The 288,358-nt window shown below is 41.7% G+C and overlaps 2 long non-coding RNA genes across 3 annotated transcripts; both read left to right on the top strand.

Annotated features, from left to right (window-relative positions):
* Window positions 1-17,564: 17,564 nt before the first annotated feature.
* LOC138844028 (uncharacterized) lies at window positions 17,565-160,281 on the top strand. 2 transcript variants are annotated; one of them, XR_011379348.2, is made up of 5 exons: window positions 17,565-18,194; window positions 48,519-48,612; window positions 86,872-87,036; window positions 157,894-158,306; window positions 159,958-160,281. It is a non-coding gene; the product is annotated as an uncharacterized LOC138844028 (long non-coding RNA). The 2 variants fall into 2 exon arrangements; XR_016214044.1 differs by having other exon boundaries at window positions 157,894-157,965.
* Window positions 160,282-182,796: 22,515 nt separating this feature from the next.
* On the top strand, window positions 182,797-202,824 carry LOC149123733 (uncharacterized). Its single transcript, XR_016214045.1, has 3 exons — window positions 182,797-183,160; window positions 198,237-198,433; window positions 201,221-202,824. It is a non-coding gene; the product is annotated as an uncharacterized LOC149123733 (long non-coding RNA).
* Window positions 202,825-288,358: the final 85,534 nt, after the last annotated feature.

Genomic DNA, 288,358 nt, shown 5'->3' on the forward strand with positions numbered 1-288,358 from the left:
TGTTGTTATTACTCTTTGACCCCTGCCTTTTTAACATTTTGGTGATTCTTTTTTCTAAACTCCAACAATTCCACAAGAGTCTGATATTGGCCCAGGGCTTTCAACCCATCCCTCTGTCAGAAGAATCAAGTCCCACACAGGTCATTAGAACAGACAGTAAGATATTTTATGTCTTTAGAATTTAGGGCTCAACTACTGTCCCTCCTCAGTAGGAAGCAGCTACAGAAGGCTAGACCTCCAGCCTACACTTCTTCTTTTTTTTTGTTTAACAATTTTTTTTAAACTTTTATTTAATGAATATAAATTTCCAAAGTACAGCTTATGGATTACAATGGCTTTTTCTCCTCCATAACTTCCCTCCCACCCGCAACCCTCCCCTTTCCCACTCCCTCTCCCTTTCCATTCACATCAAGATTCATTTTCAATTCTCTTCATATACAGAAGATCAATTTAGTATGTATTAAGTAAAGATTTCAACAGTTTGCACCTACACAGAAACACAAAGTGAAATAAACTGTTTGAGTAATAGTTATAGCATTAAATCACAATGTACAGCACATTAAGGACAGTGATCCTTCATGAGGAGTAAGTGCACAGTGACTCCTGTTGTTGACTTAACAAATTGACACTCTTGTTTATGGCATAATCACCCTAGGCTCTTATCATGAGTTGCCAAGGCTATGGAAGCCTTTTGAGTTCACCGACTCTGATCATATTTAGATAAGGTCATAGTCAAAGTGGAAGCTCTCTCCTCCCTTCAGAGAAAGGTACCTCCTTCTTTGATGACCTGTTCTTTCCACTGGGATCTCACTTGCAGAGATCTTTCATTTAGGTCATTTTTTTTTTCCAGAGTGTCTTGGCTTTCCAAGCCTGAAATACTCTCATGGGCTTTTCAGCCGGATCCACATGCCTTAAGGGCTGATTCTGAGGCCAGAGTGCTGTTTAGGACATCTGCCATTCTATGAGTCTGCTGTGTATCCTGCTTCCCACGTTTGATCGTTCTCTCCCCCTTTTTTTTTTTTTTATTTTATCAGTTAGTATTTTCAGACACTAATCTTGTGTGTGTGTGTGTGTGTGTGTGTGTGTGTGTTTTGACAGGCAGAGTGGACAGTGAGAGAGACAGAGAGAATGGTCTTCCTTTGCTGTTGGTTCACCCTCCAATGGCCACCACGGCTGGCATGCTGTGGCCGGTGCACCGCACTGATCCAGCGTCAGGAGCCAGGTGCTTCTCCTGGTCTCCCATGGGGTGCAGGGCCCAAGCATTTGGGCCATCCTCCACTGCATTCCCTGGCCACAGCAGAGAGCTGGCCTGGAAGAGGGGCAACCGGGACAGAATCCGGCGCCCCGATAGGGACTAGAACCTAGTGTGCCAGCACCGCAGGCGGAGGATTAGCCTATTGAGCCGTGGTGCCGGCTGACACTAGTCTTGTTTATGTGATCCCTTTGACTCTTAGTCCTATCATTATGATCAATTGTGAACAGAAATTGATCACTTTTACTAGTGTGATGGCATTGGTACATGCCACCTTGATGGGATTGAATTGGAATCCCCTCAGCCTATACTTCTTAAGAATAAGAAGGATAAAATATCTTAGGGAGAAATGAAAAAGATTAAAATCAACCTCAACCAAGCTCCTTCAGATCCGGTATGTATCCATCTCCTATCCTCACACAGCCCCAAACCAATCAGGGTCAAAGAGTGTTCATACCCTAACCACAAAAGACTCCCTACTGTATGATTAGGGATTTCCCCAACCCATACACATGCCCAGAATAGCCCAATAAGACAGATATATGACCTTCCTAGAGAGGCACTAATTATCTACACCACCATTTTCAGTACTTTGTGTGCAAATGAAGGAACTGTGCCTATGCAGAATACTGAGTTGGATGCAAACTGAATTGCCATGTGACAAGGGAGAACCACCACACCTTTCCAGCCAATAAAAACCCAGCCAAACTCCCTTCATTGAGTCAGTTGGTAGAACCTCTTCCTGCCATGCTCTCTCCCTTGTATTTTAGCATAAGCCCCCAATAAACTTGTTCTGGGTTACATGTTGGCTTCTTGCCACCTTCCATTGCAAGGGAGATAAAGAATAGATGGCTGATATCACCGGGAAAGGATTTGAGAAATAACCACTCCACTTGACCAAATAAGTTAAATAAAGGCAAGCTAAAGTCTTTTCTATTCTCTAGCTTACAAACCACACAGAGGGACCCAGGAAAAAAGAGTCAATTAAACTTAAAGGATCCTGAGGTCTAAGCCCACTTATTCCAAATGCTTCTTAGGGTGAGTATTTTCTGTAACAAAGCAAAATGGATTTATAAGTATCTCATTAAAACTGCAGGGGAGAAAGAATATGGAGTTTCCAGGGAGGGAGGGATGGTAAATGGAATTCATAGTATGGAACACATTAGTACCCATTATTATTAATTTAAGATACATAGAGTATTATAGATATCTTATTTAGTACATAGTCTTTGTTGTTGGATTGAGCAAAGTTAATTAGAGCTTTCTTAGCTTCTCTTATAACCTAGACCTCCCAAAGCTATTTTCCTTTATGTTGGAATTTTTACAAAGGAAAATTCTATTAGGAAGGGCTTTTAGAAACAGGAAGGTCCTCTAAAACAAATTCTGGGTTGGTGCTTCCCCAATGTGGAGTAGGCAACTCCAGTGTGTACACATGGGGACAGCACCTTAATAGAAAGACATCAGTAGGTGGGTACATTGTGGAGGTGGTGGTGAGTAGACCAGATAAAAAGTGAGTATGGGGGTTGGTACTGTGGCGTAACAGGTAAAGCTGCTGCCTGCAGTGCTAGCATCCCACATGGGTGCTAATTTGAGTCTGGCTCTCCACTTCTGATCCAGCTCTCTGGATTCTACTACTCTGGGAAAGCAGTAGAAGATGGCCCAAATCCTTGGGCCTCTGCACCTGCATGGGGGACCTGGAAAAAGCTCCTGGATCTTGGCTTTGGATAGGTGCAGCTCCAGCCATTGCAGCCATCTGGGAAGTGAACCCGATGATGGAAGACCTCTCTCGCTCTGTCTCTCTCTCTCTCTCTCTCTCTCTCTAACTTTGTCTTTCTGTAACTCTGCCTTTCAAATAAATAAATCAATCTTTTAAAAAAATGAGTATGTGCTTTGTGGAATGTCATCAATAAAGATTCTCAGTCTACCTCCTCTTGGCTGTTGTGATCGCCTGACTTGGTGCCATGCAGAGCCATCACTGGGTGAAGGAATGGCCTTTCAAGTGGAAGTATGCTTGAGAACAGGACAGATTGCTCACATCCTCCTGATGGCTGTCTCTCAATGCATCAGAATCCAATGTGTTTATCTGTGACAGGAGTACAAAAGGAAATTGGAAGAGTCGAAAACATGAGATGCTAACAAAAGAGTGGACTTGAGTGGGAGTAATGTGATGGTCCTGGGTGCTTGGTGGAAGCTGGCTAAAGCTTGGGAAGGAGATAAGGCAAAAAGAAGGCTGAATATGAATGGGCTGAATGCAGCATCTCTAGGTCTGGTGAGTTCGCCAAATTGTTTTCCTGTGACTGGGTGAAGCCAAACCTTCTAACACATATATAGCACCTCCCTCAGAGTCATGAATAAAGCCACAGATTAACCTGAGGGAGACCATAGTACAAGAATTTCTAGTTTCCAAATCTAGTCCTAAAATATCAGAACTGGGGCTGATGCCGTGGCTCATTTGGTTAATCCTCTGCCTGTGGCGCTGGCATCCCATGTGGGCGCTGGGTTCTAGTCCTGGTTGCTCCTCTTCCACTCCAGCTCTCTGCTGTGGCCTGGAAAGGCAGTGGAGGATGGCCCAAGTGCTTGGGCTCCTTCTCCCACATGGGAGACTGGGAGGAAGCACCTGGCTCCTGGCTTTGGATCGGCGCAGCACTGGCCGTAGTAGCCATTTCGGGGGTGAACCAACAGAAGGAAGACCTTTCTCTCTCTCTTTCTCTCTCTCTCTCTCTCACTGTCTATAACTCTTCCTGTCAAATAAAAAAAATTATCAGAACTGTCTTGATTCTGTGAAATTTTTTCTGAGTAACTCTGTGTACTGGGCTCTGTTAATAGGAGGCTGCTGGTTGTAGTCCTGCCTCCCATGTGCTCTCAGTCCAGTTCCTCACTTCCCTCTTTGCACAGGTGAAACACCCAACATGAGGTCACACAGCTTGCTCAAGGCAGAGGAGATACACTAGGTATTTGTGTGGCATCACAATTGTCCACAGAGTGGCCATGTTGGGAGGTCTCTGAAGGGCAAGCAGAGAGGAGATGGTATACCAAGAAGGCAGAGCTGTTACCTTCTACTAGAGCACCTGGAAACCAAGTCCAATGAGGTGAAATGTGTGATGATGTAGATGGAGTTCAGACCATGCCCTGGTCACTTTGGAGCTGCCATGAGGGCCTCCTGTGGCCCTGTCCAGAGACACTCATTGGCAGGGAGCTTTGGAGAAGGGAGTCCTGGAGGGATGAATGGTAAGTGCGATTCTCCTGTTGCCCTTTTCATTGCTGGAGGAAGTTTAGATTTGACAATAACTCTTATGGAATCCACTCAGCGGACATGTTGCACTGGCAAACTGAGGGATCTCCCCAAATCAGCTTGCATTCAGAACTTACTGCCACACCTATTCCTCCCATTTTGGAATTCCCCTACTATCTAGAGAGTACCTCATTATTATTGTCCTACTTTACTGTCATTTTAACATTAACATGTTCACTACACCAACTTTACTGTAATTACGAAGGTCATGAGGAAGGGTCACCTAGATTTCTGTGGAGATGTAACTGTACCCTACCCTTTCCATCATAGTTCAACTAATGTGTGGGGCCCTGGGACTCAGAGAGTGTCATATGGTTAGTGAACATGCTCTTGGGCAAGTTAAAAGTCTTCTGGGTTCTAACTTCCTGTTCTGCAAAAAGAGGAGTCTGAACTGGGTACATTTTTAGCTTTCTTCCAGTGCCTAACTTAATTCACTTAGATGGGAATGGGCTGGGTATATAAGAAATCAAGAGCATCATTAGTTGATCATTTAATGCAAAATGTCAGGAAGAAATGAAAATTTGTAGGCAGGGGTTGGAGTGATTTGAGGTTGTGGGGTCCCCATAGCCCAGAGGGAAGGGCTTCATTTCCCAAGTGTCACTCAAGTATAGAATTCTCTGCCTAGAGGCTGCCAGGTTGCTCTAGGTTTTGCTATGATGCCAATTTCCCTTTCCTAATGTTCTGAGAAGAACATTTTCATGGAAGACAAATCACTAGTTCTTGACCCGTGACAGCAAATGGAGACTAATGATGGGAGCTGGGACTTACGAAATGCCTTTACATTAATGCCTGTTGTGGAGAACCATTTCCAGAAAGCTCCTTTGTGCTGCCTGGCATTTGTTGGCTCAACTCTAAGGGCTGCAGGATGGTAGGGGAAAGGCATCAGTGCCTCCCCTGGGCAGGCATTTATTCTACATATGTCTCCCCTCAGGGATGAAGACAAAATCTGCAGCCAGGCTCTTTCTGGCTTCCTCCCATCCAAAGCAAAACCTCACCACATTAACATTTCTCCTGAAACCCTTCTCTTAGGTGAGTCCACGCTTGTCTGCAGATACCCTGCTGCCTTTCTCAGCAACTTTTAGTTCTGATTCTTGACGCTCAGTTCCCCATTGGGCAGAATCTGAATCCAGGTTACCTTATCTCTTTTTATCCCCTAGTGTTAGCTGCCCTCATGATCTCCATTTTATAGATGAGAAAATAGAGGGATAACGAGGTAAAGTGACCTGTCCCAGGTCATACAGATTATAAGGGGCAAAGCCAGAATGGGAACACAACTATTCAAGCTCCTGAGCCATTTTTAAAGGCTTATTTTTATTTACTTGGAAGGCAGAGTTACAGAGAAAGAGTGAGAGACACAGAGAGAAAGAGATCTTCCATCTGCTTATTCACTCCCCACATGGCCACAAGAGCTGGGGCTGTGTGCTGGGCTGAAACCAGGAGCCAAAGTTCCACCCAAGTCTCTCATGGGCTTGATTCATCTTCCAATACTTTTCCAGGCACACTAATAGGGAGCTGGATCAGAAGTGGAGCAACTGGGACTTGAATCAGCACTCCGATACAGGATGTCAAGGTGACAGGTGGCAGTTTAATCTGCTAGGTCACAACACTGGCCCTTTTTGAGCTTTTGATCACATGTCTCTCCTACATTTTCCACCTACTCAACCTTCATGACTCTCAGTCACAACGTCCTGGTTCCCATGCAAGGCTACACGCAGTAGCCCTCTCCTTCAAACAATGCTTCTTGGATTCTAGGACTCTCATTGGAATCAAGTATTGGGAAGATGAGGCAAAACTGAAGCAAAGCAAGCCTGTCCACTTTCACAAAACCTCCTTTGCTATTGAACTGATTTTTCATGAGGAGATGGGATTGGTTTGGATGCTTCCTTTACTTTTCTCCCTCTGCACATCAAGCAATTGACCTTATGAAACCCACAGACTTCTCCTCTCCAAATCCATCACCAGAAACATGGCTCATGCCAGGGATGCTGCACACCAGGGATGAGGCTGGAGGGCTGTAGGGGACAATTATCCTACAAATTAGTTGAAAAGGGGTTATATGTCTATTTATTATACTCCATTGATCCAGGCTTAAATAAGATTCTCTCTTATCTGGTAGACAAATCTAAGACTGAGATTAAATATTAAAAATACCCCTCCTATATTGCAAAGTACTATGCAAGATGCACTTTTCTACAACTTATTAATATTCAACTTTCACCCAAAGTGGAATTCATTTTTAAAAATTCGTAGTCATGCATACTCTTTAATTGGGGGGAGTGCCTGGCAGCCTTGAGTTCTGCTGCTCCCTGCACCTCTCAGGGCCCACAGGCACATTCTCCATGAAGGCGCTGTCCCTCCAGGCATGTCTTAGCTGGAATAATAAGGCATTTTTCACGTTCTCCCAAACCTACCGCCCACCTCCCATTTACTCCAAAGGCTGTCTCTGCCGCCGCTTTGAAAATCAGCAACGGCCCTGCAGCCGGGAAGAGAGTGTATCATTTGGCTTTTTGCCCAGAAAATAAGACGCTTCAAAAAGGTCATCAAAAAAAAAAAAAAGTCTCTTGGGAGAGAAAAGGAAAAAAAAAAATCCTCTCTCTCAAGGTTAATTGAGTGGAAGGTGAACTTTCATCACATGCTGTCCCTTTGAGAAGGCTGCATCCCCTTCGGTACATGGAGAGTGCAATTCACAGGGGATGTGGGCAGGGCTGCGACTTGAACACACTGCTCTCTGGAGCTGGCCCCAAGCCCTGAGCTCCTAGAGAAGCATCTCCACCATGGAGGGGGCACACAGGAGGGTGTAGGTCTGCAGCCACTGGACAGAGGAGCGCAGGCTTCTATGGATACAGAGGTGTGAGGCTGGATACCTGCCTCCGGGAAGCTTTTGTGGCTGTTGTGGATGGAAGGAGACATAGAGCCCACAGGAAGTGATTCAGAGCACAGTGTGGGTTGCTGACCTCAGAGCCACGGATGCTCAGCTCCAGCTGTTACTGACAGCCATGGATGGCACTGCTCTGAGCTACAAGGACCCTGACTTAGGTGGTGGCTTTGCAACTCCCCTTCCTCTGCCTACCCCTGGGGTTTTGAACTGGGCAAAATTTCATCCTCCATGGGACATTTGGCAGTGTCTGGGGACACTTCATTGTCACACTTGGGAGGGGGCATGCTACCAGTCTCAAGTAAATGGAGGCCAATGAGCTGTCAAACATCCTACAATGCACACGTCAGATACCCACAACAAACTTTGATCCTGCCCAACATTCCGTTAGTGCCCAAGTGATGACACCCTAGCCTGGGACCAGCTCTTTTCCCATCCATGTGGCCACTTCTTTCCTTTCCTTTATTTAGGTGTCTTCTAGGTAAGGAATATGTGGTATATATACACAAGGGAGTATTATTCAGCTAGGACAAAGAATGAAATTGTGATACATGCAGTGAAATGGGTGGAACTGGAGGTCATTATGTTAAACAAGTCAGATACAAAAAGACAAATACAGCATGTTCTGCCTCATGTGGAAATTAAAAAATAGTCATTCTGAACATAGAATACAGATTACTAGAGGCTGAGAGGGTCAGGATTAGGGGGGTAGAAAGAGATGGATATGGGGCACCAAGACACAGAGGGAAGTAATAGGTGTAGTGTTTTGCAGCACAGTGGGGTGACGGTGGTTTACAAGATAGTATTGTATAAAGAACTGGAGGAAGGGAAGACATTTGGTGCAGTGGTTAAGATGTTGCTTGGGAAACCCGCCTCTCATATAACAGTGCCTGGGTTTGAGTCCCAGCTCTGTTTCTGATTCCAGCTTCCTGCTAATGTGTACCCTTAGAGATAGTGGTGATGGTTCAAGAACTTAGGTCCCTGCCACCCACATAGGATACTAGGATGGAGGTCCTGGTTCCTGGCTTTGATCTAGCCTAACCCTGGCTGTCATAGGCATTTGGGCAGTAAAACCAGAAGATAGAATATCTCTGTCTGTCTGTGTCTCTTTCGAATAAATAGAAACAACAACAATTTTTTTATATGACCCGAAGAGACAAGCTGGTAGGCTCCAAACAGGCAGGAAGGGTGGAGATGCTGATTGCCTGATTGGATCCATTTGTGCTGTATACATATATTAAAATATCACACTGCCCCACAGTGTTGTGTAAGAATCTCATGGTAATCAAAAAGTTTGAACAAGAAAATAAAGAAAAAATATATATTATGAAATCTATGCATGGTTTTCAAAAATTTTTGCACCTCAATAAACTTATCTTTTGATTCTATCTTAAACAAGTTTGTTGAAAGCCCCATATTTACCATACCTCCTCTTGCTCTCTGAGGTGTCAGGTTGTGACATAAGTATGTGGTCACCCTGGGTCAAGCTGCTTTGTGAGCAGTTGCTGCAGGGTGCCTTTCCTGACCACCACAAAGGAGAAAGACACTGCCCTCCATTTGAGCCCTGATCATTGACAATCTCAGATGCTACTAGAAGAATTCTCAGACCTAAGAGATCTCCAGAGCTCTTACTCAATGCCCTTTGGCTATTTTTCACATATTTGACCTTGCCATGGTCTTTTCCTTAGTCCCTCATGGCCTTGACTTACAACCCACTGCCAACTCCACAATATGACTGTCACGGGAGCAACCATCACAAAGAAGCGCAATGTTTTTCTAGTCCATGACACTGAAGAAAGAAATGAAAATGACTCTGTTTTTAAATTTAAAAATGCCCATGAACTTAAATGTTTATGTGTAGCTCCTAATAGAACTACAAGCCTTAGAAGTTCTATGCTGTTTAACATTTCATCTTCAGTGCAGAATCATTGAATCACTGTTCAGAATCAGTATAGTTACTAAAATTCTTAATTATAATCACTGAGATTGGTAGTGTAATTACTGATATCATACTCCTAGTGTTGTATATTTTATTTTATACAATACTTAGACTATATAAAATATAGGTAGCATGGGAAGTGCGATACACAGCAGTCTCGTAGAATGGCAGATGTCCTAAACAGCACTCTGGCCTCAGAATCAGCCCTTAAGGCACTCAGATCTGGCTGAAGAGCCCATGAGAGTATTTTAGGTATGGAAAGCCACTCTGGCAAAAAAGAAAAAAAGAAAAAAAAGGACCTAAATAAAAGATCTCTGTGAGTGAGATCCCAGTAGAAAGAATGGGCCATCAAAGAAGGAGGTACCTTTCTCTGAACGGAGGAGAGAACTTCCACTTTGACTATGACCTTGTCTAAATAAGATCGAAGTCAGTGAACTCAAGAGGCTTCCATAGCCTTGGTAACTCATGACTAGAGCCTAGGGAGATTTCTGATGCCATAAACAAGAGTGTCAAATTGTTAAGTCAACAACAGGAATCACTGTGTGCTTACTCCTTATGTGGGATCTCTGTCCTTAATGTGTTGTCCAATGTGAAGTAATGCTATAACTAGTACTCAAACAGTATTTTACACTTTATGTTTTGTGTGCTGCAAACTGATGAAGTCTTTACTTAATATATACTAAATCGATCTTCTGTGTATAAAGATAATTGAAAATGAATCGATGTGAATGGAATGGGAGAGGGAGTGGGAGATGGGAGGGATGCTGGTGGGAGGGAAGTTATGGGGGGGGAATCCTTTGTAATCCATAAACTGTACTTTGGAAAATTATATTTACTAAATAAAAGTTTTTAAAAAATTAAAAAAATGAAAATGACAAGAATAATAAAGATATAAAATGTCAGATTTTAAAAAATTCTTACTTCTATGGCATTAACTTAAAGTCCAATTGCTTTTTATGTTGTGTTATTTGTCTTGAACCTAAAATGCATATATTAACTAAAATGCAGGACCTCAGACAGAAAGACCAAATTTCTATCATTCATAGAGCAATAGAGTTAGTCCATAGTATGTAAAAATCAAGTGAGGAGCAGTGCCAGAACTAGAAGGGCATGTACCCTTCGATGACTGGCAATAAGGCATCTTTTGATGCCCTTGCTCTTCATCATCATTGTATTTGGAGTTGTTCATATCTTGTAGCTTACAGGCACTGTCCTTTTCAATTGTGATCTTTGTAGTAACTCTGACAGTGGATAGGATTACCTCTAGTTCATAGATGAGCAAACTCAGGTTGACAGGGGTCAAGTTGCCTAGTCACAAAGTTGGCAAATGGCAGACCTGGGATTCAAACCCAGGCTTCTTTCAGTTCTAGCCCTTTGTTAATCCTCTGCAGAGTGTGTGCCTTCTACTCTGGGTCATATCAGAACCTGACGGTGTCTCTTACTCACATGTGTAGTTCTCTGTCAAAGGATATGTAAGAAGACTTCCCTCAGCTGCCCCTGCCCTAAGCAGTCCCCAAATTCTAAAGTGTTCTGGTTGGCTGACATGGGATTTGCAGGATGGGTGAACAGATAAATCAGAAGGCAGTCACTCTCCTAACCAGCCATGTGACCTTTCAAATAGAAAGCACTTGGTCCTTTGATCAGTTTTTTTTTTTTTTGATAATCTATGGTTTTGAAAAAAAAATCTCAGAGGAGAAATCTGGAACTCTCATCCAAATGTCTCAACTATTGAATTGAGATGCCAAAAAGTTTAAAGAAAAATGTTTTAGAGTGTAATTGTAGATATAGATAAATTATCTCTAAGATGATGATCTGAACATAAAAGAACTCATTGACCTCAATTTGATTATTTATTTTCATTTGGACTTTTAGACCTAATTTTGGGAATAAATAACTTGTATCCTATTCTTTATTCCCCTCCTTTCCATAATCTAAATCCTAACTGAATTCCAAGTTTTTTTTCATAGGTTTTCCCCATGGTTATTTTTCCTTTCCTGGAACTTTTATTTTTCCCAGTCTTCACTGTGGAACTATGTATTTGATTATTAGGTTGTTTTGGGGCAGTTTCATTTTTCCATACTGGTTGTGTGAAGAGCTGATAGTGCATCTTCAAATTCTTGCTTTCCCTGGGCTTCTTTTCTTTGGGATGGGATTTGTAGCAGGTGCTTTCAGGGCCCTGCCCATACTCCTTGGCTCCATAACTTACAGTTGCCAATATCTCTATCTTTGTGCCTAAAGGTGTTCTGCTTCCAGCCCCCATTGGGGAGAGCCTACTCTGTACATGTGGCAGGCCAAAGTTTCAAAGAATTATCATCCCCAAGGAGTAACCCTCAAACCCTCTTGGGAGTTGGTGTATGAGCACCCCAGCTTTCTTACCTTTTGCAATGGTTCTGAGTCATGTATTTTGCACCACTTCCCAGAGTTTCCATGAGACTTAGAATCTAGTGGCCCACACCAGTAACAGGCTAAATGATACGTCCTTCATTCCCTATCTTTTCTAAATTCATTACACTCCCCAGTTCTTTGCTGGTATTACCTGCAATTTCTGAGTACATGGATTTTCAAATCCTTATCTCAGGTTCTGCTTCTGAGGGTACTTAAACTAAGACAGGAATAGAGGATGCAGTCAATATTGATTTGTTGATTGTGTGAGTAATGGACTGACAGTGTTACCTTGCAGATGTAGGGATTTTGTATTCTCTGTTCAGAGGGCACAATGCTTTCCCCATAGAAGTACTCATTCAATCCTATTTGAATGGAACAACCATGGTGGGGTCAATGGTTTTGTTCACTACTCTCTATTTGTGCTCTATGACTAACTTTGGTAAGCATTGAAGAGCTAGGGGGAATCAAGTCAGCTCTCTATTACCCTTCCTCCTCCCCTGCTGCTGCTACAAGCTGTATATAATTCTCAAGTTGTGTTGTCTTCAGACTGATTACCTCCTGACAGGGCCAAGAAGCAATGGCAACCCTGGGTTATGACTAAAGCAAAGGCCCCTTCCCTTTGGAATCACAAAAAGAATGGGAAAATGCACCGCAGCAAGATGTCTCCTAACAAGGCCATGTCACATTTATAGATAAATAAAATATCAAAGATCAAATGAGGCTAGATCAGCAGTTTGGACTGTGCCCCAACCAAGCAGAGAATGTGCTGTCTGGCTCCGTCTTGGATGGATTTCCAACTTTGTGATTCACAGCTGCAGCCAAGCAGAGCACGTCCAATAATGCTATTTGTTTTGCACTTTTTAAAAAAAGGCTGGGGGAATATATAAATGGCTCATGGGAGAAGGGGGCATTAGCAGACAGTCAGTCTGACCATAGTGAGACAGGCAGATGGTTTGTGGGACCGACGCCAGCTGGGTGTTTCTGTAAGTGATTGCCTATCTCCTCTGTGCCCCAGCTCTCGGCTTGATTAAGAGGTCAGGAGGAGGCGGCCACAGCACGAGGCCAGAGCGTGCATGATATACAGCCAACCTGGCTGTCGCCTAGAAACAGCTCGGCAAAGGGGCCCAAAGACAAATCAATTTATAATCCGCAAGTTTGGGCCGGGGAGCATTGGCTGTTATTAAAACACACAGTGTGATGCTTTGGGTTTGTTTTCCCAAATGCCATTCAGTTCTTTTAACTTTGACCTCACATCAATTCCTTTCTTTTTTTAATAGGACAGTGTCTTTTGATAAGCGACGATTCTCTGCAGGTGGGATTCGGTGGGGTGGGTGAGTCAGGAAGGCTGACAGGAGAAAGAAGGGTTCAGGAAAATCTGAGTAAGGTCTGCTTTCCCCTTACTTCACTTGCTGAGTTATAACGGTACACCCAGCACTGTGCTGAAATGGATCAAAAGGTGAGTGCTCCTTCTGTCCCAGACTGCAGGAGGTTCACCTGCATGAAGCAGAGCATGTCAGGGATGCAAAGGGTCAAGATGAGAGGTGCAGACGATGTGAATTTTTGCAATGGTTAGAGGGGTGGTCCCAAAAGGCTTCCAAGAGGAGGAGGAACATGGTGTAGGTGGGATTCATGTAGATAAAGAAGCAGGGCTGGGAGAGATGACCCTCACCATTTGGGTGGCTTTAGGAAAGCCTTACCCTGTCTATACCTTGGCTGTCTTCATCTTTGTTTGTCAGAAGAGCATAGGGTGGGGAACTTTCCAGATAGGCTGTTCAGGGTTAAAAAGACTGAACAGGACACTGAGGGCCAAGGAAGCATTGACCTGGCTAGAATGAGCCTTCAGGCTCCGCTCATCGATTTGCCAATTAAATCCCATTCTTACATGATTCTCAAAGCCGACCTGAACAACCCCTGGGATGGTTGCCTGCTGGCCACATCTTCCTCCACTTATGTCTACTCCACAGGCCCATCTGCTCAGTGACAGATTCTGGTCAGCGATCCTGGACTGAAACTTCACCCTCCCTCCTCATCACTGACACGAGCATTGTGCTCCCCAACTTCAGACCTATTTAGTAAATATTTCCTGTGTACCTACTTTTAGCAGGGCCCCAGGGTAAAAATAGCAAAAGAACTAACATTTATGATTCAGTTTGCCTTTTTTCTCAGAGAGCTTGCAAACTTCATGGAGTGGAGTTAAAACATAAATACATGAATGAAAATGCTGTATGCACCACAAGAGGTATAAGCAACAGGGTAGGAACTAGGGAGGGAGCTCTCACTTCTGGGTGGAGGAACTGGGGGTAGGTTTCCTGGGGAACACTATGCAGTCCAATAGGGCTTGAAATTGAGGTCTAGGTTTTTTCTAAAACCTCATGTGATGAGTGGAAATCAGGAGTAGAGGCTGACTTTCAAATTATTTCATGTATTTTCATTGCTAAAAGCGACCAGCTGAATGGATAAGACCATTTAAAGTTGGGAGAGTAATTCCTATTTTACCTAGAACCCTCCCAGTTTACATGTTATTATTAATAAAACTATTTTTAATTCTCAAAAATGTCTTGGTTTTAGCAATGTATTATGCAATCATTTTAATTGTAGATGATGCTTTCAGAAGTTTTAAGATAATAATGTTGTATCAGCTGTCTGTGTAGCAATCCACGCGGTGGACCCTGGGGATGGGAGGTTTGTTTTATTGTGCTTCTCAACCAACAAACATACACAAAGAAATCAACAATGAGAAAAAGCCAAGGCACCCAGTTTTGTGGTGGACACAGGTGGGCATACCAGACGTATCCATGACTGAGGCCCATGATGATACACTGACTGATCGCCAGCAATCTATTAGCACACTTCAGCCACACTCAATCTTGCTTTGCAGATAAACATGGTCTGTGATGATTTTACAGCACTGTTAAGGTGCTGGGGGTTGTTCTTCATTTATTACTTGACTAATAAATACTTTAATTACACTTAATAAATAATGTAAGCAGGGCTCACTGAAGTGGTAATTCTTTAAATTAATTATTAACTGCATGCAAAAGGCTGCACTGCCAGTACCACTAAAGGAAAATTCAGCCCTTAATCTAAAGTGATTATTCATTATCTGGTATAAAGGCTCCATTTGCATATTATTAGGGAAATAAACTTTGGCCTCCTTGGCAATACAGATAGATCTCAAAGTCCGCACATTATGAATCTCCAAATGCTAAAGCAATGATAAACAATATGTAATAAAGACTCCAGTTTATAGCTTTATAACAGCTGGTTTTTGATTTCCCAAATATATTACAATGATAAAGTGACCAGTTAATGTATAAGCTCTTTGTGAAAGGTGGTGCCTACAGATGGTCGACTGATAGGAAACGGTAAATGTGCAAACTGCTCACTTCCCTTGAGATTGGAGCCATAAAATGATCTCAATAAGATATGAGAAGAAAATCTCCAATTAACCCTTCTCTCTGCTGCAATCCAAATGTGGGACTGCATATAGTTGTTATTTTTTTCCCCCTCATGAGTCTCTTTGCTCTATTCTGTTTCCCATCTTCCCACTGGACAAGTGTGCTATCCTGAGATTGCTGTCTGCCAGACATTGTGGTATCCTTGATTCCATCCTGGGACAAAGAGACCAGGTAAGGTTATAACTAAAAAGGAAAATGATTTCTAAGACCAGAAAGAAACGAGTTAATGTGCCTTTATATTCCCTAGCTGGGCATTTCCTCCTTGAGCCTATGTATTTCCAGAGGTAATGCCTGGTCCCAAGAGCTATGATCAGGGAACAAGACACAAGGAACAGCTTCCCGCATCCCAAACCACATAGTGCTGGGAGGAAATTAAGGAGCCCTAACCAGAGAGCTTTCCTGAGGAGGGGGAGAAATCTCTCTTCCTTGGCTCCTTCTGGTACTAAGTGGGTATGGGGAAGAAGGAGGCTGGAGCCAGGAAGCCAGGGACTCATAAAAATGGTCCCAGTCTCAAGAAAGCAGGAATGAACTTCCCTCTCCTCACTCTCCATCCCATTATATTTGTCTCTCTGTATCTCATTTCTGGATGACCTCTTTCCAGTGACCTTCCCTAATCTTCTAGTCATCCTGGCTTTCACCTACAGCGTAGGCAAGTCAACACTGCACTGACTTGTGTGAGCTGGGGAAGGGGTTACCTGAAGAGGAGTCCTGTCCTTCAGGTGAAAATTATTGCAGTATTGTTGCAAATATTGGAAGACTTTGCAAACTGCCTATCACATTTGCATTAGTCAGCTTAGGCTGCTATGATAGATTGGATAACTTAAAAGAGTTATTTCTCACAGTTCTTGAGGCTGGGAGGCCAAGACCAGGTGGCAAGTGTGGTTGTGTTTTTGGTGAAGGTCCTGTTCCCTGCTTGCAGATAGCGATCTTGTCACTATGTGGAAAGAGACAGTTCTGGGCTCTTCTTCTTGTAAGGAGACTAATCACAACGACCATGCATACTGCATTGCCTTTTGAAGGGAATAATTAGTAGTTCATGAATGAACACGTTCCCCTTTTCATGTCACCACTAGGACTTCTCTGGACATTTTTTTAGTCTAAAAGGAATTCTAAGAGTAGAAATTTTAGGCATACTGCTATTCAATGGGACACTATTTTGGAGAGAAGGGAGCCATCTGCTTCTTGAAATCATGCCACAAAGGCAGTTACCTACTCCTCACACATAATCTGTAGCTTGGTGTACTACAAACTACAATTAACGCTCACATATATTATTGCATTTAATCTTTCCACCATTCCTACAAGTTAGGCTGGCACAATGATTATACTTGTTTTAAACATGGAAAAACTGAAGCACAGAGAGGTTGTGTAACTCCCTAAGTTTAAACAGCAAGTGAGGGAAAGTCCCATACGTCAACTACAAGCACCTTTGTTTTGAGCCCTAAGGAATAAACAGTTGAATCCTCTACCATAAATGTCTTTCACATCCTATGGAAAACCATGTCAATCTGGCAAGATCAGAAAGATTCACCTGCATTATTATTATTATTATTATTTTTTTTGACAGGCAGAGTGGACAGTGAGAGAGAGAGACAGAGAGAAAGGTCTTCCTCTGCCGTTGGTTCACCCTCCAATGGCCGCCGCGGCCGGCGCGCTGCGGCTGGCGCACCGCACTGATCCGATGGCAGGAGCCAGGAGCCAGGAGCCAGGTGCTTTTCCTGGTCTCCCATGGGGTGCAGGGCCCAAGCACTTGGGCCATCCTCCACTGCACTCCCTGGCCACAGCAGAGAGCTGGCCTGGAAGAGGGGCAACCGGGACAGAATCCGGCGCCCCGACCGGGACTAGAACCCGGTGTGCCGGCGCCGCTAGGCGGAGGATTAGCCTAGTGAGCCGCGCGCCGGCTGCATTATTATTTTTTTTTTTAACTACAAAGTTCCCATCCACCTGCCCATCATTTTCTTATTGTTCGAATCACTCACTGATGAACACATTTAAGAAATATTTTGGAAGCACATGACTTGGTGCTAGCCATTGTACTAGGCACTGGCCATCTAATCTGAATTTACAAAAGGAAATTGAACCAATGGATTGTTCACTGAATTGACTGGGTGATCCAATTACTTTGATATGGGTGGAGACTTCATGAGAGATTCTTCCACTTTCTCAATCTCCAGAGGGCTCTAGAAGGGGGGTAGGTTCTTAAAAAGCTACAGACTCACAACTACCTGTGAGGCTCATGATTGGCTCCTGCTCATGAAGAGAAGATCCTACGATTTCTTATTGTAGCTATTAGGTAAGATGTAACATAGAGAAACTGACTCCTGCACTATTTAGGGAATGTGTGCTTGCACGCTTCAAAGAGACGCCTGAGCAGGTCCGATCCGGCCTTCCCATCAGAGGCACCTCACTCTCATTCTTCTTTCAATACAGGCAGCTGATCTTGCCTTCTTTCCTCCCTTGCGATAGCCTTGCTGCAGACACACAGCCCAAGTACAGCAGCAGCCAAGCCAGGAGGAAACCTAAGCTGAGGACAGCATTATCCTTCACGACACTCATAATTCAGCAGAATTTTTTTCTGACTCATTTTGGGCCTGGGCCTGAGCCAGGCTCAGAATATCAAAGCATGTAGGCGCCAGGGAGGAGGTAGTTCAGACACTCAGTTTGCAGAGGGGGCCACCGAGGCCTGGGGTGGGGGGATCTTGCCCACACTCACACAGTAAGGCTCCAGACACCCAGGCCAGAGCTCCCAACTTGTCTTCTATTCAGGATGCTGTTGGTGCATCGGAAAATTCTGCAGCAGAACTTGAGGTTGTTTGGAAGCACGGCAGAAGCCTGCCTGTGAATGCAGCAGCATCACCGACAGGCTCACAGGGGACTCCAACCTGCTTTGTTTATGACAAAGTCAACATTGGAAAATTGGTGACACTTGCTCTATTGTGCTTTCACTTTCTCTTCCTGGGGCCACTTTACCTGTTCCAGGTGATCTTCTCCAGGTATGTTCTCGTGAATTTCCTTCTTTCCACAGGGCATAGACCCTGGAAAAACCTCTTTCACTTCCCTCTCCCCCATTTTAAAGATATTATGTTATTTATTTGAAAGGCAGAGTGACAGAAAGAGAGGGAGGCGGGGAGTTAGGGGAGGGAGAGGGAGGAGAAAAGGGAGAGGGAGAGGGGGAGGGGGAGGGGCAGGGGGCGGGAGAGGGGGGTAGGAGAGGGAAAGGGGAGGAGGAGGGAGAGGGAGAGGGGAAGGGGAGGGGGGTGGGAGAGGGGAAGGGAAGGGGGAGGGGGTGGGAGAGGGAGAGAGAGAGGGGGAGGGAGAGGGAGAGGGGGAGGGAGAGAAATATTCCATCTGCTGGTTCACTCCACAAATGGCTGCAATAGCTGGGATTAGACTGGACTGAAGTTGGAGCCAGAACTCCCTCTGGGTCTCCCACATGGATGACAGGGGCCCAGGTACTTGGGCTATCCTCTGCTGCTTCCCTAGGTACATTATCAGGGAGTGGGTGGGAATCAGAGCAGCTGGGACTCAAACCAGAGTTCTGATGCAGCTGCATCAGGTGATAACTTTCACCCACTGCACCACAACACCAGCCCATTCTCCTTCCCTTTCAGAGCTCCCTTGCAATCAGGTGTCTGTTATTTCAAAGAAGGACAGGGAATACATAGAAAATAAGGGCTGAGTGGCAACAAGTACAGGGGGAAACTATTAATTTAAACCATCAATGAATCTCATAGTCACAGGCCAGGATTTAGACTTTAGAGCCAGGAGATTTTCCCAAATTGTTTTCAAAATATGGCCATATGAGATAACTTCCTAAATTCTTGATAGATGGAATTAAAAGACAAGTTTATTTTGGTGCAAAAGTTCTGAAGTCCATGCCATAGTTTTTTCTCACAATATGTATTTTCAATGAACTTTTTGATGTCCTCTCATATAAAACCATACATTTTCCAGTATGGCTGGCCATGTGTTGACATTGTATAGACACAGCTTAAAATTTCCACAACCTGCTATCAATAGAGACAGGAGACAGCTAAGATGTAACCCAAGGCAGATAGTCAGGAACACAAAGGACCCAAAAAACTCAAGCCTGAAGGAGCCTCCAGCCTGACGTGCAGAGAGATATGCCAGAAACAAAATGGCCCCACTACTCAAAATCAAAACAGAGAAATGAAAAGAACAGAATGCAGTGGCAGCTGGACCCATAGCTCCAGACACCAACACCCCAGCAATGAGACAGTGGGACTAACTGACACATTTGCAAAACCCTGTACAAACTTCCTCACAACCCAGAGGATATAAACACCTGACTTTCCCATATGGGCCACCTCTTCTGGGGGCCCCTCTACGTGCTTCCAGGAACTTTTGTTTTTGCTTTCTCTTTTTGCTCAATAAACTTTTCTTCCCACTCACCCTCCATCATCCATACTCCTCATTCTTCATGGTCATGGGACACAAACCCAAATGGCTAAAACTACAGATTCCTCCAACAGTATTCTCCAAGCCCCATATCTACATATCCTGGGTAATGTAGATGACATCGTCAGTGTATATGGGATGTAATGATTTTATCCATCTGGCCTAGGGATGATTCTTTAACAAATAGAAACTTAGAAAAAATATAATACTGGTAATAGCTTCCTTTATTGAATACTTACTTATAGTGGGAACTGTGGTAAGGGAGATTCTCTGTTTGTTTCACTTTTTAATTTTTATACAAAGCCTATCACATGTTGAAGTTTTTACCTCCAAGATATCAGAATGTGATCTTTTTTGGAAATAGGGTCAATAGATATAACTAGATATTAGCTAAGATAAGATCATACTGGAGTTTGGTGGACCCCTCATTCAACACAACTAATATCCTTATTAAAGGGGCTATTTGGACATGGAGACATGAAGGGGAGGATGAGATCAGGGCCATAGAGGATGCTTCTGTTTGACAAGGCAGGCCACAGACTGCCTGCAAACCACCAACAGCTAGGGGAGTGGCATGGAACTGGTTCTTCCTCACAGCCTCAGAAAGAACCAATTCTACCCACCCCTTGATCTCAGACTTCTGCACTCCAGAACTCTGAGACCATCAGGTTCTACGGGTTAAGCCACTGAGTTGGTCAGAGCAGAGTGTAAAAGTCAAGCAAAGCCTCTGCGCAGCGTTACCCTCATTCTATCAATAAGGAGGCTCAGAGAAGTGAAGCCACTCGCCCAAGGTGCACAGCTGGTAAGGGGCCAACACAGGATTCAAACTCAGTTCTGCAAGTTCTGCAGCTTTTCCCTGCACGACCAGCCAGATGTAACGGGAGTTCTCCTCAGCCTGGTTGTGGCAGCCAGACACCCCCATCGCTAACCCAGCACCCAGAGGCCACTCCTCTATTCGTCCTATATTTTTCCTCTGTCAGAAGTTAGCAGAACCCCAAACCAAATGCCAAGAGCTGACATTAGAAAAATAAGGTTTCCCACTTCAATCTTCTCATTTTATTTTATATGCTTAGCCCTGCCTGGGAATGCATTTGAAACACTCAAATACAGTGCATGTTTTCACACTATTCTGACAGAGTGAATCCCTAATCAGAAATGGGTGAGAAACAATTCAAGTTTAAAACTAAAGTACCCCCTCAATTATGAACTCTGTGTCCAGAGGACACCCCCCCCTTCCTCCTGGTATCCATCCATGCAGACTACACACACACACACAGAGAGAGAGAGAGAGAGAGAGAGAGAGAGAGAGAGGCATGCACACGTATGCACTAATGCACAAAAGTTGAACTTGGCCCTTTGACTGAAGCCAAGCAGACCAGATTCCTCTAGGGCCTCCTCATCTTACCATCTACCCAGCACTAAGTTCCAGTGCTCCCACCCTCAGGAGCATTCTCCACCATCTGTCCTGAAGCCAAGACCCATGGTGGTCCTGCTTCCACAGCCATGGTGTCCCTGTGTCAGGGTTTTGACTGGGTGGGGAAAGAGGGAGCCCTAGGGCAGCACAACAGTTGCCAGTTTGGACCTGATTCCTTTTCCAAATCATTTAAATCTAATGTCCCTCTGCAGGACAGCACTTGTAGACTTATCCTTGGAATCTCTGCATGAAAGGGCCTCTTCTCAATATTTCCCAAGCTGAGAAATTATGTAAAACTATATTTGAAAAAAGAGACCTTGTTATTTTCCCAACCAGTTAGGCTGGAACATTGGCATGACTAGGATGTAGTCAAAGAGAGCCAAGTAGAAGAGGAGAGAACATAATTGTACAAAAGAAAGGAGAGTCAGGAGCCAGCAGAAGCAGGGCAGCTGGTTCCAAACCAATGGTCCAGCCTCAAAGATCAGGCAAAAACAGGAGGCCAGAAATGGGGAGGGAGATCAATACCAAGTCAAAACATAACGCAGCACCAACAAGGCAGCCTTGGTATTCCTCTTACAGGAAGCTCTTTATTCTCCCAGATAGAGTAGGGATTAACAGCCAAGTCCTAGGGCAATGCCAGCTCAAGACCCAAGAACTCAAAGTGCCTGTCATCCTGGATTCTCATTTACAACTCCAGGTTACAAAAGGAACAACTGTTTCACTTTATTGCACAACATGTCTGTATCCCGGGTGACTCCTTGTGTTTTATCTTTGATATAGTTTTTTTTTTTTTGACAGGCAGAGTGGACAGTGAGAGAGAGAGAGAGAGAGAGAAAAGTCTTCCTTTTGCCATTGGTTCACCCTCCAGTGGCTGCCGTGGCCGGCGAGCTGCGGCCGGCACATCGCGCTGATCCAAAGCCAGGAGCCAGGCGCCTCTCCTGGTCTCCCATGCAGGTGCAGGGCCTAAGGACTTGGGCCATCCTCCACTGCACTCCCGGGCCATAGCAGAGAGCTGGCCTGGAAGAGGGGCAACTGGGACAGAATCTGGCGCCCTGACTGGGACTAGAACCCGGTGTGCCGGCACCGCAGGCGGAGGATTAGCCTATTGAGCCGTGGTGCCAGCCTTGATAAAGGTTTTGTTACCTCATTTATAGGTGAAATAGAGGCTCCCAGTGGCTAATTTACCAAGTGTCATGTATCTCTTCCGTGATTGTGTCCAAGTCCATTTCTGCATGTCCCATTCTTAGAACTCTGCCTGCTTTAGAAGCTGCGGTATTTAGACCCTGTTCTTTGTGGGTCCACTGCCCACTGACTGGGCATACTCCCACTTAACTTCTGATGTGAACATGTTGTCTGGTGCCTAGAGAATCCTTCTGATTTCTAACAAGCTGGAACAGTTTTGCTGAGAAGCAGTGAAAGGAAATCCTGGCTACCTGGCTTCATGACTGTGTGATTATAGTCCTGCAATTAGCAACCACTGACTGACCTGGCTTGGGGGGTGTGTGGTAGAGGTGAATGGAGCATTAATGGGCAACCACATGAGATGTACTGTATGTATTGGCAAATGTCGCTGAGAATTGCTTCTGGATTTGATCATGAACAAAAGCAAGAAGTTGAAAATCTTTAAAACCATGTCTATGGGAAAAGAACAGGCTAAGCTGCCCAAGGAGACCTAAATTCATGCCCTTCGGGAAGTCCCAGCCACCTATTTTTATTAATTTTTTGATTTGACCAGCTTGTAAAGGTCTCTCTTTAGTGTCCTGTAAGCCACCATATTATAACTGGATTTGTATCATGTCAAAGTAAACCCCAGAAAAGGGAAATATTCCGTAAACCAGTCACTGCACCTTGAACCTAACTTTCCAAAGCTAAATTGCTCTTTTATAAGGAAGTGATTTTGCTCAGAAGAACAAAGCATGGGATCTCCAAGGATTGCTCTGTGTAGGGCAGAGCCTGTGGGAGACTCTGCTAGGTGTGAATGGTGAACTGGCATCATTTCTTTCCCTGGAGTTTTCTCTTATCTTTTGGGTCTTTCACTCTGTGATCCCTGTGCCTGCCCACAACCCCAACACTGTGCTAACACGAATAGGGTGCCATCCCTTTTCAGACTGCACCAAAGGTAGGCAAAACTCTTTGCTGTGTTTTTCCTTAGTAGTACATCATGGAGACCAGCCTATACTATTTAGATAAATATGTGTACTATTTTATTGGTATCTCTTCCTCACTAGGCTCTAAGAATCACAGGAGCAAGAGCATGGTTGGTTGTGTTCATTCCTACATCCTGTGCACCCATCACAACACATTGTAGATGCTCAATCAATAACTACTTGTTGACATTTTTCAAAATGCAGACAACATGAGAAGCAGTAGAATTTCTTTTCCAAATGCTTTACTGAGCACCAAATCCCTTATTCTAATCAAAGCTAATGACATGCTTGAATCTGATCAGCAAACCAGGTACTTTTATGTGGATTTCTATGCCAGGACTGTTTTTCCATTTCATCTTGAGATGCAAGAGGACCTTGGGGTTATATAGGCTCATTGAGAAAATTAAGGAAATATAGTACAGAAACTGCCCAGTGCCTGATGTAGGAAATAATGCACTAGATGGGTGTCCCTCATGGTTCCCTGCTGGATTCATAGACAGTTAAGTTTCTTGGCATCAGAGACTCAGGTTCCTGTAGGGCTTCCTATCATAGAACAAACACAAGCCTTTAGTTTCCATTTTCTTGCTGACAATGAGGATACTTTTACTCTTGGAATGACATAATTCATTCTCAACTTGTTTGAGTGGAAGTGGTGGTGTTTCACCTCCATCAGGACAGGTAGTTTTTAAACAGTTTCTTTGGTTATTATAAATTTTATTAAATTACCAGAGTCTTATGACAAGATGTCTTTCATTCACAAATTCACTCTTGCTCTTTCTCTTTCTCTTGTACACACAAGAACACAAATGAACACACAAACACACACCACACCTTTCTTTAAAACTGCCCCTGAACTCTCTCAAACCAGATGGAGATAACAGTAGGTGAATCCTCTTCACTGTGGACATTAATATTTTCCATGCAAACAGGCACTCTTGTGGTTGTAATAATAATAGTAAGCCCCTTCTTCCCCCACCCCCACCCCCCATCTCACACCACGATCTGCCTCAATCAGTCATGCAGAAGGATGCTGACTGGATGCCTGTTGTCAGAGGAATGATTTTAGAGATTTAATTCAAGTGATTTTATTTAACCAAATTCAACAAACATACATCAACACCTACCATAGGCAAGTTAATTTACTACATTGTATACTTGCTGGATGTCTGTTCTTACTGTTCTATGTCCTTGAAGGTGCTATGCTACTGTTAATTTCTATAGTTTCAGAGCCTAGCACAGTCCCTAGGTTTTTTTTTTTTATTGTGCAGTATTTTACTTGATGTAGGACTGAAGAGAGAAGGGTGACAGGAAACCAAGGGGGTATGCATATTTAGAACCCAACTTTTCAAGGTCCTTGGAAGGCAGTAGTGTTTCACATACACCAACAATGGGCATTGTGCTTCTTCTGGGAATTGTTATCATGCAAGAAGTTACTTATTGTCTTCGAATCTCAGCATCCTCATCAATAAAGTGGGAAATGCTGGGTGATTTTGAGGGCTAAGACATTGACGATGTGGTTAGCAGGGATTCCAATGTAGTGAGCACACAGTATGAGGACAACAGCTGCCTGCTGTTGGTTAAGGTGGATGCTGGTGGCTAAGTTCTTTTAGTGTGGGTCTGGTGTGCATGGGAAAGACAGATAGGGGCCAAGTGGGATGGGGGTGGCTAGGGGCCGGAGGATGTGGTGACTCCCAGATGGGAAACTTGAATGGGACAGGGACTTTACCAGTGTTTCCATCATGGTGCCATACCTGGCTTTTGGAGAGGAGCTCATTTGCCCATCAGCAGGAAGAGAAAGTAGCCTGGGTTCCTGGGTTAATGACTATCTCCATGAGATGGGTTCCCACTGTCTGAAAACAAGGATAGGTCAGCTCTATGGCCCCACTCTCTTTTCTTCTCCCTTGGGCTCTGAAGATAACAGCAGTGTCTTAGTTAATTCTCTCTCTGGTAGCTTTTTACTAATTTTGGAGTTCAACATCAGCCCTCAAGGACCATGCTAGAAAGACAATATGAATGAGAGGGAAATGGAAAGAAGATAAAAAGGAAGGACAAGCAGAGACAAGTTTGTGTGTGTACATGCATGTGAGGCATTGAAAGGGAAGATAGGGCAATAGAAGGAAAAAAGAACTCCAGGGGCAGGCATGTGGTGCAGCACTTAAGACACCACTAGGAACAATTGCATCCCATTTTGGAGCATCTGGGTCCAATTCTCAGCTCTTCTCCTGATTCCAGCTTCCTAATAATGCACATCTGGAAGGCAGCAGGTGATGGCTAAAGTACTTAGGTTTCTGAAACCCACATGGGAGACGTGGATTGTGTTCTCAGTTCCTGGCTTCAGCCTGGCTCAGTCCTGGTTGTTGTACGTATTTGGAGGATGAACCAGTGGTTGGAAGATCTCTTTGAAACAAAATAAATTTTAAAAGAAAACTCCAGCTTCTGCTTTCTCCTTCCCAATGTTTCCTAAATTCCTGAGTAAGGGATCAACATATTTTGAGAGCAAAGAAGTTCAAGTGTATCTTTCATTTCCATTTTCCCCTTAGTTCGACAAAACCAAGTCCCTTCTCCCTGACATTTGCATTTTGCTGTGAATACACATCTTTTAGTTTTATCCACTATCCTTTCTCAGTTTGGGGTCCTATTGGCCCCTCCACTTTGCTTTAATTATCTAATTACTGAAGCTATCCCACTTATTTACCCAGGAAATCAGGGCTGTAAATGCATGGATTTATCAGTATCTCAATCACCTGTCACTTCTGTGGAACAAAAAAGGAAGGCAATGAGAATGCTGCAATTTGTTTGAATCAACATGCTTCTCCCAGTCACTTCAATATTTTCAAACTCCTCTATGAGCAGATAAGAATTGTGGGATGAAGCCCTGGGAGCAGAGAAGAGAAGAGTGATGGTGGCAAACATAGTGAAGACTGTTTGGAAGGGTCTTCTCCTGTCTCTGTAGGGTTGACCTGTAATGTTTTCTTGATTTTTCCTAAAATTCTTCCCTATTCAGCTCTCCTTTTTTGTAGAGGGAACACATTCATTGTTGTCCCTATCTAAGAGATGCAAAGGGCTATAGGGGCATCAGAGGACAGAAAGGTATTCTACAGATCCAGCTGTTCCTACACAGAGAACTACACTAGTTTTCTGGAGTCACCTGGAATGAGTCCATTTTCTCATTAACCTGAATGCCCCTGATGTAACTAAAAAAAGCTAGTTTTTAAATATGTAAATGATATTATTTTTTGCAGTCATTTCTCATTCACTATTCTTGGCATTTCACTCCAATTTATCAACTTCTCCATTAAAGGGTGGTACCTCCAAGTTTAATACAAACTCCAATGGTGTCACATTCATGAAGGGCAATCACCCCCCTCTCTCTGGGTATGGAATCACTGTTAATAGAAACCCCTTGTATGTCCTGTTTCACTGTTAACCAAGTCATCCCTACCACATGCTTCCTTGATGTTCAATTTCTTAGAAACCTAAGCACAGGAATTTGTATTTAGCCTTATAAATTTTAAGTTCAATTTGGCCTGTTGTACTAGCCATAGCAACCCATTTGTATCAAGATATACCTCACAATATATTTACCACTTTACTTAAATTGTAGTTTGTTGTAGTCTCATCCTAGCTATTAAGGCTATTAACTGCAACAGTGTTCATATAGATCCCTGAGACAATCCTCTAGACACTACCCAATGGGTTGCTATTGCTCTATTAATCAGTATTTTCATGTCTCAGTCAATGGAAAACTCTGGCACTGGAAGGTCGCAAGGGCTCCATAGTTGTTGATATTCTTGGTATAAAATAAGAACGATGGTCAGTCTTACCAAAATTGTTTTAGTACTATGCCAATTTAGAAGAGAGCTCAGTGGAGTATAGGCCCATCTACAACTTAACAATTTGTATTTTTTGGTGTGTGTGATATAATACTAGCTGATGAGGTACTCACTTTTCAGACATACATTGCTCACCAACACACTGTATAATAACAGATGTAATTGACCTTTTCTCCAAAATAATTTAGAACACTCATTTCCTTTGCCTTCATTTTGGCTGATATCTTCATGCTAGCATATTTCTACCTATGAACTTGGTCAAAGTAAGTTTATCTGCACGACTTCGAAGAGTCTGCTTCTTCTCCACTTGGCAGCATGTGGTAAATGAGGGTATTTCTGGTATGATTTATTGTATCACCTTCCAGGAAACTCTAACTTCAGAGACGACCAGATTGCAGAAAACTGTATATTAAAGTTCCTCTTCCTATCTCTGGGCCCAGGTGGAGAGGACAAATGGATTCCTACCTGACTACAAAATATGATATATTATTATAAACAGAGTCTTGAATTATAGAAAATACTAGTTAGCATAATTACATTACCATATTTTTATATGGAGATTATTATTCAAATACCAAACAGGCAATCTTCCATTGGAAAAAAAACCAATAAACACTCGCAATCTTGACTTCCACTGTTATGGATGTCATAGTATAAAACAATTTTAAAGTTTAAAACCCATTACATTACAAGAGCTATTCACTTCAAGTAGGTGGCAATTTGCTTCTTTTTTTCATCCCACGTTTTGATAGCTATTCACCTCTATCAATTCTTATCTTGCCCATTCTTTAGAAACCAATTGCAGTTTAAAAAGTGCCCATCTATTTCTGATTGAAATCTTCACATGCTGGTTTCTTAAACTATTTTTCAATCTCTTAATAAAATAGATTGCCTCCAGGCTGCCAGTTAGTAAACCTGCTAACAATGCCCTGATTCCAAGTAGTGCTTGGGCTCTAGGGTGTTCCCTGCATTTGATTCTGTCCAACAAATTTCAGGTTCCCAGTGGAGCTATCTGCATGTGCAAACAGTTTAGTGGATGAAGCTTATTTAGAATGGTATGATCAACAACAACAAAGCTATGCAGGATTTCCCGATTAAATCGAGTTAATCTGCTTCTTTAGTTCATGAAATATAAAATAGGTCTTCCAACTTTTCCCTTAGTTAACAATTTTTGATGTCAGCATTTCAGAGCTGTCAAGACTGAGTTTCTCCTCCTCTTGGGGGACAACCTCCATTTGTAAGAGGGACTCTCAACCTATGGGACTTGGAGCAAATACTTCTTAAGGATCCATTCTGAGGCTAGAAGTGAATCCAATCAAGGAAGAGAAGATAATGTCTGCCCCCAAAGACTTGTATAGGACATAATCTACAAAGTTAAGGGGGATGTTTAGATACGGGATCCACTGTGATGAGAAGATGTAAGAAATAAGGGTTGAGAGAGTGGTTCCCAAGCCCAAGAATATCCCACAGAGATAGGGAAGAGGACCTGTTAGGTGGAGAAGACAAGCTGGGTTTGAAGAAAGCCACAAACCCAGGGATAAATGTTTTGAGCATGAAGTGAATTGAAGGCATAGAGAAGGTGGCCAGACCAACCCCTGTCCCTTTCCCATCAGCCACCTTTCCCCTCTCACAGGAGGAAACACCATACTTCATTTCCTTTTTAAAACCATGGCCATCCACAGCATCCACTCAGGATCTCTATGCATCCCATAGCCTTTGTCTTGTTGTTAGACAGGGCTTGAATGTCGTGGGACCTTAAACTATATCCCTGTCTTTTTTGAGGGGCCTGCAGTCCCTCAGATAGTAATTTAGTTTGGATCATATTTATTTAAACTTTTTACCAACCCCCAAATACAGATATTAGGAAACTTTACAATAACGCATAAAATAATGTATTGATATCTGTCAGGAGCAGGGTGCTGCATGTTCTCAACTGTCTTGATCCTTTCAGCCCAGTCACAGGTACAAAGTAGAGAAGTGTGATAGAAAAAGGTAGGTACCATAGAGAATAGGATGGAGCTCTGCTGTTTCAGAGCTAAACAAAGAGAACACATTCATATGAAGAATTAGGGAGCTGAATGCATTTGAGATGACTTAAAAATGACTAAAGCTTTTATAGTCAGCATAGAAGAAGGTAAGGGACAAGTATAGACAAAACCATGGACAGATGCAAGCTGAGATTACATTCAAGGCAGGCTCTGTTTGGATAACAGTATAGGTAACACAATTTATCAATTATAAAATAATATCTATTGCATGCTCTCTCTCTTACAGGTACAGCATTATGCTCTGTAGAGGTACTATTTTGCATAATTCCTACAACAGCACATGATAAGGTCTTTGTGGGGAAACTGAGGCTTGGGGAGGCCAAGGAGTTACCTGTAGACCCTCAGTAAATGTTGGAAGCAAAACTCAAACCTTAATCTACATTGAAAAGGGTGTGGTTCATGGGAGGTAAAGATGTATTTTGAGGACGCAAAAGAAAAAAGTTGATGGATACCATCTCCAGAGTGAAGAGAAGGTAAGGAGGGGGCTAGAGACCCTCTGAGTGTCGCTCCCCCTCTTCGTGGAGGAACGACACTAAGCCCTGCCTAGGCTTCATATCCGAGTCACGGCCCCATTATGTCGCTCCCCCTCTTCATGGAGGAATGACACTAAGCCCTGCCTAGGCTTCATATCCGAGTCACGGCACCATTATGTCGCTCCCCCTCTTCGTGGAGGAACGACACAGGACCCTGCGCTGTTCTTTTGTCTGCTCGGCCCTCCCCGGGTTTGCTGCTGGTTCTTCCCGGGTTGGCTACTATCCCTTCCACCTCCGTGGAAGGGCAGTTCCCCCTGGCCACATTCCCCACTTCCGCAGGGGAGCGGCACACTGCCAGCCGGCTTTCTCGGGGGGCTGCACAGGTGTTCCCTCAGATGTTCCCGGTGCATGCCGTCTCTCTCCTCCTTTATAGTCCTCCTCCGCCAATCCCAACTCGGCTGCCCACACGCCGAGTACGCTGCTCTCCTCCAATCAGGAGCAAGTCCTACAGTTTATTAGCTGAACTGGAGGCAGCTGTGCGGAAGCTGTTTACTTCTCTCCCAGCGCCATATTGTGGGAGAGCAGATGCATAGAACAAGTCTTAATTCCAGTAACTCAGTCTAGTCCGGATTGCTCCCCACATCTGAGCTCTTATTTATCTATCTATTTTTGCACAAATAAATGTTCCAAAGGTGTTTGTTAGCTAATATATAGGAATTAAAATCCCACATAAACTCTTGCACCTAAGGTTGGATTTCATGGTTCAAGGTCAACTGAGCTGAGAGAGGCATGGTGGTGCAGGCTATGCCTAAGGCATCATCAAATCACATAATGGGACCACATGATTCCCACCAGGCTTCACAGAGCATCCACAAGACCCTGTGCTGGGGAGACTAAAATGCTGAACACAGGCAGTTGGTTTGTGTGTGGAACAATGTGGGAATTGGGAACACATCACAGCTGACTCACAGGGTCAAATTCAGGATGAAAGTTTGGGGCTTGGATGTTAGGTTGTGGCATGGAAACTAGAATTGCTGATTCCTCCTGGCTCTGCCTCCCCTGAGCCACTGAGGCTGTTTTTCAGCCTGGAGGTCAGATGTCCTGACCTCTTGTGTTAGGATGCATGTCCCAGCTGCCTCCCTAGCTCGTGGCAATCTGTGAACCTGGGTGGGGTCTGATCAGGCACTGAGTATTCTGGACCACTTGTTAATGAATCGCCTTTTTAGTCTTCTATAACTCCAGATGCTTCATTCAGTCACCTGGTCCCCCCTGCCCCTGCAGCCTTATCATTCTGCACAGGAGTGTCTTGTCATTTTCATTCCTTCATTGCCATGCAGAACACTGCACAGGGAGGGTGCCATGCTGGGAGTGTTGTTATCCTTTCTAACACTGCTATTTTTATTATAAAAGATGGGGAACTAGTAGGAGGTTAATGGCTGCTCAGAATAAAAACAAATAGTGGCTAAGATCAAATATTCAAACGAGGCATTGTCTTGCTGGGGAAATGATAGTCAACAGCAGAAGCTTTGTGCTCATCTTCCTCTTTGACTACATAAATCAAGGGCTGTGTGTACTCAGCTCCTTGCATCAATGCTGCCTTCTATTGTCAGGTGACCTAACAAAAGACTCTTTAGGAAAAAGAGAATTCTCCAATGGTCAAGGGCAGTTTGTTTCTTCCTCTCAACCTCACACTTCCCACTGCCTTCATTGTACGCAATGGATCATTGTCTTGGGTTGATTTCCCTGGGCCCCTTGCAAAACCTAGTCCTTGAGCACTAAGGGATGAGTGATCAGGGCTGGTCATTAGCTGTAGGCTGTAGCTGATTTGTGGGTAGGGCTTAATCCATCTGCTTAAAGCACCTACACATATCATTGTATGCATGACTTACAGATTCTAACTGTGCCATTCACTTAGGTTGAGGGGGTACCCTAACCTCCTGCTTTCTAAGCTCCATGCCCCCCAACCATTCTGCTTTTTTGCTAAGTGGTTTTCACAGAAAAGAGGAAAGAGAGCTAACATTATTTGGGTCCATTCTATGTGCTAGGCATTGCAAAAGGTGTTTTGTCCAGTTTACTTCTTTTGATAATCCAGCAAGGTCTTACTATCTTCATTTCACTGTAAAGGCTGTAAAGACACTGAAGCGCAGAGAGATTTAATGAATTACCTAAGGTCACTGAACTGGTAAGTGAGGGCCCAGGGAGCTTGCACTAGTCAGAAAATGCACACTCACACACAGAACACCATTCCCTTGCAAAGCTTGTAAATCCATTTTTCTTTATATAAAATCTGAATTCTTTCAACTTCTCTTGAAAAAGAGAGCCAAACAGTGATTGTCATGTTACTGTGGTGGTTAGTAGTAGAGTTGCAATGAACTTTCCAGATCACTAATCCAGCGTTCTTTCTACAGCTTCATTTATAGCTGTTACATTTGTTGCATATTTGTTACAAGGATTGGAGAAAAACAATAAACATGGTTCCTACCCTCCCAGCACAAACAATATCTATAGAAATCGATCTACCTTGCTGATCAGCTTTATATCTTGTCTAATTTCTAACCCAGATGAAATGTTCTATGACTTTTTTTTCCAAATAAATGTTAAGAGATCTAAAGTAGATGGTGTCAGGTTTTCTACTTCAGTCCTCATCGTCCTCCTAATACTACTGTATCATGCCGGGGTCCTAAACTATCTTCCTGGAGTCCCTCCTTTCCCTGAAATGTTATCCACATCCAGCCAAAGGGGAGCCATTGAACATGGGCTCACACTGGGCAAGAACTAAACATGGTCTCTCAGCTGCCCATTGCACCTGTCAGCTCCACTGATCCTCAAATCTCTTCTTTGTAGCTAATGAGCAAACTCCCTTTTTACCAGCATAGAAAGACCACCCACCTCTCCAAGTCTTCTGTCTCTGGATTTCATTCTGATGCCCTACCCACTTCCCATCTATAGTTCTCTTCCACAGAGGAGCCAGTCCAATTACTCTAATCCGTGGTGATGTCTCCCTTCTCTCAAAGCCTTAGTTGGTGCTATTATGTTATCACAACAGTCATATCATTTCCCTTGTGTAAGTTTTGTTTATGCAACTTGATTTATAGCTAGGACATTAAAGCCACGTCTTTTGCTTTTCTCTAAGCCCTTGTAGGAAATATCCAACAAATATAACGGCTAAAATGATGCTGTAGAAAGAAGAAAAAACACACTGTCATTCATTCAAACTCTGCTAACCAGCTATGTGATTTGGGGCAAGTCACATAACTATAACAGATTATTTTCCCATTTGCAAAAATGATGATGTGTGAGCAGTGGAATTTAAGACCTTTTCCAAAGTTGAAACTATACTTTAGTAAAGTGATTAAACATTTGAAGAGATGAAGTTGCAAAGAAAGACCCATTCCCAACGTGAATTGCCTAACATACACATGGTCTGAGAATAGCTGCTGAGTGTAAAATACATGAGTGGAGGAGCAAGAGGTAGCACAGTCAGTTAATTAAAGCAGATTATAGAGTTTCCATAAAGCCTGAAAAATTCACTGGGCCAAGGCAACCTGTTCCTCAAGGAAGTGCCCTTAATTCTTTAGGGAGTAATGGAAAGAACTTTAGGGGGTAAAGGGAATCAGGTTATTTGTGTTCCACAGTCAGAGACCTTTGCTGGGCTTGGTTACAATGGCAGATCCCCCACACTGCTGAGATTCAAACTTAGCAACTCCAGGGGAGCCACTGAAGGAGACTTCCAGGTACCTCAGCATGGGACTTGGCTCAGAGGATCAAGCTCAAATACTTTCATTTTCTTTTCTCTCTGGACTCTTGCCAAAGACTAGACTATATTCATGAGGCTGAGGTGTATACAAAAATACAAATCAATTCTATTTTATAATTATTAGACCAGAGAGACCTAATTGGGGTTCTTAGGAGCTGCCTGCTCTCTGTTATACCCAGGTTCAACAGGTGGGAACTAAGGGATGGGCTAGGTTTCCTCCAAGACTTGCCCCGTGCTCCCTGGGGAACCCTTAGGAATGGGCAGGAAGATGGTTCACCCTGAGCCTTAGCAACACATTCTGCTTGCAGAGGTTCACCTCTCTCAAATCATATTGCTCCAAGACTGACTTCTGCCTGGCCAAAGCCAACCTCTAACACGGGCAGGTCTTAGCTGGGACTGTGGGCTCATTACAGTCTCTCAGCTTGATGGATTTAGCCTTTAAAAATCTAACAGTGAGTATTCATGAAATAATTGTATTTTCTACAAAATATTAAAACTCACATCATTTTATAAGATAATTTTAAACTCAATGATACATTAATGGACATCTCTTCCTGCCAATAAGTATATTACTTTAACACCATTGTCCTGTTTTCCCTTTTCTTCCATTATATAGTGTCTTTTTGGTCAGGATCATTTTTTCTCCAAAATAAAAGAAGTAAAGTCTGCTTTCTACCCTTCCACCTTCTCATGCCCTGTTTAGTCAGTGCACTACCTAATACTCAGTCTTCTCTTCCAGGTAGGTGCCATTTACAGGAAAAGTATGTGGATTTCTCCAATGAGAGCAACAGATGCCCATCTCTTCTTAGAAACCTAGAACCAACAGTAAGGGAGTCATCAAGAGCTGGAGCTCAAACAAGAACTACCATTATGTCAATCTGAGTGACTTCCAAGATTAATCTCTATGTGTCTCGTGTTTATTAACTTATTTAACTTATTTACTTTTCTTAACTTTGGTAGCAAGTGGGATGGGGTCTTTTGTGAATGCCATCTCAAGGATGGGTTCCATTCTGTCCTTTATTTTATTTTATTTTATTTTATTTTTTGACAGGCAGAGTTAGACAGTGAGAGAGAGAGACAGAAAGGTCTTCCTTCCATTTCATTTCCAGTTCATTCCCCTAATGGCCGCTACGGCCCGCACTGCACCAATCTGAAGCCAGGAGCCGGGTGTTCCTCCCGGTCTCCCATGTGGGTGCAGGGACCCAAGCACTTGGGCCATCCTCCACTGCTGTCCCGGGCCACAGCAGAGAGCTGGACTGGAAGAGGAGCAACCGGGACTAGTACCCAGCACCCCAACTGGGACTAGAACCCGGGGTGCTGGCGCAGCAGGCAGAGGATTAGCCAAGTGAGCCATGGCGCCAGCCCCATTCTGGCCTTAAACTTGCTCTTCCCTTCTGTTCATTCTGCCTACCCAGACATGCCATACCACTATGACATGGTCCCCTCCTTTCTGCTTTTCCAATTGTAACCCATATTTCAGGAGCAATTTAGGGCTTATGCGCCCAGGGCACCTCCCTAACCTCCAGCATCTAATGGGTGACTCTTTCTACCACCCTCAGGAACTTCTGTCTCCTGAGAGTCTGTGATGGCTACTGTCAGAGCTGCTTGTAGCTTTACATTCTTTTTTGCCATCTCTCCTTCATACTGCCAATTTTATGTACAATTTTTCTGTTTTAATTCTGCAAAGCACACCTTTATTTTACAGTTATGGTTTGTGGTCAACATTTTATAGCTTCTCAAACATGGATCATTTCTATCTAACAATCTGAAGAAGTGACACTGTGCCCTTGGAAGATGTTGTTTTATTTGGGTTGGATATAATACTGCTAAAATATATGCTATCTCATGGGACTGGCTGTGCTGTGGGTTTTCCCTGTAAATATTTAGCTTCCATCCTTAATTCCCAGGCCAGTGCTTCTCATGTGGAATGACACAACTTCCAGAAGTTGTGCAGGTGCAGTAGCTGGGTAATTTACATATAATCTCTCCCTCTGGGACTCCCTTTTTAGTAGGGTGAGTGTCTTACATGGAGTGATTGGCCTTCAATCCAGAGAGACTTGCTGGAAGCAGTGAAGTCTTTCTTTTTGGAACACACTGGTGTCTATTTGTCAAAGTCCTTTCATTCATATTGTTTCAGATATTCACTGTGCCCTTGTGGGAATGGTAGGGCAGTTATTTTATCCCCATTTGACAAATGAGGAAAGTGAAGCCTGGAGAGATATGATGGCTTGCTTAAGGTCACATAGTTGGCGGCCAAGCTAGGACCAGACGCCAGGTCTCTCGCCTGAGCTATCCTCTTGGCAACACACACACAGTGATGCTCTGACAACCATCTGTCTCTTCACATCATTTTATTTCTAAAATATGATCACATTTCTAATCCAATTTAATTCTCACAAGAGGCCTGGGAGAAACTCCTGGATGGGGGTTATCTGAGTCATGATTTCCAACCTGCAGCTAGGGAAACACACACAGAGACTTAAGAGACTTTCTTAGTCACATGTGGATCAGTGGATGGGGTGGGACACAGCTTGACCCACAGGTCCTCCAGGTGGAACTTTGACACCTGTCTGCACACACATTGAGTACTTCAGACATTGGTCTCCCTGCTTCCAATAATATTAGGTAGAAAGCATGAGAGTCAGAGACAACTTCAGTGTGGTCTTCAATGGAAACACTGCCATTCAAATGAACCTATCACTTGGTACTGACAGGCAGGTGTGCAAGTGGTGTGGTCCCCTAGAAAGAACTGGAGGTTGATGTGTGTGTGTGTGTGTCAGGGGGGAACCCTGGGCACAGAGCCAGGGTAAGAGCCAGGCCTCCTGATTTCTGGGACAGTGCTTTTATTCTAACCCCACTGGTAGAAGAAGTCAACAGCTTTCCTCATGAAGAGAAATTTAGTGAGTAGCAGATCAAAGCTTTGGTTTCCCCATGACAAGTACAAAGAATAACTCCCACATTCTTCCAGTGTAAGAGGCTGGAGTGTCCATTTTCCAGCCACTTATGTCCCCCAGCAGGTATCTTAGAATGACTTGGCTACTATTAACTGGGTAAAATGACCCACAGTCTTAACTCAGCCAATACAAATATTTCTACAACTCCGTGTTAAAGAAAGAATGAATACATTTGGCATCTTAAGAGGTGCAAGGAGGCTGTTGTAATGTGGTCATTCCCTGAGGGAGGATAGCAGATGGATCGATTTCCTGCTGTTGAGTTGGGTGGTCCAGAATCTGCAAAGCAGGGGCTTCCTCACATAGGAATAAGCGACTGACACAAGTTCCCTGGGGCAGAACCAGGATCCTGGGACAGCACTCTGCTTCTCTTAGAAAATGACCAACTTTGTTCAAGGGTTGTTACTCTATTGAGTATAAGATTAGTTCATTCAGCTGTGGTTTTTCAGTCCTACAATAAGAATGTATACCACTTGAAAGTCAATTTATAAACCAACAGTCATCTAATATGTGACTAGCTAATGTAAAGTCTAGTGAGGGAGGCCAGTACTGTGGTCTAGTGGGTTAAACTGCTGCCTGCAATGCCAGCATCCAATACAGCCACTGGTTTGTGGCCCTGCTGCTCCACTTCTGATCCAGCTCTCTACTAATGACCCAAGTGTTGGACCCCTGCAACCCACCTGGGAGACCAAGATGAAACTTCTGGCTCCTGGCTTCAGCCTGGCCCAGTGCGGTCATCTGTGAGTAAATTAGCAGATGGAAGAACTCGCCCCCCCCCCCCATTTCTCTCTCTCTCTCTAACTCAGACTTTCAAAATAAATTAATTAATCTTTGACACAGCCTAGTGAAAGTCAGAGATAAGAGCGTCTTCTGCCTTCTGGAAGCCTACACTCCAGTTGAAAGTCATGAATCCACACTTAGCAATCTGAGCTAACAATGACAAGAAGTGGCACTCAATGAGGGATAGGAAGATTGGCACTGGTTGCTAGGAAAGGGAGAGTTTCAGGAGAGGTGAAATAGTCTGGAAGAATCTGAGGAGGAGGTGGAGGAAGGACTTGAGTTGAGGAATGACTGCAACATTGCTTGGGGATAGGAGGAGCGGTCATGGAGGTGTACCAAAGGTAAGAAGAGAGGTACAGGTGGGGCTGGCAGGAGAGTTGGATTGATCACTTTCCTGAAACACACTCCTTTTTCTTCCCAGGGATATACTCTCTCTCAATTACAAAATAACTACAGAAGGGAGTGGGTGGCTCAGGACAAATTTGCTTCCCCTTTCAGGGGCTCAAGGAGCATCCCAGATGGCAATGAATGAGAAACACTGTTCTGGAGTGGAAGGAGAGCCCACAGTTTTTCAGACAGATGGAATACTCCCTCCCCTCTCCTCCCCTTTAATATATCAGGACAGAGTTACCTATCTATAGGAAAGACCTGAAGTGAAATGGTGGAAACTGGGTTTTTGTTTTTAAGAGATCTATATGAGGTTAATGTAATGTTTGTCAACTAGAAAGCTCTAGACAACTACCATACTTCAGGGTTTGACTGAGAGGCCAAATTCTAAGACAGGCCACATTATTAGAAGGTATGTATAGTATTTTAGTGAGTACACTTGCATTGTGTGTATCCTTAGAGATAAACGCTCTATGAAATAACGAAAATCCTGTCCCATGGGACTTCTCAGCCAAGTCCAGCCACTGTTCTTAAGACAACCTATTCCACTGATATATTGGAGACGCATCTGAGGACTGGAAGCCTCTTGCTGTAAGGTTACAGTTCTAGAGTATAGGAAGCTATGGAATCAGGGTTGAGAAGAAAGGAGAAAGCACTGGGAGGTCAGGTAGAATTCATACTTGCTTTGCCTATTTGCAAAGTTCAAAGACTGTACTTGGTGCCCTCATCAACAGTTATTATTTTTCTGTCATTATTGAATTGATAGGTAATTATTGAATAATTACCTATCTCCTAAATCATTAATATAGGGCTGCAAGGCCATGTAAATTTAAGACTGAGTTGTGGAGGACCAGCATTTGGATGAGATATTACCATTGCTGGGGTCATTTTGCTCCTAGTATATTTGAAGCATCTTTTGAGATCTTCTGTTTATACTCCAAACATCACAGCTCCTAAGAGAGACTATATGTGCAAATGTGACCCTCTGAGATCAGAGTTGGCTTTGCCATTGGGTAGCCATGTCTGGGATGTGGTTGGTGAATTATGGTCTTCCATGAGGATTTGCTGAATGAATAGGAAATTCAGAAACAATCACTTAATGTCCCTGGGCTGAGTTTCTTCTTTAAAACAAGAGAATTAGTCCCTAGAAGTCTCAATTGACAGGGCTTCAATAGGATAAAGATGAGGTAATGGGGTTTAACACACTTTAAAAGTAAAAAAAAGTTCTGTAGAAAAACAAGTGGTTGCTATAGCAAACTGAATTGGACAAACCTATGACTAGGACCCTAGGAGATTTTGAGTCTTGTCCAACTCAGCTCATAAACAATAAATCTTGGGCAGTCTCCTACCTTCCCAGAGCCTCAGTTACTTCATTTGTAAACACATGATAATAGAAAGTGTTTACTTCACAGGGGGTGTTTTGAAAGTCAACGGAGATGATTATGAATTGCTCCTTTCTGATGACCAATGAAAAATTTACGGGTGTCCAACTTTTCATGCCTGCACTCAGCTGCAATTTAGGCAAGTTTTCCCCTGGAGAAGGAAAGCCTTTATGGGGAGCCCCAGGGCCTGCTGACCCTCCCTCCTTTCTTCCTGCCACTGGTCAAACACACCATGTGTTTCCCATTAGCCTCATCTTAGCATTCCCCCTCTGCCTGTGTTCCCTGCAATTATGGCTCACCATCTCCCGGATGCAAAGTCTCCATAGAATCCCAGAATATTAGAGCTGGATGGGATCTCTGAGTCTGCATGAGAATATTGAGGTTCAGAAAGTTCGTGTTGCTATTTGGTGGCCAAACCAGAACCAGATCTGAGGTTCAAGTTTAGTGTTCTTTTTATTGCACTTCATCTTAGGCCTTTTCAACATTGTACTTTTGAAACCTATATTATTACAGGAAATCCCATCTGCCCATGATTTGGCTATGATTCATAATTGATGCTGTTATATGAAAGCATTGCCCTCCTTCTCTCTACCTATTTCTTTAGAAGTCAGATCCTAGAGTGGCATTGGTAAGCATGGCTTAAATATGATGGGAAAAAGCTATTCCTCCCAGCTCCAGTTATTTCTCTCTTGTAGAAAACCAAGAGAGATAAGTAAATCTCGGCTGACATGATACGGTTCAACAAGGTACATAAAAAAGTGGAGCACCTGTGCACCTACACTGGAAATGAGGTGAAGGCACACCAATAGCCAGGAGTTCTACTCATTTTGTTTTCTCAACATGAAACATCATGTTAGAATTACTGTATACCATCACCTGTGTGTTTATGTTTCTACTTAGGACAAATAGATATGCTAGATGTCGTATTTGTAACATATTTCTCAAAACACATTTTTAAAAGAAGATTTTGTTTTGACATAAGCTAGTGTGGTTTCCAGCCTTAAGGCATTTGTTGTATGTGTTCCTAGCTGATCACATCCTGTGTTTGAACTTTACTTTCTTCATCTATAAAATGGGTGGGAGGATCCTCAGGGATTCTCCAACTAGAATACTCTGGTGCACCTCCTCAGTTTATGCCTGCTATTATTATTTTTTTAACTAAAATTTAATGAATATAAATTTCCAAAGTACAGAATATTGATTACAATGACTTCCCCCCCATAACGTCCCTCCAACCCACAACCCTCCCCTTATCCACTCCCTCTCCCCTTCCATTCATGTCAAGATTCATTTTTGATTCTCTTTATATACAGAAGATCAGTTTAGCATAGATTAAGTCAAGATTTCAACAGTTTGCTCCCACACAGAAACATAAAGTGAAAAATACTGTTTGAGTACTAGTTATAGCATTAAATCTCAATGTACAGCACACTAAGGACAAAGATCCTACATGAGGAGTAAGTGCACAGTGACTCCTGTTGTTGACTTAACAAATTGACACTCTTGTTTATGGCATCAGTAATCACCCTAGGCTCTTGTCATGAGCTGCCAAGGCTATGGAAGCCCCCTGGGTTCACTGACTCTGATAATTTTTAGACAAGGCCATGGTCAAAGTGGAAGTTCTCTCCTCCCTTCAGAGAAAGGTACCTCCTTCTTTGATGACCTATTCTTTCCACTGGGATCTCACTCATGGAGATCTTTCATTTAGGTTTTTTTTTTTCCCCAGAGTGTCTTGGCTTTCCATGCCTGGAATACTCTCATGGGCATTTCAGCCGGATCCGCATGCCTTAAGGGCTGATTCTGAGGCCAGAGTGCTGTTAGGACATTTGCCATTCTATGGGTCTGCTGTGTATCTCACTTCCCATGTTGGACCATTCTCTCCCTTTTTTATTCTATCAGCTAGTATTTGCAGACACTATTCGTGTTTATGTGATCCCTTTGGTTCTTAGTCCTATCATTAGGATCAATTGTGAACAGAAATTGATCACTGGGACTAGTGAGATGGCATTGGTACATGCCACCTCGATGGGATTGAGTTAGAATCCCCTGGTATGTTTATGCCTGCTATTATTAAACGTAAGAGTATTTTGAGATAGTAGTAGTCACCGAGCTTCAATGCAAATGCTGATCAACCTAAGGCTTCCTGAGCAAGGGTTCTCACCAAGGTGGATTGCAAACTGACTGTCAAGTGTTGCAGATGACCCTGCCTCACAGCTGCCCATTTCATGACAATCCACATAACCAGCTTTCAGAGGACATGATAATATAGCGTCTGGATTGTAAAACTGCTCATAAAACATTATGAGATTGTGGGAAGTCTAGATCCCTGTAAAGACAGTACTGGAATCTAACTTGAGCCTGCATGAGAAATAAATAATGAGCTATTTGAAACCATCATCTTTTCTCCAAATGGAGCATAGAGAGTGAAGATAAATGGAAATGCCATCAATTACTGTTTCTCCCAATGGGAAAGTGATAAAGATATTTAAATGACGTGTGACACAGTGGAATGTGAGTCCTAATGGAGGACCCCCTGTCCTTACAGAGAGGGATAATGTAGGTAATGGACTGAGTAGAAAAGTTAGGAGTGGAGAGCAATGAAAAGCCAGAAATGAGACTGGGGAAGCCAGGCTGAGACTATCCATGACAGCAAAATAAAAATTGGACTGAAATGAAGCACATGCTTACATGGTGTCTAATCTCTTATCTAAGTGGAAGCAGGACATGAAAAAAAAAAAAAAACCAGAGAATGAGGAGCCCCAAGAAAGGAAAGAAACATATCTCACATACAGTCTAAGTCTGTGCTCCTGGCCCCCTCACACACACTAGCTCCACTCCCTAAATTTTTTTCTATGTCAAAGGTAACAAACATCTCTCACTTCTCTATAGATTCAAACATGCTTGTCTATGGTTCCCAAATCCGCTGCATTTTTTTGGTGCAGTCCCAATATTCACACATTCATCTTTATTAGAATCTTCTCACATCTCATTTCCAGACCACCCTAACAGCCCCTGAACACTGGCCCTGGTTCTAGTTCCTTCCCACTTGAATTTGCCCATTATTCTCTTGCCCAGTGGTTCTCAACACCCCATTGGTCATGCTACTCTGCTGCTCAGAAACTTGCCATAACTCCCTGTTGCCACAGTGAATCGAAACTCCTGGACTCCTTAGCTCTACCTGCTGAGAGATGACATTTCCAACTGCTTTTTTCCATGGTCTCCTTGCTATACTACATACCTTCCTGTCTTTCCCACTCATTCTCATTTCTGTGGTAACCTGTTCCATTAGAGGTTTAATATCCTATTCAAGGACCAAATTCAGGACCTACAGAGTCTGGTGCTGATGTGTTTATTAGCTGGGTTTTTGTCATTGGGTTACAGGATGATCCACATTGTCATCCAAAGATTGGGGTCAAATGTAATTAATTTGTAGGCATTCATCTCTCTATTATTTAAGAGCTTCATCAGTGCTCTTCTCCATGATTGGTAAGGAGACCAGATTGGGTTCATAGACAGTCCATGCTACATGTCAATGCAATTTACTTTCACAGATTTCATTTTTTGAGAAAGGGATGCAAAGATCAATAATTTCAATACATATTTTTAAGGAAACGCAAATTACATAAAAATATTGATCATGAAGTTTGCCTTAGTGCATGGCTACTTAACAGATTTTGTCCATTCCATCTTCATGATATTCTAATGGACCTTTGTGAATGAATCCATTGTATATGTACTCAAACTTTTTAATGCTCGTTGTAGTTATAATTTATTTAAATATTATGCAAAACTAGGAAAACAAAGCAAAGGGTGGTGTTTTGATCAAAATGAAGTAAATGGCTTTAGGAAAAGTCAGTAAATTGGAAATTGATAAAAAAATCAATATTTAATTGAGTGTGAGTGTGACAGCTGTGAGAGTTGTTAAAAATCAAAATGTCTGGAAGAATTCTGAATTCAGATAGCTCAGAAAACATATTTTACATTGTTGATTCACATTAAAGAAATCAGAACCAGATAATGTAAATGATGTACTTTCAGGAAATTATTTGGGAAAAAAGATGATAAAGTATTTTATTTAGAATATCCTTATTAAAAAGAATCTCACTGGGGCTGATGCTGTAGCGCAGTGGGTTAAGCCATGGCCTGCAGTGCCTGACTCCCATATGGGCATTGGTTTGAGTCTGGCCTGCTCCACTTCTGATCCAGCTCCCTACTAATTCTCCAGGGAAAGAAGTAGAAGATGGTTTAAGTGCTTGTTGCCCTGTACCCAGCGGGAAACCCTGAAGAAGCTCCTGTTTCCTGGCTTTGGTCTGGCACAGTCCTGATTGTTGTGGCCATCTAGGGAATGAACCAGCAGATGGAAGATCTCTCTTTATCTCTCTCTCTATGTCTCTCCATCTCTCTTTCTTTCAAATAAATAATATGTAAACAAATAAACACTACCTTTCAAATATTTTTTTTAAAAAGTCATTGATCCTACAATAAATGATTGGCAAACAAGTATGTACTTACAAACTTAAGCTAAAATAAAAAGTGTAGTGTTTTGATGCATGTTCAAAATAGTTTTGTCACCATTCCTATTATCAACCATTATCAACAAACCCATTCCCAGATGGGTCATGGCCTACTGAGCTCTGGTCAAAAATATTGATCGCTTCTTTATTCTTCATATGATAAAACTAGTTGTGTTTTTTGAGCCTCAGTCTTATCAGCTCAAACATGAGCAACTGTATTCTGTCTTTGTATCTAATTGCTAAGCCATAGATCTAATGCTTGTCCCAAGAGGGGATCTTCTCTCCCACCTGACAAAAGAAATACCTCTTTTCTCCAGGAGTAAAATCCAGAGTAAAATTTCATTGAACAGGGATTTGCATTAAATTCCCTTTTTCAAGTGATGATACAGCTTCTAAAATGTTTTCCTTCCTCCTCACCTCTGTCTTTCTTAAATTTCCCATGGCTTTGAGCAAACAGACATTCTGCTTAAAAACCTGAAATGATTCTGATGTCATCCCAGTAAATATCCAAGCATCTTGGCCTGATCAAAGGTTGAAGACCTTTGATAACTAAGTTTCTGATCTAGCCTAACGGTACCTTTCTACTTTGATCTCAACCCACAACTCATACACGTGTACCTGGAGAGCCCAACAGATGCTGGCCATTCTCAGAATACAACAAACAATTTTATGAGCCTCCTGCTTCACTCCTGCCGTCCTCCCTACCCAAAACACTCACCTTCCCATCACTGATCTTCCTTGCATTCTTGGAGTCCAGCAGCTCCAACATCACATACTACAGAAGCTGTCCTATGACAGTGCCAGAGATGACTGTCAGCACCAGACTCCTGTGCCTGTCACCCACTCCTAAGACATTTGTTTCTCAACAGTATGGGAGCCATCTAGGTTTTGCACATGTTTAAGGATCCTCTGAGCTGGCGAGTGCCCAGAAGATGTGAATTGGGGCTCCTTCATTGCTGTTTGCCAAATAGAACTTAGCATACATTGGCATTTATAAGAGCATGCTATATAGTTGACAAATAAATGAGTTATTGTGTTTCCATTACTTCTCAATGGTCTTGCTTTTCCACAACTCAGCATATATACATTCACTTCAAGGGAGAACTGCAAAAAGACAAGAGCAGAGAGAGAGAGAGATGGTGCCATTTTCCTGAAAAGCTGCATCCAACTCCTCCTACTTAGCAATTTTTCATCTCCATATGCTGTAATTTAGCTTCATTTGATTGGACCAACTGCAAGGTTTCCCTATAAAAATGAGTCTTGGAAGTTGATGACTCTCAAAATGTATGATTTCATGGGAACTGAGAAAAATGTCCTTTCCTCTTCCAATCAATCTTTTAGAAAATATTCTTTACTGATTTCTCAAATTCTTCCATTTGATATTGAATGTTAATGTGTTAGTTTTTTAATGTACCTATTCTTGGGAGGGGTCACATTTGAAGCATGATAATTATTATTGCCAGTAATGATGATGGAAGGCCTCTAAGACATATGACTCAAGGACCAGGCAAGTGCAAAAGGAAAAGATCAGGAGTCACCACAAAGGGGCGGTATCAAGATGCCCAAACAAACCATAATTCAGTGAATTTGCTGAAGTTTGGGCCCATCTCTAGAAAAATTTTAATGAGGTATGCCTTCACAGCCCAGAAAACCTCTTTGCTTATGAATAACCATAATCCTGACATTAAAAAAAACTCACCCACCCCAGCTCCAACATAATTGCCCGTGACAGAGAGCCAGCTGTACCTCTGTGATGTAATTATTTTCTTTCTGGAGTCTGTCTTGCAGGTTTGTGTATGTGCAAACAAGTGACACGTGTGAGTGCACACACACACGTGTGCTACATAGGCACTGGGATCTCACTGATCCTTACACCCCACTCATTTTTCCTGCTAAGATAGTACAACAGACTCACATTGAGATTTCTGGGAGCATAAGAAAACATGGATCTATGGGAAATAAATTAATCAATTCATATGATCAAATGTCTTGTAAAGGTAATTTGAGATGGAAAAAGCCTGCTGGTTTTGATGACAGTTTACAATATGTTTTATTTCTCATAACTATAGGCCAGTTAAGAATACCCATTTTACTTCTGTTAATGAGTTCTATGTGCCATTCCCAAATCTTACCCTTTTCTCATTAAGCCTTCCCACTAATAATGACAACAACAATAACAACAGTGATCATATACAACAAAGAGCAAAGATCATTGGAAAGTTTTCTTCCCCCAAAGAGGAATTTTTGAATGGCTGCACTCTACGCCTTGAATGCATTATGGTTAATTTCAGATTCCGAGGATGATTAACTCTGACTGGTGGAATAAAAGGCCATGACCAATTATTATTCAGAAAAATCCTGCTGTTTAGCCAAAGAGCATACAGTGCAATCCAGTCCTTGATGTTCCTGTGATAAACGCTCACATGACAAGGTTATTTGGTGTAGAGCAGCCAGAGTGGTTGCCATGGCAACCTGTTCACAATGCTCATAAATCTGAGGTGTAGTTATCCTTGCTGTGTATGCAAAAAAAAAGGGGGGGGGAGAGAAAAAAGAAACCTACAAAGCCAGCTCAAGCGGTTTAATTTACAGTGCTGCTTCAAAAAAAAGAAAAAAATGGGCGAATGAATTCTAAGATAATAGACCTCTCCATATTATATTCCTTCACAATACAGGCACTTAGGACTCAAATGCTCTCTTCAAAGCCAAAAAAGATTTTTAAGATAATCATTATGGTGGAGAATATAGGTCATCATTAGCACCAGGAGTGACAAAAATGAAAGAGGTGGTTAGAAATCTGAGCTTGCTGGCATCAATTGTTTTCCCTTGGCACAGTTAGCAATGCAAACAGCTGTTGACAGCACATCAGGACAGGTACATTCGATGGGGGAACAAATGGCTTTTTTAGCTGCTGCTTCCCAGAAATGATGGGCTGTAAGTCTAAGGGGCCAAAGGTCAAGCAGACAATGATGAAATATCCCCCACAGACCTGATGTCAGGTGGTTCAATGTTAAGATCGCTCTGATATGGTCTCTCAGCCTCGATTTCAGCTCCACTCAAGCCCCATTAGAAATAAGGGCAGCCTATTAAACCAGCAGGTTGCAAGGCTTTTCTCATCTCGGGGGTAAGCTCCCTGGCCACCTGGCTTTTTGACCCCCTGTGGCTTATTTCAACCATTATCAGTTTTCTAAATAAAAATTGGGGAAGAGTTCAACCCTCTGAAGTGGCAATTCTTTAACACTTGGAAATGTGAGGGCCATTGGTTCTGCAGTTATCTAGAATGACAGAAATGCTTAATATGATCATGATCTAGTTCAAATTAAGACTAACATTTGACTTCTGCCATCTAACAGTGGAGATGGCTCAATTAGAGATTTTTGATGGGTAAATTCAGTGTGTGATCAAGTCCCAGAGTATATTCACATATTGGGGGCATTCCAAAGAGTGCAACAAAATTACACTCTAGTCTGAGCAATACCAGAAGAGCTCAACTGAATAAAAATTGGAAAGAATGACGGCAGAAGTGCATCCCCTCCTCCTGGGTCTCAATTCTGATCTAAAGCATACATCTGTCCACCTGTGTGTGATGAAAGGTAACAACAAGGTACGGGGCTTTCTCTACTTTCTCTAAGTCCACATAGTATGCCAAGGAGTGTCTTGAGAAAGATATAGTTGGGGGGCTGGTGCTGTGGTGTAGCCGGTAAATCCACCGCCTGCAGTGCCGGCATCCCATATGGGTGCCGGTTTGAGTCCCAGCTGCTCCACTTCAGATCCACCTTCCTGCTAATGTGCCTAGGAAAGCAGCAGAAGACGGTTCAAGTGTTTGGGCCCCTGCACCCATGTGGCAAACCTGGAGGAAGCTCCTGGCTCCTAGCTTTGAATTGGTCCAACTCCAGCTGTTGAGGCCATTTGGGGAGTGAACCAGCAGATGGAAGATTCCCCCACCCCCCATAACTGTACCTTTCAAATAAATAAATCTTTAAGAAAAGATGTACTTGGTGTTTATATCTGGCTCATTTCAGGGTCAGCAAGTATAGACTCACTTTATAAAAATTTGTTCTTTTCACCTTTTCAAGACTGTCTAAAATCCTTGATATAATCTCTGGTTTGAGACATATCTCTCTTTTTAAAAAATAGTTATATCTGGGGCCGGCACTGAGCCACAGTGGGCTAAAGCACTGGCCTGCAGTGCTGGCATCCCATATGGGCCATGCTTTATAAAAGTATTGCATTTTTGACTCTAAAGTGTTGGCCATTCCCATTTGATCATGATTGCCCCTTCAATTTGGGATTGCTCCTTCTTAAAGAGAAGGAAGAGAGTATCATCCTGGAATTCAGGAATTGAGTCTGAGTCCACATGAGAAGAAAGAAAAAAGGAAAGGGACCTGAAGAGGGTCAAAAGGGTATCGTTGCTCAAACATCAGTTTCAACTCAGGCATATTTTACTGGGACCATGTTCATTAACCTTGCCATCCTGGAACTAGGCTCTCCAATCAATGCTGCAATTCAACCAGCTGAGCAGAAAAACTCTCCTTTTCTGGGATGGCAGTGGGAAGAGATAGAAACTGTAGGATTTCTTGATGCTACAGAGAGGGGATTCTTCAATCAAAAATGTTTACTCACACTTCCCAATTCTCTTTCTCTGTAGATAACATAAGCTACTTTGTAGAATTATCTTTTATGCATGAGTGGTAGCTTCCCTTTGCACTATAAGCTACTTTACAATGAGTACAAGGTTCTATTTATTTTTATTGTCTCCTGCATGATTGGCAAAAGGCATTTTAAAAGAAGAAGAACAAAAACTAACAAAATAATTATGGGTTATAGTTTCATGAAACCAGATTCTTTTAGAACAGATCTGGTTTCAAGCATTTTCTGTTTTCTTTTGGAAAAAGCCCAAGATCAGGCAACACTGTCCCTAACTCTTGCATGAAGCTAAGTAGCAGCTACTCTTGTCAGCTAGGGCTTGCTATTCAGCCTGGCTAGCTCCACTTACATCACCTGCCTGGACCTACAGTATGCATGAGCGCCTGACTGTGAGAACTTCATCACAAAGTGATGAGAAACAGGAGAAAGGCAAAGGGCTTCTGGCTCAGAAGGCATGCAGCACCCTTCGACCATCTCATGGCTGGCCATCCTGACCCTGCTCATCCCTGGTGATGCATGCTAATAATGTTGGCCCTACCTGACTATGCTTCTTATTCTCATACCCCAGACAGAAGAGATCTTCACAGCAAGGGAACAGAAGGGGACTGACTGCCTCTTCTGAGAGTGGAATTCTGCACTGACCTTCAAACTGAACTGTGAAGGTAAGAGACCACAAGGGGCAGCACATGAGCCTGCTGTCATTGTGGCCATTTCCACTTTGAGCTGAGAACAAGGGCCCAGCTGTTGGGATCAAAGGTGACAGTTAGGAGTAACAGTTTTAAGACTTGAAACCTTCCTGTTTTCTCTCTTTTCAGTTCTAGCTGTTGCTGATTTACTCACTATTATATCAGAGTGATGGAGTTCACTGATTCTTCAGGATAAAATAATTGTTCCATATGGAAAAAATATTACCCTGATATTTGTGATCATGAAAAACCTCCTTGCAAAGCTCTCACTTAGGGGTACCATCTTGGCCTCATTCTGAAGTTTTCATTCAGTTGTTCAGCCGCTTACACCAAGTGAAACCTACAGTACTGGGCGATGTAACAGTGAACAAGAACAAGAACTACAAAGTACCTGGCCCTGTTTTCAGGGAAATACACTTTTATTTGGAGAGATAGATACCAATGAAATAATCATGAGGATGAAAAGACTCAGGAGTCCTATGGAAGGATCCAGATCGAGGCTTGGTTGGGATTGGATGTGATTACAGAGGAGAGTGTGTCTCCTGGGAAAGCTTGGTTGAGAAACTGATTTTTGAAGAAGCTGACTCAATCTTTGTGGCATCTATGTAGTGCCTTCACAGAGTAAGTGCTGTGGGCCCTTGCACTTGTGAGGGGGGGATCCCACCAAGGATCGGAGTCCTATCCAGGAACCCTGCCAACTGTTCCTCTTCTCTTAGTTCCACATCCTATCTTCTGGTGGCCTTTCCTGACATGCCCTCTTCTCGCCAGAATGTGTTGTCCTCAGTCATCTTCTCACTTGTTCTCATTAGTCTATCACGTGTTCTAAGACAAGGACTTGTCATCTCTATGATCTGTGCATGGGACAGAATATGTCCTGGGGAAGGCTTTCTAGGAGTGAGTGGTTACATGTGAGATAATCCAGGTGACATGGGTTTGCACTGTGGGTGGTTTGAGGAATCTGTGTGTAATAGGGGTGACCGACACTTGCTTGAATCTCCCACAGATGAACAGCAACCCCTCACTGTGCTTCTCTTGCACTGCGTTCCTTAGAGTTTTTAACACAGTATAGTTTCTAAGGCTGATTTCTTTGTGTCTTAAGACTGAGATAATTAATTTTAATTTAACCAAATATAAGTGGAAACTTTCATTTAAATTAGCAACTTCTGGTGAGATAAACAAGCTGACTAGAAAAACCCTGGATAAATTTTGTTAATATGCCCTTTTAGTTTAGGGTTCAGTGCTTAACTCAATCATACACACACACACACACGCGCGCGCGCATGCAGTTCTCATTATTTGTGGTAATTATGTTTTTAAAGTTGATGCAACTTTAGTGACTACTAAACTATTGCACCTAGGGGAAACACAGGGTTAGGTTACTGTGAGCCCCGATCAGAACATTTTTGCCAATCAATACATAACTTTGTTTTGTATGTTTAGGGATACATTACTGAATACATCTCATTGATCCATTAACATTGAGCTCACTGCAAATAGCACTATAACTCAGGCCTAAATGAAGCTCCTCACACGTGCATTTTCTCCCTAAGGCACATCACTGCTTTCCTGAGGTTAGGAACACTGGACAGCACTTTACCACTGAGTTTGGTGCCATTTTAAATCCCCAAGAAAGAGCACAAAAGTTCAAGAAATACAGTACTAAGTAGATTACAAAAAAGACGCATGTTTCTAATATAAGAGCTGAGTCAAGAAGGTAGAGCATTGCTTTATTCAATCTCAGCTAAAAATATGCACATCACATGACTCAAATGTTTTATCACTCTGCACATGTCTATGAATGACAATAAAAGTGCTGGAATATTGATTTGGGGGTTACAAAAAATTAATGAGTAGGCTATTCATAAAATAAGGAAATAATGATGAGGTGGATGAATACAGAATACACAGATGGAAAATACATATATATTTACATATGTAAGTATATTCTTCAGTACAGAACCTGGCTATTGTAAGTATCCAGTAAGATTTTTTATTTACTGGGTTCAGTGCTGTGGTGTAGCAGGTAAAGCCGTGCCAGCATCCCATATGGGTGCCAGTTCAAGTCCCAGCTGCTCCACTTCCAATCCAGCTCTCTGCTATGCCTGGGAAAGCAGTAGAAAATGGCCCAAGTCCTTGAGCCCCTGTACCCATGTGGCAGACCCCGAGGAAGCTCCTGGCTCCTGGCTCCTGGCTTCAGATTGGCGCAGCTTCGGACGTTGTAGCCAACTGGGGAGTGAACCAGCGGATGGAAGACCTCTCTCTCTCTCTCTCTGCCTCTGCCTCTGCCTCTGCCTCTCTGTAACTCTGACTTTTTAAAAAAGATTTATTTATTTACTATAACCAAAAATAAAACATTTGGGTTAAGAAAGAATTCATATATGCCATATAAAATAAAGATGCATATTTAGTAGTAACATTCTACTGAACCTAATTTAGTTTGTTGATTATGTGCCCAATATATTCATAGATGACCATCACAAATGAACTACTCATGAAAGCTTAGAAACTTCATTTATTTCTCTAGAACATACAGCTCATACTGATTTGAGGGAGAAAAAAAAACTTGACTCATTTCTCATTTTTATCAAAAGAGAATCCTGAAAACCTTCTTCTAGAAAAGTGGTGGGTGGCAGGAAAGGCCCCTGGAAGTTCACCTCGTTCAGTTGACCTTGGGAGAGGCAATGCTACCTTGTTCGGAACTTTAGGGTTTTCTTCCTTTCATTATCACAGTCACAAAAGAGTTTAACAGTGGTTTGGTGAGTGAAGAACTATAGCTAACAAAATGCTTGATAAGAAATAGTTTGTAATATAGTTAGAAAAACAGAGACTGAAGAATAAGGATTAAGGCAGGTGGATAAGAAGGGAAGAAAGAATGGAGATGATAGAGCAGTCATAGGCACTAACGTGACTCAAAAACAACCAGGTGATGATGATAAAAGGTAAGATAACAGCTCATGTATCTTTTGTCTCTCCAATGGCTATAGATTTTGTTCCCTTGAAGCCTGGAGTTTTGTCCTCCAAATCTTATGTTAATGGCACTAATGGGGCTGAAAGTTAATCCAATTTTGGCATTTGGAGGTAGGACCTATGGGAAATGGTTAGAATGAATTAGGCTGTTGGGGGGGGGGCACCGTGATAGAATGCTGGTAGCTTCATGAAAGACCACGAACATATAGACAGACATACACTTCTGCCTCTTGCCCTGTGATGCTCTGCATGGCCTCGGGACTCTGCCAGGAAGAAGGACTTCCCTAGTGGTCGAACCAGTAGGGCCCTCGTGACCTCACACTATGAACCTCCAGCACTGTGTGCCAAAATAAACTTCTTATAAAGCTGGGCTGACTCAAGTCTTTGATTATCACAAAAAGCTGACAAATACACATCTCAAGTTTCCCACGTAGTCCCCATAACAACTCCTTGCAATAGATTACCACATCTACATTTTAAGAATGAAGATCTGGAGATTCCTACTAGAGTCTCACCTCTAGCAGCAGAGTGGAAGGTGGGACTTGGGAATCCAAGTCCAATGCTCCTGTTCTCCTCGATGGCTTAACTGGAGGGGGCAGAAGCTCTAAGTCAAATGTTTGATGAATGTTAAGTCATGAGCTGAATTGAATACGTTGGTTAAATTAAAGAACTCTTGGGACAATGTAGTACATCTTTCATTGTTCAGATAAGGAAATCAAGGCTAGAGAGGTAAACTGATTTACCAAGTCACACAGCTAGTTAGTAGAACAGTCTGCTCTTGAAGTCATGTCTCCAAATTATGCATCTTCTTCCTGTCAGCTTTCACTCCCATCACACTCTTCTTACTCCCCTTTGTACTGCCCCTACCCTCGCCAGACTGTAGCATCATAATTTTGAGTTTTCAGGATTGAGTTAACAAATACATGGTGTGAGGAAATCCTCTCTGTGGTCCACAGATAAGAATTGCAGACTTCCCCACTGTATTAATTAATGGCCTCATTAATCCACATTTAACTGTTCAATTAAATGTTTAATGTAACGCTTAGAGGTGCCATCAATTACCATGTGAGAAGCAACTCTTGGAGATCCCAGGCTGAAACCTGCTATGTACATGTGCAAAACTGCTGTCATTCGGACATACCACATTATCTCATGGTGCTCCATTCAGGGGAGGTATATTACAGCTCCAGCTTAACTCAGGGTGGATAAAATCAGTGTGTTGGAGAAGAATGGAATTAAACGCTTTGCTGTAATGACTCACATCCTCATAAGTACCACTCATTAATTGTAGGTGCTACATGACATGAATGTGCTAGGGGATGGCAAGTATAATATTTTGAATGCTTTTCTTTCCCAGAATTACCCCAGAGAGAGAAGAAAATGATCTCAGTGGTGGTTACAGAAAACATATGCCAGCTTGATTTCCCTAGCAATGATATTAACAGTAAAGAGTGAAGCATTTGTGCCTCAGCTCAAAGAAAGGCAGCTTGATTTCCTCCAAATGTATTTCAACCTGACTTAGGTAATAATTAAGCAAGCAACATGGGGAGGTTTATAATTGCAATCCTTATTATATGAACTAAAATGGTAAGATTTACTTCTGTGGTAGACTTTCTCTAAGCAGACCCATAGATTAGAGCTTGCAGCTGCCTCTTTGGAAGGCTATGAGGTACATGGCATTTGTTTGGTGAGGTATCAATGGAAGAAGAACATCATGTATCAATGCCAGGTCTGTGTCCTGCTCCAATTGAAAGAACTCAGGGTATTAAAAACTGAGATCAACCAGTAAGCATTGCTGCTATCCTAAGCAAGGATAAAAGCTTTCCTTCACAACCAAATGATTGGATTACTGTGAAGGCTCAGTCTTTATGAGTAGGGTCTTTGGAATGAGAAGTGAAGAATCATTAGCACTGGTTTCCCTGGGTCTGTTCTTCTTAAGCTTGATCTATCAGGAATTGTTTCCTGAGGCCTGAGTGGGTCTTCTTAGGGTGAGGAAAAGAGAATCTGTGGAGACCTGAGGTAGGAGGAAGGAATAGATCCAAGCCAAGCAGAGTCCAATCAAAGTTGAGGACCAAGGAGAAAATCTGTGCTAGAGATAGTGCTCAATAGACGTATCACTTCTCAATAAGTATCTGGGTTAAAAAGATGGATTAGATTCAACCAAAAGGAGAGAAATTCATGAGTAGCTGAGTTAGGTATGAATATGGAGTCACCATGTGGGGAAACACGTGTTTCAAACCTGGTCAAGATCCTTGCCAGACAAGGAGGTTTTTATCTGAGTAGTTGGTAGGATCAAGAGAACATAGTGAAAAATGAGGAACTTTCAGAATGGAAAGATCCTGAAGTGTGGGTACTGGGAGAGAGCTAGAAAGCTGAGGAAGGAGGTTTTAGAGAAGTACTGGGAAGTGTTATGATCTGATCCTCAGTGGCACCAGTGTCAGCAAAGACAGAAGTATGGACAAGCATTAGGTATTCTGAAACCTGCAAGAAGCTTAGCATAATGGAAAGCCACCACACGGTGGCAAAAACAATCTAAATGAAAGATCCTGGTGAACAAGACCCCAGCGGAAGAAACAGGCCATCGAGGAGGGAGGCGCCTTTCTCTGAAGGGAGGAAGGAACCTCCACTGTGATATGGCCTTGACTAAATAAGTTCAGAGTTGGTGAACTCAAGGGGCTTCCATAGCCTAGACAGCTCATGGCAAGAGCTTCAGGTGATTGCTGATGCCATAAATAAGAGTGCCAATTGTTAAATCAGCAATGGGAGTCACTGGGTACAGGCTCCCCACATAGGATCTCTGTCCTTAATGTGTTTTACTATATTAAAAACAACACTACTAGTCAAACAATACCCTATGCCTTGTGCAGTTGTGTGAGGGCAGCCTGTTGAAATCCTTGCTTAGTATATACTAAGTTGATCTTCTGTGTATGAAGGTAATTGAAAATGAAACTCGATGAAGGGCGGGATGGGAGAGGGAGTGGGAGAGGGGAGGGCCGCAGGAGGGAGGGAGGTTGGGGGGGAGCCACAAAAATACAAAAGTTGCACTTTGTAAATTCACATTTATTAAATTAAAAAAAAAAAGAAGCTTAGCATAGATGGAAGTGGAAGACAAAAGGGACCGTTATCAAAGTGGGGAGCACTGAGACTTGTAGAGGGGGAGAGAGATTGTCAGGTCACAGAAATCCCCATTAAAGAACTCTACTTGGTTGATGGGTAGCCAATGAGGCATTTTAAGCAGGGGAGGTAGGTGATCAGGTCTGACTCATACTGAACATTTACACATTCACTCATTCATTCAGGAATCATTGAGTGGTCACTCTCTGCCAGAACCCATTTCTGATGCTGAGGGTACAAAGAAGGACCGAGAAAACATGATTTCTGTACAGCACGCAGGATGAACTAGAGTAAGGCCATGGATTAGGTGTGCAGCAGCCATTTAACTGCCGTCTGCTTCCATACCCAGTTTGCACCTGCTGCACAGGCCCCTCAGTCAGCTTGTACCAGGGGAGAGCAAGGATACAGAGAGCTCACAATCCAAATTAAGGGTTTTAGAAACAGTACCACATCCAAAGCCTACAGTTATGGAACACCACTGTTACCTACAAGCAATTATTACTATCTTTAAAAATTTTTTTAATGGGGGCTGGCATTAAGGCATAGCAGGTAAAGCCACCACCTGTGATTCCAACATCCCATATCAGTCCTGGCTGCTCCACTTCAGATCCAGCTCCCTGCTAATGTGCCTACGAAAGCAGTGGAGGATGGTCCAAATACTTTGGCTCCTACACTTACTTGGGAGACCTGGAAGAAGCTCCTGGCTTCTGGCTTCAGACTGGCCCAGCTCCAGCCATTGTGACCATTTGGGGAATAAACCAGAGGATGGAAGATCAATCTCTCTTTCTCTCCCTCTCAAATAAATACATAAATCTTAAAAAAAACTTTTAATGAAGTTATACGATAAAATAAAATCGTTATGCTGTGTTATGGACTGATTATGCCCTTCTCAAATTTGTATGTGAAGCCCTCACCAATGTAAATGTAAATGTATTTGGAGATAGAGCCTTTGTGGAGGCAATTAAGGTTAAATGAGATCATACAAGTGGGGTCTGAATCTTACAAGACTGGTGTTCTTATAAAAAGAAGAAGTCACCCCAGAGAAGTTGCTCTATCTGCCTATGCCACAGGAAATGCCATGTGAGGACACAATGAGAAGGCAGCCATCTATAAGCTGAAGAAAGAAAGAGGATGGAACCTTGATCGTGAACTTCTAGCTTCTAGAACTGTGAGAAAATAAATTTCTGTGGTTTAAGCCACCCACTCTGTGGGCCTTTGTTACAGAATCCTGAGCTGAGTAATATGTTTATCCTGTTAGATGTATTCATGAGGTTCTTTTAAGAACTAGGAATTAAAGGTAGAAAGTTCTTAATAGTGAGTACAGGAAGATAAAGCCCAGATACCACCCTCTGGAATGGTTCACACCTGTGGGAGGAAGTGGATTTCTGGCTACAGCTTCACCATTCCAGATTCATGCAAAAGACCTAGGTTCTGATCTCAGCTGTGCTTCTCAATGATGTAACTTCCTCACTCATAAAATAAGGATGGTGGGTGGGAGCAGGCAGTGGGAAGTGGCTAAATTCTTGCATGGTCCCTTAAACGGCCAAGACAGAAAGATTTGATGCCTCTTTTCCTTCTAGCTCTTCCATAGATATCTGAATGTTGACAAGATCTATTGGGACATTTACCAGATAAACACACAAATGGTATAACTCTCTAGAAGTGGCCCATTTGCAATAAACCTGATTGGGGGAAAGAAATGGACAATTAATTTCAGGCAAACAATAAAAATGTACGAAAATTAAAGATGTAGAGAAACTAATAATGACAGCGATGAGGGCTGGCTCTGCCTTTATTAGCATCTTTTGTGTTCTTTTATGAAATGTCTATTATCTGAGAACCGGCTGATTATTCTCTTATAATTACTTCATACGGAATAATTAAATAAAATGCAGACAATAATCTTTTATAGACAATTACAAAGAGAAACATTTCTTCGGGAGGAAAAGGAAGGAGGGGTATTGAATGAGAAGGATGGAATAGGATCCCTCATTCCTGTGCTTTTGTGGGTGGGTGTCCCTCTGCTATAAGTTTCAAGGATCTCTCTCTTAAGGAATTGAAGGTCCACATAGTCACTGCAATCACTGCTTGGGTTAGAGGGGGACTTGACTCCCTTGTAGGGGAGGAAGTGTGGGTAGATTTTACAGAGCAACTCTTGGTCCAGATATTCACCTCTAAAGCCTTATTCTCTGTCTCTGACCATCTAGGAATGTCAAGGCAGTTAAGATGGCAGATTTTGAAGACAGACAGGCCCAGATTCATTTTCTCATTCTAAAAACTAACACTGGGCTCACTACTGACACTTCAGTCTCCCTCATTGAGTCCAACACCCTTGGTCTTAGAGAATATATCTGGAAAATGGAAATGTTTCTTAAATCTTCTACTATCTCCTCTAAAATCCTAAGCTACTACTGGCTCTCTTTCGGGCCACTGCAAAAACTTCTATATAAGTATTCATGCCAAAATTCTTGCTCCCATATAATTACTTTCCCATTCGGTAACTAACACTGTATTTGAGAAACAAAAGATAGGTTAATCACTCATTTATTGGAAACCCTGCAGGGGCAGGCATTTACTAGTGATTATAGTGCCAGGTAGGATGCCTGTGTCCCACCTGCATTCCAAACCTGGCCCTTTGACCTGACTCCATCTTCCGGCTAATGCAGACACTGGGAAGCACTGGTTGTGGCTCAAGTAATTGAGTTCTTGCCACCCCTATGGGAGACCTGGATTGTGTTTCTGGCAGCTGGATATGGCCCAGTCCAACTGCAGCTTTTGCATTTGGGGTGGGGCGCAGTGAGCTAGTAGACAGAAGCTTTCTTTGTCTGTCTCTCTGTATCTCTACGCCTCTACAATAAAAAAAAAAACTGTCAAAACTTTCTGTTACACTTATAATGAATATACTGAATCCTTTTTACTGAACTCAAAAGCTCTCTTTGCCATAACTCCCTTACCTCAGCATCAGCCTCAGAGTACTGCCATTCCCTGCATGTCTGTGGATTTCTTGTTCTACATATTACCCCTTAGCTTTTTTTCCTTGGATAATTTCCATGCATCTTTTACTTTCAGTAATGAAGATAGATATTTTTGATCTATATTGGTCACCTAAACCAATAAAATAGTGTCAACCCTTATGGGGGTTATGTTGCTTGGATTGGGGTGCACAATGAAGTAAATGCATAAGAAACAGTTACAGTATTTCAGGATGATATGTAGTTGGAAAAATTAAAGCAGAGGAAAATAATGGACTGTGGCTAGGGATGATGTCAGAGGTTGCAATTTTAAATAGGGTAGAAAGGGAAAGCCTCATGAAGGTGATATTTGAATAAAGACCTGGAAGAGGTGGGGGGTGAGCTCTGCCTACTAGGATGCCTTCGGAGCAGCAACATTCTAGTGGGTTTGAGCACACCTGTAACCCATGTCTTGGCTTCTAAGGGCCATTCTTTGCTAAAAAGAACTAGGAATTCTTGGAGAAATGGTGACTGAAGGGCTGGGTTATGGAAAGCACAGTTCAAATGAATTGCTCAAAGAATAATGCATCTAGAAAAAATGGACACAGAGGACTGCTTAAAAGTGCTCCAGGCCAAATGTACATCTGAACATCACAAGAAATAATGATGGGAATGGATTATAGTCCATTGAATAAAATATAAATCCATGAGGCAACATAGATATAAATAAACAAATGAATTAAAAATAGGGAGGTAGAACAAAGCTTTTCCTTATAGCAGCAGGACAACTAAAATGTGCAAGGAGTAATGGAATTAGGACATCACTTGTCAACCATCACAACAATAACTAACTCAGGCAAGAGATATTAAAGGATGCTAAAACCAGTTAGTAACAGTGGGATAATGAAAGAGATCTCATAGTATCTTCACATAACATACTTGTTAAGCATAAAGGAGAAAAATTAATTTAGAGGACCAGAAGACACCTTAATCAAGTTGTCAAAGTTACCAGACAGACTGACATTGCTTGCCACCTAAGATACGACAATGGGAAGAACATAGCATTGTTTCTAGAAAATCCTGCTCAAATGCATCATCATGAGGATGGATTTGACCAGCCCAAGTTTAGGGACATTCTGTGAAATGACCATCTTATAGCCATCAAAAAGATGAAGAGCAGGAAACTCAGGATGGACTCAAGGACTGTTCCAGATGGAGGGAAACCACAGAGGTGGGACAACGAGGTGTAATCCATGATTCTGGGTTGGTCCTTTATCATTGTGTGTTTGGCATTTGGTTTCTGAATAAAGAGTATATGAAATGTCCTTGTATGGTTCTTGCAACCCTAGTAAATTGAGAATTTGTTTCAAATAATACCACATTAAATTTTTTTCCCTAAACGTACATACTTCAGCTATGGATGGTGAAAATCTTGCAACACAAATTACAATCAACTTTGATACTGCCATGAATGGTGAGAGTAGAGTCAATATCTGATGATGACAAGGAAGAAGAAGAGAAGGCAGAGGATGTTAGTAGGGTAGTTTGCCACTTGGTTCCTTGTATTAATTCCATTTGTAAATTCTTCCCAGGAATGGGAGCATAATCAGAACCCTTTTAACTCCAAATGTAATCTCATCAGTTGTCTGCCTGTGTGGCTGGGAGTGGCAAGTAGAAGAAAGAACAGAAAAAATAGACATAAATGCTAAAAATTCACCATAAAATACATTCTTCCTCCTCTCTCTACAACTCCATCAAACAGAATGATGAAAAGAAAAGAAAAAACAACAACCAGCAACCACCAGGAAACTTCCTAAGTTCTCCTGTGCCTAACAGCAGAAGCGAAGGAAGTGCATTTTACCCATATGGCCTTCTTGTCAATGGACCCCAACTGGATCTCCCACATCTGGGTATTTTGAGGCTCTGAGTAGGCATTTATAACTGAAGACCAACCCCAAACTCTGCCTCTCAGAGAAATGTGGCAGTCACTTCAAGCCAGCAGCCTTTCTGCAGGGGCAGGTACCATGAACTGGGCCCTTTGGGTTCAGGACTGCAAAACTTCCTGGAGGATTTCACGCATGGCCCAGGCAACATGTCTGGTTGCCTAATGCCTGAAGTACTCTTAAGGGTCTGGAATGACAGTTTGCTTTGCAAGTGCAGCTTAAGAGTGTTAACTCAGCAGCCAGACCGTCTCGGTTCTGCTCTGACTTCAGCTCTGGCTGTTCTGGGAACATATATAAGTTTCTTTGCCTATTTGAGTCTCATTGTTTCATCTAAAAATTGAGTGAAACAATATGACCTACTACCTGAGCTTGTTGCAAGGATTTAGTAAGATGAGATTTAGCACCTTATTAGCATAATTATACTATTTTGGGGGCTACATGTTTGTTATTGTGGAAAAATACATACAACACAAAATTTATCTTCTTAGCCATTTTCAATATCATGTTGAATGGTATTAAGCATATTCACAGTTATGCAACCATTATCAACATCCATTTTCAGGACTTTTTCATCATGCCAAACTGAAACTGATCCTTGAGCACTTACAATCAGTTCCCTCATTCCCCCAGCCCCTGGTTACAACCATTCTACTTTCTGTCTCTGTGAATTTGATTATTCTAAGTACTTCATAAAAGTGAAATCATATAGTATTTCCCTTTCTATGATTAACTGGATTATTCCACTTAGTATAACATATTCAAAGTTCATCTATGTTGTAGAATATGCCAGAATTTCATTTCTTTTAATGGCTTAATAATATTCTAGTGCAAGGACAGATCACACTTTATCTGTTAATCCACCAATGAATACTTGGTTTCCACCCTTTAGTTATTGTAAATATTGCTGCTGAAAACATTATTGCAAAAATACATCTTTTAATTTAGGTTTTCTATTCCTTTATTTTACTGTTGTTTCATGCTAAAACTCTTGCCCAGTCAATCCCAACTGCTTTATGATAAAAGTCTGCTCTGATTCCTGAGAGAGCCTGGAATTGGAATGGCCATCTTATTTCTTCCAGGAGTCTCAGCTTTAATCATCTGGTTTAGGTAGGAATTACCATTCACCCTTGACCTCAGCTGCATGTTCAATGCAGAGATGCAGGGAGGAGAGACTTAGGAGGAGGACAAGGGCTTTGGACCCAGAATTCCATTAGCATCTTGGCTCTCTTACCTTACAGCTAGTTTGAACTTTCCCCATTCATTTAGTCTCTATAAGCTTCAGTATTCCTATATAGAAAATTAAATATATATATAAAATATGTACTTCTTTGTGTGAATATTGTCTGTATACACACACACACACACAAGCTCTTGGCATATAGTCGGCCCTTAAATATTACTTCCTAAGACCCCTGCTAGGATTAGTGTCAAAGTGGTATAAATGGCACTTAGGTAATTTATTTATATCCTCACCATCATCATCCTCATTGTTCATGCTTGAAAGCCTACTGTGGACCAGGCACTGAATCAAGTTTTTTAGATCATCTATTAAATGCTCTAAAGAATTCTTTGAAGAAGTAGATTGTATTGTGAACTCTAGTTTACAGATGTAGAAACTGGCTTAGAGAGATTCATTAATTGGGTCAAAGTTCCACAGCTGGTGAGTGATGGAGCCAGGATTCAAATGAAGCAGATCAACTCCAGAATGTATTCATTACTTGCACACTTCACTGCCTCTGCCAACAAATAAACAAATGGAAAAAAGTATGCAAATGAAATTCAAAATCATAGAAAGTTTGATTATGTATCTGAGTAAGTGATGGGCCTCAAGGATATAGATTAATGGATCATCACAAATATGGAGGAAAGTCTAGTGGAGTGGTATAGGACTCTGTTCCAGACACTACCAGCAATTGTTTAATCAATAGCTTGTATGAAGTCAGAGAAAGGATTACAAAATCACATGGCCTTAGAAGGCCAACTACGGAGTGACAAAAGTTCTCAGTATATGAGATAGATTCAGAATAAACAACATGTATTTCACAAAGGATAAACATATGGATTCTTGTTGTTTGCAACTGTAAACCATTATACTTAGCGAAATAAGCCAGTCCCCAAAAAGACAAATACCATATGTTCTCCCTGATCAGTGGTAACTAATAGAGTACCTGAAAGGTAATCTATAGAAATGAAATTGACACCTTGAGATGCCATGATTTTGAATAGCCCTTGTCTCAACTGTTGAGGAACAGTGCTTTTTTTTTTCTTCATACTAATTGCTGAACTCTTTCCTAAGTGTAGGGTTAATCTTATGAGTATAAAGTTAACTGAAAATAGGGCTTTGTAAAAAATAAGAATAGAAATAGGAGAGGAAAGAGGAAGAAAGGTAGGAGTATGGGTGGTGGGGAGAGGTAGGGTGGGAAGAATCACTGCATTGTTAAATTTGTATATATGAAATGTTCATGAAATAAGAAGTTTCTAGGTAAAAACATACCAAAACCAACCAACCAAACAAAACCGGAAGGGATCTAAACTCAGGCAAAAGGAAAACTTTAAACTGGAATATGGCTAAACTGATTTTCCAGAAATTTAAATAATAAAATAATTGATTTATTTTGACACAAATGTTTCATGCTCCACTTGTGGGATGTGCTTGCCAAATATCTAGTATCTCTGAAGCTTTGTAGTTAGCAGTGCAATGTCCAAAGATGAGGACTATTTTCTTGATCTGATCATGTGTTGGACAACATGCTAAGTGCTTGGAATCCTATCAGAATAAGAACCCAAACAACTAGTATTTACATGGAAGAAGGCAATCAAAATGGTTAGTTGTAAGGAGATCTGGAAACCATACCCTGTTGGTTGAGGAGTCCAATCTAAGAGTGAAGCTATTTAACTTGGAGAGAAGACTTACTTATATAATGTAGTTGTCTCTGAATACTTAAAAGGCTCTCATATTGAGAATAAGAAAGAATTCTTCCTTCTTAATCTCTAAAGACCACAGTAAATGAATAGAAGTTCTAGGAGTCAGATAGCAATTTTATGTAAGAAATAATTTTCCCCAAATCATTGCTGTTCAACAACAGAATATGTTCTTTCCAATACATACCTGATGTTTTTATTCAAGCAGTGGTTGGTGGACCAACTCAGAGATCTTTTATGTGACCTTTCCCCATCAGGTACTGGGTTGGATTCAATGGCTGTGGCTCCATGTCCTTTTCAATACTAAAGCTGAGGAATCCGAACCCTCAGTTCTCAGGTTTCTCTGCGGGAGTCCCACAGGGGAAGGAAAAATAAGGAAAAGGTGGTGACCCTGACATCAGTAGAGGTAGGTCTTCAATGTGTCAGGTCAAGTCTGATTCTTTCTCTAACTAGTTTTGTGATTTGAGACTGCCATCTACTCTTTCTAAATTCATGTTTTTATCATCTGTAAAGAAGGGGCCTGGATTAGATAATTGCTTTCTTTCTCTTATTACGGTGGTAGAGAACACATCATGCAATCTACCTTCAGAACACATTTTGAAATGCACAGGACAATGCTGTTAACTAGATTCACATGCAGCAGAGCAGACCTCTTGAACTTTTTCATTGTGCATGCATGACTGAAACTTTATACCTGTGGAACAGAGACCCCCATTCTTACTCATCCTCCAGGTAGAAGCTTCCTGCAGTCTCTGGCAATCACCATTCTACTTTCTGCTTCTGAGAGTATCTTCTACTTTAGGTTCCTATTAGGGGAACATAATATTTGCTCTCCTGTTAATAGCTTATTTCACTTAGCATAATGTCCTCCAGATAGGCCTATATTGTGACATTTGATAGGCCTTCCTTCTTGTTTAGGGCTGAATAATATTGCATTGTATATATACACCACATTTTCTTTATATATTCAGCTAATGATGGACATTTAGGTTGTTTCCATCTCACGGCCACTGTAAATGATGCTGCAATAGGACGGAAAATATCTATTTGAGGTCCTGATTTCAATTCTTTTGGATAAATAAATACCCAGATATGGAATTGCTAGATTTTATAGTGGTACTATTTTTAATATTTTGAGGAAATCCCATGCTGGTTTCCATAGTGGATGCATGCACCATTTTATATTCCCAACAACAGTTCAGAATTTCAACAAAATAAGCAATGAATAGAGTGAAATGCAACTGAAGGTATGGAAGAAAATATTGGTGAACCATATATCTGATAAGAAGTTAATATGCAAAATACACAAATACACAATGGACTCCTACAACTCAATAATAGAAACAAAAAATCCAAAATAACTAGATTTTTTAAAAAGTCAGAAGGAGGCCTTGAGTAGAGATTTCTCCAGAAGAGACACAGAAATGGCCAATACGTTTACAAAAAGTTACTTGACATTACTTATCATCAAGGAAATGCAAAAGAAAATTACAATGAACTATCAGCTCAAAATGGTTAGGGTAGACAGCTATTATGAAAAGAATAGATACTTTTTTTAACTTTTATTTAATGAATATAAATTTCCAAAGTATGATTTATGGATTACAATGGCTTCCCCCCCATACCGTCCCTCCCCCCCACAACCCTCCCCTTTCCCACTCCCTCTCCCCTTCCATTCACATCAAGATTCATTTTCGATTATCTTAATATACAGAAGATCAGCTTAGTATACATTAAGTAAGGATTTCAACAGTTTGCTCCCACACAGAAACATAAAGTGAAAAATAATAGATGATTTTTTTTAAATGATGATGAAATCAGATCAGACCTATTGTCATGTTTAATCCCAGAATCCCAGTGAGAGTCAAGTTGGGAGTTGATAATTTTTTTTTTTTTTTTTTACAGAGGATCAGTTTAGTATGCATTAAGTAAAGATTTCAACAGTTTGCACCCCCATAGAAACACAAAGTGAAATATATTGTTTGAGTACTCGTTATAGCATTAAATCTCAATGCACAGCACATTAAGGACAGAGATCCTACATGAGGAGTAAGTGCACAGTGACTCCTGTTGTTGGCTTTACCAATTGACACTCCTGTCTATGGCATCAGTAATCTCCCTATGCTCCAGTCATGAGTTTCCAAGGCTATGGAAGCCCTCTGAGTTCTCCGATTCTTATCTTGTTTAGACAAGGTCATAGTCAAAGTGGAGGTTCTCTCCTCCCTTAAAAACATTGCTATTTTAACAGTTTATGGTTATAAATTTAACTAGAACACTTTGAGTTTCGAAGGATAGTAGAAACTTTACATATATTTTGTCTGTGGTGAAGCCTTAGGATGTGATTAAGAATCTCTGTACTTCCAACTTGTACCATTATAAGGAGTATGATTCTGTGATTTCCAGCAACCTAACAGATTATATAAAAACAATTAGGAGGGAATACAGATTTTCCTAAAGTAGAAAACTGACAGCAGTGCAAAGTGACTGCTGACAGCCTGGGATGCAACCGAACAAGGAAAAAAAAAAGTTGCCATGAGATTTCAAGGATTTTAGCCTTGCAAATGGTATATGGATTCCATGTAATATTTGGGCCAATGAGCATATTATTGCCTAAATACATCACAGCATAGCAGAAGAATCTGTGTACCTAATATTTATGGTCTTTTGAAGGGCAAACCTGAGGGATTAAGACCAAATGAGGGACAGCTTGGAGTCATTTAGTCGTGAGTCTGGATTCTACCTCCATTCAATGGTGAGCTCTCAGTTCTCATTTCACCTTCTTTAAAATACCACAGAGAACTCTGGGGGAGGAGTGAACAGAAACAGAATATGTGTAATGTGTGAAGTGCATGGTGAGAACTCAGTGAGTGTTGGCTGCTGCTCTGATGAGCGAAGACTAGTAGAAAAATGGTGAGTGGTGTGCAGCCAGTCTGCAAAGGAGGACAGAGCTATCCAAAGGCTGGAGAAGAGAACAAGTGAAGTGCTCCCCAGACAAATTGAAGGGGCTGAGCCACAGTGGATGAACTGGGTCCACTCCTAGTGTTTGTATTTCTTTCAAGAGCTTCAATGTCATGTGCTAGTAATCCTTCATAAGGGTTTGGTGCCACCACGATGCACAGGGAAGATCTACTGTCACAACCCTTCCTGAAGACAAAAGTGAATGGGCACAAATTTCCCAACTGCTGTATCCCCTCTCCCAGCACTGAAATTACTTTATAAATTTGTTCTGGAGAGAACAAGCTTTCAACCAAGGGAATGAATCAACTACTGCTAAAATTTCAGGCAGAAGGGAAAAGGTATGTTTAGGAGTTTGTGCCTTCCTAGACTCTTATTTCATATGTAAGTTGAGGTCATGGGAATAAAAGCTAACTAAAATATATCAACAAATAAAATTGATTTTAAACAATGTGATCATACAAGGTAAAAGAGGGGACACTGAGAGAGAGGTCAAGTATTTTTGTGAAAAGAATGCTGGAGGAGCCAATGAGGAATATCTGACATTCACTATTATCATCTAGTAAAAATATATTGCTTTTAAAGAAGGCAAATACTTGGATTCAGATTACTTGAAAATAAATGTGAGCTTAAAAGACCATTTAATTCCTATAATTTATAAGTGTTCCTTTATTTTTTAAAGTGAGATTGAAAAATAATACTTATATATGTTTACATGTATGTGTGTGTACATGTGTGGCAAAGTTCAGATATAAAGTGTACAGTAGTACAACATAACACTTTATTTCAGTGTTTTAGATAAGTGAATTCATAAGAAATGGTGTAAGCATGGTGTATTCCATTGAAAGCAAATAGCCATTTTGATCGAAAATCTTTTAAAAATATGCTCTTTTACTGCAACCAATCTTTTTTTTTTTTTAATTTTTTGACAGGCAGAGTGGACAGTGAGAGAGAGAGACAGAGAGAAAGGTCTTCCTTTGCCGTTGGTTCACCCTCCAATGGCTGCCGCGGCCTGCGCACTGTGGCCGGCGCACCGTGCTGATCTGATGGCAGGAGCCAGGTGCTTCTCCTGGTCTCCCATGGGGTGCAGGGCCCAAGCACTTGGACCATCCTCCACTGCACTCCCTGGCCACAGCAGAGAGCTGGCCTGGAAGAGGGGCAACCGGGACAGAATCCGGCGCCCCGACCAGGACTAGAACCTGGTGTGCCAGCGCCGCAAGGCGGAGGATTAGCCTAGTGAGCCGTGGCGCCAGCCTGCAACCAATCTTAAACAGAGCTATTAAACATCATCAGATATTTTATGATGAACTCTGGGTCAACATTATGCACATTGATTACTATGCTGTGTGATGAAGCAGTGAGGTTTTCACCAGCACAAGTATTATGTGGGCCTAGTTTTACTACTTTTTTGTTTTTCGTTCTCCTTCTAAACATTTAGCAGTGAGGACTCACATAGAATAAATAGAATTAAACCCTTGGATAAAATACACAAAACTGGCAAGTGTAGGTGAAAAGCATGTGGGTGAATTGGGTTGTGGGTGTGGGTGCTGATGAGAGCTTGGAGCTGTTCTGAAGTTTCTGCTGGGCCACAGAGAACCTTGGGTAGCTTGGCTGCTGTTCCCATCACCCACCCCCAAAAATGATTGATCATGGTGGTCAGTGAACTTGGATTCTAACCATGTTTTTACTATATTGTGTGTAATAGAACAATTACCTTTCTGAACTTTGCTTACCTGCTCTGTAAAATGGTCAGAACAGTATTGACTGTGTCACCCAGTTACCATACACCTAGCCTAGCTACCATTCAATGGGTATCATTTCCTTTAGGTCTTTCAAACATGACTGCTCCAACTAAAATTTTACACTTCCCCATACATATTCACTTCCCTAACATCTTTTACTCATATATACTCTATTTTATTTGTGCATTTAAAAATTGTTGCTCTCAGAAAATAAGATATAAGCTTCATTAGAATATGCTTTTTTCCTCTTTGTTCACTACTAGAATAGTGTTGGCATTTAGTAGGTACTCAAGTTTGTTTAATGATGAGTAACTAAATCCATGAGAAGTGTGTGGGGCAGGCAACCCTGGGGAAGAGAACAATGGATCACCATTCCTACTGCAAAACTAAGCCAGACTGCTTAGTTGTTTTGCTTGTCCTGATCCTGGAAACCTACAGATACTTGACAGAATAGTATGAAGGACCAAATGCAGAAGAACAAACAGAGGTCTCTTGTTATGCCTCCTGGACATGCCAGTCCCTGACCTAAAACCTGGCTTTCTCCTAGTGTCCATATCACCATCTATTCTGTTCACAGCCTCATGTGCAGGCAGAATCGGGATGACTTATATTCAGTAGTTCCAAGTGCTATGGAAAAGTTCTCTGTTCATCTCAACTTCTTTCCCAAATGCTAATGGGATTTAAAAAAAAAAAAAGATTATATACTTTTTATGGCTATGTTAGGTTCACAGTGAAGTTGAGAGGAAAGGGGGCTGGTGCTGTGGTGGAGTGGATAGAGCTGCTGCCTGCAATGCTGGCATCCCATAAGGGAGCTGGTTCCTGTCCTGGCTGCTCCCTGCTAATGACCTGGGAAAAGCAGTAGAGAATGGCCCAAATACTTGGGCCCCTCCACTGTTGTGGGAAATCTGGAAGAAGCTCCTGGGCCCTTGTTTGGACGTGGCCAAGCTCTGACAATTGTGGTCATCTGGAGGGTGAACCAGCTGATGGAAGATTGATCTGTGTGTGTGTGTGCGCGTGTGTGCATCTCTATCTGTAATTCTTTCAAATAAATAAATCTTATTAAATTCTTTCAGATGTAAATAAATAAATCTTTTTGAAAGACTGAGAGGAAAGAAGAGGGTATAGAGACATCCCAATGACACACCTGCATGCTAATAATTTCCTTTTTTTGTTTTAAAGATTTATTTTATTTATTTGAAAGACAGAGTTAAAGAGAGAGGTAGAGACAGAGAGAGAGGTCTTCCATCCGCTGGTTCACTCCCCAGATGGCCGCAATGGCCAGAGCTGTGCCAATCCAAAGCCAGGAGCTTCCACTGGGTCTCATACATGGATGCAGGGGCCTAAGGACTTGGGCCATCTTGTACTGCTTTCTCAGGCCACAGCAGAGAGCTGGATCGGAAGAGGAGCAACCAGGACTAGAACTGGCGCCCATATGGGATGCCGGCGCTTCAAGCCAGGGCTTTAACCTGATGCGCCACAGTGCCAGCCCCCAATTTCTTTCTTTAAAGTTTGGACATTTGTCAAAATGCAAAGCACCCCCATCTTTTTTTTTTTTTTTTCAAGATCAACATTTTTAATCCTTAGTAAAGAGTATGGGATCTCATTTACAGGTATTTTGTAATGGAGATGAGGGTGGGGACGAGGACCAGGAAAAGGGGAGATAGAGAAGAGAGAACCATTAGATTCAAGTCAAATTTTGCCAGTTTTCTTATTTTACTTAAGCCTGTCTTCCCCCCTGGCACTTACTATCAAATATCTTCAGATACATAGCACATTTTCATTATTTAGTTGGATAACTGTTCAGCAGAATTTTCATAGCAAAATCCTAAAAATATCACAGTTTTGCAAATTTTACCCACTATCTTAAATCAAAGATGATAGAATGCTGGTTGACACTGATTCATGATTCTGAGGGTCACTGTAAGAACAATGCTTTTTAATTTCAAAATACTTTAATACTACAAAAAATGGTCAGTCATTGAATACGAAGAATAGTGTTTGATGCATAGTATTTAATTTGATGAAGAATAAGACAATTCTTTTGCAAAAGTTTCATTTGGTCACTGGTTTGATCATTAATTTTGGAGAAAGAATTATGTTAAATGATTCAAGAATGGGAACTATAGTCCATATTTATGAGAAAGAAAAATGATGAAGCATCAAAATCAATAACCACGCTATTTAAGAAAGCAAGTTTCAAGGCTATTCTGTGATTAACACATATTCCATCCCATGAATTAAGCTATGAGCTTCCAACCCAGGCCAATAACTGGTCACAAAGATGATATTTATCACCTGAAAAGTGTTTCATAATGATCAGCTTCCTCTACATAAAAAGGCTCACACATGTGTCATATGTTTTAGAAAAATTTCCATTAGAACAATTTAAATGGAACTTATGAGGTGGTTATCCTTGTCTTGTCTCTGATCTTACAGGAAAAACCTTCAACTATTTTCCAATGGCTATGATGTTAGTGGTGGGCTTGTCATGTTCATACATGACCTTTTGGTGTTTAGGAACATACACTTTATGCCTGTTTTATTGAAGTGTTTTTTAATCATGAAAAAATTTTGAATTTTGACAAGTGCTTTTTCTGTATCTATTGAGATGGTATGTTTTTGCCTTTCATTCTCTTACTATAACTGAATATCATTTATTGATTTGCAGATGTTGAACCAACCTTGTTAACCCAGGGGTAAACATGAGTTGCTCACTTTGGATGATCAGCTTAATGCACTGTTGAATATGATTTGCTAGTATTTCATTGAAAATGTTTGCATCTATGTGCACTGGTCTGTAGTTTTCTTTTCTTGTGATGTCTTTGGCTTTTCTTGTAAGGCTGATAGTGGCTTTGCAAAATGAATTTGGAAGTACCCCTTCTTTTCAGCTTTTTGTTAGAATTTGAGAAGGGTTAGTATTAGTTCTTTTAAAGTTTAGTAGAATTTAGTCATGAAGCCAACAAGCCTCTGGGCTTTTATTTGTTGGGAGACTTTTAATTATTGGCTTAATCTCCTTACTCATTATTGATTTGTTCAGATTTCCAATTGCTTCATGATTTAATCTTGATAGATCACATGTTTCTGGTGATTTACCCATTTATTCTAGGTTGTCTAATATATTGGCATATAATTATTCATAGTAGTCTCTTTTTTAGTAAAGTATTAGTTACTTTATTTGAAAGGTGGAGTGACAAAGAAAGAAAGAGAAAGAGAGAAACTTTCATCTGCTAGTTTACTAAACAAATAACTTCAATGGCCAGGACTGGGCCAGGCTGAAGCAGAAACATGAAACTCCATCCAGGTCTCCCACATGGGTATCAGGGGCCAAAGATCTTGGGCCATCTTCTGCTTCCTTCTCAGGCTTATTAGCAGGAAGCTGGAATGGGAGTGGAGTCGTCGGGACTCCAACTGGCACTTCAATATGAGATGCTAGCATCACAAGTGCAAGATCCACCTGCCGTGCCACAGTACTGGTCCCACAGTAGTCTCCTATGGTCCTTTTTATTTCTGTGTTATCAATCGTAACACCAAAAGCACATACAATGAAAGCAAAAGTAAATAAATGGTATTGCATTAAACTTTGCACACAGCAAAGGAAGTAATTAATAGAGAGAAGAGACAGCCCAAATATTTATAAATCATATACATATATAAGGGGCCGATACCCAAAATATACAAGGGTCCCAAACTATTGGATAAAAAGAAAACAGGCCAGCGCCACGGCTCACTAGGTTAATCCTCCGCCTTGCGGCACCGGCACACCGGGTTCTAGTCCCGGTTGGGGCGCCGGATTCTGTTCTGGTTGCCCCTCTTCCAGGCCAGCTCTCTGCTATGGTCAGGGAGTGCAATGGAGGATGGCCCAAGTACTTGGGCCCTGCACCCCATGGGAGACCAGGATAAGTACCTGGCTCCTGCCATCAGATCAGCGCGGTGCGCCGGCTGCAGCGCGCAGGCCGCGGTGGCCATTGGAGGGTGAACCAATGGCAAAAGGAAGACCTTTCTCTCTGTCTCTCTCTCTCTCACTGTCCACTCTGCCTGTCAAAAAAAAAAAAAAAAAAAAAAAAAAAAAAAAAAAAAAAGAAAAGAAAAAAAAAAGAAAACAAAGGACCCAACTGAAAAATGAGCAATGAATTTGAATAGACATTTCTCAATAGAAGAAATACAAACATAAATATTAAAAATGCTCAATATCTCTAATTATCAAATAAATTAAAATTAAAATTAAAATTTTAATTAAATTAAAACAAATTAATTAAGTTAAAGCAAATTAAAAACAAAACAAGATTTCATTTCACACAAGTTAGATTGACTATTATTGAAAAGATGAAAGATATCACATGTTGGTGAGAATGTGGAGAAAAGAAAACTTTTACATGCTGTTGGAAGTGTTGCGAATCAGTATAGCTATGTTGGAAAAAAGTATGGGACTTCCTCAAAAGTATAAAAACAGAATTACACATGATTCAGCAATTTCACTCTTGGGTATATACCCAAAGGAATTGAAATCAGCGTGTGAAAGAGGACATCTGAATACTCATGTTCATTGCCATGTTATTCACAATAGCTAAGATATGGGAATAATCTCAGTGTCTATGACCAAACAAATTAAAAAATGTGGTATGTGATGCATGAGGAATTTATTATCTTTTACCTAAAGGCATCTATTTTTGGTAATAACAAACATGTTTTTAAAGCTTGATTTTTCTCAACAGTCTTTTAAAGTTTAACATTTTTTCTATCTGGTCATATTTTCTTAAGTTGATATTTTTAAGTACTTTCTTTTTTAAAAAAAATTTTTTTTGACAGGCAGAGTGGACAGTGAGAGAGAGAGACAGAGAGAAAGGTCTTCCTTTGCCGTTGGTTCACCCTCCAATGGCCACCGCGGCCGGCGCGATGCGGCCGGCGCACCGCACTGATCCGATGGCAGGAGCCAGGAGCCAGGTGCTTTCCCTGGTCTCCCATGGGGTGCAGGGCCCAAGCACCTGGGCCATCCTCCACTGCACTCCCTGGCCACAGCAGAGAGCTGGCCTGGAAGAGGGGCAACCGGGACAGAATCCGGCGCCCCGACCAGGACTAGAACCCGGTGTGCCGGTGCCGCTAGGCGGAGGATTAGCCTAGTGAGTCGCGGCGCCAGCCTCTTTTTAAAATTTGTTATAAAAGTTTACAACTTGCAAAAATAGGAAATTTTGTTATTTGTAATGATATGAATGAACCTAGTTGAGAGTATGTAAAATGAAGTCAGGTACAGAGAGATAAATACCATGGGATTTCACCTATATGCTTATGCAGAAGCTAAAAAAAAAGTCAAACTCATGGAAGCAGAGAGTAGAAGACCGGCTACTGGAGGTAATGATGGGGATAGAGGAGGAGGGAAAGAGTGGGTGAAAAAGGGGAGTTGCTGGTCAACAGGTTCAAGGGTTTCTATTAGATAGCAGGAATAAGTTCTGGTGTTTTACTGCACAAGATAAATATAGTTAATAATATGTATTCACATTTCAAAATAGCTACAAGAGGGTATTTTAAATATTCTCATAACAAATAAATGATAAATATTTGAGGTGAAAGATATGCTAATTACCCAGATTTGATCATTCTATAATATACACATATATGTGAACATTACATTGTACCACATTTATTATTTGTGAATCAAAAATTGACAATTATTATTTGTGAATCAAAAATTGATTTTAAAAATTGAAATAAAAATGTTTTTGCTCTCAAAGAGTTATCTCTAATTCTCATCCATACCAAAATTACTATCTATTTATAAGCACATTTTATATATGTGAATATTTCACGTCTGTCTTACCTTAATTATTTATTCAATAATTTTTAAATGTTCATTAGCTGCTTCTAGCACATCAGCATGTCTTCTTTGAAGGAACCAGCCCACATTTGGATGCATAAGATTCCCTTTGCTTTCCCATCTTAACACAAGTGTATGGTTGTGTGCACCTGAGGCTGTACACCCCTCTACATTCCAAGATCACATTGTGGGTTGTGATTTGAATGTTTTTTTACACAAGTGCCAAAATGTGCTTCTTCCTGGGTGGAATCTGGGAACAGAAATATAGGCATACATTTCTATTCTTATGTGTACTCTTGGGGGATCTAAGGAAAGAGGGCAGCAAGGGAGGGTTAGAGAATCTGCATCTTAATACATAAAAATCTTCGATCCCAAGCAGTTCTAGCCTTGGGACACTGAAGGGAGTTGGCCCAGAGTAGCCCCATCTCCCAGAAAGGAATGGAAGATGCTATCAAAACAGGCTGTACCTTGTTTTTTTTCCAATAATTATAACTTCCCTCCTTGTTAAGAGCTGAGTGAACCTTGTCCAGCAATAGTAAAGTAAGGTCTCATTTCAGGTGTGTGGTTTCTTTAAGATAAGAGCACGGCAGCTTTAGGTAACCGGGCTTTTTCTTCCTTTGAGCTTTCCCAAGCTCTTCTCTGCCTTTAAAAATCCCGTCAAAAATGACCTCCTTCCCACACAAACTGACCTTATAAGGGATTCCCTCATTTTTCAGTCCCTTGGACAAAGCACATACTACTTCCATGCATATTCTACAAGTAGCATTGGATTGTATACCAGTTATTTCACATGCAAATGCTATTTCATATATGCAATTCAGTTCCCTGAGAGCAAATAATCCTTATCAGTTATTGATTGTCACAAGAATTCATACATTTAAAAACACTTCTACATTTAAAAACACTTGGAGTTATAGCCTGTATCCCAAGTCATCCCTTCTGAAGTGCCCTAAGGGTTTCTACTAATGGTTTTTAGGAGATTTTTGAACTAAATGTATGATATTGATTGGGAGAATAATGTACTTGTGAACTAATGTATTCATTCAGTTATTCATTCAAAGACTTCTGTTGTGCACTAATTGTACAAGGTACACTTAGTGGGTGGCATAAAGTAGAATTAGAGCTTGCTTTTGCTTTCCAGGAGTATAGTAATTATCATTTATTCTCACAAACATCTGTTTCTTCTAATTTTGTAGGGGTGAGGTGGGCATGTGGTAGGGGTGAATTTACTGCCTGCTTGTGTTGGGAGCAGGGTGTACTGGTAGCTCTGGCTAATCAGTTGTGGAAAAGGTCATGTGTGTTATTTCCAGAGTCACAGGTGTGTCACATTCACTGGTGGTGTGAGACCCTCCAGACCTCTTTTTTTATATGAATGGTGATCAACAAAGTGTGAGAAAGTAGCTTCTCTATGAGTTTGTCCCCTGAGTGAGAACCATTAGTAGACCCTCAGCTAATGGACAAGCTGAAGGACTCCATGTGTAAAGCATTCATGAAGACTCCAATGGAAGAAGCAGCAATGGAGCTGGGCTCAGTTTAGGGGGAAAAAGTAGTAATTCAAAGAAAAGTATTCCAGTAACAATTTGAATCTCTGTCTTGAAGGAGAGTTAATATTCTTATAATGTTGGTAGAGAGTAATTCAGAATGAATCACAGTTTCACTACTACTACCACCACTCTGCTACTAATTGCATGTGCTTACCATCTGCTTGGTTATGTGCTAAGTGGTTAGGCTGAACTATCACCATCAACCTTGGCAGTGCCCCCAGGAGGCAGGGGCTATCTGCATCCCAACTGATTCTGCAGGTGAGGAAGCAGAGGCATCAGGATGTTAATTAACAAGGTCCTATAGCCAGTGGACATCACTGCAGAAACTCAAATCATAGCCTGACCCCAGAGTCCATGCTCTCAGCTATGGGACTGCTCTGCTTCTAAGGCAGGCATCATTGTAGTTGTTGGATGCAGGGGGGAGTCCGGAGCTCTATGTTTTCAGGACTCAGTTTATCTGATGATGCAGTTCTACCCATTGCTGCAGAGTAGGAAGCGAGCCTTTTTCAGGGTGGTGAGCCATACTGGAAGAAGAACCAAGCCAGCTACAAAAGGAATGCATGGAGCCATTAGGGGGCGCCGTTTGCCTTCAGACTACAAGCTTCTGGTTGGTTCTGGTTTTCCAGGATCCTCCTGAGGTCTTTGAATTTGAGAAGGGATTGCAGGAAACAGAGCTCCAACTCCAGAAGTCACAACAACTGAGTTCCATGTCACCAATCCTCTCTGCCCTGGCTCTCCCCACCAGTTTTAATGCTCTTTCCTCTCCCATCTACGGGTTTTAGATATGAAATTTCCACGAGATATTTGACCCTTCAGTTGGGGTTTTAAAAGCCAGCCAGAAGTAGTTTCCAGCTGCAATTTTTGAACAGACTCCAGCTAGACAGATGTAACTCCTCATCTGGGCCTCCTCATTTACCCCAGAATAACTCACCACCATCACTTTCGCCTCCATAACTTGGCATATGCTCTTCTCTGCTGATCTGATTCATACTTGCATATCAAATGCAGCTCTCAACTTTGAGCTCTGCAGGCTGTCTCATTGCTGGCCCAAACAATTTCCTACCTTTCAAACAGACCCTAAGCTCCTTCAGGGCAGGCATTGTGTTTTCTGCTTCGGTCATAGTGCTTCATGCTTTCCTGGGGATGTGTCAGGGGCTCAGTGAAGGCGTTGCTGTCTCAAGCTTACTTTATTTTCATCCTTTCTGATGTCCTTTTCTGTGCCTCCCTTAGAATACCATGACATGTGTATTGTCTTATCTGAACCCCTGTTCCTTTCAGAACCATGTTTTTTAAAGACTTAAATCAGTCCTCAGTTCAAATCATGGTTCCATAATGTTCTAGCCAAAACATCTTGGACAAGTCACATACCCTCAGTTCCTTCATCTGATAAATGAGAATAAAGTGGTGGCAACTGTATTTTAGTATGTGAGGATTAATGATACATAAAACATCCAGCAACTGACACATATTCGATTCTTTATGGATCAAATTCTGGGCTTTCCCTCTATTTTGTTTTCAAGCCTCATTGGCAACAACCTGGTTGTTCCTTATCTTTGAAATCTGCCTCCCTCTGCTCCTGCTAAGTTCCTTGCTTTGCTTGTCTGAACCCAGTGTCTTAGTTCCCTGGGAAGCAGGCCTGAAGTGTGTTTCTTCGGAAGGCTGTGACCCAGAGACAAACAACTTCCTGTGGCCCAGCTCCAGCCATGTGCAGTCCCATCATTCCTGCACACTTGGAAATGTTATCAAGTTGCAGAGAATTTGGTAGCACTAATCAAACATTTGCTGTGCACCACCTGGAACTGGTGTGTACTTTAAGATAATGTCTGGCTTCATATTGGATGCTGGTGATTAGAGCAGTAAATTAGCCCCACTTCGTGGTTGCAGGTTTTCTTGGCCCACTTATTGCATCGGAGCAGATTTCAGTGTGCAGATGTTTTTCAGCTTCCCTTTTCATCTCCAAGGAGAACAATTACAATATCCTGATGTTCTCCTGCCATCCAATTATTCCCATTTTGCCTCTGCATTTAGCTCATTGATAATAAAAGGCAGGAGAAGCCTGAAATCCCCCTGTGCATCTTTGCTTGAAGGTGCTGTCATGCTGGTGACCTGTGTGTGGTTTGCAGCTGAGTGGTCTCACTGAAGTCAGAGGGAGCCTTCACTTAATTGAGGGCAATTGGCCCTTTGGGTTCACATCCACATGCCTGTCTCTCTGCAATGCTCACACAGGAACACACCCTCCTGGGTCTTCAGGTTCCTGTGGTTTTCCACTTGCAATAAAAGATGCAAGACAGGTCAACATAGGGCAATACAAGGGGGCAGTTGCTGGGCGCTGGGGGATGGGAGGTGGGAGGGACATAGCACCGTGTGTGTGTGTGTGTGTGTGTGTGTGTGTGTGTGGAGGGGCTGTTGGCCACATACCACCCAGCAGAGGGCAGCAGTGTCTAACAGTCTACCCTAACTCCCTCCTCTAATTCTGAGACTGTCTGGGGCAGGGTGGGGGTGACTTTAGGTGACCCCTGGTAACCCCAAGAAAGTGGAGGATGTTTCACTTGTGCATGGGTGGGATGGTTCCCACGGAGGAACATAGACAATTCTAGAGCCAAGAAGCCTTTTGGAGAGCAAAGGTCTGATTCATATCATAGCAAGAGAATTTGTTCATGGTCATCTAGACTGGTCCTAGGAAGGCATTTTTCAGGATGCTGCTTGCTCTTCACTTTGAAGGTGAAAAAACCAAGGTGGCATGTAACAGCCAGCAGAGGAAAAGATCTGTGTGGCTTCCTCATACTTTTACCCCTCCTTTGAGTGCAGTGTAGTTGGTCCTAGTCACTTAAGACAAACTGCAAAGGCTTCTAGTCTCAGCTTTCTCCTTTTCAAACAAATGCAGTTTATCTCCAGTTTTCATTTGCCTGTGAATTGCCTATGCTAGATGTCTTGCTTCTAAAAAATAATTCCTTTCTTCCTCCTTGCTTAACCCTGTAACTTCTCGTGGCTTTCTAACCTTGCTCATTTTCTGGGGATTTACCCTTGTTATTGGTCTTTCTCCTCAAATCCATCCTGAGAACGAATCTCAGATTAACCTCACTCATCCTTCTCACCTCCCACCACTGTCTGAGTTCCCTGTGGGCTGCAGGGAGCAGAGAGAAGGAAGTCAGTGGGTTCAGAAGTATAGGAAACAAAAGAAGTCTGGGTAAATAGAGCCCAGGGAAGTCACCCAAGGCTACTTTTCAAATTGCTGTCCTGTAAATAGGAGAATAGCTTAGAAATTTTGAAACATGGAACAACCTGAGACCTGATTAAGCCTGTGTGGTGGGTCTAAATGGGGTCCAGAACATCAAGAGAGTATGAACACTCAGAGGTACATGAGAGGAAGCACAGGGAAAAAGGAACCAGAGGAAGCAGGGGATCGCAGGAGTCTAACAACTCTTAATCTTGCCTCTAGGGAAGCTGTAGAAACGATTCGCCTTTGGCTGAAGATTCCAGATGGAAAATACCTAGAGTTAATATGTTTTAGTATAAAATATGCCGATTTTTTCACTTTTCCATGTGTAGGATACATGGAACCTGTCAAGTACTTCTGGGAGCCACATGGGATTATGGGAAAGGAATGGTGCTTGGAATTAGGAGACCTGGGTATTCATCCTATTTTGTCAGTAACTCATTATATGATATTGGGCATGTCAAATTCCCTCTCTGGTTTCTAGTTTGCTTTTATGTCAAATGAATGGAATAGAATACACCAGGGAAGACAAATGTATACCACAAATAAAGGCAGGCAATTTGTACCCATAGTATACATTGCTATTAGATCATAGCATTGTTCCCTAGTGAATTAACTCAGAGTCCCTCTCAATATTGTGTTTGAAATAGTCATTATCAAGCAAATGGAGCTTTTCCTTAGGATTAATACTATTTTCCATCACTGGACCAGATCATTTAAAAATTCTAAAGCAAACTCTTCTCCTACTATATATTGCCCATGACTGTCATGGTCATAATATAAATGCTTCTTGACTGAAAATGGGATTAATCTCCATAAATCCATTATAAATTGAAAATATCATAAGTTGAAAATGCATTTAATGCACTTCATCTATCAAACATCATAGCTCTGCCTACCTTAAGCATGCTCAGAAGCCTTAACCTACAGTTGGACAAAATAATTTAACATAAATCCTATTTTATAATAAAATGTTGAATGTTTCATATAATGTATTGAATGCCTATATATTAACTCAAATATATCTAAAAAACACTGACAACATGGTACACTGTGGAGTACTGGTTGTTCACCCTCTTATTGTGTAGCTCGCTAGCTACACCAGGTGTCAGTTTGCTGCTGCTGCCCAGTATCATGAGAGAGTATCATATCACCTATTGCTAGCCCAGGAAAACATCAAATTTCAATATTCAAAGTGCAACTTCTACTGAGTGACTGTCACTTTTTGCACCACTATAATATCAAAAAACCACAAGTCAAACACTATCATAAATCATGGATAATCTGTAAATGGATATCTATAGTTCTTATTGAAAGGACCACATGAAGTGTAACAATGTTGGCATCAATTGATCAATTACAAGTATTTAATAAGTGATGAGCCAGTATCTAGGACTTCTATAAATTATTTATAGAGAGATTTGGCCTAAAATACAAATATTTTAGGGACTAATCACAAGTGACTTACAGTTACTCTGACCCATAAAGGTATATGATTCTTTCTTATATGCAATGTAGGAAATCACATAATCTCTAGGCACCCAAAGTGAGGTCGAGAGAGTTAACTGTAATGGAGAATCTAAGAAGCAGAACATGGTGCACTACACAAAGTTATATAGATTAAAGCTAGCATAAATGCCCATCTTGCATGAAGTCTTCCCTTAAATCTTCAAGTAGAATGAAACCCTGTTGGCCTGGATTCCCATTATACTAATCAAATGGATTGTGACATGTAGTATCTTTCTGTAAAAGTATAAGCTCTTTGAAAATAGAGCTTATATTTAATTCTTCGCTGTAGCTCCAGAATTTAGCACAAGAGTTACTTCCAAATGTTTCTAGGAGTTGAAATAAAAATTTTGTCTCCAATACGTGTGTCCTATAAGAAGCTTGTAGTCCATATGACTAGATCACCAAGAGCTATTCCCAAGACACAGAGGAGAAAAATAAAATATTGGCTAAAGTGCAGAAGTCCTCAACCAGTTCAGGTCAGGATCTAGAAGCAAAGGGAATATATTAGACCCAGTCTTGTGTCTTTGTGATTTATGGACTTTGAGGTGACTGTGGTCAAAAGACCACAGAAAATGAGTTCAGGAGAGCTTCTCCTTTATAATTCCTAGTTACTTCAACTCTAAAATAAGAGGTTTGGTAAAATATAAGTTCAGCGTTTTCCAAATCTAACATCCAATGATATTTTAATTTGAAGAGGCTGTAATTATTTATTAACCAAATTATATGCCAATAATCATGATCCTGTTGCTATATACGAAAAGATGGATTCAGATCTGCCTGCTTCTGCCTTGCTGGAGAGCTGAGTTCTGACTAGTAGAGATAATTCACTGTCTGACAAGTGCAGAGCACTGGCTGGCTGCATCTGTGGAGAGAGGCTTCAAACAATGTTGAAGAATCGCTTTGTTGGGGGACTCAAGCTATGAAGCTGCAGGCCAAACTTTTTGGGGGGTAATAATCTAACAGTGCTCAGGAAAATTCATCAAACTCTACAAATTCAGATCATGGAAACCAGAGCTGGGCAAGGTTGATCCATCTTTAACAAACAATTTTGGAATTGACAAGGAATTTTTTCAAGTGTTGACACTTTTGAACCATGACTACAAGGCTACATGGTGTTATTCATGTTTGCTATATGAGGTAGCTGAGACTTAAAGAGATCAACAAATTGTTGAATTAATTTTGAGAAATAAAAAAGAGCAGCTTGTAACATCTGGCACTCACATCCAGGGTATGTTATTCTGTTGGACATAAACAGTCCAAAGAATACCAACCTCTGAAAAGGTTATTCTGAGACCCTAGTAAAATGAGACAAAGCAAGACCATTTCATAATTTTGTCTAAACATAGTACAAAACAAGGCCACTATGCCATACATAAAATATCAAATACTCTTCTCTCCCAGGCAAAACAAGGGACTTCTACTTCTTTGCTAGTTGCAGACTAATGCTTATTCTCATAGTTGACATGACTAATTGAGATACTCAGTTGTAGACTTGTCTCCACTTTCTGATAGCATTTAGTCTGGAGCAAAACTTTATTTCCTTAGACCCTGTCTCAATTCACCCAACCAAAGCCTAATCTTATAGTAGGTTCTTTGTAACACCCTCTTACTGAGATGCCCTGTAGGTTCCCATGGTGTGTGTTCACCCTTGCTACAGAGTAATAAATCCAGCTGGGTCATCACAGATGTGTTTCTGATGGCCTTTGGCTGAAGGGCATGAACAGTTTCCATAAGATTAAATGGGTTGCCATGGTCACACTGTTAATAAGCATTATTCTTTCCAGGACACCAAACTAATGAAGGAAACAAGGATAGCCTCACTGCCACTGTAGGAGAGAGGCCTAGAGAGTAGAGTGGCAGCCACTAGGAGATTATTGAAAGACACTGGGGTTGGAGGAGAATGAACCATCATCATAATCTATTTGTGATTCTATTTGAACTTTTCAAATTCCTTTCAAATGGTCCCAACTGAGCTCTATATTATTCTAGTGAGGAAGGTAGCCATTATTGGGCAGTTTGACAGATGAGATGAAAAGTCATTTGCATATGGCTAGTTAATGGTGAGTACCTTTCCTCGTAGATAATACTTCTTCAACAGGTTCATACATGAGATGAAGTACATGCATGATATAATTTTGGTCCTAGTCAGGTTTATCCTGTATTTACTAGGAAATTAGAGGATGGAAGACATTGTTGGTGGATTTTTTTTTCTAAAAAACCGTGAAGATTTAAAATAAAACACTTAGCACAGGAAAACAATGATGCAGCTTCCATAAAGTTTGATGTTCTCTTAGGCTTCCTTAAGAGGTGGGTGGGGCTCAGATTGTAAAAAGCGGTTATACAAAGAATTTTCAAGGTTTCTCACCCAGGTCTGGGAATGTTTTGGAAAATCAGTGAGTACCTATAGTGTTTTCAGATGAGGATAATGACAAGAGTGCTTTTGAAACCAAGTCAAAGAAGGAATGATTAAGAGGATAGGCATGTAGGCAGTTAAGTTGGAGAATAGTTCCACATAGCAGAGATATAGCTGTCTTCAGACATGGGAAAGGCCACCACACATAAGACAAAATAGGTTTTCACTATGCTGCTTTGGAGGCATAATTAGGACCAGTTGGTGGAATTCATAAGAAGCCAACTTTGGGAGCTAGAGCTGTGGCATAGTAGGTAAAGCAGCTGCCTGTGGTGCCAGCATCCCATATGGGTGCCAGTTGCTACTCCACTTACAATCCAGCTCTCTGCTTTGGCCTGGGCTCCTGCATTCACATGGGAGACCTGGAGGAGGCTCTTGGCTCCTGGTTCCTGGCTTTGGATGGGCCCAGCTCTAGTTGCTGTGGCCATTTGGGGGAGTGAACCAGCAGATGAAAGTCTCTCTCTCTCTCTCTCTCTCTCTCTCTCTCTCCCTGCCTCTCTGTAACTCTGCCTTTCAAATAAATAAATAAATCTTAAAAAAGAAGAAGCCAACTTTGGGCTCGATATAGGAATTGTCTTTTTAACAATCTTGACTTGTGCTTCCAAGGCCATGGAAGCCTTTTGAATCCACAATCTCTGTCAGTATTTAGATAAGGTCATAAGCAAAGTGGAAATTCTCTCCTCCCTTCAGAGAAAAGTGCATCCTTCTTTGATGGCCACTTCTTTCCACTGGGGTCCCACTCACAGAGATCCTTCATGTAGGATTTTATTTTATTTTATTTTTTTTTTTTTGCCACAGTATCTTGGCTTTCCATTCCTAAAATGCTCTCAAGGACTTTTCAGCCAGACCAGAATGCCTTAAGGGCTAATTCTGAGGTCAGAGTGTGAAAGTAACCTCAGTAAAAAATAAGAGTGGGAATAAAAGGGAGAGGAGGAAGTTTGTAACTGTAAAGCTGTACAGTTCTGTGTACATTCCTACAGACTTACTTCTAAGGGCACAGTTTAAAAACTTGCCATGGGACCCCAAATACCATTAAGCTGGGTGGTAAATATGCCCATCTTAATCTTAAAATGATCACATAGATAGGATTAAGTGTTAAAGGGATCATATAAATAAGATTAAGTGTCTGGTAATGATAATAAATAGAATTACAAAGGAGAGAATGTTCCAACATGGGAAGCTATCTACACAGCAGACTCATAGAATGAGGGCAAGTCTTATACCAGGTAGAAGTTTGTGCTCCATGACATCTATAGCTGTTCTATCCTTTTTTTGAGAGAGAGAGAGAGAGAGGTCTTCCATCTGATGATTCACTCCCCAACTGGCCACAACGGTCAGAGCTGTGTCGATCCAAAGCCAGGAGCCAGGTGCTTCTTCCTGATCTCCCATGTGGGTGCAGGAGCCCAAGGACTTGGGCCATCCTCTACTGCTTTCCAAGGCCATAGCAGAGAGCTGGATCAGAAGAGGAGCAACCGAGACTAGAACTGGTACCCATATGGGGTGCCGGCACTTTAGACCAGGGCGTTAACCTGCTGCACCACAGCACTGGCCCCAGTTCTATCTTTAATATGTCCACTTACGTCACCCCAGGCACTGAGTTAGGCTCTGACTGGGAGTGATGGTGGAACAGGGAATTCATGAATTAAGAAGACACAGTCACTATTCTATGCTGTATTTATAATTCATTACTTTTGATTATAATATAGTTAGCTATTTGGTTAAGTATCACTTCATCAGATTCATTTGATACAATATATTCAGCATTTTTCTGTTATATTTTGGTGAATAAAGCAAATGTGGTCCTTGTTTTCATAGAGTTTCATTGAGACCTTAAATTTGACAGCAGGAACTGTATCATAATCTAATTTTTTGCTCTTCACACAACATTCATAAAATTAACTTGGTTGCATATGGAAGGAGAAATTAGAATTCAAGGCAATTAATGTTCAACCCCAAACACTTTATTTAATAACTTGTCTCTATCATGTTACCTCAGAGCTGAAAAACTATTTCCAGAAGTCTTGAAAGTCAGTTTTTCACTAACGATCAAGGATGGCCAACCAAGTTTAGTTCTAAATGTTAACTGTTATAATAGCTCATAGATTCTTCTCAAGAAGCAGTTCTCCAAAGATTTTACTCTGGAGACCTGGAATAAAAGGAGCTGTCTTCAGATCTCTTTACCAGTAATTCAATTCAGTTCAGTTCAATTCCATTCCATTCCACTCTTAATAGTAGCCTTTAAGGCACTCTGCTAAATACTCCAGAGAATTCAGCAATACATGAGACCTAGCACCTTGCCTTAGGAATTCACTGTCTATTTTGGAGTCCATGGATAAATAAGTATAAAATCAAAGTAACATATCTAAATGCCTTAGGGGAAAAACAAGGAGATAGAGATTAAAATGGTCTCCAGGATCAAGAGGGTAATGTAATTTCACAGAAACTTGAAGTATTATACATTTTTTTATGGTGATTGGAGCAGGTAGCACGTTCCAGGAAGACAGACTGGCGAGCCACAGAAACGGGAAGATGTGGGATGCTTTTGGGAAACAGTAAAGATCTGTATAACTGGAAGGTTGTGTAGATAGTTGTAAGAGATAACATGGGAACATGAGGTTGTGGAACCCGGAACTGGATGTCTGGAACATTAATGAACTAAAATAAACTTAAAACGGTTTAAGTTTAGTGGGTAGGAGAATGGAATGAAATATTATTCAGCTTTAAAAAAGTGAAATCTGTCATTTGCATCTGAATAGTTGCAACTGGAGGACTTCATGTTGAGTGAAATAAGTCAGGCACAGAAAGACAAATACCACATGTTCTCCGTTTTATATGGGAGCTAAACTTGAAAGAAAAAAGAAAGTAATGTTCGCATGTATCATTTTACACTTTGGTTTTGAGGTGACATTGGCTTTTAGAATTCTACGCTAAGAGTTTATGTAGAAACCAATGTCTAAAGCTTGAGATAAAAACGGAGGTTAGTACCAGGGATTTCTAAGTCATCTGGGTAGAAACTACTATTATATAAAAAAGATATAATCATGAAACGGTTGAGTGTAGGGCTACTCTGGAATTTTGGGGGATAATTTTGGTTAGATAAAAGAAGAAAGCAGTAAAAAACAGACAAGGAGTAGGCTATGTGATGAACATGTCAACATTAAATAGGGCATAGAAATCAGAAGAATCATCTTAAGAGAGGCAGGCTGGTGGTCAACATATCCTAGCTCAAGGGCCACCAGGAATGAGCAATGGCTTCTGATTATGGCAACCTCAGGTGTTTTGGTAACTTTCTGAAAGCAGTATCGGTGCATGGTGGAACAGGCAGCCAGATCACAACACACTGTTCTGACAACAGAGGCAGTGGTGTAAACCACCTTTCAAAGGGGATAGGAAGTGGAGGAACACTTTGAAAGGACAGCAAGGGTGACAACAGGATTTATTAACACAAAAGAGGCAAGAACCTTTCTTTTTTTTAAAGAAGTGGATAGCAATTGAGAGGTTAAATGTATGAGAAGAATGAGGAACCAAAAATCTCATTGTCAGTGATTCTTAATCAACAATCACAAATTAGGATCTACAGCTACAGATGTTACCATTGCCCTTACCCAGATACCTGCCTTATAAGTCTAGCCTCAAAGCCATGCCTTGGCTCAGACAGTTACCTCCTCTCAGGATGTTCCCAGCTTGTGTCCATCCTACCACCACTGAGAACTTTCTTGAAGTCCCCCTCCTGCCAGTGCTCTCTCTCTCTCTCTCTCTTTCTGAGCTCCTGTTGTACCATCAGTTAGAAACACCCAGAGCAGCCTAGAATGATTTTTTTTTCTTGAGCATGTTTTTCGTTGCAGCTAAACTCTTGGGGTGTGGTGGGGGTGGAAGTAGTTTCCCTACTTCTGTTAATTCTTAGTAACCCTTAGCAAAATGTGATCACACAGCAAGTGCTCAATAAAAATCTTAGACTCATAATATTTAATTGAGAAAGTCTAAGTACCTAATGTCCTTGATGTGGATATTGAAGTCTGGGGAGTCTTAGGAGTTAATCCACTCATTCTGTCTTTTGTCAAATACTTGCTGAATCTTTATTTGTAGCAGGCATTGTGTAAGGTCTCAGGACCTCAAGGAGACAAAAAGATTCAAAACTAGCTTGGAAGCTCAACAAATTACACATTGTACAAAGTAAAATGGTGGTGTACACAAGCTGGAGCAGGAATTAAAGCTGCACATGAGGTTAGGTCCAGAAAAGCATCCATAAGGAGGAACAATTTGCCCTGTACCTTGAAGATCAGAATTTGTAACTGGTTTGTTAATGTCCATGTCAGGGTGTAGTCCAAACCTCCAAAATTCATACTGCTGCCCTTCCATCTTGGGCAGTGACAAACAGCATGATTGAGTAACTGACTGCTCTATCCCTAGCCACAGTTCCCCACCCTTCCCTGAACAGAGGTATGTGGACATGCACTGTTGCTTGTTACACACACACACACACACACACATACTTCAGCCTGACCCAGCCTGGTTGTTATGGCCATCAGGAGAGTGAACCAGAGGATGTAAGATTCTCTCTCTCTCTCTCTGTAGCTCTTACTTTCAAGTAAATAAATAAATCTCAAAAAAAAAAAAAAAAGTCCAGATCAGTAAGAAGAGTTCAACCAAGAGGGACAGATGGCAAAGGAAGACCAATTCTACATGGAAGGCTGCTGTCTTCAGCAGCAAAAACCTTCATCAGCAGGAAAAACACATCAGCATGTCACAGAGAGCTGGAGGCGGGAGTCTGCGCTGGTGTTTATGTGACCTTGGTGCCGCCTCTAATAGTGCACGACCCTGAACATTTCCGTGCCTCTCTCGGTTTCTGTCTCCTCATCCTTAATGTGAGTGCTATGGATGGGAGTTAGAGATGGAACAGCCTCTGAAATCCCTTAACTCTGGCGGTCTCCAGACTTCTAATTGAACCCCAAGTAGACAGCAGCTTGTCATTCTCTCATCTCACCTCAAGAGGAGTCAGAAAATATTTGGCTCTGTCTCTTTAGCATGGGAAGTGGTGGCCCACAGACATCACAGTTGAGATATTAATAGATTATTCCAAATGTTATATTTGCATAGATGCACCACTCATTATGCAGATTGCCAATTATGAATTATTTGTTTTTTCTTCCAGGGGAGAAGTTGTTTAATTGCAAACTGTATGAGGGTGACTTTGGGCAGCATGAAGACAAGCCTCTCCCTCAGCAGATCCCTTATCCCTTTGGGAAGTTCTCTGAAACCATCTTCACTCAGACAGCTCTGAAAAAGCCAGGAGGTCAGCAGGGAGTGCTGGACACAGGTGAGGAGAAGGAAGTCAGATCCTGAAGTCAGTGTGATCAGATGCCTAATGTGAAATAGAAATAGTTTTGCTGTTACTTTGCACAACCCACAATGCAATGTGCTGTGCCCTTTTTAGCTATGGCAATTCTGCGGGCTGACCCATACAACGAAGATTATGTCCCTTCCTTGCAATTCAGCAAATACCGTGTTTAATAGTAACCTGTCTCTGATTGACACCGTGTCGGGGCCCTGTCTAAAGTCCTATATTTGGGTTGTCTCGTTTCACCTCACAGCTATTAGGAGATGTTGAAGCTTAGAGAATTTACTCACTGCTCCCATGCTGAACTGCTGTTTGATCACAAGCTGTCCGATCCTAGAGCTGAGCACTTAGCCACCACACTGTCCTCTTCCTTAGACATTTAATACTTTGACCATGGGCTGTTTCTCGCAAGGCCAAACGTAAACACAAACCCGAATTCTGTGGGCATGCAGAAGAAACAGGAGCATCTGATCTAGAGCCCTCAGCTGTCCTCCGTTAGACTCCAGTGTTCTTTCACTTAAGCCTCTAAATCTGAGAGTAGCCTGAAGTTGGCTCCAGTGGGAACACGTTTGTGATTAATGAGTTTTTAAAGGGAGGAATGAGGGAGGGCTATAGGAGCTGTTCTTTATGAAGAAAAAGAGGAAGCTGAGAAGGTATCTGGGGCAAGAACTGCAGCTAACATGGTAGTGGATAAAATCATAGTCTTAGGAGAAGAAACAATGTTGAAAGCCTCCTAATCATGGTCAATATGGCCAGTGGGCTAGGGAGAGAGCCCTCAGCTGAATAATACAGATGTGTGAAGATAATAGGGAAAAGGGATTTCTTCCATACCTGGGTGCAACATTGTTGGGCATAAACAGAAATGACTCCTGTTATTAGGGTCAGACTGGTTTGGTTGGGTTTCAAGACTTCAGAATGAAGTGGACTCCACAAGATAGTCCTCCAGTGACAGAAGGGTGGTCTGCCACTGCCCTGTCCAATCTGGGAGCCATTGGCCACATGTAACTCTAGAGCATTTGAGGGGTGAGTAGTCCAAATTGTGTTGAAAATTAAAACTACATGCTTGATGTCAAAGATTTAATAGGACAAAAAGAATGTAAAATGTTCAGTTCTATTTTATATTGATTAGATGCTGAAATAATACTAAGTATATGTTAGATTAAATAATGATATTAAAATTGATTTGATTTGGTTTTAACTTTTAAAAATGTGGCAAACATAGAATGATATAGATGACTTGCATTGCATTTCTATTAGATAGTGCTGATCTAGATCCTACCTTAGGTGCAGACCTTGGGCTATTTCAGGCACTGGACCCTCCCAGTGACTTTATGTCTCCCATGCAGGTTGGTCTGTTCTAATTCTCATACATAAACAATGCCAACTCTGGCAGTAACTTCTTGAATGACGAAGAACAAGGTCTGTCCTAGAACCTGATTTCCTACTACAACAACAAAAAGATGTCCTTGATGTCCTCAGAGTCATTTCCAGCTTTATCCTATAGTCCTATGATTACAATGACCTTACACTATGATTATTAGATTATAATATAGAAATGCTATTTGACAGAAATCAGTTATTCATTATTACACTTAATTTTAGAACCTCTAGTTCCCAACAAAAATCTTATCTAATAAGGTAACACTCTTCCAATTCCTTCCAAGAATATTAAATAACTTGGTACCACATAACCCCTACCTATGTAACTTTTAAGTTTTATTCTGAGTACTCATACTCATCAATGAAATCACTTGTAAAGCAAGTCATGGAGAGTTTGATGTTTAGAATATGGGTGCTGAGTAGAGAAAATTGTCAAACTTGAAGGTATCAATATGTACTTTTTGTAAATTCGGTTTCTGAACTTTTTTACTGGGCGAGATCTGAGCAAGAGGCATTGATCAATTCCTTCTCAGTAGATATACACCGAGCAATATTAAAGCAAGAAGAACATCCAAGGTTTAAGAGACTAGGCTCTGAAATTAGAAGGACAAAAGTTTCTATTGGGGCTGGTACTGTGGCTTAGTAGATCAAGCCTCTGCCTGTGGCACCAGCATCCCATATGGGCTCTGGTTCGAGTCCCAGCTGCTCTACTTCTGACCAGCCCTGTGCTAATGACCTGGGAAAGCAGTGGATGATGGCACAAGTGCTAGGACCCCTGCACTGGTGTGGGAGAACTGGAAGAAGCTCTTAGCTCCTGGCTTTGGACTGGCTCAGCTCTGGCTGTTGCAGTCATTTAATAAGTGAACCAGCAGATGGAAGAACTTTCTCTGTGTCTCTCCCTCTCTGCCTGTAACTGTATCTCTCAAATAAATAAATAAATAAATCTTTAAAAAAGTTTCCATGTAGTCTCTGTCTATGTGTGTACTCTTAGATATATTGCCTAGCTAAGCCTCAATTTACTCGTCCGCAAAAAAGCATTTAACAGTGTCACTATTTTGTCACTTACTGGATTGTATAAAGATTAAATTAGTTTAGCTTCATGCTTGGGTTCAATAAGTATTAGCTATTATCATTATTTTTGTTATTAAGCTTCTTAGTTGCAACTAATATAGTACAGGGCTAGGATTATGTAGGTAAAGAGTCCTAGGATAGGGTCTACTAGATGTAGCTGAAAAATCACATGGAGGAGATGGAATTTGAAGTGGTCCTTAAAGTATAAGATTTGGAGAATGGTAAATAGACTAGTTTGACAGGTGCAAGAGAATAGTGGGAATTAGTGTTATAAAGTCAGGTTAGGTTTTTTATGTGGAAACCGAGGCAGAAGAGATATTTTTGGGTACAATGGGTTGGGTATGAGTTGAGTTTTCCCCAAGAGTTCATGTTTTGGGAGTTTGCCTCTCAGTGTGGCAATGTTAAATGGTGGTGGAACCTTTACAGGGAGGGAAGGGAAGGCTATCACTGGCCCCTCCCTGTCTCTCTGGCTTCCTATCCTGCCATGCATTCTCTCTCTCTCTCTCTCTTGTTCCCACCACTGTGATGCCATCTGCCACAAGGTCCTCACCAGAGCTGAGCTGGTGCCAGCACCATGCCTTTGAGCTTCCAGAATTGTGAGCTAAAGCAACCTCTTTTCTTTATGAAGTCCTCAGCCTCAGGTAGTTCATCATAGTAGCAGACTAATACACGTGGCTAGAGGAGTAACTGTTTTTGGCTAACATTGTGAACATTGCTGTCTGTACTGCCAAGCCAGGGTGCAGAGTCCCTTTACCTTTTTGACGTTGTTTTGCTTTGCTTTGGAAGACAACAGATTGAACCCATCAATCCCGTGTCTCTGACCTGTCTTACCCCAACCAAGCCATTGGCAATCGGATCTGCTCCCACGCTGACATCTCCCCGAGACTCATTTCATGCTATTTCTTCACGGAGGCATCTGGGCTGACAATGCAGAGAGATTTTTCCCACATAATTGAAAGGAATTTCTGATTATGCGCACGGATGTCAGCCATGATGAGGTCTTGGCCTGTTTCCAATTCCAGCCGCTTCTGATGACAATGTTCCAGTCTCCCTGTCTCTCCCCCTCCCTGGCATTCTCCCTGTGAACTTTTTTCTTCCTTCTGGGAGTGATTTCTCAGGATAATATGCTGTTTCTAAGCTTCCCTTTCTCTCTCCAGATTGATGGGTCCCGCGTGAAGTTGCACTCTTTTTGGGACCCTGCTGATAAGCCCTGCTATTTCACAGACCTGCAAAAATGTCCTTGGTGGTTACCCTGTGTGTCCCTATCTGGAACCCTGTTCCTGACAGGAAAAGGTTGAGTGAACACACATATATTTTGGGTTTTTCTGTAGAGAAGTTCTTTTGAATATGTAGAACAAAGTGAGGGCTGCATTTATCTCTGACCTTTTCCGGCTCTTTTCTTGCATCTGTTAAGGGAAAAACAGGCCTCTGAGCTCACCAGCCTCGTCTCCCACGGAGCAGATGACAGAGTTGCCTGGATTCACTTCCTTGCCAGCTCTCATTACTGAGGCCTACCTGATTTTCCCTGGAGCTGATTCGCCTTGAGGTGTTGGAGGATCCTTGAGGAAAAGTGAAATGGGGGGTCTAGGGGGGCTCTCGAGAGGAGTGGTTAAGTATTTGGGATCTTGGGTTCCCCTGTGTGTTCAGCCCTTTTTATTCTTTTTCTGTGAATGGAATGGAATTGCTGTTCCTTTCAGGTTTCCTAATAGGGCAACCTCTGATATGGGAAAGAAGGCTTGGCAGGGACAGGGAAAGGAAAGAAGGAAAAAGCAACTGGAGCCCTCCAGTTGCTGATTGGAGAAATGGCTTTGCCTAGAGTCTCAACAATTCTGACTTAGTCTACAGACTCTCAGCAAGGATCCAGTTTCATCTAGGGTTGTCTCTAGGGGGAAAATCCATCAAACATGTTTTTGCACTCCTTGTAACTTTCCTAGGAAACATTTATATAAGAGAAAGGATTTTGCACTTATTACAAAGATTGAATTCATAAAGAGTCAACTGCATCTTCTTGGCTTCCCATTGTTCTCTCAGAGCAAGTGTGTCTGGTACACAGTAGGTGTTTATTAATAAAAATACAGTCTGGAGCAAATTCACATATGAAATATATATATATATATATGCATGTATGTACAACACACATATACACATTCACTCTCTATACCTTTGTTTATGTTGTTAAAAGAGATAACCTGAAAATACTATAAAATGTTTCTAGCATAAAACACTTACATATATAAATTTAATCTTAGCTTATCTTCTCTATGAACACTATATTTCAATCAACCTACTCCTACCTATGTAACAAACCATTTTTGGGTCCTTGAAATTTCACCATTAAATATAGGATATTTCCTTGGATTTAACCATAGCTTTTCATAATGATATCCTTTTAAATTCAAATACACCTAGGTTGGATACCACATTAAATCAAATATGTGAATTGGTTTAAAAAATGACTTTTCCAAGGAAGAGAAGGTCATGTAGCATATTGTTTAGTGTTAAAGAGGAGGGATAGATAGAAACTGGAAGGAAGTCTGGAAACTAAGTCCCCATCATCAGGGGTGGAGTTGTCCCTGTCTTCCTGCTCCAGGCAATCAGGCCCAATTCATTCTTCTATTGTAGCGGTGAGAAGGTACAGAGAGGGAAAGATGAGCAAGGACAGTACTTTATTTGCTTTTCCAGGCTGAATGAGACCCAAACAGAATATTTTACCCAATGGAGAATCAGCCTCTTCCAGGTGAACTGGTTACAATCACCCATTCATTTTAAGGACCCCTATAACTGCATCCTAAAAGTACAGGTTGTTGCTTAGCTTCTGTTTTGCTGAAGATGACAATGAAAATTCACTGCTTCTTAAGGCTGCCTTTGTACTGTTGGGTGATCAAAAATTTTAAGAAAGTCTTAATTGGATGATTCAGATCTTTGGATTTGCTATCAACATTATTTACAATCCTTCACTATCCAGCAGGGCCAATTTCCCCTTGGTGTGAGAGGAGGAAAGAGTAAAACCAATCCAAAGCAAACATATGATGAGATTTGTTTTAAGTCCTTTTATCTCCACTTGCTCTTTAAAAAAAGTGTTTATTTGATGGGGAGGGAGGGAAGGAGGGAAGGAGAGAGAGAGGGAAGGAAGGTGAGAGGGAGAGAGGGATGGAGGGAGGGAGGGAGGGAGAGAGAGAAAGAGAAGGAATTCCCCATCATTGGTTTACTCCCTAAATGCCCACAACAGCTGGAACAGAGCCAGGCTAAGTCAGCAGCTCAGAACTCAATCTGAGTCTCCCAGGGACATGGCAGGAACCCAAGTACTTGAGCCAACCCTACTTGAACCCAAGTACTTGAGCCTTCTAGGGAGTGCTTTAACAAGAAGCTGGATCAGAAGCAGAGCCTAGACTCAAACCACGCACTCCCATGTGGGATGAGGATGTCCCAAAGATGTCTCTTAATTCCTATGACAAATGCCTGCCTCTCCACTTGCTCTTTTTATCTCTCCCTTTTCTTCTTGGCCTTTCTTCTCTGACCTCAACATTAGAGGTCATGGATTATTAAACATAGATAATAAATCTGACTTCCCAAGAGCTTAACAAGGGAAGCAATATTATAAAGTCATATGCCTAATGTGGCAGGAAATATTCTATGGGTTCTTCCTTAAATCTCACCATAAAAGCCATCATCTACTTCTTCCACATCTCAATCTCTGATTCCAGACTTACACCCAGGGACAATGGATCTAAGGGATCAAAGTTTCTTACTTTGTAAGGGTATGGTTGTTATCTTAAGCATACTTTTTTTTTCTTCTCCCACACTCCCTCTCTGAATTACTGCTTCTTTAAGGTATTTTAATGTCATGAAATTCAGCAGCAACAAGCCAAAGTATATGTTCAAAGGAAATATGTAACCATATACATGGAGATGCCACTCTTTTGAGGACCACTGCTGCTCAGCACTGCTTATAGGTTTGCAAAAGTGTCCTGGTGCCCTTGCTCCAGGTGTCTAGGTAAAGGGTAAACATCAGAGTGTGTCTCTCCCTCCCTCACACCGTAAATCTACTTGAAGAATGTGTCTGTTGTTGTCCACCTTCCTGGACCCCACAGGGGGGATGAGGAATGGCTATGCATAGAGCAGCAAAGGGACAGCAGAAGGATCAACCAGCAAGCTCAAGATTTGTGTTGGATTAGTTAGAAAGAGCTTTGAGACCTCAGAGCCTCTTTATATAACTAAAGAATTGCAACTTTGTTTTTAGAATCCCTGAACTCAAGAGTCAAATAAGTTGAGCCAAGATAGCTCTGCTAGCAGGGAAAAGGAAGAAAGTTAGTAAACTAGCTCCATAACAACAAAAAACTCCAATCTGTAGAATTTGCTGATTTATGTGTTGTGAATACTTCCATCATGGTTATATTCAAACTGTCAATATGAGGTCACTAAGAGCAGAGTTGGGGAAAGGTATATGTAATTGGATTGATGTGAGCCAGCACCTGTATACCACTAGGAGGAAGTGGTCTTTGCAAGGTCACAGAGTGACAAAAATGTCAAGGTTGACATAATGTTTTAACCTCCTTGCTCACTAAGCTGGTTGATGTATCATTTAATAGGGGAAGTTAGTAATTCTTCACATGCACTAAAGAATTTATTGAACTTTTTCTTTTATTCTTAGATGTGAGATATTCATTTGGTTACTGATAAACCAAAAATCAAGGCAAAAGATTGACTGATGGAAGACACCCCATTCTTCACATGGCCTACAGAAAACTTCGTTCCTTACGACATTTTGCTAGCCCTCCCAAACACATAGGATACGATCTTGCTGTGGGATTTTGCACAAATCATTTTCCCTTCCTAGGTGGCTCTTCTCACAAGCAAAATGAGGGGCATAGGTTACAAAATGTCCCCAATTCCCTTATGATTCTAATTCTTAACCAAAACTGAAAAGCTCAGTTACAGATTCAAAATGTAAAACGCAAGTGAACATTTGCAATCAAAAAAATACCTTGCTTTTCTTACAAAAAAATACCTTGTGGGGCCCCACAACTAAATGGAACTGTGATTCTGACAGATTTTATTTCTCTTTCCTTGTTCAGGGCCTTGGCATGCTGTGTGATTTGAAAGGGTACCAGCACTTGTCTTTAAACTGCTCTCCACAGGTCTATGACTTGGCCTGATAGTCTACCTATACATACAAACTCTGTTTTGTTCTGAAGGGCAGAGACCACCCTGATGAAGCAGATCAAATCCATCCACAGTCATGAATGCTTTCCTATCAATAAATACTCCACCAGACACCAGCTGAGCCAATTCACTCAATAATGACAGGCACACACCAGGTAGAAGTGGAGGTAAGTAGGACAGAGAGACTCAGACATTAATTCTTGTGGGACAAAGGCATGTTCTGGGCTGAAGCTAGTTTTTCTGGGAAGCTGGAGGGCAGCTAGTGGGCATCTTACATGATGAGAGAAGGGATGGCCCTAAAAGAAGGGAAAAAGATCTTAAGAAGTGAGTAGAGAGTGATGGGCAGCTTTCAAGCTCACAGTTGGCTCAGGCTCCACCTTGCATATTCAAGCTATCTTTGTTTCGGGTGGCAGTGGTGACAGAGGGGCCTTGGCACAAGCTATATTAGTGCCTCATGTCAATGGTTACTCAGGCGTGGCTTCCCCACCTGGTAGCACCTGGCTGGACAGAGCTCAGAGCCTCACCTCATTACAAACCTTACCTGAGGCTGATCCAGCCAGTGCATGCTGGGGAGGAGATGAAAGGGGGGAGAGCAAATGTGGAGGGAAGCCAAAAAGAAGGCCCATGGGTGACGTGGGGGAATGAGCCTGGAAAGGGTGGTGTGATTGTGATGACAGCTATGGCTTGTGAGTGCAGAGAATGGGGATACTCGGCTGAGGTGCTTTGTTCGGAACCCTGACGAAGGAGGCGGCTGAATTCTGTTTGTTTCATGATCAGTTCCTTTGGAAAAATAAAACTACAAAATAGAGTGGTGCTCACTCTACCCATGCTGGTGAACTATGTTAAATTATAAAGCTAAGTTTATTGATGTTCATTTGTTCTCTTTTTTAGTCTCTTTTGCTTTGCCTGGGCATATGTGCTTAGTCTGCTTATTGCATGATCTAACCTCAGCTGTAGCCTGAAACTGGCTAATTGAACAATTTATATGTGCTGAGTGTACAAGAAAGAGCCCATTCACAGGGCTGGGGAAACAATGGCAAGGAACAATACTAGTAATAACAATAGCTAACACATAGCACCTGCTACAAGCCAGGTGGTAGATCTGTGATTTGCACTGAGGCCTTTTGACTGAACAGTCTGTAATCATAACCACCAAAAGACAGTTGTCTCCTCTTCACCAAGAGTGTCACCCAAGGGAGATAGGGGACAGCACTAACACAGGTGCTGTTTCTCTCTAAATAAGAGTAGCAGACAAGATGAACAAGACCAAGCACTCACATTATGGATTTAGCTTTGTGTTTGGGTCCTTCAAGTTCCCTACAAACAAGGAGGAACATCTGGTTTTGTTGTTTGCTTTTGTTTTCTTTTCATCTCTTTCTTATTTATTTATTAATGTATTTTTTGGAGGAGAGAGTACAAGAGAACTCTTGTTTACAGGTTCACTCCCCAGATGCCCAAGCCTAGCAGGGACTGAAGCTGGGAGCTGGAAACACAATCCAGGTCTCCCATATGGGTGGCAAGAACGCAATTACTTGAGCTATCACTTGCTGCTTCCTAGGGTCTTCCAGAAAACTGGAGCCAGGAGCTGGAGCTGGGAATTGAATCCAGGTACTATGATGGGTGAGACATGGGTATCTTAATGGCTAGGTTAAATTCAAGCCTTTCCTCTGCACTCCTGTTTTGCTCCTCTACAGGTGGCCAGTGACTAGCACAATGCCTAATACATAGAAAGTACTCACTAAACTATTGTTAAATGAATGGGTGGGCCAGCGCCGGGGCTCACTAGGCTAATCCTCTGCCTGCGGCACCGGCACCCTGGGTTCTAGTACCTGTTGGGGCACCGGTTCTGTCCCGGTTGCTCCTCTTCCAGTCCAGCTCTCTGCTATGGCCCGGAAGTGCAGTGGAGGATGACCCAAGTGCTTGGGCCCTGCACCTGCATGGGATACCAGGAGGAGGCACCTGGCTCCTGGCTTCGGATTGGTGCAGTGCGCCAGCCGTAGCGGCCATTTGGGGGGTGAACCAATGGAAGGAAGACCTTTCTCTCTCTCTCTCTCACTGTCTAACTCTGCCTGTCAAAAAAAAATGGGTGAATTAATTTTTAAGAAGACCTTTAATGCACATGAATTCACTGGATACCACAAGAACCCCATTGGACATAAAGGAAGATGTATCTGTAATAATCGTTTCCTAGGCAAAATGACAAAGAATACTAAGGGGAATGATCTCCCGACATCACAGCATTGGGTAAAGGCAAAATTGGGACCTGCAACCAGAATTCCTAATTTAACTCTGTGAAGTTGGGATGTTTGTGGAAAGTAGAGGTTCTTGTAAAGTATTCCTCTTAGGCATGGGGTGTAGGAAGCCCATGAGCCCCTTCAGGGAGGTGCAGGGAAGGACCAGGGTGGAAGAAGAGAGGACCCTGCACTTCTCATGCAATCAGAGTCCCTCAGTTTATCTATCTCCCTGTGATTTTATCTGAAGAGGATTCCATGGCCCCCAAATGCTTAGGATTCCCTCTTCACAGCTGGGGCTACACCTGGGCTTTACCATTAGCAAGACAAAAGAGGTGGCCAGAAAATTGTGCTTTAGTCCATTCTTTTCATTAAGAGCTCTCTAGAGAGGCCCTGTGCAAGAACTGCTATTCCTAAGAGAGAATCCATTCCCACTTCTGGAAAGACAACGTAGGACAACATTAATGATTCAAGTGAGTAAAGCCCATCATGCTTAGTAGGTGCCAGGCGTTCTTCTAAAAACCTGTGTGGCCTAATCTACGCTGCTTGTGAAAACCCACAGCTCTTTTTCTTCATAATGAGAGACCATGATCATCATTCTAGATGAAAACTGGCTCCCCTCTTGTTGTAGCTGTTTTGTTAAAACAACTCCTATTCCAGATATGTATGTGTATATACACACATTTCTGTATCCATACACATATATATGTATGTATGCATACATATGTGTATATACGGTCATATATAAATTCTTATAATTTGTCCTTCCATATACTGCATACAACAGATGAGCAACTCTCTTGCTCTTCATTTTCACCTCTGCCATGAGCAAACCAAGTAAACTGACCAAGCACTGGAAAGAGCCTTTATGCATAGTGCAGGGACATTCTGAACTATCGCAAGAGAGAGAAAATCTGAATTCCCATCTCAGCTTTTATCAAACAATGCTTACCAGTGAACTCCTAGGCATAAGGAATTGCAGGGAATACTGGAAGTCTATGATGTACACAGGCCCTGGCCCCACGGACTTGGCCAACTGCAGCAGAAAAGAAAATGTCCAAGATGTTCATTTTATTATCTCAGTGGGCCAACCCATTCAGAAGGCAGCTCAAAGAGCTAGAGGAGCAGAGATGGAATGAGGTTTGGGAGAGGCTGAGATGGTGGATGGGGAAGGTTTTGAGACCTTAGTGCTAGAAATGGGCCTGAAAGGCTGCATGCAGTTACATGTTTGCATACGGCCTCGGTTGGCATGTGTAGGGGGGGACCCGGTAGGAAGGCCACTCTGAGGCAGTAGTGAGGGAGGCAAGAGCCTGGGTGGAGGGGAGCAGGCTGCAGCCTCTTCCTCCTCTGAGTCTCACTTCTCATCTGTTAAAGGCGATGTGGAGACTGAGGAGGTGACTGGAGATCCCCCAGGCCCCAACATACTGTCCCAGGAAGCAGCATATGCCCAGGTAGGCTCCATCCCTTTTGGCTCCCCAAGGAGTGTGCCTCCCTCCCCATCAGGGCCACCTGGCAAAGACCCAACATGTCCCTTTTGTCTCAATCCATGTCATTCAAGAATAAACCTCCGAGTTTCTCCATCTTCCCCTCTAAGTGCAGCCTCATTGATATTCAGCAAACTTTCCCGGCCCTCTTCTTTTTAAATTCTGTGAGAAGACATTTCAATGAGTCTGAGCTGGGACTCCCATCTCTATTCACAGCCTGGGTACGTTCTCACAAGATTTGAGTCAGGAGGCTAAGCTTTTAGATCCCCCCGTGGCATTGTCTCCGAGTTCCTCGGGCCAGGCTGCCAAGTTCATGTGCAGGGCTGATCTCCCTCCTTTCACAGACCTACTTATTAGCAGCTTGCTTGCTTTCTTTTTCTTTTCTTTTTTTTCCCCCTTCTAGGCCTATAGATACAATTATTAGAAATTCCTGGTTTTGTGCCCATATTGAAAGAAGGCCTGAATGGGTATGCTAAGGACCCGAAAGTGAGACACTGTCCCTAACTCCAGCTTCTGCGGTTAATTAGATTTGGATGGTTTCAGAGGAGCAGCTGGAGTTTGCAGAAAATGGAAGTGATAAAAAGGGACTATTCAAGGTATTTTGGAGGGGCCGTATAAAACAATGTAGCTGTGAAATAGGGTTTGGGAAATCCAGGGCTCCTGCTTTGCTTGGGGGCGTCGCGTAGCTAAGGGCAGGCCGGGGCAGACTGGAAAGGCTGTGAGCGGGTGGAAAAGTGCCAGCCGGGTGGATTCCATGAAGCTGGACCCTGTCAAGCTGGTGTTCCACAGAGAATCTGGTCCCCATGGTAGCCTCACCCCCCAGTCTGGGGAAACGGCTCCATCGGCACGGCCTGGCCACCCAAGGCAGGTGAATTGGGGAAGATGAGAGTTAAATATTTGTTGCCAAGTTCAAAGCCACCCACTTTTGGCTGAAACTATCAAAAGCTTATCAGGACAAAGTTCCTACCACCCAGCTTTGCCCGTAGGCAGACTGGGTGGTGATCTGGCAGCCAAGTCTGGACATGAGGAAAAACACATTCTCCCTGCACTGAACAGAGCATAGCCTTAGCTGGCACTGGCTGATGCCCAAATGTCTCTATGTTTCATGGTTTCTCTCAGTGTAACACCTTACACTTGTTAAACATTCAGACCCTGAAGAGGATGAGTCTCTACAGGTACTGTCTAGCAGTGTGGCACTGGACAAGTTTGTATTTTTATTTTTACTTTTTGTTTCATTTGAGACACACACACACACTTACACACACACACACAGAGCACTCCTATCCTCTGGCCCATTCCTCAAATGCTCAGAGTGACCAGGGTTATACCAGACTGAAGCCCAGAACTTGGAAATGACAGGTCTCTCACACTGGGTGACAGGCACCCAATTACATGAGCCAGGGCCTGTAAGCTGTTATCTCCCCAGGACTGGCATTAACAGGAAGCTGAGATCACAGCAGAGCCTGGACCCAGGCGCTCCAATGTGGTATGCAGGCTTCCTGACTTGCAGCTTACCAGCTAGGGAAAATGCCCAGACAAATCTAGTCTGCAATTGGTAGTGGATCTCTTGCTCTCCAAGACCGGGGAGTTGGTCTGGGTGCTGAGCACCCTGCTCACTCTTACAGTCAGGTGCTTGCCCATGATAATGAAGAGCATTTATGGAACAGTTTGGGGGGAAGTAGGGAGCCAGAGGGCACGGAAGCCTCAAGGAACTCAGGAGGGAACAAGAATTTGCAGCCTCTCATTGATCAATGGAGGAGGGAAACTGGCAGCCACACAAGGCTACTCAGCTTCTCTGGCCCAGTGATCCACAGCCTTGAGCAGTTCTGGGGGCAGTGGTTAAAGGGTGTTGCTCAGGAAGAGAGGGACATGAGGCAGTGACATTTTGTTTAATAGAGCAATGATTAGAAAACTGTTGTAACCCCGTGGTTTGTAGGATTCTTTTTAATCATTGGAAGACTTTTTTCAAGAGAAACCCCACATAGAATCTCAATCCATGAAGCAAAGAGAAGCAGATCAACTCTGGTCAGAGAGGAGTGGGCCGCTAGGGCTGTGCTCCACTCACCCTGGCTCTTACCCCTAACAAGGTCCCCTTGGATCCAGGCACAGAGATCTGGGGCCCTTCAGTGTTGCTCCAGGGTCTCTGCAGGGAAAGAAGTAACTTCTGCGGAATGCAGACTTTTACACTGTCCCATCTGTTTTATTTTAATACTAGGGTTCTGAGAGTCCATTCAATACAATGGTACAGGTACCCCTCTCCTTCCTTCCTCACTCTGATAGAGTCAATGTGTGAAAGACTCTCTGGTGGTGTAGGCGGGATCCGTTTGACCAAAACAGTTATTAATATCAATGTGTCTACAACTGGAAAGGTCTGGAGATGATTAGAGCGTCATTTAATTGCTCACTCATTCCTTGGCAAAGACTACCTCCCCTCACCAAAAACATTGCATTGTGTCCTGTGGCTATGGGAATGGGACACAGTCCCTTCAATTAAGGGGCTTATCCTCTAGTAAGGATGGAAACCACATCCAAATGAGTACACTCCAGGGTGACCTCATCCAGGCTGCATCAGAAGAACACAAAATGCTCTCAGGTCTCAGAGGAAGGAGCCAGAACTCGCAGCTGAGGTCTCACAGGCACGACACGGTGTCAGGGGAAGGAAGGAAGCACAGATGGGAGCAAGTCCATCGCTTTCTATTTAAATTCTTTTAAGGTTTAAATATGGGAATGGACAGAGTAAACAGAGAAAAAGAGTTAAGAAATGAGAGTTGATAGGGAGGATGAGGGGGTGGGTTGGCCTTAGACTCTTTTTCAACCTGTAACACTACAAAACCTCCCTTTCTTGTCCAGAACTCTGATATTTTAAAACATGTTTGCTTATTTCTTGTCTTTGCAATTGCCCTTTCTCATGGTGGCATATTTTTAGATTACTGGCACCTAAAAGACAAGAATGGAGGGTACCTAGTTTAGTAACTCAGTTTAAAAAGCAAGTGTTATCCTTCCTTGGAAACCAGATTGCCATTGAGAGAAACTCTGGGCGAACCAAACATGCCCTGAGTGCCCATTTTCTATGATTTAGCTGGAGAAGCACACGAAAGACATAGCTCAACCCCTAAGCAGATGGTTGGACAGGTGAGACTAGCTTACCAAAAGCCACTAGGAAATGGGGTGTGGCCTAGGCCTAGTGGAATGGACACTTATGCCTCGAGGGGCTAGAAAAGGTTTTGAAAGGCGGGAGGAAGTCAACTAGGCTGTGCAGAAGATTCAGGAGTTAGAAATGGAACAAGTAGTTATTCAGTGCCCTGGATTTCAGTACTAGACTGTGGTGGACACGAAGAAGTGGGAGACCCTCAAGTCACTTTCTGGTTTTATTTGGGAGGGGACACCTAATGCACCCAGGACGTCATTACTGAGCATTAAAGAGCCTCTGTGAGTCCATCATGGCAGAGCAGTAAAGGAGAGATCTGTGTGGGGCTGGGGCAGCCATCCAGGAAGAAAGGGTCCCTGGATAGAGAAGGGGAGTCTGAAAAATGCAGTCAAATGGAGGAGCTGTCACTGGGAAGGCAGCAGGTGGAGGTGACTGGGGCAGAGGTGAAAGTCAGCTTCAGCTTATCTGGGCTGAAATGAAGACATCTCTCAATGGGAGTCCAGGATCTGAATTGGAAATGACCATGAGAAGCAAACAGGCAGAGATTCTGAATGGAGGCTGCATGTGATTTTGGAGATCAGGGGTTCTTGAATACTAGGCTAACGAATGTGAACTTCCTCCTCGAGGTGAGTGAAGCTCTTCTCAGACAAGAAAGCTGAGCCCATATCACTTCATCAGTTGGAAAGAAGCCCTCACTGGTGGTTGGACAGCAGACCCCTCCGGGACACTGCTCTGCTGGGTGGCAGTACAGACATAATGAGCTGGAAACAGCTCCCCATAATTGGCGCTCTTCAGGCTGCTGCCTGGTTAGAGAGGAGAAGTGATGCTCCCTCCTCTGCACGCACTGATTGCTGGCCCAAAATAGCCCTGCACCTGCTCTGAGATGCCTGCGAGATAATTTCAGCTTCCAAGGAAACTGCCCTGATTGGTGTTGATTTTTCATGGCCTCCCTTCAGGCAAACACCTGGAGATAAGCACCTGATCACAGAGGTGCACCCCGACCATCACACACACACACACACACACACACACACACACACACAGCCCAGGGCACTGAGGCATGCAGCACAGGCCTGTCTGGGGAAGCTCCCTCCTTATCTCCTTCCTGGCAAGGGAGGCCCAGGCTCTAGGGCTCCCCTCCCCCTTGTGGGTACCTGCACCACAGGGTTATATATTAACTGGTGTGCAGAGGGGCCAGAGAGGGAGGAAGGGAGGAGGAACAAGGTCTCAGTCCTGAGGAGATATTTTGAAAGAAGTTCTGGAAGTGGCAGCATGCCCTCCAACTGTCTCTGCAGGCTGACCCTAGCCAACCTTCCAAGCTTCTATCACTTCTACCACAAAATGATTCAGAGAACCTGAGAGAAATACTACAAAGAAATGGCTGGAAAATTTGGAGAAATCATGGACAGATGAGAAAATTGATACATAGCGAAGGCACAGCATTGCTGCCGCATATATTTGAGACACTATAAAAAGTGACATTTTTTATCCAGTTCTCCCCCAAAACTTTAGGTGGCAGGGGTAGAAATCCTTGCTTCCATTTTGCAGATGCTTTTCAACTTGCCCAAGACCATCCATGTAGAAGCATTAGAAGCTGGGTTTGCCTCTGATATTCCAAGTTCACATTCCTTTCTGTGTTGTGCCTTTTTGGTTACACATTATGCATTTAATTACCAGGAAAGAAAGGTAACTTGACTCAGGTCAAGCTTTGTGACACAGGATTTTAGTGTATTCCTTTGCTGGGCCCTTGGGGCTCTGGAGATTTTTTTTAAAGATTTTATTTATTTTATTTGAGAGGAAGAGTTACAGACAGTGAAAGGGAGAGACAAAGAGAAAAGTCTTCCTTCCATTGGTTAACTCCCCAAATGGCCGACACAGCTGGAGCTGTGCCGATCCGAAGCCAGGAGCCAGGAGCCAGGAGCCAGGAGCTTCCTCAAGGTCTCTCAAGGGACCCAAGGACCTGGGCCATCTTCCACCGCTCTCCCAGACCATAGCAGAGAGTTGGATTGGAAGAGTAGCAATGGGGACCAGAACTGGCACCCATATGGGATGCCGGCACTGCAGGTGGAGGATTAACCTACTGTGCCATGGCGCCGGCCCCAAGGACCAAGGACTCATAAGAATGAGTGTTCCAACTTCACTGAATTTCAGGTGAACACAAGCAGGTGCTGCTTCCAGCAGCAGCAGTCCAACAGGATTGGCCTATAGGAGCAGTGAGTGGCTGAGGGGCTAGTCCTTCATGGAATGAAGCCCAATGGCAGGAATGTAAAGAGGGGAGGCTGTCACAGCAATACACCCAAGCTGATCTTCAAGCATTGTTAGTCACTGGCCACAAAAACCCACTAGCAAGTGTGACTGCAGAAGTAATCAATGCATGGGGTAGACAGGCTTTGTCCATGGAGATAAGGTTGATTTCGACTGTTTCTTCCACTCTGAAGCACACCGTTCATTGCAATTCAGTTCCTCTGGCAAGGTTTGGGAGATGATATTGTGAAACTCTCATTGCGGCACTTCGCTGAGAGCAGAGGATAGGTAACTAAAGCTCTCTCTTTCCCTCACCATCCTTGAGAGAGTTTGTTTCATAATTTTCCTTAAAGATATGTGCAATCAGCCACCTTGATCAGGAAATTACATGGCCCCCACCTGCTCTTCTGTGTGGCTTCCTGAACTTTGCCACATTTTTAAGGAGACTCTTTTTTTTTTTTTTTTTTTGGCCAAGCAGAGTTAGACAGAGAGAGAGAGAGAGAGAGAGAGAGAGAGAGTTATAGACAGAGAGAGACAGAGAAAGGTCTTCCTTCCGTTGGTTCACTCCCCTAATGGCTGCTACAGCCGGCGCTGTGCCGATCCAAAGCCAGGAGCCGAGTACTTCCTCCGGGTCTCCCATGCAGGTTCAGGGGCCCAAGCACTTGGGCCATGCTCTGCTGCCCTCCCGGGCCGCAGCAGAAAGCCGGACTGGATGAGGAGCAACTGGGACTAGTACCTGGTGCCCCAACTGGGACTAGAATCTGGGGTATTGGCACCGCAGGTGGAGGATTAGCCAAGTGAGCCACGGCGCCACCAACTCTTTTTTTTTTTTTTTTTTTTTAAAAGAGGTTACTAAAAGCTCCATGTTTCAGAACTGGGGTTTTCCCTGTCTCCAGAAATATCTGAGCCTTTCATTTAGCTGTGTGAGCAGCTTCCTCCCTAGGATCCTGTCAGTGCCCCTTCCCCCAGCTTATCCTGGATGAACCTGAGAACATGGGTGAGGAGCATCCAGAACCACACACTCTAGATTTTTCCCTCTACCCTCCTCTAATTTTGCACACTTTCCCTTTAAGCTCCATCATCTCAGTTCTGTCTTCCAAATAAATAAATCTTAAAAAATAAAAATAAAAAAGGCCTGTCCTGATAGCAGCAAAAAAAAAAAAAAAAAAAATTCCTGTCCCAGAGCCACCATATCATAAGAGAATACATGACAGGGTGAGGAAAGAAAACCTGCTTGTCTTAGTACTGGGCCTCAACAGCACTTCCTGGCTCCACTCCCACCTTTGCAGCTTTCTCTCTCCTATCTACGGACCTAGCCTCTCCAGCATCTCCCAAGGGCAACCCTTAGCTCTCTATAATGTGTATAAACCTAACTAAATCAATAAACAAAATCCTAAGGCCAGTGAAGCCTGCCCCAACAGCCCCTCTATTCCTGATATTTCCATGGCAGTCCAGCTAACTGCCCATGCCCAGGCTCCCCAGGTTTAATCCTACAGGGCAGATGGCTTCCTGCACCAGCTCCAAACCTCTGCCTTCCAGGCCTAGCTGGCCACATGTGTCAACCATGTAGGGAACTTTTAAAAATATTTGCCCCAGACACCACACAAGGATTCTGATTCAGTCAGTCTGTATTTTGTTAAAGCTCCTATGCTAATTCTAGTAATAGCCAGCAAGGATTGAGGGCTAATCCATATCTTGATCTTCGTGTTTACAGATATTTGGCCTACATTTTATTGCCTCCAGCTAGGACCTTCAGGAGAGCCAGGTTCCTGGTCCCCGATTCAATCACTTCTCACATCTTTCCTGATTCTGACTTGACATTCCATAAGTCCAATTTGTCATTTTCTAAACAGATGTGACAGCTTTCTTTGATGGCACCTGTATGTAGTATATAACATTTGAGGGAAATTCTCTGAACAGAATAGGATTTTCTCTTTAGTCAGCACTCCTATCTAGTAACTGCTAAGATTTGAATGTTAAATGTCCCCCAGAGGCCCATGTGGGAAAGGCTTGGTCCTTGGGTGGTATTTTTAGGAGGTCATCAAACCTTTAGAAGCTGGGGTCTAGTGCAAGGTCTTGGAGTCACTGTGAGCTGCCCTCTGAAGGTGGCTCTTATGAGATGGTTATTATAAAAGCCTGAGTTTGAGCCCAGTCACTCTCTCTACTTCCCACTTTTCCATTTGGCCCTTTCACTGTACTTATTCCACCATTGCCGTCAGCTACCCTCACCAGATGCCAAGCCAGTGGTTCCCTATCTTGGACTTGAACCTTCAGAACTGTGAGCCAAATGAACATGTCCTCTTTATAAAATTAATTACCTCAGTTATTTCATTATAGTAATAAAAAGCTATAATAAATTAATGATCACTGAGAATATAATAACTATAATCATAATAATAGAAAATCATAGGAATAAAAACTGTCCTATTTCCAATAGCTCTGTCCCAATAAAAGGTCTATAACCCCCTATTGTCATTCATATTATCATTCATATTCATAGATTTGTAGATCTAGACTTGAAGAGGTAAAGGGATACTTAAGGCTCCATGGAACCTACCCTTCTGGGCAATGGGAGCACCAAAGGTCACAGTAGACCAAGCAGGCTTTTGGTTTTGGTCTGTTATAATGTGATCTGAAGCCTGACATGTCCACAAATTCCTCACTACCTCCCAACAGAAGCTATAAACAAAACCTTCAGGTGTTCACAGCCATCCAGGGCCACTTGCCGACTCCTGTCTCAGTGTGTCATTGTGCATCTTCCAGCTATTGTCTCTAATCTCCCTGGTTCCTGTGTTCAGTCTGTCCCTTGCACCCTGTTTGTAATTTGCCCCTCTGGGTTTCCTTGATTCTTGCTTTCTGCAGTGATAATCCTGCCTGATTACCCCTCAGCAATCAAACTTGACTGGGCTCACCAGTAAGCCCACCCAGTGCCTTAAGGTAGGGTAGGAGGGACCAGCACTGTGGTGTAGGAGGTAAAGCTGCCACCTGCTGTGCTGGCATCCCATATGGGCGACAGTTCGAGTCCTGGCTGCTCCACTTCTGATCCAGCTCTCTGCTATGGCCTGGGAAAGCAGTAGAAGATGGCCCAAGTCCTTGGGCCCCTGCACCTGCATGGGAAGACCCAGAAGAAGCTCCTGGCTCCTGGATTTGGATCCACCCAGCTCCGGCCTTTGTGGCCAACTAGGGAGTGAACCAGAGGGTGGAAGACCTTTCTCTCTTTGCCTCTTCTTCTCTCTCTGTGGAACTCTGACTTTCAAATAAATAAATCTTAAAAAAAAGACAGTGTAGGAGAATTCAGAAAATAATGTTTAGAGGTTTTGGTACCCAGGTATTCTGTCTAAAGCGATAAGCTTCACTTAGGCCGTGAGCATGGTAAGTGTGGATCAGTCAGAGTCTTGATATTTTCTATTTGAAAATATTTCTCCTCTTCAATCTCTCCTGAAAGGTAGAAAAATATGGTCTCTTCCATTTTTTTGTGGGATTAGAGTCATTATAAGCATCATAAAAGTGGTCCTTCCCTGAACATATACTATGTGCCAGCCCCTCTGCTTTCTGTACACTGTCTCCCTGCAGAGGGTGGGGTAGGAGAATCCTTGTTGTAGAAATTCACACATTTGGACTCAGAGATCAAATATAGAAATCCAAAAACCTTCCTCTGCCCTAGGTCACAGAACCTGGAGGTCAAGGAATCGTGTTTCCACGTCGTAAATGCAGGTCAGCCTCAGGTATTCCTTCCATGATATTATCTCCCTTGTTCCATTAACATATGCTCTATTTATCATAATTCTTTTAAAAATGGCATAGAGTTATCAGTCACTGACACCTTGAAGTGACTTCTTAGATCATGTTTCTCAATACATAGCTAAAAACCTTTGGGGGATTTTCATATGTGTAAACCAGAGAAAATTTGGAGGTTGAGTCATTTTGTGGACCAGTAGACTCAGGAGGGAACTTAATGAGTAAGGCTTTGCATGGGCAGCACAATTTTGATACACAAACTCTGAAAAGATCACCTCCTTCCCACTTTAACCTCATCTGGCCATCTACATGGAGGTCATATTGACCAGTGCATTGGCTTTACCTGGGCATTGGTAACCTGACACTGCCAGAGAACCAACTGTCGCCAGCTCTGAGACAGCTTCTGATTCCACCAGACAGGGCTTAATATACCCATCTTGGGTCTGAGGGCATACTTCTGAGTTAGTCTATTCCACTGAACTGGGGGCCTGCATGACTCAAAACTGTCACTGGTATGGTTTTTCTCTCGTGCCAGTCACATGTTGCTGTTACTCAAGATTGGTAGAAGTGTAGAGTAGTGAAATGAGTCATAGCTACTTCTGTACTGATGAGAACTCTGAAGCCATTGCATGTTGGACCTCCCTGTTTTTCAAGGTGCCTCAGAAATCTGTCTGCTCCCAATGTCTAGAAACTCCCAGATTCCTGAAGCCTATTGATTTGGTAAATACAATGCTAACAAGTTGGACTGGTGATCCAGAGAACATCAATAGTTTAGATAAGCTTGAATCAGCGATTTCTACTGGTTGTAGCATAGGTAATTTGTCTTTATACTTAGTATTGATGTTAAAGAGAACAATTATTCATTTAATTTATAGCTTACCTTAACCCTACCCCCTCCCAAAAATCACATAAAGCACCTACAACATTTTTAAAGATGAAACTAAGAGTCTAGCTTATCTTCAAAAGGAAGGAGACCATTTGGGTATGGGAACTTCCGATCATTTCCACCATTGTGCCTTTTTGGGAAAAGTCCTTATCTATCTTGTTAAAAAATTTTAGCCTCAGAAAGGTGAAAATAATTAGCAACTCATCTAATCTGTTCTTTTAATATAAATCTCTAAGATTTCAGAGTAAAACCAACCTAAAGTAACCATACAAAAGATCAAATAATCCAGGGGCCGGTGAGAGTATTTAGTTTTGGAAGGCAGTAAGAAGAAAACCAGTAATCATAGTCCTCAGACACAACACATCCATTGTCTTGGTACCCAGTACCAGGACCACTGCATGCATGGTGTGTGGTTCTTCATGTCCTGCTCTGGCTTAACACAAAGAGATTTCAGAAAGTTCATGGAATTGAAAGATAAGTTTATTTTGCTGTAATAGAAATTTGAAATTCATGCATAATTATTTTCATACTACACATTTTCCATTAACTTCTTGAAGACCTCTCATGATATGGTGGAAAAGAATATCATTCGTGGGCAAAGGTCACTAGAGATAACTTCATGCTTGAATAACTAAAGGTTGACTACAATTTTAATTTATAACTTCTTCTTGGTCCAGCAGGAGAATAATGTTCTACCAGACCACACACATTCCAATCATAAATATATTCTATGATATAACTGACTTATAAGCTAAACTCTAACCTTTCCATCCTCCCGAAGAACTAAACAAAATTAAGGCTGTAATATTTACAGAAATTTCAGGCTACTACATCTCATAATTACTCTCTGTATCCTCAATGTAAATCAAGTGTTTTCTTTTTTAAAGAAAAATTAAGAGAGAAAGACAAAGAGAGACAGAAAGAAGTCATTTATCCCCTGGTTCAGTCCCCACCTGCCCATGACAGCCAGGGCTGTGCGAGGCTGAAGCCAGGAGCTGGGAAGTCAATCTGGGTTTCCTATGTGAGTGGCAGGGACCCAGCTACTTGAGCTGACACTTGCTGCCTCTCTAGGATGCATATTAACAGGAAACTGGAATGGAGAATGGAGCCAGGACTCAAAGCTATTACTCTGATATGGGATATGAGTGTTCCAAGTGGGGATTTACCTCGTGTGTCAAGCACCTATTCCTAATTCAAGTATTTTCTGCAATTCTGGGTATGTACAATCATTGGTCCCCTCCTCTGCTTTTGTTTGTCTTGTTTCTTTTGTTTGGAATATTATTTAGTATTTCACCCTCTCTCCTTACCTCTTGATCCTGTTAGTGAGGGTCTGTTAACTTTAGATCTCAGCTCAACTAACCCATCCTCAGGCAAGCCTGTCCTGCCTCCACTACAGCCTAGATCTGGGCTCTGCACCTGCATGGGAGACCAGGAAGAAGCACCTGGCTCCTGGCTTTGGATCGGCACAGCGCGCCGGCCGTAGCTGCCATTTGGGGAGTGAACCAATGGAAGGAAGACCTTTCTCTCTCTCTCTCTCTCTCTCTCTCTCTCTCTCTCTCACTGTCTAACTCTGCCTGAGAGATGAAGAGAAGGAATAAAAGGACAAAAAAGAAAATTCATAAAGACATCAATTTTAAAGTCAGTTCTACTCTTTGTGCCTCTTCCTTCTCTTGGGGATGGATGAACACATCATGAACTATTTTCTCTCTACCTAATAGAGCAGTTTTATTTCTAGAAAGAGAATCATAAGAAAGCATGTGCATGTGTGTGTGTGGGGGGGGTTGTATGTGTGTGGGTGCAGGTGTGTAGGTTGCATGTGTGCAGTTCCCTCTCTGGGTACCTTTTCTTCATGGCCTCTTTGCAGGCTCAACTCTTACTCAGGATCCAATCCAAGTTTCCTCTTCTTTGAGTCTTCCCTGGTGACTGAAGTACTCAAGAGTGGGCACCTGCTAAAGCACATATTTGTCCCACCAGAGAACCTGGGATTTGAATTGGCCAGTGTCCAAGAGTCCTTCAGAGATATTACCTTCTTTTGCTGGATGACTTCGTTAAGTGAATTGTGAGGGTTTCCTCACACTGACCCCAGTCTGTCTCCCTGATGATCTTGAGCCCAGATTCCCTTCCTGTTCCCCAAAGCTCCACAGTGTATCTACTTCGCCTTCCCTGTAACAGTCCTTCTGTTATTTGGATACTGTTGTTACACCTGCTTCCTTCCTCCCATCTCTAAGTCCATCCTAACACCACCGTGACCTTCTTAGTTTTCTGTTTCATGTATGTCTAATTTCCTCATACATCTTGTAAGCTCCTGGGAGTAACAATTTTCCTTCTACCTCTTTCATACTTTTCAAACCCAGGACCTGGCTGGAAACACAGTAGGTATTAAAGATTTGCAGAATTAAGAGTGTGTAAGTGGAGTGAAGTGCTAGCATGGGAAAAAAGGATATTATTGTGGCTGGAGCCCCAGGAAGGATAAGATTCCCTTCTTTCCCCACAGTATTATACTGTTTAGTGTCAAGATGTTTCTACCACCTTACACTGGGCCCCCTTCTTCCAACAAATACAGCACATTTAGTTGGTAGGCGAAGAGGAGATTATATTTCCAGCAATTGGTATTGGAATAAAAGACCAAAAGAACCTTCTTATCAGGAAGGCATAGGAAGTAAGAAGACAAAGATAGAAAAACACACAGGAGGAAAGATAAAGAAGGAAGGAGAAAAAAACAGCTGGAGTCAGAACGTGGTCAGGCCAGGAGGGCTGAGTTTTCTCTTGTATCCTCTGCCCCAGTCCCAGAGGAGGCATTAGGTTTAATGCAGAAAATGACTGACAAATTACTAGGTCACTGAGTGTGAAATTTATATTTTTTGCTTCTTGCTTTCTCCTATCCTATAATTGTATCGACCTAAACAGTGAAAATATTGCTATTGTCTTCTTTATTATGGTGCTTCTGAAAAGGGAGCTGCTGTGTCTCAGTGGATTTTTTTTTCTGGATAAATCTTTTTCTTGTGATAAATAAATCTCCTAATAGGGTCTTATTTAAATAACACTGTGCTGGGAGTGAGGCAGAAATCAAAAGATGAACCATTAAGCCCAGTAATCGGAAAGTGGTGTGCGTCAGCGGCATTAGCACATCCCGGGAAGCCACATCAATTAGGTACCTAATGTGTGACCCGTCACATAAACCAGTCCAGCCACACACCCCTCGTGCTCCCACTATCGATTGTGGCCCAGATATTTGGAATTAAACTGCAGCTCCTAATTATCAGGCACGCAGAGCTGTGCGCGCCCTGCCATCAGGAGACTGAAGTGTAGTCTCTTCCCTAGGAATTTCCCTCACTGTGATGAACGTGCTGTCCCCATGACCTTGAGCTATGAATGTATTTGTTTTATAATCAACCCTATTTGAGCCTTGGGGGTGTTCTAGGGAATCAGAGGAATCAGAAACAGTGACTGTTTAGTGCATTGCAGGGACACATTGTGATTTCTGAGGTTTCATCCAGGTGGGTTTTTATCCCATCTGGAGAAAAATCCTCTCAATCCTTTTCTCACACATTCCTCTGGCTTTTTGACCACCTCCGGTCATAGGCAATGACTCATCCTGCTGTTCACTCTTTTGACATGTGACATCTCATTCCATGGGCTCTGCTCAAGGGCGTGAGTTTGTCCTTTTAGCTCTGCCATCCTTAAGAGTGAATGCTGTAACAGCTTCTGTTCCTTTAGTCTTAAATTCTCTTCAGTGACCAGCATAGAGTTGGACACAGTATTTGCTCAATAAAAGTTGGTACCATTGATCCTTTTGACTGCTTATGCCACTTCGCAAGTCACTGTTTCCTGCCTTTGATGCATTTGGATGTTGTCTTTTGCCACATTACCTAGGCATATAAAATACTTAGGGATGGCTTTAAGGGCCCTTGGTGTTTTCATTTAGCTAGGTTATGCCTAGTTAGTTCTCTTAATCTTCCTCTATGTTCTACTTCCTGCCTTTTAATTTTTTACAATCTAGAGATGACAGCACCTTGGATGATTCAAGAGAAACATTTGGGGAAATGCCCAGGAGACAAGATGGGTTATGTTTGTGCAGGCTTCTCATTTTCACTGCACTCACTGCACAGTGTGTCAGAATTGAAATGCTGGGAGCAACCTGGGGACAACTGTTGCTGCCTGTCTCTGTCTGACCTTTGCTGTGTTCTGGAATGAACATGCTGGTCTACTGCCTAGGAGGCCCATTCATAGATATTCCATCCCCAGGAGGAGGTTGGAATGTAGCCAGCCAATCAAAACTCAGAACAGGGAAAATGTGATTGCTAGCTTTTTTAAACAACTGCATCCATTCCTGTCACTGCCACAGGGTCAGTAGGCCCAATATGGCCAATTTTGGCATCCTGAAAAATTCTCCTGTAGTTGCAGAGGAAAACAGATCTGCCCTGGAATGTATCCATGCATTCTCCATTATGTAACTTTTCTCCCATTTGATAGGCTCCTCAATCCAAATCATGTGTTTTTGATCAAATGAAGCTTCTCAGTGAATGGATAATCCTTCTAAATATGAAATGCTGTGTCCAAATGGACAGGGAACACGAAGCACCTTTTACAATAAGGATACAAAATGAGCACAGGGAAATTGGATAGAACATTGTGAACTTCATTACAATCTCTCTCAAGCCAGCTGGATGTCCAACACATTCTCCCAAGTCAACAGCAAGTTCCTTACCTACATACGAGGCCAGTAGGAGTCTGAAGAAAGTCAAAGCTCTGACATTAGCATTCTTGTGAGTTATTGCTGAATTCAGCAAGGGGCTGAATCCATCCTGTGACTAGCCATGCCAAAGGAAGGCAAAGACACACAACTGATCTGCATGCAAAGGAAAGGGAATACAGAGTGATATAGGGAACATATGCCTGTACTTGACTTCAATAGCCAGAGTTATCAGTCCTAGCTCTTTTCCTCTCCTGGGAAAGTGATTCAATGTCTCTGGGTCTAATTTCTCTTATTTATAAACTAGAAGAAATCATTATTGTCCTACCTAGCTCCAAAGCTGATTATGAAGCACATAGAATTATAGCATCTTGGAACTGAAAATGACCTTATTGAAGCTAATGTTGTGGTACAGTTGATGCAACTGAGGCCCGGAAATGTCAAGACTGAACAGGACAACTGGAGCTTTAGAAAAAACAGCAGAGACTATGACCACAATCATAGACACAGAACATTTGAGCTAGAAGTGACTTTGGTACTAAATTGATACAATTTCTTTATTTTAAAATGAGAAAACTAAGTTTTATGGAAGTAGAGGATTTAGGGGTATAGTGATAGAACTGGGATCCCCACTTGGGTATTTGGACCCCTTTGCTGGCCCAACTGAGATATGTGCAGGGTTTTTAAGAAATCTATTTAAATATGCATACATGGGTTAGAGGACTAAATACTGTCAAGGTACATTTGAAATATTGTAATTAATTTTCATAAACATCTCACAAACCCGAATTTCTTACTCAAGTCTTATTACACTCTGTTGCCCACTCTGGGCTTTCTGCAGTCTCTGTGCCAATGTCTCCTAGAGCTGGTGGAAAGGCTGGGCTGGACAAATTTATGCATTGGAATTGTCCCTATGCTCTGGGTGGTGTGGCAGTGCAGGGATAGTTGCCAACATGATGGCAACAAGCACCAACTTAGGAATCCCACCTAGGGACTACTATGTGTCACCTACCCACTCAGTGTGAGGTGCCATGGGCATGCAAAGATGAGACTTTCAAAGGAAAGGTCACAGAGGATTGGGTATGGGAGAAGTAGCCTACCACACACTGGACATTGGGTTACGATCAAATACAGATCTCAAGAGGTGCTACCATAGGAGTAGAAGTTCTGAAGATGCATGACAGTCAAATACAATAATTCTGAATGGCTTGCTTTGTGAAGGCTTTGCAGATGTTGAAGATGGTGCTGAGCCTTGAAACTGAATAGGTGGTAAGTAGAGACTGGAGTAAATAAAGGAGAAGGAAGAACTACAGAATCAAGAAGACTGAAGGATCATAATAAAATGGGATATACTTCTCATTATAAAGACTTATAAAACTATAGCTATTATGACCACATGGCTCTAGAAAGGGAATAGACTGAGAACAGGACAGAGAACCAGAACCAGATCTTCATCTTTTCTGTAATTCTTATCTAAGAGGTGGCCCTGCAGAATCACAGGCAAAGGATGGATCACTCCCTTCTTAGTATAGAGACAATTTGCCACCCATGTGGAAAGGAAATAATGTAGGATATTTGATCTCTACTTCATACCATAGGCATAATTCCATGCCAGGTAGATTAAAGACCTAAAACATGAAGAGCAAAACTTTGTTTCTTTTTAAAGAAAGTACCATCATTAAGTAAGGTAGGAAGGATTTTTCAATATTGATAAATGTATATGAACAGGAAATTTATAGAAACTATAATACAAATCGATTGGTGTGGGAGAATCCGATACAGTGGTGCAGTGCCTTAAATCCCCCACTACGATGCTGGCATCCCGTAACAGAGTGTTGGTTCAAGTCCTGACTGCTCTGCTTCTGATCCAGCTCCTTGTGTACGATCCTGGGACAACAATGGAGATAGCCCAGGTGCTTGGTTCCTGCCATGTATGTGATGTGGGAGACCCAGATAATGAAGTTCCTGGCTCTTGGCTTTGGCTTGGCCCAGCCCTAGATGTTGCAGCCATTTGGAGAATGAATCAGCAGATGAAAGATTCTCTCTCTCTTTCTCTTTATAACTGCCTTTCAAATAAATAATAAAAATAAATCTTTAAAAAAATTAAAAAGTTGTCAATATAAGTTTAACCCTTTATTACTGGGGAGATGCAAATAAAACTGTAGTGAAATACATTCTCACATGGGATATTGGTAAACCTTTTTAAGTCTGACAATTCCAAGTATTGACAAGGATACAGATTGATGAGAACTCTGATTTACTGTTAACAGAAATGTAAATTGGTACTACCATTGAGAATAGAAGCTTGTCATTTTCTAATAAAGTTGAAGATGCATACTTCTTATATCCCTGTAATTCTTATAAACATTTTTGCTAGGTTAACAATCACAGAAGGTCAAGAAAGCATGTATATGGATGATGGCATAATATAAATCTGTAAATTACTCACATGTCTATCAAAGGAGATTGGGTCAACTGTGGGATAGTTCTACAACACAGTGATATAGAGCAGTACAAATGAACCAGACAGTATACATGGATCAAGCTCATAAATTAAATCCAGAAGGAATAGCTGGTGAGAGAGGTTTGCCTGAGAATTAGAAATGGCAGGGAGATAAACCAGAGGAAGAGCAGTCAGGACTGTAGGGAGTCAAGCACACAGTATGACCTGTGCAGGCCTGAAGTGGCCTCATTAAAGAGAAGAGAGTCTACATTAAAAAAAAAAAAAAAGAAAGAAATCTATGTGTCTTGTATCTATCAGAGTGTTGAAATAGGGTAAATTTTCAATACAGTATTTTTAAATGAATAAATAATGGCAAGAGCCACTTTTCCTCTTATTTGTAGAAAGGAACATGGGTAGCTACAGCATGTTCTTTGGAGTTATTCTCAGGGCATTCACTTCCTGGCCAGACAACTTTCCCTATTCCGTGTGCACAGTTCTCAGAGTGAAATTCTTTACTGACCACATTTTTCTACAACCTTTCTGGGATTTGCTCCTGTCCCCTGGTATCCAAAGTATCTGCTTGTCTAGGTCCTTCTTGACCTTGTGCTATGTACCTCTTTATCTGTCTGTTTGTTTATATCTTTTATAATAAACTGGTATTTATAAATGGGGATTTCCTGAGTTCTGTGAGTTGTTTTCAGTGAATTATTGAACCTTGCAGGGTAGGGAAGGTGTGCTGTGTGAAGCCCTGAATGCATAGCTGGCTGGCCATAAGTGCATGAGGATTCCCACAGTTGTACTGGTATCTGAAGTGAGGGTAGTGTCATGGGACTCCTTTGTCTTTTGGATCTTATGGAAGTCCAAGTAATTAGTGTCAGAATTGATTCAGCTTTAGGGAACTCTGATGGTGTTGGAGAATTGGTGTTAGATTAATAGAGGGTAAGTGACATCCTAATGAATGGATCAGTGTATATTTGTTTAGTTAAGGATATTTGTACAATACTCTACTAGACTCTGTGGGGCATATTAGGAGCAATAATAACAAAATAATGATAGTGATTATAACAAATTTTGAGTAGATAGATACACAGAGGGATTTCATATACTTTGACCCTTTTCATCCTAAAATCAAAACTAGAATTTTAGTGTATTAAACTTCCTAGGCCAGCAAATCGTAGCTGTTATAATGTGCAAATTTCATCAGGGATATTTGCGTTCTTAGGAGAGGATAGCCTTATAGGACCTTCCTACTCCCCCTCTAGTGACTACATATTCTCAGTTGGCCCATGGTCTCATATAATCAGCCTCTGCTGTCACACAAAGTCTAGCTTTGTCATCACCTCATAAATGTCTCTCCTAGAACTCCTCCTTCCCTCCTCCCTGTGCGTTTGATACAGACAGTGATCTTTGATTTTTCTGATCTCATGGTGCCCACAGTTTTTAAGTCTTTGATTATGTAGAAGGAATCACAGGGCCACAAACTATTGGGTCAGGGTCTTGGGAACCCTTTTAAAGGCCTCATAAAGGCAGAGAGAATCCCTTCAGCAGAAATTAAATCATAGCGTTTTATTTTTTATCAGATATTCACTATCGTTTTCCCCCTCCCCTTGCTGCCATGAAAATTGAGAAACTAGGAATCCAATTACAAAGGCGAGATAAAAAGGAAAGATAGTAAAACATTTTAATTGGATAGTGGAGACGTTGAATCCTGTTCCTCGCTTGGTGCTGCAAGGCCCCATGCATCACAGCTGTACCCCATGGGTCACAGGAGACAGGAATAGTAAGGGGACATGAAACAGCAACTGCCAGGGGAATACTCCTGTTATTAAGGGGGACATTTGTGCAGCCCTCGGCCCCATAGCATTATTGATGGCTTTTAGACTATCTGAACCAAGGTACCGACAGGTGAAATGCAGCCAAATATAAAGCCCCCCTTGTCTGTGGGGGCTCATTTGAAATGTAAATTGTCAGAGCAAGGAGAGAGGCAGTTATTAAGCAAACATGAATAAATGAAGGTTGCTGTGGGGGGCTTCCCTTGGAGTTGGGTAAAGGCTTTGCTTATGAGGAATAAATAGCAGAATCAAAGACAGATGGAAATTTTCAGCAGCACTGAAGGAAAATACCCAGTAGGACTAACATGAGTGGGGTGGTAAAGCCATCCTATGCTTGATTGGGCTCACTGCTTTTGCCACTGGAATAAAATTCGGTGCTCAGTTTTTCTGGCCCCCAGCTCTTTCAGTTTTCATAACTCAAGAGGGTTTCAGACAACAGGAATGATGGTGTGGGTTTTGTGCTGTAGGTATCAAAGAAAGACTGATGCAAGATCTGCTTTAATTACCATTTAGGAGGGTTGGGAGACCTAGACATTCCCACTTGAGAACTCAACCCCTATCTAGAACTCCATCTAGAAGTTCTATGTTGTTTCCAAGGACAAAACTTGAGCCTCCAAGGCTCCCCAGTCACTGGAATGCTCTGTCATAGGAAGATCCTTGAATTTATGTTCAAGTCTTCATCATCTTTTCATATTTGGTTAATCACCAATTCCTGACCGATGTACTTCCCTATAATATGGCTTGACTAATTATGTCTCTCAGGCTAATTATCAACACTCTGGGACAAACACCATCTTCTGCAGGACATAAGTAATAATCTTCTCTTGGACTACCTACATTCATTCTGGTTACCATTAAAGCATTCTCCACACTTCAAAGTGCTCAAAACATAAGTTTGTGCTCCTTTATTCTTAAATAAAATCCTGTGGGGCCCACCATGGACTGGCCCTTGGTCCCATCTCTCTGTTGAAACCACTCTTCCTCACTCTCCATCCCAGATATGCTGTCAGTCTCTCTCAGATGAATTTTCTTGCTACTCCTGCTCTTCCACACACTCTTCCTCTATGTCTCTCCTTATTATCTCTCAGAGCTCAGCTTAAGCTTCTTTTGTCAAGTCAAGTGCTCACCCTAACCTCATGCATGCTAGCCACTGTTCACAGCTGCTTTCAGCTGCGGGATTATTTTAGTTAACACAGTCTATTCTCATTATTCACAGTGCTTCTGTTTTATAAAGTTGCCATGAACTCTGAATTAATGAGTGCTGAACCATTGCTTCTAGGGCGAATGGTATGATCTGTTTTCTGCAAGCCTCCGGTTATAATACTCTCATCAACCAATCAACATACAACTTTGAATTATATGTGCTTCTGTTTAAAGACATCTTATTTAATGTATATTAAATAATTACATATATTTAATTCATTAACATTGAACTTACACAACCCATACTGTGACTTGTTTTCTTTGTAAGGTGGATCACAGCCCTCTTGCCTAGACAGCCCTTTCGTTCTATGCTTTGCGACCTCTACAGAGTGAATTCACCAACATACTGCACGAAAATAAGAAAACATGGCATCAAATATGAGTGTACTTCAGAAAGTTTCCAAGAAAATAGAACTAAAAATAAGCTATTTTGGTGGAAAAATTTTTTGAAATTTATGCACAAGAAGCATAGTCAGGAAGTTCATAGAATATGCATATTATGAAAAAATGCATGGATTTCAAATTTTTGCACCAAAATACACTTATATTTTAATTTCATTTTCCAGGAACATTTTAAAGTACCCTTGTAGACATCAAGATGCTTGTTTACAGTAGGAAAGCTGGAACAACAAGGCGATGTCACCTTGTTAGACCTCAGCTGGGAACTGCCCGTTGAGCAACTCTAATTTTTTACCATTCCATGCATATCTGCAAATGTGATTACAAATACATTTTAATGAGTAGACAAATTCACAAATATAAGATTGGGAAATTATGAAGTCACTTCTATTTTATGCTCTGCTGATCATAAGCTCTATGAGGGTTGTTTAATCATTACAGTTAACCTACAGAACTTAACAGTGGCTGGAAAGTGATAGCTGGGAGGGGCGGTTTGAGTGGAAGGAGTTTGAATAAAAAAAAAATAGGGAAGGGGTCTGGTTTGTGGTACAATAGGTTAAGCCACTGCCTATACACCAGCATCCCACATAGATGCCAGTTCGAGTCCTGGCTGCTCCACTTCCAATCCAGCTCCTTGCTAATGTGCCTGGGAAAGCAGTGGAAGATGACCCAAGTCCTTGGACCCCTGCAGCCATATTGGAGGCCTGGATGAAGTTCCTGACTCTTGCTTTTGGCCTGGCCCAGCCTGGGTCATTTTGGTCATCTGAGGGATGAATCAGCTGATGGATGATCTCTCTCTCTCTCTCTGACTCTCCTTTTCTCTCTCTGTAATTCTGACTTTCAAATAAATAAGATAAATATTTAAAAAATATTAGGAGAAGTTGGGTATGGTTTATGGATTGACAAATACACTAATATAAGATGGTAACAATAGAGGATGCTGAGTATGGGGTATATGAGAACTCTTTGTACAATTCTTCAATATTTGTTTTGTCAATTTAAAACTATAATATGGCCAGCGCCGCGGCTCACTAAGCTAATCCTCTGCCTGCAGCGTCGGTACTCCAGGTTCTAGTCCCGGTTGGAGTGCTGGATTCTGTCCTGGTTGCTCCTCTTCCAGTCCAGCTCTCTGCTGTGGCCCAGGAAGGCAGTGGAGGATGGCCCAAGTGCTTGGGCCCTACACCCACATGGGAGACCAGGGGGAAGCACCTGACTTCTGGCTTTGGATCAGCACAGTGCCGGCTGTAACGGCCATTTAGGGGGTGAACCAACGAAAGGAAGACCTTTCTCTCTGTCTCTCTCTCTCTCTCTCACTGTCTAACTCTGCCTGTCAAAAAAAAAAAACTATAATAAAAAGTCAAAAAATAATAGGTGCTTAAAATGGTCTTCATTGAATAAACAAATGTGAGGAATCCCTGAGGTTGTATATTAAAAAAATAGCAATTTTGATCATTTTTATATTCATTTAAAAAAATGACCCAAGCCCATCTATAGCCACCCTTAAATCCTAGTATGAGGTGGAATTCTGGCCTGGGTGATAAGGAAGGTGTCTGAGGTTAGTTACTCTAATCTTCTTCAGCACCAACATCAATGTTATGGGATTGTCCTATGTTAGGTCCAATCGCTTATTGACTAGAAGGCATGGAACTTGGGGGTCACAGTTTGTAAGGGTTGGATTCACCCATATCCATGCTGAAATCTGCCTAAAGTGACATGCATAAGGGGCCAGTACAGGGAATGGAACTCAAGATTTCTGACTTCAACACCAATGCTCTTTTCTCCACACAACAGAATTGCTTTTCAGACAAACACAATGTTTATGACTTATATTGCATCCATCTACTGATTTCTGCAGAGGAAGAGCACTTCCAACTCAGAATCTCAGTCCTCCAAAAGACCAAGAAAATTGTATTCTAATTTTCATCACTAAATTGCCTTAGGGCACAGAACTCACAAGTGGTGGGAGATTTCCACTAGCCATTCCACAGTGGACCTCAAGGACTCTGACTTGAATCTCAAAGTTTCTATTTAAGAGCTTCTGACCTCATAATCAAAATAACCAATTACCTGACTTTTGATGAAATCATTCACCTCATTTTATTTTCGTAAACTCTGGGATAAATGTAGGGTGGATACTTGTCTACCTCATTTGAGAGCTGAACAATGACATGTCTTTCCCAAGGATACTAAGAGGAATGAGATAACATATGGAAAAGCCCTTCATTGGCACACAGTGGTTTCTGAATCTAAAGACCAGGGAAGTAACTGGCCAAGGTGACATGAGTGACATAGTGAAGAAGGTGGCTTTTTTCCTATTATGTTATTGCTTCTGGACAAGCAAAAATTGGAGAATGTAGAACATGTTTAACAGAGGCTACCCTGAAAAAGGTAGGATACTACACTGGCTGTAGATGAACAAGTCTGAAATCATTAATAAGAGCATAATCAAAGGGGGCTTCCTTCCTAGGGATCCCCTGCAATCTACCAAGCTATGCAGAGACCATTGCTATGCCCTGATGAGCCAGATTTGAGGCCAAACTCTAATTTCTTATGCATGAGTCTTTACAGAATGCAGCTTACTTGCATATTCCCCTTGTTTTAAGCCAAAGGCCACAGCTAGGCTGATCACGTGCCTTGGTTTAACTAGGGAATTATCAGTTTATCTGTCATACTGGCACTATTATGAATAGTGTCCCCCTTACTCTGCAAACTACTTCCTCTTTGGAAAATAAATCACACAGTCACTCTATCAATTGATTATCTCATCAAACTTGCTCAGCCTAGAATCTGATGCATCACCAATCAGCCAAAAACCTGCCCATATAAGCTTTTCTCTCCTTTCTTCACACCATCTATTGACAGTGGTCCTTTCATTGTCCATAATCCATGCCATGTTCTTGTACATCTAGTTACATTGTCTGCAATATACTTCAAATGCATTATTATACAGACAACATAATAGCTGTGTTTTTTGTATGTTCATTTTAATCTGTATCCTAGAAGTGCTTGGTTAATGTTTGAAGTTCCTTAATCAGGAACATAAATCCTAGATGTCACTAGTTAGCATTTGAAAGACTCTAATCAGAAACCATAACTCCAGAGCACCTAATATAGGTTTTTGGCTTTATTTCTGCTTATGACCTGTGGTTTTGTTAATTACCGTAATAGATGTTAGAAACCATCTTTTCATTGATGGCCAAAATATGGATTGGCTTATGGCATGAGAGGAGTAGTCCTGCCTTTGGATGAATAAAGTATAAGACTCTAGTGCAAGCAACTTTTTTTTTTTTTTTTTTTACTTTGTACTTGTGTCCCCAGGGTTAAGAATCCACATGGGTCTCACATCTTTGCTTATCAGACTAGTGTGTTACTGGAATCCTGGCATGAGAACTTCACTGCTATAACTTTGGAGGCTAGTGGTAGTTGCTAAAATAACTAAATAAATGGTGTTGCTCAATCTGCAGAGTTCCATGACCCCCGTCTTATGGTTCTCAACCAGACTGACCTGTCTTAGTATCCCGCATCCTAATTCATTCCCATCTTTCAAAGTCCAGTTGAGGTACTTCTCATAGTCAGATTTCCTGACTTCTCTAGTCTTTTTGAACTCCTGTTCTGAACTCTTACACTGCCTGCAGCTGGATAGAGATATGCTAATAAGTGGCTATAGAGTCTAAGGTGGTTTTCTCTTCTTTAAATATTTTGGCATGCATATGTTTAAAAAACATGCCAGTTTAAAAAACTGGGCTACAAACATGCTGAACATATAGATGCATTGCTCTTTTCCTTGAAGCTCCTTTAGTGCCTGACCCAAAGGTACACACATATTGTATGCTCAGTATATGCTTGCTGCCCAACCAACTGACTTAAAGACCTGAACCTTGGGCCTCCATGTTTTTAAACTGTGAGACTAAGCAGAGGCCAATTGATGAAGAATGCTGAATTCCAGGCCGCAGATTTACATTTGGTGGTGGAGGAAATTGGGAGCCATCACAGGCAGTTATTGTTACATTTCCATGTGAAATATGGGGCCAAAGGAGCAGTCGCAGAACATCTGTCCAGGGCCGGAGGCCAACACATATCCTCCAGATGTTACTCTTGGATCTACAAATGCACTCTTCCTGCTCTGTTGGCAATGAGGTAACTGAGGGAAGGAGGTAAGGACCAGGGGGAGAACTGATGAAATAAAAGAGACATTATGAGGCACACCTTTCCAATGCCGTCGATTTATAGGTCCTGAATATTGCGCTATAAATATCCTCATCTTAGAATCTCCGAGTGAGAAAGGGCCCTTAGAGATCATCTGGCCCAACCTCCTGCCCAAGGCAGGATTATTAACTAGGGCAGGCTGCTGTTAATAAGGTTCCCCTGCTGCTCCCCTGGAAAGCTGTTTTTTTCCAAGGATCTCTCCCTCACCTTTTCTATCCAGTTAGGCTATTGCCCAGAGGACATTTTCCCAATTCAAATACCTTTTTGTTTTCTTTTGGATTCACTTATTTAAAATCTGTTTTTCTTAGAAATCAGGCAACACAGAAATGGGCTGTCCAGGTGGTGAGTGTTGCCTCTCCTTTGCTACCCTCACTTTTCCTAGTGTATATCACTTTCCTAATTGATGGGTCCATGTTCAGAGCTGAAGCCAGCAGGTGCTGGCTCCTTTAGGATCTCTGTACCCCTGCCAAAAACAGCAATGTTCAAAAAGCAATTTTATGACTAGATTTTCCAAAGTTACAGCCTCTTTCATTCCAACCAGCTTGGTGAGAAGGAGGCCAAAACATAGATTAAGCCATTTTCTCCTCGTTATCGCCCTATTAAGCTCCCGAAGCTGATGTGGAAGCCCAGCTCTACCTGTTCTGGCCAAGGAATGAGCAAGAGTTTAGAACCTTCCCCTGAAAGGAGCCACTGATCCAAGGAGGCAGGGAGAGGATCCTCCTTCCTGGCTGGAAGGGGGCACCATACAAGTGGAGGGCAGTAAGCCGTGGTTGCTCAGAATCCCTGGAATGAATCATTCTGTCAAGGCAAGTTTTCCAAGTAGCTTAGGGTGACTTCTTCAGCTTTCTGGAAGAAATGTCTGCATTTTCCTGTTTTCTTAAGTAGACAATACTCACCATACGTTGATCCTTTCTTGATTGCTACATTCCATTTTTATTGATTTAAATGAGTGCTATGAGGCACACAAGACTGATGATTACTTTCAGAATGCAAAATATTTTACATTCTTCTATCTGAATATAAAGGTTTTTATGCCTCCCTCCTGTGCTACAATCAATGACTCTACCTTCAATACGACGTCTTTAAAAAGTCATCTAATTGGGGGCTGGCACTATGGCATAGTGGATAAAGCCATTGCCTGAAGTGCTGGCACCCCTTATGGGTGCTGGTTCCAGTCCTGGCTGCTCCACTTCCTCTTCAGCTCTCTGCTATGGCCTGGGAAAGCAGTAGAAGATAACCTAAGTCCTTGGGCCCCTGCACCACATGGGAGGCCTGGAAGAAACCCCTAGCTCTTGGCTTTGGATCAGTGCAGTTCTGGATGCTGCAGCCAATTGGGGAGTGAACCAGTGGATGGAAGACCTCTCTCTCTCTCTCTCTCTGCCTCTGCCTCTCCTTCTATCTCTATGTAACTCTTTCAAATAAATAATCTTTTTTTTTTAAAAAAAGTCATTTATATACATAACAACTTGAATGAATTTCAAAATAATTATGCTGAATGAAAGAAGCTAGGCAGCAAAAAAGGAAAGAGAAAGATGGAACCTTTCTTTCCACTCTGTGTGATTCCAGTTGTATATAACTAGAGAATTTAAAGGCAGCTGTAGTGACCACAGACAGATCAGCACTTGCCTGTAGTAGTAGCAGGGGAGGAAAAGGAGTGGGAAGCATTGGATGGAGGGATTCCCAAGGGGTACAAGGTAAATTTTGTGTGAAATTGATATGTTCACTTTTTGATTGTGGTGATGGTCTCAAGGGGAGATATATAGATATATTTGCCAAAACCTATCACAGTGCATACATTAAAGAAATGACATTTATTTTATATTGATTATACATCCATAAAGCTGTATAAATACATACATACATGTATACACACAAATTGTACACTTATTCACTCAATTTCCTATGGGAGCACATATATGTAAAATCAAGAGGCAAGTGTTTAGCAGGAAGAGAGGTACAGAGAGACAGGGAGACCACTCAGTTATTAGGTGGGAGGCATAGGAGGTGCACCTGCTCTATGTATTATAGCGTCTGAAGTAAGAAGAGGAGTTATCATCACCATTTACTGAGAATCCACTCTGTCATGGGCATACTCTCAACCGTTCAGAGGCAGGATTCATTACTCCTCACGATGACTGCATGAGGTGGAGGTACAATGTTCTTAACTTATTTTATGGATAAAAGAAAAGAGAGATCAAGGCAGCATGGGTTCTAAATGTGAGGGATCATATGAAAGGGCACCCAAAAATGGTTTTCACATTTCTATGACTTCTTACACCCAGAGAGACTCCCAGAGGTAAGTATGTTTGTATATTATTGTGGTTAAATTATTATTTCTTATTCTTCAGTAGGTGAAATGGGAATCTGGTAACTGCTGCTAAAGTGAAGGAAGTTGCTAGAGTTACCAAAAAAAGAGAGAGTAATCTATGGGGTAGTCCTCATGGACATGGACTATGCGCCTACCGAGTACCATTCCCCAAATGTGCCTTTTAGCTCTATTGGCTGATGTCTAACAACAGCTTTAATAGAGGATTAACAGGAAATTCTTACTCAGTAGCAATGCAAAATGCAATTGCTCTTTGGATTCCTAATATGTAGACTCACATTTACAATAAAGGGTGATGACTATGATTCAGTTTTCATATTAGCTCTTCTATTGTGTCACTGATTATACACAAATTCTGATGCCAACTAGTCAGCATCAATCAGGCCACAAGGGACAGAAGCAATGCAGGCTATATGGCATAGGATGAGGAACAAACCAGAAATATCCCCTTTACCTCGAATCATTAGGTTTTATAAGAAGAAACGGAGACTAATGTCAGAAGCTATTATGTATCTGTGAACATATTGTATACCTCCAGTGCAATAAAATATATATATAGTTCTCATTTTATAATTGGGCTCAGTCAATCTCAACAGACACTTTATTAAGTTAAACAACTATTTCAAATATTATTATTAATAGGTGCTTATGCTGGGTGGGCTTAGGATGTAGCTCAGTGCCTGGCACCCAATAAACACTTAGTAAAGCAGTGAATGAAGTCAAGAGCCTATTGCCCAGAGTGAGTACAATCAGTCATGCATTACTCTCATTTTCTGTCTTGACAAGGCATATTAGCACTGCAGTGCTATGGGTTGTAGAAGCTCTTTAAGACACAGAGCAGGAATTTACACCCCTTCAAGCCTCTCATGGTGCCTGGCACAGGGTTCTGCTCCTCCTGAGCCTTCAATCAAGACACATGGCTCAAGTGATTGTGATTTACTGACTCCACAATTTTTCTCAAGACCAGTTCTGGGACAGATGCTCCGTTATTTTCTATGTGTATTGCAGGATATAAATTACATTGTCAATATGAAATAAATGGCTTTAAACTATGCTATGGATTTCAAGAAAATGCCCTTAAAGATGCCTTGTGGATAGTGCCTCCTTGAGTTCTGCCTCCTTCCCACACCACCTCTTTCCTGGTGATTCCTACAGATTCACTCTCAGAGATGGTAAGCACTGGCTCTATTGCATTATGGAGTCACTACTATAAATAAGGATTTTTTTTTTAGCTTCTCTATCTAAATATTTTCATCTCTCAGTTCCAGACCACTCTGCTTGATCCTCTTAGAAGGCAAATAATTTCTTCTGTCAATGGATATGATTCCCCAGAAGATATTGATGCATTTGGGAGTATAATTTGGCTGAGGAAGGAGATAACCTGAAACCACAAGCTGCCCTAAACACTCTATTATTAACAAAGAGAAAAAGGCTGAATTGAGTTGGAGAAAAGCCGTGCTGAATGATAAATGGCCAGATCCTCTGCGGCTCCGGAGGTTTCGCCCATTCACCCCAGCCGCATGTTTATGAATTCTTGAGGAAAGAACTTTGAAATGGAAAGCCTCATAATCAGAGTTTGAACGGCGGTATTTGTTCCCTGAGTGGCCTGAATTTTGAGAAACATGGCTGGGAAATTCACCATGCACGTGTCCTCAGACCTCTGTGCTGTTCCTCTCATGTAAAACTGCATCGTCCGAGTGGCAGGCAGTAGTTTTATTCCAACTGAAGCTGTGGACTTCGTGTAGGAATCATAATTCCAGAAATTTCTCTGCAGATCAGAGTAGCAGTTGTCAATCTGGGTGAAACTTTTGACTATACTTTGCAATTTTTTTATACCTCTGAATTTTTAATCTCTTTGAATTACAGTTCTGTGTGTATTTGTTTTGTTTTCTCTCTTCCAGCAACTTGGGGGCCTCTTGAGTGAAGTTTTTACAGCTTTTGTCTGTGTCCTTGCACAAACCAGTGGGCACCTCTTATATATTTTAAATACAAAAATTGGTGGCCAAAGAGAAGTCTAGCAGGATGAATATGATGAATTCACAATATTGGTTGATTAGAATATTATGGCTACCCTTATCTTCAGAGGAGTTTCAGAAGAGAAGTAGGAACAGACATAGATTGCAAAGGAGCCAAGATTTATCTCCTACAAGGAGCTAAGCTTTTCAGACACTCCTGGCTGTTAACCGTGGGCAGAGATGATGCTTCTCACTGTTAAACTGCCATCTGCACAAAGAAGATCCAAATACTATGGGCTGAACTCTAAAGATAAGAAGAGGTCACTTCACATTTATAGGTAAAGGATATGATATCTGGAATATACTTTGAAATATTATAGAAAAATAAGATTTTTTTATTTTTGCTTGAGGGAAATAGCTGAAACTAGAATGCTATATAACATTGAGAATCATTCAAGGTGAGTGATGGTTCATGAGATTATATATACTGTTCTATTTCTGTGAATATTTGAGAGGCCAAATAAGGACAAAAAATTAGATGAAAAGTAAAAAAAAGTATATATATATATATATATATATATAGAGAGAGAGAGAGAGAGAGAGAGAGAGAGAGAGTTACTTCCCTAACACCCTTGGAAAATGGCTAGGTGAGTGAAGAGCATCTTTCTGTTGCTCGTCAGAATTTTTTATATAACTTTAAAGTGATTCTGTGTTCGTATAAGGTAATATCACAGGAGATCTCACTTTAGGTTTTATTCACTCGATCTTCAAATCTGAGGATGAGGGGAGTTAGGTGTCCATATATTCTGAAGAGGACTGCAGTGCTTCCTAAGTTGAATTGTCAACTCCCCCCCCACCCAAAGGGGAAAGTATGTAGAATTTCTAACCTCAGCTACCTCTGTACATGACCTTATTTGGAACTAGGGTCTTTGCAGATGCAATCAAAGTGAGATAAGGTCACATTGCATTGGGGTGGATCCTAAAGCCAAGGACTGGTATACTTATAAGAAAAGGAGAGGATAAACAGAGAGGCATGTGGAGGGAATAAGGCCATATGGAGATGATGGAGAGATTTGTGTGAGACATGTAATACCAGGGGTGGCTTGCAATCACCAGAAGCTAGGGAGAGATGGAACCAGTTGCTTCACAGGATGCAGAAGCAACTAGCACTGCTGATACCTTGATTTTGGACTTTCAGCTTTCAGAATCATGAGGGAGTAAGTTTTTGTCCTTTAAAGTCTTTCAGTTTGTAGTCATTTGTTGTGGCAGCTCTATGAAACTACTATACTGAGCAAATATTGGTGCTCTTCATCAACTATTTCCCCAACCAGTATCAGATGAAGTCTTATTAGAGAGAAGTTTGGGAGAACTAATTTCTGTAGAATTTCAGGGACTGAAAGCACCTCTGTCTCAAATCCCCACAACCAATTAGATCAGAAAAGTATCAGGGAGCTTGACTTTGAATTTTGAAGGATACAGATTCTAATGTCTGATTCCCATCTGAAAATGTTCAGTATCCAATGTAGTAGCTTGTGTTAGATGATGGTGCATAGGGAACTGTGCGGGCCTAAGGAGAGGCCAGTGGATTCTGCAAAGGTGGCTGGGCATTGCCTTATTGAAAGGACCCTGCTCAAGAACTCTGCCAGAGTGAGGAAGCCTTGGCAGAAAGATTCAGCAGGAGCTTTGCCCCCAGCAGCTTGATAGAAAATCTAGATTCAAACTTGTTCAGATAGAGCAGTCATCAGTGTGCCCAGACCTCAGAGAAGAGAAGGTCAACAAAGGACTCCCAAGAATGTTTCATGAGAGAAAGAGCCAGAATTTGTTCATTCGACACACAAATTGTCCAACATGATAGACAGAGAATTTGATCTTAAAAATCTGTGCTCTTCCCCTCAAGTTCTCTTTCCTCCTTGTAGCCAACCTCATGGGTAGAAGAATCTCTCAAGGATGAGGAGGAATGAGGAAAAGACATATAAAACTGATTATATCCCCCATTTCTTCCAGTGCACTGCTTAGGTGAAGAAAACATTTTACTAGCTATTTCAATATATGAAGATGAAATCTTTATTAATATCTATTAATATCTATTTTTAAACTTTTATTTGATATTATTTTATTTAATATCTATTTGTTTTAATTATTTTATTTAATATCTATTTTTAAACTTTTATTTTAAGCGAGAGAGAGAGAGAGACATTCAGACAGACAGAGCACTTCTATTTGCTGGTCTACTTCTGAAATGCTCACAATGACCAATATGGGTCAAGTCCAGGGCCAGGACCAGAAACTCAATTCAGGTCTCTCACATGAGTGACAGTAACCCAGTTACATGAGCTATCACCGCTGTCTGCCAGGGTCTGCACTGGTGGGAAAACAGAGACTGGAGCTGGAACTGGGAACTTCAGTGTGGGACCAAGCCATCTTAACCACTAAGATAAAGCCTTCTGCTATTTACTACTAATAAAAGTGACTTGGAAAGCTAAGGGCTTTGAGATGTCACCAAAGATGATGAAATTCAGTGCAGAGAGAAAATTAATTTGGTTCCTACTTACATTCTAGTTAGTCCAAATGTCTAATACACCAATTTTACTTGCTAATTTTATCTACGTAAAATATTGTAAGCTACTTAATGATAAGAATTATGCCATATACACCTCTAGGATTTCATCCAAGTGTCTAACAGAGTTTTGTATAAATAATTTTAACTAGTTATGTATTTTCTTGTGTTCCTGGGATTTTATATCAGTATATAACAATTTCTTTCAATCATATACTTTTTGAAAGCTCATTAAGCACTTCCATGTTTGTGGGTGTGTGTAATTTTATCCTCATGACAATCAGAGAAATTTAGGAAGGCAGAGATTATCTCAAACTTTTAGCTCAAGAAATAGAGACTTGGAAAGAGAATTTCTCTCTAATGAACAGTAGTAAAGACTTGATCTGTGGACTTTTTTTTTTTTTTCAAACTGAATCTCCTCTTTTGCTAACACAAGACTATAATTGGGAATGGCTTGGGTTGGGGGAGGTCTTACAGTCTGAGTGTGAGTGATGAATGATGACTCCGGTTGAGAGAGTAAATTGACTTGCCTGGACACATCCTAATCATGACCTTACATCTGTTTGTAGAGCTTAAAGAGAGTATATATGCGCTCATCCATGAAGTCCATATCCATTTTCCTGTCCTACTTACGGTGCATGAACATCCTGCCTTATTGTAAACCTCTCATCACTCATAGATAGGGGTCATAGTTAACATTCCATGTACATTCCTCCTCAGACCCTGGCAACCACGTACCATCCTCACTTGTTAAGAGAAAGATTGTCCCAATCGCTCATCAGAAGACCATGTACTCTGAAATGTAGCCTCAAGCCTACTGAGGAATCTTCCCTGAGCTATTCACCCTCTTTTGCCTATGAATAATTGCATAATCTCAAGTCCAGCTTGCTAGCCCTAGGGGTATGGTAGGAAGTCAAAATAAGAGTCTGTCTTGATGCAACATAAACACTTAGAGTCACAGTTGCAACCTTGGCCTCTCTAGCTCCTTGCTTGACCTCAGTGAATGAGCTGGCTAGGATGTCATCTCTGTTTCAAGGTCTCAGCTCATATCCAAGTCTCATCAATGAAGCTGATTCTATCTCAATTTCAGTCACTGAAACTCAAAGCTCTTTAATTCGTTCAGCCTCAGTTTACTCATTTGTAGAATGAGATAGTCTTTTTGTTTGTACAGAGTGTTTATAAGCTTACAGGATATTATGTACAGAACATTGTAAAACTCTACAAATGATGACCATGATAATAACAATGAGTTTTAAGTATTACTTACATACCATATTATGAAGGCTTGAAATATGAACTGGCTATTTCCCTAGTTGAGTCTCCTTAAACCTTTTTTTTTTTTTTTGATCTGTGCAAATTTAATGCGTTAAAGAGCATTACACATCTTATTCCATCTTTATTTCTCCAAGATAAATACTTATTGCTACTCAAGCACTGAGCTGGGTACTGTAGGAGTTACAAATGATAAACAAGAGGTAGTTGCACTCCCTGACTTGCAGGAACTAGACTCTAACTGTCGAGATGAGCCATGCACATAGCACACTACTGCATAACAGTCCAGTGCAGAGGCAGGATAGAAGAATGAAAAAAAAAAAAAACCAACTTTCCTGCCAGTTCTATGGAACTTTACCCCTCCTTACAAGTTACCCTTATTGTCACTCACCACTGATGTTGGCCCCATGTCATCAAGTATATTTCTAATCGGAAACCTCACTGGGACATGGTCTTTTTTATTATCACGAGGAGGGAGTTGTAACCTGAAAATTGATAGTTACCTGAAGATATATGAGGGAGAAAGAAGGGGATGATGTAAGGGCTTGGGTGCCACCAGCATATACAAATGCACACTCAGCATTCTCAGGGCTGATGCTTTTTGACACGAGCTTGCTCACCACCTTGCAGGACAGGTATAATTGTACGACCATGGTCTCCATCACAATATGCCCCATATTACAGAAGAAATGCTTCCTTGCCAAAGGAAATAAGATATTGGCAATCAACACATCTCCCCAGACCTTGACAAACAGCCACAACTGGAACAAAATAAACAAACAGATCATCAAAACATTTCTTTTCTTTTCCCCTCACTTGTCTCTTTTCTCTCACTTCGAATGCTCCATTAAAGTGTAGAAGATTTCACAGTTTTCTCCAGCTCTGGAAAAATCGTTAGGCCCTTCTGCTGGTCGGCTTTGGAAACATTTGGAACAAATTATCTCTACTTTTGGAATCTGAATAAAGGAATGTGAGCCTCACTGGAGAAATGTGAAATCTAGGGCGGGATTCGCAAAATGGTTTAAGGTTTGCTTTTGCACACATACTTTTTTAGAATTTGTTTGGGTTTGGAACATATTATAAGAAAAATAACAAGACTTGCAATGTGCTTTCCATAATTCCTTTGATTTTCATAAAAGCCACTTGACCCCTCCCCCAGTGCTCCACAATCACTCCTCAGTAGCTCCCCTCTTTTGTGTTAAGTATGTGCTTCTTACATAACATGAAACCTACTAGGTAGGGCAAAGAAAGAGCAAAGAGATTTTCTGGGGATTTATTCTAGACCCAATCACAAATTTATACCTTTCGCTATGCTACCAACTTGGTGATGTCCAAATACCTCTGCAATACGTTGGTGCAGCTCCTAGAGAATTACTAAGTATCTCAACACTGAGTTGTCCTGAGCCTCACCACAGCTGCATCAGAGCATAACCTCACAGCCACTCAAACCCTGAAAAGGCTCTGACCAAACTGACTTTGGTTCTCTGTTGCTTTTTCTCAGCTTTGCTTATTATTCCTGCCCTCTTGCCTATGGTTGGTGTTTAGTGATGAGGGGATCCAGGGCCTGAGAGAATGAGAGATAAAGCAGACAGCCTGGCCACATGCTGCTTCCCCTAAGATGTTCTTCCTAAGGTATCCAAGGCCACACTCCCTTCCTGCTCTGCAGACATGAGCACCTCTAAGAAGCAAAGCCACCTGCCTTCACAGAAGAAGCAGGAATACAGAGCCAAATCATCAGGCCTGGGAAGAAGGGAAATGAAGGTAGGGAATGGAGCATTCTAGAATCTCTGGCTCATAAGAGAGAAAAGTGTAGGCCGGCGCCGCGGCTCACTAGGCTAATCCTCCGCCTTGCGGCGCCGGCACCCCGGGTTCTAGTCCCGGTCGGGGCGCCAGATTCTGTCCCGGTTGCCCCTCTTCCACGCCAGCCCTCTGCTGTGGCCAGGGAGTGCAGTGGAGGATGGCCCAGGTGCTTGGGCCCTGCACCCCATGGGAGACCAGGAAAAGCACCTGGCTCCTGGCTCCTGCCATCGGATCAGCGCGGTGCGCCGGCCGCAGCGCGCTGTCCGCGGCGGCCATTGGAGGGTGAACCAACGGCAAAAGGAAGACCTTTCTCTCTGTCTCTCTCTCTCACTGTCCACTCTGCCTGTCAAAAAAAAAAAAAAAAAAAAAGAGAGAAAAGTGACATTTTTTCCACTTTGTTTTCTTTCAGTTACTGAGCTTTGGTGATCATGCCTGTTTAATCTTCTACACAGTATTATCCAAACATGCTTTTCTGTCACCTGCATACAAACCTGATATCTGTTAAAATATGTCCTCAGTTCAGACAAATGGGGATACCATAATATTTCTACAGTTTATGAGGCACCATTCAGAAATTCCCTTCGAACTCACCAACTCCCATCATTTTCTTCCCTTTCCCATAGTCCTACAACTTAGCTAGGTAGATATGCATCAAACCCAACCAATGAGAGAAAATAGCACCTGGACTACTCATCAACAGATGAATACATAACAAAACATGATCTATTCTCTGTCTCTATCTTTTTCAAAAAATTAAAATTTAAAAATGGATGGTGGGCATTCTGGCATAACAGTTAAGATGCCACTTGGGATGGTTGTACCTATTTCTGAGTGTCTGGCTTTAAGTCCCAGCTTCTTGCTAAAGAAAACCCTGGGAGGCAGCAAGCGAGGGCTTAAGTGCTTGAATCTTGGCACTCATAAGGGAAACCCAGATTGAGCTCCTGGCTCCTGGCCTTGGGCTGGTCCAGTCCTGGCTGTTGTGGCATTTGGGGAGTGAACCATTGGATGAGATCTCTGTCTGTATCTCTGTTTCTGCCATTCAGATAAATAAGGTGATTAACTAGACAAACAAACAAAAACATTAATGTGGTCTATCCATATAATGGAATGTTATTCAGCCTTAAAAAAATACAATTCAGAAATATGCTATTACATGTTGAACCCCAAAAAAGTTATGTGACATGAACAAGAAGCAAGATATAAAATGACAAATAATGGGTGATTCCACTGGTATAAACGTGTTTGGACAAATCAAATTCAGAGATAGAAAGTAGAATAAAGGTTGCTAGGGGCCAACACATGAAAGAAGATGGAAAAGGGTGTTACTGAATGGTTATGGCATTTTTGTCTGGGATGCTAAAAAAGTTCTGGGGATAGATGGGGCAAATGATTGCACAATATTGTGTCTGTGTTCAATGCCACTAATTTATACACTTAAAATTATAAAAATTTGTGGTATGTATTTTCACCATAATAAAAATAAAGTACTTGCACTATGGCCCTTATAACTAGAAAAATAGCCCCGAATGCACATTATTTAGATGTAAAGAAATACATTAATTACAATACGGCTGCTACCAAGTTGGTGGAATAGCTCAGAATAGGAAAATGTTGGACTTAGAACTTTATTCAAATCAAAGAAGTTGTGGACTGAGCATGTTTTATTAAGAGTAGGGCTGTATAATTCTCTACTCTCTGCAATGTCAGGAATTTTCTAATGAGGGAACCATAAAAATATATACAAGTTTAGCATCTTTAATCTGAAGATCTAAAATCTAACACATGACGCCACCAGTGGAAAATTCTACTCCTGACTCCATGTGACAGATTACATTCAAAGTGTAGGTGCACTAAAAATATTGTACAGAAATACCTTCAGGCTATTTGTACAAGGTTTATATGAGGCATAAATGCATTTTGTGTTTATATTTGCTGTGTGAGAGAAAGGCCACCCAGCAAAGTACCAGAAGACTTGATGCTGAATGTAAGCTCTGCCATTGCATGTAGCCCTGGGTCAGTCACATTGCTGCTGTAATCCTCAGCTTTCCTGAGTGACAAATGGGACTAAAGCAGGGATATAATAAACCAGAGCATGATTCTTCATCCCTTGAAGTGATTTCTCAAACATATCTGTGCCTGGGCTCTCACCCCAACTCATAGATTTAGGTTCTATATGTGTGTACTGAGTGGTGGGTACAGCAAGAAGTTGAAGAGTCAGAAGAGTGACAGTTTTTTTAAAAAAAATTTTATTTATTTTCATTTTATTTAAAAGGGAGAGAGAGAAAGAGAGAGAGAGAGAAGAGAGAGAGAGAGAGATCTTTTATCTGCTGGCTCACTCCCCAATATGCCCGACAGCTGGGTCAGGCTGAAGCCAGAAGACCAGAACTCAATCCAGGTCTCTTGTGGATGGCAGGGACTGAAGTGTTTGAGCTGTCATCTGCTTCCTCCCAGGTTGTACATTAACAGGAAGCTGGATCAAATCTAATTTGCTGGGACTTAAACTGACACCCCTAAACCGGATGTGGGCATCCCAAGGGGTGGCTTAATCCACTGTACCACAACTATCTAGATTTTAACAACAATTTCCCTTGATAAGTGAGTCTGCATCCCTGGGGAGCATCCAGTGATCAGAATTACAACTTGGGTCACTTTAAATGCTAGTATTTCTAAGATTGTTTGTTAACCAAACACAGGCAGAATACCTACCAAAACTAATACATATGGTTGTTACAAGGAGCAAGCAAGAAAATAATTCATATGGATATTCTAGAACACAGTACAAGTACATACAACTATTGGGGTACCCATAATTCAGTGCTTTCCCCAAGCAATTCATCAAATATTAACCAAACCCTCTTAGACTGGAAATTCTGCAACGTAGTCTAGGGAACAGGTTCTATACTTGACATTTTTGCTCAAGTTGCTCCTAGGAAGAGGATTTACTGATGTACTCATACCCTTCTTGTTTTTGGCTAATCTGAGTGCATATAAGTCCCAAGAAGACATCCCTATAAATGAGTCAATTTGCCAGCAAAGGAGAGCCATGGGAAACCCAGAGTCTATCTAGAATCTATCCATTTTTCCAGCTCAGGAGCTGTAATCCTTGAGGTTTCTGAGAGTGTGTGTTACTGATGCACTCACCACCCCTTCCCCGGAAGCTGCATCCACCTTTGTGCCTTGGCTCCTAAATGACTGTGGAGGTAGAGTTGTTAGTATGCTACAAAGGAGGGAAATCTTTGCCTAGAAACCTTCATTTCCATTGAGCTAATGAGAGCGCTGTCACCTAAATTTTCATTGTTCTAAGAGCAAGTGGAGGCTGACAGTTTCCTTTCAAGCTTGAATGATGAAGAGAAAACATCCCACAGTCTCATCTGGCTGGCTTGCTGCGAGGTAATGAGCCCTGTGCAGCACCCATCTTTGCTAGACTGGGATGACCTTATGTCTGGTAATGCATCAGGGAGGAGTGAAAAACGCACCGTGGTCCCCCGCCAACAATTCCCCTGGGACGTGCTGAATGTGCCAAACAGTTTAGTAAATAGATCTCCAGTTACCGTGTTGAAACATAGTCCAACATATTGCAACAGAGAGCATCTCAATATAAAGGTCATACTCTACATTGCAAAGATCCTGTGTGAAGAGGTTTGGATGTGGGGGGGAGGGCAGGGTGGAGGCAGGGCAGACAGGAGTTGGAAGGGGACTGTCATGGAGGTGAGGGTCAGGAGACAAAACATTCGCAGTGTTTAAAAACAAATTTCACAACCCTTTCTGGCTAATTGCATCTATTCTCAGTCCAGGCAGGGAATTTTACTTGCTGCCAATCTTTGTTCCAAGGCTTGCTGGAATTTTTTGGGATAGGGTAACAGCCTCAGGGCAGAGTGGTGTGTGTGTGTGTGTGTGTGTGTGTGTGTGTGTGAAAGGGGAGCTGAGCTGTGTTCTGCAGTATCTGGAAGGGTGTGACATGCTTTTAGAGTCCTTGGGGGAGGAATAAATAACTTAAGAGATGTGAGTCTTGCATAAAATCATTGCTGGAGATTGCTTGGGTACAGAGAAGAATGTAAAGACTAGCAATAACTTGCAAGTCCAACTGCCTCCATGGTGTGAATCCTGCATATGCCATCCTGGCCTCAAGGCTGAGAATCCTCACCCAAGTGTCCACTTTGATTCAACTTTGATATTCCTAGAGACACATGGTATGGAAGGTCAATGCCTGTTTTCCAGGAGCTCACTTATAAAACACAGTGTGTTCTGAGCTTTCAAATTATAATGTTGCTTTTACATTTTGTCTTTTGCTTCCTTCCCCACTACCATTAAGTTTGAAATACATTTTATATGCATATAGAGTGCTAAATATATTTCAACAGTCATTTTTGAGAAGAGCAACGAAGACTGAAAAATGAAGAACAAATATTCTGAAAACTGCGTAGAGACTACAAAGCATTTTTGGTGGTGGGAGTAGAGGGGAGGGATCAGGCCTGGTACTGGAATTGGGACACTGCCTTGGCAAACAAGCCCATTGAGATGAGAACCTTGATTTATTTGGTGGTTGCAGAGGAAGTACTTGGATGCTGAGGAGCATCTTCAGGTCCCAGAACACATTGATTCAGTGTCATTAGATTGAACTTTATTAATTTGCTAGTATTTGACTGTTTGTGACCTGCAGAAACGACAACGTATGGGTGCAAGCTCATAGAAAGAGTTTGAGGGTCGGTGCCGCGGCTCACTAGGCTAATCCTCCACCTTGCGGTGCCGGCACCCTGGGTTCTAGTCCCGGTTGGGGCGCTGGATTCTGTCCCGGTTGCCCCTCTTCCAGGCCAGCTCTCTGCTGTGGCCTGGGAGTGCAGTGGAGGATGGCCCAAGTGCTTGGGCCCTGCACCCCATGGGAGACCAGGATAAGTACCTGGCTCCTGCCATCGGATCAGCGCGGTGCGCTGGCCGCGGCGGCCATTGGAGGGTGAACCAACAGCAAAGGAAGACCTTTCTCTCTGTCTTTCTCACTGTCTAACTCTGCCTGTCAAAAAAAAAAAAAAAAAAAAAAAGCAGAGTTTGAAAGAGCAATAATGGAAGCAATCACAATCAGAAGAGAGGGAAAAATATGGCCAGGTTGAGGAGTTTGCACTTCTTAAACCTTTATTTTCTTCCTATCTTCCCTTTGCCTTCTCCTAGTTTATTAAATCTTAACGGGCAAATATGTGAAGAGGGGGTGGGAAGATGGCAGGTGGCTGACAGCAGCAGAATTCTAAAAGATGATGTTTAACTAAATGAGCAACTTCTGAGGAGAGGTCTAATTCGAGGAACAATGAAAAATCATTGGGAAGGAGAATGGACATTGCAAAAGACAAATTTTAATTTTTCAGGGGTGCAAATAACCAATTTACTTTGGCTGTTGTTTCAACAGCTTCAAAAAAGTGTTTGCATTAGTTAGAATGCATTAATGAACATATGTAGTATTCATGCAGCATAATTGCAGCTTGATTTCTGTAGCAAGTTGTTTACCCTGTAAAAATATCCTTGTGAGGCCCTCAAGTTCTGAATTACACACCTCAAGACCACTGTGCATTAGGATATAGCCAAGTGGTATTTTTGTTTGGTTATTGTATTTTAAGTTATTCCAGATCAAAGAAAACAATTTTATCAACTTGGCATCTATCTCTTTTGTGTTTTGGAACAATTCTTAGAAAAAAGTTTGTGGTGTGTGATTCCCAGTTTATTTCTTCAAGTATTGAGAATAACAGGTTATATTGGATGAGTCAGAGGGTCCTGCCAACTCTGGGAGTCTTGGGTTCTTTGATTAGTAGAGAAAGCTCTGGGCTGGGAGTCAGATAACTGGAGTTCCAAGCCAACTCTGTAAACAGACAGCTCTGCAGACTTGAGAAGTAGACCTTGGAAGACTATTTTGCTAAGCCACAACGGGAGAGGATTGAACCAAATACCTCAGTATAGCTCAATCAAAATTCCTTGAGAGTTTGAAAAACAAAGAAAAAGAATTTCCTAGATGTAAGTGAGAGAAAGGGAGGGGATTGTTCAGAACACATTTGCTGATCTGATGGATTATGAATCTACCCAAAAAGTCAAACAAATGTATACATCTATCATATAGATTGTGTTCACTCTGATGGGAAATTACACATGTCAAAACTTTATGGAAGTTCCATTCTACCCTTATATGTGGGGCTGATGTCATTAACCAATCATTAAGGACATGCCCTTGGAAAAGTTTTGTTCAACCTCAATTAGTGTCTATTATGATCCCTGATTTGAAAGTATGAATTGATGTTTGAGTCAGTGTTTTCTCTAAGTGACCACAACCTCCAAGCTCCTACCGCCCTAACCTAACCAACATATGTCTAACACTAAATTATGTGACTTATCCTATAATGTTAAGATAAGACAATCCCAACCAGGAGAACATGTTTGCAGCTGGATAAATGGATTAGATAAAAGCATTTGTTGTTTACTCCTAGTTTATACTGCTCCAGAATAAGCTGGAGAACAAACTCTTCTTTTGTAGAATCAAACTCCTCTAACTTTTAAGTGTATGTTCTGCCATCGAACACGTCACTGATATATCAGAACAAATTCCCTTTATCCTCTCCACCCGGGCTTCTCCATCACTATGCCTCCACCCCACCCTCAACCCCAAACCAAACCAAGACAAAAATATCACATGCTCCAGTTTTCAGTGACTCAATTGATGGGCCATTATGGATCAACCAGACAGAACATGTCAAAGCCTCTGCCTACTACTGACGGGTGCCCTTTGGGAGTCTCTGCAAATGTCCCTCTGCTCTTGGCAGTTGCTCTAAAAATAGCAGAGGCTGCACAGTACAGGTGCTGTTTGTGCAAATGTTCTCTTTGCATTTAGACTGCCTGCCTCTGTGATTAGTGCTCTGCAGACACATTGCATTCCCTGGACTCTGCTGTGTCAGCTGTTCTTTATAATAGCACTGGCACTAGAGGATAATTCCGGGACTGCTGTTTATAAGGACTTGCTCTCTCCCTCAGAACACAGAGCAGGCTCTCCTCTCCTCTCACCCCTCCGTTAGAGACTTCCTGCTCCAGAACAGCCTAGAAGGAATTTCAGGATGAGCTTGAAGCTACAGTGCCCCATGGAATGAACTGGCATTTTAAAATGCACCTTTTCTCTACACAGAACTGGGATGTCTGGGAGGGGATGGAAAAATTAAGAGGCTAAACATGTTGCGTTCCTAGCCATTGTTCACTGTGGACCTTGCAATAATTCCATTCATAAAACCATAGGATAATATTCCTGTATAGAAGCCCAGAGCTGGTGGCTGTGGTTGTTGAGCCTTAGTGTACATAAGAGTCGCCTGCAAAGCTTGCTTCACTTGCTCATGCCCATGCCTGACTCCTTTGTGTTCTGATTCACTGGGTCTTGCGGAAGCCCAGGGATCTGCCTTTGTAAATATGGAACCAGGTGATCTGAATGCAGTTGGTCCTGGGACCAAACCATGAGAACTACTTTTCCCAACAGGTTATCTTTATGTAAACATGAGGAAATAGGCCGAATGTGGAAGCAACTCCCTCACTTAGGCTGCAGCTAGAACCCTCGTTCACTGTCTTGCCCAAATTCTTTCCGTAGGAAATCAGTCTCCAGTTCAAGACCATGAACAATGGTGATGCAACATTCATGCACAGGCTGTTGTACTCAAAGTTCAAAAGAGACTTTTGGATGGGAAGGTAGCTTTCTTTCCAGCCAGGGAGTGGGAATTATGTCCTGACCACTGAATTTTTGGGGTTTCATGGGTCAGCCATTTCACCTCTCTAAGCTTTATGTTCCAAAAAATTGTATAACAAACCAATTGCCTTTTCTATCTTATGACTGCTTCAGCATAACATGATTGAAAATACTTGACCTGGTTCCTCAACTGGGACTCAACTCAAAGTCCAGAACATCTCAGCCTTGACAATCCCATGATTCTGGCGAAGCTCAAAAGAACCTGCACCAGGACCACTGGACCATAAAGCAAGCCCAGCCTTGTGAACTGCAAGGGATGGACAATCCAGCTCTGTGACTTACAGGGAAGAGAGAGGACACACTTGCCAAAAAGCACACACCATCACGACTGCATGAAATCTCTCTACCAGGGAGTCATGTCTTTGGAGAATAATAAGCCCCTAGGATATTCTTTCTTACCACCCCCTATAAATAAATATATGTTTCATGATTCATGTACTTAGTGTTAGGTAGGAAGTCAGAAATGAGCTTATGTGTGTGTGACAAAGGCCTAAGGAATTGACATCTACAGCGGTCCAGCATCCACATCTTAAAGTCATCCTGATAACCTTCCGGGTGCAGCCTAGTATCTGCATTTCAAACGTCCTGCCTGGATCCTAATGACCTTCCAGGGGGTCCTGCCCCTTCTACCTGATAACCATCCTTCCTCTAAGGCGGGGTGATGCCAGCCAGGCTTCCCCTGTCTGATAACTTCAATGGGAAGAAAACTCAGAAAGGAATTCTTCGTATTTACATCATCAAGTCCTTTGTTCCGGGAGGAGAAGAAGGAGAGGGGGAGGAAGGCAAGACCCATCCCCTTAAAAACCCCAGCCTAAATGTGAACTAGGCACTCTCTTTCAGGTCCTGTCTGGAGAGGTGCCCATCCGTTCTTAAGGATGTCCCTACCCTAATAAATCTTGCTATTTTGCTTTCCACTACTCTCCATCTCACGCCTGAATTCTTTCTTGCATGAAGACAAGGACCCTTCGCTTCTCCGGTAACACTTTAGGTCATATGAGAGTCCTTGGCTCCATTGTGGGGAAGGGATTCTGCACAGGGTCAAAAAGTACAATCCTTTGAGCTCAAACCACTTAGAAACTGAAAGCTATGGCAAAAAATAAGAGCTCATCTGGTCCACACCACTTATTAAGGTCGATTCCACCCCTTTATTCTCTGTACAGGACTAGGAATTAGAGATAAAATACATGAATATATTTCAAAAATATTTAAAACCCTATTTTTAATATCTTTGCAATAATAACTAAACAGACCAGAGGACTCAAGCCAAGTCAGTGAATCTGCCTGAGGTCTCACAGCAATCCAAGGGTGGAGTCTGCTCTCCTGGCTCTTAGGAAGCAAACTTTCCAAAACGTCACTCACAGTTTCAGTGTTCCCAGTTTTGCAAAGCATCATGGGATAAACTTCCTCTCCTTTCCTTGTGCATGAGGAGGCCTTCAAAATAGTTGCTGATATTCTAGGGGGAAAACTCAGTACTTAGGAAAAAAAAAAAAACAGTTACATGAGGAAGCCTTCAAAAACTGTGGGGAATGGAATTAAAAGACTTCATTTTCATGCAAGAATTTTTGAAACCCATTTCTTTTTTTCATAACATGCATTTCCATGAATTCCTTGTATATCCTTGCAGATACTCAATGATTTGAATGAGCACCATTTAGTTGGCAAGTACAGATCATGTGAAATAGCACCTCCTAATGGAATAAGAAAGGCATTTGCTTGTAGAAAGCACCTGACCTGTGCAACAGAATTGCTCTTCAGAAGCCCAGACTGATTGCTCAATCAACATTGCCTTTTTTTTTGGACAGGCAGAGTGGACAGTGAGAGAGACAGAGAGAAAGGTCTTCCTTTGCCATTGGTTCACCCTCCAATGGCCGTCGTGACTGGTGCGCTGCGGCCGGCGCACCGTGCCTATCTGAAGGCAGGAGCCAGGTGTTTATCCTGGTCTCCTATGGGGTGCAGGGCCCAAGCACTTGGGCCATCCTCCACTGCACTCCCTGGCCACAGCAGAGAGCTGGCCTGGAAGAGGGGCAACCGGAACAGAATCCGGCTCCCCGACCATGACTAGAACCCTGTGTGCCAGCGCCGCAAGGCGGAGGATTAGCCTAGTGAGCTGTGGCGCTGGCCCCTCAACATTGCTTTTTAAACACTTCCCAGGTGTCTTACATGTGCCGGGCATTGGGCTGATGGGTAAGTTGGTCATGGTCTCAGTTCTCTTGGTGCCACGGCTTACTAGATGGCATATACAGAAAAAAAGACAATCCCCATCATACACATTTGTGAGTAGTGCCATGTTGGGGTATGGGAATACACAGTTATCTGAGACTGGGTAGTGTGAGAGAGGTCATGGAGGTCTTGCTGTGAGGGTCATTATATGACAGACACTGTGCTAGATGCCAATATTACAGGTGCTGTCTTCAAGAGGCTTCCCATCCAGACAGGAAAGCAGCTATCTATAACAGGGTGATGAGTACTGTGATGGGGTTGAGACACACAGGAGCGGGGATGCAGGGTTATGCATCATTCAGGAGAGTAACTCTGAGTTGAACCTCAAAGTTAGGGGTCATAAAGAGCTGAGGCAGGAGAGACTGGTGGACAGGGTCCAAACTGGGCAGGAATCCAATGGGTGAGAAGTCTTTCCCACATGGAACTGGCTTGGGCTCAACTGGCAGGAGAGAGGAGTGTGCTGCTGCAGAGATGTGGCACTGTCAACGCCACACACTTCAACTCAAAGTCAGATGCTCTTGCCCTTTTGGCAGCTTCCTCAACCCTACCAGTTCAGGTGTGCCTTGGACTCTGGGTGCATATTCAGCCTTCCCTGGCACTCTTCAGGGCCTCCGTGAAAGTATGCATGCTGACTGGTGCTGAGTGATGTCACAGCCTGAGAAGTGCACAATGCAGAAAGTCTCTCTCACCCAGGAACCAGGAGCATCAACTGTGGGGTCCTAGTGAAAGGCAGACCATAGCCAAACACAGAACATGAAGGGACTTGAACTGCCCTCACTTCTGCCCTAGGTGCTTGGACACTTAAGGCAGCTCTGTTAGAAGTTCTCTAGGTTGGCATTGCTCTAGTGTAATTTAATTTCCTCAATAACCCATTCTGGCAGAAGCAGCGGATATGGTGGAAAGGGAGAGTAGTTGTCACTGCACATGCCTGGATTCAAATCCTGGAGCTTAAATGGGAAGAGTTACGGGAGGGACTGAGGGCTTGCTTGGGTTCATTATGGGCCCCATAACCAGCAGCACAATGGTTTGTTCTCATCTATCTCATAGCTTTTTCTCCTGGGGCCCCAAAGGCCCAGTCTCCTGTTTCCAAAAGGTAATCATCAGCTATTCTCTAACCAAACAGAAAGTTAATGACTGAAATTTGATGAATGTGTTTTCTATCTTAGGGATGTTTTAATTGTGAAATCACCATAATTTAACTGGAAGGAATAGTTCTCTGTTGGCAGACTAGTAACAGGTGATCAAAAGCAATTTTGCAGGGCCAATGCTATGGTGTAGTGGGTAAAGCTGCCGCCTGCAGTGCCAGCATCCCATATGGGTGCTCCAATTCCGATATGGCTCTCTGCTATGGCCTGGGGAAGCAGTGGAAGATAGCCCAAGTTCTTGGGCCCCTGCACCCACATGGGAGACCTGGAAGAATATCCTGGCTCCTGGGTTCGGATCAGCACAGCACCAGCTGTTGGGGCCATTTGGGGAGTAAACCAGCAGAAGGAAGATTCTCCCCCCCCCCTTTAATTCCGCTTTTCAAATCAACAAATAAATCTTTATAAAAAAGCAATTTTGCAGTGAGTGACCTATTCAAAATGCCCTAAATCTTAGCATCTGCCTTAAGGACTGGGAAATAACTTAGTCATCACGGCTGCCTTTACAGCTTGATTCTCAAACCAAGAGCCTAGTGTGGGGCTTATTCCTGGATCACTTAGTGTCAGATTTTGACCTTTTGCTAGATGGCATAATGGGTCATTATGACCAGAACTTGCCACAGCTCTCAGGTGGGGGCAGGGTCACCGTGGGCAGCTATGCAGGTGGTCAATGCTATCTCTTGGGTGGAGGATGGGCAGAGAATATTTGCTAAGGTTCACACATTAAATTTAGGGAGCAATTAGGAGGAGCTGGGGTCAAAGGTCAGAAAATACATTCTATATACCAATCTCTCCATATCCCCTCTCACATATCTCTTTGCATCCAAAGGTGTTTCTTAAAAATAACTCCTATCCTGCGGACTCACTTGAGCCACACAACAGTTGTCAGCTGCCCTGAGCCCATTCCTTCCAGCTGTCATTCGTACCCCAAGAGGGCAGGGCCTGAGACAGACGTTCCAATGCTGGGAGAGGCATCCTGAACCACAGCCTTCCGTCTCATGGATAAGGCAGAGGCCAACTGCTTCCCCTAACTCCTTTTGGCTGGTGCCCTCCAAGGCCAGGCTGGATCCCCAAGGCTTCCTATAATGTGTCTGTCCCTCAGGCCTTTGTTGCTGCCTCCTGTGTGCATGGCGCCAGCTGCCTCCCACTCCTGGAAGCCTGCCAGCATCATCCTCCAAAGAGGCGCGTCTCAATCAAGTTATTTATTCACCTAATCAAAAAGGAAATAATGTATACAATTTACAGTCTTCCCGTGGAGGCTGGGGAGGGAAAGAGCAGACCAAAGCAGGGTCTCGAGCTGGGGCTCTGACAGGGAGAGGAACCAGGGGCTGTGCTGTCCACGTGGTCCAGAGGCCCCCTCCATGATCAAAAGGAGGAAGTGGACAAAGCCAGAGGCCGAGCTCACACTGAAGCTGTGGATAACGTCATTAGCAATAAAGCAGGGGTGGAGACAGAAGGGGAGCCATCTGCTCAGCCCAGGGCATTCAGAGTGTGGGGCCCAGGGGCTCCTGAAACCCAGAAAAGATGGCAAAAGCCCGAGGCACACAGCTGGCTGCCTTGGTTAGGCAGCCGCCCCTCCCCAGCTCCCAGCCTCCTTACACATTGCCAGCCTTTGCTCATCTTTCACAATCACAGCTAAAATGACACTGTGGAAAGGGAGGACTTCTCTGGCCTGCCCACATAACAAAGGACCCCTGCCATTCTCTCACAGCACACAGGCCTTTCTCTCCCTAGCAGTTTACTCTGCAAATTATACATCCATTTGCAAACCCATTCACTTAAGGACTAACTGCCACAGGGGACTATAAGCTTCATTTGGGGTGGAAACTGATCTTTAAGAGTGCAGTATCATGCTTGGTACATACTAGATGCTTAAGAAATATTAGTTGCTATTATAATATATTGTGTGCATGTGTGCCTTTGTTTTGGCTATCTATTTTGATGCTTTACATACCTAGATTTCAGTTCTCTGGACTAAAGGGCATGCATAGCCCATAGCCAAATCTCAGGGAACAGGCATGGAGGAAAGTTTCAGATGCAAAAAGACTCCCAAGTACAAATGACAATGAATGGTAGCCCCCTCTTTGGGGAGTGCTACACTCTCACATTCTAACAGCCTATTCAAAAGGAGTCATGGAATATTCCTGGGGGCTGGTGTTGTAGCACAGTGGGTAAGGTCACCGACTGCAGTGCCAGCATCCCATATGGGTGCCAATTCAAGTTCCAGCTGCTCTACTTCAGATCCAGCTCCCTACTGTGGCCTGGGAAAGCAGTGGAAGATGACCCAAGTCCTTCGGCCCCTGCACCCTTGTGGGAGACCCAGAGGAAGCTCCTGACTCCTGCCTTCGAATATGCTCAGCTCCGGCTGTTGTGGCCATCTATGGAGTGAATCAGCAGATAGAAGACCTCTCTCTCTCTCTCTTTCTGCCTCTGCGTCTATGTAACACTGCCTTTCAAATAAATAATTCTTTAAAAACAAAAAAAAGAATGTTCTTGGAGGTCTTGTGCGATATATATTTTCCAAACTCACCTCTTCCCCTCTAACTACATATTTGCAACTAGATGAAATTAGCTGCAAATGAACTTGAAGGCAACTTGAAAAGTACCATGTGGTATCTGCTTGAAGATTGTGGAAGATTTATGAGCCACTATAGATTTTAGCTCATCCCTTCTCCTTTTTGCTACCAAAATGTAAGCATCTAGGTAACCCTCCAGCCCTACATTAGAAGTAATTGTTTATAACCAGAACTTGAGATAGTTCTGAGACAGGAAGGTGTAATTACGAAAGGGATTTCTCAGGACCTTTCAAAGAAGGGAAATTCCCAGTCCCTATTTCTACCTGTCCAATAAGGCTCAGCCTGTGGTTTGTTGTCTCATCCGTGAGCACTGTCCAAACAGAAAAATCATGGGGAAAATAATTCTGATTACAATGTCTTCATTCTAAGCCCCCCTCTCTTTCCTCTCTCCTTCTGCTATAGTGTGTGGCACTAAACAATCAAGCCCCTATCCTAGAATGTTAAAGTAGGTTTGTCATCAGAACCAAAGGATCTGTCAAGTTAGACTACAACTAGATACAGACTTTATGCATTCTGTCTCCTCTGGTGCCTTTGATCTTTTTTTGTTTTGCTTTGTTTTGTCTTGTTTTCTTGTCAGCATTTTCTTTATTTCTTTCCTCAGAAATCTTTTATTTAAGGTATACAAACTTCATGGGTTTCATACATACAACTTTAGGAACATAGTGATTCTTCCCACCCACTCTCCCAGCCTTCTTCCTCCTCCCTCTCCTATTCGAATTCTTATTTTTTATTAAAATCTAATTTCAATTAACTTTATACACAGAAGATCAACTCTATACTAAGCAGAGTTCAACAAATAGTATGCCAAAGAACCTGTTCCTCAACAGTTTTTTGATTTCTCTTTTGATTCAGGAGCATATTGTTCAGTCTCCATGTGTTTGCATATGTTCTGGAGATTCTTGAGTTGTTGATTTTCAGTTTCATTCCATTGTGGTCAGAGAAGATGCATGGTATGATTTTGATTTTTTTTGAATTTGCTGAGACTTGCTTTATGGCCCAGCCTGTGGTCTATCCTAGAGAAAGGTCTATGCACTGGTGAGAAGAATTTTGTAACTGTAAGATGAAAAGTTCTGTAGATATCCGTTAGGTCCATTTGGTCTATACTGTCAATTAATTGTTTCCTTGCTGATTTTCTGTCTGGTTGATCTGTCCATTGCTGAAAGTAGGTTATTGGAGTCCCCCATTACTATTGTATTGGAGTCTATGTCTCCCTTTTGATTTCTCAACATTTCTTTTAAATAGCCAGCTGCCCTGTAATTAGGTGTGTATACATTTATTATAGTGATATCTTCCTGTTGAATTGATTCCTTAATCATTGCATAGTGCTCTTCTTTGTCTCTTTTAACAATTTTTGTGTTAAAGTCTATTTTGTCTGGTATTAGGATGGCTATACATGCTGTTTTTTGGCTTCTGTTAGCAAAGAATATCTTTTTCCAAACTTTCACTTTCAGTCTGCATATATCTTTGTTGGTGAGATGTGTTTTTTGTAGGCAGGAAATAGATGGGTTTTGTTTTTTAATCCATTCAGCCAGTCTGTACCTTTTAACTGGATAGTTGAGGCTATATGCATTCAAGGTGACTATTGGTAACAACTTGGCCCTGTAGTTTTTCCATAAATATTCCTATTGTTTACTTTGGATTTCTTTTGTGCTTTTACTGGAAGATTTTCTGCCTTCATCTTCTTTCACAGTGATGACAATGTTTCTGTGTCTTTTGTAAGACTAACTGAATGGTGACAAATTCTTTCAATTTTTGTCTGTTAAGGAAGGTCTTTATTTCACCTGATTCATAAATGAGAACTTTGCAGAGTACAGTATTCTGGGTTGACAGTATTTTTCTTTTAAAACTTGGAATATATCTCGCCGTTCCCTCCTAGCGTGTAGGGTCTCTGAATAGAAGCAAATGTGAGTCTAATTGGAGATCCTCTGAAAATAATCTGGTATTTCTCTCATGCACATTTTAGAATCCTTTCTTTATGTTTTATTGTGCTGACTTTGATTACAATGTGTCACGGTGAGGATCTTTTCTGGCCATGTCTATTACGAGCTCTGTATGCTTCCTATACTTGGATGTCCCTTTCTTTCTCCAAATTAGGGAAGTTTTCTGTAATTATTTCACTAAAAAAGGCCTTATAAACCATTCTCTCTTTCCATGCCTTCAGGAATTTCCAAGACCAGTATGTTTGGTTATTTGATAATATCCCATAAATCTACAACACTGTTTTTTAGTTTTCTAATTTCTTCTTTTTTTGGCAGGGGTGGGGGGGGAGGTGTCAGTGTCTGACTGTAAAATTTCCAGAGATTTGTCTTCTAACTTGGATATTACTCTGCCTCTCCTAGTCTGTTAAGGCTTTCCACCACATTTTTAACTTGATCTATTGAATTCTTCATTTCCAATATTTCCTTTTGCTTTAAAGTCCCAATTTCATGGGAAAATATTCATTCATGTTATGTATGGATTTCTTTAATTTGTGGATTTGCTTCTGATTACTTCTAAGTAATCCTATAATCAATTTTTTAATTCAGTTTCTCACATTTCTTCAATCTCTTCATTTTCACATTCTATTACTGAAGCATGGTTGTGTTTCTTTGAAGATGTCATGTTGTCTTCCTTATTCTTGTTTCTTGAATTGCTGTATTTATCTTTTCATTTGTGGAGACACTTTATTTTTTCTGTGATGGCTTTTATCTTTGGACTATGCCTTTGTGTATCAGTGGAGTGTCTACTCCTTTAGTGAATACCCTGAGGCAAATGCTGGGTGTGGCAAGGGAGCTTTGTTCAGTGCACCAGGGTGAGGGGAGTGTCCAAGGCAACACCCAAATTGGCGTGGTGAATCTCTTTTCCTTTTTTTTTTTTTTTTTTTTTGTCAGAGGGGAGGTTTGTTCATCTCTGATGGTGTAGTCTCACGCTCACCTCCTCTTCTCCAAGAAGATCAATGCCTGGTTACTAGCCCCAGTGGGTATAATATTCATTCATGCTGCCACAAGAAAATACAAAGGATCCATGTAGTCCTCGATGTAAGCACAGATAGTGCACCTATGACCCTACCAGAATCAGGGAGCCCCGAGAATGTGGAGTTTCCCACAGTGATTGCCCATACCCCAGCTACATCCTGTACCCTGACAAACAGCCACAGTGTTTTCACAGTCCCAGCACACAGGACTCCCACAGTCATGTGCAACCAGCCCCCTGGCAATTCTCCCAGCCAGACTCAACGTCCCCTCTTGGTTGGTTGTTGGGTGTGTAGACACGAGCTGGTGTGGCTATTATGTATGTCCAAAATTGAGCCCACCCCTTCTCAGCTAGTAATAGTATGCTGGTGCTGGGTGTTTGGGGAAAGAGAAATGTGTCCCCTGTTTTTTATCTCTAGGTTGGCAGGTATATTGTCCCCCACAGGGCTCCAAGTCAACTCATGCCAGGTTCTTCCTACAGGTTTATTGCCAGTGGCTTGGGCTACTTTAGCCTGGTCTCACCTCACTCTCCAAAGTTCATGCCGAGGCTCTTAGCTGCTGGGGTCCTGAATTGTGCACATCCATACCCTCCATATAGATCTTCAGTGTCCCTCTAAATTTGTGTAGAGTTTCCTCAGCTGTTTTCTCCCTAACTCTTCCCTGAGATTGTACTCTCTCCATGCTTTTTTAGCTATCTTCCCCTAGGTTAGAGTAGTAAACTCCCTCTCTGTTCCACCATCTTGGTCTTCTCTCACATTTGATCTTAACACTCCTGTCTTGGAAACCCCGTCCCAGTCCTCCAATGGTCCAGTTCTTCCTCCCTGAGGCTCTTATAGGTTCTGCTTGCAGGTGCTTCCCTGATTACTTTTACTCGCAAATGAAATACAATTCTTTTATTGTCAAGCAACCAGTGATGTGCTGGTTCTTTTTTGAAAAAAAAATATTGACTATAATAGTTGTGAATGCCTTTAGGATACAGTGTGATAGTTTCATGCCTGTGTGTATTGTGTTATGATCAAATTCCAGTAATTAACATCTCCATCTTCTTAAGCTTCTATCATTCTTTGTTTTAGGAACTCTTCTTGTTCTTTATAAGATGTGTAACAAATTGTTGTGTTCTGTGGTTCCCTACTGTGCTGCAGAGTTTAAGAACTTTTTCCTAATATGAAACTGTATTTTGGTGCCCTTCAATCTTTTGTTGTCGTAAGGTCCTGATTTGTGTTACAGAGCTTTACAAATCTTAGGATGCTGCTTCAATGTCATGTTGCATGATTATGGTTATGGTCACTAATGGGGATCACGGCCTGTCTGAAGACAGGCACAAGCTTTGTATCTTCAGCATCTAGTGTCCCAACCAGAGGAAGACAGTGGCATACTAACCATTTAGAGCAGTCCCACTGAGAACACATAAATGTAGGAGGGCTTCCAAGATCAAGTAAGGTAGCTCTGCCCTATGCTTCAATATGACTGATTTTGTTTTTTCCTGAAGAGTAATACCAATCAACCCCATGATCAAGGGGAAGCCCAAAGGGTAGGGAGTTTGCCTTTTCTCTTGAATCTTTGAGGTCTCCACAGCCTCAAAAACTACATTTGGCTTTTGCCACTGTGCTCCCTGGTGCTTCAGCACACATTCAGATCATAATGCATCAGGACTGTGCTGGTCACTAGAGAGGCAGGGACACGAAAAGCAAGTTTTCCACCATCGCAAGGTTTTGTGCCATTACAGTTAGATTCTCTGCTCTTCTCTCAATTAAAAGAGAACCTCAGGCATTTCCAAAGACAGAAATTCCCCTCTCCGATTTTTAATAAAAATAGCAAGGTAGATGAAAAAGTGAAGCAAGGGAACAGAAGTCCCTTTCTGGGGGAACAGGAGCATCTGATCACAGATGTTTTGTTATGATAAGAACAAGCTGGACATTTGGAACATATCAAACAATAGCACTAATCACAGCTGATGTTTACTGAGGGCGCACTTTGTGTCAGGCATTTTTCTAAGCACTTCACGTGTACTAAGTAGTTTGATACTCATAATAACCTTATGGATTGCATATTCTCATCATCGCTTTATAGGCAAGGAAACTGAGGCACTGAGAAGATGATGGCTTGTGGAATATCACACTAGCTAGCACCAGGACTTGAATTCAGGCAGCCAGGCTTCAGGGTTGCTACTCAAGATGGGCTATTAAGAAGATAATTTGATTCACTTTGTAGAACTTATGAGAGATGATGTAACAGAAAAAGTGCAGGGAAGGAAAGTGGCTTCCAGCTCAGGGCTTAATCAAGCTGCTGACTGTCTCCATGTCCCTGACCAGGGGACCTCTCTTGGGTCTCAGGCCATTCAGCCATACAGAAAGAAGAGGCAGCAGTTTAGTACTGAAATTTCCTCTAGTTCTATATCCTTGGATTCTCAGAGTGGAGCAGGAAAGGAGGTCATCCTAGCCTCCTTAAAAACCCATCCTAGGAGTGGGCATTTCTTCTCTGTAAAGACACCTCTGTTGTCCTCGGAAAAGGATAATCCTCAGGTCACCAAGTTAATCTGCTCAGGGTGGTAGCCACCCAACCTTGTAGCTCCCCATTTTTCCCAGTGAGAGCTTCTCTATAGGAAGTGAAGGGCATCACCAAACTTGAGAGTGTAAAGCCACCTGCATGCACCAGCAGATGTCCATTTGTCTTGGAAGAAAGACTTTGGATATCAATGCTGGGTGTGGGGCATGGGGCACTGTATGTCACCAGTCAGCATTACTGCCCAGCTTAACTGCTTTCCTGGCAAGAACCTCACACCTACAGTCAGCACAAATCCCACCCTTCCGGAAGTCTGCAGGTTTCAGGATGAGAAGCTGGGGAGAGGGTGGAGTGAGGTCTGAGAGGAGCCTAAGCTCTCTCTTTGGCTAAGTAGACTGGAAAACGTGAAATTAACACACATTGTTTATTTCACGCTCTCAGCCTTGCCTGCACAATAGCACAAATTAAATTCTGCACTAACCAGACAAGCAATTAGCCCACAGTGAAGATCGGGCTTTCAGCTGATTGCGGAGGCATTCCATTCACACTATTTATGAAGGGAACAAACTTACTGAAAATATTTTTGTAGCAATAATTTTTTCTGATACACATTTTTCCCCCAATTTACTGCATTACCCTACACTTCCTGGTATTTCAGATGATTTGGCTAGGTTTTCAGAAGAGCAATATGTAGTTCATCAAAGACAAATTCATCTTGGGTCAATACCCAGTAATTAGCATCATTTTCATTGAAAATGAAGCTGCTGTCATTTTGGGAAAAGCACGGATTTTTATTTTTCTCGTCTGAAGGTAGCCTGAAGAAGGATCAGAGATCTTGCTGCATCTAAGAGCAAAACTCTCCAAATCTTGTTTTATGGTTTCTCATAAGGTTCATATATCCATTATCCCTCTCCTTCCAATGAAAATAGTAATAACTAAAATTCGTTGAGAGTGTATTGTAAGGAAAACCCAGCTTTAAGAAGTATACATATATTAATCGTTCAGTGAGGGAGGATCTATCATTATTTTCATTCTATAAACAAGCAAAAGTATAGAGAGGTTAAGTCGGTTGTCCATAACCACAGAGCTTGTGTGTAATGGAGCAGGAATTTGAACCTGAGCCCACATGCCAACCACTCTAATGAATTCAATAGTGCAAGGACATTGTCACTGGCTAAGCCTTCCCAACTTGAAGGCATCCTTGACTATTTCAGAGAGTCCTAGTTGACCTCTGGCGACAATGGCTTGTTCTGTTTCTAGAAGTTTCCTCCTTCTGACCTAGCCCCTCATCTCCACTGTCAGCCTCTGCAGTATCTGACACTCTCTCCCTACCTCAACTCTTACTTCTTTAGTCCCTCCCAGGAAGCACAACTGCCAACTCAGGGCTCTTAAAACACTGATTTGGTTATGACAAAGCTTGAAAAAGTCAACTTTGGGGAAATGGTCAGGCTTATCAGAAACCTAACCAGTCTCAAAACTGACAACAGTGGCTATCAATCAGGTGTGCATGCATATCAAAAGAACCAAGAAGGTTTTTTTTTTTTTTTTTTTTTTTTTTTTTTTTTTTTTTTTTGACAGGCAGAGTGGACAGTGAGAGAGAGACAGAGAGAAAGGTCTTCCTTCCGTTGGTTCACCCCCCACTACCCCACTACGGCCAGCGCACCATGCTGATCCGAAGCCAGGAGCCAGGTGTTTCTCCTGGTTTCCCATGCGGATGCAGGGCCCAAGGTCTTGGGCCATTCTCCACTGTACTCCCAGGCCACAGCAGAGAGCTGGCCTGGAAGAGGGGCAACCGGGACAGAATCCAGCGCCCAACCGGGACTAGAACCCAGGGTGCCGGTGCCACAGGCGGAGGATTAGCCTAGTGAGCTGCGGGGCCGGCCACAAGTTTTTCAATAATTCAGATGCATCCGATCTAAGTACCCAGCAGTGGGGCAGGAATTTGGAAAATGTTTAAAAAGCCATTAAGTCTTTAACTCACTTCTATGTATGAACCCCCAGATCCCAAGGTGAGAATAGAGTATGGTAGTTAGGAGCTCAGACCCTATATCCACCCTGAATGGACCCAAAGCTTGACTTTGATACTGGATTACTGTGGCATTTGGGGCAAGTCTTTTATGCTCTCTGTGCCCAATTCCTTCACCTTAATGAGGATAAAGGTGTAGTTTTAGAGTCATTGAAAGAATTGAATGATACAATGCATTTGCAGTGCTTAGTGTCTAGGATATAACTAGTACATACACACTAATGCTGTCACTGGGTAGATTTATATTACTTTTCTCAGGATTCCAGGCTCTCTGTCTCTGCTTTCTGACTATTCACTTCTGTTTTGGGAGCTGTTACTTCATACCATGGATTCCCTATAGTATCTTTGCTTCTTTCAGTATAGGCATTGTGTATACAAAGTCTAGGATGCCCTTTTCTTGTTCTCTCTCTCTGACCAGACGGCCAGTCTAATGCAGGGACTAAGTCTTTTATCTGATACCTGCGTATGCACAGTGTCTGAAGCTGCAGGCATATAGTACAGTTTGTTTAGGGCTCATCCATGGGTTTCTCCTTCTGGATCTATTCAGTAGTCATTACCACAGGTCCCCTAAGCCAACAAGCAGTGCCAAGGGAAAGGCCACTGTCTTCATGCTATTTGCCTCTAAGCTCCCTCAAGGGACCGTCCATAGAAGAACCACTGGCATTCTGCCTCTTGGGCCACACCAGCTTCATGCTTCTTCCTGCTGACCTGCTTTGGTTTCCAATATCTGCCTGACCCTCCCTAGCCAGCCAATCATATCAAGGTTATCTGTGCCTTCCTGTCGCCCACAGGCAGGAGGACACATCCCTTTGAGCACACCTTCAATGCTGAGTTGACTTTCTATGACTTGATCCCCAGCAGCACTATTAACTCTCTACTGGGGATAACTGCTGCAGTTTTCACTTGTTCCCCTATATAATGACAGGCTCCTGGAGAGTGTGGAGTGTATCCACTCCAAGAGAACCATGTGATCGCATATATAGATGGCTACAGTATGCATGTCAGTTATCCCCAAGAGTAGCAGAAGTCTAAAATAGTGAGCATACTGCAAGTGAGATCCCAGTGGAAAGAGCAGGTCATCAAAGAAGGAGGTACCTTTCTCTGAAGGGAGGAGAGAGCTTCCACTTTGACTACGACCTTGTCTAAATATGATAAGAGTCGGTGAATTCAAAAGGCTTCCATAGCCTTGCCAACTCATGACTGGAGCCTAGGGAGATTACTGATGCCATAAATAAGAGTGTTAAATTGTTAAGTCAACAGCAGGAGTCACTGTGCACTTATTCCTCATGAAGGATCTCTGTCCTTAATGTGCTGTACATTGTGATTTAATGCTATAACTAGTACTCAAACAGTATTTTTCACTTTGTGTTTCTGTGTGGGTGCAAACTGTTGAAATCTTTACTTAATATATGCAAAATTGATCTTCTATATATAAGAGAAATGAAAATGAATCTTGATGTGAATGGAAGGGGAGAGGGAGTGGGAAAGGGGAGGGTTGCAGGTGGGAGGGACGTTATGGGGGGGAAGCCATTGTAATCCATAAGCTGTACTTTGGAAATTTATATTCATTAAATAAAAGTTAAAAAAAAATAGTGAGTATAAAATGCCAATTTGAAGAGTGATGTGGCAATATCTCAAAAAGTTAAGGACATGCATACTCTATAATTAAGCAATTCTATCTCTAAGCAAACCCTAGAGAAATATGATGTCAAGGACACAAGTACAATTTTATTGACTTGCTATTGCAATGACAAAAATGAGAAAGATCCTAAATGCTCAGCAACAATGGATTGGGTAAGTAAATAGAATATCTACTGAAAGGAATATTAGAAGGCATAGAAAAATATGAACTACATTTATATGTATCAAAATAGATGAAAAATCAGTAAGCTTATATTATGGATAGCATTCTTATGAGGTTTGATAAAATGCAAAATAATACTAGCTGTTGTATAGCAATAGATTTAAATGGAGAATGATAAGCACCAATTTTAAAATAATGGTTACTTCTGAGGTAAAATAAGAGACATGGGTTAGAGATCATTTCATATAAAGATCTACAGCTATATCTGCAATGTTGGTTAGTGACTACAAGGGTATTAAGTAAAATCTTGTAGTATGTTTGAAGTTTTTTATATTTAAAAGAGTAAAAAAAATCCGCAAAATAAAATAAAAACTAATGCTCCAAGTGCCTGTCTAGAAATTCCTATTCTGTGAGTAAGTAACAGGATGCAAAGCAAAGAGCAGTGGATGAGGAGAGACTTTCCATTGTGTCTGAAAGAAGTCAGGGATTGATTTTGAACAAATCATGTCATCATCTTGGTATCAGTTTCCTCATCTATACAATGGGAATCATAATGTTCTTCTCATTTTCAGAGTAGTTGTGTGCTGCTGAGAATTATGGTTAACCACGTGAGGAGGAACCATGAAGTCTAGTGGGAGGAGAAAGATTAGGAAAGAGAGTGTAACAAATGACAAATCTCATGAGAAGCCTTTGAAAGAATTATGTCCTTTGGAGTAAGGAAACCTTCAAAATGACATGGTCATGGTTTTCAAAGTTTGGAAGAGCTGTCCATGTCAAGCATCCTGTTCTCTGTACTTACAGAGGGTAGAACTTGAGGAGAATTCATTAGTACAAAGGAAAGGAGAACTTCCTACTAAATAAATTCCTCAATCACAACATCAGGAATTTCTAAAATTTGGGTGGAATTCTCCTCAGATTTTTGTATAAATAACACTTGGAGAACAGGGAAGAGATAAGTGGAGACTCAGGGTCCCTTCCAAATCTGTGTTTTAGGCCGTGGTCTTAGGGCTTTCTGAAATGCTTCTTTGTGCTATCCCAGGTGTGGGAACCCCAAAATAACCAAGCCATTCAGATGATGCCAAGAACAAATGGGAAGCGACAGATGGCCTCAGTAACATTTTGCAGTATTGTGTTTTGTTATGTTCAGAACAAGGGGAAGGAAAATCTTGAGTATAAGTCAGAAATATTTGCTTTAGTTAACCAATTATTTCTATAATGAAGTTATTATTTGGCCACCTGGATGAAATCATACTACAAGGAATAACAAGGCAAACTTAAAGGATGGGAGGGAGGCAGCTCGAAGGAAAATTGCCTCCTAGGGTCCAGAACACAAGTTCCCTTCCTCCTGGCAAATTGTGAAAGAGGGAAGGAAGGCACATGACTGGAGAGAAAGCCACCCAGAGACAAAGAGAGGGGCAGTGACACAGGGTGTGTGACACAGGAGTTCAGACAAGCTCTTTCAAATGTATTTGTTCTACTTCATAGAACAGTAAAAATTTTACTGTTCTAAAAATAGTAGAAAGTGAGGGTGACCACTCTACAGTTAGCCTGCTTGGTTCACACTCCAGTTCTGTCTCTTAGTAATGGTAACCTTGGACAAGTTACTTAGGTTCTCTAGGTCTTTATGTCTTCATTTAAAATGAGGATTTTAGGTGGCAAAATATGCAGAGACACATGCACAGAGCTTAGTGAGTAGGTGCTTAACCTAACAAATGTTGACTCGTACACTTACCAAAATCTAATCCTTCCAGGTTTCTCTGGTTTTGTAAGTTTGCGGTAGTTGTTCTTATCATAGCATGAATGACTAAATTATGATTTTCTTGCAAAGGTACGTTTCTACAGGAAGAAGGAGAATATGAAGGCAGAGACTTGGCTGTGGAAGGGACAGAACGTCAAAGAGGTACACGGAAGGGAGTTCAGCATACTGCAGTGCCCTCACTTGAGCTGAGGGCCAGTCCTTGAAAGGAGAAATGGGTTTTCCATCCTGCAGCCCTGTCATTTGCCTCTCCATCTATGGGCTTCCCTCAGTGGCTATTCCTCAGTGGATGGGTCTTCTGGATGAAAATTCTGAAGCTCTCGTGGAAGTGGTGGTTCAGGAGAGTAGAGGAAGAAATCTTTCCTGTTGCAGCCAAGGCAAGAATGAGGTTCTTGTCTCCTGCGCTGCAGACCATGAGCGATGATCACTCCTCAGCTGGCCTGGCTATTTTTGCCCTACTTCCAAGTAGTGCTCTGATAGTGGAGGTAAGGGATTACTTTAAGAGACTTAAGAATAATAGTTCTTGGGGTCTCCAGAAACAATACCTGAAGAAGTTATTTACATGGAAGCAACCACTCATCCTTGGAACAAGACTTTAATTGCCTTCCAGGATAAACATTTATTTTACAAATGAAGAGACTGGTTCCCAAGACAGTACAGTAGCTTTTTTCTGGCACTTCAGTGACCTAGTGGCAGAGTTAGAATGGACTCTAGGTCTCTGACCTCTGTTCTGAACTCTTTCCATTCAAGCAAGTGTTGGCAAACAATGGCTATTGGCCAAATCATGAGCTAGGAATGGATTTTACATTTTTAAATGGTTGAAAATATCAACTGAAGCATGCTATTTCATAATGGTTAAAAAACAATAAGAAATTCAAATTCTAGTGCCCATAGATAGAGCTTTATTGGAATATAATCACTATCATCCATTTACATATTGTCTATGGTTACTTTTGTATGACAAGGGTAGAGTCAAATAGCTGCCACAGAGACTGAATGGCTCCCACAGTATAAAATGTTTACTACCTGAACCTTTATAGTGGAAGCTTGCAGACATCTGAGAAAAGGAAATAAGCTGTCTTTAAAGCACATAGTTTTAAAGGCTCCTTCCTATGCTTTGGATTAGCTTGTTCAGTAGCTCTACGCCATGCCACTTGTGCACCCAGGGGCAGAAAACTCTCCCCTCACTCCAATGGGGACGGTAATAACGAAAGTGTTAATTGTGTTCCTGACTGATACTGTGTGATGGGCTTCTACTTTACTGGCAAGGAGACTGAAAGGAAGATGTGGCTGTTTCATCAGTCAGTAAGAGCCAAGGAGCTATAATGCCCCAGTCCCTCCCTCTCTGAAAGGATCCTGATCAAATGTTATTGGATATTAAATATGCATTACTGCAAGCATTAATTGAGGATTTAATATGCTCCCTAATTAAAATTTGGTGGAGAGAAGTTCATCATATTTAGAAACACAGTATTAAAAATCCTCAGAAACTGAATAAAATTATAAATCGGAATATCTTCTCTGAAATTAATGAGCCAAAATATTATAACCAAGCAGGAGTCAGCCGTGTCTGGAATTCTGAAGGTCATTTGGAGTCATAAAAATGCAGTTTTCAGTTTTATGGTTTCCGAACAATAATAAGGCCGAGGAGAAATCTGGCAGGGAAAAAAATCAGCTCTGCTACACACAGCAATTAATATAATAAGAAGCCATAAGCTGGTGACTTAGGCAGGGAAGCAAGTCTAATGAGAGCTCTGCCTCCAGTAGAGGGTAGAAGTGCACAGGTAGTAGGGTCAGGCGGGGCTGGGACAATGTATGGTGAATTGGAGGGGTGGGTTGGTGATAGAGGGTGGGAGACAACAGGAGAGTAGAAATGTCAGAGAAGCAGAGGGAGAAAATCTTAATAATGAGCCTATCATAAAGGAACAAGAGTCCCAAATAGAAGATTCTGTCTAGAATGCTGAGCTGGGGAATCAGACAGACATGGGGTTGGGGGCCTATGTAAGGAGTTAGGTAGAATAAATGAGGCTGGAAGAATTTTTTCATAATTTCTGCATAGCCTGGCATTGTAACTCCACCCCTTACCTGTCAATTCAGTACCCCCACTTTCTCATGATGCACCTGTGTCTCTTCTAGGACCAGGAAGGAGGAGACACCAGGATGGCCATGTAGAAGTTAAGCTCCATGTGAAGTTACCATGAAACTCCCAGAAAGCCTTGCAAATATGCAATTAGGGTGCCATCCCCTACCTCCTAAAAGGAACCAATACACAGGGGAGTATCCCTTTTTGCTTTTTGGCTTCTGGATTTTGCTTATGGGTCCTTTTCTGGCCTCTTCCAACTCTCTCTCTCCACATAGGCTACTCTCTGGCCCATCCATGATGGCATCTCTCTGTGTAGTGTTGCTCACACCCTTGAATGAATGTATATTTACTCTCACTCATAAATAAATCTTTTTCTCATTCACATACTGTATTTATGCCTCTGCTTTCATTTTCTACCTCCATGGGGGCAAGACCTTGGAATAAAAATTGAGATACTTATGCACATCATGCCAGCATGAGAGGACATTAAACTAGAGGACATTTAAGTACAGGTCAGAGTTAAAAGTTTGAAATCTTGGGACCTCTGATGCAAACATTCAGCTAGAAAGTGGCAATAATGTGAAGTAACTTATTGGTTTGATTCAGCTTTGAGTTGCTAAAAGAGATGCAAGGTCTCAGATTCCTTCCTTAGCACATGAGCCAATTAGTGCTGTGTGCTCTCTCCCAAACAGCCATGCTCTTTGCCCTGCCATCACCCAGAACTTGCTGCCATTTCTGAGTTGCTCTGACTGCCCCACCTCATCATACAGACTCTAGATACCTGGAAGAGTCTCTGTTCTACGCAAGTCACAGATCACTGTAGAATCGATCACTTTGCCTTTGGCAGCAAACACCATAGAATGTTTCCCAGAGACAGTTTCTGCCTCTGCAACAGTCTCTGGGCAGTCTCCAAAATGGCAAGGAAATGGACAGGTATTCTCTAACAAGGGATCATTTAATCCATGTTAGACCATTATCCATGTGCTGCTGAGGAGTTAGTCTGTGTCCCTATATGAAGTGGGGAGCAGAAGCCTTTCCCCAGAAGTGGTTCATGAACTTAAAGGACCTCTGAATCCTCCTCTCTAGCTGGTTAATTCAGACAGGGGCATATCCTGAGTGTTACACCTTCTCCCAAAGGGTCCTGGGTCACCATGGTGGAATTAGATTACTTTCTCCTACTTAGCACACAGCATATCATCTTCTCTCTAGCCGCTGGCACCAGCTATAGATCTTCCATTCATTGCTTAAAGAAAGACCACCAACTCCCAGCAAGCATACCCATGGCCACTTGGGGTTTGCATTGCAACAAGTTCCAAAGTCTTAAACTAAATGCTAACTGTGGGAGGGGCAAAAAGTGTGAAGGGCATTAGCGATTTCTCCATGCCACTCAAAATATCTCATTTCAGCTGCTGTTTAAGTTCAGTCTGGCTTATCCCTTCTCTCTCCTTGAAGACAACTCAGAAACACATACAAAACCAAAACTGCACTGCTGGTTACAGCATAAATCTGGTAAATGAGTGAACCAATAGACCACTTACTTTCAGCATCTTCATCCCTTATGCCATGAGAAACCCACAACCAACAATCTCATTTTATTTTTTATTTTATTTTATTTTTGACAGGCAGAGTGGACAGTGAGAGAGAGAGAGACAGAGACAGAGAGAAAGGTCTTCCTTTGCCATTGGTTCACCCTCCAATGGCCACCGTGGCCGGCGCGCTGCAGCCGGCACACCGCGCTGATCTGAAAGCAGGAGCCAGATGCTTCTCCTGGTCTTCCATGCGGGCACAGGGCCCAAGGTCTTGGGCCATCCTCCACTGCACTCCCGGGCCACAGCAGAGAGCTGGCCTGGAAGAGGGGCAACCTGGACAGAATCCGGCACCCCGACCAGGACTAGAATCCGGTGTGCCAGCGCTGCAGGTGGAGGATTAGCCTATTGAGCTGTGGCACCGGCTCATTTTATTCTTATACCTGTATATTGATTAATATTCTTAATATTCTTAATATAAAAGTCCCTCCAAAAATTTTAAAAACCTTGCATAGCACCACATAATTATATTTACTCTTTTGCTGTGTGTTTGTGAAGCAAATATACATGTATATATGCAATTGAAATCCCCTTGTCATAATTCTCACATCTGCCAAGAGATCAATGGCCTGTGATTAGAAAATTCAACTCTGAATCATTAAACTTCCATTTGTCCAAAATTACAAAATCTCCCTAAATAATACAACCTCTGAGTCATGTCTTCTATTAGTCAGAATAGCAAGTAATTTGAAAAACACTTTGCTTATTAATTAATATCACATCTCCTCAAAGCTTCTGCCATTTGCAAGACATTATGCTAGACTAGAGAAGCAGAAAACACAGCCAGTAGTAGACACAGGTTCTGCTGTCAGTGAGCTCAGATTTCCAGTTGAGAATCCAGCCAGGCACACCTACAACATAAACCCAAGTCAGCCTGATGGAGATCAGGTAAACCTGATTATTGTGTTGAAACATCCGAGAATGTCTTCCTAGAGACTGTCCAGAGAAAATGGCATTTAATGTGATCCATCTTACACACACTGAAGAAACGGAGAAGAAAAAGGAAAAATCTCCAGTGTTCCCAAGAGCTATACTTCTTCAACTCGTAATTTTGTTAAATGGTTAAAGGGATACACATTTTAAATTATAATTACAATTGTCCAAATGGTGTATGGTCATCATCTTTTAACAGATAAGTCCAATTTATCTGTTGCTACATGTCTGTGGAAAACATTTTAGGAAAATGCATATTTAACATGTCTGGATTACATCATAAGTGCTTGGGGATAAGTGCACTATTGACCAATAGAAACAACTTAACCTCCTTCTAACATTCGTATGCCAGACCATCTTCTTTGTTTGAAGGTAAAACTTTGATCTCTTGGCCAAATGGAAGGAAAAAGAAACAATCATAAAATACTGGTAGCAGATATATTTAATAAAGTAGCACTGTATGTTTCAACTATTCAAGTGGTCTATAACCAATTTGCTAACATGTTTCTGTCATGTTAACGAGACATTCCAGACTCATGAACATCAAGGACAAATATGGAAGAAGGTACAGTTGTCTCCTCTTTTGGTACATCTTAGACACATGTTGAGGCACATATGTGCCCCAGGGATAAGAGCAGCAGCCAGGAGTGATGGCTGTAATTATATTCATCACAGTGATTCTGTCATTCAAAGCTCTTCATCAAGGGACACTTTGAAATAAGCTTCTTCATCAACAATGACCTCAGACCCTAGATTTATCATTTGACATGCAAGGTGTGTAATTACCCACAGTAACTCAGTACTGACTTCTGCATGAATGCCATTCCTCAGGAATTGTTTGGAAAGTTCATTTGGGTGGTTAATGCAGTGGGTACATTTATCATTTACTGCTTTATGTGTTGTTTACATTTACATGCACATGTTCTAGCACATCTATTTTATAAGTAAAGACTGCGTCTTCTATGGCTTAGATTTCCCACAGTGGTTTGTGTTAGGGTGACTGTGTGCACTTGTAATAACTATTTTTTTTAAATAACAGAGCCTGAGTTTCTGCTGGTGTAGAAAAAAGACCTAACCTAGGACTTAACAAAATGAAAGAATGGACAACTACAGAAGAAATAAAACTAAATAAAAAAATAAATCACACACACACACCCCCCACACATACACAATTCAAATTTTAAAAATTTACAAAATAAATAAAGAAAATCCCTGAAGAATATCAGGAGGCTAGACTTCTTAGAAGGCTTAGGTATTGTGATGGGAAAAGAGCCATGGGACCCAGACGAGGAATGTTAGGGACTCTGTCCACAACTTTCTGATAGAATTTGGATAAAATCATTTTTCCTCTTTTGATTTCAATGTTTTCATCTACAGAATAAAGTTATTGGAAAAGCTGTTCTGCAGGGTTCCAAGTTGAGCTGATAACTGATAATTCCATAGCGCCCAATTGCCTATGAGCAAAAATATAGACCGAATCTCTATTTATTCCACTCCTCTGTAGCTGGAGACAGCATCTTCTAAAACAGACCTGCTGGAGATCAACCCAAACCATCTCAAGTCAATTCCCTGCACCAGCCTAAGTAGTAATAAATATTAGCTGAAAAGTCTGAACTTTTGAGAGGAGTCCCACACATAAGGCCTGGTCTCTTCTCTAGAGTCTCTAGTGTAGTTGAAGAGATAGGACACATAAACACAGATACTAAATGTTACATGGCAGAAATAATAAATAAATACTAAATGGGATAAATGGGTTGCCTCTGTGAAACCTGCAGGAATCCAACAGAGGGAATGAGACCTCAGGGTTGCCACTGTAAGGAAAGGTTTCAGAGATGGATGGCTCCAGAATAGAAATTTCAGACTAGAATCTGAAATAGAAAAGAGAATGGTGGACTTTTTAGGGGGAAACGATAAATAGAAGCGTAGTGTTAAGAACATCCGAGGCACACTCAGGGCATAGGAAATGGATCAACCTGAATGGAACAAGGGTTTCCAGAGAGGAATACCAGGAAGGCTGCTCAGCGCACAAAATCATCCCAACTGACTGCTTGACACAGGGACAAAACAACCTGGTGAATGGATGGCATTTTTCTTCTTTGAAGATGTTGTTTTAGCTTCTAGCTTCACCACACAAACCAGTTTAATTGAATTGAACAAAAACAAATCTCTGAAATCATTCACAAATTCTCTGAGCCAAGTACAGGCACAAATGTGGGTGCCTGTGATGCCAACAAGCTGTTTTTTCTTAGTTGCTCTCAGTGGCATCCCCTATGGCAAAAAGGTGGTTCAGAATAAAGCAGGCGGCCGGCGCCGCGGCTCAATAGGCTAATCCTCCACCTGCGGCACCGGTACACCAGGTTCTAGTCCCGGTCAGGGCGCCGGATTCTGTCCGGGTTGCCCCTCTTCCAGGCCAGCTTTCTGCTGTGGCCTGGGAGTGCAGTGGAGGATGGCCCAGGTCCTTGGGCCCTGCACCCCATGGGAGACCAGGAGAAGCACCTGGCTCCTGGCTTCAGATCAGCGCAGTGTGCCGGCCGCAGCGCGCCGGCCGCGGTGTCCATTGGAGGGTGAACTAACGGCAAAGGAAGACCTTTCTCTCTGTCTCTCTCTCACTGTCCACTCTGCCTGTCCAAAAAAAAATAAAAATAAATAAGAATAAAGCAGGCTGTGGACACTGCCCTGCCATGGATCTGCAAATGGCAGCAGCCTCGAGCCAGCCCAGGTGGGACTCCAGGGGCTGCTTCTTTTACCTCTGGAACTTCAAGTTGTCTTATTCACTGGTGGTAGTCATCTACCAACCCAGCATAGAATGCTCAGTGGGGGCTGACACAGCACTCTAGTAGAGCAATTTTCTTGAGGTTGCAGAGTTGGAATCATAGTGTTTAGGTTTTTCTAATTCCATTACCCTGGGGAACTCCCTTATTGTCACTGAGCCCGTCTCCTGATCCCTAAAGTGGGATACTGGTATTTACCCTGCTCACCTCACGAGATTGTGAAAGTATTTTATAAGTGGTAAAGGCTATTAGGATTAGTGGTGACTACTATCTCTCTAGCCCAGCCAACAGAGTAGGCTGTCACATCACCCACTATCATGGGCCCCAATTCCTCCCCTTGAAGGCCCAGGTAAGAGGCTCACTTTCTTGTTGGTCACACAGTCTCTTGTGGGAACAGAGATGTCTGCCTGAGGAGGACAGCCTCTGGCTGGAGAGCATAGGTTCTTATCTGACAACCTGGTTCAAACCCAGGGTTGACCTCCTTCTAGATCTTGTTCACGGAAGGCCCTTCCCATGTGTGCCTTAATTTCTCCATCTATAAAATGGAAATCATCAGAGTACCTACCTCACAGATGCTCTGAGGATTAATCATATTCATGCATGTAAAATGCCTAAAATAGTGCTTGGTCTTTAAGATGAAAGTAATTGATGTTTGCTATCATTTATTTTTATCTCTAAAAAAATTATTCTTAAAAATATTCCCATCTCCTGTAAAATCTAGCCTAGTGGATTACACATAATAGTTAATGATTACACTTCTTTTGATTAGGTGGAAACACAACTACAAAGCTGTATTGTTATTAGTTAGAGAAGATATGAGAGTGGCCAATGCTGTCGCATAGCAGGTAGAGCCACCACCTGCGGTGCCAGCATCCCATATGGGCACCGGTTCAGGTCCCAGCTGCTCCACTTCTGATCCAGCTCTCTGCTGTGGCCTGGGAAAGCAGTGGAAGATGGCCCAAGTCCTTGGGGCCCTGCACCCATGTGGGAGACCCGGAAGGAGCTCCTGGCTCCTGGCCTTGGATCGTCGCAGCTCCAGCTGCTGAGGCCAGTTGGGGAGTGAACCACTAGATGGAAGACCTCTCTCTTTCTCTCTCTCTCTGCCTCTCCTTCTCTCTCTGTGTAACTTCTTCAAATAAAAAAAATAAATCTTTTTTAAAAAAGAGAAGATATGAAAAAGAAATTCCGTGGCCTCTTAGGACTTTTATTTGGAAAAATTTAAAATAGCATTATTAATTAATTACAAGGACTTGGCCAGCTCTGCCACTTTACCAGCTGTGTAAACTTGACCAGTTACTTAACCTCTCTGAGCCTCAGTGCCCTCGGACTCGAAGTCCATAACCAACAAGCCCTGTTGAAAATGAAAGGAGACAGCAAGCTGACAACACACAGGAGGCTGCAGCCCTCTGGAAGGCCTTCATCCTGGCCACAAGGATAACAGAGGAGGAGCAAAGTGAAGCCGGACAAGATGGCCTTGGCCTTTGCTCCCGTGTCAGAGCCTCTTTGCTGAAAGGTGCCTCAGTCAAGCCCAGGAAAGGGACATCAATTAAGGGTACTGAGAGGTTCCTCCCGCTGCCCCGAATGCAGGTGAGGCACAGAGTAGTTACCAGCCCAATAACTAAAAATAATTGAAAATCAGGAAGCCATTGTCACACACATCTTCTTCCTAGGCACAAGCATGAGCACTGGTGGGGTTGACCTCAGGAGATGGGCCAAGATGCAGCAAGCAATGAACACCGACTCTCAGGCCAGGACTCTGGACAAGAGAGGGGCAGTGGAGGTGCTTGGTATTCCTGTATTTTGCTTCAGTTGCATTCTGAAGTAGGGAACATTTGTGTGTGCATGCATCCTTGCTTGCTTTTTTGGGATTTAATCTACATAAAATCTCTAGAGCAAAGGCCCTTATGAACAATAGGAACCTGGCATGCGAAGCCTTGCTCGCTAACTCCTGGCTTTGCAGAGCACATCAGAAACTTGAAAACACTTGGAGGCTGAAACCCTAAGAGAAAGGTTCTCATTTACTAGTGACAGTGGGGCTGGAATGGACCCCACTGGTTTGTGTATCAGGAGCTGAGCTATCTCGGGTGAACACTGCCTATTCAGAATCCAGGCTGAATGCTCTATCTCTTTTAACAAATTCCTAATGTGTCAAAGAATCTAATTTGCAAAACAAAACTACCTTTTAGCCAGAAGGCTTGTGATGGGCTTTATCAGTTATTCTGCTCTTTTTTCACAGCTTAACAATGGCTTTTCAACCAATGGGTCAAGTAACTCAGCTCCAATGTCTTTGAAAACACAAAAACTTTTGAGGATTGTTTCTTCCTGGAGAATGAGAAAGATGTCATTGTCATATTAAAAAGCGAGGAATGAAACCAGGTCTTCAGAGGGCAGGGGATCTCCCACTCCTCCCATTGAATTAGGTCAGAGAATCCCCTTCCTTCTCGCCCAGAGAACCTCACAGGAGGCTGAATCCAGGAGAGATTTAAATGGGGTATTTTTACTTAACTCTCAGTTTTCATAATTAAAATAATATTAATATACAATCAAACATTAATCACATTCTGACATGTGCTAACCTCAGTTGAAATCCAGCAGACAGATGGCCTTTGATCAGGTTTACTAGTCTACACAAGAGGTAGAAAAATTAAGCTATAAGGGGTATGGGCTGGGGAACAGAAGGTGGGCAACAAGGCCCCAGGAGAAGGAGACTGTATTTTGAAAAGATCTGTTCAGGAGAGTAAACAGGTTTTCACACTGTGCTTGTTCTTGATATTGCCCTTGGATAGGTGTAGTCTGGGCTTCCAGTAGCTGTTTGCATGCTATGGGCTTATATTTGCATCAAGGGGAAAACAAAACAAACAAACCATTTTAAATCAACGGGTATTTCCTTAGCCTTTCCTCCCAGTAGCAGCACCCAGCATTGCCTTGGCTGACCTAGTTTCCCAGCGTTGCTCCCCCAACTGCTAGGACAACTCCTCTGACAAACGATTCCGGAACACATTTTTCTGAATCTTAAATTATTGCCCTTGCTACTTGATAGGGAATAATGTTAGCAATAAAAGAAATGATGTTTATGTCCTATTAGAAGTAATAAATATTCAGCAGATATATCATGATTACAGGTTTTTTGTGGCTCTAACTGTGGTGTCAGGAAATTAGTCTTTCAAGAATATTTTTAGTTATTTTTAAAATGGAGATGCTGGCATAGGGTTTAGAGTACCTCTTTGTCTTCATGGTGAACTTATTTTGACCTTTTGAGTGAGTGGCTTGTCATTTTTTATTTGTCTCCTAAATGGGATTATAAAGTTTCTCCTTCAGGGTGATGTCTGTACCAAGCAGCCAGGCCATCCCATCAGTCCCGGGAGTTGAGTTCCCGGTACACACAGAAATGCCTCATTTGGACCCTGAAGAAGACTGATACAAGTATATCTATTTGTCCAGCATGGAATGCTGACTCTGGTCATTCAGGGACTGACACTGGCTCTTATTTCTCAATTAAAGTTTACAGCATATGCCTTCATGTGCATTATCCCACCGGGTCTTTAAAACCATCCTGTTGGGTCCACAGAGCAATCCAGAAAGATTAAGTAATTGTTCCTAAATCCATAGCTGGCAGGTAACGGAGCAGGGATTAGAACTAAGTGACTTACAAAATGGGATATCCTGGCCTGATGTGCTACCTCACTCACAGTCACAACATAATGCTCTGGTCCACACTTGTCCTTAGAGGATGTGATATTCAAAACACCATCATGGATAAGAATTCTGCCAAAGAAGGCTAATCAAACCTGGCCTGATTTGATATCAGCTTTCAGTGAAACTAAGCTGTAATTAATACATAAAAGATGATGATTACATTGAATTCAGAAAAATATTGAGAAAAAGTAGTTTTAGACAGTTTTGATGGGCGCTGCACCCTTGAGAAGCAATTTCTTCGCATAAGGCATTGCTGGGTTAACGGACTATCCAAATGCCATTCATGATCTCTTGTACTGATTGTTTATGCCCAATATCCTTCTTCCATTTTCCACGGAAATAGACTCCGATTCACCTTATCACATTCTTTCCTTCTCCCAGCATTGCATTTTTATGGTTTTCTTCCATAGGGGAGCATGTAACTTTAAATCAAAATAAGAGGCAGAATAATAGAGGGTCTCACATCTGGCTTCCTTACTCAGTATCAAAATATCTTATAAGACCTCAAAAAGAAGCTATCAAAGAGGCATAAAGGAAACAATAAACATGAAGAGAACAATAGGATATTTGAAAAGGAGAAAAATATGTCAGCCAGTAGAGACTGACGCTTTCATGATGGTTATCTTGGGAAAACCACATTCAGAAAAGAAGTTATCTGACATTTCTCCATAAACTGGGGAAGTGGATACTGCTGCCCTTCAGAAACAATCCTTCCGTACGTCGCCTGAAAACAGAGCCTAGAAACTACCTACTTCAATCAGCAGAACTATAGGACTCATTTGAGGTGCCCGACAGGGGAGTACAATTTCTGGCACTTGTGGACCTGATAGACGGATTGCAGAGCAGAGGTTGACTTGCGATCAAGCATGTGCTGTGGGGTAGCTGCCCAGAAGGGGGAGAAGACCCAGACACTGGCTTTGTGAATGCAAACACACCTCCTTAACTCCTGGCTGGTAGATATCATAACCAGGTTAGCCTCACATCTGACTTCTCTCTTTAATGCTACAGTAACACTTCTATCCATGGATGTTCAGGTAGATCCCAACTTTACTCCCTATACAAAGAGCTGATGCTGCTGAGATACAGCAGCAAAGTTATAGTATCTGGTAGAAGGTAAGGAAAATTGTTTCCTACATTTTTTCCCATCATACCTCATCCCAAGGCCTAGCCCAGGGCTGAGCTCCGTTTTCCCACTCCATGGTGCTTCCCTTTGGAGGCAGGATTGCTATTCTGCTTATCTTTATTTCCCCAGAGCCCAGTGCAAAGCCTTCAACATTATGAGAACTTAACAAATATTTGCTGAACTATATGTTTTGTGTTCAGTGAAGCTGTGTTTAACTCAAATAGCTGGTAGGACTTCAAAAATTAACTCCAAACCTGCCTCTGACAAAGAATTGCTGAGAAATAACAAGAGTAAAACAAAAAACAGCTTCCACTCCATTTATCATCTCCACCTGGTATCTTCCCTATGTTGTCTTATTTACATTCACAATAGGTCCTTGAGGTCAGAATTGGCTGTTACTCCCATTGTATGGATGAGCAAACGTGGAGGGTAATTCAGTACCCTCAGTTGTACAGCTAAGTTCAGGATCCAGTGAAATGTTTTTATGATAAAAGACACCAAAGGGGAAAAGTGTAAATCTGGTCTTTATTTGCCCATTTCTACAGTCCTTCAGGTAGTTCCTGCAGCCAATGCAATTGATGGTGCAGAAATCAGTTATCAAGGCAAAAAGGCAGGCATGGATAGATAAGGCCTGTAAAAATGGACAGAACATGACATGTGTCGCTGGGAGGACTGATGGAGAGGATTGGGATTGCTTCTGAGAAATGTGCTGATTCTTATCCACCAGTGACTGTGCCCTGACCTTTTCTAAGGCAACACATCTAGGAAAATGTTTCTGTCCTTGTTCTCCATCCCCTTTGCAGAAAGCTTTGGGTGGTGAAGGGTATGGATAGCTTCTCTTGGTGATGATCTGGGGCTGCCACATGACAACCCCTAATGATTCCCCTTGTTGTCACTGCATGGAAACTGCAAGTGGAGAGGCAAGAGTCTTAAAGGAGTGGAAGCTTCTGCCCCTTCCGTGGTTATTCCCCCTCTTCTCAGGGAATATATTTTAAAAATGTTTATTAGTTACATTTAAAGGGAATGCAGAGTGAATTGGCAGTGTGAACCAAGTTGAAAAATGACCCATCATTGATATATAACACAGCTTTCTATTGGTCCAGAAAAGGTGAGAGGGGCTTGCATCTCTGTGCTAAGTGTTCAGACTGGTCCTAGGACACAACTCAATCACCACTTACCATGTATGAGTGTGTTTTACTAGCCCATCAACAGTGGGCTCAGCAAGCCACCTGCCCATAGTAGGTAATCAGTGTATGTTTGGCCAATGAGTAATGGAATGAAATGATAAGTATCATGGTTCATTAAGGGTTTGTTTAACTAAGAATGTTGTATACTTTTAAAAGTTGAAAAACATATATATATATATATATATATACATCCATATACATATATATTAAATGTTTCAAAAAAATCTAAAATTGAACTGGGTTCCCCAAACTGTATTTCATAGATGTTGAGGTGCATTTAGTAAATAATAAAGTTAAGTGTTACAGGGGTGTTCATGATAACTAAGTTTGAGAACTTAGAGTTACCACAGTGAAACTTTGTCTTTAAAGTATGATTCCATAGGACAGGCATTTGTTGCAGAGGTTAAAACATCACTTGGAATGCCTGTATGCATATTAGAGTATCTGGGTTTGAGAGAGAGAGAGAGAGAGAGAGAGAGAGAGAGAGAGAAAGAGAGAGAAAGATATCAAAAAGGTATTGGATTTTTTTTTTTTTTGACAGGCAGAGTGGACAGTGAGAGAGAGAGAGAGAGACAGAGAGAAAGGTCTTTCTTTGCCGTTGGTTCACCCTCCAATGGCCGCTGCGGCCCAACGCGCGCTGTGGTCGGCGCACTGCTCTGATCCGATGGCAGGAGCCAGGTACTTATCCTGGTCTCCCATGGGGTGCAGGGCCCAAGCACTTGGACCATCCTCCACTGCACTCCCTGGCCACAGCAGAGAGCTGGCCTGGAAGAGGGGCAACCAGGACAGAATCCGGTGCCCTGACAGGGATAAGAACCCAGTGTGCCGGCACCGCAAGGTGGAGGATTAGCCTATTGAGCCATGGTGCCGGCCCAGGTATTGGATTTTTACTGAAGACAATAACTTCTGCCATGCCATAGAGCTGAATTAATTTACTATAAGGTATATAAAAATATAAAATCATAAAATATATTTGAGCAGGGATATAATTTTTTAAGTTGTATTTATTAACATCTGAAAATTCCTCTATAGAAAACAGTTGAGCCTATTGGACACTTAAGAATTTAATAGGGCCAAGGTATGTCACACTGTATATTAGTTATCACTCCTACATTCCTTCCAGAAATTTCTACCATACTTAAATCTGTAGAAAATAGTTCTAAAAGATTATTGATGGAGATAGGAAAATTAGTAACAACTGGTTTCTGTTCTTAAATTTCTCATAATTGAACAGGAACAACATATTTTTAATGCTAGCTAATATTAATTCACATTTTAGACTGGCAAAAGGCTATGAAAAATTCAGGGCATTTCTTTAGGAAGAAACTATGTTTAGACAAGAAGAAGAATAAATTAGTTTGTTCCCTATGTAATAACTAGAAGTTACTGTCTACAATCAAAATCTATTATCTGCTTGATGACTTTTTCTGCCCCTCACCCATTCCCCACTATGTCAATATATGTACACATACATCTTCACTGAGAAAAAGCAGGAATAAAAATTTCTGGCTATCTGTGATTTTGACACATCTTCAAATTTCTGAAAAATGTGAAGATTCTCATCCTTTGTGTATGACATCCTTTGATAAACCACCACTCACTTGAGGTCAACACAACACCCCTGTGAAGATGTCATTTGCTTTTCCTTCTAAAGATGAAACCTAGGGTGAAACTCTTCCTTTGATCACACCCATTTCTTTAAATTTCTTGGTATCTGCACACTCTGCTGGCCTGAATATCTTACTGACAATGTTGTCTTCCTCTGGGTATAGAGTGATTCCTCCTATTCTTCCAGGACTGGCCCCTCCTCCCTCGGTTCCCTTCTTAGTCGGTTTTGCCCGATCCCTCCAGCCTGAATTAGATACTTCGACTCATTGTCTCTCATTGTCTCTGCATCTTGTATTTGCATACCTATATTTTAATGTATGTTTCCCCTTGACTTGGAGCTTAATAAAGGCTGGGTTGTCCTTTGGTGATTACTGATTTACCCCTAGAACCTAGAATACTTCATGGCTTATATTTTATAGATAATAAATACTTGATGAACGAATAGATGGGTAGATGAAAAAAATTAGCTAGCATACAAAACTAAATACTGAGATGTGGCTATAAACCCATACTTTGAAGTATATACATCCTAGTGCTGTGTATGCAAAACAGTTCCCATAGGAAGTTGTTTGCTTACTCAGATAATAGTATTACTGCCCAAAATATCTTTAGAATTTCTTTTGGAAAAGTCTTTAGAGCCTGATTTGGGGTGTTCTGATTTTTGTTAAAAAGCCAGAATTCATTCAGAACTGGATCTAGAGAGCTTGGAGGAAGTTGAGTAATATTTTTTTTGGCGGGGGGTAGTTTGGGGCTCAAGCAACAAAGCTTGTCATTGGACCTGTGGGAGAACCTCCACACTGGAGATCTTTGAGCATCACATCGTAATGGGTGTCATTAAGGAGCCACTGGGGATGCACCTGAAAGGAGCAGCAGTTACCTGGATATTGCTTTAAAAATGAGTGTCTTGACTTTCAAGTTTGGTTTCCCAAATTACAGGGCCAATGAAACATCAGAAAATAACTGATGCATCTGGGGAAGAAATCACCCCAAACTTTTCAACGCCTTCCACTGCACAGTAGTGTAGCTGGCCTGTCCCGCCACTCACAGGGTTTCAAAGTCATTGTTCCAAGGGAGTTATCAATTTCCCATAAGATGTATTTGGGGAACCCTGTATGAAGAGACAGTAATAACTGAATGGCATAATGGAGATTCATCTGGTCTGGGCACAATTGCCCTCACAACCCACTCCTTTCTTACACCATAATGAGATCATGTGTGAAAGCCTAAATTATGTAAATGAAAAGGCTCCACTAATACTGCTGAAATATTCCTGGAGTGTTACACTTGACAACCTCAAAGTACATTTCACACTGCTAATGACTTCATCACTAACACAACTGCCATGAGTCAAGCAGTTTCCATGGCAACGCCCTAGTACAGCTGTTTACCCATATAAAGTATTGCACCTACTTAGTTACATATACAGACAGATCACTAGATTCCTAGGTACTGAAATTGAAATAATTCAATTTTCAATGTCTCTCTTTATGAAGTGATTCTGCCAGCTATAGGGATTAGCATATCAATGTGACTTTGACAGGGGTTGCTGCAAAAGACATATTTTGCAGGCACTTCATGTCAATTAGAGCCCTAACTGTTTCATGGAATAATCATTCCTGCCAGATTAAGGTCGGGCTGCAAGGTAATTTAATTGGTGCCATTATATGAAGAAAAAAAAATGCTCTAATAGAGTGCATACACTGTCTCTGCCAGGAAAGGGGAGGGCTGCACACAGCAGATGACTGAAAAGAATTGCCTTCCAAGCCATTTAGAAGGGATTTAAAAACACTACACACGCCAAGATGGGAACCTCTGAGATGTTATTTCCTGAATTATCTGGGAGGAGGACTTTGAAGGACGTTGGTCAGTTCGTGGTTTTCTCCAAAGAGTATTTTTTCTCTTGGTGGAGCCCAGAATAACATGATGACAGTTCAATTGATGCATCATTGCTGCTTGGTGTCAGCTTGAAATGCTACAGTTGCATTTGCAGAGGGGGCATTTGTCCTTGGGCAGGGGAAAGGAAGATCACAGCAGACTGGCAAGATCCCCAGTGTACCAGGGAATGTGTCCACCCCCTTCTCTCTCCCTCTCTCTCTCTCCTTGAAGAGTGCTGGATGACTCACTCCTTTAAAGGTCTTTGCTGGCAGGATTTTCTGACATAATCCCCCAAGGCTTCAGCGGGTCTCACTTTATCTCTAGCTTCCCACACTTGGGAATCAGAAGAAAATGGCTGAGGCTCTGAGTAACCAGGAGCAATGGGTGGCATCACTCAAGTTTCCCAATCTTAGTGGGGAAATAGTAAGGAAAACATTCTCATATGGAACTATAATAGAAGAAGAAATGCTCTCTAACCAATAAGACTGTTAGCTCATCCAAGGTCACCCACAAATCCATCATTTCCATACAACTATTTCTAGGAGAAAGAGAAAGGGTAACCTCATCTTTGTTTTTGTTTGCACTGTTACTTCTCACTAGAAATTATCTTACAGTTTGAAGTGCTCTGAACCTATAGAAGCCTTACACATCCTATATTGTGAGAAACACTAATATGGCAGTTAATCACATGTGACTTTATGTCATTAGGGATAGTTCTATGTTTTCACACCTTATATCTTTATCCCCAGTATTTGTTGCTTGAGGGCAGGAATTGTGGTTTTTCTATCCACATAGCACGTGGAGGCTGCCACATGGCCTGCATGAGAAATGTGCTGCATTAAAACTTTTAACATCCATTGACAATGCTGAGAACCATCTTTACAATAGCAAAGAAAAAATGAACCTTAGAGGATACATCTCATGTAAGGAAACTACTGATGGCCAGAGATGGTGTCTCAAGCACCTAATTTTCCAAATTAGGGAATCTGTACGAGATTGTGTAAGGCAGTGCTTTGCCATAGAAATATAATGCAAACCATAGGTAAAATTTGAATTTTCTAGTAGCCACACTTAAAAAAGAAAAAATATACATAAGCCACTAATGATGTATTTTCTTTGACCCAATATACAAAAAATCATTGCAACAAGTAGTTGATATAAAATGAGATATTTTACATTTTTTCACATGCTAAGGCATTGAAATCCAGAGAAATCCAGAGTGTATGTAATACTTAAAGCACATCTCAACTGAGACTGGCCACATTTCAGGTGCTCAGGAGCCACACAGGGCTAGAGGTTATTGTGTTGGACAACACAGATCTAAGGTCTTATTACCAGTTAGTAGCAGAGACAGGAGCAGAACTTACATTTCCTAATCCTCTATCCAATAATCTTTTCATTCCAAGAAGGAAAAACAAGAAGTTCCCAGAATGCCAATCTCTCTTTCACCTTCCTGTCCCCTGCAGTGTACCCTGGCCTCAGCCATGAGCCAACCCCAGCCTCTGAGAACTCTCAAGAGCAATGCAGTTTGCCTTGTTTCTAACAATGTGGCCTTAAAATAGTGTGATGCAAACGCGCAAAGGCTGATGTGAGGGGGGAGGATCAGCCACTGATGAGATCTTGGTTGTTGAAGGCCTTTCAAAGTTATTAACAAGAACTCATTGAATTTGTCCATTTTATCACCAAGGGAGGCCTCACCCAAGGTACCATATTTCTCTTCTTTCAGGTAAATAAATCATATATCAAGCCACTAAATGAACTCAAGTTTTTCAGGTCTTGCCTCTGACTTTGACAGTCACGATTTAGAAGATATTGAGAACAAACAAAAGCCCTGACTTGACTGGTGGACTGGCATCTCCAAACAAGGGGGACTCCTGGGACTTAAGTCCCAACCTGGAGGACAGAATCCACCTCCTCTCAGCTCAGCTCACTGAAGCAAGCACACCTGATGAGGAAAGCAAGCACACCAGAGAAGTTTTCTATTTGGGGCTACAACATATATTCCAGAGATCTGGCCAAATGATGCCTAGTGCTGGACTCGTAGGTGGCCTGGCAGGGCACGGGAGAAGGCAGACAACTTTGGAGTGTGGTTCATTGGAGTTTTTCAGCTTTGTGGGGTTTTATATTTCCTGGTGGGCTTTGGCATCATGGAAATATCTAAAACATTAAGGTAAAGCATTTTCAGTAAGGTCCAGTTCCCATGGAGCTGGAAGGGCCAGTGTGGAAGTGACTAGAGGTAGGTCAAAGTGTTAGCCTTCCTTTGTTTAAGTCTTCTGGTAGCCTTCTGACTGCCTTCCCCTGAGGCTTGAAGGTTAATCTGTGGGTTAAAAGAAAAAGGTGAAAAAGAAGATTTAAAAAATAGGCATTTGGCCTAGTGGTTAAGGTGCTGGTTTAGATGCCTGTGATCCATGTTGGGGTACCTGGGTCCAATCCCCAATTTTAACTCCTAATTCTAGATTCTTGCTAATGAGCACCCTGGCAGGAAGCTGGTGCTGGCTCTTGTAGAGGGTTCCTAGTGCCCACTTGGGAGATTTGGATTGAGCTCCCAGTTTCAGCTTAGCCCCACCCAAGCCATTGTAGGCATTTGGGGACTGAATATGCAAATTGGAGCTTGCTCAATTTCTCTTTCTCATTCTATGAATTAATTAATAATAAATTTATCAATAGAATGTACTAAAGGAGAGATTTAGAAAATCATTAAAGAAAATGATGAGTACCATACCAAGTCTCTGCCAATAATGTCTCACAGAAGGAAGAGAGGTGGTCTTGCTAAAGTGATTAACAAAGATCAGCAAGTGACCCGGGCACCTGTCTGCTCAGAACTTCTTTAACCTCTTAAAAGTCCACCAAGGCCTGCTGGGCAAATGAGAAGCTAGGTAAGTGAATAGCAGGGCCTCAAGATACTTTTATTTATGTTTGACACAAGTGAGTGGAATATGTTGTTATTGCATTTAGGTGTGATCATCCCTACAGTAACCACAAGAAGGAGGGGCACCTCTAGCTGTCAGTCTCTGTATAGAGACTGGGAGTTGGGAGAGATCTGGGAATGGCAGGGTCAAACATGCACAAGAGTGAAAGTACAGGTTGTCAGGTTGTCTGTACTTGCGGATGACACTGTGTCAGCCACTTAGGAACGATCTCCACCTGCAGCTTCCCAATGGACATGGTCTTTTGGAGCTCTCAGCACATGCTATGTGTCTCACAACTTATCTCAAATAGGGGAGGTAGTAATGAGAATGAGGATATTCATGTCCACCCACCTCTGTATAGACATCGCCTGGGCACCAGAACAGAGGTGCCTGAAAGAGCAGTGCCCTGGCTCAGGGACCCATCCTCAGGCCAGCAAACTACACCTGCAATGCATGCTGTTACCTCATCACACCCCCGCCTCCTGCCCCACTGTGGGTGGAGCATGACGTTTACTTGTTCATGAGTCTGGGGTAAAACAGCTCACTTATCAATGCATAGAACTAATCCTAGTGCATAGGGCTAATCATTGAGAGGATCATAAGCTTTGTTTTGTTTTAGGTTTTGATGATGGGTCCTACTCCTAGGCCCATTATATACCTAAGAAAACTTGCCTAAGAAGGGAGGGTCAGTACTAACAAATGCTATCATTTATTCCAGTGTAAAGTTTTATTTTCAGAATTCATTCACTTTCTTCATCTCATTTTAACCTCCCAACAGCATGAACTGAATATTTCTGTATCTGAGGTGGTTGCCTCGATCGCCTACCCATTCAGAAAGAAAGGAGAAGTGGAATCGTTGGAACTAAAGCAGCTTGCTGAAAGCCACTGGGCAAAAGACACAGGGCGCAGTTATCCCACACTTGAAGAATTCAGTAGCATCAAGGATGGCATCCTGGGGCTGTCCAGCATCCCCTAGGGTCAAGGATGGCCAGGACTGGCTGTGCTGGTATGGGTTCTGTGGGAAGAAGGGAGTTTATGTTTTATGTCAGGGCAAAGAGGACTTGGTGGTGTCTGTCAAAGCAAGGGGTGCTGCCAAACTGGCTATCAGAACAGGGAGAGCCCATGTGGGCAGGAGGGACCTGGGCAAGGAAGCTAAGGGCCAGAGAGCCAGGGTAGGTTTAATCTGTCATAGCCAGGGGAGGGATGCAAGAGGATGGGGGTAGGCAGAATAAGGAGAGGTCATTTGTTTATTATGGCTGCCCTGTGGCCTCTGCTTCCCTCCCTGCAATTCCACCATGTCAGAGTTTGAGAGAATAGAGCTTCAGGCCATGGAATATCCCCAGTCCCCAAGAGCTTGCCCTGGTCTAATGGGAGGCTGTGAGCTGCTGTTCTCCGTGTGTTTATGTGGTGGCCCCTAGGTCCTGCAGGGCCTTAGCAAGTGTGCTGCTTTCACAGGGCTTCTCTTCCCAATCCAATCAGTTTCTGTTTCTCTGAGGTGACATGGTGACAATCAGTATGCTGTTCAGGCAAGTTGCAATGATGTCTCCCAAAATATTTACTGATTCTCCCTTTTCTAATTAATCCTTCTTCCCACAAAGAAACAATCCCCCCTGCTGAGCAGGGGTGCTAGTATCCTCCATTCACAATGGCTTAGACACCGGCTACCAGGGGCCACACACACCACCTTCCAGAGGCGGTTCAGGAAAAGGCCTTTCTGCTTTCCTCTACGTCCCTGTGGGCTTGGTTGGTTGGTTTTAAATGAGACAGCCTGCAAATGGCCCTCCTTGGGAGAAGGCAGTTCTAACGAACAAGGCTGGCCCATTTTCCACTGGGTAATGAGTGTACCCAGGTAGTCTGTTGTCACTCTGATTTTACACTGGAGTTGGGTGGCCTGTTTAATAAATGAACATAAATCTAGCACTTACTTCTTTTTACAAGTTCCCATTTGGAAAGCCAAAGTCTTAGAATAACACATGGTAGATGTTTGTAAGATCAGCTGAGCTCTTTCATTATTTCCATAGCATCTATGAATCTATGAACATTTACAAGTCCTCTGTATAGTAGACCCTAACACACACACATACACACACACACACACAGAGAAAGAGAGAGAGAGTTATATGTGTATGTGTGCATTTGAGCCGAATGCTGATTTTTAAGAAAAGAGAGATGTAGAAGCATTAAATATCTTCTGTCCCTCAACTTCTGAGAAGGAACAGTTAGAGGTATGAAATCAGGGGAGGTAACACTCACCTAAAATTAGAACATGCTCCCTTGGTCTTCTATAAAATAAAAGTAAATATGGTCTTAGTTTTTTTGCATCATCAACATTCTTGGATTTTAAGATTTGTAACTTGGTATAAATGAGGAATTACAAACAAATTCTAGTAAAGAAGAAACAACAAGATATAATGAAATGAGAGCCTTAGGTACTTGCAGATGTAGGGCTGAACAAGTGGCACTGAATGAGGAGGTTGGAGTGGCAAAGGCCACATTCAAACTTGTGACACGTTATTGGATCCATGCATCTCCAAGGCCATGTGATTCTACGAACAGAGATGGAACTAACAGGCCATGGCAAAGAGGAGATGCCAACAGAGATAAAGACAGATGGGAAGCCCCTAGATGGAATATGAGTATTGTCCAGGAAATTTGGGAGACCAGTCTTGGAAGGGCATCTGACCAAACACAATGGACATGGAACTTTGCACTCATCTCAGCAGCTGGTTCCCCCGAGTAACTAGAGGAACTATTAAGCCAGAAGGTGCCAACTTCTAGAGCTACTATAGTCTCTAGGTCAGTGTCAGGTGCTTTTCAAAAACAGCATATCCATGCTGCAACCTTTTCAGTAATATCTGGGGTCCAGACACTGGCGTTTTCTAAACCTGAGGTGATGCTACTGGGAAGCCAAGGTTGAAGCCTCAGCTGTGAGGGCAGGTGGGACAGCTGCTGATTCCCTAAATTAGTGGTCCAGCATGTGACCCAAGAAGAGACCTGTGCAGGCCCAGGCCCTGAGAAATGCCATACATCAAGGACTAACTCTAATTCCCTGCTGTCAGTAGGAATATTCATCTATCCTAAGGACGACAAAGTGGCGGTGGATAATCCTTGAACTGCAAAAAAAGAAACACTTAACTTTATTTTTTATTTTTTTAGTTCTTCTGCTAACAAGCTAAATGACCGTTAGCTCACCACTGTAGTCAGTATCTCTATTGCAATAAATTAAAATCACTTGGCACCCCCAGGCAACTGGATTTATTAACTGATAACATGAAAAGATTAGACCGCTCAATCTGTCCAACTCCTTCAAATTCTAAAATTTGGAAGCCGTTATATATCTTTTCATTGTCTGTTTCCACTCTGCCCATAGCATTTATCGATATTTGCATATAAAAGAAACTTCCCAAGGTACCACAGTCATGGAAGGTGTTAACAACAGAAAAAGCTAGGGCAGGGTTCTATGGAAAATACCTGTCCTGGTTTTGAAACTTTTCTATAAAACCTGAATGCCCTAAATTACTCCAGAATTAAACATTTATTTAGAAAAAAATCATCCTGTTTCCTCAGGTAGGTGATTTAATCCTTTTTTTTTTTTTTTTTTTTTTTTTTAGCAGACCACACAGTCTGTCACCATCAAGCCCTTTGGCTGGCCCCGTCTCTTCCTCTGTGAGTTCCTTTCCCTTTTCCTCTCTCCTCTTCTCCCATTGGTCCTACTTTAGTTCCACACTCCTAGTCCACAAGATATCCCAGATCACCTTTTCTCTCTCCCAGCCCCAAGGCCCCATCTTGCATTTCATTCTCTCCTTCAGCCCCTGCGGATCTTCCCCCACCTTCAGGTTTTTCTTATCAGAGTCCAACCAGGAAAAGACAAACAGAGGGAATGCGTGACAGATGTGATACAAAAGACTAGAAGTCAATAGGGAGAGTGAGGCTGTGATTTAACCACCAGGAAGCTACTCCTTCCACATCCCTCTGGAGGGCGAAAGGGAGAAGACAGTGTGTTTCAGAAGCCCAGTGTCCAGGTGACCCTTTTCCTGGGGAAAGTTGGAGGCACGGGGAGCCCATCTGGTAGGGACCTGGCACATGGAGGAGCAGAATCTGCCAAAATCATTGCCCGAAGCAGAGAGGGGGCAAGGCACACTGATTTCTCCTTCTTCCAGCCCTCTGATCTCCCAAGAGTGTCTCCCATTGGCCAAACAAGTAAAACACCAGATGTCGTGGCAGCCTGGGAACTAGTCTTGGAGCAATCAGCCCAATTATGAAGCACATCAAATTCTTAGAGGACCAGGAATGAGCCTGAGGAATAGAGGTCAAAAATTCACGCTACACCTATAGCTTATGTAACACGATCTAATGTCTGATTATATCCTGTTTTGTCTGCTACTCTAATACAGAACAGTTCAACAGAAATATAATGCAAGCCATGAAATGTGGACTGTATATGTTATTCAAAATTTTTGAATAGCTGCCTTCAAAAAATAAAAAGGGCAGGACAGGTATTGTGGCACAGTGTGTTAAGCCATGGATTTGGGACACTTGTATCCCATATCATAGTGCATGGTTTGAGAACAGGCTACTGTGCTCTGATCCAGCTTCCTGACAATGCACCTGGAGAGGCTGCAGATGATGGCTCAAGTGCTTGAGTCTACCACCCATGTGGGAGACCTAGATGCATGAACTGAGGCTTCAGAATTGCCTTCTGGCAGAAATCCTTTTTTTAAAAAAAATATTTTTAGCAATCCTGGTGTCTTCATTGATATGATTCTTTGAAGACAGTCCCTTGGGTTGACTTTATGAGAAGGTAAAAAAGGCACATGATTTAAAAAATTTGGTGCTATGGTGTAGCAGGTAAAGCTGCCACCTGTAGTGCTGGCATCCCATGTGGGCACCAGTTCGAGTCCCAGCTGCTCCACTTCCGATCCAGCTCTCTGCTATGGCCTGGGAAAGCAGTAGAAGATGGCCCAAGTCCTTGGGTCCCTGTGCCCATGTGGGAGACCTGGAAGAAATTCCTGGCTCCTGGCTTCAGATCAGTGCAGCTCTGGCCCTTGTGGCCATTTTGGGGAGTAAACCAGAGGATGGAAGACTCTCTCTCTCTCTCTTTTTTTTTTTTTTTCTCTCTCTCTCTCTGCCTCTCTGTAACTCTGCCTTTTAAATAAATAAATAAATCTTCTAACTTTGGTAGTGTTGATAAGGAGGAAGGGTACACCTGAGACCCAAAGCTGACTGAATACGCGATAGGTGAGGGAACTTCCTCTGACTTGTGGAATAACTCTAGACTTGAAGAAAACAACCCACAAACTTCTTAAATTGGGGTCCAACCAACTCTGGACTACTTCCTGCCTCCTGACAGGAGCACTTGCCCTTTGGATTGGCTCACAGTAGATTTCCTACTTGTCTTTCCGAGTCAGTCTTCACTAGAAATGGCAGCGTGGACTCCTCTTATGAAAGTGCTGCAGCTGGTGACCACCTCTGAAGTTGGGCCTGGGTGCAGTGGCTCAGCATGGCATTCTCTGCATCAGCCCAGCAGTGCTTTCTCCTTGACTCAGGTGGCCCCACTGCCTCAGGAAGGTGAGTTATCCAAGCATGGCCGAGACTCAGTGCTTCAGGCATGGGTTCAGGAATAAAGGTGACTTTATTCTAGACAGGAAATAAGCCTTGCAGGTGAGAAGCAGGCAGCATGTGAGGGCTAGGACAGAGAGATGCCAGGAGGCAGTCAGAGGCCCAGGCTTCAGCAGGTCAGAGGTCAATCCTCCGAAGTGCTGGTGAACAAGGTTGACCTCTGGTCCTGTTTACTCCTTTATTATATAGTCTCAGTTACATGTCAGTAACACTAGACCTAGAAGCATTTCACATCAATTGACAGGTGTCAGATCTGGTAAGGGAGGCCTCCTCGTAGCACAGGTGGAATTACTTTACCTCTGTAGTGTCAAGTGGCCTTGTTGCTTTGAGACGTAGAGAAAAAAAGGTGAATTTTATTTACCAAGAAATACTTCTAAATCCCTCCTCCACCCGTCTAAGAAAGCAGAGAGAGAATGATGACAAGCCTTTCTGACATATTTCAACTGACAGACTTACATAATTAAGATTTGATTGGAAAGGGCTTGAATAAACAAAAAAGAAAATCTAAACTTATTCCATGTTTCACTTTTTGCCCCAATAATCCAAATGGTTTTTAGAAGCAGGAATAACCTCAGATATTTTGTTGTTCAGGTAACTTGCAGAGTCACCATGACCCTGTCTAATGTTTATGGCACTGATGGTGTGGCCTGAGACATATCTGTGCATGTGTACATGTGAGTGTGTGGGATGCACATGTGTGTGTAAGTGTTGCGTATGATTCTAGCAGCATACAAATAAGGTGGCTGAGTCGGAGTTGCAGTCAGTAAACTCCAAGAATAGCAGGGACACTGTTAACCCCCAGAAACATGATTTGGAATTTAAATAGCAAGTGTTCAGAAGTGATAGGCAAAATAAACCTGGAAGACTGCTTGCAATACAGATGGGATCTGATGCTCTCTGAGCAGGGAGAAGCGCTGTCAGTATTTTGACAGACACAGACTGACTGTTTAGACTGATGTTCAGGACAGAGCCAAGGCAGTGCTTCTGGGTGGGGTCTAGAGTATGGGGAGGAGGGAGGAGGCTGGAGGCCTCCATGACAGATTGACATGGCTGTGCAGGGATTCTTTTCAAAGAAGAGGATGAGGAGAGTGGTGATAGGAAGATAAAGACTCAGAGCCTGGGATGTAGGGGCCCAGTGAGGTGGGCAGACAGAAGTGCAGTTATCAGGTTTCCCTTGTTGGGGGCTATTGAACAGGAAAAGGCAGGAGCTAAAGGCCAGATGGCAGGGGATAAGCGTCACTTCTGAGTGTTTTCTTTGTCTTTGGAGTTTGTGGTACATTGTGCTGCCTCGGTGTTTCAGGAAGGGAAGCACCAATGCCAAATACCTCCTAGGAGGGCTGACTTGGGTTACTCTATCAGAAGCAATCATAGAGAAAGAAAGTTTCCCCCTCCTGGGCAACAGTTTAGATTCTACTTGGGATTCTTGCATCCTGTACTGGAGTGCCTGGGTTCAAGTCCCAGCTCTGCTCTCAATTCCAGTTCCTGCTAATGCACACTTGGGAGGCAGCAAATGATGACTCAGCTGGCTGCATTCCTGCCACCCACAAGGGAGACCCATGTTGAGTTTAAGACTCCTTGTTTTGACCTGGTTTATCCCTGGCTGTTGTAGGCAGTAGAGGCATCAACCTGCAGATATGAATGCGCGCTCTCTCTCTCAGGCTCTCTCTCTCCTTTCCAAATAAATAAAATAAAATAATTTTTAGAAGAAAGCTTCTCTCTTCCAGGACCCATAGAAATGTCGCCCAGAGGGGAAATTAGAATCTCTGGAGTATGAAAGCATTGTAAACTATGCTTAGAAGACAGCAGACCCCATTGTGTAGGTACAAATGTCATGTCCCACCTGCATGGCCTCGGGTCCCCCCCCATTTCAAGTCCGCTCACCTCTCCTCTAAACCCTTCTAGGCACCTGAGTTCAGGCTGTTGCCTGTCTTTTGAGCTTGTTGTGAGATAATATGTACAAAGTGTGTTATATCACACTTTGCCTATATGGAATGTGCACTGCTAAGCATCAACCATCATCATGCTGCCTAGAGAATCAAACCAAGCAATTATCTGCCTTCAGGGTTCAAGAGGAAAATAAGAATTCTAATCTTTGTGTAACACTTCATAAGCTCTATTCCTGTTGCCCACCACAGTGACTCAGTGAGGCAGGTGAGCTAGCGTTATTATTCCCAGTCTCTGTCAGAAGCCCAGCAAGGACCAATCAGAATTCTTGCTTCTATAGTTCTAACACAGTGGTTTCTAACTGGGATGATTTTTGATTATCCTAGGAGCTGTTTGTTAAGTTTGGGGCAACTGGTGGCTGATATCTCATATAGTAGGAAGAGGCCAGAGATTCTGCTAAGCACCATACAGTGCATAAGACAAGTTCTCAAAGCACAAAGTTATCTAGCCCTAAATGTCACTAGGGCAAGAGATTAAGAACTAATGCCTTAGAAAAACCACATTTTCTTCTCACCACGCACATGAATGAGGCACTGAATAAGCATCAGAAAACCTCACACTTTCCTAGGAAGTCACTGATGTATCTCCAGTGCTGTGTGTTTCAATGGAAAGTTCCTGCAAAAAGCTCTTCATGAATTAACACATGCTCCCTGGACCAGGAAGTCACAACAGTGATTCCAGAATTTAGGGATGCGTGGAGGACATCCTAACCATATGAGTTTGACTTCAGAGAATTCTGCATGTGGACAACTGGCATAGAGAATGAAGTAAGACTGGTTTGTACTTATTGAGAAAAAAATATGATGTGAGACTGTTTATATAAATGTTAAATTTGTTCAAAAGATGGAAAAAAGAAATCTCTTTACAAAAGAGAATAGGGAAGTCCAGGAACCTTTAGGTTTTTTGCACCCTTCAGTGCAACTCTTATATATCACATCCTATGTTACATGTTTTCCCATTTGTCTTCACAACAACCACATTAGGTGGGAACCAGGGCTTAGAAAAACTAAGTATTCATTTTCTAGATTTTAAAACAAGCATTAGTTTTTTTTTTATTTTTTTTTTATTTTTGATAGGCAGAGTGGACAGTGAGAGAGAGAGACAGAGAGAGAAAGGTCTTCCTTTGCCGTTGGTTCACCCTCCAATGGCCGCCGCTGCAGCCGGCGCACCGCGCTGATCCGATGGCAGGAGCCAGGATCCAGGTGCTTTTCCTGGTCTCCCATGGGGTGCAGGGCCCAAGCACCTGGGCCATCCTCCACTGCACTCCCTGGCCACAGCAGAGAGCTGGCCTGGAAGAGGGGCAACCGGGACAGAATCCGGCGCCCCGACCGGGACTAGAACCCGGTATGCCGGCGCCGCAAGGTGGAGGATTAGCCTATTGAGCCACGGCGCCGGCTGGCATTAGTTTTTAAACTTTAACATTTTATAATAGAATACAATCTTTTTTTAAAGATTATTTATTTTTATTTGAAAGTCAGAGTTATACAGAGAGGAGAGAGGTCTTCCATCCGATGGTTCATTCCCCAGTTGGCCGCAATGGCCAGAGCTGCACCGATGCAAAGCCAGGAGCCAGGAGCTTCCTCCAGGTCTCCCACGTGGGTGCAGAGGCCCAAGGACTTGGGTCATCTTCAACTGCTATCCCAGGTCATAGCAGAGAGCCAGATCAGAAGTGGAGCAGCCGGGTCTCGAACCAGCGCCCATATGGGATACTGGTACTTCAGGCCAGGGTGTTAACTCGCTGCGCCATAGTGCCAGCCACAATAGAATATAATCTTAAAGTTGATGAAGGCATCCTATGATCTTTGGTTTGTTAGATTCATAAAATACGGTCACTTGTTCAAGATGATACAGTTGGTATGTGGCAGACACGGAAATAGTAAGTGATGGATTTCTAATCCAGTAAGGAAATCCAGGCAGTAGATACATAAAAGGAGATAGAAGGAAAAAATAAATGAACAGAAGGAAATGAATGACTTAGCAGACAAATTAAACAATTCTGTTTTTTTAAGCAAGTAAGTAGATTAAAAATTTTCCTTTAAGCCAAATATCTAACCTTAATAAGAACACATATCTTGTCTGAATTGACCCAGGAAAGGTCAACATAGGTGAAAAGATTCCAGCCAAATCACAGCTGACCGATTTATTTTCAACTTCCCCCACCTTCATTTGAAAGGAAGATCTCAGAGTTGTGAGTGTCAGTGCTGACCAAGTTCAGTAGTGCTATCACCTACTTAAAGGATTCTTGGAAAATCCATTATCAATGAACTCCAAAGACAGAAGGAAGCAGTAGTGTATTGTATAACATTTTGGGGGGCATGTAATCCTTATTAGGTCTGTCTTGGAACTATAATTCAAATTAAATACAATTCATTCAATATCAAACTTAATAAACTTATAGCATAATGAAATCTTAGTGCAGTTGATCTAAATTCCCTTCAATGCCATTTTACAGATGATTACATTGAACCCAGACAAGAGAACTTTCTGGCAGAGGTCACAGTTACATTTTAATTTCAAAAAGAGAAGATTTTGTTTTACTCAAAAGACAACCTATATCACCACTGAATTTGACTTGTTTTACTACTTGGCCTCTATCTTGTTTCTCAGATCCTGACACATGCTTTCTTTTTAGACTGTTAGGTAATTTATTTGCAGATCTAGTTACTCTGATCACCTGTTTTTGTCACCGCCTCTTCTTCTTGGCCGTCCTTAACGTAAATTTATATACATCATCAGAGAAAAAGTTGAGTCTAAGGTGTGGTGGTATTTGATGGTTTTATCATGAGCCATTAATTTTTTCTCCCTTTTAAAAGATTTGCTTATTAATCTGAAAGGCAGAGTTACCAAGAGAAAGAAGAGGGTGGGGGAGAGAGATCAATCCATCTTCCATCCGTTGGTTCACTCCCCAAATTGTCATCACTCTCAGAGCTGGACCAGACTGAAGCCAGAGCTAGGAGCATCTTCTGGGTGTCCCACATGGGTAGCAAGTGCTGAGGAACTTAGGCCATACTCTGCTGCTTTCCCAGGCACATTAGCAGGGAGCTAGATTGGAAGTAGAGCAGCCGGGATTTGAACTGGTACCTCTATGGGATGTCAGCATTGAAGGACGCAGCTTAACCTGTAGCACCATAATGTGGGCCCCACTAATTCTCTCTTCATCCAGTAGGGGAAACTCTTTTGCCTTTCCAGGAAAAACTTCCTTTACTCATTTAACTCTGTATGGTTTGGATGTCAAGCTTATTTTACCTGCAGTTCCAGGGAGAGGAATGTGACTCAGATTTGACCAATCACGTCCTACCAATGCCCTGGAAACAGTGATGAGAACATGACCTAATCAAAGCCAAGGAGGCAATGGTCAGACTTCTGAGAACACTGCTATACAGAGGCATTCTCTATTTTCTTCTGAACTTACAGGAACTAGTCTACAATCCTGGAATTGCTACATGATCATTTTATTTCTGCAACGAGGGGATGCAGAAGGGGAATTATGGTTTCCAAGATGAGTGCTAAATGTCAGGTCACAGGCGATATGTATCCCTTCTAGTGATGTCTTTCTTTTTCTACTGCTTCAGAGCAGAGTGGAAGGGTAGAGACAGACCAATCCTGATGACACTGTTACAATTCCTGATCCATCTGAGGTTGAAACTCTTAGATGTGTCAGTTACATGACCAGAAATTACTCTTAATTGGGTACATTATTCTGTTACTTGAATTGTGTTTACCTAATGACTGGGCTCCCTAGAAGAATTTGATTGCTGGCTTAGGCAGTTTACTAGGTAGCTTAGTTTCTAGATGCTGTCTTTTGTATAATGTCACAAATTACAGTTAATCATAAGTCTGTGTTTCTCTTCAACTCATGAATGTGTAGGTTTTTCTCTTTTTTAAAAGGATTTAATTATTTGTTTGAAATGCAGAGTTACAGAGAGAGGGAGCGAGGGAGAGAGGGAGAGAGGGAGCGAGGGAGAGAGGGAGAGAGGGAGAGAAGGAGAGAATCTGTGTGTGTGCAGCCTGGTCTCCAACTGATACCTATATGGGATGCTGGCGTCACTCACTATGCCACAACACTGGACTCAGAATTTGCAGATTTTTCTAGAATCTAGGCTACCACAGTCTTTTAGTCTCTAGAAGCATCCACCAAAGAAAAAGGGAAAAAGAACCATTCTAGGGAGAATAAAACTGGACCAGCCCAATCACTGATATGTCTACGCAGCAGAGAGCATTTTCCTCGGTGAAGTGCTGACAAGAACTACATTTCCTCTTGCTCTTGTAACTCAGTTACATCCTGCACGTGCAGCTTTGTTTTCAAGCAGAGGCATCATTGATGTTTTTTCACCTGGACGTGAGATCCACTCTCTGGACTGCAGGATGAGAAAGTATGTGAGAATTCGAGAGGGGAAATTGCTACAGAATTGTCCTACTGTAAATACAGAAACATGTGTGTGCACACACGCACACTCACACAAAGAAAGGCACTTTGCTGCTATAAATTAATTACTGATATCCCTGCTGAAAGTTAAATTTCCATTTGGTTGAAACAATAAGACTTTCTTTCATTTTTGTTTTCTTTCATTTTTTGAGAGCATTTTATACCTGCTAGTTTTCTCAAGTGAAGCTCAAGTCTAGTAATGGACCTAGCCAGGGCTAGCATCTAGTAACTGCTTCTTAATCCAGTGTACTACATTATTAACTACACCATTATCTGAATCAATTTTTTCTTGGCAGTCTTCAGATTGGTCCACTCCCTAGAACATTGTGGAAAGATCTAGAGATGGATAAGGCATAGACCAAAACAAACAAATTCCAATTTCAGCTCTTGATGACAGAAGTCTATATCACAGTTGTTAGAAATCCAAAGAGCAGGGCTAGCATTGTGGCATAGTAGTTTAAGCTGCCATCTGCAGAGCTGGAATTTCATATGGGTGCCAGTTTGAGTCCCAGCTGCTCTGCTTCCTATCTAGCTCCATGCTAATGCACCTGGGAAAGCAGCAGAATATGACCCAAATCTTTGGGCCTCTTCCTCCCACAAGGGATACCCGGAAGACGTTCCTGGCTCCTGGTTTCAGCCTAGCCCAGTTGTGGCTGTTGTGGCCATTTAGGGAGTGAACCAGCTGATAGAAGATCTCTCTCTCTCTCTCTCTCTCCTCCCTCTCCTCTCTCTCCTCTCTGTCCTCTCTCTCTCTCTAACTTTGGCTTTCAAATAAATAAATAAATCTTTTAAAGAAATCTAGGGGTCAGCACTATGGTATAGTAGGCTAAGTCTCCACCTGTGGTGCCAGTGTTCCATATGGGTGCTAGTTTATGTCCTGGCCACTCCTCTTCCAATCCAGCTCTCTGCCTATGGCGTGGGAAAGCAGTGGAAGATGGCTTGAGTGCTTGGGCCCCTGTACCCTATTGGAAGATCCAGAAGAAGCTCTTGGCTCTTGGCTTTGGATTGGCCTAGTTTCAGCCTTTGTGGCCATTTGGGGACTGAACCAGTAGATAGAAGACTTTTTTCTCTGTAATTCTCTCTCTCAAATAAAATCTTAAAAAATGAAAAAAAAAATCCAAAGAGCATGTCCATTCTTCAGCTTAGTGAAGAAATTATGCAGACTTGGCTTCTAGTCCAGATTTTGCCATTTACTGTCCATGTACCACAGAATGAGTGATTTAACCTCTGAGACTCCATACCTAGACTATTAAAGTTATGGAACCAGATGATTTATGGTTTTGTGGATCTCATCTGAATGGCATCTGTGAGGCACCAGAGGGCAATCAGGGTTAGAGCTGAACAAAACTGTGAAGGTAGCAAGAAGTGTTTTCTGTTCCCCCATCTTTCTTCCTTCATTTTCTTGGCCTGGATTTTCCAAGAAGGAGATCTCAAGTCAAAAAACTGGGTGAAGACAGTATACTGGGGGGAGGCATGAACTGTGGAAACATTAGAAGAAAAGTAGAGAAAAAGATGAAGGAGTAGGAAGCCAACACAGAATGCATTAGTGAATGGGTTCCTGCTAAGGGAAAGAGGGCCCAACTCTTGTTGAGGGTGGGGGAGAAACTACTGGAAGGTTATATGGATCATGCCTCAGGGCTGTCTCACCAAGAAAGAAGCTCTATCCACATGCCCCTTCCATCATCAGTCAAAGACAGTTCCCACAGGTACTAGCTGCTGACACTCAGGCAGAGTCTCAGGGGTATGCAGGAAGTGGTCAGCCTGAACGGTAGATGGGGGGTCTGGGGAATGTGAGCCCTAAACTCTCCTTCTATGTACCAATGCCCACCCTCTGCTTCCCATTCTGTGTGATGGATTTGAAGAACACCTTTACTCATGTAGACATGACAGCTAAATGCTTATTGTGTTTCCCTACATGGCCTATCTCTGTTTGAAAATAAAGTCTTAGACCACAGGAATGACCCCAGGCATCAATCACAAACTAATGAGAAGAACCTTGGCAGCACATCTGAAATCCTACCTATCATGTCTACTTTTGAGGGAGGAAGGCCCTAGTAATGGAAATGAAAGGATAGACCCTTGGGAATTAGATTCAAGTCATTCTCAATGCTTTATCTTTATTTGGCACTATAAAGCTAGTCAGGTCAAGTTTTTCTCTGGAAACAGGATTCACCCTCAGCATCTGCATCTTTCTGTCAGTAATCATTACTTGTGAGCTAATCCCCCTTCAGCCCATTCTGTATACACACCCCAAAAGTATGAAGGCAGGCAGAATGATGGTGAAGATGCTCTCCACCCCAATCAGAATTCCTCTTTGGAGACTCCACTTCAATTTTTCTACTTTAGCTGCTCTAACTTGCTAGATTCTGAGTCTTTCCAATTATTCTCATGGTCCATACTTGACTGTCCAGTCTCACCTATCACATGAAGCTCAACCTTGGGACAGCCTGACCCATAGAGGTACCAGCTCTCTACTCATGTCCACCCTATCAGATGAAATACTGAGATTTGGGACCTGTTACCTCTTTCCCAATGTACCCAAGGCTGCTCCATTGTGCTCACAACTGCATATAATCATGTACTTCCAAGCCTATCACATGATACACATTTAGATTTTACATAATCATGTTGCTATCTCAAAGAGATAATAGGTCTAAATGAGGAAAAACAAAGTAGAAGCATTGTTTTTCACTTTCATATAAGACAAAATCTACATCACTTTGAGTCCAACTGTTTCTGAGACTGTCATTCTGAGAACTCTTTCATTTGCTGTGCATCAGATATGACTTTGAATCTCTTTTATACATTATAGTCATCATTATTAGTGCCTAGCATTAATTAATTTAACTTTTATGTAGAACATATAAATATTCGTGGATTTGTCTACTTTACTTTAAGGAATATTACGTTAATGTTATCTGGATGCTAGCATAAGACTTAGACAAGATATTTGTAGTGAATAAACCCATAGCTTATCAATACATATTTTGTGATCATGGGGTATTTGCTTCAACTTTGTTCTAGTTAACAGTGACATTTACAGAACACTTGGCTACTGTCCCTTCCCTGGAGATTACTTCTTGGGAGGTGGGAGAGGAAGGATAAGATTAATGAGCATGAAACAAATAGAGACAAATGCAAGACACTTTATGGTCAACTGCTGCATTGTGGGCATTGAGCTGTGTTTGCTATAGGGGCTTAAAAAACAAACAAAAATTCCTGAGAAAGTAAAGTTTTATTGCCTTGGACTTGCGATGGAAGAACACAAAACAGGCCCATCCTTTGGTCCATGCCAAACTATTCCCTACAATTTATCTCTTTAGAATTCTGTTTAGTCTAGCCTTGAATGCTGCTGAGGATCCGGTTTCCATCACAGCCATTGGGAAACACCTTTGCAATCTAAGTGTTCTCTGTCTCAGGAAGTTTATTCCAGCACTCCACTTTTATGGCTGTACCTCATAGTGCCTTTCATGGTTTTATTTCATCATGTTTCAAGTCCATACCCCTAGTACCGTTGTTTTCCAGCTCCTGGCTGTGGTTGGCCCAAGGTTCAACATATCTCCCTTCTGCTCCATTCTTGCTTGCTTTCTCTTATATTTCCTCTAGGAGTATCCTCAAGGTTAAATACATGGTAAGGATGAGTGTGATCCACAGGGTGACAAAGCTGCGATGTTTAATTCATGTTTATGTCTCCATACCTGGCACTGGCACATAGTAAATTTTCAGTAGTGGTTTCTGGATGCCTAGGCTAGCTCACACTCCTGGAAGTGCTCAGTGCTCTCTAAATGGCTGCCATGAATCAAAAAGGGGTGGAGCACAGTGGGCTGGAGCACAATATCTTCACGATCCTGGTCCAGGAAAAGAATAGAGGATCACAAGGAGAGAATGCTAGTTCCAGCAAGGTTGTGGAGTTATCAAATAAGGCGAGAGATTATGGAGACTGAGAAATCTGAACTGGGAGAGTCAAGTTCTCAGCTCTGTCTTCTTTCAGTTGCCTGAGGAGGATCACATCTCAGTAGGTTCCCTGTAACACATCCTCTATTTCATGTTTGAAAAAGTGACCCTATAAGGCAGGATTTTGTCTACATGTGTTGCCAGAATCTTTTGAATTGAATAGTTGGAATTTCTGGCAGAAGACAAGATACTGCATATTTCTGAACAAGTTGTCAGTGAGAAGGACACAATCACTAGTACAACAGAGGAATTTTCCAGTGCCACAAAAGCACCAACATAAGTCTACCCATGCTTGTCTGGTTACCCTTCAAGTCTGTGTCCTGTTGGTGGAGACCGGGTCATTGTTTTTACTCTACTCTCTTATTAACTCACATTATGGCAATATTCTCAGGCTGATAAAAATACAGGATGTTAGTTTGATATTTGTTTTGACCTGCAACAAGACATACTCAAATCATTCAGCTTAGCATTCAGCCTGACAGCCACAGCTCTAAAGTTATGGATCCTTGTTTGCATCAAATGTAGTATATAAGTAGCATATATGTATACTTTGGCAATGTCTTTGTGTAGGATGCTTGGTACATAACAATTGATATTCTCTACTTTATAGTGAGCTTTCCACAGTATTATGGTCATTAAAGGATGTAAGAAAAGTATGAACAACATGATTTTAAAACTACTTTTTTTTTGCTCAAGTACATTTGGGTTGCATGTGTGTGTTCATATATACATATATATACATTTGGATATATGACCATTGGACCATTTGGACCATATATACATTTGGATATATGAAAATTTTTAAAGGGATTTTGTTGAATTCTCCAGGAGAATATATCATTGGTTGATAGCTATGAAAAGGACCTACACTGTGTGCCTTTCAGTTAACTTAGTAACTTAGTCTGGATAGAAGTTCAAAGAATGTAATTCAGGGGAACCATGATACATAAATAAAGCCAATGTCTTGAAAGAGCCCACAGTTAGCACCAAAAGGCCAACAACTGCTTCTTTTCTCAGGCTTTACTACAAGGTGGTTGGGATATCAACCTGTGAAAATTGATATCCAAATTCTTCAAATTCAAATTTCGTGCTTCAATCCATAAAGATGGTGGGGATGATTACTTCCCCTCTAGTTCATTGGCCAGTGCCTGTCACATGGCCTCTCTAAAGTGAAGGGGAGCAAAAAGTACCGTTCTACACTTCTCAGGGTGGGGGGCCGGCAGTAATGATATCCATTCCTCCTGTAATCTGTTGTCAAAGTCACCCTCTCAAGGAGGTAATCTCTTCATTTTACATCACAATCTCCTACCCTGGTGTTCTGATCCTCCTCACCTGCCTTTAAAAACATCAGTTTTAAATATCAATTTTAACCTACCAGGTGCTTGAATTAACTGTTGTATTTATTATCTGTCTCTGCTAGAGTGTACATATTCCACACTAGCAAGAATTTTTGTCTCTTTTGATAATGTCTTTATTCCTAGCACATAAAACAATATGTAGCATTCCCAATTCCTGGTCTGATGCACTGAAGGACATATCATTTCCTATGTAAATTTCTTAGCAAAATGAATAACTACAATCTATTCATAAAAAAATTCAGATTGAAGAACATTCAATAAAATTATGACTAACACACTTTAAAAATACCAAGGTCATGGAAGTTAAGGGATAACTGAGGAGCTGGCATGGATGGGAGGAAATGTAGAAAGGATGAGAACTAAATGTAGTGTAGGATACTGGGTTAGATTCTGGAATCGATATAGGACACTAGTAAAACATCTGTTGCAGGGGCTGGCATTGTGGTATATAGTTGGTTAAACTGCCACCTGCAGCACTGGCATCTGATTTGTGTCCCAGGTGCTCCACTTCCTATCCAGTTCCCTGCTAATGTGCCTGTGAAAGCAGCAGAGGACTTCCCAAGTGCTTGGGCCCCTGCATCTTCATTGGAGACCCAGAAGAAGCTCCTGGCTTTGGGCTGGTCATTGTGGCCATGTAGGGAGTGAACCAGTGGTTGGAAGACATCTCTCTTTGCCCCTCTCTCTAACTCTGCCTTTCAAGTAAAAACAAAAACAAAAACAAAGTACTTAAAAAAATAAGAAAACCTGTTGAGATCCAGATGAAATCTGGAGTTAGTGAATAATATCATACCAGTGAAAATCTTGGTGTTTTGACAGTTGTCAAAACAAGATTCATGGTTATACAAGATTCACATTAGGGGAAGCTGGATGAAGTATGTTTGGGAATTTTCTGTACTAGTTTTACAGATTTTCTCTAAATTTAAGATCTCTGTCATTAATGTGCTGTGCATTGAGATTTAATGCTATAACGAGTACTCAAATAATATATTTCACTTTGTGTTTCTATGGGGGTGCAAACTGTTGAAATCTTTACTTAATGCATACTAAACTGATCCTCTGTAAAAAAAAAAAAAAAAAAAAAAAAGAAAAGAATAGAAACTATCAACTCCCAACTTGACTCTCACTGGGATTAAACATGACAATAGGTCTGATCTGATTTCATCATCATTAAAAAAAATCATCTATTATTTTTCACTTTATGTTTCTGTGTGGGAGCAAACTGTTGAAATCCTTACTTAATGTATACTAAGCTGATCTTCTGTATATTAAGATAATCGAAAATGAATCTTGATGTGAATGGAAGGGGAGAGGGAGTGGGAAAGGGGAGGGTTGTGGGTGGGAGGGACGGTATGGGGGGGAAGCCATAGTAATCCATTATTCGTACTTTGGAAACGTATATTCATTAAATAAAAGTTAAAAAAAAAAAAAAGAATTGTCGAGTGGGAGGATAATGAAGAAATAAAGTTGTGGAGATAAGCAGTTAAAAAAAAAATAAAAAAAATAAAAACTTTTAAACATTTGTAAAACTCTCTCTAGCTCATAATGAAGTTCCTTTGTCCTTCCATCTTTCTGATATTCAGCCAGTAGCAAAGTGCTCAGTTGATGTTGTTGAATGAAAATACAATGATAAGGTGGGACCTACTCAGAACTGGACTGTGGGTCTTAACCTCCAAGTCAGAATGTTCCCGCCACAGTTAGAAACTGTGCCAGCTGTAGTTCTGGCTTCACTAAATCTCTGTGTTTGGTAAAATGACCTTAAGACAATTGTCAAATTACAGAAATGGGCATTAACAGTGACCTGCCTAAGCTCAATGGACAAAATGAGAGCCTGGATCCAAAGCAATGACTCAGAACCCCACTGTTCTTACAGCTTAATTCATTCACCTTTTCATAGTCGTGCTTTAGGAGGGGCAGTGTGTACAATGGTTAGGTTTATGTTTCCTGATTCTCATCCTAATGCCACTGCTTCTAGCTCCATTGTAATTTTTAAACTAGAACATGAGAGTAGTGACAGTGACAGAATCTACCTCAAAGGGTCATTTTAAGGATTACAATAGGTAGCAACTGTAAAACTTTTTAAAGTTGTTTTGCAGCATGGTAAATGGGACCTAGTGTTTGTTCTTACCATTACTTTAATGTCTTTTTTTTTCTTTTGTTGGTTGAAATGGCACCATTGGGAATACTCTTTAACTCATCTGGGTACAGCCACATGTGCCTCTCCAACTAAACTGCAGGTTGGCTGAGGGTAGAGATGTGCTCTGGCCTCTCCCAGAGTGATGTCTTGTGCAGAGGAGCTGTTCAGTAAATACTTGATGACTGATTGATTCATGAGCCCCTAAAGGCAATGTTCTCCTGCTGCACAGTTTTGCTTCAGGCCAACTTGTCATCTGTGTCTGTTTAAACAAACTTGGGAAACAGAACATTCTGTAGAGCTAGAACTGGTCTTCCCTGAACTCCGGCAGAGTTTGCTACGGGAGTCGTTAGCTTTTTGACATCCCTTCCTGCCATCCAGCCTCCAGCCCGCACACCTCCCCCTCCACCCCACCAAAAAAAAAAAAAAAAAAGAAACCCATTCTGTCAGCACCAGATCTGAGAAGACAGACTCAGAAATAGTGAGGCCAGTGCTCAATCTTTGTGCTCTGCCCTGCTTTCTCCTCTTGTCTGGGAGACAAAAAAGAAATCCTGCCATCCACTTCCCCAGATTATCACTATGTGCTTTTGTTCCCGTTTCTAAGAATACATCTTCAGAGTCAACTCGAGCTTCAAAGCTTGCAATTACTAAAGAAATAAAATATCACACTCTTCGTTAGGCATTTTGGCCACATTCTTCTGGGTGCTTGGGTTTTCAATATCTGAAGTGTAGCACTCCTTCCGTGCCCTTGAAAGCATACTTGTTTCCTACTGAATGCATTATGTCATGGAAGACAAAAATATCATCTTTCAATTTATGAATCACTCTTATCTTTTCTCTTCACCTTTCCTTTTCTTTGTGCTTCTCCCACTTACATTCTCCTAAATTATTTCCGACCAAACACGAGACAGCCAAGTTGGAATCCTGAGTCTGTAGCTGTCTTTATGATCACTCCTTTGGTGCCGTCTGTATGCAATGAAGTTCTGTGCGTTTTGGAGCACACTGCAAACTCCTTCCATTTTTGCAGACAGCAGCGAGTGTGCTGTGGGGGAATTATCCAAATGCTGTCCCTTTCCCCTACCCCAGGTTGGCACGTCTCTGCATCATATTCTTCCCTCTGGTTACGTCTTTGTAACTCCACTGTAAAACAAAGCATGATCCTAACAAACTTTATTTCTCTCCTGATCTCCACAATTGTCCTGGATTGATAAGGGTGCTCCCTCAGCCTCTGAGAAAGAAAGAGCAGAAGATGAAACTCTGACTCTGGAGTCCTGCCAGTCTCCCTCTTTTCTTATTCTACCTGACTCCTGGCTGGACAAACCACTGGCTTCTCTTCTGAGAAAAGCGACTGAAACCGACTGTTGGAGCTTAGACGGCAGTGCGGTGTGACAGCACAGGTGACCCTGCCTGTGAGTATGCCCATGTGTATGTGTGTATGTGTGTGTGTGTGCGTGTGTATGTGTATGAAGGGGCATATTTCAGAGGAAGGGCAACTCCTAAGTGGGGAACCCTACTCGCTAGGGGAGACATGGGAAGCAAGACAACTGAGATAAGCAGAGGTCTGGATTTGGAGAACCTACATTGAGTTCTCTCACCTTCATATTCTACTTTCTAACCTCCATCAAGTCATTTCCCTGATAATCTCTGGAAAGGGGAGTAAGAGCTCAGGCCTTCATCACAAAGCTGTCCTGGAGATCAAGGAATTCAGTGCTTGTCAAATCATCTCCAAACTGCAGAGTGTCATGTGGGGAGTGCTACCCAAAAATAGATTCTACCACAATGAATAAAAGGATTACTAGCATAATGGGGCAAGCATTTGGCCTCAAGATAAAGATGTTGGTTAAGATGCCTGCGTCCTATATTGAATGCTTGGATTTGAGTCCTGGCTCTGCTCCCAATTCTAACTTCCTGCTAATGCATATGCTGAGAGGGCAGCAGGTGATGGTTCAAGTACTTGGGCCCCTGCCACAAACATGGGAGATCTGGATCAAGTTCCTGGCTCCCAGCTTCAGTCTGGCCTAGCACTGGCTCTTTCAGGACATAGGAAGTGAACTGGCATATGGTTCTCTCTGACTCTCTGTCTATGCCTCTGTCTCTGTCTCTCTCTCTCTCTCTCTCTCTTTTTTTTTTTTTTTTTTTTTTTGACAGGCAGAGTGGACAGTGAGAGAGAGAGAGAGAGAGAGAGAGAAAGGTTTTCCTTTTGCCGTTGGTTCACCCTCCAGTGGCCACCGCGGCCGGTGCGCTGCGGCCAGCGCACCACGCTGATCCGAAACCAGGAGCCAGGTGCCTCTCCTGGTCTCCCATGTGGATGCAGGGCCCAAGGACTTGAGCCATCCTCCACTGCACTCCTGGGCCATAGCAGAGAACTGGACTGGAAGAGGGGCAACCGGGACAGAATCCGGCGCCCCGACCGGGACTAGAACCTGGTGTGCTGGCGCCAGGAGGGATTAGCCTATTGAGCTGGGGAGGATTAGCCTATTGAGCTGCGGTGCTGGCCTCTGTCTCTGTTTCAAACAAACAAATGGAATTTTAAGGAGTGGTTGTTAATATAGACATTCAAATCAATTAGGCAATAGGACTTGCACTTATTATGTCAGGAAGACTCATGAGACAATGTCCTTGCCCACAGGAAGCTTAAAGTCCAGTCGAGGAGACAAAATGTACACAGCTTGTCCAGACTCACCAGAGAAGGCAGATAAAATTGGGTACTAAATTGTGTGCCATAGAATATTCTGCAATGATGCTAGGATTTCATAGATTTAAATACATGGGGGAGGAAACAATACTGACCACATGTTCCTACTCCTGGCTGCTGGTACTGCTTGAACAAGACTGCAGCAGGGGTGGTCTGTTAGATACATGCACCCCTAGGTACCTATGCCCATTCTAGATGGACTCAGGCTCCTGGCTGGATGCAGCACTGTTGTCACCCTCTTGTCACAGATAAGACGCAAGCACAAACCGTACAGGCTGTTGAGCCAGAGAGCCATGTTCAAATAACACTTCCTAAATGCAACAGCTGGTGACCTTGGGCGAGTCCCTTACTGTCTTCATGTTATGGGTGTCATAATTATACCCATCTCATAGGATAGGGGTGAGTATGTAGTGGCTATCCTGCACATGACAAGAGCTGAGAACAGTGCTTGGTATAGAGTGAGTGTCAGTAAATGCTAGTTGTAGCTGGGACTACTGTTATTGTTATTGTTGTTATTAATACTATTACTATAATATAATAATTTTTCTAGGATGTGTTCCAAAATGAAAGATCTCTGCAAGTGAGATCCCATCACTTGCAGAGATCTTTCATTTAGGTCTTTTTTTTTTTTTTCTCCAAGATGGTGGAATTGTGCTGGCAGTAGTTGCACTTTGGAAATTTATATATTTTTTCTTTTTTTTTGACAGGCAGAGTTAGACAGTGAGAGAGAGATAGAGAGAAAGATCTTCCTTCCGTTGGTTCACCCCCCAAATGGCTGCTATGGCCAGCGCGCTGCGCTGATCTGAAGCTAGGAGCCAGGTGCTTCTTCCTGGTCTCCCATGTGGGTGCAGGGCCCAAGCACTTGGGCCATCCTCCACTGCCTTCCCGGTCCACAGCAGAGAGCTGGACTGGAAGAGGAGCAGCCGGGACAGAATCTGGCGCCCCAACTGGGACTAGAACCCGGGGTGCCGGCGCCGCAGGCAGAGGATTAGCCTAGTGAGCCATGGTGCAGGCCGGAAATTTATATTTATTAAATAAAAGTTTAAAAAAAGAAAATAAACCTCTAAAAAAAACAAACAAAAAATGGACATGAGTATTGAGTTCTCTCACCTTAAAATTCTACTTTCTAACCTCCATCAAAATTCTCAAAGAAAGACAATGAATTTTAACCAACCTGGTTTATCTAAACATACTTGCCATACTTGTGGGTCTTGGTTCCTAAGTAATGCAAGTGGTATTAGATTTCCTCCACAGAGCACACTTTGGGGGAAGTTTTTCCATGGAACCAAAAAATGGAGAAAATCTCTAATTTGTAAAGATTTTAAGCTCAGTTAAGAGCTACACAGCAATGAGGAAATCAATTGGAAATAATATTAACTGTATTGTGAGGCATTTTTTAAACTTGACAAATAAATGGTTTGCATATTTTTATTTAATTATTAGTTCTCTATTTGATAGATGAAAATTGACTGCAATATTGACTTTTCTCTTTGGCCAACAGCTGACTCAAAATTTTATTCAAGAGAGGAATCAAGAGACACCCACACAGAGGGGGCACTTAAGAACTGGCATGCAAATTCTCAGTGATGTTCCAAAGGCCACAAGGAGTATCCTGAAGAACAACACGACATGTCTCACAGTGGCAGACACCAGAGTGAGGAACAACCCTGTGAATAACTAAGCCTGTACAGAGGGAATTTTTGTGAAGCTTTTCAACCTCTCTCATCTCTGGAACAAGTAATTCCACAAACCACATTCTACTTTATGAGTTAAGGTCTATGTAGCCGGATGCCTTGATCAGCTTAATGTTCAACTTCCTTCTCCCTGAAAATGCTTCCCCATCGCCCAGCTCTGCACCGCTGCATCTTGGTGATGCTGGCACTTTTTCCAGAAGATGGGCCAAAAGGACATTGGTGCAGGTGTCAGTAAAGGGTGCAGATCTGACAAAATTTAATTTTCCATATTGTCTCTAGGGCTGTAAACAAATACATTTTTTTTCTACATCAGAGCACGTGATCTTAAGACAACACAACACTGGTTCAAGTGAAAGGATGAGATATGGCCATACTATGGGTTTGACAAACGAAGTGGTCTCCCTGAGCCCCAGGCTTTGAGGGCCCCACAGTGTGTACATAATGTTTGGTTGACCTTGTAAGGCCTTTGCAATGCTGACATTCCAGAGCCCTAATTCATCCTATACCTGCAATTTAACCCCTTCTCTCTTCTTGCTGCCCCTAGTCAGTCAAGACAAATAGTTCCAAGAAGTAAAAGCTGCTGGTAGGTTCTTGTTTTAATCATTAACTGGTAATAGAAAGCTTCCTATTGGGCTTGAACTTTATACAATCTGTCCTAATGATAACTGCATAATTGGTAACTTGGCCTTTGTGAAAATGAAATTATTATGGTAGAGCAACAACACAAACGTATGATCCGTTATGCCTTCTGTTAATTGAGTTTCCTTTCCTTAGCAGAGGATAGGCTAAGAGGGAATGAGGCAGTGGGCTTGCAGGAGTCACAGAGGAGAGGCAGGACACAGAGAGCCTCTCCTGGCCCCAGCTGGACACACCTGCAGGGAGTCTCTAGGCAACTGGGAGATCATAATGAGGTGCCAAATTCCTCTGACATTCAACCATGTGGACAAGAGAGGTTGAAAGCGAGGTGATCTGCCCCCCCCCCACCTCTCTGTAACTTTCAAATAAATAAATAAATCTTAAAAAAAAAAAAAAAAGAAAGGGAGGTGATCTCCCAGAGTCATCTGATTTTTTCTCCTGAGTTGACATAGGCCTGGGCCTCTCCTTGACACTGCATTCCTCCTTAGCAGCCATAGTTCATTTATTTCTGTCCCTTCATTTTAACTCCAAGCAAGGCATCAATAATCCAAATGCTTCAATATTTTTCTCCTCTCTCCTCTACTGTCTGAATTTATACAGAAGGTGCCACCAGTCTCTTCCCTAAGGAAAAATCCAGAGCCTTTTGGGGCCAGGGATGAATATTTCAGGTTCCTCCACCCCAGAGAGTTCTGCAGCCCAAAACAGAACCTCCCCAGGTCTTTAGTGAGACCAAATCAGATGTCAGGAATCTAAACAGTAAGGGATGCCCCAAGTATGGAAGGTTGAAGTCAATTTAAATGTTTTAGTTTTCGAAGATTTCTGGAAAGCATACGTCTGGGTCTTTCCAGCTTTTCTGAGACCCCTGGATTTGCAGGGATGTGAGAGTCCACGGATCGAGAAGCTACCCACAGAATTCTGCCACGGTTGCTATTGACCGAGGTGCTGGGGCTGCTGGCTTATGTGTTTCCCTTTTAAATATATGTATTTTTCCTCCCAGTTAAAACCACAAGTATTTGAAATACTCCCAGAGGAATGAAATCTCAGACCTGTGGAATGTCAGTCGTGGAAATTAAATGGCCACCACGTGACCTAGCAAATGCCACTGTGGAAAATAAACATGTGACGCTGAGCAGACCGGCTGTTTACTCTAACATTTCGAGATGACGGGCAATCACTTTCCAAAACCATGGCCAGAGGTAAAGCTCTCAGAAGGCTTAAATCAAGAGTCTTTTAAAGCAAATTGACAATTGTCTGTGATTCTCCAGCAAATTAAGGATCTGCTCTTGAATGCTGGACAAAAGGAGCTTGGTCAAAGCTGCTTAACACACACACCAATATGCTCTTCCTATTTGGTTACAAAAGAGCACACTGCTAAGGACTGTCTTGCCCAATCCTGTTTGCAGCTGTGCAAAATCAAGCCCTCTCCATTTTAGAGGGGCAAGGAGGGCAGTTTTGCTCTGCTGTGGTGCTTACTAGAGGTGATGGGAGCCAGGAATGACAGAGAAGACACTGGCGCACTGGAGGCTGCCAATGCATAAAGTGAGGAAGCTGGATGGATGTAAAGGGGCAACCAACACAGATTTAGAGAGAAAGAGGGACATGAGAAGGAGGTGGGCAAAGAGGAGAGAGGGATGGGACAAAGAAGAAAGGGAAGAACTGGGAAACGGAAGTGAGTAATCTGAGAGCACTGGCAGGATAGCTAAGACCCAGGCAAAGAGGAACAGAGGTGTGGGCCCTCTGTCCCTTCCTGCAGCACCACCAATGTGGGAGCTTGGCCAGCAGGACACGGTGCAGCTGGAATCAATCGGAGCAAACGGAGGCGGCCGCCTCGCCTGCCCTGGGAAGCAGTGGGAAGCCCTTTGGTTTGGCAGGGCCCAGCTCCAGCCTGCCAGCATCACCGGCCTCCTTGAGGCAGCCACAGAGAGAAAGAACACGGCCCCTCCCAGCCTGCTGCAGGCTGAAACCCAGGCTCACGAGGACAGCTTAGGACCTGCCCTTGTGTTCACCCAGATTGCTAAGACAAAGAAGACTCAAATAGGGATGCTGCTCCCGGCAAATGGAGAGACAAGGAAGTGTGGATTCTTCCCAAGAAAAATCCATTTATCTGCCACTGGACCTAGGGTTTCCCAGTTTATGGAAGCAACATCTTCACCAAATTGTGCAGATGGACAGCCTGTGTCTGCTCCTGTCTCCTTGTCCCCTCAAGGTCTGTTTTGGAATGTTACACATCTCAGCTCCTTTGCTGAACACACGTGTGACCTCCTATGTGTTAGATCCCTGAATCTGGGCAGGAGATTCTGAGTGACAGACACAGGCCCAGGGCCTGTCCTCAAGTTGATTGCAAAATCTTCTACAGTCCTGTGTCTCTCCCCAGGGTCCTGGGACTTTGAGACAAAACCAGAGCAAGGACACGAGAATTTATCAGTGAATAGCACCAGGGTTCTACTGGTTCTTTGAGGAGGCAACATGGACAGCTAGAAAGAATGTCTGGGCTGCAAATGAGACATGTGAGTGAGTTATATTCCCCAGAAACCCACTGCCTGGCTGTGTGAGCTTGGCACAAAGATTCCCACCTCACCCCCACCACCCAGGACCCTGGATTTGCCCCCTGTAATAAGCAGCTTTGGAACAAGATGCCTTCTAGGGTTCTTTCTTTTTGGGTTCTGTGATTCAGCTATAAAACTCCCTCACTTCCCCTCCTTAGTGCCCATGCCCACAAATTTCCAATAAGGCTTGGATACAAACAAGATAGGATTTGCTCAGGTTATTTTTTAGCCATGGAATAGAATTTACTTGCTCATTCAGGCACGTCCATACCCTATGATTAAAAAAAAGAAAGAAAACTATTCACTATGGAAATTTAATTTAGGAAATATGAATTAAATCAAATATTTCTTCAATTACTTTAATGAGCCTACAAAATTGGAATAAATCTATTTGTTCTCTAAAGATAAGACTTAGAGCCAGAGGTTCAGTTCCATCCTTCAAATGGCTTTGGTAGGGGTGGGGGAGAGGAAAGTATATTCAGGTCTGAAAATGATCAAATGAAAATTTAATTCTAAATTATCCTTCTGAAAATTGCTGATGGAAATTCATGAATGTTCACAAAATTTTAAAGTGCCTGAGCTCTGTGCTTTCAAATTAACGTTTTTGTTTCTGTTTTTGTTTTTTACACTCACTTGACTTTTAAAGTTATGAATGTCTGTTTTCAAAGCATCTGGCAACAGAGAGCAACTTTTAAAATTATTACTAAATGTTATAATCAGCCCCCACCGTATACATATATTATTATTACACCTTTTTTTACATTGTATTTAAGGTACACAAATCTCATGCATTTCATATATGCAGATTCAGGATCATAGTGATACTTTCCACCCTAATTTTTCTCCTGCCCACTTCCCGCCCTTCTTGCACTTACGAAGCACTGTGTAAAGTAGTCCCCTCACATTCCCAGGTCAGTGAGTCTCTCTGAGCTCTCCTGAGGTGGTTTCTTGCTCTGAATTCGGTCTCTGCTTCATTGTGTTTTCCTTCTCCCATTTGCTCTTTCCCACTTGTGTGTCAGTGTGGGAAGTGTGTCAGTGTGACCCAACTCTGGGACCTTGGGGTGCTCCCCTCATCACACTGTGGAAGACCGAGAGATCTCAAGGTGTAACCTTCCAGCCACAGCATCAGCCTCACCTGGGCACCAGCCATTCAAGTTCTTGAGCTTACTCTGATGTGTGGAATCAGGAACTCTGGAGGTGTGGCCCAATAATTGCTGATTCCCGTGCTCAAGCATGAGAACTGGGATGACAGGAAGGGAGCAGGAACTGGGCAGAGAAAGATGGCGGGGTAACAGAACTCGACTTGTTTGGTTTCATCAGTCATTGATCGTTTCCTGGCCTTTTTGGATGGCTGTCTTTATTTTGTCTGTCTCTAAAGATGCTGAAACCACGTATTCAGATAGAGGATGGGAGACAACAGGTGTCTTTTCTGACTTTTAATGTATTCCAGCTCTATCATACTTTATAATTTATTTATTTATTTATTTGACAGATAGAGTTAGACAGTGAAAGAGAGAAACAGAGAAAAAGGTCTTCCTTTTTCCGTTGTTTCACCCCCCCTAAATGGCTGCTATGGCCGGCACGCTGCACTGATCCGAAGCCAGGAGCCAGGTGCTTCCTCCTGGTCTCCCACGTGAGTGCAGGCACCCAAGCACTTGGGCCATCCTCCACTGCATTCCCAGGCCACAGCAGAGAGCTGGACTGGAAGAGGAGCAGCCGGGACTAGAACCCAGTGCCCATATGGGATGCCGGCGCTGCAGGTGGAGGATTAGCCAAGTGAGCCACGGCGCCGGCCCCATACTTTATAATTTTTTAACCGATTTCCATTTAGCTTTCTCATCTGTTAAAACATTCCAGGTTGTCCACATTGTTTATGAATAGGTTGATACCAAGATAAGACCAAAAGTGAAAACATTTAACTCTGGTGGTAGAGCTTCTCAAAATGGATTTGTGGGGTCTGAAACTTCTTAAGTTTGAACAACACTGATCTAGAACAGTGAGGGTTGCACTTGTCTATAGACTGCTCTTGGCAGCCTGAGTTCCTACCAGAATGAGGAAAGGTACAAGTGAAGAGAGTTTTGTTTGTTTTTTTGTGTCTGTTTGCTTGATTGTCAATAAAACCAGATATTCCATTTAAATATCTCTTTTTGTTCTGGATTACGTTCTTCAAATTGTTTTTCAAATATCATATTTTTAAGGTACATATTTTGGCAAGGCAAAAATTAGAAACCCTAAAAGACACAATGTGTAAAAAATATTGGTGGAGGTGTACAGCGCTGTGTTGTGGTAGGTAAAGCTGCTGCCTGCAGTGTCGGCATCCCATATGGGCGTAGGTTCGTGTTCCGGCTGCTGCACTTCCATCTAGTTCCCTGATATAGTCTGGAAAAGCAATGGAAGATGGTCCAGGTCCTTGGGCCTCTGTACCCCCATGGGAGACTTGGAAGAAACTCCTGGTTTCTATCTTCGGATCGGTGCAGCTCTGGTCATTGTGGCCATTTGGGAAGTGAACCAGCAGTTAGAAGACTTTTCTCTCTCTCTCTGCTTCTGACTCTGTGGCTCTGCCTTTCAAATAAACAAATAGAAATATCTAAAAAAGATTGGTGGTAAAATGCAGAAAGCTTCAAAAACATAAATAAATATAGGTAATTCCTAAGGTTCCTTTCTGCTTTAAAAATTCTGCACCTGTTTAAGAGTTTTTGTTAGAAATTCCAGAGCAGCAGAAAGAAGTTAGATTTCCCAGAAATAATTTGAGAATATTAATGTTGGAAAGAGAAGATCTAAATGGACAGAACTCTATGAAGCATTGACATTTAAGTATAGACAGAATAACAAGGAGACATCAGGAAAGATGAATGATAGGAGAGGCCAGGAGAGAAATAAAAGTGGCCATCTGGGTGGTTCGGGACTCATTCAGAATCACCCCATTGGAGATCAGTGAAATAAATATGACCTCTAACAACGTCCCATCAGTGCAGTTTTCCTTCTGGCTTAGGATTTATTGCAATTTAATCCGCCTATCTCTCTGCATGTTTGTCTGCACACTCGTTTATCCTCCATCCCTCCTGTAACCACTCCCCACCCCACCTTCTGACTTGTCCGTCTGAAAGGAAAACCAGCTCCAGCAGCTCCTCTCCAATAGGCATAAGTCACATGACCTTGTGAGGTCACTGGTTTTTCTGGCAGGTCTCTAGAATTGAGATTGCTTCGAGGACTCAGTATGAACATAGTTGCCTGAGAAATACAGGAATTCACAGCCAAGGAAGAAGAAGGGGCAGAGAGAGTGCCACCACATCACTGAAACCATCAGACAGTCGTCCGCATGGTGACTTGAGTTGACTGAGTGTAATCATATGTTGCAGGGAATGACAATGACAATGCTAATGCTAACCCTGCTGGCAAATGATACTTCGTTTTTGGAGGATTTCTCACACATGAACATCTCCTCTCCTGCGAAGGCCTGGCACTCTGTGAACACTTGTACCTTACAGGATTATTAAAACAAGTTTTTTAGAATGTGAGCAAATCTCCTAAGACATTGGCTGATGTACGACAGGTGCTTACTATGAAGTTGCTAGAATGATCATCATTGATTATCAGGATATGACCTGATTGATTCATGGCTTGCTTTAGAGTAGCACCTGAGAGACACAATAATGCTTATCTGTAACATAAATCAGCACATATCTGGGGAGGTTTAATGAAAGAAAAGAAGCTTTTAAGTTTCATTTATTTATTTGAAAGGCAGAGTGGTAGAGGGAGAGAAGGAAGGAAGTGAGAGAGATATCCCATCTGTTGGTTCACCCTCTAAATGCCCATGATAGCAAATTCTGGGCCAGGCTAAAGCCAGGATCCTGGGACTCCATCTGAGTCTCCAACATGAGAGTCAGGGACTCAGGGTCTTAGGTCATCATCTGCTGCCTTGTAAGCACATTCGCAGGAAGCTAGATCAGAAGCAGAGGCAGGACTTCATCCCAGGCACTCTGATATGAAATTGTGGGTATCTCAAGCAGCCACTTAACCCACTGTGCCACAACGTCTATCCATGACTTCATCATATGGAAGACCACACAGCTTCTGAGTGCACAAATGTTTCATTTGATGATATCAGAGTAATTAAAAATCATTCCTACAGCCGGCGCCACGGCTCACTAGGCTAATCCTCCGCCTTGTGGCACCGGCACACCGGGTTCTAGTCCTGGTCGGGGTGCCAGATTCTTTCCCGGTCGCTTCTCTTCCAGGCCAGCTCTCTGCTGTGGCCCGGGAGTGCAGTGGAGGATGGCCCAAGTCCTTGGGCCCCGCACCCCATGGGAGCCCAGGATAAGTACCTGGCTCCTGCCATTGGATCAGCGCGGTGCGCCGGCTGCAGCGCGCTGGGCCGCGGTGGCCACTGGAGGGTGAACCAACAGCAAAGGAAGACCTTTCTCTCTGTCTCTCTCTCTCACTGTCCACTCTGCCTGTCAAAAAAAAAAAAAAAAAAAATCATTCCTACCACCATTCCATGGGCCTGACCTGAAGACATCCAAAAATGCAGAGTTAGAGCACCAGAGTTTTAGGAAACAGAGATGGTTGTGCCACTCAATACTCAGACACTGGTTCACAGTTTCATAACAGAAGGAAGTAATTGTGTGTGAGTGCAGGGAGGACAGAGGCATAGAGAAAGAGACAGCAAGAAAGAATGAGGACCTCAACTCCAGAAGGTATGTGTCTCCCTTAGTCTTCTGGGGCTTCCCTAAGGGCACTTTCCTAACTTCTTCTCTTTCAGAAGAGCTGTGAGTGTTATTTCTGGTGGAGCCTACACATTTTCTCAGTTATCTTGCCTCAGGCATCTCGTTTTCAAAGTTTCCACTAATGCTCACAGCTGGCTTTCAATTCAGAGAAAAAGACCGATAAAGATGGCACTTCCCCTATGATGTCTCAGAACCAAAAAACAGCCACTTCCCAGAGGAGTCGGTTGCAAATAGGGTTTCTGTGACAAGTTCAGGAGTGGCCAGCTCATGGACACCCAGGGCCACTTCTCATGCTCAGGCTTGCTCCCTGTGGCAGGTTTCCCACAGGTGATCCTGATCTAACCCTATCTGTCCTCAGTTTGTTCTTTGGAGATAAAAGGAAATAGGAAGAACATTTAGAGATAAGAAGTGGAAAGGAGTCCAGCTAGGATGCAGAAGAAAAAGTCAAAGTTAGAGAAGAAATGAGAGTCATAGAAAAATTCATGCAAAGGAAAGAGAGAAAGAGTAGAAAATACAAATAAAATGAAGAAAGTGAGCAAAGAACTAGGTTACATATGATAGGCATTCTAAAATGGCCATAAAATAACATTAAAATAGCAAAAGGGGACAAATCAAAAGTTCACCCTCAAATGTGTACGTGTGTGTAGGTTTTTGTCACTGGTACTTGTGATCTAAAACCCAAGGATCCAACTGGAGCCAATGAGCTGGGCAGGAAAATATTAGTATAGATGCTCATTAGGAACTCTTTAAATGCCTATTGTTGAATTTAGTCACTTGCTTCTTTAAAGTGACCACACTTTCAGTAGTGTTATTAGTGCTTGTTAGTAAGTCATATTGTTCAGATTTTACATGTGGGTGCAAATTCCACTTTATTCTGTTTCAAATCCAGGATCTGGTCTCAGTGAGGGTCCTTCTTTTCTGGTGGCTATTAGGCCTGTTGATACTGAGTCAATGTTTCTGACTCCTGGAATGAATTCAGTATTTCCTAAACCAGTTATGAGAGTCACTGCTGCTGAGTACTTTGGCTAGAAGAAGGAGGAGAGGCTGTTTGTTGATACAAGGGGAGGAGACGAAGATCAGAGAGGCCAGGTGGATTTCAGAAGGCACAAACTCTGAAACTCAGGCCAGTTACTCAACCTCACTAAGATGAGTTATGTTTTTCCTCAAGTGAGTGTTATATTTGTTTCAAGAATTTGTGAGAATATGAAAGGAAACAATGCTTGGAAGGCAAATTTCACAAGCCTATGAGGGGTGCTCAATGAATGGTAAGCACAGGTACATGCACACATATACCCACAACATCCTATCCCTGGCACATATGAAGATATGTCAAAAGCTTCAGAAAAAATGCAATGAAATATAAGTTTATTTGGGTGCCAATGATTTTTGAAATCCATACATAGTTTTTTTTTATAATATGCATTTTTATGAACTCTTTGAAGATCTCTCCTATGTATGAATTTCAAAAAATTTTTGCGGCTGCCGCCGCGGCTCACTAGGCTAATTCTCCGCCTAGCGGCGCTGGCACACTGGGTTCTAGTCCCGGTTGGGGTGCCGGATACTTTCCCGGTTGCCCCTCTTCCAGGCCAGCTCTCTGCTGTGGCCAGGGAGTGCAGTGGAGGATGGCCCAGGTGCTTGGGCCCTGCACCCCATGGGAGACCAGGAAAAGCACCTGGCTCCTGGCTCCTGCCATCGGATCAGCGCGGTGCGCCGGCCGCAGCAGCCATTGGAGGGTGAACCAATGGCAAAGGAAGACCTTTCTCTCTGTCTCTCTCTCACTGTCCACTCTGCCTGTCAAAAAAATAAAAAAAAAAATTTTTTTTGCACCAAAGTTAGTTTACTTTTTCATTCCATTTTCTATGCACTTTTTGAAGTATCCACATAGGGGTATAGCAGGTACAAAATAAAGCTAGAGAGTTGACCATGGCCTTAGTGTCCTTGTCCAAAAAGCCCAGGACTGTAGCTAAGTCCAGATATAAGATAATCAAAGAAGTGTGAATGATTGAGCAAGCAAATGAATTAAAGAAAGTTATTTTTCTTCTTTAGTTTAAAAATTATGCAAATTTTTAATGAAAGTCATTAATGAAGGAACACATCTTAAAAGATGCACTCAATGTAAAAGATCTCCTTTATGGATACTGAGGCAAGCACACTTATCAACGGGGCTATCAGTTGCTCCCAAGTGTATCTGCTTACCCACAAGCAGATACGTGCATAGGGTCCTATGTTCACTATCCTAGAGGCAGCCCCAAAGGATGCTGGGCCCTTTCTTCTATTTCTTTGAAAAGACACTAAAGAAAATTTAAAAGAGAAAAATTATGGAAAGTGGACAGCAATGAAAATATCATTTCACTCAGGTTCATAAATCATTTAAAAAAATTCTTCTCTCATTTCCCGCCACCCAGCAGATTTATTGAAAATTTATCACCAGTCCTTTCAGGGAAGTTTTCCCCTATTCAGAAGAAAGAAGATTTTGACCTAAATTGCCTAAGAGCTAAGCCAGAATACCATTGTAATTCTGTGGCTCCATTTCAAAACTAGCCTGTGTTTTACAGAATTGCAAACATCTAAGTCACTTCCAGTCATAGGAGCTAAAATTGGCCAGGGTGGAACTTGTGGCTGTCAGAACTGATAAACATTTCCTGAATGCCAATTGGTTGGAGAACCACGTCTCTGAATGCCATTAAAAGAGTCTGAAATCTACCTCAACACGTAACCCCAAATTCCAAATACTGGTCGGGAAATTGAGACTTTGTTTGAACAAGCTCAACCAATTTTTTTAGTACCACATTCTGCCATTCAGGGGTCTTATGAGGGCTGAGATCTCCTGGCAGAACAGGCCAAGTCCTTCTGTTCTGTGCTGGCATGAGAATAATAAAGCTCAAATTCCTTGCTCCCGGGGATCAGGGTCTTTCTGCATGGCCTACTGCCTTTTATGGGCCTCAGAAAGTCTCAAGAAGAAAAGACATAAAAGTCAAATTAAAGCATCTAGAGTTGCTATGGTAGGACAAAAATGGGGTTGACAGTGGCTAGGACCTGCTTCTGTGCTGCAGGAGTTTTCTTCTCCAAGGCAAACTTGACCCTGGGAAAAAACTGGGCGAGGGTGTTTCTTTTCTGGCACTTTCCTACTTCCCGTTCCTTTTCTATGGAGCAATCTCTGCCAGCTTAGCATTTACTGCACAAATCTAGACTGTTCTGCTACCATATTTTCAATGGATTATTATATAAATCCTTGGAACCTCAAGGAAAGTTGTGTTCCCAACTGACAAATTCAACCTGGGTTAATTTAGGCACAAAGGGAAGTTTTAGCTCATTTAGATGCTGGAAGGACATGGGTGTTCTGGGCCCTGGAGACACTTGGAATTGGGAATTATAATTCTACTGCCTCCATCATTGTCTCCCTGTATCATTTATGTTTCTGCCTGAGTCATCCCAATCTGTCCTACCATGGACTGGCTTCTTTTATAATGGAGGACATGAGTGCCTATACGTCTAGTACCCATATCACATTATCAGAAAATTTTGCTTCTTTTGGAGTCCTAGTTCTAGGAAGCTGAGGAAGTGACTTGATTGTGTTGCTACAGATTAGGCCCATGCTATTAGAACAACCAACTGAGGTTAGCAGAGGACGCTCCTGTAACCAGCCAGGCTGGTGCAGAGGGGAGGATCCATTGGAAAAGAGATCCCACTCTCTTTGGGATGACTGAGGGAAGAGTCATTTCTAGAAGAAGAAAAAAACAAAGTTGTGTATGCTGGTCAGAGAAATCCACAAATATTTGTAAAGCAAATCTCTCACACATTTAAATCTTAAGACTGAGAAGCTATGGAGGCCAGAATCTGCGGATGTTTAGGTCACAGGATCCAGGCTTTCAGCATCCACTGAAGGAAGCCATCTGCTGTCACTCTCCCTATCAGTGTCTCTTCAGCACTGCCTGCTGAATTCTAGTGATTTACATCTTTTTCTTTTTCTTTTTTTTTTTTAATTTGACAGATAGAGTTAGACAGTGAGCAAGAGAGAGAGAGAGAAAGGTCTTCCTTACATTGGTTTACCCCCCAAATGGCCGCTATGGCCGGAACTATGCTGATCCGAAGCCAGGAGTCAGGTGCTTCCTCCTGGTCTCCCACATGAGTGCAGGTACCCAAGCACTTGGGCCATCTTCCACTGCCTTCCTGGGCCATAGCAGAGAGCCGGACTGGAAGAGGAGCAGCTGGGACTAGAACCCAGTGCCCATATGGGATGCCAGTGCTTCAGGTGGAGGATTAGCCAAGTGAGCCACGGCATCGGCCCCTACATCTTTTTCTACAATAGATGTATTTATAGCAAATGTGTACAAATCAATTTTTCTAAAGAGAGAATCAAATTTTAAATATACTGGGAAATTTACTGTTCAAACAACCCTTAAAATAAAGTGATAGTTTTGCTTACAATGTTTGCAGTAGCCTTATCTTGTACCTTGCTATTGAGTACAGATTTTTAACCCGGCATACTTGAGTTGGAGGGAAGTAGATAGAGTTAAGGTGGCAAACAACCACATGTTAAACTTGATGTTCTGTTAATTAGATGTTTGGAAAGTCAACTGGAGTTGCGTTACATCTGTTTGTTATTGCAGGTACGGTAGCGCTTTGTGATATAGAGTTCAATTTCTACTTTCTTCTTTCCAACTGGATGATTTTGAACAAGTGAGATCTTTCACCCACTGTTTCTCTCCTTTAATGGCCCTAATGGCCAGCACTGGTCCAGGCCGAAGCCAGGAGCCAGGAACTCCATCCTGGTTTCCCACATAGGTGGCAAGGATTTAAGCACTTGGCTATATTCCCTTGATTTCTTGGATGCATTATCAGGAAGCTGGGTCAGAAGTGGAGCAGCAGGGACTTGAACCAGGACTACAATATCGGATGCTGTTGTCGCAGGCGAAGGCTTAACTTGCTGCACCATAATGCTGACCCTAAAATATGTATAATTTAACATTATAAGTTTCTTACTACCTAGGATCATATTACACTATCCTTTCTTACCATTAGTCTATTCAGGTTAATAACAAAAATGCTACAGATTTGGTGGCTTAAACGACAGATTGTTTTCTCATGGGTCTAAAGGCTAGAAGTTCAAGGTCAAGTGTTGGCAGGTTTGGCGTCTCCTGAGCCTCTCGCCTTGGCTTGCAGAAGGCTGCAGTTTTGCTGCTTCCTCATGTGGCCTTTCATCTGTGTGTGAGCACACTTTTGGTGCCTCTTCCTCTTAGAACACAAATCCTATTGTATTAAGGGCTCCCCTTATGACCTCATTTAATCCTCATGACCTCCTTAATTCTCTATCTCCAAATACAGTCTCATTGGGGGTTAAAGGCTTCAACACAAGAATTTTGGGGTTTTAGCAGGGGATGCAATTCCATCCAAAACATCATCCAATAATAATCTATGCAGAAGCTGCTCCAGAATCATGGCATACCTCTCCAAGCTTCCTTTAACAGAGCAAAGCAAGGGTATATGCTATTGAAGAAATTATGCAAGCCTGAGAGATTGAAAATTCCACCAGCTCATAGCTGAGTAGAATAGGTGATTCCATATAACTCAGTGAATAAAGGAATGAATGGATAATTAGGAATGGGTGATGAATGAATGAGTAGCTTATAAAAGAATGATTGAATTATGTAGAAATGATCTCATCTTCATTCTGTTTCCACCAAGCAGGCTGGCATGTTTTACTGAAAATGCCTCCCCTCCATCCGTACTCTACCTGCCACTTGGCAGCCAACTGTGGCCTCCAGGAGAAGGCCACATCAGAGTGTGCACATTAATAAGGAGGAATGAAGTCTAAAGCTTCCGAATTCCCAAACAGGCTCTGAGATCATCTGCTTCAGAGCTCTGGCAAATTCAAGAGACAAGAGGATTATGAGGTATGAGGAAAAAAAATTTAAGTCCAGAGTCACATAGATGGTGACGAGGGACAAGAATGCAAAGGTAATTGCAGTACAGGGGGCATGGAAGAGACCTCATAGACTCTGGTTGCCATGAGGACCTGTGCAAAATCTCCAGCTATAATCTTAGAACTGGTCACATTTATATGTTGTCCAGGGTTATTAAATGAATTGAGGGCTACAGGAATCCCCAGAGCTTGGACTGAAAACTTCCCTACAAGCTTGAAACTTCAGTTAGAAGTTGACTCTCCTGCCTATTATGGCCCCCTTGATCCCTGTGCAGAAAGGAGATATAGAACATGGCTTGGGTGTATTGAGTTACAAGAGTTTGAGTGAGGCACTGAATGGAAACACACAGGTACCCAAGATATCCTCCATCTAATTGTGTGATGAGTACATTTGAGCATGACACATGGATTCAAGCATTTAGCAAGAAATGAGTAGGATTGGGACGGCCTTGCTAATAGCATCGTTATGTTTTACCTACTTTCCAAGGCTCACTGGTGTTTGGCAAATAACTGATTCTGAATAAATACTGGCAGGAATAAATGAAAGGATGGGTGGATGAGTAGGTAGATAAATGCATAGCTCTGGGGCAACTGGGTCTTCCTCTGGTAGAAGTCTTATAAAGAGGCTTTTAAACTGTCTTTCCTATCTTTTTCTGCTTCTTTCCATAGTAACTTCTCTTTTTCTTTCGGGTCTCTGATCACTGTAGAATGCTATGTAGTGTCCTCACCAATAAGCTTGCTGATTTGGGCTTCTCTCATATAGGCATTCCTGTTTATTTCAAAGCTACTTGCTTTTTTATTTTTTAAAAAAGGAAATAACATAACTTATTCATAAGGCACATCTAAACCCAAACATGTAACTAGACAGAGTTATTGCAAAATAAAGCAGATCAAATCATGTGTAAAATTTTGAATAAATGTGAACCCAAGTATTGAGGTGGGGCCAGATTGCTGGGCTGCCCTAGGACCTTGAATGCCTGCCTTTGTAGCCTTGGTGAATTTGCAGCCTATGGTCTGCTTCTCAGCCTTGCAGACTCTGAACCTAGTTTGGTCAGCACCCAAGAATAAGTAGGCTGGTCAGGAATGGTCTCCAATTAACCTCCGAGACATTATAGAAATCAGACTGTTCATTAGTTAATTTACTCCCAAATGGCATAAGTCCTCTGCCAATCAGATTGAGTTTAGCCAGAAAATTTTTGCCTGTAGAGAGATCCTCTTGGGATGCCAAAACCGAACCAGAATGTTGCTTGGTGAGCACGGGCTTAGGAGAAGGGAATTTTCACAGTGAATGGCTTCACATTCAGATGCCAATAGGACTGAGATGTGAAAAGCCTGTTCATATTCTCTAAGCCAATACTGGGTGGGCACTTCCCACACCATTTGATTGCCGTTTGGTCTGTGCTTCTACGGCTGAACAACACTTCTGCCTAATCTATTTTTCCTAAAAATGACACAAAACTCCTAATTCATTTACAATCAAGACCTACTTGTTTGGAAACTTTCCTCTTTACAGGGTACAGCTCATATCTGTTCAGAGACACTATTTGTTTCCAAATTAATTCCTAGGGAAGACCCTGTTCTCTACTTTCAAATCCTTGTGAGCACCCTACAAGTGTCCTCCCATTTGATCATTCTTCCAGAGGGGGAAGTGAGAGCTCTGGCTCTGAGGTCACAGAGACCAGGTTCTGCATGCAAGCTGGGCGAACACAGGCAGGTCACTTAACTCCTGTGAGTTCTGCTTCTTCATCTGGAAAATGGTCATGAGAGACCATCGGTAGGATTCATTATGGTAACATTTGTGAAGCACTTGGCACACTTACAAGTTCTCACTCTCAGTAAGCAATAATAAATGTGACCATTATTCATTATCTCTCAGTTCTCTATTCAGCCTTCCCTCTCTGAACACCCACTGAATGTGCCAGGCTCCACACTAGGCCAGGAATCCTGCACAAAGTAATGATTACAACTGAATATTAAATTTAGCTCTTAGCTTCTTGTCTGCCAAGGCCCAAAGGGCCAAATTAATTATTGCTGAGGTTTTTCCTGAGCTCAAGCTTATTGGATCTTACGATACTTCGACGAGGTGCTCAGTACAAAAAGGCTTAAGCTCTCAAGGAATGGCTATCTAATTATGGACTCAGAGATACTGAGACAATCAGATGGGGCTGACAGCTCAGCATGTAGCTTAATAGACTGAACCTGGTGATAGCACAAACCAGAACACATTAACAATATCCTATGCATCTCTACTTTGCAAAATAGCCTTAAAATATAAACTAAATGTACAGGGGACTATTGCAACATCTCACTCTCTGAAAGCAGGATTGGTCCTCCTAGCTGACGAGACTATGTAGGTGTAGGCTAATAGAGATGTGACCTAAACTATAAATTATTTCTTTACAATTTTAAATACAGTGGCTAAGAAATGAGTTCACGTGGCTAAGATGCATGCACGCATTCATTTAGCCTGATCGTGAGTAATTCCCATTAATGAGAAAGACACAGGGCGCCATCTCACCATATGCTGGCAGTCACTTTACTGGACTCGAGATAGAATCAAAGTAATTGCTCCATAAAGTAAAGCAGTTAGTAATAACCTAAACTCCAAAAGCCCTTTAATTTTCTGATTCATATCTTTAATCAATTTGCAACATGGAGCAATTGAGTTTTCCCTCTAGTTTCCCAATTGTTTGCTCAAAAGGGCTGCTCCGCTGCTTTTGACTGACGTGACATTATTGCATTTATATTGACTTTTACGGCAGTTTTTACAACATTGGAGGTGCATAAGTTACGTGAAAATGTAGCACAGGAACATTTCAAGATGAAAGTAAGCCATAAAGAGAGTGACCGGCTATAACGTCTGCGATTTACCATGTGAGGAAATTGCAAATGGGGTAGAGCACTCCGGGCCTGGCTTAGCGTCTCTGCTCCCAAACCCCCAGGAACTGCCCATGCCTCCTCCCACAGAACCTGCATCGGGCATGGCCAAAGCTTTGGCTTTGCTGAGCCTTGGGTGCTTGGAAATGCTGCGTTAAGCCTAAAGAACACAGGACTGATCACTCTCTAGTTTCAAAGTTGGTAGGGAGGATGTGAGACAGGAACTCATCTGGTGGGGCAAGATGGTCTGGAATATCAAATTAGTCAACAGAGAGTGAGGTGAGGCTAGGACTGCAACTCTCCTCATCACCCTCCTCATCACCGGTTCTCAGGCTGGCACCACTGGCTTCCCACCAGGAACCTGACAGTGAGGCAGAAACAAATGGAAGGTAGTTTCCCACCTACAAAGGACTGTTCATTTCATTGTTTTCTCTAACTCAGGCCATCAGCACCTCTTAGCTAACTGGCTTCCAAGTCTTCATTCCCTCACCCACAGCTTTCTTGCCCTCCTCAGAGTTGCCTTCCTAGGACAGCAGTAGGAGCATCTGCCTTCTGCAAAGTGCCCAATGGCTTCCTGTTCCTTCAGAGTAAGTGCTTAGCATCCAAGACCCTCACAGCACAGCACCAGCTTAACCCCCAAGCCCTGCCTCTGTGGCAGCCATGCCAGGGGAATCCTGTCTGAGTGACTGCACCTTTAACCTTTTCTGGTCCCTTCCTTCCTTGACTTCTAGCCGCTTCTTTCTGCACTCACGAAAGGTTCAGAGAGGGCAAGAACTAGGTTCTAGTGCTCAGTTCCTTAAATTTGAATCTTTCTTTTACCATTTATTCCCTCTGAGATGCTAGGGAAATTGTTTAAATTTTCTGTGCAAGTTCCTCATTTGAAAAATGGGTGTAACAGCAATGTCTATCTCATTGACTGTTCGCGAGGAGTCATGCTATCCATGTTTGTGAGGGGCTCAGTGTAGTAAGGGTTATTTAGTATGAGCTGCTATTTAATGTCAGATTCTTCTATGTTTCTTCTTCCTAGAATATCCCTCTAGTGTTCTCTGCTAATCAAACTCCTTCAGTAATAAGTACCTGCGTGTCCTCCTTAGTGAAGCCAGCCTAGCTTTTCCTGTTGTTTACTTAGAAATTTTTGTATTTTTTATTTTGAAAGGCAGAGAATCAAGAGAGGGAAAGGAGAGAGAGAGAGAGGGAGAGAGAGAGACAGAGAGAGAGAGAGAGAGAGAGAATGAATCTTTTCCATCCACTGGTTTACTCTCCAAATGCTTACAACAGAACCAGGTCTTGGGCCAGGCCAAAGCTAAGAAATCAATCCAGTTCTCCATGGGGCTCACTCCCCAAATGCTCACAACATCCAGAGCTGGGCCCAGGTCAGGAGTTCAGACATTTAGAACTTAACTGGGTGGCAGGAATCCAATCACTTGAGCCACTACCTGTTGCCTCTCAGGGTGTGCATTAGGAAGAAGATGGATCAGAAGTAGAGGAACCAGGACTGGAAGCAGGCATTCTGACATAGGAACGGGTCCCAAGTGGCAACTTAACAGTTGCACAGCATGCCATCCCCTGTCAGCTGCTTGTCCTCCTCATCTCTCAGGTGCCACCTCAGGGGTCCTGCCATGGCATGCATACGTACACTAGTGCATAGTTCATTCCTATTATGTTCCCTGTGATTCAGTCTTGACACATGTCAGGAAAAATTCAACATTCCAGGGAATGTTCACATCAGCAAAGCTACCAAAATTTCCTTCTGCTGGTCTCCTTCCTGATGAATAGACAGTGGCAATGTATCTAGAAAGGACCATACATAGTGCTGAGCCAGCTGACACCTTCCTACTTGGAGGACTTGAGGCTGGTTTGTGGGTTTCCCCTGGGGTGGGTAGAGATGAGAGGAGCTGCCACAGAGCCCAAAGAGACAACAAAGAGGCAACCACAAGCAGCGACAGCTCTAGGAAGGAGAAAATGAAGTCCTCAATCTGTATTCCTGTTGGGAAACTTTCTTTCAACAAGTGACCATTTTACTTCATACACACCTTTGTGGGCCACTTTGCATCTTCATTGTATTCTTTCTGAAAATTGAGTTAACATTTCTTTGACTTCTTTCCTGGCTGGTAAGGTCCTTCAGACTGGGGTCAATGTCTTTTAGATATTGACTTTTAAACATTTGATTTTAACAATACTAAAATGCAAATAAAAATCACTGGTATTCTGACTGTTAAAGAATAATGTGAAATTAAAAACAAAAATATGTTCCCTTGGGACAGGTGTTTGATGCCATGGTTAGGACACTGCTTAGGATACCTACATCTCATATTAGAGTCCAAAGTTCAAGTCCTAGCTTTGGTTCCCAATTCTAGCTTCCTGGGAGACAGCAGGTGATGGCTCAAGTGCTTGGTTCCCTGCCACTTATGTGGGAGACCCAGACTAGGTTCTGGGCTCCTTCCTTTCACTTGGCACAGGACCAGTGTTCAGGCATTTATCTCTCACTCTTTTTGTCTTTCCAATAAATAAATAAATAAATAAATAAATAATTTTTAAAAAGAATGTGCCCCTTTCTAAATTCCCATACATCGTTCTTTGTTGTTCATATATTCTTTCTAAAATTCCATGTTTCTTTAGTTTCTCTCTTATCTATCATCTACCATCAAGTATATACCCACACACATGATGCTTGTGTACAATCCCACAAACATTCACACTTATAGCTTATAACAATATGACAATTGGACTGCAGATATTTTTCCCACTGAATGCCATTTCATAGTCATCTTTTCCAACTCATCTGTATCTAATATTTGTTAATGGCTGTGCACTCCTAGAAATGGAGTTATTGGGTCAAGAAGCATGCGTGTTCCATTTTGGAGGTAGTAATCTCTCAAAATCTTCAATAGTATGGCACTGTCTAATCTTTTGGATTGTGCTTTCGCCACTGGAATGTCTCTCACAGGTTATAGAGCCTTGACTGTTCCTTGAACATAATATGCCCTTCCATGTACCTTATGTGGTTTCTCAACCTTACATTTACCTTCCTCCCTCTCCGTGTCCTGTATAGTGCTGTGCTCATGGCAAGTGCTCAAAAAACTGGTTACAAGAGTGAATGGACATAGGGGAAGCCCAATATAATAGTAGCCAATCAAGTCCATAACCATCTGCTGGGCAGACAGCATATGTAGTTCAGGGACTTTCTGTGTTGCTTTCAGGAAGTTACTGAGCTTTTTTTGTTTCCTCAGTTTCCCATTCATCCAGTAAGTCTAGAGAGATTGGCTTGTTTCCCAGGAGACCTTGGGTGGAATCTGGTATTTCAAAGTGCTTAATGTGCTGCTCAGTAAATAAAAGATGTCATTAATATGCATGAAGCTATTTCATCAAGAGGCCAACAGAGCAAATTTAAAAGCTATCTTCAAGGGAAAAGAACTAAACTGCTATTATCATGCATACTACTAGCCACAATAGAAGTCTGCAGGAGCCAGGACAATGCCCTCCCAGGGGCCCTGCAGATTCTGATGGAACCTTAAGGTGCCCCTGGTCTCACTGGCAGCCTCTCAGGGAATGGTCTGAAGACAATCATCCTTTTGCTCCAGGAGCCCACAAGCAGGACTGGAGCTCTCAGCATTCTGAAGCTGTTCCAACGGGCCCTGAGATGATGCATCTAATGGTTTCCGAGAACTGTCCCTAGCAATATGAAAAATTAGATGGGAAATAGCCAATATACAGGCAGGAGAATGACTCAGGAGGATTTATGATTTGCCACCACTCCAAGGTCACATTTCAACTCTTAGGCATGAGAAATGGGGTGCATGGTGAAGGCAGAGTCATTAGGAGTGAGCTGAGCTTGTTGTGCCAAAAAAGAGTAAGGTGCTGGGAAAAGAAGTTAGGAGCCCTGGATTCTGCCTTGCGGTGACCTTGGCCAAAATCACTAAACTCTTCCTCTAGAATCTATACCTGACCTCATCTATAGGTAATCAAAGAAACCCTCCGAGATTCTACCTGTTCCGATTAGCAGAGGGGTCTAAAGTTTTTTTTTTTTTTCTCAAGACTTTTCCTTCCTTAATTATTCAAGAACCTCTGTCAATCTTCATTCCAATGAGAGAGAACTTGAGGGCCTGATTGTCCACTACTTGGTTCCTCATCGAACTGCCTTTGTTTTTGTTGTTACCACTATTATCATACCACATAGTTCCCCACGTTCCTTTTTATGGCTGAGTTGATGCCACTTCGAGTCCAGATCCTGTGTTTGGGTGCAGTGGGTCTCCTCACTTGTGACTTTCTATTTACAGCTGTCAGTAGTTATACTCATGCCTAGCAGCATGATTTCTGGGCTCTTCCTCAAGACTTCTATGTCTTAGACTTGAAATCAGACCAATGGTTTCAGATGCATAAAATTCTTTCTCACCTACAGACCTCAGTCCACCCAGCTCAAACTATCACTGAAGATCTGAAAAGGGGTGTTTAAAGTCTAAGTCCCTCCTTTGCCCCACAGGGGATCCCTTGGCACCTAAACAAATTCACTCATCTCATCTCAAAACAAGTATACTATAGGATGTTGATAGGATGCAAAGTGTTACCTGTTCACATTTTTTACCTTGGGCTGAATCCTTTAACTAGGTCACCTGTTTATTCAGGAAAAAAGCAAAGTTGAAGGGCTCCCCAGTGACTTTCTGTGCTTATCTATACAATGAAATAGCAAAAAACGTTCTTGTTTTAAAAAACAAATTCTACTTTGCCATATGTATAATGTGATTTGCTAATACCTGCTTCATCTATCTCAGTGGGATGCTGTGAGCACTAAAGGCATTGGGTAAAAATATGTATTTTGAAAAGAAAAAAATGCTAGTTAATAAAAGCAAGGAGTTGCTATATAAGTTGTCTTTTCCACTAGAAATAAAGTTTAGCTCTAGAAACTCTTCTAGTTCTAGAAAAGACTTCTAGACAGAGAGAGGTGCCCAAACAGCATTAGAGAATAAATATTGGTTTGCAAAAGAAGGTTGGGCAGGAGCATGTTTGTTTTCTGTTACAACCCAAGAGGAGAAGCCAAAAGAATGGAATGACTGAAGTGAAAATAATTAGCAGAGTATTACTAATTCACAGCCAGTCTATCCATCTCTTATTTAAACCATTACCGCTCCTTTAGCTTTGCCTCCACAATGTTGTATAACATTTTAGAAGTTACTTGCCCATTTTTTTTTTAAACTTTTATTTAATGAATATAAATTTCCAAAGTACGACTTATGGATTACAATGGCTTTCCCCCCATACCGTCCCTCCCACCCACAACCCTCCCCTTTCCCACTCCCCCTCCCCTTCCATTCACATCAAGATTCATTTTCGATTATCTTAATATACAGAAGATCAGCTTAGTATACATTAAGTATGGATTTCAACAGTTTGCTCCCACACAGAAACATAAAGTGAAAAATAATACATGATTTTTTAAAATGATGATGAAATCAGAGCAGACCTATTGTCATGTTTAATCCCAGTGAGAGTCAAGTTGGGAATTGATAATTTCTTTTTTTTTTTTTTTTTTTTTTTTACAGAGGATCAGTTTAGTATGCATTAAGTAAGGATTTCAACAGTTTGCACCCCCATAGAAACACAAAGTGAAATATATTGTTTGAGTACTCGTTATAGCATTAAATCTCAATGTACAGCACATTAAGGATAGAGATCCTACATGAGGAGTAAGTGCACAGTGACTCCTGTTGTTGACTTTACCAATTGACACTCCTGTCTATGGCATCAGTAATCTCCCTATGCTCCAGTCATGAGTTTCCAAGGCTATGGAAGCCCTCTGAGTTCTCCGATTCTTATCTTGTTTAGACAAGGTCATAGTCAAAGTGGAGGTTCTCTCCTCCCTTCAGAGAAAGGTACCTCCTTCTTTGATGGCCTGTTCTTTCCACTGGGATCTCACTCGCAGAGATCTTTTGCCAGAGTGTCTTGGCTTTCCATGCCTGAAATACTCTCATGAGCTTTTCAGCCAGCTCCGAATGCCTTTAGGGCTGATTCTGAGGCCAGAGTGCTATTTAGGACATCTGCCATTCTATGAGTCTGCTGAGATTCTCACTTCCCATGTTGGATCACTCTCCCCTTTATTTACTCCATCAGTTAGCGTTAGCAGGTACTAGACTTGTCTATGTGCTCCCTTTGACTCCCAGTCCCTTCACCATGACCAACTGTGAACTGAAACTGATCACCTGGAACAGTGAGATGGCATTGGTACATGCCACCTCGATGGGATTGAATTGGAATCCCCTGGTATGCTTCCAACTCCACCACTTGGGGCAAGTCAGCCTGAGCATGTCCCAAATTATACATCTCTTCCCTCTCCCATTCCCACCACCATGTTCAACAGGGATCACATTTCAGTTAATTTTCAACACTTAAGAATAACTGTGCATCAATTACAGATCTAAACCAGTCATATTAAGTAGAACAGACAAAAAAAACTACTAAGAGGGATAATGTATTTAGTTGTTCATTAACAGTCAGGGCTATGCTGATCAAGCCACCATTTCCCATAGTGTCCACCTCACTCCAACAGGTTTCCCTCTTGGTGTTCAGTCAGTCGTCACCGATCAGGGAGAACATATGGTATTTGTCCCTTTGGGACTGGCTTATTTGACTCAGCATGATGTGAGAGTCAATTTTCAAAATGTGAAATAAGAAGGGAGTTAGACTAAAATTAGTCATTTTCAAATTTTTTAGTCATAGAACGCTTTGAATAAGCAAATACTCTTAGATGACAAATAGATAGGACCATTGAAACAGATTATTTGAATACTTTCAGTCTATATATCATCAGAGATAAATGGTAATATTACAAAATATGTTCATACTCACAAACTTGTCCTACATACTAACTCTAACATAAGCCCTTTGGGGATATTTTAGGGTGATGCCTTTTCAAGGTCAAGGTCCTCGATTCACAGTCCTGGAACGTATATACAATGGCATTGAGCTTCTTGAGTAGTCTGAGTGCCAATAAAATGAAAGAATTTAGGAGTCAACATTTAATTTGTCCTAATTTTCCAAACAGGAAGAATAATTGACTGTGGCCAAACATATAATGATGTAAAGATTACCTTTGATAATGCCTGAAAAGTCATAGGCAGGCTAGATAATGAGTAGCCCAGGCAGCCTTTCTTTATGTTATATTAAGCCTGTCTTCTTCTAATGAGCTAATTTCTCACTTTTCTGATAGGTAGCTCTAAATTCACCCCTTACTGTCCCCAAATCAGAGACCAGTGTATGGGAATAAGAAACAGTTCCATTTTGCTACATGAAGGCACTGTGACCTTTGGCAAGTGCTTTTAGTCAGGGTAGTGGGTGGGGTAGAAAGTGAAGAGCACTTAGGAATAAACCCAGAAACAGAGACACCCTTGGGAGGCAATAAGGCTAAGAGCCACTTAAAAAATCAACCAGGGAAGCCAAAGGAAACTATGAACTTCATGACTCATCCCCAATACATAACCCAATAATGGCTTAACTTTATTACTCTTCAGATCTACAAACGCTGTCCTTTCTTCATAAAAATTCTCATGACACAAGTGAAGACCCTAAGTGAGACCATGAAATGGGAATTTTACAAATGGGTTTGTCCAGCTCTGTCGGGGGATCAGTACTTCCATGCTGTGCTTTCACCAATATCATGAGAAAAACACAACCTGTTCATCAGGAGCAAAAAAAATCACATAATCTGTGTAGCAAGAAGTTAGTGTGAGGGTCACAGGCCACCAAGGCAAGACAGCATTCCAATAGTATGCTTTTATTTGTCATGTGAATTTAGATTAGGAGAATGCTGACCATAGGAAGCCAAATTATGGAGTCTCCTGAATGATACAGGAATCATTTCTACAACATTCCAGAAAGATGGTCACCCAGATTCTGGGTGAGCCTCTTCAAAACAGGAACTCAATAGTGCAATATGCAAATACCACTCTCAGTGTCAGAAAGTGATTCCTTACAGTGAAACTAAGGGGACCCAACTTTTCTCAGTTTCAAAGGCAATTGCCAGAATGGGAAATGACCAGAAATAAAGCATGTAAATGTTAAAGTTAGAGGAAAATTAGGGTTCAGGAAATCAACCTATAACCTGAGCTCTTGTAGGCCTCCCCTTGAACCAACACGGTACTGGGAGACTGTTCCACATAGCCTGGCACTTGATTATATTTTTAAATCACATTATCCATTTGTGGTTTTATGGGTGTGCCACTGAAGTGGGCATATAAGCTCATTAACAGCATCTCCCATGACATTGTGCCTGAAGCTGGCTATACAGAGGGCACGCTTTAAAGAACTTGTGACTAAACCGGTTAAGTTGAACTTATAACAGATTTTAGGTAACAATCCAGAAAGTATTGAAATGCAATCCCTTCAGTTGGGTCACAGGGAGATTGTCCATGGTGCCATCCTTCATAGGTGGAATCCAAGTTAGTTAATTCTTTCACATTTGTAAATAATCACCTGAAACACCAGAGAATCAGAACAAAGTGTTGAGACATGTTATTCACTATTATGACCTAATAGATCCTATCCATTATGTTCCCACAGGTTCAACCTCAGTTCAAGCTCTCATCACTTTGCATTTTTTATTATTGCGATGAGCTCTTAGTTGAAATCCTTTAGCCTGGTTCTCAAGGCATTGTATGAAAGTCTTACAGCTCCATCAGTTGCCTCTTCCCATAGCAGTCTGTGTTTCTTTTGTAACACTCTCCACTCAAGTATATGCTTTAAAGACTGTTTTCACTACCACCCTATAAGCACCCCACAAGGGCAGTGGGGAAACCCATAACACTTATAGATGATCACTAACTACTCATTGAATGAATGATCTAATTTCCCACAGGCTCCCCATAGCATAGCATAATTAAAGTGTGTACCATTCTCCAAACATTCAGTCTACTCTCTTGCTCTATTATTGTCCATGTCATTTGCATTATGGCCATATTAGGCGAAAATGTCAAAGACAGCATGAAAACAATAACTTGGGCATAGTTCAAGTGGTTAATGATGAGAACGGAAAGGTCAGCCTATTCTGGATGAACACAAGAAAGGATTTTTAGAGTCACAAGCTGTGAGAAAGGACTAGCCTCATCATCAAGATACCATGGTTTTATTTCAGCTTTTGTCTCTGCATTACATTGTAACTTTGGGTAAGTACTTAACGTGTGTGTGCACTGGTTCCTTACTCTGCAGTCTGGATAGTAATGCCCCTCTCTGTCTTGATGTTTCTAGGAGACTGTGTACAATAACTATAAAACACCCCAGGGTTTGGTACTCCTGCCAATACTTTTTTTTTTTTTTTTAACAATTTAACATAATTGAAACCTGGGCTCAAAACATATTTTTTCCTGCCTGAAGTATTAACTCCAAGAATTCATTACAATTCATTACAATAATGTGCACAAATAATATTCAGAAAATATGTTCTAGAAAATAACCACAACTTCTTCAAAAGACTCCTTGAGTCTTCCTTCTCTGACACTCTGAGAATTGGGTTGAGTTCAACAACATTTCTTAAAAGCCTTTTTGAGGAACAGTTGAGAAGAAAAAAGATGATTTGACTTCAGGAACCTCAGATAGGCAGAATAATGTCCCCCAAAATGTACATGCTTGAATCCCCAGACTTTGAATATTCTCATGTTACCTTACATGGATAATAAGACCATATCATGATTAAGTTAAGGGTCTTGAGATGGAGATTTTCCTGGATTAGCCTCTTTAGGTGGGTACCAATTAATCATGTCGCTCCTGAAACTGGAAATGGCTTTCCTGACTGTAATCATAGACAGAGGTGTGACTAAGGAAGAACAGTGAAATAGAAGTGATATCACTATCTTCAAAAATGGAAGATGGGCCGGCGCCATGGCTCAGTAGGCTAATCCTCCACCTGCGGTATCCATACTCTGGGTTCTAGTCCCAGTCGGGGCACTGGATTCTGTCCCGGTTGCCCCTCTTCCAGGCCAGCTCTCTGCTGTGGCCCGGGAGTGCAGTGGAGGATGGCCCAAGTTCTTGGGCCCTGCACCTGCATAGGAGACCAGGAGAGGCACCTGGCTCCTGGCTTTGATCAGCACCGTGTGCCAGCCGCAGCACGCCGGCCATGGCGGCCATTGGAGGGTGAACCAATGGCAAAGGAAGACCTTTCTCTCTGTCTCTCTCTCTCATTGTCCACTCTGCCTGTCAAAAAAGAAAAAAATGGAAGATGGGTCCAGAAGCCAAGAAATTCAGGGGACTTTTAGAAATTGGAAAACTCATGCTAATGGGTTCTCCTCTAGAGTCTCTAGAAGGAATTCATTTCTGCTATCACCTTGATTTTGACCCAGCAAGACCCCCATGGGAGTTGTGATCTCAAGAACTGTAAGCTTGTAAGTATGTAGTGTTTAAGCCACTATATTATTGGTAACTTTTATGGTAGCAAAATAGAAAACTCATACAGACCTCATGAAGTAACAAAAGAAGAGATGGGGAAAATCACAATAATATAAAAGCATTATAGGATTAATTCTATAAAAGTGGAATCAACCAATAGTATTATGACAATTATGCTGATTATCATGAAAACCCTTAAATGGCATTATTATGTGCTAACCCTTGTTCTAATCAATACATGCTAATTTACATAGTGCTTGAGATAGATTTTATTATTGATGCTATTTGATAGATTGGGAACCTAGGCTCAAGAATATGAACAACTTGCCCAAAGTTATGCAGTAAATACATGCTGATTCAGTATTTGAACCCAAGAAGTCTGGCTATAGAACCTACATTCTCAACCACAACCATTCCTTTGGGTGGAGAGTTTCACCTGGGAACCCAGCAGCAATTTCTTGGATTAGAAATGCTTGACTTTGGACAGATGATAAGAATTTTGAGTGAAAAGACTCACTAGCCTAAGTGGCAGAAGTAATGAGAACAATGCCATAAAAACACCTCTGAAGATACAAGGTTCAGTTGATTCTAGATAGGAAGCTTGAGCCTGACTGGTAGATACAATTAGAAAAAGTAGGAAATCATGTAGGTATGGTAATACTAGGAGCTCAAGTTCTAATTTTTAGGTAGATGACAGCTACAGAAGGTTTCTAAACAGAATAGTGACATGGCAAATCTCATTCAGCCTTCACATGATATACTGGGAAAGAAAGAATTCTAAGAGAGTGGGAGGGTCATATTTTAATTTTTAAAACTTAGTCTATGGAAATAATTTCTGGCTTGACTCTCAGAGGATCTGTTTCATGCATTTCTGAAATTCTAAATAATTTTTCCTTAACATTTAAATAAGTTATTAACTCTTAGCCTTTAACCCTCTGAAAGGCATAGATAGAAGATAGATAGAAGACCTGGCTTCTATCTATGTATATCCCCAACAGCCACTAAAGACCTGATTCAGCTCAGGTGTGCACTAGAGAAGAGTTCAGTGAATTAGTGACCATTTTGATCAATCACGTATACCTCAAATTTGCCATCAAATATACATTTCTTGCCTGCTAATAAGCCTCCAAGTCAATAACACACAGTGCAAAAAGTAAGAAAACATGTACATGCCAACTCAAAAAGAGTCTCTGAAAGTTGGAGGAGGATTTTTGACACCAGATTTGAGCAGGTATCACAATGTCTGACCTAGGAAAAGTGGTGATGGTGGTAAGTGGACGTGTGTGCTGGAGATATTCATAGAAACCTTTGGAGAGGTAGACTCGACCAGATGCTCAGGAGCTGGGTGACCATGGACAATCACATGACAGGAGTGCTGCATACTCAGGGGGTGGGATCTAAGAAGTGTGTATCTACCAGTGACAGCAATAGCATAGGCTCTATTCACTGGGATGTCTCTTTGTAGCCCCCTGAAACCTACATCAAGCTCTTAAACTTAACATAGGGCTGAGTGAGATCAGTTTTCCTAGGGAATATGAAGAGGGACATTTTACAACAAGGTATAATGAGGGTGAAAAACAGTCCAATGGAAGGACAAAACTCAAGGGAAGGCCCTGTGAAAGACTCCCTGGACTTTTGATTATATAAAGGATATCTCTTCCACGCCCTCAGTTTAGAGGAGAAGGGGGGCAGGCCCAGAGGCACCCATGAGTAGAACTCATTTGAAGAGGGACACTGAGGACCTAGGTCCTGAGATGGTGGCAATGACTTAGACATGGCCTCTATGTCACCAAGAGATTAGAATTTCCTTACAGAGGCTGGAAGACCCATGAACCAAACCAAGCTTCCATTGCTGGTGGTGGGTCTCACCTGGCAAGGGTAAGTGTCCCTTCATCAAAGCACAGCCATGAAAGGGATCTCAGGGTGTACCTCAAGCCTGCTGGTAATGGCTCCACCTCTGGAAAAATCTCTGACAAGTGTGCTTATTAAGTCTTACCACTGTCATGGCAACTTAGCCATAGATTTCTTTCCAATGACCTTAAATATTTTTCTTTTTCTTTTTAACCAAAATATAATTTAGCTTTAAAGAAAATGTTGTAATAATAATAAATCACCCCATATCCTGTCACTAACACAGCCCCTATTGTCATTGTCTCTTATTTTTAATCCCCCTAATCAATGACAGATTCTCTCTTGTCTTATAGAAAGGACATTCTCAATAAGAAAATGGCAATAGAAAGGGAAGAATTCTTCCATTATCTGTTTAAAGTGATACAATCTATTTTAAGTGGTGCACAAAGGATCTCTTCATGTATGAACAGAGAACCATTTTTTTCCCTGCAATGGAATCCAACCCCCAGCCTTGGGACAAGTTCTTTGAAAATTAGCAAATTAAAACAACTAACACATGCATCTTGTTAAAGCAAGGAGCAAGAGAATGTGGTTGACAGAAGTATGGAAACAACAGTAAATGTTATAAAGATGAAACTTGGCTTTCTACATGGGTACTTTGATTCTACTCAATGCAAGTAAGCCCCAGTTGCCTTTCCAATCTGTTCATCCACCAGGTCATCATACAAACCTCGGATCTTTACCCAGCCGAACCTCACCATCTGCTATGGTCTGAAGATATCCCCTCCAAAATCCAGGCATTGCCACAGTGATGGTCGGAGGCGGGGGCTTAAAGAGGTGATGAGGTCATGAGAGGTCCTCTCTCATTAAGGCCCTTGAAAAAGAAGCTCCTTGTGCCTACCTTGTCCTTCTGCCTTCTGTTATGCGAGGACACTGTGAGAAGGCTCTCTACAGATCAGTGCTGATGCCATGTTCTTAGACTTCTCAATGTCCATAAAAGTGAGAAATAAATCTCTGTTCTTTATAAATAACCCAGTCTGTGGAATTCTGTCATAACAGCAGAAGGAGACTGAGACACTATATTTGTACTTGAAGTGTTCCTGTCCAGTAGCTTCCCCTTCTCTGACCATCCAATGCCCATCTCAAGAGTATAGCTGGGGAGCAGCTGTGAACAGCCATTCCTGTCTTTTCCCTGTTGGCTTTCGTTAGCCTGCCTTCCTGCTGGGGAGGCTGTGTGAGCCCTTTCTACCAGTGAGACACAGAAGTCAGCTTTTTGGGTGGAAAGGTTGCTTCTGAATAGCATTTTATTTCCTGCTAGAAGGTGATGGATAGGACCCCCACCAACCTTTCTCCTTTCCTTCTTCCTGACTTGAATATAGATGCAATGTGTGGAGTCTTCCTGTGACAAGAAGGTGATGAGTGTGAGAGAAAGGGCAAGAGATCCCCCCTATCTCACTGAGCTATGGAGTGTGTGCCCCAGCTGCCCCCCTTCAGACTCTTAGTAGGAGAGAAAGATAAATTCCTATTTATTTAAGTCTTGATAAGCCAGGTTTTTTATTAGGTGCAATCAAAGCTACTTTTTTATAGATATAACCACCCTCAGTAGCCTTCTCTAACAAATGCAAACCAAGGAACAATGTATATAATGAATATGAATGGGGTCTGGAGCCAACTGCAGTTTAGAATCCCAGGTCTGTCACTTAGGAGCTGTATGATCTAACTTCCATTTTGCTTCTCCAAAATGTGGAAATAATAGTAGCATATGTTTCAAATAAATGCTAAATGAGATAGTGCACACGAGCTACTGCAAACATTGACTAGCAGGTAAGAGTCAAAGAACACTGCTTTTCCCAGGGGGGTGGTTCTATCACTCCAAAGCACCCATTGAAGACCATGAGGGTAGGACTTTTTCATGCCTGCAGTAGTGGTGCCTACTTGTCCTTTTCTCAGAAACAACACTTGACTCTGTAGCAGGAACAGGAAATTCATCACCCTCCCCATCCATCCTGACCTGCCTCAGCTAGGCCTTCAGCCTGGAGCCCAAGTTGGACTTGGATGAGCCTTTAGGGTTGCCATTATTACTCCCACAGCCTCATCCTACTTTACCCACCAGTTTCTTAAAGGAGGGGCTTATAAGAGAGAGAGAAAGAGGAGAGTTATGAGTCCATTTTCCATCTCCCTGCTTCACAGTGGCCAAGGCCCGGCAGCCAAGAGGCTCTGGTGGTTGCCATGGCAATGGGCTCTGGGACCCCACACAGCAGCCTCGTGGTCTCCCTCACACTTCAAGGATGGGAAAAAATAAATTGTTCAAAGAGTCTCCTTCCCCCTTGGGAGCTAGGGATTACATTGAAACTTTATTATTACTTTAAATAAATAAATTACTCCCTTGAGGCCAGATGAAAACATGCTCTTATTAAATTTTTTAAAGGAGGGCAGGAATTGGAGAAGAGCAAAATCAAAGGTGCCCAATGGATTGAAGTGGCTCCTCAGAAGCTGACAGAATAGCAATTTGTATTTATATTATGCTTCTCATCAAAGGAGAATTTCACAAAGACCCCGTTTTCCCTGGAGTTTCCCTATAGAGCTCAACTTCAGCACAGATAGCCTACAGCTTTGGGAGTCTCCCAGCTTCCAAAGCCCAGCCTCAGGGCTCTGACCAAGGTGGCTGATGTCCGTCTCTTGTCCCCAGGGACAGCTGAAGAGAGCTGCAAGAGGGCATCCATGTCCCCAGCAATCAGTGGGAAAGAGGATGGTTGCCTGCCATGTAAGGACTGCTAGTGTAGACTGGTCACAGAAGCCTAAGCAAGGGAGGATGGGCAGCGCACACTCCCTACCAACTCAAACATACATCATGAAAACTAAGTTGGAAAGAAGAGTTTGGGACTGAGTTTCTTCCCCAAATCTCTGTTAGCAGAGACCAAGAAATCTGTGTTTGCTTTCCCCCAAGTGTTTCTAACAGGGAGGATCTTTTCTTTCCTTATGTTCTTAGTAGGAGACATTGCCTATGTATGGAAACATATACATGTATATGTATGTGTGGGTATGTGTACATATGCATGTTTGGGGGTGTATGAGTATATATGAAAGGTAAATTATCTTCCAAAAGATCTTTTATTTTTCTTTGTCTCCACAGTGCTCGGTATATTTTAAGGGATAAGTAAGTGTTCTATGAAATAAATGCCTACACAAGTGAATTAATGAAGGACCGAGTAGATGAATTAAGCGGATGGTGAATCAAAGTTCTCTGGTAGGAGTGATTACTCTGTGCCTGAGCAGCTAGATAGGACTTCACTCCCCAAACAAAAAAGCAGTTAAGTAATATAGCAATTTTATATTAAAGCATGCTTGTAGCCTGGCCTGTGTTTTATAAATAATATAATCTTTACCATAGCCCTTCCAACAGCAACACTTTTTAGATGAGGAAACTGAGGTTCAGGGAAGCTGTGACTTGTCTGGGAACTTGGTAAGATCAAGGTTGGAGCTCAATTCTTAGAGTCCCAAATCCACGTTCTATCTCCAAGCCTTCTGCCTCCCTTTGCCCAGTCTTGCTTCATCTTTGTGCCATAATGTCCACATTCATACTTATACCTTTTCTTATTTAATGAAAATTCTGTATTTCTTCAAAGTTCCCTAAAATCCTTCAGTATCTAGCCAATATCCCAGCACAGCCATAAACCAAATATTTCATCAAAAAAGGCAGAGCAGGGAATCTCTCTCAATTCACTAAGGTTTAAATAGTTTGTGCAATGGACAAATGACTCCCATGACTCACACTCAGGCTACTCCTCTTTTTGACTCTCCGTCAATGTGACTTCACATACACGCACTGATTGTGAGCCCCTGCAGAGTCCCAGCCCCATCATTACTGCCTCTGTGGCCCTAGGTAGGTCCCCGAGTCTTTCTCAACAATGTTTTCCTCATTTACAGAAATAGAGATGGTCACAAAAACCCCACTTCATAGGGCTTCTGAAAGGATCAAATGAAAGAGAAAGTATGAAAGCCTTAGCCAAGACAACATGGCAAGGGGTCCTGTTGGCCATGATGGTCAGTGATGATAATTGTGATGGCCAAGATGGCAGCTACCACTCACACATTGCTCATGCAGTGTCAGCCATGATGGGTTGGCTAAGGCCCTGTCTGGGACTAAGCAGGAAGGCAAGGGTTTTCAGGGGCCCCAGCAGAGAGTTCTTGAGGATTTCAGGGACTGGCAAAGGTGAAGACCAGCTGAGCAGGACCAGCTCCTAGAAAGGTTGATCCCCTATGGGAGACACCAGAAGTATCAAACAATGGGATAGAAATGGCTGGGATATTTATAAGGGATCAAACACAGTGACATCACGTCAGTTGCTGGCCTGAGTACTTCTCTCCTGGATAAGCTTTACCCTTTCCCATCTCTGCTTTTTTGCTTATGCCTCATCCAGCTGGTACTCAACCTCCATTTTCCATGGCCTCCCTCCCTATCTTAGCATATGGTAACCACCACCACCCTTAAAACCTAGTTAAAAATCCCATTTACTCTGAAGTGTTTCTCACTACTGTAGTCCAAATGACTTCTTGCTTTCTTTGTCTTTAAACCAGAACTGTCTGTGCCTCTCACATGTCCGTTTCAGTATGGTGATTTTGCACTAATATTCCATTGTTCACATTTAAGCCCTGATGATTAGTCTGCAATTCTTCATGGACAGGACCTATGCTAAATATAGACGTTTGCATTCCAAAACGGAGGTCAGTACTGAGGCCAGATAGAGCTGATAGCCAGTTTTCAAGCTGCATTCTTTTTGGACAGAAAGATAAGTAGCACCAACTGACCTGGCAGGGTCTTAAAAGTTCACAGAGTCCAAATCCTTTTGTTTAAACCAAATGAGTAAACTGAGAACCAAAATGGAGGTTTTTCTAGCTGAGAGTCACAGTTAGTATAAGATCCTGTACTCAGCCTATGGGAAATGTTAAGCTTTCTGAGGGACACAAGACCAAATTATACTGTCCATCTTCTCCACTTTCCATTTCATATATTTATCTTAATGGAAATTCTAGGCTTTGTTGTTTAGTTGAGAAAATAAGCCAAAAATGCAGATTCAAAAATGCAGACTCACTCTTGATCCTCTATGGGCCTTTCCAACTTGGTCTACTTTGAGAATGTACATGTTCTCCCACAACTTTTACAATCTGCTTCACCATATTGCAATTCCTGCTATCCCCTAAAAGCTCCCAGGAAAGCCTCTGTACATCTTGTCCATGCCTCACTTCACTTGGCTGGGCTTTTTCTCCTTAGGACCTACTCTTTAGGTCATCACCTACGAAAATTCTATTGAACTGCAAAAACTGTTTTTCCTGCTGAGAGTTAAATTAGATCATTATCTAGAGTCCTTATGACATTGCATTGATGCTTTTCCTGTTACTTGACTGTCTTTGATCTCCAAAAGGCACATTATGTATCTGTTTGGGTCACACTTCTGCTGGTGGTAAGTTCCTTTGGGAGACTTTTTCCTCTTCTCACCCATTCATTCTTGAAATGCATTCCAGAAGAGGGCTGGCATCTTGATGAGAACCTGCCCTTGCCCATCCAGCTGTAGGGACTGTTCTGGCAGAGAGCACTAGCTACACCTGGGACAATCAAAGTGCCTCTCTCCCATGACATATTGATTGATTCATGAGAGACCACATTTTGCAAGATCAGCCAATGAGAAGCTTCCCCTGGGATTTTTAGACTCAAGCTAGGAAGAGAGCACTCATTTTCCTCTCTATTGATGCACTAAAGATGTGAGACCATGGGTACTAGGAAGCCATGGTTCCTTCCCACTGATGCAGCTGTTCTGAAACAATGAACCAGACTGAGGGGGATTAGCAAAAATACAATTTAGAGGAAGAGAATCTTGACCATGCCTGATCCCTCATTTTCTTGTCCAATTCTAACCCTACAAATGAGATGTTTTGATCAAATGACTGTGTAATGGGTTTATCCATATCAATTCAAAATTCCTATGTTGAAACCCTAACCCCTAGTACCTGGGAATGTGACTGTTGGGGAGAGAGCCTTTAGACAGGTAGTTCAGTTAAAATGAGGTCATTAGGGTGGCCCTAATCCAATGTAACCTGTGTCTTCATAAGAAGAGGAAGTTTGTACATGCACAGAGACACCATAATGCACATATATAAGAAAAAGCCTGTGAGGAGGCAGCCATCTTGAAAGCCTAGGAGAGAGGTCATTGAAAAAACCAGAGCTACCAACACCTGATCTTGGATTTTCAGCTTCAAGATCTGTGAGAAAATTAATTTCTGTTGCTTAAGTCATCCAATCTGGGATACATTGTTATGGCAGCCCTGGGAAATTGGTTTAGATCCCATCATTCTGCATTTTAAAATGTTTAGTCCAAGATTAATCTTGAAGTCTTATAATCAAAGGGTACCAGTACAGGCTGTCAAATATCTTCAGCAGATGTAATGGGAACCATGTCCTAAATGGCTTCATGTCCTGTTTGGAGGCCTGAGGCCTGTGACAATAGGGAGATAAACAGGTTCATCCATGAACTCATTTATCCACCCAGGTCAAGCTTAAATCAGATAAGCTCAGTATGATCAACTGATGGCTGCCTGAAACGTTTTGTTTGCTAAACAACTTTTTCTCTTAACAGAATCCAGAAATCCAGGACTGACTAATGACAAAAATGGTTTTTAGTCTGCGAGTAATAATGGCTTGAAAACTGACTGCATAGAAGACTTGACATGTCTTTCTAGATGGCATTTACCACACACAAATGCTCCTGCAATACACACCCAGAGCAGATGGCCACATGCCCAAGACCAGGTGACTTGCTTTAAATAGGACTGGCTGACATGTCCTTCTTGGGAAATTTTTCAAACACCAAAGTCAGCTACTTGCTTATTAATTGGACAGGTGCTTTCTGGCCCTAATATCAATGACTTTACCTAATAAAGATTAATGCCATTTTCTTTTTCATCTCATAATGTTATCTGAATTACATGTTAGACTCTCATTCATTCACTACATAGCTACTGCATGCCAACTAGCTATCAGAAAACAAGAGAGCCTGACCACATTAACTTAGCTATCTATAGAAAGACTATTACTGTGATAAGATTCTCAGCCTAAACTTCTTATAAGCATCAGCCTTGGGGACTACCTCCTAAACCTTGAATAGCTTCATGTTCTGTTTACAGCTGGCTGTTGTTCCCTCCTCTACAGTCTTTACTTATTACTGCCCACACATTCTATTCCATTTCAGGGACTCTCCTTCCTAAAATACAGTTTATGAATGTATAATGCCTCCCTGTCCCTCAGTAACCCCATTGCTGGTTTAAAAATAAACTAAAGGTATGTACTGAGCAAAGTTTGGAAAATATAGGTTAAAAAGCAACGAGAAATTTACCAAGTTACGAAAGTCTATATTTAGTAACTGGTATTTCAATTATTTGGAGGTTATTTCAGTTTGTTGGAGGTATGGAAATGAAACTGATTTTTTTTTTTACAGTTTTCTTTGCTCTTTTTCTTTTGAAAGATTATCTGAAAGGCAGAGTTAAACAGAAAGAGGGAAAGACATAGAGAAAGGGATCCTACGTCTATTGTTTCACTCCCCAAATGAATGCAGTGGCAGAGGCTAGAAGGGCCCAAGTACTTGGGCCATCTTCTGCTGCTTTATCAGGAGGATTAACAGGGACCTGGATCTGGATCAGAGCAAATGAATGGAGAAGCCAAAACTAGTGCTCACAGGGGATGCCAGCATCACAGGCTGTGGTTTAACTCACTGCCCTATAACGTCCCCTCCTTCTTTGCTCTTTCTCCAGGGCATCTTTCACTGAGTCTTATGCACCCTGAATATTTTCTTACTAATCAATTTTATTTTTTGCATGACACATACTATTTGTATATGAGATACACTGTGATATTTTAATTCATGTATTTGTTGGGTAAAGATCAACTTAGGTTAATTAGCACATCCATCACCTGAAATTTATTGTTTCTTTATGGTGAGTTCATTCAAAATCCTACTTCCCACTCTTTGAGATATGCCATGCATTGTGGCTTTCATAACCTCCTGCTACCTTCCCTCTTCCTCACCCTCAGGATCTTCTATCACTTAGGGAACCCATTGCTTTTTATCATTCCTTCATGGTGAATGGGCTTCAAACAAAGGGTTATGCTTCTTTCACTTATTTCTTACTTCACAGAGTGAAATATTATAAGAAAAATTTTATTTAAACACAATGTTATTTAAACACATTTGTTTAAATAGCATTGCTGTGTCTTCCACACAAATGCAAACAAGAATATTGTAATTGTTTACTCCATTGATCTTTCAATATCCTTTATGTGCACACAGGATAAATTCTTGAGTTTAGCTAAAGGATTTTAAAACAAATATCAAATGAATTCTCTAAGTATGAATCTAAGTGCCTTTTGGTCTGACAATGGGAAAATTGAGGGAAATTTATTTGTCTGTGGATTGCAATCCTCTCAGCTTAAGGTTCTGGGATAACTCACTTTTCTACGTTTTCAGATGAATTCACTCTTGTTATCATCTTAAAGATTCAGGCATATTTTAATCCAGAATATATCAAAGAATTACCAAATAACATCTAAAGAAATGATTCTGGGTTCAGGTGTGCTTGAAAATGCTGACTAATTAAATTAAGTGATTTTTATACAGTGAAACTTGTCAGAGATTTTAAAATGCTTATACCCCAATAGAACCCATAAGGAGTACACTGGAAGCAACATGCACAAATTATCTGACCGTCTGCACCCCTCCTGTGCAGAGAAACTTTGAGGATTAATGGTCTGGGGACAACAGTTGGATATCTCTTGTGCCTTCAAAGAGCTGCAGAAGAAAGCTTAAATATACGAAATAAAACATAGTTTTGTTTCTCTTTTTAAAAATCTGAGCTTGTTCTCTAGTCTACAATTGACTGCCTGAGAGGAAATACAATTTCTGATTGATACCACATAGCATATTCTTTCTAGAAAAGGCCATATTCAAGCTCTTGTCAAATAGTCATATAACAGAAAAAGAATGAAGTCACTAAAAATACCCAGAGATGTACATAATTACCCATTAGATGGTAATAAACATTTTATCTTCCCAACAAATTTGATGTGATAATTTTTTTTGAATACGGTACATTCATGCAATGAATAGTTTTCAGTTTTTAAAAGGCAGAAAATTCTGCCATGTGTTACAACATAGGTGGAAGTGAAGACATTTTGCTAAGTGAAATAAGCCAGACATAAAAGGACAATAATTGTTTATGATTCCACTTTTTTAAGGCATGTGGGTAGTCAAATTCATGAAGGCATAAGGATGGCTGCTATGCCCTGAAACAACAGGGGAATGGGGAATTGCTGCCTAAGGAATAAAGAGTACCAACTTGGTAAGACAAAGAATTCTGGAGATGGATGATTGGTGATGATTTCACCAGGATATAAGGTAGTTACTGACACAAAACTATACAATAACAATGGTTCAGATGGGGGCAGGCATTTAGCATAGGGGTTAGACACCAGGTAAGATGTTCATGTACCACACTGAAGCACTTGGGTTAGAGGGCTGGCTCTGGTTTTTGGCTCCAGAGTTCTCTCTGTCTCTGTCTCTCAAATAAATAAATTTCAGTGAAATAAGCCAGTTCCCCAAAAGACAAATATCATATATATTTTCTGATTTGTAGTAACTAACTTACAGAGAACACACAAAACATTTAATGTGCATCAGTGAAATTAGCATTTTGAGATTTGATTATTGCTTTTAGCTCTTTTCTGTACTGCTGAGTAACAGAAGTTTTTCTAATAACCACTTGTTGAATTCTTTACTAGGTGGACAATTAAGCTTGTAATTGTAAAGCAAATTTTTTAAAAGATTTTATTTATTTGAGAGGTAGAGTTACAGACAGAGGGAGAGACAGAGAGAGAGAGGTCTTCCATCTGCTGGCTCACTCCTCAGATGGCCACAACCGGAGCTGTGCTGATCCAAAGCCAGGCACCAGGTGCTTTTTCCTGATCTCCCATGCGGGTGCAGGGGCCCAAGGACTTGGGCCATCTTCCACTGCTTTTCCAGGCCACAACAGAGGGCTGGATTGGAAGAGGAGCATCTGGGACTAGAACAGTCCACCATATAGGATGCTGGTGCTGCAAGCGGAGGATTAACCTACTGTGCCACGGCACCAGCCCTATAACGTAAATTGAAAGTATGCCATTGCAAAAATTAGAAGAAAAATAGGAAAGAGGAGGGAGGGTGGGAAGTTCATTACGATCTTAAACCTGAATATACAAGGTGCTGGTGCTGTGGCACAGCAGATTAAGCATCCACCTGGTACCAGCATCCCATATGGGCATGGGTCAAGTCCCGGCTGCCCCATCACTTCTGATCTAGCTCCCTGCTGATAGCCTGGCAAAGCAGTAGAAGATGGCCAAAGTGTTTGCCCCCAAGTGGGAGACATAAAAGAAGCTCTTGGATCTTGGTTTCAGATTAGCTCAGCTCTAGCTGTTACAGCTATTTGGGGAGTGAACCAGTGGATGGAAGAATTCTGTCTCTTTCTTCTCTCTGTCTGTAACTCTGCCTTTCGAGTAAGTAAATAAATCATAAAAAATGGAATATATGAGATACATGAAATCTGTTCCCTTTATATGAATAAATAAAAATTTTTAAAATGATAGTAAACTATGTTATATTTATCATAATAAAAATGTAACCTGAATTGACTACCTTATGGAAATCCACAGATCAAAAGAATACAATGTGGGACAGGGAAAGGCAATATTTGAAGAATATTTAAGGCAAATACCTATTGGGATTTCTACTTTGATACTATTTTTTCTGGGATCCAGGTGGTAAAATGACACAGCATCTCTGAAAGAGAGCAGCACTAAGAGAAAAATAACCCAAAATTCCTAAGGTTTTAACTGTTGAATTTTGAATACATATGGGGGCACAGTTGGGTAATATTATAAATACAGATACAAAGTGTTTTCATCCCTGTCCTCAGGTAACTTATAATTTCCCAGGAAGACACAGGCGTGCATAATATGGAGACAACAAAGACTTTTAAGATGGGCCGGCGCCGCGGCTCACTAGGCTAATCCTCCGCCTTGCGGCGCCGGCACACCGGGTTCTAGTCCTGGTTGGGGCGCCGGATTCTGTCCCGGTTGCCCCTCTTCCAGGCCAGCTCTCTGCTGTGGCCAGGGAGTGCAGTGGAGGATGGCCCAGGTGCTTGGGCCCTGCACCCCATGGGAGACCAGGAAAAGCACCTGGCTCCTGGCTCCTGCCATCGGATCAGCGTGGTGCGCCGGCCGCAGCGCGCCGGCCACGGCAGCCATTGGAGGGTGAACCAACGGCAAAGGAAGACCTTTCTCTCTGTCTGTCTCTCTCACTGTCCACTCTGCCTGTCTAAATAAATAAATAAAGAAAGAAATTAAAAAAAAAAAAAAAGAGAGATACATGGCCGGCGCCACAGCTCACTAGGCTAATCCTCCACCTTGCGGCGCCGGCACATCAGGTTCTAGTCCCGGTCGGGGCGCCGGATTCTGTCCCGGTTGCCCCTCTTCCAGGCCAGCTCTCTGCTGTGGCCCGGGAGTGCATTGGAGGATGGCCCAAGTACTTGGGCTCTGCACCCCATGGGAGACCAGGATAAGTACCTGGCTCCTGCCATCGGATCAGCGCGGTGCGCTGGCCGCGGCGGCCATTGGAGGGTGAACCAATGGCAAAGGAAGACCTTTCTCTCTGTCTCTCTCTCTCTCACTGTCCACTCTGCCTGTCAAAAAAAAAAAAAAAAAGAGAGAGAGAGAGAGATACATGGATTATAAAAGAGGCTCTGGGGGTTGCAGAAGAGGACTGTAAGTCTGATAAAAAGCCCATTCCCTCTTCTTTACACTCACTCTAATTCTCTTATCTTCTAGGTCCAAATCAAGGCCCATTTTTCATTGCTCTAACTCTCTGGGTCCAACTTTTGAACTTGTGTTCCAATCACATTCTCATCACTATTCAGTCTTGCTCTTTTTACTCAATGATTTTAGATGGATGTTGTACTATGGTGTGTGTGTGTGTGTGTGTGTGTGTGTGTGTGTTGTAATATCTGTTTGTCTCTCTACATTTTTTTCATGTGCTGTTCATGTTTGGTCAGAGAGACATCCATTGCTTTGGGGATGATTATGATGATTAAAATAAGAATGCAATAAAAAGAAAAGGAGGCAAGTCTGTCTTGAGTCCACAGAGAAAAAGTTTCAAAAGTCAAGTTTAGTTAAGAAAGAAAGGCTTCTTTAAATTCACAAAGCTCTCATTTTTAGATCAGAAGCCAAGTCTAGCAAACTCAATCATGGGATCTCACCCTAACTCATAGTGTAGAGAACAGAAGTAAGAAGGGAAGTTTACACCAGATAGGAAGACGAGAAAGCCTTCTTAGGCAAGGAGATGGTGGATTTTGTGTGGATGATCCCATGGTAACAATAAATCCCAATTCTCTGGGGACCAAATACTCTTTCTTAGGCCTTGGCCAAAGGTGAACAGTGAGTTACTTAAAACACCCTACTAGACAGAGTGAGATCTTCTAGAACTCCAGGTCACTATTTTATCCTTCTTCACATAACATGGTTAGAAGTATTCTTAACAGATGGATGTAAGAGAGAGTTCTGAGTCCATGTTATATGTGCCCCAGACTATGGGTGAGGGATGCAGAGATCCTGCAACACTGGACTAAATGAGAAAGATTAAATGTGCAAGGACCTCTGTACACAGATACAATGTAATTACTGTGGGCTTCAGCCATTAGTACCTGCATGACATCCACAATTACACAGGTGAGATTAGCCATGGTTGGCAGATAACAGTACCAAGTGTTCAGGGCCGATCAATCTAGACCAACCTCCTTCTGGTAGCCAGCAATGAGGACCACACAGAAGATAGCTGCTCACTCTCAGGGCACAGGTCAGCTTTCCTGGCACATATCCAGCCATCCTGGGAAGGGACATAGGGATTCTTCTTGTGATAGGGGAAACATCCATGATTGAGCATTTATACTTCAGAGTCACTAAATATTTTACCTAAATTATACCTAAGAAACTATTTTAAAATGAAAAAGATTGAATTATCTTTAATTATATAACTTAAACCTACCTTGCTACTATGTGTAGGAATGAGGGAAACAGTTACAGAGAAAGCTTATTGTCTTATTTTCTTTCCTGCTTAGAGTATGTCAGTATCTGTCTTACACCTGTTTAACACAAGTAGGCTGGGGTCTCTTGGAGACCTACAGAATGTTTTATGCTATTTTTTGCAATAGGTATCCTTAAATATATGCTGAATGAAGAAATGAAGGTCATAAAATTTGAATTACATTTCTTCCTTGCCTCTCATTCTACCAAAGCCAAAATAAATTATAAAAATGTAGAGTATAAAAAGGACAGAAATAATAGAAAGAGTTCTGGGAAAAGAACTGGTATAAGAGAAGTCACAAGGCTTAGTCCTTAGGATATCAATAATCCTGGTCACAGTCTTCCTGCTAAGCTTTCTGTCAATAAACTGAGGCAAATTTCTGTCTGGACTTGTGAAGTCTCACAGAAGTAATAAGTGAAGTTTTCAATCTTCAAAACTGTTTGAACATCTCTCCCTTATAAAGGAAAAACCCTGAGCTTCTCATAAATGGATATTTCCCTGGAGGGACTAATATCCTCACCAGGGTCAAACTTGAGTTCTCCTTGCAATGCAGTGGGGCAACAACCACAAGAAAGGCATTTTTTTCTTATTCTCTTACCTTAAAATTCACATTGCTGTAAGAAGTCACAGGACACCTATTTTTCTCACTATGGCTTTCAATAGTGAGGAAGTGAAGGCAAATTTTAGACAAAGCAAAAGACAACCCTAAAAGCTGACCACCAGGCCCAGGAGGTGTTAGTGACAAAAGTGAGCAGCCTGGCTGGCTCTTCCTTGGTGTGCAAGACGAGGCATCCAAGGCATTAATGATAGCGCTCTGCAGAAAGCATTGTGGAAAGCAGGTAGATATTGATCCTTAGTCTTAAGCTCATAAATAATTAACAAGACAATTGTAGTTAAAGACATAGGTATTACATTTTTTGGCACCACGGTATTCAGAAACTCACTGTATTCAATACTTCATAAAAACAGCCCTCACATCTTTTAAGAAGTCACTCAAATTTTATCTCATTCCTGAGAAACCAACCCTCACCAACCATGCTCTACTCTGAACTCCAATAGTATTTATTGCCTGTACCACTCAATGGGCATAAGCTGTTAGGTGTCTTCTTTTTCCTTTTTCAACAAATGTGGTCCAATAGATAAATAAAACCCTACGGAGTGGAGATCACATCAAATCCTCTTATTATCCTCAGCCTCTAGCCTGCAGCCTGATCCACAGCACATAAATGTTCAATAAATGTGTGTTGTTAATGATGATGTGTTGTAGATGCATCTGAAACATCATCTGGATAAACACAATGCAGGAAAAGTGCAAATCATCATCTAACGAACGCACAAGCCAAGAAATCAATAGGAGCGTGCTGTCTGAGCACCAAATGAAAGACAAAGTAATGCCTCCTCCCAGCCCCCACATGCAATGCAGTGATGGATCACACAACATAAAATTATCAATACAAACCAATGTACTCACAATGATTCCTAGCATAGTAAGAAATATTAGACACAAAATGGAACATTGCAACAAAAGCAGCAGAACTGAGGTCATATTCTGAGTTACAGATACAAGCATTTGATGAAGAACTTTTCTGCAAATAAGCAACTTCAAGCCTAATGAAAACATGGTACTTTTATTTCCTCCTTCTCTACTTCCCTAACCTATAGAATGAGACTCTGATTTGTCCAATGTGTGTCACTTGCCCAGTAAACAAAAGAATAGGAAAGCAAGCTCAGGCATTCAACCTTTGCCAGAACCAATTCAATGCTTTCAGATGACCTAAGTTCTCACAATATGAGACAGGTTGAGGAAATCCATTCAGTTCTCATCTGTGTGCAAAAAAATGATAGAACAATCTACTTATTTCTGGATTAAATTGCTATCTTCTTCCACAAAGTTTGGCTTATTACCTGAGTGGTAAAAAGTTTAAGTCAAATCTACTGTAGCAGTGAATCACATCTTGCCCTTCTCCGGCATCCTTGTTTACTGCTTGACTGTTTATACTCCTATCTTATCCTATGCATTGGAGGACTCTTAGCCAGCAGTCCTTACCATTTTTATCAAACATGTCAGTAACATATAGCAGTCATTTTGGGCTGACTAATGTAGAAAATGAAAAAAAAAAAAATCAATCGATCAAACTCATCCCAATGTCTCTGGGCCCTGGCAGAGATTTGGAGCAGGGGAGGGAGAATGGAGACCCCAGGTTGATATTGTCCCCACAACATGTATATGTCTTATTGTTGTATGAGCAACTGAGAAGGCTCATTAAGCTAGTCACTTGAATGTAACATTGGTAATGACATGACTTTCAACAGCATTTATACATTCTCGGGCCCAATTAACCCATCTGTAAGATTTGAACTAGTATGCTTTCTCTTGACTCATCCATGCCTATGCTTCTCAGTCACGTTTATAATTTTGAATGGCATAAAGAAGTTGCAAAACCAAGACTCAAGTACAGTGGCATGTTTATCTCTCTCTACAATTACATCTTTTGCTGTACAAAATCCACTCACTACGGGAATGAAGATTAAATTCCATGAGTTCATTAATACATAGCAGTAACAATTTCTATAGCTACACTGGTTTCCTTAGTAGCTAGAGAAAGACCAATAGCATTTCATCTCCCTGAAAAAATTGGCTTGTAGCATCTTGTGAGCCATAGTTCTCACCAAAAGAAATAAATGCATTTTCCCTGGAAGAAAAGATACAAAGCATTCCCAATTTGAGTGAATAGTGAAAGTCATCATTACAGGATACAACATTTTCTTCTAGATCCTGAAGATACAAACTCAGAAATGATGCATGTACTCACTGTCACTCAGGTCCTCTTGAAGTATCCTAAGGTGCTTCAAGCCTTTTCCTTGTCTGTAGACAAAAGTGAGAATACTTCAATGAGATATGTGCATCCTAGAAACACTCAGGAAGAAAGCTGTAAAGGACCTAAATAGAAAAATAGAGGAGATCATTCAGCATCTCATTTTTTTTTTAGGATGATAGAGGTAGCCTCTAAAAAGGTAATAGTAATGGTTAGAACCAGCACAAGGCACTATGGGGTAGAAAGTGGAATTCTCCACTAGATGGTGCTAGGACACACCTATGGCACCCATGGGTTCTGTGACCAGGAAAGAGTGGAGTGTGCTTTCATACCTCTGTAGAACAGGTATTGTATGGAGTATGATCTGGATTAGAGTGAATATAGGTATGTTAAGTCATTTCCTGTATTTGGTTCTACAGGGAATACTTGGGGTGGTAGGTGTGTGTGTTCTTATGAGTCTACACAATACAAACACTCATTTTATATAGATATAGGTCTATAGATATGGATTGGGGATAATTTTTATAATAAATGAAAATTATTTTGGAGGGAGACAATTAGCTTCTATTGAGTGTGTGCCTTTTCATATGCTTCTACGTTTAACCTTCACAATAGCTGTGAAAGGTGGCTCTTATGCTCCATGATCACCAAAGAAGAAACTTGGACTTCACACAGGTTAAGGAACTTGCCCAAGGTCATAAAGCTGGGAAGTAGCAGGGTCTGGGCTTAGATTAAAATCTAAATCTTCTGAGCTCCAAAACTGTAACATAGGCTGGGCATTTGGCATAGCAAAGATGCTGGGTTGGGATGCCTGCATTCCATATCAAAGTGCCTGGGTTGAAGACCCAGATCTACTTCCAAAATAATGTACACCCTGGGAGGCGGCAAGTTTTGGATCAACTACTTGGGTCTCCACCACCTATGTGGGAGACCCAGATTGAATTCTTGGTGCTCAGCTTCAGCCTGGCCCCGCCCAGGCTGTTGTGAGCATTCAGGTAGTGAATTAGTAGATAGGAGATCTCTGCCTTTAAAATAAATAAAGTTAAGTAAACATTAAAGAAAGCACAGTACTGTTATGCTTCACATCACATAGAGTCGCTATAGTTTCTTTTCTTTTTTTTTTTTTTGGACAGGTAGAGTGGACAGTGTGAGAGAGAGACAGAGAGAAAGGTCTTCCTTTGCCATTGGTTCACCCTCCAATGGCCGCCGCAGCCAGCGCGCTGTGGCCAGCGCACCGCGCTGATCCGATGGCAGGAGCCAGGTACTTATCCTGGTCTCCCATAGGGTGCGGGGCCCAAGTACTTGGGCCATCCTCCACTGCACTCCCTGGCCACAGCAGAGAGCTGGCCTGGAAGAGGGGCAACCGGGACAGAATCCGGCGCCCCGACGGGGACTAGAACTCGGTGTGCTGGCGCCGCAAGGCGCGGAGGATTAGCCTAGTGAGCCGCGGCGCCGGCCTATAGTTTCTTGAATGTACAAATGAACTCCAACGAATATGGCTTGAGGTACAATGGCACAATATTAACATGTATGTTAAAAAAGGAACATACATGCAAAAGTTGATCTATGCTGTACTGTAAATATACATAAAATGTTAAATAAAGCATCCTACTTTCCCTGTTTTCACCCACAATTATTAAAGAACCTCATCATAGAAAATATACAAGAATGAATTCCAATCTATGATTCAATTAAAATAAGAATTATTTAAAAGAAATTAAGATTATTTTAAAGTGGATGGATCAAATCCACATGCATGCCTAATTGAAACCATTCATTATTTGCCTCAAAATCCATTCACAGTAAGGGAGCAACGTGAATTACATTTATTTTGTCTCTTCTCTTTACATTGAGATGGTCAGTGCTCACCTGAACTCAACTCAGTTGATGATGGCTCACTGTCAGAAGGCTTCAGGCATCAGCCTTTACATCTTTTTTCAAATCCAGAAAGTATGTTATTCCGTGTATTGCATTCTTGTAAGACAGATTAAAGTATGCAAAAAAAAAAGTACTGAGCATTTAGCAAACAGTAAATGCTATAAAAGTCAACACTGTTGATTAGCATGGCTATAGGCAAGCAGAAAAACAGTGAAAGAGAGTGGGAAGAGATGGCATAGAGGGGAAGGGAGGAGGTAGGAAGGTAATAGGAAAGACGAGGAGGACAGGAGGAAGAAGGGGAAACTGTGGATGGAGATAAAGAAACAATGTGACAATTTTCAGGCATCAGAGTTTCTCACCCATGGTTCAAACAAATAATCTGAGGGGCAGACGTGTGGTCTAATGGTTATGTTTTTGGATGCCTGCATTCCACATCAGAGCGCCTAGGATTGAGTCCTGGCTCTGCTCCAGATTTCAGAATTCTGCTTATGTACACTAAGGAGACAGTAGGTAATAGCTCAGGTAGGTGGGACTCTGCCAGTCATGTGGAAGACCTGGATTGTGTTCCTGGTTCTTTGACTTTGGCTTGGTTCAGCCCTGGCCATTGCAGGCATAAGAGAAATGAACCAGCAGATGGCAGTTCTGTCTCTCTTTTTCTCTCTCCACCCCTCAAATAAGTTACAAAAAAAAAATCATCTGAAATTAGAGGGAATCTTAAACATATGCTCTGCACCCAGTAAATAATCCTGTTGTTCTTTACCTTTGACTTGGTGCAGTTTTCTGTTTTGCCTAAGATTGACTAACTTTACTACAGACTAAAAAACGAAGTGCTGAGAACTGAGACTAGCAGAGATTGTGGGATTGAGAAGGGGAGAAGTTGTACTTTGGGTGCCAGGAAAATGTTGGTTGTATTATTTATAAATTGACTCTTTGATCACATGATAAAGGTGATCTCTAGCTCTCCAAAATCTGGACGAAAGACAACCTGGAAGCTTCCTTTAGAAAAGTCAAAACACGATAGAGACATCTTCTGCGCTGTTTCATGTCTTGACTGAACATTATCTGAAAGGAGAGAGCCCAACTACAGCATGGGGGGAAAAGGAAAATATTCCTTTTCCCGTTGGAAGTAAAATTCCACACAGCAAATTTCCTTTGTAGATTTTTTGCCATTTCAGGTCTCAGTCTTTGTTTCTTCATTTGTGTTGGGGAAGCACTGGAAATTGATACTAAAATAATAGTAGATATAATAATGGGTAACATTTATTGAGCACTTACTAAATGCGCGGCACTGCTTTTGACGTTTTCAGTCACTTTATACTTGAGACAACTCCATAAAGTAGCTACCATATTACAGATGAGAAATAGTAATCTCAGAGGATTTAAATCACTCAATGAAAGTGACACAAGTAGTAAGTGGCAGAGCTAACACTCAAACCCCAGGGGGTGAGCTGAAGCCATGCCCTTTCTGTGGTTTACCATATTTTCCTTAGACAACATCCAAAGTGCCTGTGTTCATGCCTAACACACAGTAGGTATATGGTAATGCTCACCTGTGATTTCTTTAAATAAACATTGCCCTTTCAGAGCACTTTATTGAAATCTGTACACAGTTTGAGAGAATGTCCCATGCAGGGAGTGAAATTAACTTTGATCCCAGAGCTTGAAATATTCATTTGCACACGAATGTTTCTGTTTTGCAGACTAGATCTTCACATAAAAACCTGGCATCCTTCTCTGGGCTCAAGGAACCTAGAGACAGGGGACAGCACTTGAGAGTTGCTCACATGGGTATTTGAGGAGATAAAAACATGTATGGAGAAGGAAGACATCTGGCCCTTTTGGGCTTTCTTTTTCTAACCCATTCTGGTGCAGTCATACTTTTAATTATATGTCACACATAAACTTTTAAAACCCTAAACTTTGTTCTTGTTTCGAGTAGATAATTTCCTGAGCTATTAGAGGAATGTAGTAAATTTTATCAGGAGCACTGGGCATAATAGCCACCAATTTATTCTTGCCTGTAAAAGAGGACATGCCAACCAACTCTTGCTTCTGTTGAATGTGTAACTGTCTCAATACTTCCCCTACAGTCTGTTACCTTTTTAACCCCCCCCCTGTAATCCCACACAAGGATAGCACAATAAAAGAAGAGCTCCAGACCCACAGCTGCCCAAGGTTACATCGTTAGTGTGTAACTGAACTAGACCCTAAGCTTCTTGTGACCTGGCTCCAAATCATCTTTTATTTATGGCATCTCCACAAGATCTGAAAAATGCTTTGTTGGGAGAAAAGGGAGGTGAGCCTAATTAGTTAAGATATTTGGGAAATCAGCATTTCCTATCATCCTTCCATAAATTCAAAACTGTATGTTTTGCACATTTAAGTCTCATAAATCCTGGGATACATCTTGAGAACATACATTTTGCAGAGGTTTTTAAAAATCTTATTAATATCCAGAGGCACTAGTATTACTCAAAACTCATTTTAGATCACACATCTCAGAGCCAGTTCTGAGAATGCTCTTTGTTCATAATAATGATAATAATTTACTTTGATGGGTATTTCTATGCTCATATTGTCCCATTCCAGAACACTACCATACCTTTGTAACTGGTCTTCCCAACCCCTAATTCTTCCCAGCTGGTTGGTTGTGCATGTTCCTACTAGGTTTCCTCCCATAATTACATTCATTGTGCCCTCTCCCTACTCTTAACATCATACACCGTTAGGTCTCACTCTTCTCAGTACACTGCCAGCTTCTCAGTGTGGTTTTTCAGTCATTCAGCTACTCTCACTCTTGCTCTCAAAGTTCTTAATCCAATAACACACTACTCTCCATGGTGAGTCCTTTGGTTTACTCACTCAAGACCACCCTCTCTCATCACTAAACAAGACACACTTGTTCCTGCTTCCCCTTTTACATAACCCCTTCTCATGATGACAACTAAATAATGCAAATAATTTCATTTAAGCATACTTTAATACGGTATTTAAAAATTTTATTGCAATTCTAGTCCTTAAAAGACTAGTTTTTGTGTTGGCTATAGGAGTAGTTTTAGATGTCCAGGGGCTTGTATCAGGTATGTCTCCTGTCTTCCAGATAGTTGCATCTCTGCCCTAAAAAGGCAACTGCAGAAGGCTCAGTGAAGATGAAGGCAAAGAAGCCGAAAGAAAAGGACAATATAGTGTGGGGAGCAACCCGGACTAGACTAAGTTACTGGAATTAAGACTTATTCTATGCATCTGCTCTCCCACAATATGGCGCTGAGAAGGGAGAAACAGCTTCTACACAGCTGCCTCCAGTTCAACCAATAAACAGCAGGACCTGCTCCTGATTGGAGGAGAGCAGCGTACTCGGCGTGTGGGTAGCAGAGTTGGGATTGGTGGAAGAGGACTATAAAGGAGAGAGACAACATGCACCAGGAACATCTAAGGGGAACATCTATCTGAAGGAACACCTGTGCAGCCCCCGAGAGAGCCGGCCGGCGGTGTGCCGCTCCCCCGCGGAAGTGGGGAAAGTGGCTAGGGGGAACCGCCCTTCCACGGAGGTGGAAGGGTCGGTAGCCAACCCGGGAAGAACCAGCAGCAAACCCAGGGAGGGCCGAGCAGATGAAAGAACAGCACAGGGTCCTGTGTCATTCCTCCATGAAGAGGGGGAACGACATATAGAGTCAAAAGGGCTGACTTTGGGTTCCATTTTTATAGCTGACTCCTGAATGATCTTGGGAAAAGCCACTTACTCTCCCTGAGCAGGAGTTTCTTTAGCTGGAAAATAGGAAGTCCAATATTTAAACTCACGGGGTTATTGCAGGAATTAGCTGTGATAATTACTGTGAATACCTTGTAAATTATAAAGGGCTTTGCAAGTGTTGGCTAGTATTAAGTGAACAGTCTGGGCATTGCCAGCATTTTAAAATGCAAAACTAGAGGTATTTCTAATCACCTAAAATAATTTGTCATGAAATGTGTGATTCTTTATCTGTATCTTGTTGCTCCAGGCTCCAATTCTAACACTGCTTTTATTTACATTCAGCAGAATTAACCTCTTAAAAAATAATTCTTTTCTTTATTGTTTGAAGACTCATGCTCAAGCTGTTGGCAGCAAATAAGTATGGAGGTCTTCAAAAAGTTAATGAAAAATGTATTTTATGAAAAAGTACGCTTGAGTTTCAAACATTTCTTACAATTTTTGATTGTAATTTTATTTATTGAAATTTTATTTCAATTTTTCCAAAATTAAAAACTTTCCCTCCTGTAATGGCTAAAATTTCCATTGTAGATACCAATCCTAATCTTGGACTTATACACACACACTACTATGCATATTTTCCCTCTCCCCTCTGCTCTTTCCTTCCTTCTTCTCTCCATTCTTCCTCCTCTCTCCTTCATGCCCCCATCCCTCCCTTTCCTCCAACAAGTGCTAGAACTACCCACATCAGAAAATGCCACATGAGTCTTTTATTAGAGTGACACAGTTTACATCTCCCTGCTTGAGCCTGCTTGAAAGGCTTGTAAAGCTTCACTATTCTCTTCAGGGCCTATGGATGGGCTCTTGTAGGTAAAATGTACCTAACTGTATGTTATTTACCAATTAGATCACAGAGCAGACTCTAAAGTTAATATATAATCTACTGTGTAACTACTTGATTGCTGAAGAACATTCCCCAGGCATTCCATGGCCTATAGGGGCAGTATGTTTTCTATGATATGGTGGGAATTATTGACTCACTGAACCAGAATGCCCTTGGAATCCACATAAAGGTCCTTATTTCCACAATGTATTGAAAAGCCAACAGACTCTGGTTTACTGCATATTCTCAGTTTGCAGACTATTGATCTGATAATAAATCAACTTGGTATCCTCTGGGTGTCCTTAACTCCTCATGTTCACAACCCTCCATCTAGATGCCTGTGATAGGAAGCTCCCTAAACCACGTATGTACAGGAGTTGCTTATTTGACACTCAACAGCTCAGAGTATTGTCTGTAAAATGGAATACTTCAATGTTCCTTAAAGTACACAAGGTCAGGGAAAGTAATATCTCCTCAGAAATACTAAGTGAATTGCCACAGATCTGCCAGTTGTAAATAAGAAAAGGCCTATAAAAATATAATCTTGGAATTTTCAAACTGGAATAAAGTGTAATATAATTATTTGTAAGTTATTTAATGTTAAGTCTAACCTTATTGGATTAAAGGCAAGACTTCTTTTTAAATCAAGTGCATGTGGGTGCACGTGTATGTGTGTGTGTGTGTGTGTGTGTGTGTATGTCCTTATTTTCCTGAAGGGACACTGACAGAGATTTTTGAATCAAATGCCCTCATGTCAAAAATGAAGATGAGACCAAAAGAAATAGGAGAAATAGGAGTGGAACCTGGTCTTCCATATTTCCAAGAGTGCAGTCTTCTGGAAAACATGTTCTCCACTTATTCACATGTGCCACATGGCATACATGAAGCATTTGGGGGGAGGGTCAGAACTCGGTCCTATCCCTGTCTTTTCCACTGGAAATTATCTAAATGTCAGTGTTCAGACCAATTCTGTTTTGGATTATTGCTATTTCACACATGCGGATTAATCAACAGATTTTGTTAGTCTGGTTCCATGGTCTGTCTGTCCCCAACACCTTATCCAAGTCATTTTTCTAACTCCTACTCTATTGGAGATCCTTCTGCTTAATCAGAACTCCAAGCTGGAACTAGTTACCTAAACTATTGCTCTCCCTCTTATCCACCTCTTCTTTTGGATTTCCCCTCTGTCTTCCCATATTCCTGTCCTCTTGCACTGGAATAGAGCGGTCTGTAGCAGATTCCTTTGTTGAAGTCACAGGGACCACATTTGGTAAGTGCTCACTTTATATTTGTTGAATAATAGGATGAATGGATTCCAGGATGGGTCCAGTCAGGGACCCACTCTATAAGGCATTCCATCTTCCATCAGATCTTTACGTTTTTAATATGTGAAAGACTGAAAATATTTCTAAACCCATAGGACTGGTTCTTTACTAATGAGATTTCAGCTTCAACACAAGCAGTAAAATTTTGAGCAGTGTGTCTTTGAATCACACCTTCCCCATCTATTTTTCACCCAGGGCTCATAAGCACCATCATGGCAATGAACTTTTTCTGCTTCTATGTTTAATCACCAACAGTCTTCATTATATTGCTCTTTTCTCTTTCTTTCTTTTTTCTTTTTATTTATTTATTTTTTTGACAGGCAGAGTTAGACAGTGAGAGAGAGACAGAGAGAAAGGTCTTCTTTCCATTGGTTCTCCCCCCAAATGGCTGCTATGGCTGGCGCGCTGTGCCAATCCAAAGCCAGAAGCCAGGTGCTTCCTCCTGGTCTCCCATGCTGGTGCAGGGCCCAAGCACTTGGGCCATCCTCCACTGCCTTCCCGGACCACAGAAGAGAACTGGACTGGAAGAGGAGCAACTGGGACAGAATCCAGCACCCCAACTGGGACCAGAACCCAGGGTGCTGGTGCTGCAGGCAGAGGATTAGCCAAGTGAACCGCAGCGCCAGCCTATATTGCTCTTTTCAACAAATGCTGATGTCCAGCTCTTGCCTGCTCTCTCCATCCCCAGATAATTTAGAGTTGATTCTAATAAAATATTTTGCAATTTAAAGCATGAATTTGTTACAGCTCCTCTGTCAGGTAACTGATAAAAGAACAGTGTAGCATGACCTTCTCGTCCAATGTGTCAAAGTTCATACAACTGTACTAGTACAAATCATACGTAAACCACATTTGGCCTGCTAATTTAAGGATATCATCCATCAATAGATGAATGATGGTGCTCACCTCTGACACTCAATGCTTTGACAGCTAGGATGCTGGAATGTCACAGGAAAGGCTCTTGGCAAAGAATGGTCCCCATGCCTCATATCAAATGGAAGCTTTCAGTTATCAACTATTTCTATTAGAATTGTAATTGTGCCTCAATACCCACATCCCCAAGCTGGATCTTCTGAGCAAACCTGAAAGACCTACCACCACAGGCAAGTATCTCCTCACTCTGCAAACCTCTCCACAAACTCAACTCAGTCAATCTGCTTTGCCTCATGCCCTTCTTTCTTTGTACAAAATTAGTGTAGGTAGATTGTAAGAGAAGTGTCATTTGTCGTAAGAAATCAGGAAAGGGTTTTTCAAACCTTAAGCAGAGGTTTGAAAATTAGATACTGCTTTTAATTCATGAAAACAGATTGGCTGAATTTTGCTCACTAATATAAAATCACGGCTCACATTGCCAGGAAACTTCACTTGACATCAGTCAGTTGACCCAACTGACTACAAGGCAATAATAAGTAACTATCTTCCTTTTATTGCTAATGGCGCTTAACATTTGGCTTTTTCATCACAATAAATTTAGAATATCTGCTTCACTCTTGAATGTTATTTATAACACAAAATAAGAAGACATGCTCACATCATTGTCTTTAAAACCACACTTGCACATAATCTAAACACATCTCTGTACCATGTTTGCAGAGATTGCCATTAGACCCCACAGATGTTTTACAGCAAACAGAGAACCACACACCTTAGTTCTATCCTCATACCCTAGTGTAGGGAGAGTGAACAACTAGGTAGACCAGAAGGTTTTTACTAAATAGTCATTCAGTAAGCTTCATAGTAGAGGTAGATTCTGGAGCTTCCTCCCATGTGCACAGTTACAGATGTAAGTAATTCCTCTTGTTCTATTGACAGGGGCCTCAAGAGAATGGTATTCATCTGTCCCAAATAAACTATTTTGAAGTCTAGTCTTAGGATTCCCTTTAGCTTTCTCACTACCGCTCTGGAAGATTGTGCAAATAATTACATGATAATTTGCCCATTGTTTGAATAGGTATTATTAAATATAAAACAATTATCACATATAGTATAATATGTGAACGTACAAGCCTCTTCAGGAGAATGCATATTCTCAACCTCTTAAAAATATTAATTATTAATATTCACTTTTAAGCTCTGTGAAACTAGCTCTCTGATGTGGCACTAAACACTCACCGCTCTAGCACCTACATGGGCTGACTGGAGAATTCACATGCTATGGTGTTTGATACACTCATTCTCTCAGGTGAAATACTGCAGGAAAAACTGCATAATTCATTAGACTGATGCAGTAAGGCTGAATAATTAGATCATCTCCTTGTCCAAGGCTACATTTTATGATGATCTTTTACCACAATAATCTAAATTGGGGTTAGATTGGGGCATGTGGGGGCCAGGGGGAGGTTGAAAGTAAACTGATTGGAAGGTTTCTATGTGAAATAACAGCTCTATGTTTCCTTGCCTTCAGAAGTAGGATCCCATCTTCAAAAGGCTTACATATCGTCTGCCCTTGGCTAGCAAGCACCTCAAAAGTTTTCATAGAAGGAAAATGATTGTATACAATGGTGTATATAAATACATATATGCTTGCATATATTTAAATATGACTATATACAATATTGCATTTTTATTCTAGTGGATGGGGAGGAACAGAACGAGAAGCTTAAAAGCCAACAATACCCCCAGTGGACTTGCAGGAAAGAATCTCCAAATGTTAGCAAATGTGAAAAGTCAGAGAAACAGCTGAGCCTTACCTCACAGTTCCTGCAGGAATGATGGTTTTGATGACAGGAGCCAGTGTCATCAGATAGACCACGCTGAGCAGGATTTGAGGTCCTTCTCAGGTGCTCAGGGCAAAGAAGACGGCCAGCGTGGAAGACACAAGGACGTTCAGAGGTTTCCTTTCCGTAGTAACTCTACTGGCTCCTCAGCACTAAAGTAAGTCCTCCTTCATTCTGGATTTGTTTTTGAAGCGCCTCCCCTGGACTGCTCTCATTAGCATCCCGTTCTCCTTCAATGGTCACGTGCATGAGGATTGGGCTGTTTTCTCATTGGAGAATTTTCTTCTTATTAAGTAGTCAGAACACCCATTCCAGGGGCCCTGGCCAGAACCACTGGAAGATCACTCTTTCTGTGGCCACTCTGGTTCTGCTTGACCTCTCCTCTACCACATTGTTTCCTCCTGTTTCTCCCTTTCCACATTACTGAGAGGTTAAATTTTTACAAATCTTGTATTCATAAGAAATTTTTGTCTTTGAGCTGATGGAAGATAAGGAGGGTTTGTACACCTGGCCTTCCCAGGGTGGAAAACTCCATTGGAAAAACTAATTGGCTATCTTGAATGCTGGTGTATGAGCGCATTTTATCATGAAATTCAGATGGGAGAGGCAGGTTGGAAGAAAAGGCCAAGGAAAACCCTTCCCATGGGATCCGAGCCATTTCTCTGGAGAAAGGACCAGAATGAAGCCGAGATCACTCCTTGTGGTTATTTCCGAACTGAAGCAACTTAAAACTTAGGAGCCTCGAGGCCCAGCCTTCATCACTCCAATTTCATTTGCTTCTTCTTCATTATCATTATCACAAAAGAAACAAAAATAATCTCTTATTCCATAACAATGAATAGAATCACTTTCTACTTTCTACATATTTGCCCTAAGCATAAAGTAAAAACTAAGACTTACTTGTATTCACTGTTTCCTTTGAACATCACATAATTGGTCCCTAGATTTCCCTGAAATCTTAGATTTTATTCTGAAAACCTTACATTAGCTATGACTTTATCCCAAGGATCAACTGCTTTTAAGCCTCAATATCTATTCCTTGCCTTTAGAAATGGAACTGTTTTTCCAAAGGCTAAGCCTGCTGTCCTTTGGGTTTTTACTACATCTATAGCAACCACTCTGTTGGGAGACCTTACAAATAAAACTAGGCTTTGGAGTCTGGGCATATATAAAAGATACATTGCAACAAAAACCATTTTAGGTTCTTTGTTTAAACCAACAATAGCTTATTAATAGCTACTGAAATTACCTTTGGTTCTGATTAAAGAAAAGGAATTCTATCTCTTGAAATTTAGTATATTTCCAGTATAACTTGCTCTTGCATATAAAAAATTTCCATTTGATAATTCCATATTAAAATCATGTTTGGAGGAGATGTGTGGTCTCAGTTGGCAATGAAGTTGAAATTCTGTTATTTTTGCTGAATTTCTTAATTTTCTCCAGGAGTTTCATGTCTGCATTTTGAAAATCTCCTCCTTCAAAGAGATCTATTGGCTTCATGAAGCTATTCACCCTATGCTCAGCGTTCCTGTGAAACTAATAAAAAAAAGTACCAAAACTGTTTTATGCAGGAGAATAAATAGAATAGCATCAATTCATATTGGATTCAATATAACATTTCTTGTAGTCAATAATCTACTTGAAAGGAATCTAAATTTCTTGGATAAATGACTGATTTTAGGACTGGGTCAGAAAATATACAAAACAAATCGAGAGTTTTTCAGTTCAAAAAGGCAAGAACGTGTTTAAATACACACACTGACACATACGCATACTCACACTCACACATGTGATTGGCATATCAAGGAACACAAGGCCCAAGAGCTCCCAAAGGCCAAACTTGGAGAGTCTTGCACAGTCAAATCTGTACTTATACAGTAAGTAATTAAACAAACAGGGAGAACAGACAAATCTCTCATTCAGAACTATTCCAAATAACTTGTGTAGTTATTCAGCCCTCAGGAAGGTGGGAGAAAACTCTCACTCTTTAGGTGGGATCTGTGGGAGTGAACTCCTTTTTTTTATTTTTACTTTTTTAAACTTTTATTTAATAAATATAAATTTCCAAAGTACAACTTTTGGATTATAGCTGATTTTTCCCCCCATAACCTCCCTCCCATCTGCAACCATCCCATCTCCCGCTCCCTCTCCCATCCTATTCACATTCTTGAGAATGCATCCAGCATAGAAAGGGAGATTGAGAAACTTTCCATCGCATACATATGCCACATAGCACTTAAACATCAAAACTGATGTCATCCTTTTGTACTTTTGCTATAAAGTGATGAGAATGGCATCTACCTCTGTGGTCTTCCTCCAAATTATAATAATACAAATATTAATAATAGTAATAACCTCTTGCACTCTGATCATGATTAAAACATCAGACAAATCTACAAAATACCTTTTCCCTTGTCATGATGATTGTCAAGATCATCAGAAATCAGAAAGTTTTAGAAACTGTAATAGGCATGAGGAGCGTAAAGAGACATGATGACTAAATATAATGTGGTTTTCCCCCATCGAGGAAATTTGAATAACATTTAATGATGTATATACCAACTAATGTTTTGAGAGGGAGGACATGTACAGTTTGGGACATGCTCAATCGGACTTGCCCCAAATGGTGGAGTTAGAAATGTACCAGGGGATTCCAATACAATCCCAGCAAGGTTGCATGTACCAATGCCATCTCACTAGTCCAAGTGATTAATTTCAGTTCACAATTGATCACACTGATAGGTCTAAGAGTCAAAGGGATCACACAAACAAGACAAGTGTCTGCTAATACTAACTGATAGAATAAAAAAGGGAGAGAACAATCCAACATGGGAAGCGGGATACACAGCATACTCATAGAATGGCAGATGTCCTAAATAGCACTCTGGCCTCAGAATTAGCCCTTAAGGCATTCGGATCTGGCTGAAGAGCCCATGAGAGTATTTTAGGCATGGAAAGCCAAGACACTCTGGTGGAAAAAAAAATGACCTAAATGAAAGATCTCTGTGAGTGAGATCGCAGTAGAAAGAACGGGGCCATCAAAGAAGGAGGTATCTTTCTCTGAAGGGAGGAGAGAACTTCCACTTTGACTATGACCCTGTTGGAATAAGATCGAAGTCAGCAAACTCAAGAGGTTTCCATAGCTTTGGCAACTCATGACTAGAGCCTAGGGAGATTACTGACGCCATAAACAAGAGTGTCAAATTGTTAAGTCAACAACAGGAGTCACTGTGTACTTACTTCTCATGTGGGATCTGTCCTTAATGTGTTGTCCAATGTGAATTAATGCTATAACTAGCCCTGAAACAGTATTCTAAACTTTATGTTCTGTGTGGGTGCAAACTGATGAAATCTTTACTTAATATATCTAAATCAATCTTCTGTATATAAAGATAGTTGAAAATGAAACTTGGCTGGCGCCGCAGCTCAATAGGCTAATCCTCCGCCTGCAGCGCTGGCACACCGGGTTCTAGTCCCGGTAGGGGCGCTGGATTCTGTCCCGGTTTCCCCTCTTCCAGGCCAGCCCTCTGCTATGGCCTGGGAGTGCAGTGGAGGATGGCCCAAGTCCTTGGGCCCTGCACCCCATGGGAGACCAGGAGAAGCACCTGGCTCCTGGCTTCGGATCAGCGCGATGTACCAGCCGCAGCGCACCGGCCGCGGCAGCCATTGGAGGGTGAACCAACGGCAAAAGGAAGACCTTTCTCTCTGTCTCTCTCTCTCTCACTCTCCACGCTGCCTGTCAAAAAAAATTAAAAAAAAATGAATCTTGATGTGAATGGAATGGGAGAGGGATCAGGAGATGGGAGGGGTGCGAGTGGGAGGGAAGTTATTGGGGGGAAGCCATTTTAATCCATAAACTGTACTTTGGGAATTTATATTTACTAAATAAAAGTTAAAAAAAAAAGAAAAAAATCTGTAATGCTGATTGATGTAGATGCAAATAATGGGGAAATGGTTATAGGATATGGAGAAACTCCATCTTTTCAAGTTATCTATAAACTACTGTAAAAGAAAAACTTTTTATTAAAAGACAAACATTTGTTGAATGTATGAAAATAAAATTTCTCAGTCTTTGTGAATTTACCCTCATGTATTATCTTGTATTCAATTTTTTAAAAATTTAAAACCAAAAATTATGTTGAGGGTAGAAATGGTATATGAAAAAAGCTAACTCTAGAGTGGAAAAATCAGAATTAATTTCTCATCAATGAAAGTAAATATTGACATTACTTATAATCAAAATAGATCTTTAAAAATGATAATGCCCACAAGAGATTAAATTTTATTTTCAAAATAATTTCAGATTTAATTGTAATGTCAATTACTGTACTAATATATTAAGAAAAGCAAGGCAGGAATTACTTTCCCTGCTTTAACAATCAAAATCTTGAGGCAAAGAAACATGTACACTGTGTTTAAGGTAGAGAACTGCTTCATATTATACATATAAGTAATAATTAAGTTGTGGTGAGGGCAACCAGTTTCAGTTTCTCTGTCTGAAAAAATGAGAGGTATCTCATGTTGGAGAAAGTTCATTTATTATATCACCCCAAACACACAGAATGTGATCAATTTATTTATACTAAAAAATAAAGAAGTATACTAAATATTAGGGGAAAATTTCCCAAGATCAAAAAAGAAAGATAATCTATACACACAGGTAGAGCCTGCATCCCTCTTATCTCTAAGGATATGAGGCTAGCTATATGTGTATGATCGAACTGGGTTCTTCCAAAGGGATCATGTAGGTTATTGATTGAGCTTAGATTTGTTTCATTGAGATTGGAACATTCTCTCTTGGCTTCTAGAAACATAGTCCTTCACTAAAGCCAATGGTCCAAGTCCATCTTCTCAGAGGAGTTGGGTCCCAGGCTACAGGTAGATAGATATGGACATTGGGAATAGAGTTACAGGGATGTTGGCCTGGCTAACACAAGGTCTCCTATGGACCCAGATAAACAAGATGCATGACTTGAGGTGATCAGGAAAGGGCCTTCCAGGAATGAGTGCTGGAGAAAACTCCCCCAGAGATTAGCAAAACCAAAGAAATGGGAGAATTTTTATTTAAGGAAATGGGAGAATAAGTTTAAAAAAAATCAGCATCTTTGAAATCTTCAAAAAAAATTAGGGATGAAAACATGAAACTCAATATGTGACATAAGTATGAGGCTTATACAACCAAAGAACTTGTAAAATGAAAGAGCACTAAAAAATTTTCCCAGGATGAAGAAAAAGAGAAAACATAATGGAAAAAATGAGAGGAAATTAATAGACATGGAAGCTGAGAAGCACCAACATGTCTAAGAAGAATTTAAGAAGGGGAAACACAGAAAAAAAATCAACTAAGAGAGTTGGTGATACCTGAAATTTTCCAGAATTTAAGAGACAGGAATCTTGAGATTAGAGAAACCCAATGTGTAATGTAATAAAAATGATAAATGTAAACCCATACTTGGACTTCACAATGGAGGGAGCACTATAAAACCCAGCAGAGGAGACAGATTGCATGACATGAAGAGTCATCTGTTGGCAGCTGAAAGTGCTGTGGGAAAACAGCTTCAAACATCTAAGGACTAGGTTTAATATCCTTGGATCCTCACTGCAAGAACTTTTGAAGGACATAATTCATCAGTAAGAAAAATAAATTCATGAATAAAGAGTGAGATTCAAAAACATTGATGAGCAAGAAACTGGATATTGGGATGATAAAAATTCATAACATCTATACAATCAAGAAACATGCTTTTTATCTTTAAACCATGTTAGAATTATAATACTAGACAATAGCTGCATGAAAATTGGGAATGGGGAGAGGAAAGGTATAGGAGGTACTAAAGTCCTTCCCCTGTATGCTTTGTATTCAAGTTTTGAAGGCCACTGCTAAACAAATGGAAAAAAATGCACAATGTTTAAGCCAACATAAGGAAAAAGAATAAAAGAAATAAAATTAAGTCAATTCAGTACACTCTTCTAAATGAGTTGAAAAAGAAAAGCCACATATACACAGAACAAAAAAATAAGGTGGTAGAAATAAATCCAAACATATATATAGGAGAAATAAGTTTCATAATACTTGGTATATACTACTAATGTCTAACACATAAAATATTAAAATTTCTAATAATTATACATCATATATATATAGGTGGTCAACTATATAGAATGTTTTAAGTAGATGGAAAAAATACAAATCCATCAAACTCATTATAGTAGTTGCATATTCGGAGATGGGCCCCCAAATTTTCAACTTTACATATGTTAATTATTTGTGCATTAAAGAGATGACACAAATGTAACAAAATACTTATTCCTAAAAATTACAGGTGATAGAAACACAGGGTATTATTAGATTTCTTTGTATGCTTTATGTTTTCCTATTTTTTAACAAAAAATATTTGGAATAGGCTGTTCTTTCTATGTTCTTTATATTGTTATCATATATTACACACACATACTTGTGTGTCTGATTACCCAAAAGCATCCAAGCAGAACCGGGACTAGAACCAAGATTTCCTAATACCAAGTCCCCAGTTCTTTCCAGTGTACCAATATTCTAAGTATTAGTAATAATTAATGGTAGCTATTCCCCAGGGTCTTTACAGATGACTTTGGAAAGTTCCTACAAGCTTTGGATTTTCATCATTTTTCTTCTACTTTCAATGCCTAGATTGGCACCAATTTACCCTGGAGAGGTTCTTGTCTCAATTGAGAACCACAAAAGATAGCAAGATCTTTAAGCGAATAGCTCTGAATAATTTCCCCACACAGATCACTCTGCAGAATTTCATTTTCAACATGAATGGTCACACTTCAAGCAATGAATGAGATGTATTGTTCAGGGGGAAATGACGCACTCATTTCTGTAGAGCTGCTCAACAGCCCCAGCTCAGCTTAGGAGATCGTCAGCATTTTCATTATAAACCCATCAGCAGGATGTAAGTGCCCAGAGGCTGCCTCAGAAATCCATTTGCTGAGTCACCTCTGAGACAAGCTGCTTGATAACGATCCACAAGATTGACACAAACAAAAATGCCAACCTCTTCCAGGACGTCATCCCTGACTATGTCAGATTCTCACTCTGACCTCTTCTTGACCCCATCTTTCCTTGTTTATGGGGCCCGTTAGCTGATTATTAGATCATTTTGTTAGACTTCTCTTACTGGGGGCATGATTTTTCTCACCAATTGGACAAAATTTTAGTTTTATGTTTCACACAGATCCTTATGGAACCAAGTTATGGTTGTATATCCTAGATTTTTAGATGGAATAGCTGAATAAGAAAAGTAACCAATAATCTAAATGTGATCATACATTTAGATATACTAAAACTCTATCTTTGCAGCAATGAACTAACTCCCAGATTAAAGGAGATTTAGTGGGAACAGAAGATAGGATGGATTTTTCCCCCCTAGGATTTTTATGCGATGGAAGATAAAAATACATGTAGCACATTCAAATCCACAAAGTAATAATAATGTCTTTGACTCTGCAATGCACTCACCTTTTTTTTACAAGTGTCTGAAATTAACTCATCTTTCATGATTAGGCCTAGGTCAGTCTGAGCTTTTCTCAGAGAAGGCTTCCTCACTGGCTCATCCCATCCCTGTTGCATCAGAACCGCATTTGTACTTACATTTTTCTGTCTGTGGTGTCACCTTCATTTATATGTTGTCTTGGTCTGTGAGTCATTTCAGAGATATTGGTTTTATTTGCCAGTTGATGGGAGAACTTCTTGAGCACAGCCCCTTGTTTCAGGTTTGTGAGATCACTGACAACTCACAAGGCAGTGGAGGCTTAACTCAGTGTGGATCCATTGCTGTAAAGAGGAGACACCAGCATCAACCTTCTTAGTTGGGCCCCTTCTCCCTCAGAGTCATGGAGAAGACAGATTGAGTTGTGCACAGAGTACCCTCAGATAGTGTGTAATCATCCTTCTTCTCCATAGTTCTCCCAAGGTAGCAGCCCATCTTAAGACTCCTCTGTATTAAGGTTGGCAAACTCCAAGCAAATTTTGACTTAAAAGGGAGAACGTGAGCGACTCTTGACCATGGCTGTAAATCTTACCTTTTGCTGCTTAAGAGAATCACAACTTCACAGAGAGAGGTCCTTTTGCTCAATTAGCTTCATTATTCTTCAACTATGACTGGAAAAAGAAACAATTTACATTACTACTCAGTACATTTATGTGATAGAATGAGAGAGAAAGAGAAGGAAAAAAAATCAGGAAACTTTAAGCACTGTATGTGGTGCAGTTGATGTTACAGATCCAATTCTACGCTGTCCTACACTGTCCTATCTTCACCTAACTTATGAAAATTCATTGAGAAAGATATTATATAGAATCAGCCATACTGAACTTATGACTCTAATGTAGAGTTCTGTTGTCCTGGATTCTGGGTAAGGCCAAACTCCCTACTCACCAAGTAACATACTGGCCAGAAACTTCCTCCAGGTCTTTCTAAGTGGTCACAGGTGGTTCACCCTGCAAGTCACTATCTCTCCCTCTCCCCAGATCTAAACAGGGAAAATCTGGAGCCACTCTTCTCAACAAGAAGAGGACTGTAGGAGAGCTAAACTTATACTGTAGCACCACGTTAGTGAATGTGTTTTCTCCTGTTCTTGCCGAGTCACACCTGAAGCCAAGTAAGGAAGATTTCCAAGAGTATTATTCTGTAAAGACATTAGCACTGGGAGACAGTACAAGGGAATAAAACTACAGACTAATATCCCTCATAAACAGATATGCAAATATAGCAGACTTAGCAAAGTGGATCTCACAATACATAAAAAGAACAATACTTCATGACTTATTGGAGTTTACCCCGAGAATACAAGGTTAGTTTAACATTTGAAAATAAATGTAATTCACCACATTAAGAAAAGCTAGGGGCCGGTGCTGTGGCATAGTGGGTAAAGCTGCCATCTGTAGTGCTGGCATCCCATATGGGCGCCGGTTTGAGTCCCAGCTGTTGCACTTCTGATCTAGCTTTCTGCTATGGCCTGGAAAAGCAGTGGAAGATGGCCCAAATCCTTGGGCCCCTGAAGCCATGTGGGAGACCCAGAAGAAGCTCTAGCCATTGCTGCTATCTGAGGGAGTAAACCAGCAGATAGAGAACCTCTCTCTCTCTGCCTTTCTGTAACTCTGCCTTTAAAATAAATAAATCTTTAAAAAAAAAGAGAAAAGCTAAACTAAGCAGATAAAAACATAATAACATTCACAGTCATTTTTATATCTCAGAAAAATTGACATAATCCAACATCCATTCAAGATAACTTTCATAAATGAGGGATCAAAGAGTATTCCTTCAACCTGCCAGAAATAATTTACAAAAGATCTACAGCTGATATTATACTCATTGGTAAAAGACTCGATGCTTTTCCTGTCAGATCAGGAACAAGGTAAGGCTGTCCATTCCATAACTTCCATTCAGCCCTATACTGGTGGTACTACTGGTCAGTGTAATCCACTCACTAGAAAAATACAAAGAAATAAAGGCATCCAGCTTGAAAAGAAAGAACGGAAACTATATTTTTTCACTGCAAATATGATTATTTGTAGAGAAAACCTGTTAGAATGTCAAAAAAAGGTTACTGTGAGGGACTTGATCAAGGTTGCAGGATACGAAATCCTTATAGACAAATCAACTTTGTTTCCATTCACTAGCAAAAAAACAACAGAAATTGAAGCAGAAAACACCACTTATAATAGCATTACAAATATGAAGTATTTAGGGAAAACTTGACAAGATATATATGAGATCTATACACTGAAAACTAAAAAATATTATTGGGAGAAATTGAACAAGACATAAATAAATGGACAGAGATACTGTACTTACAGAATAGAAGACTCAATATTGTCAAGTTGTTATTCTCCCTAGATCTACCTCTACATTCAGTGCAATTCCAATCAAAATCCCAGCAGGCATTTTTGTAGAAATTGACAAACTGATTCCAGAATTTCTGTGGAAATATGAAGAACTTAGAAGAGCCAAAACAACTTAAAAATGAAGAGGAAAAAATTGGATGGCTAATATCACCTGATTTCAATACATACTTTCAAGTTACAATAATTAAAACAGTGAGCTATTGGTGTAATGACAAGCAATCACATTAGTGAACAGAATAGAAAGTTTAGAAATATATTGCTATGTATGTATTTTCTACAAAAGTGCAAAATTCAGTGTTGAAAAAATATTAAACAGCCATAAAAGGAATGAAATGAGCATTTGATACACACTATGATGTCAATGAATCTCAGTATAATTAGGTTGAATTAGAGGAGCTCTAGAAAAAGAATGCATGTTGTATAATTCCATTTATACAAATTAATAGGAAATACAAATTATTGGATAGTGACAGAAAGCAGATCATTCATTTTCTAAGGATTGAATGAGGAGAGAAATGATCCCAGGAGAGAGGAGTTGCAAGGAAACACCTAGCTTTGGCTGAGGTTCTCAAGGAATAACCAGACCAGAGGATCACAATATACATTCACTGTCTTGATTGTTGTGGTACTTTCATGAATGTGTACATGTTACATAGAATTGAAATTGGCACTTTGAGATGCGATGATTTTGAACAGCCCATGTCTCAACTGTTGAGGAACAGTTTTTTTTTTCTTTATGCTGTTTGTTATAATCTTGTGAGTATAAAGTTAGTTGAAAATAGATATTTGGAAAAAATATGAATGGGAATAGGAGAGGGAGGAGGAAGAAGGGTGGGAGTGCGGGCAGGAGGGAGGGTAGGGTGGGAAGTATCACTATGTTCCTAAATTTGTGTATATGAAATGCATGAAGTTTGTATACCTTAAATAGAAGTTTCCTAGGTTAAAAAAAACATAAAAAATTGAATTTTATAAGCATAGGCTGTTTATGGTAGATCAATTATACTTCAATAAAACTAAAAAAAAGTTTTGCATGCGTGCCTGATATCATATCTTCAGGTACACTAAATTTTTTTTAAAAAGATAAAACTGTACTTGAATAAATTTTACTGAAAATCTTGAAATGATTTTAGAATTGGAACAAGATGTCTGCTGCTACCCTGTGGGGTGAGGGGAGGGGCAGTCAATGAAACACAGTTGGAAGCTGAGACAAGAAAAACACAAAGCCACAGCATATGGACACCTCCTCATCAGCTGGGGTCCCTCAATAGATAAATTTTATTTGCACATGTAGATTATAAATCCTCCTTTGGAACTATTCCTTCCTCCTTGTGACAATTTATCAAATTCACCAAGGCAGCTCTCCTAACTTCTCTCAGGTCTCCTATAGTCCAGAATAAACAACCCTGGTTTCCACAGAGGCATGATATGGTTTCCAGATCTACACATTGTTTTTTCACCTTGTTTTTACCTGGTTCTTCCCAACCATACATAAATTACCCAGTGGGTGGGTAGACTCTGTGTGTACATTTGAAGCCCACAGGTCTCATACCATCAGTGAAGACAAGTTCCCAGAGTACCTGTGTTGAGAAGGAAGGTCACATGTGTTCAGATCCAGCCTGGTAATTGCACCCCGAAACACTTCATTGTTAGAGACAAAGGAGAGTCTTGGCTGAGGTTACCAAGGAATAGCCAGACCAGAGAATCAGAACGCGTATTTAATTGATCACTTAAAATGTGTATAATTTCCTTGAGGACATGGCTTAGAAATTGTCCCACAATCCAAGGTGTTCTAAGCCAATTGCCATAAGGATATGTATATTTGTATAATTTCCATGTTGGGTATTCTTGTTTTAAGGTCTTTGGACTGGGTTGATAAGTCAGGAGATACCTTATACTGGAACATTGCTCTTTTTCAGACATGTCTCAGGCTCCTTAATTCATCTACATCCATTTTATTTATCTTTTCTAAAATACATCTTTACTGTATCAAATTGTGAGACTATGTATCAGGGATCAGAGGTAGGCTAATAGAGAGGAGCTAGGATGATCATGGTCTCAACTGGGTATATCCCCTGCCTTCAAGGAACTTGAGCTATTAGAGGACAGAATTGAAATCAGAGAAGAATCTGGTGTAGAATGTGTCTTGGAGAGAGATGAGCAAGAGGAGGGAAACAGAGGAGGCAGAGCTGGCTCCAAACTAGAAGAACAGGGGACTGCCCTCCTAAGCCTCCCCATTGCTCAGGGAATATGTTCTCTTCCTTTGCAACATGTTAGTAAAAGGCAAAAAACCTTTCATAGAGCAAGGGAAACATGCTAAGTTTCCCTTCTGAAAAAGGCCACACATAGTTGCAAAAAATAGACCTGGCTTATAATTCTGATCCTATAGTTCTTAGTGATGAGGATTTTGGCAAATTATTTCCCATCTCTGGATGTTGGTTTTCTCTTCTGTAAAACCTGAGTAAGTACTTCCATGCTTGGTTGATGAATTAAATGCTATCCCTTAGGTTATGTGTAAGCCTGAATTTTGAAGATGCCTTATACAAGCAAGGCAGGCAGGGTAGACTTTCTTGGTGTCATGAAATTGAGAGGAAGGTGCTTGGTTCTCACAGAGCTGGATATAATGGGAAGACACTGACCTGGAGATCAGGAAGTTCAGATTCTGATGAGTTCATGCTGCTGCCATGACTCATCTTTACTATGGGCAAAGAGTTGGACTAGTTGATCAATTTTGTCATCGATGCACAGCAGAAATTCCACAGGGACTGACCTGAAATGTTGGTTCTCAAACCCACCTGCTTATACTACTAATCTGAGGTATTTGTTAAAAAGGCAACCCATTAGACTCACTCAAAGGACCTATTTTATTCAGCCTAAGATGGGGGAAGGAACGCTCTACATCTTAACACCTACTTTAAGAGTCTAAAGCAGAATTTACAGACATGATCCCTTTTGAGGTCCGTCAGTCTCAGCACGAAGCACCAACACTGATTTATTTTTATGTCCCCAGAAAAGGAGTTTATAAACTTTTGTAGTCTGATTTACTGTTTCTCAAAGTAAGATCCGAAGGAATAATTTGTGGAGAAAATTATTGTATGAACAGGAACATGTTTAGCCTCTAAAGAAGCAAGGTCAACAAATGAGTCCTAGGCAATTATAAAAGCTATGTTGTATGCAAATAATGGTGCTAAACAGGGAGTGTGCTAATTACAAATTATTCTTATCTCACCTGCAAAAGCCTTTCCTGATATTCCAAAGTGTACTATAGAGCTGTGTCCTGCTCAGGACTCAAGCACCTGCTGTATCTTGGGGAACCCAGGTCCATTACCATAGCCTTTGCACTTTTAGGGATCTTCTGGAGGCAGGAGATGACATTCCTCAGGCCACTCTGAGAGATGGCGCTCATCTAAATGTGGTCTGCCTGCTACTTACACACTCCCTTGCTCTCACTTTGTCAGACTTGTCAGACTTTTCAGGTCCATTCTCACCACTCCAAGGAAAGTTCTTAGCTCCCTACACTGGGGATTACTGGTTCTGTTATCTCTTAATGAACACTTACCAAGAACCAGGTCCACTTTATGTTCTTAGGCATTTCACATGCTTCTTAACAACCACATGAAATGTAAGTAATTATCCTTCTTGCCTTATTTGTAGGAAGTCGGGGTCTGAGAGATGAGCTAATGTGGCCAGCATCACAGTTAGTGAGACCACTGGGATCCAACCATGAAAGCCAGGGTTTTACTCACACTGCTAGACTTCTCATACCTCTACACTAACTCTATTTTATCTATTAATAACAGTTTCATCATGGGATAAATTCTTTTACATTGGCTACTTGATTTATTTTCCATCAACAAGAAAGACACCATGTACTGGCAGATAGTAACGGGCTAGACACACTTCTAAGTGCTTTCGTGCCTTACCTATTCTACCATCATAAGAACACATAAGGCAAGTTGTATAATTACCATTGCTCAGCTGAAAACAAACAAACAAAAATTTGACCTTCAGAGAGTTTTGTTCTCAGGATCTCAGAGGTCATCACTACTGAGTCTCGATTTGAACTACAAACTCTGAGTATGAAACCTTTGAAAATATTTCCTGTGTTCCATAATATTTGTCAGCATCTTTCATTACATGCCACATCAGTTTAATCTATTTATCAGTTTCTTACATAACTGAGCTGTTCTATCTTAGAACCATAGATTGACTTATGTCTTGGAAAATGAGCCACAAACTCCAACTCCAAGAAAAAGCATGTAAAGCTCTGAGGAACAGAGCTCAAAGCATATTTGTATAATCATGTACTAGGAGGCCTGAGGGCAGAGATATCCCCACTTTGATATTGTCCCATAGCTCATTCCTCATTTCTAACCTCACCTTAGTTTTCCTTCTGAGGTGAACTCTCAGTTGTTCAAATGACTTTTGATTCCTTATGCCCATTTGATTTCTGAATTTTGAGAGCTTCTTAGGTCTGGCTTCCACTTTATTCAAGGCCAGATTATTGCACAAGTGGAGGAAGTTTCAAGTGCAGCAAATAACGCATACCCTCTCTGTAGGAGTTGACTGTAATTCATCTTGTGGTCAATTAGTAGAAGTAGAAAAATCAGGGCCGAGGTGAAAGGCAGATGATCAGGCAGGGATTTGGGATTTGAGAGGTTCTAGGGTGGACAACAGAAGTCTAGATACGCACGGTCCAGTGCCTAAGAAAACAAATAGCTCAGCTACAGGGACAGGACTAGGAAGTTCTGGGAACCTGCTAGATTACAGTTCTACAGGACCTAGCTTAACAGAATTGCTACTAGATCAGGGAACTAGACATAAAGAACAAGATGGTAACCAATTTATATGAACCAGGATATAAACTGGATCAGGATCAGTGGCCAGGGTGAATTGTTAGTGATAATCATCACTGAGTAGTTGCCAAAAGATTCTGTAAATTTCTACCTGTGGTTACTGGCAAGATTCTGTAAATTTCTTTTCTTTTTTTTAAAGATTTATTTATTTATTTCAGAGGTAGAGTTACAGACAGAGAGAGAAAGACACAGAGAATGGTCTTCCATCCACTGCTTCACTACCCAGTTTTCTGCAACAGCTGGAGCTGGGCCTGAAGCCATGAACTAGGAGATTGCTTCTGGATTTCCCACATTGGTGCAGGGGCCCAACAGCTTGGGCCACCTTTCACTTTTTTCACGACCATAGTAGAGAGCTGGATCAAAAGAGGAGCAGCTGGGGTATGAATGTCCATATGGAATGTCGGTGCTGCAGGGGGAGGCTTAGCCCACTACATCACAGTGCTGGCCCCAAGATTCTGTAAATTTCTGCCTATAGTCATTGGCAAGATAGGAAAGAAAAAACACTACTTTTAGTTGTCTACTAAGTTTTTTTTAAAACTTTTATTTAATAAATATAAATTTCCAAAGTACAACTTTTGGATTATAGTGGCTTTTTCCCGCATAACTTCCCTGCCACCCACAACCCTCCCATCTCCCACTCCCTCTCCCATCCCATTCTTCATCAAGATTCATTTTCAATTATCTTTATATATAGAAGATCAATTTAGTATATACTAAGTAAATATTGCAACAGTTTGCACCCACACAGAAACACAAAGTATAAAGTATTGTTTGAGTACTAGTTATACCATTAATTCACATAGTACAACACATTAAGGACAGAGATCCTACAGTTTTACTCTCATTCCAACTATACTCTTTGTTTACCAACATTGATTCTCCATCTTCTCTCCTTTCAATTCAAATCTTGTGTCTGATTTGTAAGGGTCTCTACATTACTGCCACACCCAATTATTTTGTTTCCAATACCCTATAAATTATACCTTCTCAACAGGGAAGACTGATGTTTCCCTCCCAGAATATGTAAGCATTCGGTGAACTCTAACCTATACCTCAACTTGTCTTTGCAGTCTGCTCTGAAGCCTCACTTAACTAAGAAAGGACCTTTGTGTTAAGTGACCACCTCTGGCACAGACCTGTATTTGCGCTGTTGTAAGTAGCCACAGAAACCCTCAAATCCTAATGTAATAAAGAAAAAAAAATTGGAGCCTGTTCCATCTCTTAGACTCCTTAAGAAACTACTGGCATTATAATACTCACAGAGATGAGATGATTCAAGCTCAGATCAAAAGGATATATTTTCACACACATTTTTTAAGGAGAACCCTCTTATTACCAAAACAACATGTATTTTTTTTTTAAAAATCAGAGCAAAGATTGAGAATGGAAGTTGCTATCAAAATATAAAGAGTAATCTTAAAATTCTATCCTTGCTTCCAGTTATGGGTGATTTTTTTGTAGTGGTATCATCAAATGATTTTGTCTTCTTCATTGGGCATCTTGGCACACACCCATTAATGCCATAACAGCTCTTGTTGATGTAAGGGCTTCTCGACACCGTGATGCCAAAACTACTTCCTCTTCACCCTCCAGTAAGCAGTAATATGGTAAATTTCCTAAGAAGAGTACCTTAGGGAATACAAATCTTACTTCACAATTTTGGGTCCCCAAATAAAAACTCTTATTGTTCCCCAAGTTAATTTAACTTCAACTGTGAATACCATTCTGTTGAGTGCTGTAGCAAGCATTTAAGCTTATTCAGTTTGGCAATATTTTCAACTCTTTCCCTGGGATTGTCTTTAAACTTTGATTGCATATGTAGTCCAAAGCATTGGGAAGGCTCCATCTAAACTTTGAGGTTGTCTGTCTACTCAGTCAACCACAGAACTATTCCAAATCTCCTGTGGTCCTTCGTGGTTGGTGCATACAGGTCATTGCTTTTCTTGCTTCTGTCACAGTTAGCAAAGTAGACTAAACATTCAAAGATCAAAGGGAATACAAAATAATCTTGGGTGCTTAGTAAACTTTTAGAGCAATCCATGTCCTTTAGAAGAGGTACTCTTTGGAGTTGCAGACCAGGGAGTGCCGTAGTGGGCAACGGTGCTTTCTGAAAATACTCCAAAGTCTTCTCCTGACTACTGCCTGGATTATCATGGTAGAGAGAGTGATTGAGGACCATTCACATCAAGAAATCTGTGAACAAAGAAGAAAGCGTTTTGGTGTTATATGATGTTTTGGATGGAGGGAACAGCTAGAGCCATGAGAAGACCTTTTGCAGATCTTCACCATGAGAATGCACCTGGAAGTATTCCTGGATGGAAAGTCCATAAAAGTTTTGGGAAGTCTCCCCTTAAGACTGAAGCCCCTGGGAGTTTCTTACTCTCACACTAGTTTACACTCAAACTTCAACATTTCATCACAATACCATTTAAGTATTTCTACTAATTTATGACCATGGTGGCTTTTTCTCCAATTAAGCAGATCTTGTCTATGAGTATCTAGATGCTTCGGTCTCTCAAGATTTTGGGGCAGCAGTTTTCCCTGTACCTTCAAGTCTCTGATACATACAAGAAAATAAGAAGTTTTCCCAGTTTTTCTTGTAATGAAGGGAATAAGTTCTTCTAAGTTCTTTACATTTAAGAGCTAAAACTAGAAGTTTCTAAAGGTTTCTCTCTCTGTTTTCTTCTATAAATTTTACAGTCTTAGGTTTAAAATCTTAAGTTTGTGATCCATGTTGAGTTAATTGTCATGGATGGGGTTAAATATTGATTGAAGTTATTTGTGTTTTTTCTCTTTTTTGCATATAAATATCCAACTGTGCAAGCCTCATATATTTGGAAAAATGTTATGCCTTCTCCACTGAATTGCCTTTGCATGTTTGTTCAAAATCAATTGTCAAATACAAGTAGTCCTTCATTGATCTATGTCTATCATAAAGCCAAAACCATATGGTTTTGATTAATTAAAATGTAAAATTCTATTGAAATCACATGACATTAATTCTCCAACTTAGATTTTGTTCTAGGTTTTTGTGAATTTTTAAGTTTCTAAGGTGCTTTACATTTTCTTAGAAATGTTAAAATTATCTTTTCAATTCCTTAAAAAAAGACTTTGGGCATTTTATTTGGAATTTTATTGAATTTAGAATAATATGGAGAGAATTGCCAAAGATATTAAATCTTTCAATTTATAAAAAATGTATGCTGCTCTATTTATGTAATTATTTTCTTATATTAATATTTTATATCTTTCTATGTATTGGTCTTCCATTTTGGGGGGTCAGATTTATGCTTGTTTTTTTTACTTTGTTCTCTTTCAACTGGCATTATTTTTAAAATGTTTAATTTGATTATTTGTTGCTCCTAGGTAGAAAAGCAGTTGATTTTTTTATGTTGATCTTCCATTCTTCTAGTTCATTATAAGTTCAGTTATTAATTCTAGTAGCTTTTGTTTAGATTTCATATTTTTACATGAATAATCATGTTGCCTGCAAGTAAAAATAATTTTATTTCTTCCTTTAAAATTTGGAAACTTTTTTTCTTTTCATATTTCACTGGCTAAAATCTTCACTACAATATTGAATAGAGGAGATAAGAGTAACATCCTTATTTTACCTGACTTTAGGGACCAGCATACTATGTTTCACAATCAGTTAGAATGTTAGCTGTCTGTTTATTGTAGATGTCTTTTATCAGATTGAGGAATTCTACTCCATGATTCTGAGGCAAAGGATACTTTTTCTCATAGCAGAGTTCTCTGAGGGAACCACGTCTCTCTAGCCTGCCAGCCTCATGTGGCCCCAATCTGAGAGTGCTAACGATGTTGCCTTATCTTGTGTTCCAGATTTTCCCTGTTGATCTGAAAGCATGAGATTCCATAGGATATTTTCAGTGACACATGAGCCCAGCCAGGAAATTCAGGTGAATTATCCCCGACGTGGGCAATCTTTTGGCCCATAAGAGAAGAAGCAAATCCTTCTTGCACTGACCTGAGCCAAATGTTTCTGTATCTGAAGCCCAAAGTGAAAGGAAGCAGTGCTTGATGCTGAGTAGAGGCCAGCTTGATGATTGAGTCTCTCCCCTTCTCTCATTGTTGCTTCTTGTGAATTATACATTCTAATAAAAATAATAGCACACAATCCTCTTCTTTCTGGTGAATACAAGCCAGGAAGATATGAAGATGGGAAATCTGGACCTATTCTACTTTGCCAACATGTGAGAGGATGAAGCCAATCCACAGGGGTGGATAATCTAAAGTAGTCACAAATAAAAGGAACTGAGGCTGCTAAACTAAGTCAAGATTCTGAGCCCTGTTCTAACTCTGGACTCCAGTTTTGTGAAACAATACAATTTTCTTTTTTTAATTTGAGAGGCAGCGAGAAAGAGAAAGAGAGAGAGATAAACAGCATTCCCATCCTCTGGTTTACTCTGTCTACAGCAGTTTAGGCTGAGACGAGACTGGAGAAGGGTCAGGAATATAATTAAAGTCTCCCACAAAAGTTGCGGGAACCCAGTTACTTGAGCCATCACTGCTGGGTCAAAGGGTCTGCATTGGTGGAAAGCTGGAGTTGGACTGGAGTTGGGAATTGAATGTAAGCACTCTGGAATACAGATACCTTGATCACTTGCTCCCCACAATTTCTTTTTCTTTAAACCACTTAAAAGCTTTGATTAGGCCAGCACCCCGGCTCAATAGGCTAATCCTCCACCTAGCGGCGCCGGCATACCGGGTTCTAGTCCCGGTCGGGGTGCTGGATTCTGTCCTGGTTGCTCCTGTTCCAGGCCAGCTCTCTGCTGTGGCCTGGGAAGGCAGTGGAGGATGGCCCAGGTGCTTGGGCCCTGCACCCCATGGGAGACCAGGAGAAGCACCTGGCTACTGCCTTCGGATCAGCGCGGTGTGCTGGCCACAGTGCGCCAGCAGTGGCAGCCATTGGAGGGTGAACCAACAGCAAAAGGAAGATCTTTCTCTCTGTCTCTCTCTCTCACTATCCACTCTGCCTGTCAAAAAAAAAAAAAAAAAAAAAAAAAAAAAAAAAAAAAAAGCTTTGATTATTTGCAAGTGAACACAACTTATGCCTTGCTTGATACTTAAATTGTTATTTATGATTTCTTGCATTACTTTCCTACTTAAAAGATAGGTTCACACATAAGATTAAATGAATATCTGCTTTCTCCCTTGAATTTGGTATTTTAAATTAAAATGCTTCCTTCCTGCCTAATTGTTTCATGTGCATGGTGTAAGGTAAGTATCTAACTTTATTTTCATTCTAAAAAAATAAGTGCTTGCATAAGCCTAAGGCATTCATTCATTTTTTTATCTCTCTCTGCATTTGTGGTGACATTTTTGTGGACTCTGCTCTACTTTTGAACTTGAATAGGAATCAAGATATATTATAGAACAAAAGTATATCAACTACACCTACCAACAAGAGGTGGCATTAGGGGCTGTCTGCGATCGTTTTAGCTCCTTTACTACATTTATTTGCATTTTTATTGCTAAATTTTGGTTATTTTGATAACATCATTATCCTTACATAAGATAAAAGCAATGACAGTGTGAATATATGAGGGTACTTAAAAAACTCATGGAAATGTATATTATGAAAAAACTATGCATGGATTTCAAAAATTTTTGTACCAAAATAAATGTATCTTTTATTTCTATTTACCATGAACTTTTTGAGCTATTTTTGTAGTAAGATGATGACAGAAACAAAAGTAGAGATCATTGTAAAGCAGAGTTTTTTTTTTAAATAGAGCACTATTTTTAAGCAGTTGAAAGTATTCAGAAAATGTCAAATCTTGCATGCATATGTAGAATGAATAATTCCAGAGATAGAAATGATTCTGATGGACAAATGCAAACCATGCAAGCTAGAAAGGTGCTGGATCCCTCTGCAATACACAGTAATTCACAGTAGCAATGAAAGCTCCTGGAAAATATTTCAGTTTGGGTTTTAGAAGTAGAACCAATATCAGAAGTTCATTTGTTAGCTGATCTCAGAAGATGGGTGTTTGAGAACATGTAAGTTAGGTTTCTGATCCAACCTGTTTGGGGCTCATTCCATTCAAGCCATCAGAATGAGCAGTGAAGTGAAAGAGAGGTTACCTTAACTGCTGAGGGTCTTCACAGTCACACGGAGATCTTTCAAGGAGGGTACTGCCTGCCTTGAGAAGATCTATCAGCCCTGCATGAAATTGATGTGGATCCCAGAAGGATGAGCCATTGCAGGAAGGGCGTACTTGCATTTAAAGCACTGAAAGATCACCTCTCCACGCAGCTCTGTGGGAATGCATGGGAGGAAGCCAGCTTCCACATCACCCTCCTCATCACTTTGAGTTTATGAACAGATGGACCTAGGAGCTACACTTCCAAATCTAACTGTTCATAATTCTAATCTATACCAGCTCTGTTTTTGGCCATTTATACTGTTCTAGTCACCAATCTGTCAAGTCTAGCACCAATACCCTACTGTTTTAATTATTCCCTCATGATTTCTTATTTAAAAAGCATTTCTTGGCAACCTATGGCTTTTATTCTTCCAGATAGATTCTAGAATCACTTTGGATTGAATTAACTTTTAAATCACAATGAGAAGAGCTGTCATATTTATAACATGTATTTTCCTATATGCAAACATAGTATGTTTCTCATGCATTAAATCTTAATTTATGCCCCATTGTAAATTTTCTCCATGTGACTATGGCACATTTTATATTTGGCTACTCTGTATATTTTTATTGTGGTTTATATTTTTAATTTGTATCTTTAATAAAATTATCTTTTTAATAATATTTTACCTGATCTTTCTTGGAATAGAATCAAACTCCTGGTGTTCTATATATATCTCTATATATCCTCCTCTAACCCTCTCTGGGTTCTGCCTCTCCCAGCACAGGGAGACTTTTAGCAAAGTTTCCTCCTCTACCTGACCCTATCCACCAAAGACTAGCATAACTGCCTTCTGCCACCCTGCTGAAACTTTATTGCCCAGGGAAGACAAGCTGAAGTCCGATAATGCACCTGGACAGACTTGGTCACACACCAGTGTCCTCTATTTTGTCCCCACACAGAGACCTATTTGCTATCCACTCTCTGTTCTTCAGGTGAATCTGATTAGTCCCAGGCCATGGTATGTTCTCAAAGCCTATTGAATCCCCCTGAAAAGAATTTACTACTCCCCTAGAGACTTCCTACACCTGATTCTACCCAACTATATAGAATGTGTAATGTGTAATTTGTAATGACATTCCTGTGATTTTCCCCCAGTGCTGTGAGTTTTCCCTTTTGCATATTAATAAATTTGTGTGCCTTTTCTCCTATTTAATCTGTCTTTGTCAGTTTATTCCATTGAACCTTCAGAGGATGGAGGGAAAATTTTCCTTTGCCCCTACAATCACATAAGTTTTAATATAGTATTATGCTCCTTTAAAAGTAGTGTTTATCTGTTTTTATATTATCCTTTAAATTTCATGTGCTATCTTTGTTCCTTGATTAGATTTTCTAGAGATCATTTATTTTGTTGTAACTTTCTTTTTCTAATATAACAGATATTATTTTTAAAAATCTGTCTAGTTTTCCTATTTCATAATTCATTAATTTTTATTTCATAGATACTCATTTTATCCCCTTTATTTTCTGTCACTATGTTAATATTTTAAATCTTATTGATTGCTTAATTCATTACTTTCATTTCTTATGGCTTAATAAAAAAATTTAATGGTGTGAATTTGTCAATGATTCTTTTCTGGCCTCAAGCCATATATTTTGATAAATATTACTCTCATTTTAGGTAATTTCTAGCCAGTTTATAATTATGCTTTTGATTTCTTCTTAAACCCAAGACATTTTAGGGAAACTGCATAGTTAAAAAATAAATTCTTGTTTAATACACATTAATACAAACTTATTAATTGTTATGTTCCAATTCTCTAAATCCATTTTGTGAACTAGAGTCACACAGATTATGAAAATTTCCTGCTTTCTGCAAATTTGTTTTTAATATTTTAAATGTATTTTGATGCTATTGATATATAAATCTGTTTCAGATGACATCTTTTATCAATTAAAAATGATCCTTTGGGGTGGACATTTGGCCTCCCACCAGTTAGGACACCTGCATCCTACAGTGAAGTGTCTGGGCTCCATTCCCAGTTCCGGTTCCTGATTACAGCTTTCTGCTAAAGCAGACTTTGGAATGCAGTTGTGATGGCTCAAGTTATTGGGTTCCTGTTACTTGTGTGGGAGATCTCAATTGTGTTTCTGACTCCCGGCTGCAGCCTTGATGGAGCTGTAAACATTGTGGGCATTTGGGGAGTGAACCAGCAGATAGGAGATCTTGCTCGCTTGTTCTCTCTCTCTCTCTCTCTCTCTCTCTCTCTCTCTTCCTCTTTTCCTCACTCTCTCACTGTCAAGCAGATTTTAAAAAATGATCCTTTGCCTTATTTTGTCTAATTTCACTTTATCTGAAATTCATGTTATTATGTGTTCTTTCCTTATGCTTGAATTTGCTTGATACTGTTCTATATTTATCTTGGAATTTTAGAGTCTTATAAAAGAGAATTTGCATTCATTTTCACCATCTGTTATGTGGCCCTCTGTGAGGGTGATTGACAAGAAACCCAACATGGTACTGTGAGTGACACTACTTCTTTCTGAGAAGCAACTGTTCCTGCCCCTCGGATAGGCCCTTCCTGAGTCTCTGGACCTCTACCGTCCTGAGCAAAAGTAATGGAAGCAGGAGGTAACTCCTGATTCAAAAATTCCTATGAAATGGCTGGACCCATTTCAGGAACTCAATGGACCATCCATAGGAGTGATGAGTGGACAGTTCAATTACCTTTCAAGAACTTAAAAGCAAGACAGAGGGACAGGAAGTACATAACCCTGAGGACACACAGGCTTGTGCACAAATCCTAAAGAAGAGAGAAGTAAATGCATAAAAAGTCAATCAGTGACTTCTGAGGTATTTGATGCTGGGAGGGGACAGTGGCTGGTCTGCAATAGTGAGTTGCAGAAGAGCAAATATCCCCTGGTTGGGTAGGAGGACACAGCCAGGCCAACAGCAACGATGCATTTCAGGTCCCCAGCAGGGCCAGAGTCTATATCTGGAGTCTACTTCTCATTCTAGAGAACCCAAATGTCTCTGAATTTATAACCAAAGGTTATAAATAATGAATTTATAACCAAAGGTTAATAAGGTTAATGCAACCTTATTAATTGTTATGTTCCAATTCTCTAAATCCATTTTGTGAATCAGTCACAAGATTATGAAAATTTCCTGCTTTCTGCAAATTTCTTTTTAATATTTTAAATGTATTTTGATGCTATTGACATATAAATCTGTTTTTTATAAAGGTTATAACCAAAAATACATTGTTTTCTATTTTCTATTCATTGTAATTCTGTATTATTTCCTTTTGTTTTTGTTATTTTGCTTCATGAAATATATGTTTGATTTTATGTGCCCCAGAGACTTGAAAGGATTATAGCACATTTTGAATTCTATTAGTGAATATCTTTCAGTTTTTCAAAAGTATCATTTTTCTGAGTTTTAGTTGATATTTCTATAGCTATTAAAATCACCAATGGAAAGGAATCTCTTGAGTACTATATGTACAAGGGAAAGGATTTAGCATGCTTTTATGGTCTTTCCTTGACACGCCTCCTTCTTTTAAAACAGAAACAGGGATTTTTACATAGCCTGCTATTCAATTACTATTCTTTTTATAATACATAACTCATCTTTCAAATGGTTTAGCAGTTACACATTTTTAAGCACCACATTTACAAAAACTATTCAGTTTACTGTTATGCTTAAGTGAATGATTTCAATGCTTATTTTTCTTTTATACATAAACTTCCACATTCTTTATTACAATTAGCAAATACCTGCATAATCATTGCTATATGCCACAATCCCAAGCACATTAGAATAATGGCTTACTTAATCCTCATAACAGTCAAATGACATGAGTGCTAGGATTATCCCAATTTTATAGACAAACAGAGACAAAGAGCTAATAACTTGTCAACAGCCACCCAGAGAGCTGGCAACAGAGTCAGGATCTGAAACCTAGGCATTCAAATCTGCTATGTTGTCTTTCATTTGTAAGCTTTTAATTTTAATTAATCTTTCTGTAGGTGGTAGGTTTTTTTTTTTTTAAACTTTATTCAAAAGAGTTACAGAGAGAGGAAGAGAGACAGAGTGAGAACTCTTTCATCTGCTGGTTTTCTCCTCAAATGGCTGCAACAGTCGGGGCTGGGCCAGCGCCGCGGCTCACTAGGCTAATCCTCCGCCTGTGGCACCGGCACCCCAGGTTCTAGTCCTGGTCGGGGTGCCAGATTCTGTCCCTGTTGCTCCTCTTCTAGTCCAGCTCTCTGCTGTGGCCCGGGAGTGCAGTGGAGGATGGCCCAAGTGCTTGGGCCCTGCACCCGCATGGGAGACCAGGAGAAGCACCTGGCTCCTGGCTTTGGATTGGCATGGTGCGCCGCCGGAGCAGCCACTGGGGCGTGAACCAATGGAAAAAGGAAGACCTTTCTCTCTGTCTCTCTCTCTCTCACTGTCCACTCTGCCTGTCAAAAAAAAAAAAAAAAAAAAAAAAAAAAAAAGAAACCAGGAGCCAGGAGACTCTTCTAGGTCTGCCAAATGGGTGTAATGGCCCAAGCACTTGGGCCATCTTCTGCTGCTTTCCCAGGTACATTTGCATGGGGCTCTATCAAAAGTGGAGCAGCAAGGTCTCGAACTGGTGTCCATATTGGATGCTGGTATTGCAGGTGGAGGCTTAACTTGCTAAGTCGCAACGCTGGCCCCAACGTGTTATATTTTCTGAGTCCTTATATACCTGAGAATTGTTTTATTCCTTTCATTTACAAAATACAATTGGATTTTATTTAAATTAGCTTGCAGAATATTCTTTTTTATTCCAGTAAAGTTTAATAAAAAGTGTCACACCTGATAGACCAGGAGGACATCTCATAAAAGAACTGAGAGCCGGATCTGCATTTAGACTGGAGTTTTTATGGATTTAGATATGGGGTCCCCAAAGTTTCTCCTCCCTGCTCCCTGTCTAGAATGTCTTGCTGGGTGGAGAGCTTCATGGATGTGGAATTCCTAAAATTCTTCTCTGAATTTCAGGTGAGGTTCCCCTAAGCTGCCCACAGGGAGAGGGCTAGGACCCACTCAACCAGGTTATTGAAGAATGAGAAGCCTTTTGATATGTAAATTCTGATTTGTTACTACATTTCTTCTCTTATTCAGCCACACAGAAGACCTACCCCAAAAGGTTATAGAACAAGAGCAATGCTTTAGATACGTAATGCTAGTTTGCTCCCAGGGTTTACTTCTATATTTCCTCTCTTATCCATTCATTCAAAAATTCCAGTTTTCTTCTATCCCTGTTATATACAGGCTAATAACATCCTATCTACCTTAACATCCCACCCTCCCTAAGAGAAGTAACCCATAACTTTATGGGCATAACATGGATGAGGGTCCATCTTCTGTATTCAAGATGGTGTATGGTGTGGAGCTGCTTATGAGTATTATTATCTTTCTGTCTGTCTTATGGGGTCAGAAATGGCCTGGGAAAAGATGGTCTTGTGTTGTCCAGAGGGCTGGTCACATTGTCCAACAGGATACGCTGCAAGGCCTGCCTTACAATCATCTAGAGGTGGAAAGTTTTTATTCTGTTAGAAACAAAATGAATTAACACCTTAAAGACATCTGGTATAAAGCAAAACACTGAGAGTATGGGAGCTATAGGAACAAGGAGAGACAACAACCAGGATTTCCATGACCCAGGTTGGGCCAGAAAATCCAATCCTGTTCAGCCTCATGTTAGAGTCTCCTGGCCTTGTCCAAGAAGTGGAAAATATGGTTTTGTACTTGTCCAGTTCAATTAGCTCCCCCCCCCCGCCCCCACCAAAGAACATTTCTTGGAGCACAGCACAACACAGATGTCCTCTTAGGCAACATTTGACATGTCTACCTCCCTGCCTAATTATCTCAATAGATGCAGAGAGGGCATTTGATAAAATACAACACCCTTTCATGATTATAACTCTAAGCAAACTGGGTGTGGAAGGAACATTCCTTAATACAATCAAAGCAATTTATGAAAAACCCACGGCCAACATCCTATTGAATGGGGAAAAGTTGGAAGCATTTCCACTGAGATCTGGTACCAGACAGGGATGCCCACTCTCACCACTCTATTCAATATAGTTCTGGAAGTTTTGGCCAGAGCTATTAGGCAAGAAAAAGAAATTAAAGAGATACAAATTGGGAAGGAAGAAGTCAAACTATCCCTCTTTGCAGATGATATGATTCTTTATTTAGAGGACCCAAAGAACTCTACTAAGAGACTATTGGAACTCATAGAAGAGTTTGGCAAAGTAGCAGGATATAAAATCAATGCACAAAAATCAACAGTCTTTGTATACACAGGCAATGCCATGGCTGAGGAAGAACTGGATAAAGAAATTATGGGACATGTACTCTATAGAATACTATACAGCAGTCAAAAACAACAAAATCCGGTCATTTGCAACCAGATGGAGGAATCTGGAAAACATCATGCTGAGTGAATTAAGCCAGTCCCAAAGGGACAAATATCATATGTTTTCCCTGATCGGCGACAACTAACTGAGCACCAAAGGGGAAACCTGTTGAAGTGAAATGGACACTATCAGAAACCGTGACTTGATCAGCTCTTGTCCTGACTGTTGATGTACAATGTAATACTTTATCCATTTTAGTATTTTCTCTTTGTTTTGTTCTAGTACCATTGGTTGAACTCAGTGATTAACACACAATTATTCTTAGGTGTTTAAATTTTAACTGAAAAGTGATCCCTGTTAAATATAAGAGTGGGAATAAGAGAGGGAGGAGATGTAGAGTTTGGCACATGCTCAATCGGACTTGCCCCAAATGGTGGAGTTAGAATCATGCCAGGGGATCCCAATACAATCCCATCAAGGTGGCATGTACCAATACCATCTCACTAGTCCAAGTGATCAATTTCTGTTCACAATTGATCACACTGATAGATCTAAGAGTCAAAGGGATCACACAAACAAGACAAGTGTCTGCTAATACTAACTAATAGAATAAAAAAGGGAGAGAACGATCCAACATGGGAAGCGGGATACACAGCATACTCATAGAATGGCAGATGTCCTAAATAGCACTCTGGCCTCAGAATCAGCCCTTAAGGCATTCGGATATGGCTGAAGAGCCCATGAGAGTATTTTAGGCATGGAAAGCCAAGACACCCTGGAAAAAAAAAGGAAGACCTAAATGGAAGATCTCTGCGAGTGAGATCCCAGTGGAAAGAACGGGGCCATCAAAGAAAGAGGTACCTTTCTCTGAAGGGAGGAGGGAACTTCCACTTTGACTACGACCCTGTCGGAATAAGATCGAAGTCGGCGATCTCAAAAGGCGTCTATAGCCTAGGCAACTCATGACTAGAGCCTAGGGAGATTACTGATGCCATAAACAAGAGTGTCAAATTGTGAAGTCAACAACAGGAGTCACTGTGTACTTACTTCTCATGTGGGATCTGTCCTTAGTGTGTTGTCCAATGTGAAGTAATGCTATAACTAGTACTGAAACAGTCTTTTACACTTTGTGTTTCTGTGTGGGTGCAAACTGATGAAATCTTTACTTAATGTATGCTAAACTGATCTTCTGTATATAAAGAGAAACGAAAATGAATCTTGATGTGAATGGAATGGGAGAGGGAGTGGGAGATGGGAGGGGTGTGAGTGGGAGGGAAATTATGGGGGGGGGAGCCATTGTAATCCATTAACTGTACTTTGAAAATTTATATTTACTAAATAAAGAATAAAAAACTAAAATAAACTAAACTAAAAAGCTCCTGGCTACTGGCTCCTGGCTTCAGTTCAGCGCACTTCTGGCTGTTGCAGCCAATTGGGGAATGAACCAGCAGATGGAGGACCTCTCTCTCTCTCTCTTTCTCTCTCTCTGCCTCTCTTCTCTTTGTGTAACTCTGGATTTCAAATAAATAAATAAAATATTAAAAAAAGCAAGGTCCAACAGAAAAAAGGAAGGTTCCACGAAGAAGCTTAGATCTGACAGGAGATGAGTTATGTGGTGGATATTATGTCCAAAAGCACAAGAGAAAGCCGCTGGCTCTTTCCCAAGTGGGGAAACAATCAGTGGAGCCTGACTTATTGCCTCATCTCTATTCTCTTTTAGATGGGAAACTGACTATTCCTCCAATAGGATGTATGGTTTGATCCCCAGACCTTATAAAAGGGATGACCTTTTCTGTAATAACGCCTTCCTACAATATAGAGGACCAAAAGCATAGCCAGAAAATGAGATCTTAACTATGATATGATTTTACAGCCAGATTTATTTTGCACAGTAAATGGGCAGAACTTTTCTTTTCAACCCAAATTAAGGGGGAGATGGGAAGTTTTGAAATAGGGGCCTTTTCTCAAAATTTTATTGATTATTTTGATTAATATTTTTCAAGGTTCTTTTCATATATTTAGATAAGAATTCTAAATATTAGCTGCTTTTAAATGAAACAGGCAGCATTATACATTTTTAGCATTTATTCAGTGAGAGAAATACACAGGAAAGTGAGGGCTTTATTTAGTGGAGCAAGAAGTATAGAAATGTGAGTTGAGTACATACCAGACAGAGAGTAGGCCAGGAGCCACATGGAGCAAAGTGTGCAGTTAGGAGCAGCCTTAGGTAGCATAGCACGGTCAGGAAAGCAGAAGCAAAGAGGTGGCCAAAAGGCCACATGCTTGAAGGCATGGGACAGTAAGGGAAGGGCTGACGATGCTCCAAGCCTTTTAGTCACTTCCAAAGGGGAGTGGTTACAAAGTCTGATTGGCAAGTGGGCATACAGATGAAGTCAGATAGGGGTGTGAGATCATGAAAGGGGGCAGGGTGAAGGAGTGGTCTCTAGCTCACAAATCTAATCAGTGTAATCTATCTGCTGGCCTATATTGGAACCCCCTCAGAGATTCCAGACCTTAATCGTAAGGTGATATTGAGGGTCGTAGAATCATCATAACTTCTATAGCTACTTCCTATTTATCAGGGACACAGGCCCTGCCTGTCCTGGATCTGGAAGTCTCTGCCTATCTCATCTAACAAATTTGTTTCATGAGATGGAGTAGTCTCAGTCACCGCCAATGGCTGTGCCCCTTGTATGATCAGTAATTCTCAGAAATCATTGAGTTCTGAAACATGTAAGTTTACCAGTCAGCATAAGCAAAACTGGAACAACACCAATTGCAAGTGGAGTGCTCCTTCAGATGGAAAGAACATATCTTATAGATTCTCAGATAATGGGAGGTGATAGGCTACCCTTATGCAGATTATAAAACCATTTGGCCTAAGCATGGAGAATTATAATAGAAGAATCCATGAAGGAGTTTTCTTGGCAATAACAGCTTCCAGAGAGAATCAAAAGGGGTAGGTACAATGTTTCTGCTTTAAGGTGCAGCAGTCTTGATGTGACGAAAGCAAAAGCTTTACTTTTTCCTTTTGGGAGAGGCATTTAAGATAATCAGACATGTCTTTTGAGTTCATTTGTGAAGACCCAAGAGGTAGGAGTTTAATCCTAATTTTACTGAGGTAGTTGTGCTCAGTAGCACCTGGTAAAGTCCCTTCCATTTAAGCTACAACTGGTCTGAAGGGGATCCCTTTATAAACAAGGTGAATAGCTTTCTCAGGAATTCCTAATGTTGGAGCTTCTGTTAAAAGCTCATAAATTCTTTGGAACAACTTTTGTAGTTCCCCTGTATAGCACAGTGTTTCTGTGTCAGGGCCTTTTAAAGCTTCATACATAGGCTTGGAATCCAAATCCTGGAATCTATATTCCACAGAATCCTGCCATTCCCAGAAATGCCCTCAACTGCTTTTTAGTCTGTGGTGACCCTATACATAGAATAGCCTCCTCTCTCTTGACTGAAAGAGCATACTTTTCTGAGATTAGAATATATCTCGAGTAATCTACCTCTTATTTAGTAACCTGATCTTTTGTTGGGGGAAATTCTGTATCCTCACTTTCCCAGATTCTGGATTTAATGGGATGCAGAAGAAATTATCCCTTAGGCAAAAGGTTAGCACACAATAAGTTGCATTGAACCAATTGTCTCAGTAGTAATCCTGAGGCCTTGAACCATTCTGTACTTTGTATTTGACCTCAAAACAGGCAAGTATTATGGAGATAATGACACAGAACCAAGAGTCCATGTTTGAGAAACTTAATTAATTTTAAAGATGCACCTAAGGATAATTCACATCTCACAAGCAATAGAGTTGGACACTTAGGCATAAGTAAAACTTACAAGACATAATATCTTCTACTTAAAGCAAAAGCAAACTAAGTGTTTTAGAACCTGTTTTACCATTAATTTTAATACTATAACACTTTTAAAATTTTATTTATTTATTTATTTTATTTTTTTGACAGGCAGAGTTAGACAGTGAGAGAGAGAGACAGAGAGAGACAGAGAGAAAGGTCTTCCTTTGCCGTTGGTTCACCCTCCAATGGCCGCCGTGGCCGGCATGCTGCGGCCAGCGCACCGCGCTGATCCGAAGGCAGGAACCAGGTGCTTCTCCTGGTCTCCCATGGGGTGCAGGGCCCAAGCACTTAGGCCATCCTACACTGCACTCCCTGGCCACAGCAGAGAGTTGGCCTGGAAGAGGGGCAACCGGGACAGAATCCGGCGCCCTGACCAGGACTAGAACCTGGTGTGCTGGCGCCACAGGCGGAGGATTAGCCTATTGAGCCGCAGCACTGGCCTAATACTATAACACT

This window comes from Oryctolagus cuniculus, chromosome 10 (assembly GCF_051225735.1).
Source record: "Oryctolagus cuniculus isolate XC-2025 breed Fujian yellow rabbit chromosome 10, ASM5122573v1, whole genome shotgun sequence".
NCBI classification, from domain to species: Eukaryota; Metazoa; Chordata; class Mammalia; order Lagomorpha; family Leporidae; genus Oryctolagus; species Oryctolagus cuniculus.